Below are 288358 nucleotides of genomic sequence, written 5' to 3' on the forward strand. Positions count from 1 at the left end.
CGCCCCAACCGAAACTTCACACCTCATCTTCACATAGGCCTCCTTCTTCCTCTTAACAAGAGATTCCACTTCCTTGGTAAACCACGGTTCCCTCACTCGACGCCTTCCTCCCTGCCTGACCGGTACATACTTATCAAGAACACGCAGTAGCTGATCCTTGAACAAGCCCCACTTGTCCAGTGTGCCCAACACTTGCAGCCTACTTCTCCACCTTATCCCCCCCAAGTCACGTCTAATGGCATCATAATTGCCCTTCCCCCAGCTATAACTCTTGCCCTGCGGTGTATACTTATCCCTTTCCATCATTAACGTAAACGTCACCGAATTGTGGTCACTGTCCCCAAAGTGCTCTCCTACCTCCAAATCCAACACCTGGCCTGGTTCATTACCCAAAACCAAATCCAACGTGGCCTTGCCTCTTGTTGGCCTGTCAACATATTGTTTCAGGAAACCCTCCTGCACACACTGTACAAAAAACGACCCATCTATTGTACTCGAACTATATCTTTTCCAGTCAATATTTGGAAAGTTAAAGTCTCCCATAATAACTACCCTGTTACTTTCGCTCTTATCCAGAATCATCTTCGCCATCCTTTCCTCTACATCCCTAGAACTATTAGGAGGCCTATAAAAAATCTCCCAACAGGGTGACCTCTCCTTTCCTGTTTCTAACTTCAGCCCATACTACCTCGGAAGAAGAGTCCCCATCTAGCTTCCACTCCGCCACCGTAATACTGCTCTTGACTAGCAGCGCCACACCTCCCCCTCTTTTGCCTCCTTCTCTGAGCTTACTAAAACACCTAAACCCCGGAACCTGCAACATCCATTCCTGTCCCTGCTCTATCCATGTCTCCGAAATGGCCACAACATCGAAGTCCCAGGTACCAACCCATGCTGCCAGTTCCCCTACCTTGTTTCGTATACTCCTGGCATTGAAGTAGACACACTTCAAACCACCTACCTGAACACTGGCCCCCTCCTGCGATGTCAAATCTGTGCTCCTGACCTCTCTACTCTCATTCTCCCTTACCCTAAAACTACAATCCAGGTTCCCATGCCCCTGCTGCATTAGTTTAAACACCCCCAAAGAGCACTAACAAATCTCCCCCCCAGGATATTTGTGCCCCTCAGGTTCAGATGTAGACCATCCTGTCTGTAGAGGTCCCACCTTCCCCAGAAAGAGCTCCAGTTATCCAGAAATCTGAATCCCTCCCGCCTGCACCATCCCTGTAGCCACGTGTTTAAATGCTCTCTCTCCCTATTCCTCATCTCACTATCACGTGGCACGGGCAACAACCCAGAGATAACAACTCTGTTCTAGTTCTGAGCTTCCATCCTAGCTCCCTGAAAGCCTGCCTGACATCCTTGTCCCCTTTCCTACCTATGTCGTTAATGCCAATGTGGACCACGACTTGGGGCTGCTCCCCTCCCCCTAAGGACCCGGAAAACACGATCCGAGACATCACGTACCCTTGCACCTGGGAGGCAACATACCAAACGTGAGTCTCTCACGCTCCCACAAAATCTCCTATCTGTGCCCCTGACTATAGAGTCTCCAATTACTAATGCTCTGCTCCTCTCCCCCCTTCCCTTCTGAGCAACAGGGACAGACTCCGTGCCAGAGGCCCGCACCCCATGGCTTACCCCTGGTAAGTCGTCCCCCCCACAAGTATCCAAAGCGGTATACTTGTTTCTCAGGGGAACGACCGCAGGGGATCCCTGCACTGACTGCTTTTTCCCAGTCCCTCTTACAGTTACCCACCTATCTCCAATCTTTGGTGTAACTAATTCCCTGAAGCTGCTATCTATGACCCCTTCTGCCTCCCGAATGATCCGAAGTTCTTCCAACTCCAGCTCCAGTTCCCTAACTCGGTCTTGGAGGAGCTGGAGATGGCAGCACTTCCTGCAGGTAAAATCAGCAGGGACACTAACTGCATCCCTCACCTCAAACATCCTGCAGGAGGAACATTGCACTCCCTTCCCTGCCATTCCTCTAACTTTCTACCAAGATCTGGCTAACAACTAAATTAAATTTTTTATAAAAAATAATAATAATATAATAAAATAAAATATGGTACCTACCTCAGACCAATGGGTTTTATTATTAGGTTAGAGGAGGAGGGCGGGTGGGAGACACTACACGTGCAGTGTCTCGGGTTTCCTCTCCACCAGAATTTATTGGTGAGGGTCTTCCCAGACGTCCGCGAGTCGACTTCCTGTTCCCGTCTAAAACACTAATTTAAAAAAAAAGAAAACTTCTCAGCTCCTGCTGAAATTGACTAACCAGCCAGCTCCACTCCCGCCGAAATCGACTGGCCTGCCCCTGCAAAGACAAGTGTTTTTAAAGGACAGACTTACCTCCCAGCAGCCACTTCCGCACTGCTCCCGCTGAAACTGACTCACCAGCTGTTCTCCCGCCGAAATCGACTGGCCTGCCCCTGCAAAGACAAGTGCTTTTAAAGGACAGACTTACCTCCCAGCAGCCACTTCCGCACTGCTCCCGCTGAAACTGACTCACCAGCTGTTCTCCCGCCGAAATCGACTGGCCTGCTCCTGCAAAGACAAGTGCCTTTAAAGGACAGACTTACCTCCCAGCAGCCACTTCCGCACTGCTCCCGCTGAAACTGACTCACCAGCTGTTCTCCCACCGAAATCGACAATTGTGTCGTCATCATCAATGCTTGGCGGAATGTCAAAGCCACTGGCTATCTCAGCAGAAGTTCTGAGTTCACAGGTTGAAAAATTGACGATTAAAGTATTAGCTGTCTTCGATGTGGGATCTGAATGGAAGTGTGTGTTTATTAGAGACTTGAGATTTAAACGCTTTAAATGTGTTTGATGAAAGGGAGTTTTTTCTCTATCAAGTTTGTATGACTGAGAGCTATATTAGATTGCAAGAAGTTTTCTTTCTTCTCCTCATGGCTCCTGATATCTGCCCGTGATGAATACCAAATGAGTGGCTTTGAAGATGGCATGGGAATATGAGGGCGAATGGGGTTTGGGGCAGAACTTGAGCTGGCATGGAATAGCCTTGGGCATTATGAGGAGGCATGGGATTTGTTGTGGACCATGGGAATCAGGTGGGAGCCTGAGGATGTGTGAGGAATAAGGGCGAGAAAGCCAAACAGCTTCTAAAACAACTGGTACAAAGTCCCCAGAAGACCTTCTAACTAGCTGCCTTGGCACTCGGCTGCCCTCTGATTGCCGAGAATTTTCCTCTGGGATCAGCGAGCCTGACTTGATCCAGTCATCACCTCCATAGAGCAGGAATTGGGGCTAACGGGGACGTTAAACCGGGATGGCTCATTCAGGTTGGGAAATTTCCCAACTTGAGTACCTGCCTTGGTAGGGAAAATCCAGCCCTTAGTGCAATGGATACTCTGAAGGAATAATGACCTTTCACAGATTGCTCAGAGGTGCGTGAGTGTCAACCACATTGTTCCCTCCTTGTTTGTGAAATAAAGCTTCATTTTCTATGCACCTTCAATGGGTTGACTGAGACCATGATGGATTGACTGAGGTCAGTAGATCCGCTGCATGGGAAACAGTGACATGAGACCATGATCTGGTGCTCTGTATTACAGTGTTGTCCTGTGTACTAGGAAATGTTACACGGAGGAATATGATTATGGAGAGGACTGGCGAGTTTGGGCATTGTCAAAGTCGGGGGCGCGACCCGTGGGCGGGTGTTGGGAGGGTCATGGAGCTGTCCGACGTGGCACTCCCAATCGCGCAAATCTGCGTGCAACAGCCGCAGCAGCCGGCTTTTAATAATGCCCACATTAACGTATCCATTAGCTCCAATTTCTGTTCTACAGAGGTGATGACTGGATCAAGTCAGGCTCGATGATCCCAGAGGAAAATTCTAGGCAGTCACAGGGCAGCCGAGTGCCAAGGCAGCTTGTTCGAAGGTCTTCGGGGACTTTGTATCAGTTTTAGAAGCTGTTTGTCTTTCGCAGCACGGTAGCATTGTGGATGGCACAGTTGCTTCACAGCTCCAGGGTCCCAGGTTCGATTCCTGACTTGGGTCACTGTCTGTGTGGAATCTGCACATCCTCCCTGTGTGTGCGTGGGTTTCCTCCGGGTGCTCCGGTTTCCTCCCACAGTCCAAAGATGTGCAGGTTAGGGGGATTGGCCATGCTAAATTGCCCATAGTGTCCAAAATTGCCCTTAGTGTTGGGTGGGGTTACTGGGTTATGGGGATAGGATGGAGGTGTGGACCTTGGGTAGGGTGCTCTTTCCAAGAGCCGGTGCAGACTCGATGGGCTGAATGGCCTCCTTCTGCACTGTAAATTCTATGATTTGAGCTGTGATTTCTCGCCCTTATTCCTCACACATCCTCAGGCTCCCACCTGAACCTCATGGTCCACAACAAATCCCATGCCTCCTCAAAATGCCCTTCAAAATTGCCATGAACTTATACAAAAAATGCGGCCGCACTACGCATGCGTACCCGCTCATCGGTGCACATGCGCAGAGTTTTGTGCATGCACACCGATGAGCGGGCATGCATGTGCAGTGCGTGGCCACTTTTTTAAAAATCTGGTCGCAACCTTTTTGAAGGCCATTCGCAGCCGGCCTTGTTAAAAGGCGGCTGCTAAAAGTTCAGGGAGAATGATTGGTTCCTTTCTGAACTTGGATGCTGATGAAGTTGAAGTCTCTTACTCCTTGAATGGTGAGTGATCCAACGATGGTTTCACTGCAGTGGAACTTCAACTAAGAGATGTCAACTTTTTTAATCTTGATTTTTAAACATTCCAAAACAAAGTGCCTGCAGGTTGTATTTGGAATCTTTATCAATTAATTGATTTTTAAGTGTCTTTTATTTTTTTACATTTTTAATTGTAATGTTTAGGTGTAATGTTTAGGTGAAATGTGGTGAACCTCCAATTTCTAGAGGATGAAAACATTTTCAGTTTCTTTGGGCGTGATTGTGATTCCTCCATTTTGTTAGCAGCAAACAAGGTAAGAGAAAATGGTGGGTCGCGAAGGTCGGCTGCCATGGGTCGCGAAGGTCGACCGATGTGGGTCGCGAACATCGGCCAGATTGGGTTCCGAAGGTTGGCCGGTTGGTAAAAATGGATCCCCGGAAAAAAAGTTTGCAAAACACTGGACTAGTTAATTAGGTTTACAGTGTCTGCTTTCATAGGCATCAAGGTAAACAACTGAGAAAACACCTAAATTTGTCTTAAACAAAAAACCATGCTGGGTTTAACATCTTTAATTCAATGTTATAAATAAGTCAAATGCCTTTACACTTGCAGAGATGAATAAATATAATTTTCATCGAATTAGACATAATATTTTACCTGTGATATGCCACTCAAAAGTGAAGGTGCAAGATCATTTGGATAGTAAATATTGTAAAGTAAACTGAATTAGAAAAAAGTAATGCCATTTCTGACATTAGAAGAAGCAATCCGATCAAAGCATGAATAGAAGGAAACATTCAGGAATGGTGGAAAGAATCAGGCGCTTAAAGAAATGTGAGCCAGAGTAATTCTGTTTAAATGTATATTTACAAATTGAATTATATTTTCTTGATTTTTTCCCCTTCTATTCAAGGTTTCATCCAATAGCTTTGCCTAACAAATGGCATTATTTCAATATTGTGATAATAAACATAGTTTTAATATCTAGGTGAATGCATCATTATACCAATTTGTCAAAATCACAGCGTGATTGCAGAAGTTGGAAGAAATAAATTATTTGCTCAGGAACGCCAAAACGTTCCAAGACTGTCTAAAAATTCAGGAAAAGGCCATAAGCCCAAGACCTCCTGTTGGTGATTAGTTCTGTAGCCCAGTCCAGCCCAGAATCAGAATGTCCAAATTACCTAACAGCACCTCTTTCGGGACATGTGGGAGGAAACCGGAGCACCCGGAGGAAACCCACACAGACACTGGGAGAATGTGCAGATTCCCCACAGACAGTGACCCAAGTCAGGGATCGAACCTGGGATCCTGGAGCTGTGAAGCAACAGTGCTAACCACTGTGCTACCATGCTGTCCTTTTAAAAAAAATAATCGTACATTAACACTGCAATGAAGTTACTGGTAAAAGCCTCTAATCACCACATTCTGGTGCCTGTTCGGGTACACAGAGGTAGAATTCAGAAGCTCAAACAATAAGTATGCTCTCCTATATTTAAGGAACAGTGTTGCGACCTATCAATAGAAATCCACCTATTGTTACCAGAAGTAATAAGAGAATAATAACTATTGAGGGTGTTGTTGAATTATAGAGTACTTACAGTACAGGAGGAGGCTATTTTCTTTTCATAAATTTAGAGTACACAATTCATTTTTCCCAATTAAGTGACAATTTAGCATGGCCAATCCACCTAGTCTGCACATCTTTTTGGGTTATGGGGGCGAAACCCACGCAAAGACGGGGAGAATGTGCAAACTCCACACACAGGAGGAGGCTATTTGACCTGCTGTGACTGTGCTGGCTTACTGCAAGGACAACTCCGTCATATTCCTCTGCCTTTTTCCCATGACCTTGCAACATTTTTCTATTCAGGTAATTACCCTGTTTCCTTTTGAAAACCATGATTGAACAAACAAATTAGGCAGGAGGAGGCCATTCAGCCCCTCGAGCCTGCCTAGCCATTCAATAAGACCATGGCTGATCTGATTGTGGGCTCCGCCCTACTTTCAGTCTACCCCCGATAATCTTTGACTTCTGTGTTAGTCAAACATCTTCTGCCCCTGCCTTAAAAATATTCAATGACTGCCTCTGCCACTCTTTGGAGAAGTGAATTCCAAAGGTTCACAACCTCTGAGAGAAATGTTTCTCCTCATCTTTATCTGTTTTTAAACTGTGTCCCCTAGTTCGAGAGTGGATTTTCCCCATAAAAATGACAAAGTGTCATTTTGGGCGTGAGAATTTTGGGCGTGCTTTAGCCTCTGTGATTCTGATTGTCATCTTCCCGCGCAATAAATTAACACCCCCCCCCCCCCCCCCCCCCCCCGTGATTCATGCCAATTTGGAATCCGCAGGCATTTAATTCACCTTAACTGGGGTTTAGCTGTACCCTGTTAACAAGGGGGAGCTGCATTTAAACGGTCTCTCAGCGCTCACTCCCAGTGAAGCCAGCGGGATAGCTGTGCGAAGATTTGCTCTATGCTGCTGGCCCCCCCCCCCAAATGTTGGGCCAAATGATTGTGCCCCAACCTCCGACATGAGCCCAGGTGCGCAGTCAGAAGACAGACTGGAGTCAGACTTGAACAAAACCAAAGGAGCATCACTGCTTTCCTCGTAGCGAGTCATCATCGTCGTCCTGCCTTGAAAGGTGACTTGCTGGCAGAGCCAACCGAGGCCAAACACCCTGCTGTGATGTCAATGAAATCCGTGGAAGGCTTTGGGATGGGGGGGGGGGGGGGGGGGGGGGGATGCTTGTTAAGCTGCTGGATACCAAGCCCCCTAATTGGCTATAAGGTCCTCCATATAGTTGGACCCTCGCTGCCGTCTGTCCTCCATCCTCCGGGTCCTCCTATGGCTCATCCTCCACTCCTTTCTGGTCCACCTCCTCAGAGGAAGCTTCACATTCCTCCTCCTCCTCCAGAATATCAGCAGCTTGTCATCATTGTGGTCTGCTGTGCCAGGTTGTGGAAGGCACAGCAGACCACAATGATGCGGGAGACCCTCTGGCGGCTGTACTGCAAAGCACCACCAGAGGGGTCGAGGCAGTGGAATCGTATCTTTAGTCAGCCTATGATCTGCTCAATAACAGTCAGTGTGGCATGGGCCTCGTTATAATGGGACTCCGCCTCAATCTCGGGCCTCTGCACTGGCGTCATCAGCCTTGACCTCAGTGGGTATCTATTTTCCTCTGCAATCTAACCTTTCAGCCTGGGGTGGTCCTCGAAGATCCCAAGGATCTCCGAGTGCCCCAGATGTAACTGTCATGCACACTTCCAGGATAGCATCTTGGTGGGCAGCTGGGTAGCACAATGGGTAGTACTGTTGCTTCACAGCGCCAGGGTCCCAGGTTCGATTCCCAGCTTGGGTCACTGTCTGTGCGGAGTCTGCACATTCTCCCCATGTTTGCGTGGGTTTCCTCTGGTTTCCCCCCACAAGTCCCAAAAGACGTGCTGTTAGGTGAATTCTTGATTCTCCCTCTGTGTACCCGAACAGGCGCCGAAATCTGGCAACTAGGGGCTTTTCACAGTAACTTCATTGCAGTGTTAATGTAAGCCTACTTGTGACAATAAACATTATTATTACACGTGCATGATGTTGAGGTGGTGGCGCGTATGATTTAAATATTCAGGGAGATAAACTCCTTCTGGTAAACGAAGGGCTCTCCCTGATGCTCCGGTGCTCTCAATGGGACATACATGGGTCGATGGCCCCCTGGACCTGTGGCACCCTGAACCTGCAGCCCAGGCATCTTGGTGAGTCTGGATCAGGTCAAAGGTGGTGTAGTCGGATGCCTAGGCATACAGAGCATTTGTGACCTCCTGGATGCACTTGTGGGCTGATGATTGTGAAATGTCACAAAAGTCCCATTCGAGCCCTAGAATTCCCGGTGATAGAAAAAGTTCACGACTGCCGTGACCTTCACTGCCACTGAGAACAGGTGTCCTCCTCCCCCACATGGCACCAGGTCTGCGAGGTGAAGCAGAGCCTTCAACGGCTCATTGTATAACATGCAAGTCCTGTATACCCGAAGTCTCCTTCACCATTGCCATCTGGCCCCCTCCTTGGCCTATTGGGTGGCTGCGCCTTGAACTTGACCAGTGCCCCCTTGTTCTCGTTCAGTCTCCAGCCTGGGTTAGCCTTGCCGCAGTGGGCAGCAACTGTCCACCGACACTGCATTGAAAAGGATAATTGCCATCTCAACTGGCTCTATTCCAAAATTCATCGTTACTCTGGGAAGAATGGGAGAAGGAGAGGGAGAGACGGTCAGTAAGGGTTCCCATCACAAGAACCTCAATCCCTCACAACCCGCTTTGTCCTCATGATCCTGGAGGCTGACAATCCTTTGTCTCCGGTGGCATGCGCCACCTCAATTAGCTGTTGGCCATAACACATCATCGCCTCAAAGGGCACTGCCCGCGCCACATCATAGTTTCTAATGACTTCCTGTCCAGTTGTTCCTTCCGATCACATCAGCTGCACTGGGGTCCTTCATGTGCTATGACTCATGGAAGCCCAAATGTGGTATGATGGTTCCCGGACCCCCCAGTGCAGTTGGGTGGTTGCTGCTATGAGGCGCTATCCTAGCCTTCCTGATGCCCAGCCCCCAACCTTCAACCCTTGAGGAATAAGGATTCCACCACCAACCCTGACTTGGCAAGTGAGGCAGCTCAGAGTGATGAAGAATATATTATAATGGCCAATTGGCTGGATGAGCAAAACCCGCAGGATTGTGAGAGGGCACAAGTCCTTTCAAAGGTCGCCCAGAGCCAGACCAATATGCATAATAGATACTCAGGCTCACGATCCTATTGCTGTCATGCCATAATACTCTATACACTTGGGCAGTTAGTGCATGACCTATGGCTTGAAGCCTAATGGGGAATCAAATATTGCCTCCCTTTCCTGCCCTTCACATGACTGTCCTCCCTTCTCTCTCTGAGTGACATGCAGTCAGCCCCTTGGGCTGGCAGCTTTCAGTCTTTAGACTCCCTCCTGTCCAGACTAGGAGCCCTTATCCCCAAGGCAATTGGCAGCAAAATGTGGGAGATTGTGCTCATAACTCTGGTGCTCATGTAGAGAATAACAGTGCCTGTGAGGAAACCTTGCACTATAATTTTTGAGTGCACCCACCTGTTTCAATGGCAAAAACTAGCTTCCATGAAAGACATATAGCTCAGATAAGATGGAAAAATAATCCCCTTCTAAAAATAATGAGCTTATACATAACGGGTGTGCGTTTTAGGAAGCATTTATGGAGCATGAGGTGCTGTGTTAATATCGGAAAAGCTCCTTTGATTGAGGCAATAGCTGCCAGATCTGCTGCTTCTAATAGTTAATTGGGCATGAAGTGGAATGTCAACAAAATAACACAGAACCTTTCAAGTAAACCGAGAGATGAGTAGCCATTGCAACTTGACGGTGCTTTGAAATTGACCTCAAATGAATTACTTCAAAGATTTTTGAGCAATCAGACAGAAAACTAGTCATGCGACCCCCATCCCAGTAAGGACACCCAAATTGAGGCCGCCCAATCCAGCCTGACCTCCCCAGACCTGCACCATGGCAGCAGCTGACTTGCTCTTGTGTCCTCTGGAGGTAAGTGCTAAGCGGTACTCACCTACTTGCTCCCCCTCACCCTCTGAGTCATGATGCCTGGTCCCTGCTTTTAAGGTCCAGCAAAGATTTGAGGCTGGGTGAATTCTCGGTGGTGGGGGCAGGAACATAGAGAGGGTGGAAGATCTGACTTCATCGTGTTATTGAGATTAAAATTCTGTCAAATTAATCAAAATCAGCTTCTAGTCCTTTCTGCACAAGATCTGGTTCATGCCAGCAGGAAGAGCCTGGGAAGATCACAAACCATTTTTCGACTGGCGAGAATCCCGTTTTGGCCTCTCCAGGAATTTCCCCGATATAGCGTGATTTGTGCCGGGTGCAACGTGGCCGAAAATCACCTGCCTCGTCTCTTCCACTAGGGGAAACATCCTTTTAGCATCCACCCTTTCCAGTCCCCTCAACATCTTATGTTTTAAGAAGAATCTACCTCCATCACATTCTAAAGCAGAGCATTCCAGATCCTACACATTCACTGCATAAACATGTTTTTCCTTATGCCACCTTTGTGTTTTTTGCCATTCACTTTAATGTGATATCGTCTGGTTCTCAACCCTTCCACCAATGGAAACAGTTTTTTCCTATCTGCTTTGTCCAGGTCCCTCATGATTTTGAATGCCAATATCAAATCTCCTCAAATTCCTCTTCTTGGACGTGAACAGCCTTGGCTTTATCATTCTGTCCATGAAACCAAAAGCCCTCATCACTGGAATTTGGCATTAATCTTTACTGCACCATCTCCAATGTCTTTACATCCTTCCTAAAGTGTGGTGCCCAGAGTTGGATGTAGTATTCTAGTTGTAACCAAGGCTGAGCCTCATGAAGATTCAGCATAACTTCTTTACATTCAAATGTTAACACAGCACCTCGTGCTCCATAAACGCTTGAAGTGCTTCCTAGATGCACACCTGTTATGTCTAAGCTCATTGTTTTTAGAAGGTGATTGTTTTTCCATCTCATCCTCCCTCCCATTCCCATTTACCACTCATACCCTCCATGCCAATTTTTAGCATTTGAACGATCATTTACCCAGTCCGAACTCAGGACAGAATTAGGGAATGATATGCCATGTGAAAATCATTTGTTCATAAATTTCTTACAAAATGTTCCTTTTGTTGCAGTGCAATAAATGAATGTGTCAACCAACCAGCCCTTTAAAGTATCAGTAGCTAAACCTGTATGCACTTGACACTTCATTATCTTATATAACTAAACACTGGGCAATTAAGAAGTAGATCTAAGCAATATGCAACTCTCTCTTTTTGGCACAGCTGTTTCAACAGACTAATGAATGCCCGGGCTCTCAGTCAACAATGTGCAAGGAGTGGCCATTGGCATGGATGCAGAGGTATAGGTTGTCATGGAAGGTATGAGGGACTAGGGAGGGTAATTTCAGGAGCATAGGTTGGCTTGGAAGGTAGGTGCAAGAGTATTGGTTGGCATGGGGGGAATGAGAGGCCATTGGTGGGCAGGGGGCACGAAGTGGCATGGAGGGGGAATGGGCAGTGTGAGGGGCATGAAAGGTAAAGGCTAGAGGGTTGTTTTATTGTAATGGATGAAGTCCAGGAGCACCAAGTCTCTTAATCAGCATGTCTATGTGCCCGACAACCCCTGTGGCTACCTCCAAACTGCTTCCACTTAGCACCTAGACCACACCCATCCCCCTTGTATTCCCTCCCGGAAAAAGAAATTCCCACCTTGCGGGTACTTTTTTCCAAGGTGGACACAGTAAATTTCTTGACTCCAGCTACCTGCCGCTAAGATGAAAATCCAGCTCAATACTTCAACCACATTCAAAGATGTGTGCATATGAACCTCCAGGTTTCTGTCTATACATGCTTTTAGAAATATCAAATTAAGTATCACCTCACATTGCTGAGTGTTAAATTCCATCTGCCACTTGTCTGCCTGTTCTGCTGAATGTCCTGTGGCCATCAATTGGTATCATTCTCACTGTTTGCCACAACTCCAAATTTAGTATCATTGGCATACTTGGTCTGTATTCATATAACTATACTCCAGTCTGACCTGCTGTTTCTGTACTTAAGCCAATTTTTAATCCAAATTAACATTGACCCTCTTCTATTTCACTATTTAATTCCTATTCTAACTCACTATTTAACTGCAGGAAGTAACCTTCAGTTTTGGTCAAGTTATCCAGAATTGACACATGGAGAAAATGTTGGCTGTGTGTGTGTTAGTGTAGAGAAATCATAATGGTAATCTTTATAAATGCTATACTTACTGCCAAGAGGAAAGCTTCTGCTACTGTTTTATTATTACAAAGCTAAAGTTGCTGAATCAAATCATAAAATAGGTCAGTTTGCTTCTAATTGGCTTACTCAACAACTTAATAAATGAATCAATTTTAGACATTCAGCACTAATTTATGCATTGAATCTATAAATAAATGCCCGAGAGGATCTTGAAATTTTGTTGAGAGATTTATGCCACTTGCTTGGGTACCGTAAATTCATAGAATCTGCTTGAGCCTGCAATGAGGGAAAAGGCTATGGGGTAATTGGCAAAAAAGCGGGTATCCCTTTTCTGTGTTCGAATCCATGAAAATTGATGTTCAAACATTTCCATAACTAGCCAATTCGGCAGTAATTTGATAAAACATTCCAATTATTAGCTTACTATCGTATGCCACTTCCCAAACTTGGACCAAAAGATTCCACTAAATGCAATTTGTAACAAGAAGCAAAATGTTAACATTGACAATTTTTTTGTACTTGTTTGAAGTTTATTAATGTGGAGAAACTTGATATTCTTCACACTGTACATCTAATTGACACTGAATTATTTTTGACATTGTAGAACTGCAAGCAGTAGAAAGGGACTTTAAGACTATCCAAATGTGACTTGTATCGCACCCTTGAAACTCTTGAGCATTTTGTGTCCAATTTTAATCACAGAATTGTTACGACATAGAAGGAGGCCATTCAGCCTATTGTGTCTGCACCAGCTCTCTGTGCATTGTAACCTAGTGTTTGTCTTTTCTCTATACCCCTGCACATTGCTTCTATTCAAAGAATCCCCTAATGTCCTCTTGAATGCCTCGATTGAAGCTACCTCTACCGCATTTCCAATCAGTACATTACCGACTTGGAAGGATTCACTGTGTACAAAGGTTTTTTTTCCCACATTGCATTGACTTCTTTTGCAAATTACTAAATCTGTGCCCTCTCGTTTTCAATACCTTTGTTAAAGAGAACAGTTTCTCTCTCCCTATCTATTCTGTCCTGCGCCCTCATGATTTTTAACATCTCTATCAAATCTCCTCTTTCTTCCCTTGTCTCTACGTAAACAGTCCTAACCTCTTCAATCTATCCTCATAACTGAAGTTTCTCACCCCTGCAACGTTGTAAACCTCTTCTACACTCTCTCCAATGCGTTCACATCCTTCCTATAGTGTGGTGCCCAGAATTGTATACAATACTCCAGCTGAGGTCTAACTAGCATCCTGTATATGTTCAGCATAACCTCTTGCTCTTGTACTATGCCCTTATTAATAAAACCCAGGATACTATATGCTTTAACGGTTCTCTCCACCTGTCCTGCTGCCTTAAATGATCTATGCACGTGTACACGCAGATCCCTCTGCTCCTGCACTCCCATAAGAATTTTGCCCCTTATTTTATGTTGTATCTGCATGTTCTTCTTCTTAAAATGCATAACCCACACACTTCTCTGCATTGAACCTCATCTGCCCACTGCACCAACTTGTCCATGTCCTTTTAAAGTTCTACACTATCCTCTTCACAGTTTACAATACTCCCAAGTTTTGTGTCATCCTCAAACTTTGAAATTGTCCCTGTGCACCAAGATCATTAATATATATTAATTTTAAGCTAGGTTTCAGATGTGAAAAGGCAATGTTTAGCCTATTTAGTTCCCCTTCAAGTGTTATCCTTCAACTAATTATTTATACATAAAATAGTTATTCAGTAGTTTAATTTTACCTTCTAATTATATTTTAACTTGGACATTAATATTACACTATACATATTTATTCATTAATCACCTATAGTCTCAATATAAAATCTGCCTTAAGCTGGGTACAAATTAGTTTAGTTAAAATAATATAAAGTTTAGATAAATGTATTATACAGAGCTCAAGAATTATTGATTAGATGTAGTCTAAAAATAGATATGAGACAAATGTTCTCAAAAGTTTCTAGAATGTTAATTGCTGAAGTTAGATTTACATTCTATAGTTCTATCATGGTGAAAGAAAATGCTAGAAAGTAAAATAATTGTAGCTCATTACTTTATAGAGTGCACTAGTTCTAAGAATCTGAGAGTCTGCTATATGAACCGTTAATCATTTTATCGACAGAATATTAATGAGATGAAACTTCATGCCAAGTTGATGCTGGAACCTTAATTGCAATATGTATATGTGTTGAATTCCCCAAAATGTGTGCTTTTATATGAACCAACATTTTCTAAAATGATTATTGAAAATATGCAATCAAGTGAATTTTCTGCATGGCCTGTATGTTGGCAGTTCATTAGGAAGAGGATTTTGTTCTCTTTTGAATCTTAATTGCCTCACTCCATCAATCAGGCAACAAGTTCGACTCTTACCAGCTTTGAGAAAGAAAACTGTTTGAACATTAAATCTAATCACATCTTTATTCTTTCACCCCTTTTTTTTGTTTTATTCACTCAACTTGCAATTTTAAACAAATACTTCAAGGGATGTGGGTGACATTGGCTGAGCCAGCATTTATTGCCCATCCCTAATTGCCCTTGAGACAATGGTGGTGAGCTGCCTTGAACTGCTGCAGTCCATGTGTGAGGGAGCTCCAGGATTTTGACCCCGTGATAATGAAAAAATGGCAATATACTTCCAAGTCAGGATGGTAAATGACTTTTGACAAAGGGTACACACCCCAAATCTCAAAACAGTTTTGATCTTCTCACCCAGTGATGAACACTGTGTATTTTCAGTGTTTGAACAGGTTTCTTCTCCGATGTAGGCTTAAGCCAAGATAATAATCTTTATTAGTGTCACAAGTAGGCTTACATTAACACTGCAATCCGGCACCTTTTCGGGTGCACCGCGGGAGAATTCAGAATGTCCAATTCACCAAACAAGCACGTCTTTCAGGACGTGTGGGAGGAGAGCCGAGCATCTGGAGGAAACCCACCAAACATGGGGAGAACGTGCAGACTTCCCATGGACAGTGACCCAAGCCGCTGTGAAACAACAGTGCTAACCACTGTGCTACCGTGCTGCCTATCCATATTAAACACCAAATTCAGTAAGTTCTACTCCTGCATCAAGAAGTAGATCTTCCAGTAACTTAAGACATTGCTTATCGGGCAGCATGGTAGCATTGTGGATAGCATAATTGCTTCACACCTCCAGGGTCCCGGATCGATTCCAGGATTGGGTCACTGTCTGTGCAGAGTCTGCACATTCTCCCCGTGTGTGCATGGGTTTCCTCCGGGTGCTCCGGTTTCCTCCCACAGTCCAAAGATGTGCAGGTTAGGTGTATTGGCCAGGCTAAATTGCCCTTAGTGTCCAAAATTGCCCTTAGTGTTGGGTGGGGTTACTGGGTTATGGTGGAGGTGTGGACCTTGGGTGGGTGCTCTTTCCAAGAGCCGGTGCAGACTCGATGGGCTGAATGACCTCCTTCTGCACTGTAAATTCTATGATCTCTATGATCAGGAAATTAAAGTACTTATTTGGTCCATTTTGCCTTGCTAAGCTCCATCATTACCTCCAGAATACTCGCTGCGAAAGTTGATCTTATTTAAATTGTTGGAGTTGCTCAGAGTATCGCACAGTCCTGTGTGTTGTCTGGTAAACTTTTTTTAATTTTTAGTCAACCTTATCCTTTACCCCCAGATGTGAGTATGGCATTTCAAAGTAGGATTCACCTGCAGAGGCTGAGAGGCTACTGAACTTGTATTATACTCCTTGTGTACATACAATGGTGAGAAGTGTCAGAAAATTTGTGTTGTATTTCAGCCAGTTTTGTAGTGACATGGAGTGTTCATGTGAAGGCATTAATGTGCTGACCTTTTTTCTATGGAAGCACTCTTGAGATCATTTAAGGACCAGCAAAAGCCGAAGCAGCGGGTTTATTTTTTTTAATTCAGAAAATTGCAGTTCAGAATATCGCAGAAGAATAAATAAAATGTCTCCCTTATTAGTCAAATAAGTTTAAAATCATGCCGATATTTTTCACTTCTTCGCAATTATTTTCAGCTCATCTTCTGTGAAGCACCAAAATGAATTCCGAGATCACCGCCTCCTATGTTAAGCAAAGGTATCAATGATGTGGAGATGCCAGGCTGCCTGTCTAATTCTGAATAGCCGCCAGTGGGAAGACTGCAATAAACTGGAAAATGCAGACAGCTTAAAAATCCAAATGCTGGTTCAGAGAATGAAACACTATCAACTGCAAGTGCCTGCCAATGTGTCTGCCATTTAAGTATAACATTAATCTATTCCACTTAGAGAGCATTAGATTTTATTTTACGCTTACATAATAAGACATGAAAAACTATTTGTCATAAGGGGAGGAATGGTCAAGCAACAGGTGGCAGGTCAGACAGAGGGCGTGTTAGTATACATTTGGAATCTGCAGGAGTCACTGGGTTGCCTCTTTGTTATTAAACCAAGAAATCTGCAAGTGTCTCATAGAAAAACCAAATCATAAAGTTCAAAGGAAAATGTAATAAAATAATAATTAGTTATTTTGTGTTGGCTGTGTTGAGGTGTAGAGCATCCTAGGTGTCTCCTTAGTCACATATATGCCGAATGGGCATAAAATAATGCTGTTGCATCAGACAACTGATAATTAACTATTTTAATTATAACCCGTCTTGTCCTTTCAGCTTAAGTTGGAACTGGGGGGGGAGGGGGGTGGTTGGTTTAGTGGAGCCGTGTTTCTTACCCATGGTGTTTGATTTGATCTGTGAGTAGTCTTGAAAACTGGGGGTAGTGATTGCTAATTGGGAGGGGGTAACCGAAAAGATAGAGGTGGGGAGAAGGAAAATGCCAGATGCCACAAGTAGGCTTACATTAACACTGCAATGAAGTTACAGGACAAATCCCCATGTCGCCACACTCCGGCGCCTGTTCAGCACAGTCTCCAGCTCTTGTTGAACCCTGGAATAAAATGGGGTGGGTGGGGTGATGCGGGGGAGACTGACAGCGGCGCACAATTCCCAATATATCTGGGTTTAAAATGTGACCTCAGTTTAAGGTAATCTGTTCTACAAAGTACACGTGGGGTCTTGCTAGGGATTAGAGCTTTTATATCTTTTGAGTTGCTAATCTATCAAAAACGTAACGCTTCGGGGTGCTTGACGTGGGTGTTTCCAGCTCATGGCGGAACCCAACAAACAGCATGTTTGTTTTTTTCTATGAGGTTTTCCTCTCTTCGATGGAATAATTTTCCTGAATTCTTCCATGAGGGACAGTTTCTGAAACTTCACTGGACAAACCTTTGGCACACAGCAGGGTGCAACACGTAAATATTAAATAGGAACAAGGAGGGTGGGGATGGTTCTTTCCAAACGGGCACCGAAATGAATCTGGGAAATGCCAAAAGCAAATTTAAACGGAATTAGGTGGGGTTAATGGTGGCTGCTTCACAAACTGGTGTCCTCTTGTACTGATTGATATCAGCGCTGTTTCTCACTGCCAGCAAGCCAAAACTACTCATTTAAAAAAAAAATTGGAAACAGTAATAAAATCGATATTGGAGGCACTTAGCATCATCGCCTTTAGAGGTTTGAAGATCTGAACTTGCATACCATGATATTAGAACAATTATGTAATCACACTAATACTTTGCGTAAGAAAATGAGGCATTGGTTTGTCCTATTTTTAAATATTTTAAAAAGTTTTAACATTCTTCATTTTCCACTAAGACCTCAATTGTTCTTTGACAAATCCTACTAAGTTCTTGCATCTCCTAACGCTTCGTGTAGGTGGTCAGCTCGCTTGTTAAATCGAATTTCAATGATTAGTAACAGAAAGAAAAATCCACATTTGAGAAAAATAAACGTCAACTTACCGAACAGAATAACGAGCAATTGAACAGAATAAAGAACCGCGTTCCACGAATTCATGGTCAGTGAACAGCCAGGCACAGGTACAGTTGAATCCGAAACCTTCCTTGCCCGGGATCCACTTGTAGCTGCTTATGGGAAACTCTTCTCCGCCTGTCGATGCACCGTCCACACGCTGGGGCTCACAGAATGCTGGCTGTGAGATAGACAATGGCTCATCGCGGTGGTTTGAAGCCAGCCTCCAACAGGTTCCTTCCACTCGCCGATGTTTGATCCCTTTGTTACTGTTGAGTTTGCCCCAGGAGTCGCCGTCGTTTCACTTGGGATTTCAGCACCAGAGACAGCGCCCAGTGAAGAGCACTCACAGAGAGAGTGAGAGAAAGCACAATGGGAGCCCCCCCCCCCCCTCTCCACTACACCCAAATTCTCCTAACACATGCAGAGCCCGAAATAAACCAACTCGTCGAGCGTCACCAAATGTCCAATCTCTTTATTCATTGCATCTCCAGCTCAGGTGAGAACAAAGGATGTCTTTCCTTCTGAGAAGAGTACTGCCCTGATGTGTAACTGATCGCCGCCAGTGTTGCTGGGTTGAAGTGTTTAGTGTCGCTGGGGTCGGGTTGCCAGTGGTTCCTGTTTGTTTTGTGCCGCCTGTCAGTCTAGCCTGTTTCGCTTTCCCTGTTCACATTCCCACGCTTACTCCGTCTTCTCGAATGGGCAACAACACATACACGCATGCGTTGGCAGCCCACATTGTGGCGAGTCAAAGTCGGTGTCTAAGTCTGAACTGGTACTTGCAGAGAGCAATGAAACAAACACCGCCTTCAGCAATAATATATACTGTGTGAAATGGAAGGGAATGCTCATCTCAGTGCCTATTTTGAGTCGGGCAACATTTTACTTTGAAGTGTGTGAATTAGAAGGATAAATAATAGGGGGGGGGGGGGGGGGGCGGATTATCAATAATTATTCATTAGCCCTGCTGGTTGATCGACACTATTTGATCCACTCTGGCCCAATGTGGTATTTGTCAGTGATACTCCACCCTTTACCAGAGTCAGTTGAACCCTCTAGGGAGAGACAAGCAAAACAACACCAAGTATGGTCTCGGCTGTTTGTTTCTGGAAGTCACAGCCCTTGCTGCCAACATCAACTGCCTCCTTTATTCATGTTGGCACTTGCTTGGGAAACAGCAATTACGTAGCAGTTGCTATAAACCGAGGTCCAATAGGACTAAGGTTAGCAGACATGCCCACTTTTGTACTGTGTCCTGGAAACCATTGTTTGATTTATTCAGAGTGACAGGGGGACTATAATATTGGGTGATCAGCCTTGGTCGTAATGAACGGCTTTTGTCATTTTCTTTTAACATTTCTTTCTACCAGATATAAAAATATTGAAAATATTACCATCCCAAACCAGACCCCAAAAGTGGATAGGATACTGGACAGAAACCAGTGTGGAAGACTGGGTGGAAAGGGTACCTCGCTGCAGCTGTGATTTCACATAAAATAGGGATATGGTACATTAAAACAAACTTTACTACTAACACAGTATTAAAATATATTTAAAATCACATAAACCAATATCTTACAATTATCCCTTAAACAATGCTAATCAATACAGTGACACAATACTCCTTAACTGCTATCTTTAACAATAATCTTTATTAGTGTCACAAGTAGGCTCACTACAGTGCAGTTACTGTGAAAATTCCCGAGTCACCACACTACGGCGCCTGTTCGGGTACACTGAGGGAGAATTCAGAATGTCCAATTCACCTAACAAGCACGTCTTTCGGGACTTGTGGGAGGAAACCGGAGCACCCGGAGGAAACATGGGGAGATTGTGCCGACTCCGCACAGATAGTGACTCAAACAACAGAACCATAGGGGCAGCACGGTGGCATAGTGGTTAGCATTGCTGCCTCACGATGCTGAGGTCCCAGGTTCGATCCCAGCTCTGGGTCACCGTCCGTGTGGAGTTTGCACATTCTCCCCGTGTTTGCGTGGGTTTCACCCCCACAACCCAAAGATGTGCAGGGTAGGTGGATTGGCCACGCTAAATTGCCCCTTAATTGGAAAAAATGAGTTGGGTACACTAAATTTATTTTTTAAAAAACAACGGAACCATCTCAGATCTCAATCCACTTTTAAATACAGTTAGCTGATCAAGGCGTACTTGCTGAAGAGATATTCTTTGAGACTGTATTAAGAGATAGCCCTGAATTCTGTCAGAACAATGCAGGGTCTCAAGCTGAAGTCCTCAGAAACTATCTTCATGGTTTGACTTCCAGAAATCAACTGAATAATCTCTCCTTCTCTGCTAAAATGCCTGGTACTCTAGCTTTTCCCACTAGTTACAGCATCTTACCAACTGAACACAATGTATCTAATTAACTACTCCACAAAAATCCATTAGCCCAATGATGCTTTAATTGGACCTCTGGCCCCCAAAACATAGTCATCTTTTAAATCAGGAATTTTAGAAACAACAGGCCCCACTCCCCCTTCCTATCCCTCTAACCCCATAACCGGACCTAACCTTTGGACAGTAAGGGACAATTTAACATGGCCATTCCACCTAACTTGCACATCTTTGGACTGTGGGAGGAAACACAGGACACCCACGCAGACACTGGGTGAATGTACAAACTTGAACCTGGGTCCCTGACACTGAGAGAGCAGTGCTGACCACTATGCCGCCCCAAGCTAAACCAGGCTTTTTTTTTTTTATAAATATTTTATTGAAAATTTTTGGTCAACCAACACAGTACATTGTGCATCCTTTACACAATATTATAACAACACAAATAACAATGACCTATTTTATAAACAAAAATGAATAAATAACAAAAATGAAAACTAACCCTAATTGGCAACTGCCTTATCACAAGTAACACTCTCCAAAAATATAATTTAACAGTCCAATATATAATTATCTGTAGCAACGACCTATACATATTATACAGTATATATTAACAACCCTGAGAGTCCTTCTGGTTCCTCCTCCCCCCGCCCTCCCCCCTCCCCCCCCCCCCCCCCCCCCGATCCTGGGCTGCTGCTGCTGCCTTCTTTTTTCCATTCCATCTATCTTTCTGCGAGGTATTCGACGAACGGTTGCCACCGCCTGGTGAACCCTTGAGCCGACCCCCTTAGAACGAACTTAATCCGCTCTAGCTTTATAAACCCTGCCATGTCATTTATCCAGGTCTCCACCCCCGGGGGCTTGGCTTCTTTCCACATTAACAATATCCTGCGCCGGGCTACTAGGGATGCAAAGGCCAAAACATCGGCCTCTCTCGCCTCCTGCACTCCCGGCTCTTGTGCAACCCCAAATATAGCCAACCCCCCAGCTTGGTTCGACCCGGACCCCCACTACTTTTGAAAGCACCTTTGTCACCCCCATCCAAAACCCCTGTAGTGCCGGGCATGACCAAAACATATGGGTATGATTCGCTGGGCTTCTCGAGCACCTCGCACACCTATCCTCCACCCCAAAAAATTTACTGAGCCGTGCTCCAGTCATATGCGCCCTGTGTAATACCTTAAACTGAATCAGGCTTAGCCTGGCACACGAGGACGACGAGTTTACCCTGCTTAGGGCATCTGCCCACAGCCCCTCCTCGATCTCCTCCCCCAGCTCTTCTTCCCATTTCCATTTCCCTTTTAGTTCATCTACCATAGTCTCCCCTTCGTCCCTCATTTCCCTATATATATCTGACACCTTACCATCCCCCACCCATGTCTTTGAGATCACTCTGTCCTGCACCTCTTGTGTCGGGAGCTGCGGGAATTCCCTCACCTGTTGCCTCGCAAAAGCCCTCAGTTGCATATACCTGAATGCATTCCCTTGGGGCAACCCATATTTCTCGGTCAGCGCTCCCAGACTCGCGAACTACCCATCCACAAACAGATCTTTCAGTTGCGTTATTCCTGCTCTTTGCCACATTCCATATCCCCCATCCATTCCCCCCGGGGCAAACCTATGGTTGTTTCTTATCGGGGACCCCCCCAAGGCTCCAGTCTTTCCCCTATGCCGTCTCCACTGTCCCCAAATCTTCAGTGTAGCCACCACCACCGGGCTTGTGGTGTAGTTCCTCGGTGAGAACGGCAATGGGGCTGTCACCATAGCCTGTAGGCTAGTCCCCCTACAGGACGCCCTCTCTAATCTCTTCCATGCCGCTCCCTCCTCCTCTCCCATCCACTTACTCACCATTGAAATATTAGCGGCCCAATAATACTCACTTAGGCTCGGTAGTGCCAGCCCCCCCCCCCCCATCCCTGCTACGCTGTAAGAATCCCTTCCTCACTCTCGGGGTCTTCCCGGCCCATACAAAACCCATGATGCTCTTTTCAATCCTTTTAAAAAAAAGCCTTCGTGATCACCACCGGGAGGCACTGAAACACAAAGAGGAATCTCTGGAGGGCCACCATCTTAACCGCCTGCACCCTCCCTGCCATTGACAGGGATACCATATCCCATCTCTTGAAATCCTCCTCCATTTGTTCCACCAACCGCGTTAAATTTAACCTATGCAATGTGCCCCAATTCTTGGCTATCTGGATCCCCAGGTAACGAAAGTCCCTTGTTACCTTGCTCAACGGTAGGTCCTCTATTTCTCTACTCTGCTCCCCTGGATGCACCACAAACAACTCCCTTTTCCCCATGTTCAATTTATACCCTGAAAAATCCCCAAACTCCCCAAGTATCCGCATTATTTCTGGCATCCCCTCCGCCGGGTCTGCCACGTATAGTAGCAAATCGTCCGCATACAAAGATACCCGGTGTTCTTCTCCTCCTCTAAGTACTCCCCTCCACTTCTTGGAACCCCTCAACGCTATCGCCAGGGGCTCAATCGCCAGTGCAAACAATAATGGGGACAGAGGGCATCCCTGCCTTGTCCCTCTATGGAGCCGAAAATATGCAGATCCCCGTCCATTCGTGACCACGCTCGCCATCGGGGCCCTATACAACAGCTGCACCCATCTAACATACCCCTCTCCAAAACCAAATCTCCTCAACACCTCCCACAAATAATCCCACTCCACTCTATCAAATGCTTTCTCGGCATCCATCGCCACTACTATCTCCGTTTTCCCCCTCTGGTGGGGCCATCATCATTACCCCTAACAGCCTCCGTATATTCGTGTTCAGCTGTCTCCCCTTCACAAACCCAGTTTGGTCCTCGTGGACCACCCCCGGGACACATTCCTCTATTCTCATTGCCATTACCTTGGCCAGGATCTTGGCATCTACGTTTAGGAGGGAAATAGGTCTATAGGACCGCATTGTAGCGGGTCCTTTTCCTTCTTTAAGAGAAGCGATATCGTTGCTTCAGACATAGTCGGGGGCAGTTGTCCCCTTTCCTTTGCCTCATTAAAGGTTCTCGTCAATACCGGGGCGAGCAAGACCACATATTTTCTATAGAATTCGACTGGGAATCCATCCGGTCCCGGGGCCTTTCCCGCCTGCATGCTCCTAATTCCTTTCACCACTTCTTCTACCTCGATCTGTGCTCCCAGTCCCACCCTTTCCTGCTCTTCCACCTTCGGAAATTCCAGCCGATCCAAGAAGCCCATCATTCTCTCCCTCCCATCCGGGGGTTGAGCTTCATATAATTTTTTATAAAATGTCTTGAACACTCCATTCACTCTCTCCGCTCCCCGCTCCATCTCTCCTTCCTCATCCCTCACTCCCCCTATTTCCCTCGCTGCTCCCCTTTTCCTCAATTGGTGTGCCAGCAACTTGCTCGCCTTCTCCCCATATTCGTACTGTACACCCTGTGCCTTCCTCCATTGTGCCTCTGCAGTGCCCGTAGTCAGCAATTCAAATTCTACATGTAGCCTTTGCCTTTCCCTGTACAGTCCCTCCTCCGGTGCTTCCGCATATTGTCTGTCCACCCTCAAAAGTTCTTGCAGCAACCGCTCCCGTTCCTTACTCTCCTGCTTCCCTTTATGTGCCCTTATTGATATCAGCTCCCCTCTAACCACCGCCTTCAACGCCTCCCATACCACTCCCACCTGGACCTCCCCATTATCATTGAGTTCCAAGTACTTTTCAATGCACCCCCTCACCCTTAGACACACCCCTTCATCTGCCATTAGTCCCATGTCCATTCTCCAGGGTGGCCGCCCTCCTCTTTCCTCCCCTATCTCCAAGTCCACCCAGTGTGGAGCGTGATCCGAAATGGCTATAGCCGTATACTCCGTTCCCCTCACCTTCGGGATCAACGCCATGCCCAGCACAAAAAAGTCTATTCGCGAGTAGACTTTATGGACATAGGAGAAAAACGAGAACTCCTTACTCCTAGGTCTGCTAAATCTCCACGGGTCTACACCTCCCATCTGCTCCATAAAATCTTTCAGTACCTTGGCTGCTGCCGGCCTCCTTCCAGTCCTGGACTTCGACCTATCCAGCCCTGGTTCCAACACCGTATTAAAATCTCCCCCCATTATCAGCTTTCCCATCTCCAGGTCCGGAATGCGTCCTAGCATCCGCCTCATAAAATTGGCATCATCCCAGTTCGGGGCATATACGTTTACCAAAACCACCGTCTCCCCCTGTAGTTTGCCACTCACCATCACGTATCTGCCCCCGTTATCCGCCACTATAGTCTTTGCCTCGAACATTACCCGCTTCCCCACTAATATAGCCACCCCCCTGTATTTCGCATCTAGCCCCGAATGGAACACCTGCCCCACCCATCCTTTGCGTAGCCTAACCTGATCTATCAGTTTCAGGTGCGTTTCCTGTAACATAACCACATCTGCCTTAAGTTTCTTAAGGTGTGCGAGTACCCGTGCCCTCTTTATCGGCCCGTTCAGCCCTCTCACGTTCCACGTGATCAGCCGGGTTGGGGGGCTTCCTACCCCCCCCTTGTCGATTAGCCATCACCTTTTTCCAGCTCCTCACTCGGTTCCCACGCAGCTGTATCTCCCCCAGGTGGTGCAGCGGCAAGGAGGACGGGGGGCGTCCATCCCCTCCCATACCAGCTCCCCCTCTCCCCAGCAGCAGCAACCCAGTAATTCCCCCCTCCCACCCCCCCCCCCGCTAGCGTAATTACTCCCCCCATGTTGCTCCCAGAAGTCAGCAAACTCTGGCCGACCTCGGCTTCCCCCCGTGACCTCGGCTCGCACCCTGCGACGCCCCCTCCTTCCTGCTTCTCTATTCCCGCCATGATTATCATAGCGCGGGAACCAAGCCCGCGCTTCTCCCTTGGCCCCGCCCCCAATGGCCAACGCCCCATCTCCTCCACCTCCCCTCCTCCCCCATCACCACCTGTGGAAGAGAGAAAAGTTACCACATCGCAGGATTAGTACATAAAACTCCTCTTTCCCCCCTTTTTAACCCCCCTCTTTGCCCCCCACATTCGCCCCACCACTTTGTTCAAACGTTCTTTTTAATAACCCGCTCATTCCAGTTTTTCTTCCACAATAAAAGTCCACGCTTCATCCGCCGTCTCAAAGTAGTGGTGCCTCCCTCGATATGTGACCCACAGTCTTGCCGGTTGCAGCATTCCAAATTTTATCTTCTTTTTATGAAGCACCGCCTTGGCCCGATTAAAGCTCGCCCTCCTTCTCGCCACCTCCGCACTCCAGTCTTGATAAACGCGGATCACCGCGTTCTCCCATTTACTGCTCCGAGTTTTCTTTGCCCATCTAAGGACCATTTCTCTATCCTTAAAACGGAGGAATCTCACCACTACGGCTCTGGGAATTTCTCCTGCTCACGGCCCTCGCGCCATCACTCGGTATGCTCCCTCCACCTCCAACGGACCCGCCGGGGCCTCCGCTCCCATTAACGAGTGCAGCATCGTGCTCACATATGCCCCGACGTCTGCTCCCTCCACATCTTCAGGAAGACCAAGAATCCTCAGGTTGTTCCTCCTTGCGTTGTTCTCCAGTGCCTCCAACCTTTCCACACATCGTTTCTGATGTGCCTCATGCGTCTCCGTCTTCACCACCAGGCCCTGTATGTCGTCCTCATTCTCGGCTGCCTTTGCCTTCACGACCCGAAGCTCCCGCTCCTGGGTCTTTTGTTCCTCCTTTAGCCCTTCGATCGCCTGTAGTATCGGGGCCAACAGCTCTTTCTTCATTTCCTTTTTGAGCTCTTCCACACAGCTTTTCAAGAACTCTTGTTGTTCAGGGCCCCATGTTAAACTGCCACCTTCTGACGCCATCTTGGTTTTTGCTTGCCTTCCTTGCCGCTGTTCTAAAGGATCCACTGCAATCCGGCCACTTTCTCCTCCTTTTTTCATCCGTATCCAGGGGGGATTCCCTTCTGGTTTACCGCACAGTGTTTTTAGCCGTCAAAATTGCCATTGGGGCTCCTATCAAGAGCCCAAAAGTCCGTTTCACCGGGAGCTGCCGAAACGTGCGACTCAGCTGGTCATCGCCGCACCCGGAAGTCCTAACCCAGGCTTTTAACCCTTACTGCACTAAATACATATAATACAATACATGTGAAACTCCTACATTCATCACAAAAATGGCAGATTAAGAAAGGTTGTTGGGCTGACAGACTAGCATCATCCAATTGGATACTGAGTATTTTTGCATTCCAGTTGGTGGAGGAAGGCAGTGTGTCACAAGGACGGGTGTGTTGGCTGACTTATGGCTAGAGTGTGGGCACAAGACAGATGTTGAAATCTCCAGAAATACATTTAAGCACAGTTGGAAATCCTGGTCTAAAGTGTGATCAATTCTATAGTATGAGAACCAGAAGATGTAACAACTATTTCTGTTAGCAGAGAGCACCCCTTGCCCCTCATAGATTCAAAGTAATTGGTGGAAGGATTGGAGGAATGTCGAGAAGCAATTATTTGGAGGCTGGAACTCGGCCTGAAAGTGTAGTAGAAACAGAAATCCTCATTTCAATTAAAAGACACTTGCATATGTTTTTGAGGTGTCATAACCTACAGGGATACTGACCAAAAATAAAATGTGGGATTGGATTGGAAAGCAGGGGCATGATGGGCTGAACAGCCTCCTGTGTTGAAATTCTTCCATATTTTGAGATTTACCTTCATTGTTAAAGAGATTTCCACAGATTTATTTATGCATGAAGATTTTGGATGGGATTTATCACTCTCGTTTGAATGTAGCTTTGGTGGGATATGGCTATGTGCTGGGGGCTGTTTCTTTAAAAAAAAAAATGGGGTATTAATGTGATTAGTTATACAGTAATACTATTGATCACTTCATTCAAATCTATGTCAGTCAAATTAAATGCAAAAGTCACTTTGGAAAAAGCCATGCTGCTAGAGACCTTTATAGTTATCTTGGAAGCTAAAATTATATTGCCATGGTGCCTTGTGCTGTGGAGTGGCGAGAAACAGTCAGATTGCACTGATTTCCTCTTGCCAACTGTCTGTCAGCAGAAGGTGTTTTAGTTTTTTTTTAAAGAATAGGCAATGACGTATTTTCCCAATCGTCTGGCTTTTGTGATCCAATTTTACTAATTTTGAAAACTTATTTTACTAATAATCCACAATAAACCAGGTTCGTATTAGCTCGGAAGGTCAATTTATTTTCCACATCCACGCCCATGAAAGGAGTGTCAGCAATGTCTCATGCGCGGGCACACACACACATAGTAAAATGAGAAAAGGAGTTTTACAATGCAAGAAGCATAGAAAGTGAATAATAATTCATGTGAGCTTCAGTCTGATAAGGAATTCTTTCGTGTAGGCATTTGAGGTTAGCTGACTGAAGACCAGAGTTTAGGATTCTCTCTTTCGGTTGGGGCTGCTCCTGCAAGATGAAGTACATATGCAGAGTTCTTCCAGCGGAGTCAAGCCAGATGTACATGTTGTTCAGCCTGGAGGAGACTGCGTCTTCACCAGTTGGATGTTAATATAGCAGACTGGCTGTGAAGTCCAAAGATATAATGTTAAAACTGTCCAAAAGGCTAGAGACTTGGTTCCCATGACAAGGCCTATTACTGGTTAATGGCAGCTTAACAATCAGTATATGTACTTCTGGCCAGGTTTCCATTGTTCCTCCTTTGGAGAGAGAGACAAGTTGGTTATTGGCATCTCTTCCAGTATAATGAGTTTCTGTCTCCTTTTGTGGTAGTTCAGGATGGGTAATCCTCTGCGCTTCATCTGCTTGCGTTGAGTAAAAGGAGTTTGTACAATGAAATGTGAAATTCCATAAGCTGAGAGAAGAATTATATTGTCTGGGGATAACGCTCGGTCAATGGGCCAACCCTGTGGTCAGGCAACATGCAGGTGCCATATTTTCTTTGTTGAGATGAAAAGTCTATTTTAAAACAAATAATAATAAGGATAAAGTTTTGAACATATGGTATTGTTTTTATTTATGTCATAGGAACCCAATGCTAGGGAATCAGAGGTATTAATTTAATATTTGTTATGCTATTAGTATTAAGGCTTGCCCTCCAACAAATCATTGATATGGTATTTTGAACATGTTGCATTGGTCTCTGCTATTCTACTCCCAATCTGCTCTTGAAATTTATTTTACATTCAAATAGACACAGATGATAATTTTACAGCCGCAACTCTTGGCAAAACGTTTGACTTGGGGGGGACATCAATAATGACAAGATAATATTTGACCATATGATTGAAAGTGCCTCAGTGAAAGCTTCAAATGAAATACAATTCAAGAGGTTAGTAATTTGTTTTATCCTTCTGTAAAACCTGACTATAATATTCAATTACATTCTTACACATTTTAAAGATGCTTGTTAACTTAGATTTTACTCCCGTTTTTTAATGGCGTCAGTTTCTAAACAAAGCCAATGTCAATAGATTTTTGAACTCCAACGGAATCAAGGATCAGGGAAGACAGTGGCATTAATATTGGGGATCCGCTTTGTTCCTATTGAATGGTTGAGCAGGCTGGTGGGCCTCTGGCCTACTCCTTTTCTACAATCTTCTGACAAGCCATGACTCCCCAGTCACAAGCTAGTTCTCAAACTCTTGTCTCGTGTGTTTTTTCGTGAATGGGTCTAGACCGTGAATGTCTGCCAGGGCATTGGTAACTGGGTACATGTCAGATACATCCATCCCTATCTTCACTTCCTAGGCTAGTGAGCAGGCCACGTGAGTCGCTCTTCATCTCAATGGGCCACATGATTGAAATCAGCTGGCTCACTAATCATGACCCCATGAATAAAATTAAATACATTTAATACCCGCCGAATATTTCATAATGAGTCATAGAAAATGCTAAATCATTCATATATCAATGGAACTGCCATCAACTTCAAGTGGTAAACACAAAATAGATAATTATGCTCTGCATGCAGAGGGAGACGCAGCTCTCACAGTCAATATTGTGTGCTATCAGCACGAACATCACTTCATGTGCCCCTGCTTTACATACGTATGATTTCAGCCATACTGGTAGGAAACAAATTCCACAGATGGAAACCAGCGGAATGTGGCAAACTTGCACATGGACAATTTTTATCAAAATGTCTTGTGGGCTGCACTTTTTTTTCTTTATTCGTTTATGGGATGTGGGCGTCGCTGGTAAGGCCTGCATTTATTGCCCATCCTGAGGGCATTTAAGAGTCAATGACATTGCTGTGGGTCTGGTGTCACATATAGGCCAGACCATGTAAGGATGACAGATTTCCTTTCCAAAAGGACATAAGTGAACCAGATGGGTTTTTACGAAGGACGGGTGGTACCCCAGCACTGCTGGTGCCACCTAGCCAGTGCCAGTTTGGCACATTGGCAGTGCCACCTCTGCCAGCTTGGCACTGCCAAGGTGCCAAACTGGCATGTTTTGCATGGTGGTGATCGGGCAGGGGGTGTTCTGCGCAGGCCGGGGGGAGTGAGGGGGGTGGCCGGAGACCCTCTTACAGTGAGTTGGGGCCTTGATCGGGGGGGGGGGGGGGGGGTTGGTGGTCAAAGAGATCAAATGGCATCCCCATCCCTTCCTGCATTGAGGAATTTTGGTAAGCGGGGCTCCTCAGTGCAGGAAACGGGACTGAGTGCGACCTTGGCTGAGCGTTCCCTGCGAAGCCCCGCATCTAACTGAAGTCACGTTAGATAGCATTGGGTTTCTCGGCACTGCGAGCGCCGGGAAATACATAGCTAAACGCAATCACTATGGGACATAGTTCCCATTTGGTTAAATTGCGCTTGGAATGTTTCAATATCTGAGGAGTCGTGAATGATGCTGAACATTATACAATCATCAGAGAACATCCCCACTTCTCACTTTATGGAAGGAAGATCATTGATGAAATAGCTGAAGATGGTTGGAGCCGGAAACTAACCTGAGGAACTGCTGCAGTGTTGTCCTAGAACTGAGATGACTGACCTTGAACCATCAGAACCATCTTCCTTTGTTCAAGTCATGACTCCAATGAGCAGAGGACTTTCCTCCTGATTACCATGGACTCGTTTTACTAGGGCTCCTTGATGCCATACTCGGTCAAATGCTGCCTTGATATCAAGGGATGTAGGTCATCATTAGGTGGAAGCTTCATCTGACTCTTCTAAGTCTCTCTACCACCTACAAGCCTTGAATCAGGAGTTTAATATCACATTCACACTTCCCTAGATGTGTGTAGCTGTAACAATACACAAGCTTCAACATCTTCTCGGACTGAACAGTTTACTTAATTGATGCATCTGCCACAGGACCCAATGTTCACCTTTCCACCACTCATGCATGTGGTAAAACTATGTATGTTGTATGCAATGCGACAACTCACCAAGATTACTTCAGTAACATCTCCTTCACTTGTGACTTGTCATCTGGAAAGGTGCAGTGATGATGTTAGGAATATCATCACTTCCAAGGTCTCCACCAAATCACATACCATCCTGACCAAGTACTTTATTTATTTTTTTTAAAATGTATTCTCCTCCTTTTCCACATTTCTGACCAAGTACTTTATTATCTCCGGGTCAGAATCCTGGAATTTCCTATATAAGACCACTGGGAGCATAATCATTGCAGGGACTTCAGTGGTTTAAGGAAAAGGCCCCCCAACAGCTTTCTCGGGCAGCTAAGCATCAGCAGCAAATGTGCCCTTTCCAGGGACAAATAAAAGTTGCATTAAGATTACATTAGGTCATGTAATTTTTGTTACTTCAGACTCAGCTGAGATCTCCCTCTGTTAGGAATTGATGTGGATCTAATACAGACACTCGATCAACTTTCATATGGCAGAGGTCATACATTTAAAAATATCCAACTATCTTCTTTACAGCTGTCCACTGACTAGATAAACCTACTGAAGGCCAGATGAACAAATTATTTTCATTCTGCTAAGTACAGTTTGCCTTGAAGTCTGAAGGTTTGCTGAGGGGAACCGTTATATTGGAACCAAAATCTTTTTTGTTTTAACAGCTAAGTAATTGCAATGATATACACATGGGTTGAATAAATGATGGGACGAGGGTAGTTCTTCACCTTGTGGCCCCAGAATAGCAGCTCATAACAGTGACATAACTAGTAGCACAACACATTGGGAGTAAAATTTAAGATTTTAAACCTTTGAGCCTCATTTTAATTGTGCCCAATACTTGGCATGATTCAAAGATTTAGTGGAGCATTAACTCAACAAATATCATGAGTAATATTGCGTAGTTCTGCATTTACAACACTTCGTTGTCAGCATGAAAGTCAGTCTTGTAGCTCTTTCAAGCAATGTACTAGTGATGTGAATACACAAGTTCTGCTCTTAATTACAAATGCTCCCTGACACAAGTTACTCCATCATATAACTAATTGGGGAGCGCAGTGACTACGTTGCACCTGTTCCCTTCTTGTTTACTGCCAGTCATTGAATGCTTTATCACTGCAGTCGCAATAGCTACACTACCTCCCGTTTATAGCACTCGGACCTAATGTGGTAGAGCTGATGATGCTGTTTGGAGCTTGAGCAGCGAGATTCAAATTCAGTCCGGAAAGAGGAAAACCGCTCCCACAGCAAAACACCTTCACTTGTCGGTTAACATGGATGATGAGAGCATGGCAAATGTGAACCAGCCTGCCCTTGACAAAGGTAGACATAGACGATGAGACTCATTACCGACTCCTGTGTGCCAGTCCAGCCTTTGGCCGCAAGAGCAAAAGAGTATATGAGGCGTAGGATCTGAGACCCGAGACAAAATTAATTGTTCACGGTGCAGCAGTGTTCCCCATACTCCTTCAGAGGCTTGAACAATCTCAAATCACTGCAGGAGTACCACCAGCAGTGCTTTCACAGGATCCTCCAAATCCAGTGGCAGGAAAGGTGGTTCAACAGCAGCATCCTTTCCCAAGCCAACTTAGAATCACCATAGAATCCCTTAAGTGCAGAAGGAGGCCAATCAGCCTACCGAGACTGCACTGACCCTCTGAAAGAGCATTCTACCCAGGTCCAATTCCCTATCCATCCTGCCCCATCCTCGTAACCAAACCTGCACATCCTTTGACACTGAGGCAATTTATCGTGGCCAATCCAGAGAACCCAGAGTAAACCCACGCAGACATGGGGAGAATGTGCAGACTCCACACAGCCAGAATTGAACCCGGGTGCCTGGCACGCTGGGACAGCAGTGTAACCACTGTGCCACCGTGTCACCCAGCTTGCCCAGCATCGAGGAACTAATTACTCAAAGCCATGGGACATTTCAATGTTATGCCTGATGCCAGACTCCCAAAGCAACTGCTCTTCTTGGAACTCAGTTTTAGTAAGACTGTGGAAGCACTTTAGGGATGTCCTCAAAGCATTTCCAAAGAGGCCAAACGTACCTGTCGACTCATGAGCGAGTCTAGCTTGACTGACCAAAATGGAGTTGGTTCAAGCAGGAAGGCAGCAAACACATTGTGACACAGCTGCGGAAATGCTGAGGGGTTACCGGGAACAAGCAAACTTCCAAACAACCCATCTGCCCACCCCTTCAAGCACCACCTGCCCCACGTGTGGTAGAGCCTGTAGATTGCGGATTGGACCTATCAGCCATCTCCGAAACATCAGACCGATGATGAGGGACTGTCCAAAAAGGAAAGGGGCTGAGAGTTGCTATAACTCACAACTAGAACGGGAGTTTTAAATTTCAGCTTAGTTGCTTGCAGAACAAATGTCCTGAATTTAATGCTAACTGGCTGATTTGTTACACTATGCTGGCAACATATTTTCCACCAGCAAAGACTTCCACCTCCTGGCTTATTCAATTTTCCTGTATGCATTGTATTCCATCATATAGGCCAGACATATGACAGAAGCTTATTTTTTTAGCTGTTTGGGTCACCAGAGGAAGGGGCCATGTAGAGGCTAGACAATTCTCCAGAGGAAGTGAAAGATACCCAGAGAATGAGTCATTGACAGGTTCTCATGTGCAACTCCCACCACTTCAAGAGGCAATGGCAGGGACTCGGCAGCGAGTTGCCTGCCTACCTGTGGGCTGCATACAAAGGAAGTGAACTAAAACAAGAAGCACCTCTAAATGAGTTCAACTAATTCAGCATAGGGATGTCATAACAGATCCTTCTCTCCCCCTCTCTCTCTTGAGTCTCATTTACAGCTAAAGTGTCAGAAATTTAAAAAACTTTCTTGTTTGGTATTGAAAGTCTTCCAGTTATTGACTATATTCTATCATTTAAAACGGCCTGTAGATCAAATACCATTGCACCAAAAACCCCACTATACTGGGCAGCTAACATGATTATTTACTATGAACTCCGCAGGCTCATTGTTCACTTGGGGGGCAGAAAACAGGAGCTGGGCCTGTTTCTGCCCACAGACAGGCTGCACCCTACCCAGGGAGGGAGGGCCTACAGGCCAGCCCTGGAGAGTTGAGACTTAGGCCAACCAATGGCTAACCACCTCCAGGCAGTTAAACAATATGAACATGGAACAGGACTAGGCCACTCGAACAGGCTCCTCCAGGAGAAATAAGATCATGGCTGATCTGAAAGTAATCCCAACTCCACATTCCCACCGACCTCCAAATAACCTTTCACACCCTTGTTTATCAAGAATGTATCTAGCTCTGCCTTCAAAATATTCAACGCCGTTGCTTCTGCCGCCTTTTGAAAATGAGTTCCAAAGACTCAAGACCCTCTAAGAGAAATAATTTCTGCTCAACTTGGTTTTAAATGGGCGATGCCTTATTTTTAAACCGTTACCCCAAGTTCTAGATTCTCCCAAAAGTGGAAACATTCTCTCCACATTCACCCTGTCAAGACCCAATGTTTCAATCAAGTCACCTCTTACTCTTCTAAACTCCAGCGAGCACGAGCCTAGTTTGTCCACCCTTTCCTCATAAGTCACCCTGCCCAATCCAGGTATTAGTTCGTAAATCTTCTCAGAACAACTTCCAACACATTTACATTCTTCATTAAATAAGGAGACCAGTACTTTACACACTACTCCAGATGTGGTCTCACCAATGTTCTGTATAACTGAAGCATAACCTCTGAATTTTTGTATTCAATTCCCCTCATAATAAACAGTGATATTCCATGAGATTTCCCAATTACTAGCTGCACCTGTATACTACCCTTTTGCGATTCATGCTCAGCATCTCAGAGCTTCTTTTTATTCTTTCTGATAAAATGGACAATTTCACATTTTCCCACATACTCTTTCCCAGATATTTGGCCACTCACTTAACCTATCTGTATCCCTTTGTAATCTACTTATGTCCTCTTCACAATTTACTCTCCTACCTATCTTTGTGGCATCTGCAAATTTATCAATCATACCTTCAGTCTCTTCTTCAATGTAATTTACATAAATGATATAAAGTTGAAACCCCAGCACTTATCCATGTCTCACTCCACGCGTTACATTTTGCCAACCAGAAAAAATTGGTGCCTGCGTTCATTTCCTGATCGTTACCTAAATCGGAAGATCCTATCCTAAGCAGTGTGACTACTTCCTGGTACAATGCTTCCAGGCAAAGCTCTCCCTCTCTGATATGTAGCAGTGTCTTCAGCTTGGCCTCGAGCTCAATGACTCTGAATCAAAGCTCCTCAAGCCGCACTTACCGCCATGTGTTTGCACTGGACCCTACTGACATCTAGAAAATCCCACATACTGCAGCCATAACCCATCACCTGCCCTGCTTTAAACTAACTCCTTAAATCATTCTATTCACTTGTTTATTTTCCCTTTTTTGAATATTTTTTATTAATCTTACTATCATGAGTAATTCCTGAACTATTTTAAATTTCTCCTATCTCATCAGGAAACTGAAGGCAGACTGCAAAATCTTAGTCGGCCTCTATTAGCTACCTTTAGTAAGGCTCTTAATGAGCCTAATCAGCTACTTACTAGCCCCGAACCCACCCAACCTTTGAACCCACCCAACTTTGTCCAATTCAAAATGTAGACGCTAGGAGACTGGCATGCCAGTCGCTACCAGTATTACTGGGTTCTATCCATCTCTGTTCCTGACTCTGAAAATCCCACCCCATGAGTTTAACATTGATGTGAACCCTAAGCTGTTTCATATTGACATTAAGGTCTGAAATGATAGAGAATAGGTCTGAATACTCCAGGGAGACCTGAATCCAAATTCAGTCTACATTTACTTTGTAAGCGTGCAAAGCTGCAGTTGGTCCTGAACGGGTGCTCAAAGTGAAACACTACCGGGATCATCAATGTCACTGTGATTCCTCATCAACTGATTGCAACAGAAAGACAGTTGAATGTAACCTTCAAAGCCTGCACTGACTAGTTTAGTGTGGTAGCTGTATTGCAAGGATACTGATTGGTAGCTTATTGCGGAGTCGCCTCCTTAAAATTAGGATTCTGCAGAATTAAAGTAAACAATTTTGCTGTGACCTTTTTGGTAGCTCATCATTACAAAACTGTCAAATGGTTACTTTGGAATTGAAAGGAATAGAGAGACGGGGGGGATCTTTCATTTACCCAGTTTTTGTCACGCCCTCCAGTGTCCCAAAGTGCTTCAATTACTTACTTCTGAAGTATAGTCACTCTTATTTTGGGCAGCTATTTTGTGCACAGCGAGATCTCACACTATGGAAAGACCAATCAAATCTGCTTTTGCTGTTGATAGGTGGTGAGAAATTTATTTGCTTACAGCACTGGGACAATTCCCTACTCTTCAGATAGTGTTATGGGATCATTCACTTTCACTGACAACACCAGGTTAAAGTCCCAACAGGTTTATTTGAAATCACAAGCTTTCAGAGCGCTGCTCTGATGAAGGAGCAACGCTCCGAATGCTTGTGATTTCAAACAAAACCTGGTGGATTTTAACCTGGTGTTGTGAGACTTCTTACTGTGCCCACCACAGTTCAGCGCCAGCGTCTCCACATCATCACTTTTGCTGAGGCAACTGATGAAGGAGACAAGGCCTCCGTTTAATATCTTGTTGCAAAGATGGAGCCTGAAGCAAGCTGCCCTTCCTCAGCAGTGCACTGACACGTCAACTGGGTTTACACGAGATGCGATGAACCCAAATTAAGATGTTTATTTCCATGGGAACAATGACCCCTCAAGAATCAAGGTCAAGCCAATGTCAAATCAATCCTGGAGACCAGGAATTTGTTTTGACAATTAACTCACTTTTTAAATTATGCACTTTATTTTAATTTGCATGCAGAATTAGATTCAATCTTTAAGCTGTTTCTTTTGAGATAACGTTTTCTAAATTATGAGTCAGTGACCTCTCGTTCTACATTCTAACGAACAACGAATTAAAAGCTTCCTAAGTGACAGCTAGACATGCAGGTACATTGCACGTCTGCCGCCCTTATGCATTGAAAATTGGAACCTCGAGAGAGTTTTAGTAATTTGAAAGATGTGAACAACAATAGTAGAACTTGATTCGTAAAATGCTTCTGGGAATCAGAACTGTTAATCCCAGTTAATTGAGGCAATTTAACAAGCTGCATCATTTCTAATGCACAAGCTGCTGATTAGGAAGATATGTTAAGGTGTGGTTTATATGTTTTACGTATATCTGGAATGTTTCCTGTTTTGCACAGTTTTAGTCATTACGTGAACAAAAATATCTAATGCAGTACAGCATTTGTTCTTAATAACTTTAAAACCATTGCAAACAGGGGTTCCTTCTTTACGGCTGCCATGATCCTGGGCACATTTAGTGCTGGTGGCTTTTATGCTTCTGCTGTATTGTCTTTATTTAGCTGGGACTGGCACATGATCAGGGAAACAGGTCATCAGCTTCACCAGGTTTTTGTCTCATTCACACACAGCAGCTGTGGGAGATAAAATACAGCAGCATAATTGATGGACATATTGCCTTCTAGAAGAAATAATCACCACAGATTTGTCTCTTCTTTCAGCAGACAGCAAACAAAAGAGCAAAACCCAGATTTTTTTATGGAACTGCAAATGATACAAAATGGAGAAACAGAAGGGAATGAGCTGTCGCAGAACTCACTTCACAGCTTCCAAAATGTGCATATTTGTAGCAAATGATGACATCTGGGCTGGGACTTTGAGAATCATCTCCTTCCTGGTGAGGCTACACCTGGAATATTGTGCACAGTTTTGGTCTCCTTATCTGAGGAAGGATGTTCTTGCTCTAGAAGGAGTGTAGCGAAGGTTTACCAGACTGATTCCTGGGATGGCAGGATGGACGTATGAGGAGAGATTGAGTCGGTTAGGAATGTATTCGCTGGAGGTCAGAAGAATGAGGGCGGTCTCAAAGAAACCGATAAAATTCTAACACGACTAGTCAGGGTAGATGCAGGAAGGATGTTCCCAATAGTGGGTGTGACCAGAACCAAGTGTCACAGTCTGAGAATACGGGACAGACCATTTATGACAGAGATGAGGTGAATTTTCTTCACCCAGAGAGTGATTAGCCAGTGGAATTTGTTACCACAAGAAGTACTGAGGCCAAAACATTGTATGTTTTCAAGAAGCAGTTAGATATTGCACTTGGGGTGAAGGGGATCAAAGGATATGTGGGGGAAGGTGGGATTAGGCTATTGGGTTGGATGATCAGCCATGATCATAATGAATGGCGGAGTAGGCTTGATAGGCCGAATGGCCTCCTCCTATTTTCTATGTTTCCTATGAAAGCATTGGTGAACTCACTGGACATGGGCCTTTCCTTCTGTAGCCTTCATTCAAATACTGTGCAATCATATAGGATAATTTAAAAACAGAAAGTGCTGGATGCTCAGCCTGTCTGGCAGCATCTGTGGAGAGAGAAACAGAGTTACATGTTTCAAGTCCAAATTAATCATCTTCAGCACCGCTGCGTTTTTCCAGCATTTTCTGTTTATAGTTACGATTTCAAGCAACTGCTGTACTTTACTTTTATCCGATTGGATGATTTGTCTGTCCGGTGAAAATCTTAACAATGTCAATAGATCAGTAGCTTTATCACAACAAAAAGTTAGATTTATATAGTGCCTATGGTGATATACATCACTGTAAGTAAACAAAGGGTTAATGTACATACACTACACCTAGCTAGACACTAGAGGGAACACCAGAGACATGACACACAGGCAGTCAACCAATAGGTCAGTAAGATAGGACACGACCAATGGGCAGTCACGATACACACAGGTGACACTACCACAGGAGGGCATTACACCAACCCATATAAAAGGACACATCATACATGCTCAGTCTCTTTCCAGTGGGGAGACTCAGTGAGTACAGACACAGGGTTGATTAAAACACATCATTCCCACCATGTGGATTGTAGCAGACTGGCTCGTCAGTCTGATTAGCTATAGTAGGATTAACAGTAGAATCAAATCCAAGTAGGAGAATTGTTGATAGTTTAATAAACGTGTTAAAGCTATCTCCAAGTCTGAACCTTCCTTTGTCAGAGTGCACATCAAGGAAGTAGCTTATGCTATGTCAAGAGCATAACAAAACATGGTTCCAGGAGTGAACTGTTTCAATCCATATAGTTAAAACTCAACAACACAGTGACAACCAGCAACAACACCCAGGCAAGATGAACGGGATTCTGGTGCCACAGCAGCTCGGGTACCAAGGCAATCTCAGTGAAAACTGGTGTTGGTTCAGGCAGAGATTTGAGATCTACCTGGTAGCGTCCGACCTAGATGGCGTGGCGGATGCAGAGAAAATAAAGCTTCTACTTACTATCGCGGGTCCAGAAGCAACTGAAATCTTCCAGACCTTCAAATACTCAAAGGGGCAAAACATGAGCGATTTCCAGGCAGTCCTGGAGAAATTCCAAGAATTCTGCGAGGAACATACAAGAAGAAAATGTAAAAGAGGTGCCAAAACTCACCGCGAGGTAGGCTTGCAGCAACGAATGGCAGTTTTGAATTGCAGCCATCTTGGAAAAGGTGCTACACATGCGCAATTGCGCGAAGAGCGCACAGAACGGGAAGGTCCATTTGCACATGCGCGAGAAGCCGCGCATGTGCAATTGCGAAAAAGGCCCCAAGTAAAGGATCAGCGATCTGTGCATGCACAATCGCTTCCTACTCACTATGTCACAAGCGTCATGACATCAGAGGCCCCGGACCACACCCACTTAAAGGGGAAATGTCCCAAAACAAGGGGAAAAAATGTTAACGCCTCAAAACCAAATTCTTTCACCTGCAATGACAGCACAATGCCTGAAATTCGACCAGCAGCTGAAAGTAACCTCCGCAGAACCCTGCAACAAGCAGTAAGCACCACCCAAAGAGATGATACAGTCCTTGAAGACTATGACTCAGACCGTGAATTCTTCTTTGGACATTGCGAGCCCATTGCCAGCTCCGACAAAAAACGTGATGATATGGTCCTAGAAGACTATGACTCAGACGATGATTTCATCATTGGAGATGGCGACCCAAGTACCAAATACGAACCGCAACGAGATGTGTTCTACAGTGAAGAATCCGACACAGACGCAGATGCGTTCTTTGGATTTGAGGACTTTCATCCCAGCATATATGACACCCCGACTCGTGAGTGCAGAATTATGCTGCGGCCTGACACCAAGAGACAGAGAGCGGTACAAGCCCACAGAGAACGGCCTGCTGCCACACAGAGAGTGATCCACGCACCACAAAGGGTCCCAGTCTCCACACACAAAGCAATGAAAGACTCCACAGTGAGACAACTGCACGTCTCCACACAAGAAGTGACTCCAGTGACACAAGCCTCCACAGCGAGCTCGTGGACAGACTCCACGATAGAAGCAACGCAAGACTCCACAGCGCAGTCCTTGCATGAACAAGAAGTGACTCGAGTGACACAAGCATCCACAGCGAGCTCGTGGACAGATTCCACAATAGAAGCAACGCATGATTCCAGAGCGCAGTCCTTGCATGAACAAGAAGCGATGACAGTTCCCACAGAGAGACCAATGCACGATTCCACACAATGAACGCTGCAAGACTCCACAGAGGGAGTGACACCAGCCTCCACAGAGAGCTCGTGGACAGCCTCCACGATAGAAGCAATGCAAGACTCCAAAGCGTTCCTTGCCTGAACAAGACCATGAGGGTCTAGCAACCTCCTCTTGAGCAACCAGCCGCAGACAATGCAAGTCTGCCATGCTCAAGTGAACAACAGAAAGACTATGACACGCTCTTGTGTACAGCAACCAACTATGACAGTCTACCATGCTCCAGTGAACAAGAAGAAGACTCTGACAGTCTACCACACTCGTGTACAGCAAGCAGACTGACAATCCACCCAGATTATTTGAGCCACCAGAAGAAGACTCTGACAGTCTACCAATTCAAGTGAACAACAAGAACACACTGATGCTCTACCGACTGTATGTGAGACAAGTGACGACGACATCCCACTTCCCATACAAGATGTGCAACATGACAGACCTCAGCTAGAATGTCCAGAGGCACTCAACAATCATGGTGAGACTACTGGTGACTCCGGTGACACCACGTTAATTCAAACCTCATCCGCTCGAGCCTCTCCACACGGAAATTAATTCCTGAACGTTTTGACTCCGGACGTGGAACATCAAGAAACCTCGGCTGACTCAAGTGAACCTCCAATGACACCGGACGGGGAGTGGCAAGACATCAAAGCTGATTCTGGTGAAACAGACCAGATTCTAGACGGGGAGCATCGACAAGCCAAAGCTGATTCAAGTAAGCCGGACATGACTCCAGACGGGGAGCGCCGCAAACTCCGTGACGGCACGCTCAAGGAGACAGCAGATGCCACAAAGCACGCTAACACGAGTAATTGTGTGAAGGACTCGTATTATCCACAGAGTGTGGTCCTTGAGCGCAGCAAACATGGCAACAAAACCAACCACCACAACAACAACATCAAAGACAATAGCAAGAAGTGTACCAAAGGCAACAACGTCAACATCAAGCACGACAAAAACACCAATGGAACTACGACTGGTAAGACATGGTACAACTCTGCAAATGAGGGACACTGTTACTGCTCAGCTCAGTACAATGACATGCCATGGCAGGACAATGTATCTTACCAATTCATGTTTCCTGCACTACCAACAGGCAACCTGGCTTTCAGGACAGATGCCATCAAGAATTACCACCACAAGCATCGAAAGAAAAAAGAGTCCAAATCCGACAGTGAAATGATTTGACCACTTCTCGGTTCCTTCAGCACAGGGACACTGATGGCGTTTACAATGCAATGCCACCATCAACATCACCAACTCACCAACCAAACAAGAAAGCCACTCGACTATAATAATTAATGAACTTTGGACTTGTGCATATGATTTGGACTTATTGTTTAATGATCACTGTTATCATAACTTGTACAGAGTATCACTCATCTACCTAGTTTTTTCAATTTTCTTTAACACTGTACAGACAATATGTAACATGAAAAAAGGGGGGATGTGGTGATATACATCACTGTAGGTACACAAAGGGTTAATGTACATACACTACACCTAGCTCGACACTAGAGGGAACACCAGAGACATGACACACAGGCAGTCAACCAGTAGGTCAGTAAGATAGGATACGACCAATGGGCAGTGACGATACACACAGAGGTGACACTACCACGGGACGACATTACACCAACCCATATAAAAGGACACATCACACATGCTCAGTCTCTTTCCAGTGGAGACACTCAGTGAGTACACAGGGTTGATTGAAACACATCATTCCCACCACGTGGATTGTAGCAGACTGGTTCGTCAGTCTGAATAGCTGTAGCAGGATTAACAGTAGCGTCAAATCCAAGTAGGAGAATTGTTGATAGTTTAATAAACGTGTTAAAGCTATCTCCAAGTCTGAACCTTCCTTTGTGAGAGTGCACATCAAGGAAGCAGCTTATGCTACGTCAAGAGCATAACAAAACAGTGCTTTTAGCATAAAACGTGCCGAGGTGTTTCGCAGGAGCGTTATAAAATAAAACGTGACACAAGTCACATAATGAGATATTCAATCAGATAGCCAAAAGCTAGGATAAAACGGTAGATTTTAAGTGGTGTCTTAAAGGAGGAAGGTGAGGAGGAGAGGTCCAGAGAGGATATTCCAGAGCTTGGGGCCTAGGCAACTGAAGGTGTCACCATCAATGTTGTAGCAATTAGAATTGGGGATGCACAAGAGGCCATAATTAGAGTGGAGGAATTAGAGTGAGAATGGAGGCGATTACAGAAATAAGGCCATGGATGGATTTGAAACCAAGGAGGAGAATTTTTAAATTTAGACATTGCGTGACCAGGAGCCAGGATATGTCAGCAAGCACAGGGGTTCAGGGGATTGGGTCTTGGTGCGCGTTAAGACATGGGCAGCAGAGCTTTGCATGTCCTCGAGTTTATGGAGGCTAGAAAGTGTGAGACAGACAGGAGTGCATTAGTCAAATCGCGAGGTAATGAAGGCCTGAAAGTGGATTTTTAGCAGCATTTGAGCTGTGACTGTCACAAATGGCTTATAAGCACACCCATATATATTGGAAAGTTTTTTAAAAATGTTTTAAAATAAATTTAGTGTCTTTTGTGAGGGCCACGAAGAATCCAGCACTAGTTGAACGATAGAAAGAAATAACATTTATTTACAATAACATATGTATACAACAGCAGCAGAAACTTCCTTGCTGCTCACTCTCCTCTAGCCGGTTCCAAACTGGCCAGCTTTATATATGCAGGGAATCTGCGAATGATTTCTCTGCCCCCATCGTTGGGGAAGCTCATACTCCCAAAGGATTGTGGGATTGCCATTAGTCCCCAGCCAGTCGTAAGAAGGCAGGTTATAACAGCATCCAATTCTTTTTTTCCAATTAAGGGGCAATTTAGCGTGGTCAATCCACCTACCCTGCACATCTTTGGGTTGTGGGGGCGAAACCCACACAAACACTGGGAGAATGTGCAAACTCCACACGGACAGTGACCCAGAGCCGGGATCAAACCTGGGAGCTCAGCGCTGTGAGGCAGCAGTGCTAACCACTGTGCCACCGTGCTGCCCTTTACATATTGGAATGCTAAATGTTGAATGATCATATGGACTGCACTTAAAGAACACTTCTAATTTCACGTAATTGATCTTTATCTATCTATTCCCTTTTTTAAGTCACCTCAAACCGCATAGTTAATAGGGTTACATGTATACCTGCCAATGATGCCAAATGAAGATTTAGTTGGGAAGTGTATGATCGCACTGTAGGGATCTGAAGGAGGATTCTGGACTCTGTGCCGCATTTTCTTTGAAATTGGATAAACATGACAGAAACTTTGCATAGAAAAATTCCATTTCTGCTCCATGACAGAGAAACCTGATTAGGGCAGTAGAACTGAAATGAAAAAAAAATCTACCAATGCAAAGTTAAATTAGAAAATGCTGGAAATATACAACAGATTTACATTAGCATTTGAAAAGAAAAATCGAGATTACGTTTCAAGTAAAGGCCATTTGTTGGATATGGCTGATTAGTTTTCTTGAACCAAGTGCTACATTGATTTCTTAAAATTAGCATTTAGTCAAATTCCTTTGTCTTCGTCTGAAAGAGAGTGAACAAGCAATATCAAATTTCCTCGAGGTTGAAAAGATTACATTCCATCCCATTTCCATGACTCGGTTTTTTCACCGGAATATTGTCACAAATCTCCTTCATATGCCAGACCATCTTGGAAGAATGTGCCAATACCTGATGATAATAACAATTGAAAGAGTGGGTGACTTGGACATAATTGGAAGACAGACATCACAGAACAGTTGCAGATGAGCTACGGTGGATGTGTAAGGATGGTGTAAGACAGACAGACTTGCCATGATAGCAGATCTGGTAGGAACAGCAACAAGTAACAGCAGATAATAGTGGTTTACCAGTCTTGTCAGGCTGCAAGGACAATTCAAATAGCATGAGATGGCTAGTTTAGAAAATCTCAGTGTTTCCGTGTTCATACAGAGCTATTTAATATTTAAATCCTATCAATTAATTATTTTAACCAATTAAGGCACAGATTCACCGAAACATAAATGAATAAATGATTAAAGATGTGGTGTCGTCATAATTTTGCATCAGCAATGAATAAAATGACAGTCCTCTTAATTGGTTCAAAATTAACTGACCGTGAAGGCTGATGCACTATCAATTACGACGAGACGAGAATAGAGTGTAATCGAGGTTTTATTACGCAGAGATGTGTAGCCTCCCGCAGCTACTGCCGAAATGGCTGCAGCTCGGAGAGCCCACACACTTATACTCCACCTACTGGGCGGAGCCAGCTGGCAGGGATCTACCCCTGTACCTGTAATACAGGGGCCTTACCGTAATACCCCTCGTATGCGGTATATACAATACAACAGTGGTAACTACCACAAAGGCTATTAAGATAGTTCTAGGTTATTACTTTATTCCTTTCCCAATCAATCAATGTAAACATTTTAACAAACAGCAGATGAACTATCACTTTCCACTTCACCTGCCATCTTCCATTATGTGACTTTAATTAATGATGGTTACACAATATATGAATGACTTATAATTCAAGAGCACGCAGTTTGTGGATGAGTTATGGTTATGTATTTCTGAAACTCATTGTTCTCAGAGAGAGTTTATTTTTATGGTACAGCGCCATCCCCAAACTCTCAAATAATTTTAGTATGCTGCTGGAAGCTTTGGGCTCCGAGGGAATTATTTAACAAGTCACTTTCAGTGGCTGTTGGAATTATCATTCATCTCTAGAATACATAGATCATAGTGGATTTGTGACAGTGATCGGTATAATCCAAACAAAGCTTTCAAACCTTATGGGAGCACTGAGATTTATAATGGTTACCTGAATGGTGAGGTTAGATTATTGCGTTGTTGCAGAACACTCATGAGTTATTTGTTATTTTTTCCAGTTGACCAAAAGGATTTGATCTTCTGACAGACCAGTGGAAGCTTTTTCTATCTGATTATTATCTGCTTACAGCTTGGTAGCCTTCATCTGAATGGCAGCACCCTTGTCTCCGAGCCAGACGTCTGAGGATTCAATCGCCAATCCAGAGACTTGAGCACGACATCCAGCCTGAAATTTCAGTATCGCACTGTGGTACCAACTTCGGGATGAAATGTTCGATCGAGTCCCCGCATGTCCTCTCGGTTGGGTGTAAAAGGATCCCCTGACATCTCTTGTAAAGAACATGAAAATTCTCCTGAAGCCACTGCTTATCCCTCAACTCACATCGCTAATTAAAGCATTTATCTGGCCATAGATTGCATTTTACACACTTTGTACCAAGTAAGAGGCTACTACAAACAAATACTTCAGTTAAATACGTTTCCAACAAGCTGCAGATTTGAGTGCTGATTTGGAACATGTACAGTTCAAGTGATAAAATCGCTAATGTGTCCCAGTCAATAATGCAATTCTATCAACATTAATACAGCTTCTTCACGTGAAAGAACCCTTTCAGGTTATTTCCTGAATTATATTATCAGCAATTAATGTAGGGGGCAAAAAAGTAGATTTTTTTTTTTTTTTCTTGCTTCCTGTTTTAGACCAGGACAATGAAACAAGTCGCTGGAGGAGGAGGCTCCACAAATATCTCCATCCTCAATGCTGGAAGAGCCCAGCACTTCAGTGCAAAAGATAAGGCTGACCAATTGCAACAATCTTCAGGCAAAAGTGCTGAGTGGATAATCCATCTTGGCCTCTCTTCATCCCCCATTCACCACCCCCATCCTCACCCAACACAGCATCACAGATGTCAGTCTTCAGCCAATTCAATCCACTCCACGTGATATCAGGAAATAGCTGAAGGCACTAGATGCTGTAAAGGCAATGGGCCCTGACAATTCCGGCAACAGTACTGAACGTTTGTGCTCCAGAACTGGCGGTGCCCCTAGCCATGTTGTTCCCTTTACAGCTACAACACTGGTGTCTGTCATTGTGGAAAATTGTCTGGGTATGCCCTGTGTACAAAAAGCAGGGTAAATCTAATGCAGCCAATTACTGCCACAACAGTCTATTCTTGATCACCAGTAAAGTGATGGAAGGGGTCATCAATAGCACTATCCAGTGGCACCTGCTTAGCAATAACCTGCTCATTGATGTTCGGTTGGGTTCTGCAAGGTTCACAGCTTCTGACCTCATTGCAGGCTTGGGTCACACATGGACATAAGAGCTGAATGACAGAGGTGAGATAAGAGTAACTGGCCTTGACATCAAGGCAGCGATTGGCCAAGTATAGCAAAACTGGAGGCAATGGGAATCAGGGAGAAACCCTCTGCTGGATGGTGTCACAATTAGTACAAGGAAGATAGTTGTGGCTATTGGAAGTCAATCATCTCAGTTCCAGGACATCACTGAAGACGTTCCTCAGAGTTAAGCCCTAGGCCCAACCATCTTCAGTTGTTTCATCAATGACCTCCCTTCCATCATAAGGTCAGAAGTGGGGATATTCAGTGATGATTGCACAATGTTTAGCACCATTCATGATTCCTCAGATATTGAAGCAGTCCAGGCCAAATGCAGATCTGGACAACATCCAGGCTTAGACTGACAAGTGGAAAGAAACATCTGCACCACACAATTGCCAGGCACTGACTATCTCCGACAATAGAGAACCTAACCCTCACCTCATGACATTCAATGACATTACCATTATTAAATCTCCCACTATCGACGTACTGTGAGATCAACATGATCAGAAACTGAACTGGACTAACCATATAAATACCATAACAGCAGCTCAGACGTTAGGAATCCTGTGCCGAGTAACTGACCTCCTGACTCCCCAATGCCTGTCCGCCATCTGCAAGGCAAAAATCAGGTGTGTGATAGAATATGCTCCACTTGCCTGGATGAGTGCAGCTCCAACAACACTTGAAGCTCAACAACATCCAGGACAAAGCAGTCCGTTTGATTGGTACACCTTTCACAAAGATCACTTCACTCCCTCCACCACCAAACATCTCTGGCAACCATGTGTACCCCCACCAAACAACTCTGGCAGCCGTGTGTACCATTTACAAGATATACTGCCGAAACTTACCAAGGATTCTTAGGCAGCACTTTTCACATGCTTGACTGCCACTATGCATAAGGACAAGGGAATGGACACATGGAACATCACCACTTGGAAGTTTCTCTCCAAGTCAATCTCCATCCCAACTTGGAAATATATCATCGTTCCCTTGCTGACACTGGGTCAAAATCTTGGAACGCCATCTCGAACAGCACTATGGGTGTACCTGCACCTCATGGACTGTAGTGGTTCCAGAGGACAGTTCACCACCATCTTCTCAAGGGAAATCCGGTATGGGCAATAAATGCTGGCCTAGTCAACAACACCCACATTGTGTAAAAGGGATAAAAAATAGGGCAACTGCTAATAATCCACTGTGATTGTATAAAGTCATATGACTAAATTTAAATGTGGCAAATTGACATGCAATTTATGAAATTACAAATATCATGTGTTGGCAAGGCTTGTTTTCCTGTTGCAGATTCATCACAAGAGTATAAAACTACCACCTTTTTTTCATAGAATCATAGGATCCCGACAGTGCAGAAAGTATGCAGTACAGTCTGTACAATTGAACAGAACTACCACAGAAACTGCAAAACAACAGAAAGTAAAACTGGATGGGAAATATTAGTTCAGAATAGTATTTAGACGTGTAGCCAGGAGCTTGTTGGTTTACTGGACAGCAAAGATGAGTAAATTATTTCCAACCAATATTGAAGTTTCATCAGTTCCTCGGCATTAAATGTGGATCAACGATTGAGATTTCTGTAACATTATTCAAACAGTCAACAAGATCAGGAGACATCCTAAAATAGCCGTGAGAGATTCCAGACATATGAGCCCTATATTCAGACTTCATGAAGTCTGCATGTGGGCATAAGTGGCACAGTGGTTAGCATTGCTAGCTCACAGCACCAGGGACATCATCTTTGTAGAGTTTGCATGTTCTCCTTGTGTCTGCATGGGTTTCCTGCGGATGCTCCGGTTTCCTCCCACAGTCCAAAGATGTGCAGGTTAGGTGGATTGGCCATGATCAATATGTGGGGCGGTGGAGTGGGTCGAGGTAGAGTGATGTTTCGCAGTCTCCTGCACAGTAGGGATTCTGGAGAGGCACCGTTTTTAGCAGATTGACATTTTGTAACAGATAGTTGATCACTTAAATAATGTTTCATTTTTGCTTCATATGCATTTTGTAATGTTGCTATTCTACCCAGGACTAGACATTTTTTATTTGTTCATGGGATGTGAGCGTCACTGGCAGGGCAGCATTTATTGCCCATTCCTGAGGGCATTTAAGAATCAAGACATGTAGGCCTGACCAGGTAAGGATGACCGATTTCCTTCCTTAAAGGACATTAGTGAACCAGGTGGGTTTTTACAACAACCAATGTTGGTTTCTTGGTCATCGTTAGACTTTTAATTCCAGATTTCTTTTATTGAATTTAAATTTCCCCATCTGCTGCGATGGGATTCAAACCCGGGTCCCCAGAGCATTACCCGGGGTTTCTGCTTTTTTAGTCCAGTGACAATACCATTAACACAGAGGCATTTACGTTATGAAAGAACAACAAAGTACATGGATGTGCTAGAATAAAAACAAAGGTTGGAATTCTCCGGTCGTGGCAATTAAATTTTCTCGCCGGCAGTGCAGCCCCGCCAACGGGTTTGGTGGTGGCGTGGGGTGGTTACAAAGGGAAATCCCATTGCCAATTGGCGGGAGGATAGAATGCCGCCGGCAGCAAACTGCGTGTGGCTGAGAAACATGTGGCTGGCGGAACCGAGAAACCTGCTCAAAGTGCAGGAAATACTCAGAAGGTCTGTCAGCTGTGGAGAAAGAAACAAGAGTTAATGTTTTGTTGATGAATTCATCAAAACTTGAATCATGTTCAAAATGTAACCGTTTTTAAGCAAGAACAAGGCAGGGTTAAGGGTCGGGGAGAAGAAGGGCTGTGAGCTGCTTCCCGACAAAATAAGATCAGAGGCTATGATCTCAACTCTTTGAATTCAGTGTTCAGTCCAGAAGTCTGTTAAGCATCTGATGATGAGGTAAAGGTGAAGTGCTGTTCGTCAAGCTTACACTGAGCTTAATTACAGCTCAAGAGAATGAGAACAGAGATACCAGAGTGAGAGACGCTGAGCTTAATTAGCGCAGTACAAGAGGTTGAGAACAGAGATAGCAGAGTGAGAACGGGACAGGGAATTAAAATGACAGGAAGCTCGAGAGTCACACTTGTGGACTCAATGGAGGGTGATCATGCAATCTGCATGGTGGTCTCAGTGTCGAGAGGAGATTGCATTGTGAACATCAGATACAGGTCACTAAATTGAACGTAGTACCAGTAAATTGCCGATTCACCTGGAAAAAAAGACAGGTGAATGGGAAGGAAGAAAAGTGAAAGGACAGGGTCCTGCATCTCCTGAGCTTGCATGAGGAGTTGACCTGGGACGGCAAGGAGACTTTGGGTGGTGATTATGAAATGGACTAGGGTGTCACTGATGGATTGGTGACTTTAGAATGCTAAAAGGTACGGGAGAAGGTGCGTTTTCTGCTGTTGTCATGCTGGAGGTAGTGCAAATGGCAGAGGATGACCTGTTGAATTTGGAGACCAGTGAGCTGGAAGGTGATAACAAGGTGGAACCCTCTTGAGGTTCTGAAAGGGAGAGGCAAAGCCAGGAACAGAAGTTCGAGAAATGGGATTGTCATGGTTGAGGGCCCCGTCAATCACAGTGGAGAGGAATCCTCAGTTGAGGGAAAAAGACACATCAGAAGCAATGATATGAAAGGTGACATCGTTGAAACAGATGCAACAGAAACTTGGAGGTGAAGAGGAGTTCTTACAGGAAGTGGAAATAGTACGATTGCTCTCTGGGGATTGCTATCAACCAATATTCATTGTAAATACACCGATTCCCACAGCAACCTTGAGCACACATCCTCTAACACCAGCCCCCTTCCAATATGTCATTCTTTTTCCTCTTTCGAGGCTTCTTCTCTGGCCTCCAGTGAGAAGCCGTGCGCAATATCATTCTCCTCTCTCCTCCCCTTTCGTAATTAAAAAGTGACTAATAGAACCTCATTTCTTCATTACACACTCTACAACCTTCTGGATGCTTCAGATAATAACCACCATATCTTTTGGAAACAGCACTCCGTAATGATTGTGAGCCTGGCATTATTCACACCTCCTCTATACAATTTTGTTTCTTTACAAGCCTCATCATAATAATAATCTTTATTATTGTCACAAGCAGGCTTGCATTAACACTGCAATGAAGTTACTGTGAAAATCCCCTCGTCACCACATTCCGGCGCCTGTTCAGGTACACAGAGGGAGAATTCAGAATGTCCAATTCACCTAACAGCATGTCTTTCGGGACTTGTGGGAGGAGACTGGAGCACCCGGAGGAAATCCACGCAGACACGGGGAGAACATGCAGCATCCACACACACCGTGACCGAATCGAACCTGGGACCCTGGTGCCATAAAGCAACAGTGCTAATCACTGTTACCGTGCCGCTCCATTATCATCTCTTTCTGCCTTGCACCATCATTCATTTTGTCATTTAATCTCTCCTGCCCTATCACAGATCTTTCCTGATGTTCTCCCATCACATTTATCAGTCTCTGTACTTGCTGAAATCTTGCGGCATCCCTGATGAAAGGCAATCAACCCAAAAACATTAACTTGTTTCTTTCCCCACAGATGTTGCCAGACCTGTTGAGCATTATCAGCTTTTTTGTTTAGAACCGATGATCGGTGGCACAGCAACCAACCAGCATTCATTCAAAAGAAAGTTATTTCAATCATCTGTACTTCACCAGTGGACGATGAGAGTTTGAATGAAAAATGAAAATCGCTTATTGTCACAAGTAGGCTTCAAATGAAGTTACTGTGAAAAGCCCCTAGTCGCCACATTCCGGTGCCTGTTCGGGGATGCTGGTACGGGAATTGAATCGTATTGCTGGCCTGCCTTGGTCTGCTTTCAAAGCCAGCGATTTAGCCCTGTGCTAAACCCGCCCCTAGAGTTTGCTGAGGGCTTAGGCGGTGATTGGAAAAATATCTTTGGTTTGATTTCTTTCTTTTTCCTTTCCTTAATCAAAGAGCAATAATGTGAAACCTCGCGCAGGTGGTGAGAGAAAAAAATATAATGGCCCAGAAAAAAAAATCACAAGACAAGAAATTGCAGTGGAAGCACTGAAGAGACTATTGACAGAGAATATTCTGTCAATGGAATCAGAATTATGCTTGGATTGAACACACATGGCAGACTGCATAATCTCCACTAAGTGGGCTCTGGATCATCATACTACTTGCCTTTTAACAGAAGTCATAGAATCATACAATTTACAATGCAGAAAGAGGCCATTCGGCCCATTGAGTCTACACCGCCCCCGGAAAGCGCACCCCATTTAAGCCCTTACTTCCACCCTATCCCCGCAATGCAGTAACCCCACCTATCCTTTTTTGGACACTAAGGGGCAGTTTAGCATGGCCAATCCATCTAACCTGCGGCGCACCTGAAGGAAACCCACACAGACATGGGGAGAATGTGCAGTCTCTGCACAGACAGTGACCCGAGGCTGGAATCGAACCTGGGCCCTGGAGCTGTGAAGTAACAGTGCTAACCACTATGCTACCGTGCCGTCCTTCACAAATATATCCATTGGCCCTCATTCCACAGGCATTTCCTAACCATCTGAGCATCTCAGAGCTGAAACGAGGAGAATCATGAGGTTTTCATAATCTATCAACAGGAAGGACAAAAGCAAACAACTTGGTGAGAACTGACCAGGATGATGGGTTGGTCAAACCATGCCAGCAGGGATCACAATCATATAATGGCTCATTAGTGCCAATCGGGGTTCAAAAGGATCCTCAAGTACTGCCTGCATCGGGATCTTGCTGATCGAAATCTTCATCGATGGGGAAGTCCAAAGATGTGCAGGTTAGGCGGATTGGGCATGCTAGATTGTCCCTCCCTGTCCAAAAGGTTAGGTGGGGTTACTTACTGGGCTCTGGGAGGTGGTGTGGGCGTAGGTAGGGTGCTCTTTCCAAGGGTCGGAGCAGACTCGATGGGCCGAATGGCTTCCTTCTACACTTTAGGCATTCAATTATTCTATGAAGTCTTAACGCCCCCCCCCCCCCCCCCCCACCCCCCCCCCCGCCCCACCAATTTGCGAGATTCGGATCAGAACCTTAGAGGGAACGGATAATTGTTGACTCCTGGTTGCTCTCTGTGAGTTACCTCTGTCCGGGTGCCCGCAGCCCGTGCGTAACAAAGGGCCTGAGGACCGCGTCTCGGTAATCTGTCAGAGCGGGAGTGAAGGGCGGGGGCCTCACCCCCCCCTCTCCCGACACCAGGAGTGGACTAAAACTGGCTCCTCCCCTAGTGCGAGCGTTTTAAATCCATGTGAAGAACCCGTAGACAGTCGGAGGCTTTGTCAGGTTGACAAGTGAGTCTAAAACGGACAGAATGGCTGATTTTACACCGGGAAATGTTTTATAGTTTAATCACCCCCAGCTCAAACGTCGAGTTTCTAAGTCGATGGCTCGAGGTGAATCCGGAGCAATTCTTATTTAACTGGAAAACAAATCCATTTTCGATCCAGCACTGTGGGCATTTCACAATATTCTGTGAATTAATAACTGATCATTAATTCAGTTGGCATATTGGGACTTCTTGGACTTGCAATCAGGCAGGCGGATAATTGTTATATTACCAATATTATTTGGGTTTCGCCTCTCGCTCCGGATTCCGCCAGTCGTTAAAGCCCAAAGGAACCATATGGGACTATCTCTGAGAGAGCAATCCAACTCCATCACTCTTTCTCCATGGCTCTTGCATTATTTATTCATTTCCAGCCCAGTCCTCTGGTATCAGCTTTCACCCGCTCCACTTCGGATGCCCCCTGGATCATGTTTATTTTAATTCTAATTATATCACTCCAATAACATTGTTTTGTTGTTGCTAATTGTGGCTCTGGGCCTTGTGATACATCAGGAATGAGATTGGAATCTCGACAATGTGTGTGACAGATTTGAAGGACATTTTGACAGGTTATTGAAAGCCTCCTGCATCCTGTTTGAAAATGTTACCTGTCACTCAGCAATTCTCTATTGGGCCTGACGAGGAGTGTGCAGGAAATATCTACAAAGAGATACTTCATTCAATAAAAATGGAAAAACTTTTTAAAAATGGAGTTGGCGATTCATTCCGACAGATTAAAGAATCATAGAAAAGGGAATTGAATAAAAGGATTGACGGTTGTTGACACCAAGCTGGTCGGTGCTCTGAGTGATGAAGATAACCTACTCTACAAGACTGTGTGTGGTTCCAGCAACTTTAAATTCAGATTCTTGGCATAAGCATGCAGCACCGACACAATTAATTTAGACATGCAGCAACATGTTCATCAAGAAACCCCAAAAGAGCCCTTAGTATCTCACCTGCTGCCTTTTTTATTCTGAGAAGGCTGTAGCAACAGAAAGGGTGCGAATATAAAGAAAACCTTGGAGGGGAAACGATATGAATTTGAAGTAATTTTTTAAAAGTCTATTAAATATCCCAGTGATGTAATTGTCATAAAAGATGCCTTAAAAGAGGTAGATTTGCCAATAATTCTTAAAATGGTTGGCTCATTAGAATTGGTAGTGTTTTATAGTTATGCAGGGATAAAAAGGAATGCCGTCTCTGGTATTCATGGACATGGATTTGCAGCACTTTTGGGATAGAGATTTTTACTTGTACAAAGGTGTGGAATGAGTCATAACAGTCTCTCTCTCTCTGAAATGAAAAGAGAATATGCTAGAAAAAATCTCAGCAGGCCAGACAGTATCTGTGAAGGGAGGAACAGAGTTAATTTTTCAGGTTGATCATCTTTTGTCAGGTTTCCTCTCTGGTTATATGGATGTGTGGAGTGACCGAAAAAAACAATCTGAGGTTTACAATTATATATGGGCATAAAAGTATTCAGATTTTTTTATGTGGCCTGGACCCAGTTACAGCTTTTGTATCATTGTTAGTTGCTGTGTAAGTGTTGGTTTAGAGTACATATCTGATGATTATTGTAAACAATGATTTGTCGATCATTGGAATTAGCTTAGCACCTGTACTTAGACTGTGCTGGGGAATACTACTGTATTAAGTCTTACATATGGGACTGGTTTAGCACAGTGGGCTAAATAGCTGACTTGTAATGCAGAACAAGGCCAGCAGCGCAGGTTCAATTCCCGTACCAGCCTCCCCAAACAGACGCTGGAATGTGGCGACTAGAGGCTTTTCACAGTAACTTCATTGAAGCCTACTTGTGACAATAAGCGATTATTATTATTATATTTGCACTTCCAGTGGATGGACCTTAGTCAATAATACCCAAGTTTCCTGATAGACTATTATTAATCATTCTGATGACTGACTGTGCAGCAAATGCTTATGGCTGTTCTCAGTAACACAAATGAGAGAGTGAAATTCCAGAAGTGGCTTTGCCCCATTTTCAGATGTTGAATGCAGCCAAGGACAAAGATGAATGGCCCATGCTGGATAGCACTCCTGTCTCGAAACAATGTGATTTAAAAGGAAAAAGGCAACTGGAAATTTTAAAAAAATGCTATTCCTCATCTAATAATCAGATGTCAAATCTCAAAATATTTAAGATACAATCATTATTATCTAACCTAGCTAGGAGATCTGAACTACTTTGAGAGAATGATACATTGAAAATTCAGCACGCCATATATTAATCCTCATTTTCCCCCTCCTCAAAATAAAGAACAAGAAAATCCCACCTGTGCTCTGATGTACTCTATTAACTGGTTCAGCAAAAAGGCTTCCAAGGCACCACAATAGCTCTTCCCCTGCATGACAGTCAACTCTAAATGTTACAGCAGTATTCAGATGGCAAGTCAGGAGCAAAAAGGGAAGCATTTAAGATACGCTGTCTATGACCTCCTGAATTGTTAATCAGCCCATTCATTGCAATTTTGCCACATCACCGAGACAGGCAAACAATGGGCTGCTAAGCAACCTCAATTGAACATGACATTAATGAATACCTTATAATTGTCAGCAGCTGATGGGGCTGTAAAGCAAAGTCATGGTGGCTCTGAGGAGGATAATTCCAAAAATGGAAGGCTCCACTGTGGACCTATTTTGGTCCATGGATTTGGGCAAAGATCCTTCATGGACAACACATGGGTGAAGCTGTTGCCTGTAGAAACTATCCCGAAAATAATGAACTATCAAGAACAAATGGACACTGAACAGGCAAGTAAAGCTCCAGAAACTGGCGTGCAGTGGAGAAAGATGTTCGAGCCTTAGTAAAATGGGGAATCATTCTGCAGGTGAACCTTACTCTGTATACCATTAGTGTGATCTTCTTAGTATTGAGCTTTCAACATGGTCCATAATATTTTGAAATACCGATTGAAATTAACTTTCCTTTTCAGAGAAAAGTCCTGATCTATGTTTATATTTCAGTGGTTGCTCTCTGCCACTTTGTATTTTATTTTGAATTGCTTGCTACAGGCACCAGCATTGAAAGCAGCAAGCTTATGACGGTTACAGAAATTGAGACACCGGCACTGATACGGTCCCATCATGACTAGTCACCGATAGCGATACCTTCTTTATTCCATGCAGCTTACTAACAGCCATCAACCAGTGGCACTTACACAGCTTGAGAGCAATTCTTTTCAGAACACACCCAAGCTAAAATCCATTAGCTCATGTGGCAGCCAACACATTTACCTTGTGTGAAAGAAACACTGCATATAAATTGTTAATATTCATTTATTTCTGAAGTAGATGGAATTTGATCTTTTATTGTGCTAGATAGCTCTGGGCACAATTTGACGTCTTTGTCTCGCCTGACCTGAACGCCTGTCAGGGGATTCTCAACACTTGAGTCCTCTCGCGAGATTCATCCAAATCTCACTGGGCAAGATCCAGATTAGGGCTCCTTTAAATATGCTTGCGCCATATTCTCCTGGGTCCCAGGAACTAACAGCCTTGCCAGCGAGGCCTTGACCAGGTGCCATTTAGTACTGGTCCACACAAACATGGACAGGCCTAACAGCACCTGGAAGGGATTGCCCAGGCCTTTGGAGACCCCTGGGTGGTTGGGGACAGGGCAGGGTTTTTCTCCCTCTGGCAGCTGGGCACCTTGACTGCCAGCCTGACACCTTGGCACTGTGACCCTGGAACTGCTAAGGTGCCTGGGTGTCACTGCCAAGCTGGCAGGGGTGGCGCCAGGATGCCTGAGTGGCAGGCAGTACTAGTGTGGGAGTGCCAAGGGTCAGGGCCTGAGGGGGGCCTTACCCACAGAAGGGGGGGGGGATAATGTGAGGGCTGAAGGGTGGATATGATAGGGCCCAATAAAGGTTGAGGGGCTGGGGATGTCTGACGGGGTGTCCTCAGAGGGGTGGGGGTAATGCCCATGTGTGCAGGGAGGTGTGACATTGCCCGTGGGTGGGGGATGTAGGGGAACCCTCAAGGGACCCTTTCAAATGGCGCCCCGATCTCTGAGGAACCGGTCTCACCGGCGAATTCAGCTCCACAGTGTTCAGAACACTACTAAGTGTGTGCTTGACCGGGCAGGAACATCCCAATGCCCCCAAAAATGACTAGTGTGGTTGAATAGTAGTGTGGATCTCACCTGAAAAGCTGACGAGAAGCACTCCGCCGAACCTGTCCAAAATGCCACTTGGAAATTTTTTGGTTGATTCGCGCCCTCGGTCCCGATGTTCTTTGGTGAAGAAAACGGCTTTACGTTTTGTTTATCTCATCGTTTTTAAATTTCTCCTTTTCTGTTTTGCTCTAGGTCTAGGGAAATGGGAAATAGAAAATTCACTTCTGCAGTGAACTTTGAACAAGGTTTTATCATCATATGTGTTGACATTTTATTTAACTATTTTTAATCTCAACATTTCACAGCAGCTTCCTTACTGTACCTATTACAAGGAAGCTATAATTCTCCTCTAATTTGAATTTTATACGATTTGATGGAAAGGGGCCATTCTGTCCAATCAGTCTCTGACATAATTTATCGTTGGCACAAACAAATAATACTATTCGCATTTACCCATTCTGTTCCCATAAACTTTCAACCCCTTTCACATCAACATTATCACCATACTCACAGAAAGCTGTTAACTGAATGATTTATTTACCAGTCTGTCAAGATGGAGGATGACTTGTTTCCATCTGGTTCAATGGGTTCTGAGATGACTGATAAACCTAATGTACGATCTGCAGACTCTGCCACACGTGGGGCAATTGGTGCTTGAAAGTTTGGGTAGATGAGTTGTTTGGAAGTTTGTGTGCTCCTTTTGTCTCTGTTTCATTTATGCGTGTCACCCATGAAATCCCTCCATGTGTTTGGTGGCTTTCCCAATGAGCTCCACCATTTTAGTCAGTCACATGCCAGGGTATCCCATTAGTCAGCGGATATATTTGACCTCTTCACCGATGCTTCAAGGGCATCCCTAATGTTTCTGCTGTCCTGCTGGAAGCCTCCCACTGTGATGAGTTTCAAGTAGAGCAGTTGCTTCGGGAGTCTAGCGTCTGGTTTTGAATAATTAGCATTTTGGTGCTGGGCACATTGGCTGAGGAGAGGATGCTGCTGTTGGACCACTTGTCCTGCCACTGGATTTGCAGGATCTGGTGAAGGCACCATGGGTGGAATTTCTCCAGTGCTTTGAGGTGCCTGTTGTTGGTTGTCCAAGTCTCTGAAGCCGAGAGGCGCATGGTTGTCCGGTAAACCATAATCTTAATTTCAGGTTTGAGATCCAGGCCCTCAGATACTCTTTTCAAATACTCAGTTAGCTGAAGACTGAGCTGGCACATTATAGATAATGATGAATGTTGCTCTCTTTGTCTGCCGTTGTTGAGAGGAGGCTCCCAAGACATGGACAATGGTCCACATTTCCCAGGATTTGCTGTTGACCTTAATCAATGGAGGGGGAAAGTGTTTTGCTGTAGGAGCTGGTTGAAAGAGGACCTTTCTGTGTTAAGTGTAAGGCCCGTTTTCTCATATATGCGAAGGAGAAGGAGTTGACAATGCTGTGGAGCTCAGTTTCTGGGAGTGAGCACGCACACTATTGTCATCTGCACACTGAAATTCCATGAATGAAGTTGGATTGTTTTTGGTTTAGGGTGAAGGATGCTTAGGTTGAATAGTTTCCTAACTGTTATGTAGGTAATCTACTGTTATGTAGGTAATCTCCATGCCTGTGGGTAATTTTCTGGAGGTGAGGTGCAGTATTGCAATGAGAAGAATAGCGAAGAGGGTTTGGTTCAATGGCACAACCTTGTTTGATCCAAGTTTTCACTGAGATGGCATTTACCTTGATTCTATTGCTGAAGATCATAGCTTGTATATCATCATGAAGTATGTGTAGGGTGGTCCACAAGTCTTTGGGTGACACAGTCAAAGGTGTTCATGGTCGAAAAAGGCCATGTACAGCAGTTGGTGCTGTGCATTTTTCTCACGCGGACCCAGCAGTGAAGACCATGGCTGTGGTCACTCTTAGTGGGTGAAAGCCGCAAGGCGATTCTGTAAGATCCTTAGCCTCAGAGAGGATGCAGTTCAGGAGTATTCTTGCAATAATCTTCCCTGTGGCAGACAGTAAGGAAATTCCTCTGTAAGTTACTGCAAGCAGACCTATCTCCCCTCCTGAATATAGTCATGATCACCGTGCCCTCGAGATCCCCTGGCATCTGCTTTTCTTCCCAGATGAGGGATATGAGGTTGCACAGCTGTGCAGGAGTGTAGCTCTGCCATGTTTCAAAGTTTTAGCAGGACTTGCCCTGCGACCATGACCTTTGTTGTTTTTCAGTTGTTTAATGGCTTTGTCAACCAATCTGGGTTGGTGTTGCGCTGAAATGGAGCCAGAGAGGATATTGATGAATGCAGGTGAGGCCATTCAAGTCAAAGACATTCTTGGTTGAGGAGTTCTTCTCTCCAATGAGCACTGACTGCCTCCCTGACCTTGATGAGTTTCCCTTTATCCCTGGCTTTCTGCAAAGTGGGCCCCTAACTTCTTGGGTCATCAATCGTCTTGACTGAGCTGGAGAAACCACATATGTCATTCGCAAGTATGTGCTATTGGATTTGCCAAGCTCTTTATACCCACCATTTGTTTTTTTATGTCATGGATTTTATGCTGTACCGCTGCCTTCAGCGAGCTGGCAAAGTTGGATGTCAAATTTGGTGCATGGAGGGAGAGAGGGCTGGAGAAGATGAGTGATCTAATTTTGGAGGGGCAGTTTGCCAGCTTGAAGGAGTTAAAGGAGAAATATGGCTTTTGGACATGGACAGGTTTAGGTAACACCAGGTGCGAAGCTTGGTTGAGAAGTTCTGTCCGGGACTTCCGGGTGCGGCGATGACCAGCTGAGTCGCACGTTTCGGCAGCTCCCTGTGAAACGGACTTTTGGGCTCTTGATAGGAGCCCCAACGGCAATTTTAACGGCTAAAAACACCGTGCGGTAAACCAGGAGGGTGTTCCCCCTGGACACGGATGGAAAAAGGAGAGGAAAGTGGCCGGATTGCAGCGGATCCTTTGGAACAACGGCAAGGAAGGCAAGCAAAAACCAAGATGGCGTCGGAAGGTGGCAGTTTCATATGGGGCCCTGAACAACAAGAGTTCTTGAAATGCTGCGTGGAGGAGATAAAAAAGGAAATGAAGAAAGAGTTGTTGGCCCCGATACTACAGGCGATCGAAGGGCTAAAGGAGGAACAAAAGACCCAGGAGCAGGAGCTTCGGGTCGTGAAGGCGAAAGCAGCCGAGAATGAGAACGATATACAGGGCCTGGTGGTGAAGTCGGAGATACAGGAGGCACACCAGAAACGATGTGTGGAGAGGTTGGAGGCACTGGAAAACAATGCAAGGAGGAACAACCTGAGGATTCTTGGCCTTCCTGAAGGTGTGGAGGGGGCGGACGTCGGGGCATATGTGAGCACGATGCTGCATTCGTTAATGGGAGCGGAGGCCCCGACGGGTCCGTTGGAGGTGGAGGGAGCGTACCGAGGTATGGTGCGAGGATCGAGAGCAGGAGAAACTCCCAGAGCCATAGTGGTGAGATTCCTCCGTTTTAAGGATAGAGAAATGGTCCTTAGATGGGCGAAGAAAACTCGGTGCAGTAAATGGGAGAACGCGGTGATCCGCGTTTATCAAGACTGGAGTGCGGAGTTGGCGAGAAGGAGGGCGAGCTTTAATCGGGCCAAGGCGGTACTTCACAAAAGGAAGATAAAATTTGGAATGCTGCAACCGGCAAGACTGTGGGTCACATATCAAGGGAGGCACCACTACTTTGAGACGGCGGATGAAGCGTGGACTTTTATTTTGGAAGAAAAACTGGAATGAGTGGATTATGAAAAAGAACGTTTGGACAAAGTGGTGGGGCGAATGGGGGGGGCGAAGAGGGGTTTTATGTTCTAATCCTGCGGTATGGTAACTTTTCTTTCTCCCACAGGTGGTGATGGGGGGAGGTGGGGAGGGAGAGGAGATGGGGCGTTGGCCATGGGAGGCGGGGCCGAGGGAGAGGCGCGGGCTTGGTTCCCGCGCTATGATAATTATGGCGGGAATAGAGAAGCAGGAAGGAGGGGGCGTCGCACGGTGCGAGCCGTGGTCACGGGGGGAAGCCGAGGTCAGCCAGAGTTTGCTGACTTCTGGGAGCAACATGGGGGGTCTAGCGGGGGGGGTAGGAGGGGGAATTACTGGGTTGCTGCTGCTGGGGAAAGGGGGGAGTGGGTATGGGAGAGGATGGGCGGGGGGGCACCGCCTGGGGGAGATACAGCTGCGTGGGAACTGGGTGAGAAGCTGGAAAAAGATGATGGCTAACCGGCAAGGGGGGGGGGGTGGGAAGCCCCCCAACTCGGCTGATCACGTGGAACGTGAGAGGGCTCAACGGGCCGATAAAGAGGGCACGAGTACTCGCACACCTTAAGAAACTTAAAGCAGATGTGGTTATGTTACAGGAAACGCACCTGAAACTGATAGACCAGGTTAGGCTGCGTAAAGGATGGGTGGGGCAGGTGTTCCATTCGGGGCTGGATGCGAAAAACAGGGGGGTGGCTATATTAGTGGAGAAGCGGGTAATGTTCGAGGCAAAGACTATAGTGGTGGATAACGGGGGCAGATACGTGATGGTGAGTGGCAAATTACAGGGAGAGATGGTGGTTTTGGTAAACGTGTATGCCCCGAACTGGGATGATGCCAACTTTATGAGGCGAATGCTAGGACGCATCCCGGACCTAGAGACGGGAAAGCTGATAATGGGGGGAGACTTTAACACGGTGTTGGAACCAAGGCTGGATAGGTCGAAGTCCAGGACTGGTAGGAGGCCGGCAGCAGCCAAGGTGCTTAAGGATTTTATGGAGCAGATGGGAGGTGTGGACCCGTGGAGATTCAGTAGACCTAGGAGTAAGGAGTTCTCGTTTTTCTCCTATGTCCATAAAGTCTATTCGCGCATAGACTTTTTTGTGTTGGGTAGGGCGTTGATCCCGAAGGTGAGGGGAACGGAATATACGGCTATAGCCATTTCGGATTATGCCCCACACTGGGTAGACTTGGAGATAGGGGAGGAAACAGGAGGGCGCCCACCCTGGAGAATGGACATGGGACTAATGGCGGATGAGGGGGTGTGCCTAAGGGTGAGGGGATGTATTGAAAAGTACTTGGAACTCAATGACAATGGGGAGGTTCAGGTGGGAGTGGTCTGGGAGGCGTTGAAGGCGGTGGTTAGGGGGGAGCTGATATCAATAAGGGCACATAAAGGGAAGCAGGAGAGTAAGGAACGGGAGCGGTTGCTGCAAGAACTTTTGAGGGTGGACAGACAATATGCGGAAGCACCGGAGGAGGGACTGTACAGGGAAAGGCAAAGGCTGCATGTGGAATTTGACTTGCTGACTACAGGCACTGCAGAGGCACAATGGAGGAAGGCGCAGGGTGTACAGTATGAATATGGGGAGAAGGCGAGCAGATTGCTGGCACACCAATTGAGGAAAAGGGGAGCAGCGAGGGAAATAGGGGGAGTGAGGGATGAGGAAGGAGAGATGGAGCGGCGGGCGGAGAGAGTGAATGAAGTGTTCAAGACATTTTATAAAAAATTGTATGAAGCTCAACCCCCGGATGGGAGGGAGAGAATGATGGATTTTTTGGATCGGCTGGAAATTCCCAAGGTGGAAGAGCAGGAAAGGGTGGGACTGGGAGCACAGATCACGGTAGAAGAAGTGGTGAAAGGAATTAGGAACATGCAGACGGGAAAGGCCCCGGGACCGGACGGATTCCCAGTTGAATTTTACAGAAAGTATTTTGACTTGCTCGCCCCGGTACTGACGAGGACCTTTAACGAGGCAAAGGAAAGGGGACAACTGCCCCCGACTATGTCTGAAGCAACGATATCGCTTCTCTTAAAGAAGGAAAAGGATCCGCTACAATGCGGGTCCTACAGACCAATTTCCCTCCTAAATGTGGATGCCAAGGTCCTGGCCAAGGTAATGGCAATGAGAATAGAGGAATGTGTCCCGGGGGTGGTTCACGAGGACCAAACTGGGTTTGTGAAGGGGAGACAGCTGAACACGAATATACGGAGGCTGTTAGGGGTAATGATGATGGCCCCACCAGAGGGTGAAACGGAGATAGTAGTGGCGATGGATGCCGAGAAAGCATTTGATAGAGTGGAATGGGATTATCTGTGGGAGGTGTTGAGGAGATTTGGTTTTGGAGAGGGGTATGTTAGATGGGTGCAGCTGTTGTATAGGGCCCCAGTGGCGAGTGTGGTCACGAATGGACGGGGATCGGCATATTTTCGGCTCCATAGAGGGACAAGGCAGGGATGTCCTCTGTCCCCATTACTGTTTGCACTGGCGATTGAGCCCCTGGCGATAGCGCTGAGAGGTTCCAAGAGATGGAGGGGAATACTTAGGGGAGGAGAAGAACACCGGGTATCTTTATATGCGGATGATCTGCTACTATATGTGGCGGATCCGGCGGAGGGGATGCCAGAAATAATACGGATACTTGGGGAGTTTGGGGATTTTTCAGGGTATAAATTGAAAATGGGGAAGAGTGAGCTGTTTGTGGTGCATCCAGGGGAGCAGAGTAGAGAAATAGAAGACCTACCGTTGAGGAAGGTAACAAGAGACTTTCGTTACCTGGGGATCCAGATAGCTAAGAATTGGGGCACATTGCACAGGCTAAATTTAACGCGGTTGGTGGAACAGATGGAGGAAGATTTCAAGAGATGGGATATGGTAGCACTGTCAATGGCAGGGAGGGTGCAGGCGGTTAAGATGGTGGTCCTCCCGAGATTCCTCTTTGTGTTTCAGTGCCTCCCGGTGGTGATCACGAAGGTTTTTTTTAAAAGGATAGAAAAGAGCATCATGGGTTTTGTTTGGGCCGGGAAGACTCCGAGAGTGAGGAAGGGATTCTTACAGCGTAGTAGGGATAGGGGGGGGCTGGCATTACCGAGCCTAAGTGAGTATTATTGGGCCGCTAATATTTCAATGGTGAGTAAGTGGATGGGAGAGGAGGAGGGAGCGGCGTGGAAGAGATTAGAGAGGGCGTCCTGTAGGGGGACCAGCCTGCAGGCTATGGTGACAGCCCCATTGCCGTTCTCACCGAGGAACTACACCACGAGCCCGGTGGTGGTAGCTACACTGAAGATTTGGGGACAGTGGAGACGACATAGGGGAAAGACCGGAGCATTGGGGGGGTCCCCGATAAGAAACAACCATAGGTTTGACCCGGGGGGAATGGATGGGGGATATGGAATGTGGCAAAGAGCAGGAATAACGCAACTGAAAGATCTATTTGTGGACGGGAAGTTCGCAAGTCTGGGAGCGCTGACCGAGAAATATGGGTTGCCCCAAGGGAATGCATTCAGGTACATGCAATTGAGGGCTTTTGCGAGGCAACAGGTGAGGGAATTCCCGCAGCTCCCGACACAAGAGGTGCAGGACAGAGTCATCTCAAAGAAATGGGTGGGGGATGGTAAGGTGTCGGATATATATAGGGAAATGAGGGACAAAGGGGAGACTATGGTGGACGAACTAAAAGGGAAATGGGAAGAAGAGCTAGGGGAGGAGATCGAGGAGGGGCTGTGGGCAGATGCCCTAAACAGGGTAAACTCGTCGTCCTCGTGCGCCAGGCTAAGCCTGATTCAGTTTAAGGTATTACACAGGGCACATATGACTGGAACACGGCTCAGTAAATTTTTTGGGGTGGAGGATAGGTGTGCGAGGTGCTCGAGAAGCCCAGCGAATCATACCCATATGTTTTGGTCATGCCCGGCACTACAGGGGTTTTGGGTGGGGGTGACAAAGGCGCTTTCAAAAGTAGTAGGAGTCCGGGTCGAACCAAGCTGGGGGTTGGCTATATTTGGGGTTGCACAAGAGCCGGGAGTGCAGGAGGCGAGAGAGGCCGATGTTTTGGCCTTTGCGTCCCTAGTAGCACGGCGCAGGATATTGCTAATGTGGAAAGAAGCCAAGCCCCCGGGGGTGGAGACCTGGATAAATGATATGGCGGGGTTCATAAAGCTAGAGCGGATTAAGTTCGTCCTAAGGGGGTCGGCTCAATGGTTCACCAGGCGGTGGCAACCGTTCGTCGAATATCTTGCGGAAAGATAGATGGGGGAAAAAAGAAGGCAGCAGCAGCAGCCCAGGACTTTGAGGGGGGGGGGGGGGAGGGATGGGTGGGGGGGGGGGTACAGCCTGTGACAAGGCAGTTGCCAATTAGGGCTAGTTTTCATTTTTGTTATTTAATATTTATTTATTTGTTGTTTTTTGTTTATATAAAAAAGGTCATTATTATCTGTATTGTTATAATGTGTAAAGGATGCACAATGTACTGTGTTGGTTGACCAAAAATTTTCAATAAAATATTTATTAAAAAAAAGGAAGTTCTGTCCGGCTTTCCCAGTGGTACAGCAATTGAAATGGATGCTATCCTGCTCAGTCGGCGGAGGGTAGTATGTCCGGGATGTACCAGCGAATAACGGGGGAGGAGTTTAGTTCAGTGGATGGGGTGAAGTCGAAATAAGTGGAGGGGTTGCGGCCGATACTGGAGGAAGAGGTGTGGAGTGAAGGCGCTGCGGAGGGTGAGCGTGACATTGTCTTGTGCATGACTGAGCCTCACTTAGTTGAAGGTAGTGTTTCAAGCGCACCTCACAAAGGCGAGTATGAGCCACTTTTTTGAAGGGACAGAGGACAGGTGCAAGCGTTACTTTAGGGGGTCTGTGCGCCACACGCACATGTTTTGGTTGTGTCCCAAGCTGGCGGGGTCTGGAGGTCCTTTCTTTGGTGATCCTGAATGTGGGGTTGGAACTCTGCCCATTGGTGGAGGTTTCTGGGGCTTCCAATGTGCTGGAACAGTGGACGGGGGGGGCAGGGCGGATATCCTGGCCTTTGCTTTATTGGTGGAATGGAGGTGGCTCCTGTTGTGCTGGAGGTTTGCAACACCACTGCGTGCTTTGGCGTGGCTGGGGACTTGGCATTTTTGCACTGAGAGAAGGTCAAATACACGGCGAGGGGGTTGATTTAGGGGTTCTGTCGAAGATGGTGACCGTTTATATTGCACATTAGAGAATGGTCACTTAGCTGTTGTGGGGTGAGGTTTATTCGCCTTTTGAGGAGGTATTTCTGGGGCTGGGGGGGTGTTGGGATTGGTAATTTGTACAAAGTGTTTGTCTATGTTTTTTGTAATTTATGTACAAAGTATTAAAAATTTAGTAAAATTCATTAAAAAAAACAAAAACATTTTCGAGGCTAAAACAAGTAATATAATTGCAAATTACTCTCTGAAAGTATACTTTTGGATATAAAGAGAAAGGGCGGGATTCTCTGTCATAGTTTTCTTGTGCAGCGCACCCCCGCCGGCAGCGGAATTCTCCGTCCTGCCAGCCAGCCAATGGGATTTCCCATTGTGGGCATCCCCACGCCATCGGGAAATGCCGGTGTAATGGAGAATCCCACCCAAAGTCTTTGAGACTGATTGTAAAAGACTATTGGCCCTGATTGGCAAATTACACTATTTTTATTGTGTATTTTTAAATCACTTTCGATATTGTTATGTTGGCTTGATTGGATGTCTAATCTCATTTCCTCAATGTAATCCACACATCTGGAGCAGAACAGAACCAAATCCTTCACTTGACCAGATTTGTAGGGAGGTCTTTGAACTAGGATGAATATTAGTGCCGAGGTGAATAGTAGTCTTTTTAGGTTTTCTGGCACTACAGATTTTGGACGTTGCTGACCACTTGTCACTTCTGCTACAGAAGCATCAGAAGACAGGAAAACTGAGGTTTGGTCATCAGCTATTTGCCTGTTATTTGAAAATAATTGCTTTGTCTTTTTACAATGAGCCTGATCCTAATCATTTCCTGAACTGGATTTGTTGGTAAAATACAACCAAGACAGTGACGAGAAGTAGGATCAGGAACATGCCTGCTACTCATCATAGATGATCATAGAATTTACAGTGCAGAAGGAGGCCAATCGGCCCATCGAGTCTGCACCGGCTCTTGGAAAGAGCGCCCTACCCAAGGTCCACACCTCCATCCTATCCCCAAAACCCAGTAACCCCACCCAACATTAAGGGCAATTTTGGACATTCGGCAATTTAGCATGGCCAATCCACCTAGCCTGCACATCTTTGGACTGTGGGAGGAAAGCGGAGCACCCGGAGGAAACCCACGCACACACGGGGAGAATGTGCAGACTCCGCACAGACAGTGACCCAAGCCGGGAATCGAACCTGGGACCCTGGAGCTGTGAAGCAATTGTGCTATCCACAATGCTACCGTGCTGCCCTCAAACCATACTGTAGGAAAAATATATTTTATTTATAGCAAAATATTCAAAAACTGAATTGTGGCTTGAAATTTTGTTCAAAATAGTGTAAACACCTCAATATTGCAAATTGATAGGAAGGCAACTCCAGTTTAAATGTTTTGATTATTGATATTTTTCATTTTCCTGCTTTACAGCAGGACCACAAAATCTCTATCAAAGAACTGGTAAAAAAATATGAAACCAACCTTGTAAAAGTGAGTACACGTGAATTACTGACTCAAACTTTAGTTTTCGGTACAAGGAATTTTCACAAAGAAGATTAGATGTGAGATGCAGTTAAGAGTGTGGAATGTTTTATTACAGTCTAATGTTAGTCAGTCAAATGTTTGTGCACTAGAAAATAAATGATCCAATAACTTGAATTAAGCAACATCGGAATTGATGGCTAAAAATTGATTAGAATCTTTGAATTAAAAGTCAGATTTTTGATTTTTCGCTTTCCTATGTCAAAAGCAAATGATTTATTTTGATTGTGTGAAATCCTAACTTTGCGACATTGCAGCCGAAAGAGTTGGTATTTTCTTAAACATCGCAGGACAATGGAATGTCCTGGACAAAACTGTCTTCTTCAAATCCATTTGCTTAAGTTTATATTTTCTTGTGTTAGGTTTTTACAGACTTAGGGATTGTATAAAAACACTTGTAGTCAAATCAGCCCATTAAACCTCTTCTGTTTGCACTCAAATCATGGCATCATCTACATTTTATTTCTATTTACCTGTCTTCGCTTCATATTCCTGATACTTCTTGATGTTACAAATCCTATTTATCTTGTGTTGATGATTTTGATTGACCCACAGACAACTTGTGCTGTCTGTGTGTGGTGTGGTGCTGGTGTGGAGGGGCAAACATTTCTGATTTCCACAACCATTTGTGTTAAAATGTTTCCTAATTTCACTCCTGAATGGCCAATCTTTCATTTAAGGCTGTCCTCCCTTATTCTGGTTTCACCACAATAGAAAATGGCTTTTTGTTTTGTACGTACTCGATCAAATCATTTTTACAATGTTAAACATCTCAATTAGAAAGCACTTCAGATGTCTAAACTCAAGGGAACACAAGCCAAATTTATGCAACCAGCCCTCATATTCTTGTGAATTTCTGCCACATCCTACTCCAAGGTCAGTATATCTTGCCCGACGTTTGGCGACTAAAGCTGAATCCGGTATCTAAAACCTGGAATTCCTCTAGAGATGAAAGCCAACATTTCTTTACCCTTTCTGACTTTTTAAAATGCTTACTTCCTCTCTGCCCTTATTTTTAGTGATTTGTATACTAGGAAATTAGACAAAAGAAAACCAGTGGACGTGATTTATTTAGATTTCCAGAAGGCCTTTGACAAGGTGCCGCATAGGAGACTGTTAAATAAGTTAAAAGTCCATGGTGTTAAGGGTAAGATCCTGGCATGGTCAGAAGATTGGCTGACTGGCAAAAGCCAGAGAATGGGGATAAAGGGGTCTTTTTCAGGATGGCAGCCGGTGATTAGTGGTGTGCCTCAGGGGTCTGCGCTTGGACCACAACTTTTCACAATATACATTAATGATCTGGAAGAAGAAACTGAAGGCACTGTTGCTAAGTTTGCAGATGATACAAAGATCTGTAGAGGGACAGGGAGTGTTGAGGAAGCAAGGGGGCTGCAGAAGGACTTGGACAGGCTAGGAAAGTGGGCAGAATGAAGTGGCAGATGAAATACAATGTAGAAAAGTGTGAGGTTATGCACTTTGGAAGGAGGAATTTAGGCATAGACTATTTTCTAAATGGGGAAATGCTGAGGAAATCAGAAGCCCAAAGGGACTTGGGAGTCCTTGCTCACGATTTACATGCAGGTTTACATCCTCTTAAGGTTTACATGCAGGTTCAGTCAGCAGTTAAGAAGGCAAATGCAATGTTATCATTCATGTCAAGAGGTCTAGAATACAAGACCAGGGATGTACTTCTGAGGCTGTTGAAGGCTCTGGTCAGAATGTTTCAGTTGGAGTTGTCAAATGACCTATCCCTACTCTTAAATGCTCAGTCAATGTGTCTGATGATAGACTCTAGTAACATTCCTGCAGCTTATGTCAAATTGATAGCTCTATAGTTTACTAGTTTCTCCCTCCCTAGTATCTTACAAATGATATTTGGAATTCTCCAACTAAAAGATGGAATTCTCAAATCAAGAGAGCTTTGGAAAATTCTGATTGAGGCGTCTGCAATTTTCCTGCCTTTTGGCCATTATTTCATCTCTCTCGGGTTTCTGATTAACGAAACAATTTCCCTGAAAGCGAGAAAGCATGATTGAGGGTATTTTGAAAAGCAAAGTATGGTGCTAACTGCCTTAATGTTCAAGTTATTCATGTATCAGTGATCGAGTCATGGATTTCACAGAGGCTGTTGTCAAATACAACACCTCAACACCTTGCAGCATGAATGGGAACCCAGAGTAGAGGCTTATTTTTTAACCCATTGGAAATGTGAACTAGCTGGTAATTTTCCAGCAATAATGTGAAAGGGCAGAATAATAAGGAATTTAATATCCAAGTCCTTATTCCATGTGCTCAGTGCTTGATGCTGTACAATATTTTGAGTAACACCTGCATTGATTTTCGGCTCATCGAGTCTGCTCTGCTATTCAGTAAGATCATGATTGATCTGATGTGATAATCCTCAGCTCCACTTTCCCTCCTTCTCCCGATAAGTCTTGATTCCCTTACTGATTAAAAATCTGACTATCTCAGCCTTGAACATACTTAATGACCCAGTCTCGAGTCCACTGCGGTTAAGAATTTCACAGATTCACTGCCCTCTGAGTGAAGAAATTCCTCCTAATTTCTGTCTTAAATAGGCAACCCCAGGGCGGCATGGTGGCACAGTGGCTAGCACTGCTGCCTCGTGGCACCAAGGACCCAGGTTCAATCCTAGTCCCGGGTCACTTTGCTTATACCTGTGATTGAACCAAGGATTTATCCGGTTTGGTACGGAGGTGGACGAGGTCTGAAAGTACAGACATTGCCCAGTGTATCGGTTTCCTGAACCCGTTTCATCCTGGCACCATCCATTTTTTGCCCAGGTGACTTTGGAACCGGCAGGGCAAGAGGCTGATTTAAGCAATTCGTCAACCGTAATTAATGGATGCTGATTGGTATTTTCCAGTCAGTCTCCAGTTTTCAGAGCCAAAGGTGGCGGGGGTGGGGGATGGGGGGGGGGGGGGGGGGGGGGTGGGGGGGGGGGGGGGATGTAGGGGGAGAACGTCAGGCACCCAGCAACAGAACTGTGCTGGGCCAGTTCTCCAGGTAGGCTGACAGGTCATCGCTGCCTGTCTGCCTCCCTGGATGCAGCTGCAGCCAAAGACTGCCCTGTACAAGCATTTCCCCTCCTGACAGTGGTGGCCTGGCTGCTGTATCTGTCTTGTAAACACACTTTTGAACAAACGTCTATGTTGAAACATGTTACTTCCCATTCATTGCAGCCTGCTGGTTATTTCAAGCCAGAAGGTCTCTGAATAGTTTCCTGATTCCTTTAGAGTTGCCAACACTCCAGGGTTGGCTTTGGAGTCTCCAGGAATTGAAGATCAATTTCTGGGACACTGCCGTGTACAATCCTGGAAAAATAGCTTCAGGACATTAAAAATGATTGAAAAAATTTTTTTTTCAATCATTTTTCTTTACCAGATATAAAAATATTGGAAATGGTTTGGATGAGAGGATGGGTGAGGGGGAGTTGGTGGTGGGGGGGGGGGGGGTCTTTGGCTGGCAGTCAAGCATTAGCCAATTGGGTAATGAGTCTTGTTGCTTTTTAAATGCTGTGGGAATGCCATATGTTGCAAGGATGAATATGTTGGCAAGCTAATGGCTGGAGCATGGGAGATACTTATGTGATGAAACCTCCAGGAATATATTTTATTACAGTTGGCAACCCTAGTCTCTGTGCCAATTTAAGGGGGCCCCTCTGTGAAAATCCTGCAGATTGACTAGGGGCTGGATTGAACCGACTCCTGTTTCCCACTCATGATGGGAAAATATATATGTATTTTTAAATTTAGAGTACCCGATTATTTTTTCCAATTAAGGGGCAATTTAGTGCGGCGAATCCACCTACCTTGCACATCTTTGGGTTGTGGGGGTGAGACCCACGCAGACATGGGGAGAATATGCCAACTCCACATGGACAGTGACCCGGGGCCAGGATTGAACCTGGTGCCGTGAAGCAGCAGTGCTAACCACTGTGCCACCGTGCCGCCCCTCCCAAAGGGAAAATAGAGAAGCAGCAAAAAAGCATTACAATTTGTATAGCTTTCAGAAGTAGACAATTTTTTAAAGCTTGAATCCTAAAGTTCTTGTGTGATTAATGATGGGAAACAAAACGTGGCCAATGAGCAGAGCACTTGAGATGAATTGTCTCTGCTAAATTGTAGTATGAGTGGGAGGTGTAATGGCAGCTGTTGGTTATACTGCTTTTGAATATGTTATTGACAATCGACTGCCTGGCTTGTGTTATTTATATTTGTACTGTAATCAATTTTTACAATGGGTGGGATTTTTCTCCACCTCCATGACGTGTTGAGGGGGGTGGGGGGGGCGATGGGCCAACGGCCAGTGGTGGGATCTTCTGGTCCCGTCACTATCAACGAGGTTTCCCATTGAACGCACTCCTCACCGCCATGAAACCCGCAGCAGGGGTGCGCCGTCGGTGGCACCATAAGATCCTGTCAGTGTGAACGGCCACAAAATCCCACCGAAGCTGTGGGTTCCACAGAGTTAACCTTTTAAGTGGCACTGTGCAGAATGTTTATGAAAATTCAGTTCAGGAACTCATGATGTTTGCACAATGTTTAATTCTGGCTTCCTACCGATGTTGTTCAAATTTAGGTTTCAGGACTGATTTTCAAGGATCGGAGTTCTCATTATCTTCAATAGAAGGAAATAACAATTGATTGCGGAAGGAAATTTCTTTTTTTTTTTAATAAATATTTTATTGAAAATTTTTGGTCAACCAACACAGTACATTGTGCATCCTTTACACAACATTATAACAATACAGATAATAATGACCTTTTTTATATAAACAAAAAACAACAAATAAATAAATATTAAATAACAAAAATGAAAACTAGCCCTAATTGGCAACTGCCTTGTCACAGGCTATACCCCCCCCCCACGCCCCCCCCCCCCCCCCCCATCCCTCTCCTCCCCCCCCCCCCCCCCCCCCCCCCCCCCCCAAGTCCTGGGCTGCTGCTGCTGCCTTCTTTTTTCCCCCATCTATCTTTCCGCAAGATATTCGACGAACGGTTGCCACCGCCTGGTGAACCCTTGAGCCGACCCCCTTAGGACGAACTTAATCCGCTCTAGCTTTATGAACCCCGCCATATCATTTATCCAGGTCTCCACCCCCGGGGGCTTGGCTTCTTTCCACGTTAGCAATATCCTGCGCCGGGCTACTAGGGACGCAAAGGCCAAAACATCGGCCTCTCTCGCCTCCTGCACTCCCGGCTCTTGTGCAACCCCAAATATAGCCAACCCCCAGCTTGGTTCGACCCGGACTCCTACTACTTTTGAAAGCGCCTTTGTCACCCCCACCCAAAACCCCTGTAGTGCCGGGCATGACCAAAACATATGGGTATGATTCGCTGGGCTTCTCGAGCACCTCGCACACCTATCCTCCACCCCAAAAAATTTACTGAGCCGTGTTCCAGTCATATGTGCCCTGTGTAATACCTTAAACTGAATCAGGCTTAGCCTGGCGCACGAGGACGACGAGTTTACCCTGTTTAGGGCATCTGCCCACAGCCCCTCCTCGATCTCCTCCCCTAGCTCTTCTTCCCATTTCCCTTTTAGTTCGTCCACCATAGTCTCCCCTTCGTCCCTCATTTCCCAATATATATCCGACACCTTACCATCCCCCACCCATTTCTTTGAGATGACTCTGTCCTGCACCTCTTGTGTCGGGAGCTGCGGGAATTCCCTCACCTGTTGCCTCGCAAAAGCCCTCAATTGCATGTACCTGAATGCATTCCCTTGGGGCAACCCATATTTCTCGGTCAGCGCTCCCAGACTTGCGAAACTTCCCGTCCACAAATAGATCTTTCAGTTGCGTTATTCCTGCTCTTTGCCACATTCCATATCCCCCATCCATTCCCCCCGGGGCAAACCTATGGTTGTTTCTTATCGGGGACCCCCCCCAATGCTCCGGCCTTTCCCCTATGTCGTCTCCACTGTCCCCAAATCTTCAGTGTAGCTACCACCACCGGGCTCGTGGTGTAGATCCTCGGTGAGAACGGCAATGGGGCTGTCACCATAGCCTGCAGGCTGGTCCCCCTACAGGACGCCCTCTCTAATCTCTTCCACGCCGCTCCCTCCTCCTCTCCCATCCACTTACTCACCATTGAAATATTAGCGGCCCAATAATACTCACTTAGGCTCGGTAATGCCAGCCCCCCCCTATCCCTACTACGCTGTAAGAATCCCTTCCTCACTCTCGGAGTCTTCCCGGCCCAAACAAAACCCATGATGCTCTTTTCTATCCTTTTAAAAAAAACCTTCGTGATCACCACCGGGAGGCACTGAAACACAAAGAGGAATCTCGGGAGGACCACCATCTTAACCGCCTGCACCCTCCCTGCCATTGACAGTGCTACCATATCCCATCTCTTGAAATCTTCCTCCATCTGTTCCACCAACCGCGTTAAATTAAGCCTGTGCAATGTGCCCCAATTCTTAGCTATCTGGATCCCCAGGTAACGAAAGTCTCTTGTTACCTTCCTCAACGGTAGGTCTTCTATTTCTCTACTCTGCTCCCCTGGATGCACCACAAACAGCTCACTCTTCCCCATGTTCAATTTATACCCTGAAAAATCCCCAAACTCCCCAAGTATCCGCATTATTTCTGGCATCCCCTCCGCCGGATCCGCCACATATAGTAGCAGATCATCCGCATATAAAGATACCCGGTGTTCTTCTCCTCCCCTAAGTATTCCCCTCCATCTCTTGGAACCTCTCAGCGCTATCGCCAGGGGCTCAATCGCCAGTGCAAACAGTAATGGGGACAGAGGACATCCCTGCCTTGTCCCTCTATGGAGCCGAAAATATGCCGATCCCCGTCCATTCGTGACCACACTCGCCACTGGGGCCCTATACAACAGCTGCACCCATCTAACATACCCCTCTCCAAAACCAAATCTCCTCAACACCTCCCACAGATAATCCCATTCCACTCTATCAAATGCTTTCTCGGCATCCATCGCCACTACTATCTCCGTTTCACCCTCTGGTGGGGCCATCATCATTACCCCTAACAGCCTCCGTATATTCGTGTTCAGCTGTCTCCCCTTCACAAACCCAGTTTGGTCCTCGTGAACCACCCCCGGGACACATTCCTCTATTCTCATTGCCATTACCTTGGCCAGGACCTTGGCATCCACATTTAGGAGGGAAATTGGTCTGTAGGACCCGCATTGTAGCGGATGCGGAAGGAAATTTCTGATCAGTTGTAAATATTAAAGAGCCATTTAAGATCTAATGGATTTACTTATCCCTGGTAAAGACATTTGGATCCTTTTGAGAACTTTAAAAAAAAAAGGATATTTTATTCCAACCATACACAATATTGACAAAATACAGTCCAACAAAACATAGTTAAGTTTGTACAATTTTTACCCTTTTAATCCCTTACCCCCCCTCCCCCCCATGACGAACAGCTCCTCAAATAAAGTCACGAACGGCCACCAATGTACTTCAAAGCCCTCTGTGACCCCCTCAGAATGAACTTAATCTTCTTCAGCCGGAGAAAATTGTACATATCCCCCAGCCAGACCACCAACCCCAGTGGGTATCCAACCTCCAGTTCAAAAGGAACCTTCGCTGGGCAATCAGAGAGACGAAGGCCACTACATCAACCCCCTTCCCCTCCTGCAGCCCCGGCTCCTCTGAAACCCCCAAAATTGCCACCATCGGGTCCATCCTTGACCTAGGTCCCCACTATCCTGGAAATACCTGCTCCCAAAAACTCTTCAACATCTCGCAACCCCAAAACATGTGAGCATGACTCACCAGCCCCCCGCCCACACATGTCACATCCATCTGTTACCCCGTGGAAGAACCCACTCATCTTTGCCCGAGTCATTTGTACACTGTGCACTACTTTGAATTGAATTAAGCTTAACTTCACGCATGAGTATGGCGCGTTCACCCGCCTCATTGCCTCATACCAGAGTCCCTATCGTATCTCCCTCATCAACTCCCCCCACTTGTGCTTTATCCTCACCCCAGTGCCTTGCTCTGATCTCCCAACCATCCTTATATGTCCCAATCCTGCCCTCCCTCAAGTCATCAGGAAGCAGCAGTTGCTCTAATAACATGTACTCCGGTAGCTGGGAGAATGTCGGCCACCCCTTTTGCGCGAAGACCCGCACCTGCATATACCTAAACTCATTTCCACATGGTAACTCAAACCTCTCCCACAGCTCGTTCAGTCCTTTTGAGTACTATTAGTTTTGATATGAAGTTCTATCGTACTTTTGTAGCTCTTTCGTGGTTTTGTTACAGGGTCTGAGCAGTGCTAAAGCAGCAGAGATCTTGGCTCGGGATGGTCCCAATGTGCTCACACCACCCAAACAGACCCCTGAGCTAATCAAGTTCATGAAGCAAATGATAGGTGGATTCTCCCTTCTGCTTTGGGTCGGTGCTGTACTTTGCTGGATTGCTTATGCCATTCAGTTCGGACAAGGCAATCATTCGGCCAAAGACAATGTAAGTGATGAACTTATACCAACATTTTGTGTAAAATGTGACGTGTTTATTTTAAAAATTGAATGATTTCTACTGAGTTAATCTGAAAGGTTAATGGTGTGGAAACTTGGCCATGTAGCGTGTATGTTCTTTGGAGATAAATAAAGGCTCCAGTATTACAAACAAGAAGTGCACTGCCTGTTGCATTGATGAGGACCATGAAATAGGCATAGATTTCCCGCACCTTAAACAAGAATTTTTAGGCTATTTGTCAATAATGAGCCTCTCACGCGCATGAGGCCCCACTGCAAGATTGGTTTGTCTTGAAGCAGCCAGCTCACGTCAGTCCCTCTTACATCCTACCTATCCTGGGTACTGCCTACATCCTTATTCAGTTCATTGTTCAGAAAGGAGGGAATGCAGTATAGATTTACCGGGATAATACCTGGACTCCTAAGGATTAAGTTAGGAAGCGAGATTAGGGTCATATTCCCTGGAATTGAAGAAATTAAGTGATAATTCGATTGAAGTTTTTAAGGCATTAACTATTTCCGCTGGTTGGGAAGTCTAAAACTATTCTTAAAAATTAGAGCCAGAGTTTTCATGAGTGAAATTAAGGAACACTTTTATAAAGAAAGAATAGTAGAAGTCAGACTTGATTGAGTTGAAGACTATTATCCATCTAATATTACAATTTTCTAAAAATTAAAATCGCAATATCCAGAAGTCAGCTTGACCAGAACCAGATCGTTTGCCTTTGCTGAGAGCTGCTGCGTTATCACATTTGAAAAGCAATAGCAAATGAAGATCTACATCTACATGACACATCATGCACCCACACACTTGAGGTTACAGGGGACTGAACTGTATTCCAAGGAAGCTGAATACAGTTGGAACATTGAGTCATGGCAGAAGGAATTAATTTTTAGTTTAATTTAGTGCGATCTGAATTGGAGAAAACCCCAGAAAAATTAAAATGGATTAAATTTGTTTTTTACGGGATGTGGGCGTCGCCGGCTAGGCCAGCATTTGTTGTCCATCCCTAATTACCCTTGAGAACATGGTGGTGAACCACTTGAACCACTTCTTAAACCACTGCAGTCCATGTGATGCAAGTACACCCACTATTAGGGAGGGAGTTCCAGGATTTTGACCCAGTGACAGTGAAGGAACGGCGATATATTTCCAAGTTAGGATGGCGAGTGACTTGGTGGTGTTCCCATGTATCTGCTGCACTTTCCCTCTAGATCGTAGTAGTCGTAGATTTGGAAGGTGCTGCATCTGGAGCCTTAGTGAGTTCCTGCAGTGCATCTTGTAGATGGTACACATGGTTGCTACTGTGCCCCGATGGTGGAGTATGTGAATGTTTGTAGAAGGGGTGCCAATCAAGTGGGCTGCTTTGTCCTGGATGGTGTTGAGCTTCCTGAGTGTTGCTGGAGCTGCATTAATCCAGGCAAATGGATAGTAATAAATACTAGCCACATTATTTATATGGCTAGTCGAGTTCAGTTTCTGATCAATGGTATGATAGTGGGGGATTCAGTGATGGTAATGCCACTGAAGATCAAGGAGTGATTGTTTGATTCTCTCCTATTGGAGATGGTCATTGCTTGGCACTTCTGTGGCTTGAATGTTACTTATGTCATGACACCCTAGGCTAGTGTGCGATCGATTCCAGCCCCACAGGCCCTAAAGTCCCAACATAAGTGAATTAACCAATACTTCATGTAAAAATACTGAAATCTTTGGCCCTTTGTCCAATAATTTATAGCCACCAGGTTTGTAACTTGAACAAAATAACTTTATTTATAACAGAAATAACGTTGAAATATGCAGTAATTACAACAGAATAACAGCCAGTTAACCTACTACTCCTCCCCACTTTAACCGTCCCACCCTTTACCCTCACACACAAGACAGACAAACATAGGGGGATGGGAGGGGTGAAAATAATGGGGGTTAAGAAAAAAAGGAAGACAAGAATCTTTCCTTCTGATGTTGAAGTTTTTGCAGCCGGCTGTCCTCCAGGACAGAGTGATTGAAGCCTACGGTGGACTGTTAGCATTGATCTTCTGGCAGGGGCATTCAGTCAGTACTCTTAGACAGTAATATTTTCTCTGGAGAGTCACCTTAACTTTTATTAACCTGGGCCTGTACTCAAAGAAACAGCTTCAGGCCTATTTAATTCTTAAGACTTTTTGCCTTATCTCAGCTCTGCTCCAGCCTGAGTTTTAATCTTAGTTGGTTTCTCGTTTCACCAGAGTGACCCCCAGCCTTACTGAGGAAAGTCCCCAAAAGAGATCTCAGAGAGTTTTAAACATCTCACAGAGAGAGAATCTGAGAAGCATCTTCCAACTCTGATCTCAGAATGAAACTGAAACAAAAAACAGCCTTGATGGGGAGAGATACATTCCAGAGAAATCGGAACCAATCAGTACAAGCTATTGGCAAAGCCCGGAAATCCGAGCCAGTTCATTGGCTGCCAGCCAAGCTCATCAACGGGAGTCAGCACTGTGTCAGTCACATTCTTCTGGAATCTGCAGGCTTGAAATGCAAACATTTTTTGCAGGCTGCTTTGCCTTGAGGTCACGGGTCAATCTTCGTTTTACCCAACCCAGGCTTCTGCTTGAATTAAATGTAAACCGCTTTGCCTTAAAGTCATCAATCATCCATGTGCAAAAATTGTAATGGCAAAAACAACAGAAATTAAAAGGAGAAAATAGGGATCAAATACGGTTTAAACAGGAGGATCCTTACACTTGGCACTTGTCAGCCCAAGCCTGGACATTGTCCAAGTCTTGCAGCATTTGCACGTGGACTGCTTCAGTGTCTGAGTCGCGAATTGCACTGAACATTGTGCCATCATCTCGAACATCTCCACATTTGACCTTACGTTGGAAGGGTGATCATTGATGAAGCTGCTGATAATGGTTGGGTCTAGACACTACTCTGAGGAACTCCTGCAGTGATGTCCTGAAACTGAGATGACTGACCCCCAACAACCACAACTGACTTCCTTTGTGTTAGTTATGACTCCAACCAGTGGAGTCATCCCTCGATTCCCATTGACTCCAGTCATACTAGGGCTCCTTGGTGCCATACCCGATCAAATGCTGGCTTGATGTCAAGGAAAAATTCTTTCACCTCCCCTCTGGCAGTCAACTCTTTTGTCCATGTTTGAACCAAAGTTGTAATGAGGCCAGGAGCTGAGTGACCCTAGCGGAACCCAAACTGAGCGTCCGTGAGCAGGTTACTGCTAAGTGCTGTTTGCTAGCATTGTTGTTGACCCCTTCCATCATTTTACAGATGATTGAGAGTACACTGATAGGTTGGTAATTGGCCAGATTAGATTTGTCCTGCTTTTTATACACAGGACATAACTGGGCAATTTTCCACATTGCCAGGTAGACATCAGTACTTGTACTGGAACAGCTTGGTTAGGGGTGGGGTAAGTTGTGGAGCACAAGCCTTCAGTACTATTGCCGGAATATTGTCAGGACCCATATCCTTTGCAGTGTCCGGTGTCTTCAGCCAATTCACGTGGGTGAATTGAATTGGCTGAAGACTGACATCTGTGATGCTGTGGACCTCTGGAGGAGACTGAGATGGATCATCCACTCGGCATCTCTGGCTGAAGATTATTGCGAATGCTTGTCTTTTGCACTGAAGTGCTGGGCTCCTCCATCACTGAGGATGGGGATATTTGTAGAGCCCCCTCCTCTAGTAAGTTATTTAATTGTCCACCACCTCTCACAATTGGATGTGGCAAGACTGCAGAGCTTAGATCTGATCCGTTGGTTGTGGGATCGCTTAGCTCTGTCTATCACTTGCTGCTTGTGTTGTTTGCCATGCAAGTAGTCCTGTGTTGCAGCTCCACCAGGTTTGCACCTCATCTTTCAGTATGCCTGGGTGCTGCTGCTGGCATGCCCTCCTGTACTCTTAATTGAACCAGGGTTGATCCCTGGCATAGTGGTCATGGTAGAGTGGCGGCCATGCCTTGAGGTTGCTGATTGATGAGGCCAATTGGCTGTGTGGATGAAGATGGGCAAGAGCGGGAATGTCTAAACATTTCAGACTGAAAATGAAAATCACAGTTTGATTTAATTAAGGCCATGTCTAATATATGAAGGGGTGAAAGAATGAGTAAAATCAAACTTATATTTGACTGAAACTGAAATTATGTTTGCTAACAGTTTTGGCTCCTCAGTTATACTTAGGTGTTGTGCTTGCTGGAGTTGTCATCCTCACCGGCTGCTTTGCCTATTACCAAGAAGCAAAGAGCACCAATATCATGGCAAGCTTCCACAAGATGGTTCCCCAGGTGAGTGATATCATTTATTAATCTGTTATTTGTTGTGTTGGGTGTTCCGACACACAAACGAACCAACAGGGTTGTAGATGGTACAACTCTGTTTTATTATTCTGTACAATAATAACTATTAACTTCTGGCTGTGGTTCGTACTTCACCAGCTAACCTGTGGACCCAGCCCTAGCACTATCTCAGTGAGGCACTCAGCACATGGTGTATGTCTGAGTGGCATGCTGTGAGCTCTGTGCTCTGAGCTATCTCCTGGTAGAATGAGCGGGAACTGTGGTGTTCCCTGTTTTATAGTGCGTGTGCTCTCACTGGTGATTGGCTGCGATGTTGTGTGTATGTTGGTTGGTCCATCTACCTGTCCATCAGTGTGTGTGTGTGATTGCACCATGATATGTTAATATGGATATCACGACATTATTGACCGTATTTATGACAGCTTGAGAAGTGACATTCAAGGGCAGGATTTTCCTTGTGAGCTGCTGAATCCTGCCATCGGGGTGAAATGGGAGTCAGAAGGCTGGCCTGTGTGGGGAAAGTCATGGGTCACTCATGTGATTTTCCCCATAGCAGTGGATAAATGGCCAAAGGGTGGGCCCTCTGTCCAGCTAAGGATGGCATCAGGCTCTCACTGCAGGAACACCAATTGGATGGCCTTACAAGTTTGGAAGCAGCTACAGGATGCAACGGAGGATAAGTGAGGGAGCAGGGTAGTTAATCAACCTGAGGCGGCCTCTCCCCAACCTTTGCAATCCTTAAACAAAGCGTGGCTTTTGCATTCAGCCCACCACAGTGGGATGGGGTGATGATGCAGTGTGGGAGGCTGGGGAGGGGGGGGGGAGGGAACCCCCTCTGCAGTGCACCCTGCAGCTTCTGCTGCATCACGGGTGCAGGATGGGTTTCTAAACCGGCCTCGAACGCAAACCTACTCTGCCTTATGCCAGGAGGCCATATCCAGGCAGCTAAACTGGCCCCACCACCTGCAGAAACCTGGAGGCTGCCCTTTAATAGGTCTTAATAAGTAATTACTTTCCAGAAGAAAAAAAGCAGTTCGGACCAGTATACTTAATTCCTTATTTTACTGTGGTTTCATTTTAAAGTATACAAGACCAGTTCAGGCCAGTATTATTTTCCCATATTACTATCTTTTTCCTTCAGGGTTCAATGCAGGCAGGTAGCCCCAACTCCTGATTCAAGAAAATGGCCTGGAGGGTGGGACGTGACCAAGGAACCAGCAGTACGCAGACTGGCGGTCTTATTCTTACCTGGCTTCTGGTGGGGTCTAAAATCCTGTGCCTAAGATATTACAAACTGATCACAGTAGAAATGACCACATAGCTGTTGGACTATCATTTACAAACTTGACAGTTCATTAATGCCTTTTAAGTAAGAAAACCTGGCCTGGGCTCAGGGTGACTCCAGTCCCACACTGACCTCTGGAGTGGCTGCATAAGCCGCTCAGTTGTATCAAAACTGCTACCAGAACATCAAGAAGAAGGCTCACCAACACTTTCTCCAGCCAACCAAGAATGGATAATAAAAGTCAACAACTCTCACATCCCAAAGAATGAACTCTAACTTTTTGAAAAGGATAGTATGCGACTTAGAGGGGAACATGACTACTTATTTCGGTTCTGTTTATGTCGACTAGCGTTTAACGCAAGACATGTTTAACCTGCACAAAAATGAGAAGTGGTTACAGTTGGAATGAATTCTTGTTGAATTAACTTAGATACAATGTTCATTGTTCTATTCCAGCAAGCCCTTGTTATTCGAGATGGTGAGAAGCAACAGATTACAGCAGATAAACTGGTTGTTGGTGACATTGTACTGATTAAAGCTGGTGACCGAATTCCAGCAGATCTCCGCCTGCTCTCTGCCCAGAGTTGCAAGGTAGACCATCTATTATTTTAGATTAATAGGAAGTCAGACAGCTGTAAACAATTTAAAAAATATGTTTATTGAGATTTTACATGTTCTAAAATAACGCAACAAAGTGCCAAAATGATACATCACCATAAGCAAAGAAGGGCTTAACCTATATGGCCACAGCATGGAACAGGAGGGCGACATCATAACTGGCATAATACCATCATTGTACAGGACTAGATACCCATATCGCCCCATCAAAGATCCAGGAAGAAACAGGATAAGGTCATGAAAGCATGACCGCATAACAAAATGCCGCATACCCTCTTGCGCAGCACAGTCACGCAATCACTATGGCAGATCAGGATAAACTTCCCATGGTATGATCGGGTGCACACCAACATACACCCTTTCAATGCCAGCAATGCCAATGGTACCAATAACCCAACATTGCCTTCTCTTTCCAGATTCCAGACCATCTGCACCCATGCAGGAGCCAGGAACAGATTTGTTATATTCACTCTTGCAAAAACAAAACAAAATACACGGAAACCCCAGATCTACATGGAATTATATACCACACTGCGTAATGCAACTAAACCCCAAATACAGTCTTGAGGGCGGAATCACATTTTTAAAAGGAGGAGAGGAAGAGAGGACTGGCAACAATAACGCCATGTTCAGACTATGGTCAAAACTTAAGGCTCTCCCAAGGTAGAAAGGAAGGAAAAGAAGAACAAAACAAAGACCTACACGGGCTACCGCACCAGATGACAACACCCATCAGTGAAGGGGACAGGCCACTCAATCAATAAGAGGGTGCAGTTATCCCCAATTGTCCTTGATAAATGGTTTGCTACACCATTGCAGAACGCAGTTAAGAATCAACCAAATTGCTGGGGGTCTGGAGCCACATGTAGGCCAGACCTGGTAAGGACGGCAGATTTCCTTCCCTCGAGGGAATGAGTGAACCAGATGGGTTTTTACAGCAATCGATTGTAGTTGCCATGGTCACCATTACTGAGTCTAGCTTGATATTGAATTTGAATTCCACCAGTTGCCCAGAGCATTAATCTGGGCCCCTGGATTAAACGAATTAGGAGCTGGAGTTGACCACTCGGCCCCTTGTGACTGCTCCGCCATTCAATATGATCACTGCTGATCTGATTATTAGTCCAGTGACATTACCACTATGCTAACATGTCCTCTTTAATCAGCAAGCATCATCCTTTCATCAATTTATTCCAGACCCATTTGATTTTTTAAAAGTGATCCAGATAATTTTACCGATAATTTTAATGCAGTTCTGTTTTGGATATAATTGACTTGTTGCACCTTGGTAGGTGGATAACTCCAGCCTGACTGGTGAGTCTGAACCACAATCTCGTTCCACTGAATACACACACGAGAACATACTCGAAACAAAGAACATTGGGTTCTACTCCACCACATGTCTTGAAGGTAGGTCGGTTGCTGCTAGAAATAAAGACATTTCCATATTTCAGTCTTTACTTCATTTTTCCTAACTCCTCGTTCTCTGTGCCACTGAAGTAATTCCATAAAAGGGTACTGCAGAAGATAAGAGCTCATGTTGTTCGGGGTGATATGGATAGAGGACTGACGAACAGTAAATGGAGAGTCGAGATAAATGGGTCATTTTCAGGTTGGCAAACCGCAACTTGTGGGGTGGCGCATGGACGAGTGCTGGAGCTTCAACTATTTGTGATCTAGTGACTTGGATGAAGGAATGAATGATTTTGTAGCCAAATTTGCTGATGATACCAAGATAGGTAGGAAAGCAAGTTGTGAGGATGTTACTTGTGAGGATGTTACAAAGAGAATGGACAAAGATTTAGCTGATATAATTTATAGTGAGTATAAGGTGAGGTTGTCTGCTTTGGCCGGAAGAATAGAAACACAACATTATTTAAATTGCGAGTGCTGTTGTGCGGAGGGACCTGAATGTTCTTATACATGAATCACAAAAGTTTAGTATGCAGGTACAGTAAGTAATTAGGAAGGCAAATGGAAGGTGGCCTTTATTGCAAGAAAGAGGAGTATAAAAGTAGGGAAGTCTCCTTCATTAAGAAAGGATGTACTTGCATTGGAAGCAGTTCAGAGAAGGTTTACCTGGCTGGGTTCCTGGGATGAAGGGGTTGTTTTATGAGAGGTTGGGCCTATACTGATTGGAGTTTAGAAGATTAAGTGGTGACCTAATTGAAACAGACAGGATTATGTGGGGGGCTTGACAGGATACACCATGAGAGGATACTTCCTTTTGTGGGGGAATCTAGAAATAGGGGCCACAATTTGAAAATGAAGGGTCTCCCATTGAAGACCGAGATGAGCAGGAATTTCTGCTCTGAGGGTCATTAAGTTTTAGAATTCTCTTCTGCAAAGAGTTGTGCTGGCTCGGTCATCAATATATTCAGGGGTGAGTTAGACAGATTTTTGATTGACATGGAAGCCAATGGTTATGGGGTCAGGCAGGAAAGTGGAGTTAAGGCCACAATCAGATCAGTGATGTTCTTATTGAACGGCAGAGAAGGTTAGATGGGCACTCCCGCTCCTACTTCTTGTGACCTTATTAATCTCAATGGGACACAATTTCACTGGCATTCCTCTTATTTTGCCCACATGACTACTATAACTATCCTCGTGCCAGTTTGTGCAGGGAATGTAGGTTGACTGTTCAGGAGATGGGAACCTCGTAGCTGAGACTCATCAAAATGAAAATAGGTTGTGGCATTATAAGTGTACATACTATAATGATACATGCCAAATTTATTTCAATTATGTGTTTACACATTTATACTTTATTTTGAACAAATTCTTGGTTTTGTGGGAAATAGTAATTGTTCAGGATTAGGGAAGGCTTGTCTACAATTAATTATTTTCCTGCCCAAGGATGAATTCTGCTAATGTAATTAGTGTAAGACTCCCCTGTAGCAGATCTCCCTCTTTATAATGTGAAACGAATTCTCCAATTATTCCCAGGGAATAAGAAAACTTGCTTAGCATCAGCGAATTAACCGGTCATCCAGATTTACTCCCAAATAACCCAAAGCTCTCCACTGAGCAAATCTAATCAGTCGAAGCTCTTTGACTGAGATTGATCTGTAGGGGGCACGGTTAAGTAGTTTACAGATGGTACATAATAGGGACAGTATGGTCCTTTAATGTTCTAAAACATTCCAACATGCTTTACCGGAGTGATACAAAGCAAACTTAACGCCCTGTCACATAAGGCAATATTAGGGCAGATGGCCTAAGCCTTGGTCAAAGGGTCCTCAGACCAAGGGCATCTTAAAGGAGGAAAGCGGAAAATGGAATTCAATCTGGCACAGGCTCCCAGATCCCAGTGAATAAGACTTTGCAGGATCGACTGGACAAGGAATGTCTGCCATTTTGCTTCCTAGTTGATGAGCGATGACCCATACTGATTTTATTCTCTTTTATGGCATTTTGATAAAGCGGAGAAACTTGCTACGCCATTTTGAAGGGCAAGTAACAATCAACTACATTTCTGTGTCTCTGGTGTCACAGGGAGATCAGACGAGTAAGAGTGGCAGATTTCCCTCCCTGAAGGACATTAGTGAAACAGATGGGGGGTTTTCTTTCACACAACCTCGTAGTTTCATGATCATCATGAGAGATGTTGCACAAATACGATGGGTGGAATGGTTTCATTCTGTACTGTATGTTTGTATAATTCTATGGCCGTGATATTAAGGGAGACTTCGGGAGGGTGCGGAAGAAGCTAAATTCATCGAAAGAACCCAGCAAAGCTGGAGGCATGGAGGAATAGGCTTCTTGTGAGGGTCTCATTAAAATGATGCAGGGCCACCTCCTGCCCAGCAGCCGACCACAGGGTTAACCTGCTGACGGCAAATCCCGGGGCCATTTACTGTTGGCTTCTGACACTGAGAAAGGAGCGTCCGCTCCATGTGGTGGTAGGGAGGGCTGGGGGTCGGTGAGTAATTTCAGTTTGAGATTGGGGCCAGGATCGGCTCACGGAACCCTTGTGGCAGTCCTATTCCCTCTGACCCAGAAAGAGTGATAAACAGGCCTGTTGAATGGAGAGCTGAAAGCTCCTGTCTTGGATCAGCTGATCAGAACCTCACAGATCAGGCCTCCCCCTCATTTATTGAAGTGCTGACTCTGCAATCAGGCAGTGACTTTAGTAGTATGTCCATCAGTTTCCAGCCTAGCCTTTCTAGGAACATCCTCCATAGCTTAATTTCGAACTTCTGTACCTACTGGGGGGGGGGGGGGGGGGGGGGGGGGGGGGGGGGGGTTGCAGGTGGTGGATAGGGATTACCCAGGTTCTGATACTTTAATTCCCCTCGTGACCCTCATCCAGCTATCATGGGTTGGTGGTGGGGGGATGGGGGGGGAATTAAAATTGAGGCCAAATTTCAAGCAAATATATATTACCTGTTTGTAATTTTAAAAAATTATTATTTTGAAAGGTACAGCTACTGGCATGGTGATCAGCACAGGAGATCAAACTGTGATTGGAGCGATTGCAACTCTTGCATCAGGCGTACATAATGAGAAGACTCCCATCGCCGTTGAGATTGAACACTTTGTCTGTATTGTAACCGGATTGGCTGTGTCTGTTGGAGTGGTGTTTTTCATCCTTGCGCTGACTCTGGGGTACAAACTACTCGATTCCATCATCTTCCTGATTGGCATCATTGTTGCGAATGTGCCTGAAGGCCTCCTGGCCACTCTCACTGTAAGTTCACAGCAACCAAGCCCGGCCTTGCTCTTGCTCACCCCTGAAGCTTGCGAGGTGCATGACCACAGAGTAGGGGGAATGGCGAGGGGGCTGATGGGAAGGCAAGGCAGACTTTTAACTTTGGCCTAAAATGGCCCCAAATCAATGGTTTTCGATGACAGAAAACTAAGTGGCTTCTGCAAGAGCCAGCTAGCTTGATATGAATCTCTCCAGCCATATATAAGGACCTCTAGAAGGACAAACGGAGAGTAGATTCTGTGGCAGATGCCGGTGGAGGGGAATGGTGCAAGTGGACAACAATGTCAAAACAGTTTGTGGGGCCAGGAGAACCAATGCTTCTTCTGCCACCAAAAATAACTTTGTGATAAACAAAGTCTATATCTACCTGATTGACTTGTAGTGGCCCTTTAAAAGCCAGTGGTTAGACTACTTGATGTCCTGTATAATGTGGGACTAGAATACATGGTGTATGCTCTGCCTATTTGCATACTAAAATTGCAGTTGGGGTCCTATAGACGGCATATGATTCTGATCTCCATATTTAATTAGCCCTCCTCTGTCTTTTTTGGGTACACATTTAAAGCCCTGTCTGCAAATCGAACCAGCCCAGCAGATTTTTATGTCAATCTACTGTTTTTAAGGTGAGGGATGGGTGGTCAGAAATTGAAATCATCCCCATGTCCATCAGCAAGCTAACAACCAAATCGAGTGATTAATTTGAATTTAATGATTTAAAGAAAATCTTTGCTCGCAGATAATATACCATGCATCCACAAAGATAGTTTCAATGGGTGCAAATCAGCGACCCCATTGCACCCGGCACAGAGGCGGGTGAATCACACGAGAGTCTCAAGTCAGGCTCCGCACCGGGCTGATCACGAGCCACCCAACTCGTTCCGCCCGCCGCGATTGGATTTTGCTCTCGCTGGCCGAGATCCAGATCTACATATTTAAATAAGCCTAATAGCTCACTTAAATACCCGGACGCCGGATTCACCCAGCAGCCGAGACACAACGGCTGCACCTGAGAGACTTTGCCAGGGCGCCATTTAATGCTGGTCCACACAAGCATGGACCAGGTGTAAAGGCACCTGGTGAGTCTCGGGACCAGGACCGGGCAGGTGGTACCTTGACAGTCCCACTGGCTCCTTGTTGCCTTGGCACTGCTGGCCTGGCACCCTTGGTTGCCGTGATGCTGGGTTGGCACTGCCAGGGGTCAGGCCTGGGCAGGGGAGGGCCTTACTAATTGGAAGGGTGCTCAGGAGCCTCGCCAAGGTGAGGGGAGGAGGGTTCAATAAAGGGTGGGGGTAGGAATCGGGGCTGCTGATCAAAATTTTACCCTGATCTGTGAATTGCAGTTCTTGCTGGCGAGATCAGCTCACTGGCAGGAAATCATTCTGAAGTGCGCAGTCGGGGGAGAGAAACTCCCCAAGTCCAAAAGATATGTCAAAGTTCAGTTGAATAGTGGCGCTGCAGCCGCCGACAAAAACCCCGCTAAACGCTCCCGACAGAGGACTTAGTTTTAAGTCCGCTGAATTGAGCCCATAATTGTGGGGAACTTTAATCTTCATATAGGCTGGGACAATCGAATTGGCAAGCATGGTCTAAAAGGTCAGTTTCTAGAATGTTTTTGTGACAGTTTCCTGGAGCAATGCTTTTGTGGAACTATCGAAGGATAGAACTCTCTTAGATCCCGTCCTGTGTAATGAGGCAGTGTTAATGAGTAAATACCATAGTAAAAGATCCATTGGGAAATAATGATCATAATACCATTGGATTCCATGTTAAGTTTGCAAATGACATGCTACCGTCACAAACAAGAATCTTAAACTTAGGGCAGCATGGTGGTGCAGTGGTAGCACTGCAGTCTCACGGCGCCAAGGTCCCAGGTTTGATCTTGGCTCTGGGTCACTGTGTGTGTGGAGTTTCCACATTCTCCCCGTGTTTGCGTGGGTTTCACCCCCACAACCCAAAGATGTGCAAGGTAGGTGGATTGAACATGCTAAAATTGCCCCTTAATTGGAAAAAACGAATTGGGTACTCTAAATTTTTTTTTTTAAAGAATCTTAAACTTAAACAAAGCCAATTACATAGGTATGCGTGAGAACTTGCTAATTGATTGGGGAAATAGACTTAAAGGTATGACGGTAAATAAACAAGAAGAATCATTTAAAGAAGCAATTAAAATATTCAACAAAAATATATTCCATTGAAAAAAAATCAGCAAGAACGTAGCACCATGGTCTGCTCAGGAAGTTAAGGACAGTATCATTGAAAATTATAATGTTGCAAAAAACAGTTACAATTTTGAGGATTGGCACTGTTTTAGAAACCAGCAAATAAGCCCCAGAAAATTGATAAGTATGGAAAAACTTGAATGTGAGAGTAAATCAGCTGATAATATACAAATAGTTTGTAAGAGCTTTTAAAACTCAACTAAAAAGAGAGTAGTTAAAGTAAATATTGGTCCCTTGGAAGAAGCGACAAGAAAAATTATCATGGCGAATGAGGATATAGCAGAGGCATTGAACAAATATTTTGCGTCTGCCTTGACACTATAAGACACAACAAGTTCCATGCCAGAAATAGAGGTAACTGAAGGTTGAAGGGAGTGAGGAAATTAAAGTAATTAATATCAGCAGAGAACAACTAGAGAAACCCAAGAGACCAGAATCCAACAAATCCCTGGGACCTAGAACGAGAGATCACAAATATAGGTTGAGAGGGGTAGATTTAGAGCTGAGATGAGGAGGAACTACTTCTCATGGAAAGTGGTGAATTTGTGGAACTCGCTGCCCCATAGTGCTGTGGAAGTGGAGTCAATAAATGGTTTTAAGAAGGAGATAGATATATTTCTGATTTTAGAAAAGGATTAAAGGGATAGGGGCAACAGGTAGCGAGGTGGATTTGGGAACAGGAAGAGATTAATCATGATCTGATTGAATGGTGGAGCAAAACCGAAGGGCTGAATTGCCTCCTTCTCCTAATTCCTATGTTCCTATGAGGTCTGCACCCTTGGGTTCCAAAAGAGATGGCTGCAAAATAGTGGTCGCGCTAGCTGTAATTTTCCAAAATTCCTTCGATTTGGGAATGCTTCCACCAGGCAACCATAACAATGCTTTTCAAGAAATGAGGGAGAGAGAAAACCGAGAACTACAGCAGTTAGCCTATCATCAGTTGTTGGGAAAATGCTGGAATCTATTATCAAGGAAGTCTTAACAATGCATTCAGATATAACAAATGTAACATGATTAGAACAACTCAATATGGTTTTACAAAAGGTAAATCTTGTTTGACAAATTAATTGGCGTTTCTTGAGGATGTAATTGGCAGAATAGATAAAGGGGAACTGGTAGATGTACATATAAATTTCCAAAAGACATTTGAAAAGATGCCACACAAAAGGTGAATTGGCAAGAGAAGTGCTTATGGAGTTGGGTTAATATATTAGCGTGGATAGTGGATTGGCTAATGGGCAGGAGATGAGCAGCAGGGAATAATGGGACATTTTCAAGTTGGCAGGTTGTGACTGGAGGAGTGACACAGATCAGTGCTGGGGCCTCAGATATTTATAATTCATATTAATGACTTGGATGAAGAGACAGAAGGTAATGGGCTGGATTCTCCGCCCAGCCGTGCCACATTTCTATTTCACCCCGCCAGCGGGATGCTCCATTACGCCGGCTGCTCAATGGGGTTTCCCATTGTGGGGCAGCCCCACGCCATCGGGAAACCCCTGGGCGGCCGGCAAAATGGAGCACCCCGCCGGCAGAGAATCCAGCCCAATGTATCTAAGTTTGCTAATGAAATGTAAATTATGCTGAGGACACAATAGAGGCTGTAAGGAGAAATAGACAGCTTAAGTGAGTGGACAACAAAGTAGCACGATGGAGTATAATGTGGGGAAATGTGATGTTATTCACTTGGTTCGGGAGAATAGAAAAACAGATTTTTTAAAAACTGTTGTGAAACTTGTAAAAGTGGATGTCCAGAGAGACTTCTGTGCTCGCACATGGAACACAAAGTTAGCATGCAGGTACAGCAAGCAATTAGGGAGGTAAATGGCATATTGACCTTTATTGTACACAGATTGGAGTACAAGAATAAAGAAGTTTTGGTGCAATTGTACCTGGCCTTGATGAGACTACATCAGGAATACTGTGCAAAGCTTTAGTCTCCACAATGAAGAAAGGATATCTCTTGCTTTGGAGGTAGTACAGTGAAAATTCACTAAATTGATCCCTCAGACAAGGAAGTTGTCCTATGATGACAGGCTGTGTCAATTGGCCTATATTCTCGCCTTGAGAAGAATGAGAGTTGATGTCAATCTATAGTTACCACTTGACTCTCAATACAATGTAAACTAATATGCGCTGTAGTGGGTCCCCTAAGATGAGTTAGTTTTCCAGGATTGGTGATGGGAGTGTCGTCTAACATTTACCAGCTGTAAAATATAATTGTAGAATACAATGTGTTTATCTCAAGCTCATATATCTGCCAAAATTTCAGAATCCTTTATTCATTCATGGGATATGGTCATCACTGACGAGGCCAGCATTCGTGGCCCATCCCTAATTGCCCCTTGAATTGAGTGGCTTACTGGGCCATTTTCAGAGGGAAGTTAAGAATCAACCACATTGTTGTGGGCCTGGAGTCACATGTAGACCAGCTAAGGATGAGAGAATTCCTTTCCTGTAGGACATTGATGAACCAGATGGGTTTTAGCAACAATGATCGTTGTCATGGTTACTATTACTGAGGCTAGTAGCTATGTTCCAGATTTATTAATTTAATTTAAATTCCACCAGCTGCCATGGCCCCAGGGCATTAGGCTGGGCCTCTGCATTACAAGTCCAGTGACATCGCCACTATGTCACCATCTCCCATGCATCAAATATCTCCAAGAATAATTTTTGGGTTCCTGGGCTTCAGCTTCACTTCTCCGTCCACTCCACAAATCCCTTGATTCTCTGAGAGATTAAAAATCTGTTCATCTCGGCCTTAAATGGGTTCAATGATGGAACATTCACAACCCACTGGGGTAATGAATTCCAAAGAGTGAAACCCTTTTGAATGAAGTAATTTTTTTCATCTAAGCAACAATACTAACCTGAAATTTCCTTTGCACAGTAATAACAAACAAGACACAAGTTCACCTCTGCCCTTTTATTTGCAGGTTAGTCTCACCCTTACAGCCAAAAGAATGGCCAAGAAGAACTGCCTGGTAAAGAACCTGGAGGCTGTTGAGACTCTGGGATCCACATCTGTTATCTGCTCTGATAAGACAGGGACACTTACCCAGAATCGAATGACTGTGGCACATCTTTGGTTTGATAATCAAAACCATGTAGCAGATACCAGTGAAGAACAGTCAGGTGCAGAAAGAATGTGATTGAATCTGTTCATGTCCTAATTTCACCGATTCTGATCTGACACACTGACTCTTTTTAGCATCGAGAAGATTTTCAGATAATTTAGCTTTATCATCCTTTTCGGTAAATATTTGCCCAAAGGTAACTTCAGACAGTCATTTTGATCTCTGCATTGACACTTTTAACTAGGCCAATCGTATGAATTCTGAATAACTTCAAACATCAAGAGGATTTAATTTTCTCTGAAGTCCAGTTTTAGTGTACAGGGTATCGCAGTCATGCTGTGTTCCAGTCTGCACCACCTTTTTTAATGCTCTTATTTTAAAGAGGCCAACAGCTAGCAAAGGGGTTTACTGCTAATCTTTACAGCAGTGATGGCAATAGTTTATTGAATAACCTTTCCTTTTTGCAACACAAGCATCTTTTTCCTACATCTGCTGGCCATTCTTATTCCATCGCAATGCAAGTACGGCACTGACTCCAATATCTCCTGCAATGAAAATTATTTTCATTGTAGCTCAGTAGTTCAGCTATTTGTTCAGCCAAGCAGTCTGCTGCCTCTGCTGCAATATGGTGTGAAACGAGACCCACAGGTGCAAGCTTTGCAAAAATGTGAGTTATATTTAAACTCCAGTGATGCCAGCAAGAATCAGCTCAACTTGGGCAACTCGTGCTTCAGTGCCACCGGCTTCAAAGAGTAATTTGTCAGTGTGTAATAATAACATGAGGATAAATATCCACTGGCCTGTCCTCCCAAACTTACTAATGCCTAAACTACAAATTGGACATTTGCGCACTGTAAAACCATCAGCAATTTCCAGGCTTCTTATATCATTCAAAGCAATGCACATGATACCAATACAAATGTGTTCCTAGAAGTTAGTGTGTGAAGTGTTTCTTTGACCCCTTGTCCTCCTTCAGGTACCATGCCCTCAAGAGGGTGTTGGCGACCCTGGACTTCCATTGGGTTTGGTTTGCCATTGCTTTCTGCATATGGCTGATCAGGAAACTCTGTCACCCTAACTGACTGCCATCTGGCATATTGGAAGGATTTACAGATTGATAATCAATGTGTTTGGCCACGTTATGAACACATTTTCCATGGCCACCAAGTCCTGAAGTGGGATTTGAATCCTGAGTTTCTGATCCAGAGGTCGAGATGCTACCCATTGCGGCACAAACCTTTTCTTTGGCTACTTTTATTCTGGAGTACAAAGGAGTTACAACAAGAACTGACACTTATATTGAGGCTTAAACCTATTAAAACAAAATAGTTTAGTCGGACAAAATTGGCACTAAGCCAAGGAAAGAGACATTATGGCAGGTGACCAAGAACTTGGTCTATTATCAACGTCTTAATGGAGGAGAGAAACAAGTAGAGTTCTATGAAGGGAATCCCAGAACTTTGGCACTAGGTGGCTGAAGGCTTAGTCATCTACGATGGGGTATGAAAAGTGGAGAAGTTTGAGAAACCAGAGTTGGAAGATTGCAGAATACTCTGAGGGCTGCTGGGCTGGGGGAAGTTACATAAATAGCCAGGTGAGGTGCTGAGATTTCAAAATAAAGATAAGAATTTTAAAATTAAGGTATTGGTGGACTGTAAGCCAATGTAGGTCAGTCTTGGGTGAATGGGACACGGGTAGAAATTTGGATTTAGTCTTTTTTGGAAGTTAAATGGAATAAGGCCAACTGGAGATGCATTGGACTAGTCAATAAGAAAAGACAGGATGAGGATTTCAGCATCAGATGTACCTGGCTGGAAATGGGTGATGTTAAGATGTTGGGTGAAGGCAATCCCGCAAAGGATTTGGGATTGGGACTTGACTCTGGTGAACTGGGACGGTGAGGTTAAGAGTGAGACAGTGGCTAGGAAGGGAGCAGGAATTGATTGCTAGGGAGCAGAGTTTGTCATGGGATCGCAAAGTTAATGGCCTTGGTGTTTTCACTGTTTAAGTGGAAAAATCTTGACACGTGTAAGACTGAATATCAGACAAGTAGCTTGACAACAGAGGCAGCAGAGGGGTCGAGAGAGGTAGTGCGGAGTTAGAGCACCTGAGAGAAGTTTTAATTGGATATTGGTCATCTCTAACCTTTCACATATTGCCCGTATATATGCCAAACTTTACTTTGTTTCTTTGCATGACGTCACCGACTCAGTTAGTAACCCTCTCATCTCTGAGGCCGAAGGTTGTGTGTTCAATTCCGACTTCAGAGACCTGAGCATAAAAACCTAGGCTGACATTCCAGTTGGAATGGGAGTGCTGCACTGTTGGAGACACTGACTTTTAGATAACATTAAACCAAGGGCTGGTCTGTTTCTGTTCTCACCAGTGGGTGTAACACTCTCTTTCCAAACCCCCCCTCCCGTCCCCCACCACACACACTCCCCCACGCTATTTAAAAGAACAGGAGAGTTCAACAGGAAGCCAATATTTATCCAGCAGTCGATATCACTCAATGAGATTACCTGGTCATTATCATATTACAGTTTGTACCTGTGGAGGTATGTATTAGGGGTATTAAGGTACGCTGTGATGCTGAGAGGCTATTGGTGGATAGACACTGGATCCCGATTGGATCAGCCGCCTGCTGGCTCCACCCAGTAAGGCGGAGTATAAGAGCCTGGATTCTCCCAGCAGCCGCATTCTGTAACTGTGCTGCGTAATAAAGCCATTGTTCGACTCCTTCTCATCTCGTCTCGTGAGTGATTGATTGTGCTACAATTTATTACACAAACTTTTAAGGACATGGAGCTCCAAATCATTCCGGAGTGTCTGCAAATCAGCCCCCACGCGGCAAACGCAGCGGCCAATTTTAAACATTGGTTAGCGTGTTTTCAGGGATACCTCCGAATGGCCCCCGGCATGCCTACAGAAGAACAGAAAATCCAGGTTCTGCATGCCAGGGTGAGCCCTGAAATCTACACGCTCATAGAGGATGTGGAAGATTTCCCGACAGCGATTGCTATGCTGATAGGAATCTACGTTCGGCCCGTCAACCAGGTCTACGCACGCCACCAGCTCGCGACAAGACGGCAGATCTCCGGGGAATGCGCTGTTGATACTGGGGAGAAACTGTCCATCGGTTGCGGCTAATGAACACACAGAGCTGCTGGTCCGAGATGCGTTCGTGGCAGGTATGCTTTCATCCCAAATTCACCAGCGATTGCTGGAAAGAGACACACTAGGCCTCAAAGAGGCACGGGCCCTCGCGGCCTCGTTTGATGTGGCGTCACAGAACGCCTGCGCCTACGTCCTCGACCGCGCGGCAACCCCTTGGGCACCGTGGACCCCTGCCGTGACTGACCCCCCGGGACCCCCTGCCCCCCCACCCCCCCACAGGCCTGCATTGCCAGAGCGGCAGATCACCCGGGGGGGCCCCGCTACTACTTTTGCGGGCAGGGGAAACACCTCCGAATGCGCTGCCCGGCCGGCCCGCCCTCTGTAAAGGGTGCGGGAAAAAGGGGCATTTCTTAGCTGTGTGCCAGGCCTGGGGGGTAGCCGCAATCTCCAGGGGAGAACCCCAAACTCAACCCCCCCAGCGATCCATGTGCGGCCTACGGGCGCCGCCATCTTGGGTCCCGGACTCCATGCGGGAGGGATGGGCGCCACAATTTTGTGCTCCCCCGGCAATGTGCGGCCCATGGGCGGTGCCATCTTGTCCACCCCTGACCATGTGCGACCCGTGGACGCCGCCATCTTGGCTGACGACTAAGGAACCCGGGATAGACGGCCACACAGGGCCTGAAGTAAACGCCCTGATGCAGCAACTACGACTGGCTTCTGTGACCCTGGACCAGTCGCGGCCCCGAACGCTCCAAACAGCATCAACGACTATACTTGTAAACGGGTACGAGACGCCCTGCCTGATCGACTCTGGGAGCACGGAGAGTTTTATACATCCCGATACGATAAGACGCTGTTCCCTTCCGATCCACCCGAGTAATCAAAAAAGAATTCTGCCGGCGGGGTCCCATTCGGTAGCGATAAAAGGGTTCTGCATCGCGAACCTCACGGTGCAGGGGAGGGAGTTCAAAAACTACCGGCTTTACGCCCTTCCTCACCTCTGCGCTGCCACACTCCTGGGATTGGATTTTCAGTGTAATCTACAGAGTTTAACGTTTAAATTCGGCGGCCCTATACCCCCACTCACTATCTGCAGCCTCGCGACCCTCAACGTCGATCCGCCTTTCCTGTTCGCGAACCTCACCCCGGATTGCAAACCAGTCGCCACTAGGAGCAGACGGTACAACGCCCAGGACCGATCTTTTATTCGGTCAGAGGTCCAGCGGCTGCTGAGGGAAGGCATAACTCAGGCCAGCAATAGTCCCTGGAGAGCCCAGGTGGTCGTTGTAAAGGCCGGGGAGAAGCAGAGGATGGTCGTAGACCATAGTCAAATCATCAATAGGTACACACAGCTGGATGCATACCCTCTCCCCCGTATTTCCGACATGGTCAACCGGATTGCACAGTACAAGGTCTTTTCCACGGTGGACCTTAAGTCCGCCTACCACCAGCTCCCCATCGCCCGAGCGACCGAAAATACACTGCTTTCGAAGCAGATGTGTGGCTCTATCATTTTTTAAGGGTTCCATTCGGTGTCACTAACGGGGTCTCGGTCTTCCAACGGGAGATGGACCGAATGGTTGATCGGTACGGTTTGCGGGCCACGTTCCCGTATCTCGACAACGTCACCATCTGCGGCCACGACCAGTAGGACCACGACGCCAACCTCCGCAAATTCCTCCAGACCGCAAGCGCCCTGAATCTCACATACAACAAGGAGAAATGCGTGTTTAGCACCGACCGTCTAGCCATCCTCGGCTACGTAGTGCGAAATGGAGTGATAGGCTCCGACCCCGAACGCATGCGCCCCCTCATGGAGTTCCCCCTCCCCCACTGCTCCAAGGCCCTGAAACACTGCCTGGGCTTCTCTTATTATGCCCAGTGGGTCCCCAACTACGCGGAAAAGGCCCGTCCGCTAATCCAGTCCACCTGTCGACAGAGGCCCGCCAGGCCTTCAGCCGCATCAAAGCGGATATTGCAAAGGCCACGATGCACACGTTCGACAAGTCCCTCCCCTTCCAAGTCGTGAGCGACGTGTCTGACGTAACTCTGGTGGCCACCCTCAACCAAGCGGGCAGACCCGTGGCCTTTTTTTCACGCACCCTCCGTGCTTCAGAAATCTGCCATTCCTCAGTGAAAAGGAGGCCCAGGCCATAGTAGAAGCTGTGCGGCATTGGAGGCATTACCTGGCCGGTAGGAGATTCACTCTCCTTACTGACCAACGGTCGGTTGCCTTCATGTTCGATAATGCACAGCGGGGCAAGATCAAGAACGGCAAGATCTTGCGGTGAAGGATCGAACTCTCCACTTGTGACTATGAGATCTTGTATCGTCCCAGAAAGCTGAACAAGCCTTCCGATGCCCTATCCCGCGGCACATGTGCCAACACACAAGTGGACCATCTCCGAACCCTCTACGAGGACCTCTGCCTCCCGGGGGCCACCGTTTCTATCACTTCGTAAAGACCCGCAACCTGCCCTACTCCATCGAGGAGGTCAGGACCGCCACCAGGAACTGCCAGATATGCGCAGAGTGCAAGCCGCATTTCTACCGGCCAGATAAAGCGCACCTGATAAAGGATTCCCGTCCTTTTGAGCGCCTCATCCTGGACTTCAATGGCCCCCTCCCCTCCACCGACCGCAGCACGTACTTCCTCAACATGATTGACGAATACTCCCGGTTCCCATTCGCCATCCCCTGTCCCGACATGACCGCGGCCACGGTTATTAAAGCCCTCGGCACCATCTTTACACTGTTCGGTTTCCCCGCCTACATACATTGCGATAGGGGGTCCTCCTTCATGAGCGACGAACTGCGTCAATTCCTGCTCAGCAAGGGCATGGCCTCGAGCAGGACGACCAGTTACAACCCCCGGGGGAACGGTCAGGTAGAGAGGGAGAACGGAACGGTCTGGAAGACCGTCCTACTGGCCCTGCGGTCCAGAAGTCTCCCAGTTTCCCGCTGGCAGGAAGTCCTCCCGGATGCCCTCCACTCCATCCAGTCGCTGCTGTGTGCAACAACGAATCAAACACCTCACGAACGCCTCCTTGTCTTCCCTAGGAAGTCCTCCTCCGGAACGTCACTTCTGACCTGGCTGGCAGCCCCGGGACCCATCCTGCTCCGAAAGCATGTACGGACGCACAAATCGGACCCGTTGGTCGAGAGGGTTCATCTCCTCCATGCAAACCCTCAATACGCCTATGTGGCGTACCCCGATGGTCGACAGGACACGGTCTCCCTGCGGGACCTGGCACCCGCCGGAGCCATACCACCCCCCCAACACCAGTGACCCCCTCTGGAGCCACCCCCCCCCCCCCCAACACCAATCACCCCCTCCCTCCCACCGGCGCACCCCACAGCCGCCCCCTTCCAGGGTGGATCGGTCCTTCCCCCGGCCCCGAATAGGGATATTGGAGCGCGACAAGGCATCGCGACGCTCCCAAAGACGACGGGGCCTGAACCTGCGCCTGCATCACCAACGGGTCTAAGACGATCGGCGAGGATGACCAGGGCACCCATTCGACTCATCGAATCAGTATAATGAAGCAAGAAATGCCTCTGTAAATAATTTTATTGGGTTGCCCAGTAAAAGCGGCATTGTAAGTAGTTAATATCGGAGCATAGCCGCCGTGTTAGCGGCATCCTAGGTACCGACTCTGGAAACCCCTACCACCATACGGCCCACCGGGTTCCTTTTCAACAAGGGGTGAATGTGGTGGTATGTATTAGGGGTATTAAGGTACCCTGTGATGCCGAGAGGCTATTGGTGGATAGACACTGGATCCCGGTTGGATCAGCTGCCTGCTGGCTCTACCCAGTAAGGCGGAGTATAAGAGTCCGGGTTCTCCCAGCAGCCGCATTCTGTAACTGTGCTGCTGGGGAACAAGTCTGCGCAATAAAGCCATCGTTCGACGACTCCTCATCTCGTCTCATGAGTGATTGATTGTGCTACAGTACCAACTTGTTCTGTACAAATTGGCTGCTGTATTACCAACATTCCAACAATGACAGTGCTTCAAAATTGGCTGCAAAGGATTTTCTCTTGTTTGTTTATTGGACATCTCTGGAAAGGCCAATATTTAATATCCATCCCTACTGGTGCCTGATGGGGAGCTGTCTTCTTGAATCACTGCAGTCTCCGTGCAGTAGGTACCTCCATAATACCGCTGGATAGCAAATTCAATGACTTCGACCCAGCAACCGACTGTTGTTGGGTCAGTGATATCCTTCCAAGTTAAGATGTGTACCTTAATTGGATGAGTACTTGGAGACGATGGCTCTCCCATTCTCTTGCTACCCTTGTCTTTTTAGGTGATGGAAGTAGCAGGGTGGGCAATTTGCTGTTGAAGACACTTTGGTGAGTTACTGTTGTGGATGTTGTAGATGGTACTTACTGCTGACACAGAGCACTGGTGGTGGACTGATTCAATGTTTAAGTGGTACTGCTTTTGTCCTGATCTAGCCTCTTGAGAGTTGCTGGAGCTGTCTATCATCCAGGTAAGTGGGAAGTGTTCCATCAAAATCTTGACTTGTGTCTTAGAATGGTTGAAAGGCTTTGGAATGTCCTGATGTCATGACAGGCATGTCATATAAATAGGTGCTCTAAAAAGCTCAGGATGGCTGAGTACAGACATAAGACAGTTGCTATTAATCTTGGTTGTTGCTGAGGTTTCTCTCAGTATGAGCAATTTAGAAGTGTGTGTGTATGTATATGGGGTGAATGTTTACACCAAAGGCACATCTCCAGCTACATAGACTCTCTACAGTGCTTAAGGATGCCATTCGGCCTATCGAGTCTACACAGACCTGCCGAAAGAGCACTCTACCTAGGCTCACTCCCCTACTTTATTCCCTTAACCCAAAACATTGATCACAGCCAATCCACCTAACCTGCACCTCTTTGCAGCTAACAATTCCATTACAATTTATTTCTAGTTTGGAATAGTTGCAGTTTGATTATTCCAACATTCTGAAGAACAGCTGTAAGCAAATATAATAGAAATAATGTGTGGAGAGAAAAGGGAGCTAATCTTTTGAGTCTGGATGACTCTTTGTCAAAGCTGTCATCCCAGACTCCCTTTTCTCTCCACAGATGCTGTCAGACCTGCTGAGATTGTCCAGTATTTTCTGTTTTTATTTCCGATTCCAGCAGCCACAGTAATTTACTTTTTTAATAGATAGAATCACTAATGTACAAGTTGTGTATTGTGTTCATTCATAGTTCAGAGCTTCGACCAAACATCACAAACATGGGCTGCTCTGGCCAAGATTATCGCACTCTGCAGTCGAGCAGAATTTGCACCAGGGCAGGAGGATGTCCCGATTATGAAGGTATGACAGAATCATTGTTCATTTCCCAGAAACTTTCTTTACGTTTTGTTTTAGTATCAATCAGATATAGGACAATAGAAACAAACCTGCCTTGCTGGAATAAATGGAACTTGACGCTGAGAGGAAAATGTCAGAGATATAGTGGGGAGGTCACAGGAACATGGTGGTGGGAAGTCAAAAGGCTAGGAGCTGAGTGAAGTAAAAGAAATTGGGTGTTTACTGGTGGCCAGGCATAGATAAGGTCATTGAAGAACTAATCCAGCAGTATCACCCTTGCCAAATGCAGCAGCCCTTGCTGCCTTCTGCTACCCTTCGCGTTGGAAATGGCTAGATCGCCTGCGGACCAGGGTCCACGGTGATTATGTGGGCCTGCTTGTGGGCAAGATGCTGATGGATGCCCAGTGGCTTATTAGTTCAAGAGATGGAGACCACTACCTCAGCGGCCATGGTAGATTCCTTGCGTTGAGTGTTTGCCATTCATGGGCTTTCTGAGTCAATTGTTTCTGACAATGGCACCCCCTTCATCAGCGATGATTTACAGGCTTTTGTGCGAACCAATGGCCTATGACACACGGGAATAGCCCTGACCACCCAGCATCGAAGTCTGGCTGAGAGGGCCATCCAAACTTTCAAATAAAAGCAATCTGGCTAATTATTTTGTTTTTTGTACAACTCAGCTCATTCAACCATGAGGTCACACCAGCTGAGCTGTTCATGGTTGAGAACCCGATTGGATCTTGTGTTTCCAAATTTGGAGGGGAGGCACATCAGGCCTCTTAGAAGAGTCAGTGGTCAGAGCAGAGGGGCGAAGGTCATTCCGGGTGGGAGACCCGGTTTTGGTTTGTAATTTTACCTCACGTTTGCCTTGGTTAGAAGGATGGATTTTGGCCAAGTCAGGTCTGTTGTTTTATGTGGTCAATGTGAATGGGAAGACCATCAGAAAGCGTGTCGAGCACTTGAGATGTCAAGGATTGGCGACCCCCAACTTGGAGTCGATAAATCCAGCTAGCATTGTGAATACTCTGTTCATCCACGGGGAGAGGCTCCTGTTTCTGTTCAACCAGTAGTGCATGTTGAGGCCGGTCAGGCCATTTCACCTGTCGTGAAGTGGGCCCCCCTGATTGTTGACCACTCAGTCACCCAAAAGAGTGGCAGGGTTATGGAGGTCTGAGAGTTCCCGGAGTTCTCTGGTCCAATTGACTTTTTGATGAATTCACTTTTCCCTGTTGTCTTTGTTAACATTTGTGGCTTCTGTATATAGTTTTTGGGGTAGTTGTAATCAGGGACTTAAGGGGGAGGAATGTGATAGCACGGCGCCTTTAAGTGAGCGAGCTCCACGGACTACGTGACCGACTTGGGGCCAATTGTGCAGGATCGTGTGAACCCCGACCAATGGGGAGTTTGCGTGGGGCTCTGAGAGCACACCCCAGGTAGTGTGAACCAGAGAGCCAAAGTGTTCTTTTGTTGTGTAGTGTTCTGTGCCTGTTGCCTAACTGCCTTTGCGTTTCATCAATAAACCCCTTTGTTAACTGCAGGAAGCTTCCAGGATGTGTCTCGGGCCACCACAATACCTTTTGCAATAAATATTGATGGTGTTTCTCTAAAGAGGAATATTGAACTCAATGTTGTTTTATATTTGGCACATACAGCGAGATGTGGTTGGAGACGCCTCTGAAACTGCTCTTCTGAAGTTCTCTGAAACTGTATTTGGTAATGTGATGGAATTCAGGGAGGAGAATACCAAAATATTTGAAATACCATTCACTTCAACCAACAAATTTCAGGTAATGCACGAGTATCGCAGGAGAGTATAATTTAGATACATTTCTAAGTCTTTGTTAAATAACTCATAAATGCAACAATATCACAGCCCGCTAACAGGTTGAGGTTTATGATCAGTCTCTAAGCTGCTTTCCTAACCCCGCATTAGTTGTTGAATTTGAAAGAATGAATCTGAGTTTATAAACTGTATTAAAAAATCACAAATGCCTGTGTTCTTTGCAGCCGATGAGGATCTTCAGGAGCACTGGAGTTCTCTCTGTGAAAACAACTTGGACTTTTCGACCCAAAATGTATCCAAAATGTGCCTGTGTTGTCGATATCAAGTTGCATAAAAGTATCCTACCATTTTCATTAGAGTACCTATTACGATCCCAGACCAGACCCCAACAGTGGCTAGGATAATGGACCAAAACACCAATATTATACTTTATTTACAAAGACTGTGTTGAAAGAATGGTTCACTACAGGAATGATTGCATGAAAAAATAGGGCTTTGGTATTTTAAAACAAAACTTTATTATGAATACAACATTAAACTCTTTAACTTCACATCCAAAAAGAACAGTTTACAATTACCCCTTAACTGCGACTCAATTCTCCATTAAACAAGAAAAGAAACATACAGCTCTTAATCCAGTTTAAAATCAGAAGTTGAGTAATCCTTGCTTTGCAGAACAGGCCTGGGCCCTGATTAGAACCCCTGCAGACTCTGGCTGAATATCTTCAAATAGCTGCTTCAACTAGGTTGTTTCAGCCTCTTTCTTGTCTTCAACCAAGACTGCTCTGCTTTAAAATATTATTACTCTTTTTTAAACCTATCTTACTGTGAGATAATTGTGGACACAGTACCGGACAGATCAGACTGCAACTCTTCCCCCAAAAGTTTTCTCAAAAATCTCTCTCTCCCTTAACTCCACCCAGCACTGACATCATCTCCCCAAGCTGAAAAACAAATGAACTTTCCAGAGATTGAATGCACATTAACTCCCCAGGAGCTGCCCCCAATCAAACCACAATGCATTAGCTCAGACTGAAATAAAACATTCCTTTGTCACCTTCTGACTTCTAAAGGCACCCAGGCACTGCAAAACTGAATTATAAAATAAAACATGACCACTGCAGTCAAACACACTCCAACCTCAGATTTTTAACCCTTAAATTGCCAAATAATTTGAATCCAATCCAAAATCCAATCTAAAATCTTCCAGTCATCACATTCCCCAAATCAAAATACGGCATAAATCAACATAAACAGCTGGTATCAAAGGAAAGTGTTGAGCTCATTCAATGTGTGTATTCTATTATGCATGTATGCTTTTGACCATCATTTGTATGCAACAGGCACAACATGTTTTAGAACCTGCAAGCATGTAACTGATGGCATGAAAATTAATGAAAATAAACAAATAATAAAGTAATTTTGAATGACAATAACTTTAAAAATAATTCTGGGCGGCACAGTGGTGCAGTGATTAGCACTGCTGCCTCACGGTGCTGAGGACCCGGGTTCGATCACAGCCCGGGTCACTGTCCGTGTGGAGTTTGCGTGGGTCTCCCTCCTACAACCCAAAAGATGTGCAGGCTAGGTGGATTGGCCACGCTAAATTGCCCCTTAATTTGGAAAAAAATAATTGGGTACTTTAAAATTTATTTAAAAAGAACTCAATAAGTTGCAGAAGAATGATTATCTTTCCTGCTCAGTCTGTTGGTTTGGTCTCCATGTGAAGACACACTCTGAACAATTACAACTGAAGCTATTTACATTTGAGATCATGAGATGAGGCCAGTTTTAGGAGCAGAATCTGGTTCGAGCAGAGCGATTTATCGAGACTTTGGCCTTTATGCCCCAGAATTCTGCAATTGTTTAATTTTAGAAGCGCAGAAGGAGGCCATTTGGTCTATTGTGGCTGCACCAACTCTCCAAATCAGCAATTCACTTTATGCCGTTCTCTTGCCCTCTCCCCATAACTCCGCCTTCTTCCTTTCCAGATCTTCCTTTCCAGATAACATTCTTCCTTTCCAGATAACAAACTACGTAACCTTAGCTTTCTGGGTCACCATGTCATTTTGAATCTCAAGCTCATTGCAAAACTGACATCAACTACAGGAAGTATTTTTCATGATCGCAAGACACCCGAATAATAAGTTCCAGCTGGGTGGCATTTGTAAAATTAAAAGATTGGTAGTCAGGTTTCAATAATATCGAAGAAAATGAATTTCCTTTAATGAGGCTAGACGTGCAGAAGTAGAAACAAAAGAGAAAATGCTGGAAAATCTCAATAGGTCTGGCAGCATCTGTAGGGAGAGAAAAGAGCTAACGTTTTGAGACCAATGACTCTTTGTCAAAGGTTGATGCAGAAGTAGAAATTTTTATGGTGCATCTTCAAGCACATAACCTATTGTGACTCCTCTTAAGTTGGGCTTTGGGCCTCATATCAATATTCTTTGAGGAGATCAATTTATGGCTGCATTCTTTGCTAACAGCTGCCATCGAGCAAGGCCGGGGTGGGTGGTGGGGAGCTGAGCCCAGGACCACAGTGAAATCTAATTGACGAGAGGAACTCAAAGGGAAGCATTAAGCCTCTCAATCATATGACTGGTTTAGCCAATGTTTGAAAAGTCATCCATCCAATTTGGGGTCGGACATTTGTCAGGCGCCCTTTGGGCATGGGCTGTGGCAACATGAAATTGGGGTTCCTTGGTTATTATTCCGTGTCCAGGTAACGAGAGTAGCAGGACCCAATTTTTCCTCTCCCTTTTTAAAAATTCTTAACAAGAAGTTCTAATATTCATAAAATATTCCATTGCATCTTTTCTCCTTACAGCAAAATGAAACTAATACATTAGATGTGTAACTTATGCATTTTTATTTTTAGCTGTCCATTCATAGGAACAACAATCCATATGATAAACGTCTCCTCTTAGTGATGAAGGGAGCACCAGAGCGCATCTTGGAGTCTTGTTCCACCGTAATGCTTCAGGGCAGAGAGGTTCCACTGGAAGATGACGAGATAGAAGTCATTCAGTCAGCTTATCTTGAATTTGGAGGATTGGGAGAGAGAGTTCTAGGTAAGAGGACTAGGTAAGAGGTGCACCGTGTACTGCCCATGGGAGCATTTAAATTGAGCAAGTGATCTTACTGGAATTCATAATCAACTGGAGAAGATAACAATTAGCTCAATGAATCTATCGAACAGCAGTGGCTGGGATTTGTTGGTTGTGGGCGGGCTGTAAAATTTGGTGACCCAGCAGAACGTCCACTGACATTTGGTGGGAATTTCAGATGGAACCAGCCTGTGAAACCAGAACAGTCAACTCATCCAGGGCCTGGTTTGAGATTTATTCCTCCTCTAATGCTTTCAGTAGAAAAGATCAAGAATGTATCCATTTATTTTTTTGAATACAATAACTCAACTAACATTGATTTCAGTAAAGACCTCCTCCTTCAGGTACCCCATCCCAAGAAGGCATTGGCGGCCATGGACTTCCATTGGATTGGTCCAGGATTAGATCTGGCAAACCTCTGCAGTGGTTTGCTGTTGCCCTCTACAGTATGGTTGACCAGGAAACCTTCCTTCTCTTATCGCCTGCCATTTGCTGAATATTTCTCTTTGGTGTTATTAAAACTAACTAGTGAATGATGGGTTTTAGACAGACTCAATTGCAAGTGATCACTTTAACCTAATTTTCCTAGGTCATTGCATTAGCAGAGGATCTGTTGTAGATTTGGTGGGACTGAAAAGTTGGCTGGTGCTATTTTCAGCATCAATAAGTGTTATTTTGCATTTCTCCTGTGCTATGTTTAACTTATGATTATAGAATTATTGCAGCACTGTGGGAGACCATTGGCCCATTGTGTCCGCACCAGTTTTTGGCGTGATGCTCGATTTCTCTGCTAAATCTCAGGAAAGCTGTTTATGTAATCTTAAATATTTTGCAATTTTCTTCCTTAAATCAACCAAATGTTCCACATTCAGTCTGTTTTTATTTTTCTTGCCAATCGACTGTATAGATTTTGATGGAAATTTAATGTCGCATTTACGTTTTGAGAGTTTTTGATTAGCAATTTTCAATTCTTTTAGGATTTTGTCATCAATATTTGCCAAAAGACAAATATCCAGATTTGTACATTTTTGACGCAGACAGCAGGAACTTCCCAGTCTCCAATTTATGCTTCATCGGTCTCCTGTCTCTGATCGATCCACCCCGCTCGAGTGTGCCGGATGCTATCCTAAAATGCAGAAGTGCAGGAATCAGGGTATGTGTCTTCTATTGCATGTAACTTGCAGTTAATACTTTCCATCTAATAATAATAATAATCGCTTATTTTCACAAGTAGGCTTCAATGAAGTTACTGTGAAAAATCTAGTCGCCATATTCCGGCGCCTGTTCGGGGAGGCCGGTACGGGAATTGAACCCGCGCTGCTGGTATTATTCTGTATTACAAGCCAGCTGTTTAGCCCACTGTGCTGAACGAGCCCCAGAGGGTGGTGAGTACATGGAACGCATTGCCAGGGGAGGTTGTGGAAGCAGATACATTAACAGGGTTCAAAAGGCATCTCGACAAACACATGGATAGGATGGGTATAGAGGGTTACTATACAAGGAAGTGCTGATGGTTTTGGCAAAGGTTGGTATCACGACCGGTACAGGCTTGGAGGCCGAAGGGCCTGTTCATGTTCCTGTTCTTGTTTTTTGTTCTTTGTTCTGTGGCTTTAAATTCCAGATTTCCAAACCGTGGCAATCTTGGAGGTATTTTGGGTGGGAATGGTACTCTGTTGCTTTCAGAGTGAAACTAATTGCAAATGACCTTGGTGCCCTGGTATAGAGAAGCAGAAAGCAAGAAGATGGTCTGAAAGGTAGAGAACTAATGGCTAAATTATTTACTTCATCCACAGGTAATGGTTATGGATGTACCATGATTGTAATAATTTACTAAATATTAGGGTAACGTTCATATTTATTACCTAGGAATATATATCCTTTAAAAAATCAATCAGTGTACATAATATTGAAAGGGAATTTCATTAACTTGGTCTAGAGGGCTTTTTACTGGAAGCTGAAGTGGCCCACACAGCTTTTCAGCACAGAACCTGCGACATCTGTGAGTAGAGAAGACAGCATACAGTCAATCAGATTAAAGATTTCTCAGACAGCAAAGCCTGAAGTTAAAAAAGCATGAAATAGTTATATTTAAGTCAGTGTACAGAAAGCAAAACAAAAGATTGGACCATATACAAAGAATTGGGGGAGAAACTACTGTAGAGAAATATAGACATAAAATAATATAATTATTATTTATTTTAAAAACTGTAACTTCATTTTCTTTGGGAGTGAGATTCCACACCATTTGCCCCCTCACTGCCCCTCCCACCAGCATCAACACCCTGGCAGTTACCACTGACTAGAAGCTTAACTACCAGCCATATAAACACTGTTGCTACAAGAGCAGGGCAGAAACTGGGAATTCTGTGGTGAATAAATCTCCCAAGGTTGTCCATCATCTACAGGACACAACTCAGTAGCGAGATGGAATACTCTACCCTTGTTTGGATGAGTGCAGCTCCAGCAACACTTTAAAAAAAAAACTCAACACCATCCAGGACAAAGCAAATTGCTTGATTGCACTGCATCTACTACCTGAAACATTCACTTACTCCAGCACCAACGCACCATGGCTGCAACATGTGCCATCTACAAGATATACTGTAGCAACTGGCCAAGGCTACTTCGACAGCACCTTCCAATCTCATGACATCTATCACCTAGAAGAACAAAGGCAGCAGATGCATGGGAACAGCACCAACAACAAGTTCCTCGAGAAGCCGTCTTGCCTTGGGACTATATTGTCATTCTTTCACTGTTGTTGGACTCAATAGCCTGGAACTTCCTCCCTCACAGCATTGTCGGTATACCTATGACACATGTACTGCAGCAACTCAACAAGGTGGCTCACCACCACTCAAGGGCAACTAGAGGGGGGCAATAAATGCTGACCTAGCCACTGGTCAAATCTTAAGAGTAAATACGTTAAAAAAAGCAAAACTAAAAAGCATCCTCTGAGCAGGAAGTTGACTGGTCAGGGGGCAGAGGTAGGAACGATGCGATGGCATAGTGGTATTGTTGCTGAACAAGAAAACCAGAGACCCAGAGTAATACCAGGTTCAAGTCCCACCATTGCAGATGGTGAAATTTGAATTCAATAAAAATATGTAATTAATGATGACCATAAAATCATTGTCGATTGTCGTAAAAACCCATCTGGTTCATTAATGTTGTTTAGGGAAGGAAATATGCACCCTTACCTGGTCTGGCTTACATGTCACTCCAGATTCACAGCAATGTAGTTGACTCTTAACTGTGCACGCTCAAGAGCAACTAGGGATGAGTGATAAATGCTGGCCCAGCCTGCGACACCCACGTCCCATGAACGAATAAATGAAAATGTATCACAGAATAATTAAGTGCAGAAGAGGCCCTTTGACCCATTGAGTTTACGTCGACTCATGAAAAACGCCTGATCCATCAACCTAATTCCCATTTCCCAGCACTTGGCCCATAACCTTGAATGTTATAAAACTAGAAGCAGGCGTAGGCCATCTGGCCCCTCGAGCCTGCTCCACGATTCAATGAGATCATGGCTGATCTTTTGTGGATTCAGCTCCACTTTCTGGCCCGAACACCATAACTCTTAATCCCTTTATTCTTCAAAAAACTATCTATCTTTATCTTAAAAACTTTTAATGAAGGAGCCTCGACTGCTTCACTGGGCAAGGAATTCCATAGATTCACAACCCTTTGGGTGAAGAAGTTCCTCCTAAACTCAGTCCTAAATCTACTTCCCCTTATTTTGAGGTTCTGCTTTCACCCGCCAGTGGAAACAACCTGCCCGCATCTATCCCATCTATTCCCTTCATAATTTTATATGTTTCCATAAGATCCCCCCTCATCCTTCTAAATTCCAACGAGTACAGTCCCAGTCAACTCAACCTACAGTCCCAGTCTACTCAACCTCTCCTCGTAATCCAACCCCTTCAGCTCTGGGATTAACCTAGTGAATCTCCTCTGCACACCCTCCAGTGCCAGTATGTCCTTTCTCAAGTAAGGAGACCAAAACTGAACACAATACTCCATGTTATGACATGCCAACTGCTCATCCAGATACTTTTTCAAGGATATGTGGCAACCCGTCTCTACCACCCACCCAGGAAGTGCATTCCAGGCCGTCACCACTCTCTGGGTAAGAACAGTTTTCCTCAAATCCCCTTTAAACTTCCTGCTCCTCTCCTTGAACTTGTACCCCTCATAGCTGACCCTTTAACTAAGGGGAACGGCTGCTCCCTATACACCCTGGTATATGCCCCTCATAATCTTGTCCACTCAATCAGGTCATCCCCTCAGTGTTCCTAGCTCCAGCGAAAACAACCCAAGCCTATCCAACTTCTCTTCATAATTTAAAGTAGCTAATTGAAAGGACATTTTGTTATGTTAAAGGCACTATATAAATTAGTTGTTGTTAATTTGCAGTCCAAGTCTGTAATCAATTGACATAGGAACTTTAAGGAGATCAGACATTTCCTTATTGCTTCCTGTCCAGCTAGGAACCAATGCACAGAAGCATGCAATCTGCAGTTCAGGTCTAATAAAGTCTATTGAGGAAGAAAGAGTGGCTTATCTTCCAAGGATAGAGCCTGTCAGGATTGGGAGATGGGAATGGACATTGTGAAGACTGTTAGGAAAAGAAAGATAGTTTTAAGGAATTCATATTTGTATTGTTTAACATTAGAAATAAGGTATAGTTTTAAATGGGCATAATTTAATGTTATTGTGTCTGGAGAGGTAAAACCTATAGTTATATTCATGCTGTGAGGGTTGGTTATGTTCCAACTGTGTCTTTATTGTGCTTGGAGAGGGCTATGAGGAATAAATAAAAAGCATGAGCATGTGGGTGTTGCTCAGCAACTAGGGCCTTATAAGAGAAGCTTTTACGTTTTAGTTTAGCTAATTTGGTTGCAGTGAGAGTGAAGATAGTGCTCTCAGTACTGCTAGAAGCAGTTGTTTTAGAAGGCTAGAGAGGGCATATCTCTTCCAGCTTTGCTAAAGGAAAAGCCAGACTTTGTAGTAATGGCTAAGAAATCTGAACAGCAGCTAATTAAAGAGATTAGAGAAATGAACAGAAGTTCCAAGATGTCTGAGTTTAAAGGTACTAGAACAGAGACCAGCTCAGTTAAAAGACAGACAGAAACAGCAGAGAAATGTGACGTGGTTACTCAATGTGTTTTTGCACTGGCGGTGGGATCAAAGCCAGAGATAGTTGTGTCTTTGGATGCAGAAAAGTCCTTCAACAGGGTTGAGTGGAGATACTTGTTTACGGTTCTGGAGAACCTTGGGTTTGTTCCTGGGTTTGCGTCGCGGGTGCAGCTGTTGTATGAGGTACTGTCGGCTAGTGTGTGAACTAACCCCATGAGTTTGGGGTCCTTCAGGTTATATAGGGGGACGAGGCAGGGTTTTCATTTGTTTTCATTGTTGTTCACATTGACGATTGAGCCATTGGCAATTGCATTGAGCCGGCAATTACATTGAGAGCCTCGGAAAAGCGGAGAGGGATTGTGAGGGTGGGATGGAGAACATGGTGTTGTTGTACGCTAACTATCTTTTGTTATACGTAAGGGGGTAGTGATGGATGATATTATGGCGATATTGGAGATGTTCGGCTCTTTTTCGGAATCTAAGTTGAATGTTGGGAAAAGTGAGTATTTTATGGTTGGCCATCGAGGGGTTGGGGGGGGGGCGTTGAGGTGAGGGGGCTGCCTTTTCATTGTGCTGGGACTAACGTCAACGATCTGGGGGTCCAGATGGTGTGGGATTGGGCGTGGTTTCGCAAGCTGAACTTTGTTGGTCTGGCAAATAGGGTGAGGGCAGATTTGCAGAGATGGGATAGCCCTACATTGCCTCTGGTGGGCCAGGTGCAAATGATTAAGATGAATATATTGCCAAGAATCGTGTTTTTGTTTCAATGTCTTCTGGTTTTCCTGCCTAAAGCAGTTTTCCACAAGCTGGAGCGGCTTATAACAGGGTTTATATGAGCGGGCAAACTCCCAGATTTGGAGGACGGTTTTATCGAGGGAGAGGCAGATTAGGGGGGGGTGGGGGGGGGGGTGGGGGGGGGGGGCGGGCAGATGTCTGGCACTGACGAACCTGTTGTTTTACTATAGGGCGGCCAATGCAGAGCAGATGTTCGGTTGATTTGGGGATCAGGAGGTTGCCTGGACCATGGATGGAGTCGGGGTCATGTAAGGGGTCGTGTCTGGAGGCCTCTCTGTCATTTTCCCCAGCGAAATATTCATTGAATTATCATAGAATTTACAGTGCAGAAGGAGGCCATTCGGCCCATCGAGTCTGCACCGGCTCTTGGAAAGTACACCCTACCCAAGGTCAACACCTCCACCCTACCCCCATACCCCAGTAACCCCACCCAACAATAAGGGCAATTTTGGACACTAAGGGCAATTTATCATGGCCAATCCACCTAACCTGCACATCTTTGGTCTGTGGGAGGAAACTGGAGCACCCGGAGGAAACCCACGCACACACTGGGAGGATGTGCAAACTCCGCACAGACAGTGACCCAAGCCAGAATCGAACCTGGGACCCTGGAGCTGTGAAGCAATTGTGCTATCCACAATGCTACCGTGCTGCCCTATGCGGTGGTTATCTCCACATTAAAGATATGGTGGCAGTTCCGCCAGAATTTTAAGCTGGGGATGGGGGGGTGGGGGGGGGGGGGGTGGTGGTGGTGGTCGTCAATCTGATTCCCTATCTGCAGGAATCGTTTGTTCCAACCGGGCAAACTTGATGCCATTTTCGCGGGGTGGAAAGGTAAGGGGCTGAAGAGGGTAAAGGACCTATTTTTGGAGGGTTGATTTGCTGACTGGGTGGAGCTGAGGGAGAAAGCAGGCCTTGGTAGGGTGGATATGTTTAGGTACTTTCAGGTCGTGTGACTGGGTCCGCCGAGCTTTTTCGACATTCCGGGGGTGCCACCATCCACCTTGCTGGAACGGATTCTCTCCTGTGCGGGGTCAGAGGAGGGTAGTACACCTAGGTTGTGTGGTCAGATCATGGGGAAGAGCAGGTTCTGATGGAGGAGGTGAAGGCGAGGTGGGAGGAGCTGGGTCCCCTTTTGGAGGAGATGTGGAGTGAATCTCTCCGCAGGGTGAACGCTATGTCCAATGTATGTTTATTACAGCTTTAGGTGATATTCAGGGCATATCTTACCCAAGGCCAGAGCAAGTTGGTTTTTTGAAGGGGTTGAAGATAGGCATGAGCACCTGTGAATCATGCGCACTTGTTCTGGTCCTGTCCGAATGGTTGAGTTTTTGGAGCTCTTTTTTCAACACCATATTGGCAATTTTAAATGTGGATTTGGAGCCCTGCCTGTAAGTAGTCCTATTTGGGGCGTTGGACCAGCTGGAATTAAGGACTGTGCTGATGGTGGATGCTCTGGTCTTTGCCGCATTGTTGGCTCAGGGGCAGGTTCTGCTGAGTTGGAGTCAGGCGATACCGCCCAGTGCGTGACTGGGTATCTTGATCGAGTTCTTGCACCGAGTGAGTGACAGGTTCTACCATAGGTGACCGTTTATATTGCATTTCAAGGATCTAGTTACTGTTACCTATGGGGGGGGTGGGTATATGCGGTGGCAGGGGGGGGGGTTGTTATAATTGTTGATGGGGTTTTTGTTTTGATATGTTTGTTGAGGTTAATACATGTATTATTGTTTGATTGTTGTTTAAGTATAAAATGTTATAAATTTAATTCGAGTATTTTCCCCAAAAAAAGAAACCACAGGGAAGGAGGCTGAGATGCTGGAAAGACATCTAAAGTGATTGTCAGGTTTGTGAAGTTTTACTAGAGCCTCTGGGGCGTGAGTTGAAATAACTATGGAAATTGATGGCTGTATCTCGGAGTTTGTGTGAAACCAGTTAAGACAAAAGAAACCTAAAAGAGGATGGTATAAAATTCTGGATTAGATTCACTGTTAAAAGTGGAGTGGAAGCTTTGTTTAAAACGTCATTTGGAAAATCTGGTCTGGACATCCAGAATGCAAACCGTTAAGGGACAGCATTATTTTGAGAAGATTTCAAAACATAAGTTTGGGAGTCGAATTTGGAAATTCTCATATGACAACTTTCTGATGAGCTTCTCAGGAAAAATCCACAGACACTAACTTGGGTTCAGAGCAGACTGGTCACCTTGTGTGCTTAAAATAATTTTTTTGTGTTAATGAGACCATTGTAGCTAAAGATATATTTTGTAATCCATGTTAATCTATAAATCTGTATTTGTTAAGCAAAGGGGGAGTAAAGGAGTATTGTATAATTAACTTTTCATGTTTAATAAATGTTTTTTCTATTTGTTAGAACTAATTAGTGCTCCTGTGATTCTGTTCCCCATTCCGAGATCCATTCCGGGATCTTTCCATCTAGTTATAACATCAACTGGGATTGTGACAAGGTTGACCAGAAAAGTAATACTTATTCTGCTAAGAGTAGTGTGACGTGTTTTATTCAGAATCACAGAAAAATACAATGCAGAAAACACTCTTCAGCCCACATGAAAAACACTTGACCTACCTACCTAATCCTATTTCCCAGCACTTGGCCCATAGCCTTGAATGTCATGGCGTGCCAAGTGCTCATCCAGACACTTTTTAAAGGATGTGAGGCAATTGCCTCTACCACTCTCACAGGCGATGTATTCCAGACCGTCACACGCTCTGGGTAAAAAGGCTTTTCCTCACATTCCATCCCCCCCCCCCCCCCAAAACCTCCTGCCCCTCACCTTGAACTCCAAAATGACCTCCTTGCTGTTGTAATCTATGCCTTAATTGATACGGCAAGTGTCCCATATGCTTTTTTCACTGTTCCTTTGTTCCGAGGATTAATTAAATCAAATTACAGAGAGATTAACTATTGACGTTATCCCACTCAGTCAATTGACAGAGGCGAAATAAATCAGTTTGTTGAGTTATGTTCAACATCATCTCACTAAAATGTTAATCAATCCGCCTTCCAGAAGGCTGGAGAAATGTATGCGGCAGCACATGTGAGACTCTAACATCCAATTGATACAACAATGGAACTTCATTGTTATGGCCTGAGTAACACTGTTGCTATTAAGCTGTGATGTGGAGATGCCGGCGTTGGACTGGGATGAGCACAGTAAGAAGTGTTACAACACCAGGTTAAAGAGGTGTGACTTATAGCCACGTTCCGCACACATGAGTACGGCCTCAACCGGGACCTTGGATTCATGTCACATTACATTCACTCCCCACCATTTGGCCTGGGCTTGCAAAATCCTACCAACTGTCCTGGCTTGAGACAACTCACACCTCTTTAACCTGGGATTACCCCTCTCTCTGGATCTGTAACAACTTAATTACCTGCAAATGCTCACATTCAAAGTATCGTCTTGCATCTTTGACTTTGTCTATATATATGTTTCTGGAACCTACCTCTTCATTCACCGGAGGAAGGAGCAGTGCTCCGAAAGCTAGTGATTTGAAACAAACTTGTTGGACTTTAACCTGGTGTTGTAAGGCTTTTTACGATATTAAGCTGGTAAAAGAACATTTCATAGCATCATAGAATTCCTACAGTTTAGAAGGAGGCGTGGGTCTCACCCACAACCCATAGATTTGCAGGGTAGGTGGATTGGCCAAACTAAATTGCCCCTTAATTTGGAATTTAAAAAAAAAGAAATGTTTTTTTCCCTTGCTGTTAAAATTAATTAGCCATTCTGTGATTCTGTTCCTCCGCGCTTTTTAAAAAAAATATTTTTTTATTCTCCTTTTTCTCATTTTCTCCCAAATTTACACCCACCAACAATAAACAATAATCAGTAACAAATATGTCAATAGCCATATCAATAACAACAATCCCATCCTCCCACCAAACCCCAAACATTAGCCCGTATGTTCACACAAACAAATGAAAAAAAGGAATTAGGGATCGCCCATAGTCGCCATTAACACACACAGCCCCCCTCCCCCCCCCACCCATCCGTCCCAACTAATGTTCGATGTTATCCAGTTCTTGAAAGTGCATAATGAATAACGCCCATGAATTGTAGAACCCCTCCATCCTTCCCCTCAGTTCAAACTTAACCTTCTCAAGAGTCAAGAATTCCAACAGGTCCCTCTGCCATGCCAGGGCACAGGGTGGAGAGGTTGCTCTCCAACCTATCAGGATCCGCCTTCGGGCGATCAACGAGGCGAAGGCTACAATATCTGCCTCCACACCTGTTTCCAACCCTGGCTGGTCCGACACCCCGAATATGGCCTCCCGGGGGCCCGGGTCCAGTTTCACGTGCACCACCTTAGAAATTACCCTAAAAAACTCCTTCCAGTAATCCTCTGGTTTTGGACAGGACCAAAACATATGAACGTGATTAGCGGGTCACCACCCCCCCCCCCCCCCCCCCCCCCGCAACATTCACACACATCTTCTACTCCTTCAAAGAATCGGCTCATCCTCGCCCTCATGAGGTGTGCTCTGTATACCACCTTCAGCTGTATCAGCCCCAACCTCGCACACGAGGTGGAGGCATTCACTCTCCAGAGCACCTCACACCAGAACCCCTCCTCCATATCCTCTCCCAACTCTTCCTCCCACTTTACTTTGATCCCTTCCAGTGGTGCCTTCTCCTCTTCCAAAATAGCTCCGTAAACCGCCGACACTGCCCCCTTCTCCAGTCCCTCTGTCGTCAGCACATCCTCCAGCAATGTGGAGGCCGGCTCCACCGGGAAGCTCTGTATCTCCTTTCTGGCAAAATCTTGAACCTGCATGTATATAAACATTTCCCCCTGTTCCAGCCCATACTTCGCTTCCAGCTCCTTCACTCCTGCAAACCGACCCCTAAGAAACAAATCTTTTAGTGTCTTAATCCCCTTCTCCTCCCATTTCCGAAAATTTCCATCCCACTTCCCTGGCTGAAATCTGTGGTTCCCTTGACCCTGCCCCCAACCTGAAGTGTTGGCAAAACTGCCTCCAAATTCTCAATGAAGCTACTGGGCGGGATTCTCCGAAATGGAGGCAGAGTGGTTGCGCCGTCGTGAACGCCGTCGCGTTTCACGTCGGCGTGAAACGGGCACGGACACTACCGATTCTGGCCCCCATAGGGGGCCAGCACGGCGCTGGAGCAGTTCACGCCGCTCCAGCCTCCCTTCCTGGCGTCAACTGGGCGCCGCGCCAAACTGCGCATGTGCAGTGGCACCGCGCCAACCCATGCATGCGCAGGGGACTTCCTCACCGCGCCGGCCCCGACGCAACATGGTGTGGGGGTTCAGGGGCCGGCATAATAAAATAGGGCTGGGCTGGAGAGGCCGGCCCGCCGATCGGTGGGCTCCGATCGTGGGCCAGACCCCATCGGAGGCCCCCCCCTCGGTGCAGGAGCGCTTTTCCCCGCCCCACCGGCCGCCCCCCGACCCTATGCGCAGAATTCCCGCCGGCTGCGAGCAGGTGTGAACGGCGGCGGCGGGACTCTGCCGTTTCCACGCGGCCGCTCGGCCCATCAAGGCTGGAGAATCGGCGGCCCCGCCGCGGACAGTGGCCCGCGACCAGCGGCGCGCCAAACGCACCGGCGCGCCAAACGCACCGGCGCTAACGGAGCCGATTCTCCGCTCCTCGGAGAATCGCCTGCCAGCATCGGACTGGCGCCGCGGGAAAAAATGGCGTGAACAGAGATTCTCCCATATGGCGCGGCATGGGAGACTCCCACCCACTATTATTGGACTCCCTGAGTATTTCCCGGGGCCATCGGGAGCGGCGCTGTTGCTAGTGCTTTCAATCCCGACCCCCTGCAAAAACTCTCCTGCATTCTGACCTACTGGGAATCAACCCCCCTGACCCAACTCCGCACCTTCTCCACATTCGCCGCCCAGTAGTAATACATCAGGTTCGGAAGACCCAAACCCCCTGCCTGCCTTCCCCTCTGTAGCAGCGCCTTTCTAACTCTGGCGACCTTCCCTCCCCATATGAATGAAGTAATCCTTCCCTCAATCTCTCTGAAAAAAGCTATTGCCTGGAAAATCGGCAGGCATTGAAATATAAACAGAAATCGGGGCAACACGTTCATTTTAACCGCCTATACCTGACCCGCCAGTGACAGAAGGAAACCATCCCACTTTGCCAGATCAGTTTTCACTCTCCCCACCAAACTAGAAATGTTGTACCTGACCCCCCCCCCCGCCCCCCCCCCCCCCCCAACTCCCGGACAACCTGCACCCCCAGGTACCTAAAGTGAGTCCCTGCCCTACGGAATGGCAGCCGCCTGTTGCTCTGTTTACTTGCTATAAATATAGCAGTCAATATGGTCGCCTTTCTTAATCCTAATTATGAGTATACTTTCAGAGTCGCCAGGTATCTCTCGACACCGCCACAAGGTTCACCCCGAATACCGATCAAAGAGCCAATACACCAGTTAGTTAGTATCGGCTACCTGAGTATTAGTCCTTTGTTCCTCGGAGGCCATCAATATGTTAATAGACCCAGAGTTTCGATTCCGTCTGCTGACTGCTTTCCAAATAGACATTCAGGCTCTGTGCCTGCTTGTTGCTTAGTATTGTCCACATTTCCCTATAGTCTTTGTGAGTGTCCATTTTGTGTTCTGAAAGTGGCCATCCCAGATGGTTGCTGCCCCCACCCCCAGCCAAGACACCATAAAATACTCACACTTGTCTAGATTTAGTTTGTACCCCGGGAAAGACCCAAACACTCGAAGCAGCTCCAATATTCTCCCTATCAACACACTCGGTTCCGACACGTATAACAGCAAGTCCTTGTCATATAAGGACACCCTATGCTCTACCCCCCCCCCCCCGCACTATTCCTTTCCATACCCCTGAACTTCTTAATGCAATGGCCAACGGCTCAATCGCGAGTGCAAACAGCAGGGGGGACATAGGACGTCCCTGCCTAGTCCCACGGTGGAGAGAAAAGTATCTCGAGCTGATGTTGTTTGTGCGGACACTCGCCCTCGGCTCCTTCTGTAACAGCTTTACCCAGTTCACAAATCTTGGTCCAATCCCAAACCACTCCAGAACTGCCATCAAGTACCCCCATTCTCCTTGGTCAAACGCCTTCTCAGCGTTCAATACCACAACCAGCTCTGTTTCCTTCCCCTCCGCCATAATGACGTTCAATACCCTTCTAACGTTTGAAAAGAGCTGTCTCCCTCTCATGAACGCCGTCTGATCTTCACCTATCACCTTTGGGAGGCACTCCTCCAGCCTATCTGCCAATACCTTCGCCAATACTTTTGCGTCCACATTCAGAAGTGATATGGGCCTATACGACCCACACTCCGTCGGATCCTTATCTTTTTTTAGCATCAGGGAAATCGATGTCTGCCCAAGGTTTGTGGCAACACCCCCTTCCCTATTGCCTCTTCAAACATCCCCACCATCAGGGGTGCCAGCTTATCCTTGAATTTTGTATAATATTCCACTGGAAACCCACCTGGCCCTGCCACCTTCCCCGACTGCATCCTCCCAATCGCATCCTTTATCTCCTGCTCCACTATCGCTCCTTCTAATGTAGCCCTGTCCCCTCCCCTAACCTCTGGTACTCCAACCCATCTAGAAATTCCTGTATCTCCCGGTCTCCCCCAGGTGGCTCTGACCTGTACAACCCTCTTATAAAATTCCTCAAAGACCTTGTTAATCAGATCTGGAGCCGCCACCAACTTCCCTGATCTATCCCCCACCTGAACAATTTCCCTTACTGCTGCATCCCTCCGGAGCTGACCTGCTAACATATGCCCTGCCTTACCTCCATGTTCGTAAACTGCACCCCTTGCTCGTCTCAGCTGGCGCACAGCCTTCCTGGTAGATAGTCGGTCAAAGCCCGCTTGTAGTTCTTTCCTCTTTTCCAACTTCGCTGGGTCCCCATTTTCTGCATAACTCCTAACTACCTCCAACATCTCATCTATTACCCTCTGCTACTCCAACCTCTCCTCTTTGTCCACCCTGGCCTTAAACAAAATCACCTCACCCCTCACCACCACCTTTAGAGCATCCCAGACAACTGCCTTCGACACCTCACCCGTACAGTTGAAACCTACATATTCCTCAATTACCTTTTCAATTTTGTCACAAAACCCTTGGTCCCCCAAAAGTCCCACATCTAGTTTCCACCCCGGCCTCTACGCTACCCACTTCTCCAGTACCATATCCACCCAATGCGGAGATCTGACACTGCAATTGTCAAGTATTCCGACCCCTTAACCCCAGCCAGCAAAGCCTTCCACAGCACAAAGAAGTCGATCCGCGAGTATACCTTATGGACTGCTGAGAAAAACGAGTACTCCTGTTCCCTCGGGTGCAGAAACCTCCAAGGGTCCACCCCTCCCATTTCCATCATTAGCCCAGCCAACGCCTTTGCCTCCCCCTGATGGAACCAGCGAGCGCGGCCGTGACCTGTCCAACCTAGGCTCCTGCACCAAGCTCCAGTCCCCCCCACTATCAGTTTGTGTGTGTCCCAATTGGGACCGTATACACTTAACAGCACCACTAACCTCCCCTCCAGCGCCCCGTCACAATCACACATCTACCCCCCTGTTCTGCCACCACCTTCTCCATCTGGAAGCGTATTCTTTTGCTGACCATTATCGCTACCCTCGAGCCCTTCCGTCAAATCCAGAGTGAAACACCTGACTAACCCAGCCCTTTTTAAGTCTCACCTGGTCCTTCACCCTCAAGTGAGTCTCCTGCAGCATTGCTACATTGGCTTTCAAACTTTTAAGATGCGCAAGCACTCTTGACCTCTTGACCGGACCTCCTAACCCCCTCACATTCCACGTGACCATCCTAACTGGGGGTCTCTCACCCCGCCCCCTCCCTCCCCCCACCCTTCTTATCCACCATCATCATACCACCGGGCCCTGCCCCATGAGCCTGACCCACCCCTATCCATTATTAACATCGAACACCTCCCCCCCCCACCCCCCCTCCCAACCCCCCCCCTCCCAACCCCCCCCCCCCCCCCCGACATTTCCTCTCGAAAAAAACGTCTCCCAGCGTCAATCCCTCCCCCCCCCCCCCTCGCTCGCCTCATAGGCCCATCGAAACCTGCTAACCAGGCTCCAATGTCCTCCGCGCTTTTATAAAAATAAATAAAAGTTATGGTCTTTTGAGCGAGGGTTCTATTCTGGGATCTTCCTTTCCAGTTATAAAATCAATTGAGATCATAGCACATTGGAATATTATCACAGCGGCATGTGTTGAATTCTGATCCCAATGCAAATCAAAACATAGCTATTGGCAATTATTGAAATAAAAATGTCATTGTGCAAACCAACGGCCACATTGCACTGCGCCCAAAAGGTAGCTCGCCACGGGACAGCGTGGCCAATTAAAAACCGGGAGACCCCGTTCCTGGGATCTACCCGGCTCGCAACGCCTCACGCGAGCTAATGTGATCTCACGAGACTTTGCGATGTAAATCCCGCCAATTGTGGGCGAATCACCTTTTAGCAAATCTGCATATTCGAGTGAGCTAGTCTCACTCTAATATGCAGTTTCTCGAGGTAAAGGAGGTATTGGTATCTATCCCCTTGCCTCGGAGACTTTGGGCGGGCGCTGTTCAGCACTGGTCCCCCAAACCGTGACCAGACAAGACGGCATGCGTGGGGGTGTCCCAGGGGATCAGAGGCCCCCAGGTGCATTCTCTTTAGGTGGTTTTCTGGCATTGCTGGCACCACCTGGGCACACTGGCACTGTCAGCCTGGCACCCTGGCACTGCCAAGCTGCACAGGTGGCACTGCCAGGGTGCCAGCTTTGCTCTACTAGGGTGCCAATCAAGCTCGCATGTTTTGTGCGCTGGCGATTGGGCCGGGGGTGCCCTGTATGGGTGTTAGGGGGAGGATGCGTTAGGGGCTAGGCGCCCTCCCATAGTGCGTTAGGGCTTGGGAGGGTGGGGGGTGGGGTGGGGTGGGGGGGGGGGGCGGTGGTCAGGGCGATTGGGACTCCATTTAAGAATGACATCTCGATCTCATGCTATATTGCGGAGTTTCGGCAAGCGGAGCTCCTCAGTGTCGAAAATGGCGCTATGTGCAGAGTCAGCCGTTCTTCCCCGCTGAGGCCCCTTATTTAACATGAGTGGCATTGTATAGCCATGTGAACAAATGGGACTTTGTTCCCATTTAGTTGAATCGCGCCCAAAGTGTAAGATAAGAAAAGGTTTACACAATTATGAACATTACAGTATACAGATATTAGAATATGTTGCAAAATGCAGGTGTCCTCCATTTTCAGAATAAAAATGTAAAGATCTACTCCACTCTTCATTTTGTATTAAAGTATTAGAAGGTTTGAAGAGATATTAATATAGGTGTTCAGAATTATGAGGTGTTTTAGGAGAGCAAATAACGAAGAACTGTTACCACGGATAGGAAACCAGAGGACGCTGATTTAAGATACTGGATGACTAATAAGCAAAATAGAGGGAGCTGAGAGTATTTTTTCAACCCAGCAAGTCATACCTGGAATACATTGCATGAGAGAGTGATTGTAGTAATATCGTTTAAAAGGAAATTGAATGTATACTTAATAACTCACAGGGCTAAGGGCAAAGAGCAGGGAAATTGAATTAAGTGGGAAACTCAGTCAAGGTCTGACGTAGGCACAATGATGTAAATAGCCTCCTACTCTACCGTTAGATTCCGTGATTCTATATCTAGAGCAGATTCCAAATTTGCTACAATCATTTGCCAAGCTTGTGTTTGGCGTTTTAAAAAAATTAATAAAGAGGAATCCTTTACTTTCATAAAACAAGAAAGGATTGATGACAAAGTGATGGGAACTTCAAAACAAAAAAAAGAAACTAACATAGTATTCTTATTGTTATGGACCAGGGTTTAGAGAACCCCAAAGTGTATCATGGAGTTCACCTGACCCACAACTTTTACTAGATTGTGGTATGGGGAGCACACGGCCCACTCTACAGGTGAGGTACAGCAGAAATGGAAAAGTATTTTTTAAAGCAAAACAATGTTTATTCTATGAACTCAAGTTAACCTTTTTAAAACATACAGTGAACATCTTAGCAACCATTAATTCAAATACAACCCCCAAAGAATACAATACTAAGTAATCCTTTAAGCTTTCCTTTTACCATCGATAAGACTTGAAACACCTTTTACCAGAAGCACATCAGGTTAAAGTCATTACTGTTATTAGTTTTATATCACCAGGATCATTTACAGTCTTTAGATTACAGAGAGAGACTCTAATACACCTGCTGGCTGTGACTGCAGCTATCCAGCTCTGAAAACGAAACTAAAACACACCCTGCAGCAAACAGCCTAAAACAAAAGTAAAAAGCTGACAGCCCAGCTCCAACCACTCTCTGACATCACTGTAGTAATAAACACCCATTTCTTAAAAGTACTCTCACAACAGGTATTTATATGCACACCCATTTCTAAAAGGTACATTTCTTAAACACCCATTTATAAACACCCATTTCTTAAAGGTACTCTCACATGACATTATGAAATATATCTGTAGTTACCACCACTTGAGAGACATATTTATCAAAAATGAAACACAAAACTTTAGAATGTCACATCACTAGAAAGATTCTCCACAGGGTTCGCCCCTCCATTAAGTGATACATCAACCGTAGCAAAACATGAAGTTGGCTGAAAAAATACAGGTTCCTTGTATGTTACGATCGTGGACTTGAATTTTAAACATCTTGCTGTGTACTGAGAAAGTCAGCTTGTTGTAAAATTGTTAAATTATTTTAATAATAGTAAAAACAGTAGACATAGAACTGGATGATCAAAAAATAAATCTGTAAAACCTAAACTTGGTGCACTGTACTTACTCTGCCTTTTCTGTAAATAATTCTATGTCGGAATTTACAGAGAACCTGATCAGGCTGATGTGACAGCATATATATAGTATGATATATAATATATATAATCTAATTCCACACTCTGGCATCTATTAATTGGGAGCACATTAACCTTCACAAGGCTGTCGACTGATGACATGCCAATCTGCCGATTTCCTTAATGGAGATCAGGAGGAATTTCCTCTCTCAGAGGGTAGTGAATTGGTGGAATTCTTTACCGCAAAGGACTACAGAGGCTGGGTCGTTGGGTGTGTTCAAGGTTGAGATGGACAGATTTTAATCAGTAAGGGAATTAAAGGTTATTAGGATAAGGTGGGAAAGTGGAGTTGAGGATTATCACATCAGATCAATCATGATCTCATTGAATGGTGAAGCAGACTCAATGCCGAATGGACTACTTCTGCTCCTACTTCTGCCTCTCTTTCTTCATCTACCCATCAGGGGGAACAGATTTTCTCTACCTATCAGTCTAGATCCCTCATGATTTTGAACACCTCTATCAAATCTCCTCTTCGCATTCTCTTCTCCGAGGAAAACAATCTAAAACAATCCATGTAACAACTTCCTCATTTCTGTATCCATTCTTATGAATTCTTGCTGCGCACTCTCTCTACTGCCTTCACATCTTTTAAGCATAGAATGGCAATAAGTTACCAGTTTCTGTCCCACAAGAACATCAGATAAAAAGCTATAAAATTGGACATATTTCCGAACGTTCAGAAGAATCAAGGTGTAATGATTTTATGTATTTAACCCGACTGTGAATTTTGCAGGTCCTGTTAAATTCCATAAAACCACAAAATTAACAGTATCTGATGTACTGTAAGTCCTTGCATTTTGTTATTTTTTAAAAACCTCATCATTAATAAATGCCTATTTTTCTCTCCCTGACAGGTCATTATGATCTCTGGTGATCACCCAATCACAGCGATGGCTATAGCAAGGAGTACTGGCATTTTCTCAGCTGGTAGTGAGACAGTGGAAGACATTGCAAAGCGTCTTAATGTCTCTGTCGACCAAGTGAATAAAAGGTAGATTGAGGTAATCTGTGTTACACATAATACTTTTTCTTTAATACTGTTATTATTGAGATTTAATTATTACAGATAATTATGGGGCAATCAACAAGCAGGGCACTAATTTCCCACAAGTTACTCAATGCATTCTTGAATACTCCTAGTGTGCACTGGTTAACTCAGTTCTGATGCAAGGTCATCAACTTGAAACATTAACTCGTTTCTTTCTCTCCAGATGTTGCCTGACCTCTTAAGTATTTCTAGCACTTTTTGTTTTTAATTTCAGATTTCCAGCATCTGCAGTGTTTGGCAATTCATTAACGCTGTATCTCAAACCTTTGCATATAAGAAACAAGGCATAATTCCGTATTCCATGGTCTCACACACGCAGTGCGGGGTTGGGGAAAGGTGGGGGGGGGGGGTGTGTGTTTGGTGGGGGGTGGTGCCGCACCCCCATTTAGAAACATAGATAAATAGGAGCAGGAGTAGGCCATTCAGCCCTTCAAACCTGCTCCACCATTCATTATGATCATGGCTGATCATCCAACTCAATAGCCTGCTCCCACTTTCTCCGCATATCCTTTGATTTCTTTAGCTCCAAGAGTTATTTCAAACTCCTTCTTGGCAACAAGCAATTTTTTGGCCTCTACTGCTTTCTGTAGTAGCGAATTCCACTGGCTCACTATTCTCTGAGTGAGACCTAAATGGTTTACCCCGTACCCCGTATTCTTAGACTGTGACCTCTTGTTCTGGACACCCCTGCCATTGGGAACATCCTTCCTGCATCTACCCTGTCCTGTTAGAATTTTATAGGTTTTTATGAGATTGCACCTCATTCTTCTGAACTCCAGAATCCTCACCGACTCAATCTCTCCTCATACACCAGTCCCGCCATCCCAGGAATCAGTCTGGTAAGCCTTTTCTGCAGTCCCTCTATAGCAAGAACATCTTTCCTCAGATAAGGAGACCAAAACTGCGCACACTATTCCAGGTGTGGTCTCACCAAGGCCCTGTATAATTGCACCAAGACACCCTGCTCCTGTACTCAAATTCTCTTGGTATGAAGGCCAACATACCATTTGCCTTCTTTATTGTCTGCTTTACCTGCATGTTCACCTTCTGAAACTGGTGTACGAGGACATCCAGGTCTTGCAGCACATTCCCCTCTCAATTTATAATCATTCAGGTAATAATCTGCCTTCCTGTTTTTGCTACAAAATGAATAACCTCAGATTTATCCATAGAATGGCCCCCCTTATATTGCATCTGCCACACATTTGCCCACTCACTTAGCTTGTTCAACTCACACTGAAGCATCTCTGCATCCTCCTCCAGCTCACCCTCCCACCCAGCTTTGTGTCATCTGCAAATTTGGAGATAATGTTTTTAGTTCCCTCATCTGAATCATGAATATATGTTGTGAATAGCTGGGGTCCCAGCACTGATCCCTGCGGTACCCCAAGAGTCACTGCCTGCCATTCGGAAAACAACACTTTTATTCCTACTTTTTATTTCCTGTCTGTCAACTAGTTTTCTATCCATCTCAATATACTACCCCCAATTCCAAGCACTTTAATTTTACACACTAGTCTCTTACGTGGGACTTCGTTGAAAGCCTTCTGAAAGTCCAAATACACCACATCCGCTGGCTTCCCCTCATCAACTCTACTAGTTACATCCTTGATTAATCCAGTAGATTTGTCGAGCATTTCCCTTTCGTAAATTCATGCTGACTCTGTCCGATCCTCCCACTGTTTTCCAAGTGCTCTGATATTAAATCTTTTATAATGGACTCTAGTATTTTCCCCCACTACCAATGTCAGGCTGACTGGTGTTAGTGTGCTCTAGTATTTCTGATAGAGGCATCACATTTGTTGATATCTATTGGGCGGCACGGTAATATAGTGGTTAGCACTGTTCCTTCACAGCATCAAGGTCCCAGGTTTGATTCCCGGCTTGGGTCACTGTCTGTGCGGTGTCTGCACATTCTCCCCGTGTCTGTGTGGGTTTCCTCCGGGTGCTCCGGTTTCCGTCCACAAGTCCCGAAAGACATGCTTGTTAGGTGAATTGGACATTCTGTATTCTCCCTCTGTGTGTCTGAACAGGTGCCAGAGTGTGGTGACTAGGGGATGTTCACAGTAACTTCATTGCAGTGTTAATGTAAGCCTACTTGTGACAATAATAAAGATAGTAATATGTTGCGGCGTGGGCCTCAGGCATAGAGAAGCTAAACTGATCAAATCCACATACAGATTTTAAATGTATTGACAGCCGGGGCAACAGAAAGGTTTTAATATTGAGTTTAAGTTGAAGGGCCCCACAATCGACATGCCTGGTGATAACTGAATATCCTGTGATCTAAAAATATGGCAGATTAATGAATGCAGTAAATATAACTGGTGTAAATGTTCTTTGTATTTTGAATACTGAAGGGACGCCATAGCTGCTGTGATAAACGGTTCAGATTTCCAAGAAATGGACCCCGAGTTCCTAGATGACATTTTGAGGAGTCACGGCGAAATTGTATTTGCCAGAACATCACCTCAGCAGAAATTGATTATCGTGGAGGCCTGTCAAAGACAGGTAACCATTCATCAGATAATCTAAAGATCGCCCGGACAAGTGGTAGCACTCTCACTCTTAAGTTGCAATGGTGTCGATTTAAGTCACACTCTAGGGAATGGATTGCATGATCTAGGCTGATACTCTAGTGCGGTACTGAAGAAATGCAGTATTGCTAAAGGTACCATTTTCTAAACCATCTACCTTTATATCGAAGCAAAATACTCTGGATGTTAGAGATCCAAAATAAAAACAAAATTGCTGGAAGACCTCCGCATGTCTGGAGAGAGAAACAGAATTGAAGGGGCTAGAAATGCGATGGGTATTATGCTGTTGAAGAAGAGAGAGGGTCAGAAGGAGCCAAAGGGAAGGTGAGGGATGGGTTAGAGGGCGGGGGTAGGGGAGATTAGTTACCAAAGATGTCATGGAACAAAAGGCAATGGTAATGGTTCTAGCCACTGTTTCCAGATCGAAGCTGCTGACCAGGGTGGTGCTGTTGTTGTCTGGCGTACTATCCATACAGCCTGTTTTTCCCCCCAACTCCATACAGCCTGTTTCTATCTCCTTCTCAAACAGGACTGTGCTTGTAGATCCATTGATTCGGTCTATTCCTGCCCCATTGAACTGATTTCTTCCTCTCTTGACTCTTTTGTTTTGATTCAGCTTCTTCCTGCCCCACTGAATGCATTTCTTCCAATCTTGACCTTTTTTTTCCCTCTTGTCCAGTCTCTGCCAACCTATATTTGTCATTCTTCTGATACCCTACATCATTTCAACAATTTCCTTTTTCCTAGCTCTAACTGACTCCCCCACTATGGATGTCCAATCCCCTACACCTCCATCCCCCAGCAGGGTGGTCTGAGGGCTCTACGTTTCTTCCTTGAATGGATGACCGATCAGCCTCGATCCACCACCACCATCCTCCTCTGCCTGGCTGAACCTGTTCTCTCATTGAACAATTTCTCCTTTAACTTGTCTTACTTCTTCCAAACAAAAGGAATGGCTATGCATCCCCATACAGGCCCTAGTTCCGTCTATCTGTTTCTTCTACTTCTCTCCTCTTCTTAGACAGTCTCTCTGAGTTGAGGATGACTTGCTTCCTCACTAAAAATGAGTTCTCAGGTCACTGTTGGTCATGCATTAGACTTCGTCACAAGTGGGGCAGATGGTAGTTGGAAGAGCGAGTGGGTAGGGTTCTGGGCTGCCACGCGCTGCTTTCTCTGATGATGCTTGACTTCAGCTTGGTCCCGATGATGAAAGCTGAGGTGTTCAGCTCCTTCCCAGTGCTTTTCCTCCACTTCAAGGTGCAGTCTTGGACCAGGGATTCCCAGGAGACTTTGAGGGTGTCCTTGAAGCGTTTCCTCTGCCCGTCTGGGGCTCGCTTACTGTGTACTCAGACTAGAGCTCATGTTTCAGGAGTCTCGTGTCAGGCATGTGGACGATGTTGCCCATCCAGCAGAGCCAATCGAGCATGGTCAGTGCTTCGATACTGGTGGTGTTAGCCTGAGAAAAAACCTGCCTGTTGTGCGTATGTGGGACAGTCCTTGGTCCCGTCGTACTTGAGGCCCCGCACTACCCATCCCTCATCTATTTTTCTTCTACATGGATAACTATATCAGTGCCACTTTCTGTTCTCACCCAGAACTGGGAAATTCAGCAATTCTGTTTCAAATTTCCACCCTTCTCTCACATTCTCATGGTCCATCTCTAACATTTCCCTCACCTTCCTTGACTTCTCTGTCTGCATTTCTGTGGACCCACAGTCTATTTATATTCATTATAAAGCCACAACTCCCACAGCTGCCTCAACTACTCTATCCTGCTTCCATTAAGGACTCCGTTGCATTCTCCCAGTGTCTCTGTCTCAGTTACACCTGTTCTGATGATGCTACCATCCACAATGGTGCTTATTAAATCTTCCCTAAGTTGAGGATCCCTCCCGCTGTGGTGCTCGACCGTATCCAGCCCATCCTTTCCCTTCCAGAGCTATACTTGGCTTCTCTTCATCCTCACTTTCCACTCCATCTGTTTTCAAAAGCTCATCCTTTGCCATTCAGTCACTTGTCCAGCATGATGTCAGCACCAAATACATCTTCCCCTCCCCTCTCCTCTCAGTGTTCTGAAGTTCTACTTGTGACACTTTGGTCCACTCCTCTATCTCCCCAAAACCTCATCATTTTTTCCACAGCACCTTCCCATGCAATTGCAGGAGGTGTAACACTTGCCCTTTTTCCTGCTCTCTCCTTACTGTCCAAGGCCGCAAGACACACCTTCCAGGTGAAGCAGTGGTTTACATATGCTTCTTCCAATTTAGTCTACTTTCATCTCCTCTACACTGGGGAGACCAAACGCAGACTAGATAACTTCTTTGCAGAACACCTCCACTCCATCACAAGCATAACCAGACCTTCTTGTTACTTGCCATTTCAATGGACCATCTTGCTCTCATGCCCATTTCTGTCTTTGGCCTGCAACAGTGTTCCAGTGAAGCCCAATGTAAATTGGAGGAATAGACCCTCCTATTTTGATAAGGCACTTTATAGCCGTCGGAATTCAACATTAAGTTTAACATCTTCAGACCAATAACTCTGTCTCCCATTTATTTTCCTTCTTGCTAAGTGCAGTCTGTATCTTGTTTTTGCTCTCAGACAGGACTGACCTTTATTCTGCTATTAAGACCTATTCTTGACTTATGCTTTGTTTTTTACTACAACCATTACCACTCCCTTTGCCTTTTGTTCTTTGATATCTTTGGTATGTAATGTCCCCCTTGCCCACTAACCCCTCCCTATCACTTCAATTCATGATATCCAACGGCAACAACAGTGTAACACACTCTGTGTCACATCAAGGATCCTACTGAAGGGCACCTCTCTGGCCAAGGGTGCCAAGGCAGAATGCAGGTTTCCAGAAAACAATTTAGACATGTTTGCATCCCCATCCCCCATGTCTCCTTGTTCTCAATTACAAGCACGGTAGCATTGTGGATAGCACAATTGCTCCAGGGTTCCAGGTTCGATTCTGGCTTGGGTCACTGTCTGTGCGGAGTCTGCACATCCTCCCCGTGTGTGCGTGGGTTTCCTCCAGGTGCTCCGGTTTCCTCCCACAGTCCAAAGATGTGCAGGTAAGATGGACTGGCCATGCTAAATTGCCCTTAGTGTCCAAAATTGCCCTTAGTGTTGGGTGGGGTTACTGGGCTATGGGGATAGGGTGGAGGTGTGGACCTTGGGTAGGGTGCTCTTTCCAAGAGCCGGTGCAGACTCAATGGGCCGAATGGCCTTCTTCCGCACTGTAAATTCTATGATAATCTATGACATTGACATCTGACGCTCGCAGTTAGGGAGGCTGTTCTGCCTTCATCCTTACCTTTGGATGGACGTGAATCCTCTGAGGATGACGAGTTTGTAAAATTTGCCTGCCACGCATTACAGTACCTCCTCTTGAGCAAAGACAGTCCATCATCAGGGATGTCCATGGGGATCTGTAGTCGGCTCAGACATCATGAATCCCTCACTTGGTAATGAAGATCGCACATCAGTTTCACTACATCCTCGCTTCTATCCAATGGCTCTCTCAGCATAGGTTCAATCTACCATATATACCTCCAGAGCTTGCTCCAAGGCTCCACTGAGCACAATATCTCATAATTTGCAATCACAGTCACTGACATTGGCCAGTGTTAAGATCAGGCTACACACAGTGCGCATCCCTAAATTGTGAATAGAGACTTGGGGCTGTTGAATGGACAATGGAAATGTAATACTCTTGAGGATGTAGGCATTAGTGGCACGGCCATAAGGTGGCTGAGAGGGACATAGAATGGGCACATTGATTGGGCAAGGTCCTCACAATTATTGGTGAACCTGCCACAAGTGTATTCAGAAACATTGTGATTGACACATAGGAGCGCACACGAGCTCTGAGGTCGCACTCGTAGCTTGGAACACCCACCGCATTAAGGAGAGTGCATAGAATTCCAGTATACATGCCCCTTCTCTATCTGTCTATCTGTGTTGACCAAGGTATGGTGCTATCACCTCATTTAAACATGGATGGATTCCTCTATCATTCACTGCAATCTGAGGAGTACAGCAGATATCCTTCTCTGATATTCCCTTGACTGTCACCACAGCTCCAACACTGATTTTGGACAGAGCCCTGAGACTCATCACCTGACTTGGACCCATCAGTCCCCTGAATGCCGGCAATCTCCAATGACCCTGCCTCTGCCTGCTGTGGACCGGATTGTGTGTTGTGCTAGCTGGATTGTGATCCCCCAAGCCGACTATAGATCTAGGTCCCAACGAGATGTGTGTAGTCATGCTGGTGGAAGGTGTGGGTGAGTGCTGTTATGGCTCTTCAAGGCTGCTTATTTCAATTTTCTCATCTTGGACGTAGAGCTGAGGGAACATAGAACATAGAAAATACAGCACAGAACAGGCCCTTCGGCCCACGATGTTGTGCCGAACTTTTGTCCTAGATTAAGAACAAATTAATCTACACCTCATCATTCTACCGTAATCCATGTACCTATCCAATAGCCGCTTGAAGGTCCCTAATGTTTTCGACTCAACTACTTCCACAGGCAGTGCATTCCATGCCCCCACTACTCTCTGGGTAAAGAACCCCTCTGACATCCCCCCTATATCTTCCACCATTCACCTTAAATTTACGTCCCCTTGTAATGGTTTGTTCTATCCAGGGAAAATGTCTCTGACTGTCTACTCTATCTATTCCCCTTATCATCTTATAAACCTCCATCAAGTCTCCCATCATCCTTCTCCGTTCCGATGAGAAAAGGCCTCGCACCCTCAACCTTTCCTCGTAAGACCTATTCTCCATTCCAGGCAACATTCTGGTAAATTTCCTTTGCACCTTTTCCAAATGTTCCACATCCTTTCTAAAATGAGGCGACCAGAACTGCACACAGTACTCCAAATGTGGCCTCACCAAGGTTTTGTACACCTGCATCATCACCTCACGGCTCTTGAATTCAATCCCTCTGCTAATGAACGCTAGCACACCATAGGCCTTCTTCACAGCTCTACCCACTTGAGTGGCAACTTTCAAAGATCTATGAACATAGACCCCAAGATCTCTCTGCTCCTCCACATTGCCAAGAACCCTACCGTTAACCCTGTATTCCGCATTCATATTTGTCCTTCCAAAATGGACTTGAAGATCTCCTAAGGTGATTTCCAGAAGTACCAATGAACCAGTAGAGAAAATTAGTGCAAACCAGACAACTTGAAAAGAGGACAAAGCACTCTGTGTCATCTGTGGGATGAGCTGTTGCAGGATTCCCACTTGGATGTGCACCACCCATATCCCTGTTGCCACGTCCCCCCCAACAAGTGATCAAGGGAGTGAGGACCTTGATACTGAATGCTCCTCCTCCAGTGCAGGATCTCTCCCTGTTGTCATGAGTGAGCCTATTCTGCATAAAGACAAATAGTGAAGATGTGAGCAGGACACATACCAAGGTAGATGATAAGGATGCCTGGCTGGCATGTGTGTGTGTGTGTGTGTGGAGCCATGGAGAGGATGAGAATGAGAGCTTGAGAGGATAGGAGGCCAATAGAGATGGGAAGGTGTGCATGAAAGTGAGGATGGTGTGATTTAAGCTGGCAGCGCGTGAGATCAATGTGAATGTGTGACAGGTTGGTGAGTCTGTGAGGCAAGAAAAGTGATATCATGAACTGAGCCTGATGGCATGGACAAGATCATTAATCCTCTTTCTGTATTGGGTGGTGGCCCTCTTGCATGCAGAGTTGGCACTCACTGCCATTGCCAGCCCCTCCCAAGCTGGAGTGGTGAGGTGGGTGAACCTGTGGCCAAAGCTGAAGTGCAGGACATAACAGTGGACCTGAACTGTATCCAACGGGCAGTCCAAGGAGGCGCACTGAAGTTGAGAGCAGCAGTCTTCTTTGGTTTTGGAGATGTCTTCTTGCTTTGTATCAGTCCTGGTGTGCATGGTTGCACATTATATATGGCACTCAGGGTAAGGCAGCGGTGAGGTCATGGCATGGCAGGCAAATCAAAGGCCTGTCAGCATTCTGGCATGTTTCCTGTGGATGAATATTTACTGAGCTCTGCAGCGGACAATAGGGGACGAAAACCCGCCATCGCGGCTGATGGGAAATCCGCCACTTTTCACGCCTGACTATTAACTGTGTTTCTCTCTCCACAGGAGCTGTCAGATATAGATGCTGTCGGACATGCTGAGCATTTCCAACACTTTGTGCTTATTTTAAACCATCTATCTTTTCCTTGAAGTCAAATCCTGGATAGAAGTTGAATCATGTGTTTCCTCCTTCTTTAGTAATTGTTCGTGGTGTTCTGATTTGAGGCTTAGACACCAATGAGGCAATAGCATTGAGAATGTTCTTTTAACATCTCCAGATCCATAGAATTCTAATGAGCAAAATGAGTAAATATAAAATATAAAGAGCGAAAGTAACAGGGTAGTTATTATGGGAGACTTTAACTTTCCAAATATTGACTGGAAAATATATAGTTCGAGTACATTAGATGGGTCATTTTTTGTACAGTATGTGCAGGAGGGTTTCCTGACACATATGTTGACAGGCCAACAAGAGGCGAGGCCACTTTGGATTTGGTTTTGGGTAATGAACCAGGCCAGGTGTTGGATTTGGAGGGAGGAGAGCACTTTGGGGACAGTGACCACAATTCGGTGACGTTTACGTTAGTGATGGAAAGGGATAAGTATACACCACAGGGCAAGAGTTATAGCTGGGGGAAGGGCAATTATGATGCCATTAGACGTGACTTGGGGGGGATAGGTTGGAGAAGTAGGCTGCAAGTGTTGGGCACACTGGATAAGTGGAGCTTGTTCAAGGAACAGCTACTGCGTGTTCTTGATAAGTACGTACCGGTCAGGCAGGGAGGAAGGCGTAGAGCGAGGGAACCGTGGTTTACCAGAGAAGTGGAATCTTGTTAAGAGGAAGAAGGAGGCCTATGTGAAGATGAGGTGTGAAGTTTCAGTTGGGGCGATGGATAGTTACAAGGTAACGAGGAAGGATCTAAAGAGAGAGCTAAGACGAGCAAGGAGGGGACATGAGAAGTATTTGGCAGGTAGGATCAAGGAAAACCCAAAAGCTTTCTATAGGTATGTCAGGAACAAGTGAATGACTAGGGTAAGAGTAGGACCAGTCAAGGACAGGGATGGGAAGTTGTGTGTGGAATATGAAGAGATAGGGGAGATACTAAATTAATATTTTTCATCAGTATTCACTCAGGAAAAAGATAATGTTGTGGAGGAGAATGCTGAGACCCAGGCTATTAGAATAGATGGCATTGAGGTACGTAGGGAAGAGGTGTTGGCAATTCTGGACAGGCTGAAAATAGATAAGTCCCCGGGGCCTGATAGGATTTATCCTAGGATTCTCTGGGAGGCCAGGGAAGAGATTGCTGGGCCTTTGGCTTTGATTTTCATGTCATCATTGGCTACAGGAATAGTGCCAGAGGACTGGAGCATATCAAATGTGGTCCCTTTGTTCAAAAAGGGGAGCAAAGACAACCCCGGCAACTATAGACCGGTGAGCCTCACGTCTGTAGTGGGTAAAGTCTTGGAGGGGATTATAAGAGACAAGATTTATAATCATCTAGATGGGAATAATATGATCAGGGATAGTCAGCATGGCTTTGTGAAGGGTAGGTCATGCCTCACAAACCTTATTGAGTTCTTTGAGAAGGTGACTGAACAGGTAGACGAGGGTAGAGCAGTTGATGTGGTGTATATGGATTTCAGTAAAGCGTTTGATAAGGTTCCCCACGGTAGGCTATTGCAGAAAATACGGAGGCTGGGGATTGAGGGTGATTTAGAGATGTGGATCAGAAATTGGCTAGCTGAAAGAAGACAGAGGGTGGTGGTTGATGGGAAATGTTCAGAATGGAGTTCAGTTACAAGTGGCGTACCACAAGGATCTGTTCTGGGGCCGTTGCTGTTTGTCATTTTTATCAATGACCGAGAGGAAGGCGCAGAAGGGTGGGTGAGTAAATTTGCAGACGACACTAAAGTCGGTGGTGTTGTCGACAGTGTGGAAGGATGTAGCAGGTTACAGAGGGACATAGATAAGCTGCAGAGCTGGGCTGAGAGGTGGCAAATGGAGTTTAATGTAGAGAAGTGTGAGATGATTCACTTTGGAAGGCATAACAGGAATGCGGAATATTTGGCGAATGGTAAAGTTCTTGGAAGTGTGGATGAGCAGAGGGATCTAGGTGTCCATGTACATAGATCCCTGAAAGTTGCCACCCAGGTTAATAGGGTTGTGAAGAAGGCCTATGGAGTGTTGGCCTTTATTGGTAGAGGGATTGAGTTCCGGAGTCATGAGGTCATGTTGCAGCTGTACAAAACTCTGGTACGGCCGCATTTGGAGTATTGCGTACAGTTCTGGTCACCGCATTATAGGAAGGACGTGGAGGCTTTGGAGCGGGTGCAGAGGAGATTTACCAGGATGTTGCCTGGTATGGAGGGAAAATCTTATGAGGAAAGGCTGATAGACTTGAGGTTGTTTTCGTTAGAGAGAAGAAGGTTAAGAGGAGACGTAATAGAGGCATACAAAATAATCAGGGGGTTAGATAGGGTGGACAGTGAGAGCCTTCTCCCGTGGATGGAAATGGCTAGCACGAGGGGACATAGCTTTAAACTGAGGGGTAATAGATATAGGACAGAGGTCAGAGGTAGGTTCTTTACACAAAGAGTGGTGAGGCCGTGGAATACCCTACCTGCAACAGTACTGAACTCGCCAACATTGAGGGCATTTAAAAGTTTATTGGATAAGCATATGGATGATAATGGCATAGTGTAGGTTAGATGGCTTTTGTTTCGGTGCAACATCGTGGGCCGAAGGGCCTGTACTGCGCTGTATCGTTCTATGTTCTATGTTCTAAACTCAAATAGGACTCAATTGCCTGGAATTTGCTGTATTGCCAGGGATTTGGGTGCTGTTCATGGTCACAGCTTAGACAATCCTGGTCCAATTTTCCACTTAGCCCAGAAAATGAAGTGGTCAAGTCTGAACAACTTTGTGACACCCACAATTTGATAACTAAGCATAGTAATGACATTCTAGAGCTAAGTAGACATCACAACATATATTGAAGCCATTCAACATCATTGGGTGGAACCCCATAATTGAGCATCTTGTATGTGGATGCAATAAGTGGCTTGAAAGTGTCAGGGACTCATGCAACATCCTTTGTAGTACATTGCAGAACCTTTGTGGATGGAATGCAGCAGACTGTGGAGAAACATCTTTCAGTAAAGCCATCAGGCGCTAGTGAAAGGGTTTTTACTGTCTATGTTTAGTCTAATTATTTCCTTTAACTTGACCTCAAATATAGGACAAGGTGACCATTGCTACTGTTGCAATACGTTTGACAATTTTTGTATAAGATTAGGGAATCTGAAGCTTTGTAGGTTTTCCTTTCACCTAGTTGATTCTTGGGGACTTGGCGTTCTCATCAGATCCTCCTTCCTCTTTGTATCCCAGGGATCCATTGTCGCAGTTACAGGAGATGGTGTCAATGACTCACCAGCTCTGAAGAAAGCAGACATTGGAATAGCTTTGGGGATCGTGGGGTCAGACGCAGCCAAAAATTCAGCAGACATGATTCTATTGGATGATAACTTTGCCTCAATAGTTACTGGAGTGGAAGAAGGTACAAGCTTAAAAAAATACATAGTGCTTTACAGATGATATGGAAAGCAAATGATTTCTACACAGGTTAGAAATGGTGTGCTGGATTTTACCAGCCCTCTCAAGGGTTGGGCTCAGTTTGGTTGGGGTGGGGGGGGTGAGTGCAGGAAAGTTGAGGAAAGGTGGCAAATGGCACGCCCACCACCATGGAATGCTGCCACCAGCAGGCGGAGGATGACATATCCCCCAACCAAAGGCCAATTGTGACATTTAAGTGCCCGACAGGCCTCGCTGTGGGCTCAATGATGAGGTTTCCTCCTAATCATGAACTACATGGTCCATGGAGCAGCTTCCTGGTGGCAATGGCTGCCACTGTTGCAATATCCCTGCTACTTTCACCAGCCACACATTTCTGCCCTCTGCGTCCATCCCCCTTGCCAGGGACTGGTCCGATGATGCGCGAACCCTCCCACCTTGTTCCGAGGGCTGCATCCAGAGCTGTGTCTCTCAGTAAGGTGGCACTGCCAAAATGAAGAGTTGTCGGACCTCCAGTTTTCCGGCATCTCTTGGAGGCCTATCCCCGGAGGGCCTAAAATGGAGCCAGGAGCCCCCCAAATGATTGGTGGGGTTGCCCCTGGCTTTCTGCCTGCTATTGGAAACCCTGCCACTTAAATAAAGTGCAGTTCAGAAATAAATGTAATTTCCTTATCCAATCAACTTCCAAATACAAGTGGGAAATGTTGCTATCCAACAGCTGAGGAAAGGGAGAGAGAAAGAAACACTTTGGACAAGGGAATTAAGTTGAGAATCCAGAAAATGATATATGTCTACATTGCGCATTCAAGCATCCCTTTAGGCTAGTGTTTTCATCATTTGAGATTGAATACATCAAGATCATTGTCAGACTGTGGATGTTTTCTCATTACTAAATCAGCATAATATGTTCAAAAGGTCGTCTGATTTTTGACAATCTGAAGAAGGCAATCGCCTACACCCTGACCAAGAACATGGCTGAATTGTGTCCATTCCTTGTGTACATCATTGCCAGTATACCGCTTCCCATCGGTACTATTACCATCCTGCTCATTGACTTGGGTACAGATATTGTAAGTAACCTTCATGCTCTAGAATCAGTTGTACCAGTTTCCTTCATTTTTCTGTCCTCCCTCTTTCCATTCCATTCATTCTTAATGGATTGAAAGATAATGGGCATATAAAGCTAAATTTCAAGTTATATTTTCCCTTTCACACATCACATTGTTTAGGAGAGGATTACATAACTCATTCGTAATTTCCAGCATACGCAGAAGGGGACATTCCCACAAGAACTTTGGGTCACTGTATACATTGCAATATTGCAATAGGTGGCCTACTGGGGTTGAGGGAGGGAATGTTCGTGGTACTGTCATGTATCTCACCACAGGAGAAGTATAGGATAGGCCAGGGAAGAGTAGAAAAGCCCCATGTGTGAAGGGAGCAGCAGCCTTGGCTGAGAATGAAGCCCACCAGATTGGAGGCATGTGAGGAAAGGGGGCATTTGTTTTGCTCTTCCCACTATTGTTAAGACATTGGAGTCATTGCATTGCTACCTCAGAGCCATCCACCAGAAGCTTCCAGGATCAAAGGTAATCAGATAGTTGGGAAGTTGGGTTCGACCCTTGCCCCTGTGGCATTTAGAACAAATTGTGTGGGAGGGAAAGGCCAGCAGAAATTCTGGCCAAGACAGCAGGGGAATGAGGTTGGGTAAGGGGTTGCTAGGTAGAACATGGGGTGGCACAGTGGTTGGCACTGCTGTCTCACAGCGCCAGGGTACCGGGTTCAGTCCTGGTCTCTGGTGACTCTCTCTCTGTGTCTGCGTGGGTTTCCCCTGGGTTCTCTGGTTTTCTCCTACAGTCCAAAGATGTGCAGGTTAGGTGGATTGGCATGCTAAATTGCCCCTTAGTGTCCAAAAGATTAGGTGGGGTTACTGCATTACGGGGATAGGGTCGGGGCGTGGGTCTAAGTAGGGTACTCTTTCCAAGGGTTGTGATTCTTTAAAAAAAATTAAAATTTTAAGTACCCAATTCTTTTTTTTTTCCAATTAAGGCGTAATTTAGCGTGACCAATCCACCTACCCTGCAAATCTTTTGGGTTGTGGTGATGATACCCATGCAGGATAGGGATTCTGTTATTCTATTCTACGCTCACTGTACTATATTCCTACTGCTGCTATTCAATCCAGTATTTAAAGATTGAAAAGAGCAATGCAAAAATACTACCGCAGCCCTATAATGTGGTAAGTAAAACTTAAATGTCAGGGCACAAGGTTTGAGTCAGAAAGAATTGTCAATATACAAAATCCTTTATTTAATGCATCTGAATGCGGAGATGTACATAACATTATAAATGCAGAGGTTTATTAGTCATAACTATCATAGTACATAGAACATACAGTGCAGAAGGAGGCCATTCGGCCCATCAAGTCTGCACCGACCCATTTAAGCCCTCACTTCCACCCTATCCCCGTAACCCAAGAACTCCTAACCTTTTTGGACACTAAGGGCTATTTAGCATGGCCAATCCACCTAACCTGCACATCTTTGGACTGTGGGAGGAAACCAGAGCAAACTCACGCAGACATGGGGAGAACGTGCAGACTCCGTACAGACAGTGACCCAGCGGGGAGTCGAACCTGGGACCCTGGCGCTGTGAAGCCATAGTGCTATCCACTTGTGCTACCGTGCTGCCCAGCAATAAGGCTTCTAACCAACCTATTGCTTCAACAACAGATTCCATCGATTTCATTGGCCTATGAGAAAGCTGAAAGGGATATAATGAATGTCCAACCCCGAAACCCCAGCAAAGATCGACTGGTGAACTTGCATCTGGCATCATATTCATATCTGCAAGTTGGTGAGCTGAGAAACTTCAAATTTGCTGCAGTTATTTGTGACTCCCTCTTCAATGTACACTGCTGGGGTTTAATATACTCTTCTTAACTGATGTGGTTAGTCTTAGTTATATAAGATAAAACATGCAAGATTATTGGCAGTCATTTTCTTAATCCTGGTATTCTAGGCTCAATGCATTTTCTCAAAGAAGGTGATATTTTGATATTTGCCAGTTTTTGAGCAAAAACATAAGAACTCGGAGCAGGAGTAGGCCATCTGGACCCTCGCGCCTGCTCCGCCATTCAATAAGATCATGGCTGATCTTTTTGTGGACTCAGCTCCACTTACCTGCCTGCTCGTCGTAACCTTTTATTCCGTTACTGTTCAAAAATCTATCACTGTCCGTGTGGAGTTTGCACATTCTCCCCATGTTTGCGTGGGTTTCGCCCCCCACAACCCAAAGATGTGCAGGGTAGGTGGACTGGCCACGCTAAATTACCCCTTAATTGGAAAAAATGAATTGGATACTCTAAATTTAAAAAATAAATCTATCTACCTTTGCCTTAAAAATATTTAATGAAGTAGCCTCAACTGCTTCACTGGGCAGGGAATTCCACAGATTCACGACCCTTTGGGTGAAGAAGTTCCTCCTCAACCCAGTCCTAAATTTGCTCCCCTTATGTTGAGGTTATACTCCTGAGAAACCTAATTTGAAGACTTTTTTTTCTTCTTCTTTCCCTTTTCAACCACTTAATTTGTTGCAAGTTATCAGAAAACCATCTTAATAGATTATTTTTTTCATTTTTATGCTCCTCTGCCCAAGCCCCTGAGGTGGGATATTCTGGCCCTTCTCCGTTCTATGTTCTCACTGTGGGATCTTCTGGTCCCTCCAAAGGTGACTCTCTTCCCCATCCCGTGGTGGATTCCCCAGCAGTGGGATGGGCGAGCCACAAAAAAAATGCCGGTGGGTCTGGAAAATCCTCTACGGTGTCTCTTTCCGACATGGAAAAGCTGCAGTGCTGCCAACGAACACTGGGGGTGCTGTACTCCTAGAGTGGAGATTGGCAGGTATGACCTCCAGATCTGTCTTCTGGATCTTAAGTGGCTGCAGAGGAAGATGCTGAGCAGACACAAGCAATAAGGCCTGGTAAAATTGGATTAGGAGTTTTCAGGAGCTGTAATTGGCCTGGAAGCAAATGATGTGTGAAGATCTGCATTAGACACAAGCTCAAATCACAAAATCATAAGATCCCCACAGTGCAGAAGAAAGCCATTCGAGTCAGTACCGACCCTTCGAAAGAGCACCATAACCTAGAAACACTCCCCCACCCTATCCTCATAACCCAGCTAACCTTTGGACACTGAGGGGCAACTTAGCATGGCCAATCCACCTAACCTGCACATCTTTGGACTGTGGGAGGAAACCGGAGCACCCGTTAGAAACCCACGCACGAGGAGAAAGTACAAACTCCACACAGACAGTCACCCGAGGCCGGAATGGAACCCGGGTCCCTGGCTCTATGAGGCAGCAGTGCTAACCACTGTGTCACCGTGGTGGTGAAAATGGAGCAAAGGGGTTCCAAGGATGAGACCGGACTGGAGGGTGAATTTCCCATAAAAAGAGGAGTGGTCACTTGAATTTGGCTTGCATTCCAGAAGTTTAAAAGATTGAGGGATGATCGAATTCAGGTCTTCAAGTTTTGACAGAGTGGATAGAGAAATGCTATCTCTTCAGATGGAAGATTCCAAATCAAAGGGGCACAATTAGACCTGGGCTGTTCAGGAGTGAAATAACGGAGTACGTTTTCACTCAAAGGGTCGTGGAAGCCTGGAATTCTCTACCCCCCCCCCCCCCCCCACCCCCCCCCCCCCCCCCACCCCCATTTGCATGAATATTTTTGCCTTCCTTATCCAGGTATCTGATTTTGCATGTCCATCTGCAGTTATATGTTGTTTTATGCGGAAACCAGACTGATTCTCTGACTCTTACAGGTGTGACACAGTCAATTGGAGGATTTCTTTGTTACTTCACTGTCTTGGCAGATCAAGGCTGGCTTCCTTCAAGGATTATTGGCATACGTTTAACTTGGGAAGATACCACTAATAATGATGTCGAAGACAGCTATGGGCAGGAATGGGTATGAATTTTGCTCTATGAGGTGTTATGAAGCCTTTATCTTTAGAGAACTTACAATTCAATAACGTTGTCATGACCTTGGGAATCTCAAAGCATCTTACAACTAATAAATTACAGTGCAGTCACGATTATGAAGAAAACACATTGATAACTTTAGATATTTATTATAATCTAAGGCCATTTTTGTTGATTGTGTGTTGAGATCAGCTTCATGTACACTGATAAAACATGGTTCCACCTTTCCTGAACTCTCTACTGCCGATATAGTGAAGTCCAACATCCAGTCTTGGGTGAGCTGCAGTTTTCTTCATTAAAATCTTGGGAAAATCAAAGCCATTGTCTTTAACCCTGATACAAATTTGTAATCATAGAATGCCTACAGTGCAGAAGGAGCCATTCGGCCCATTAGGTCTGCAATGATTCTCCGAATGATCATCCTACCTAGGCCTGCACCTCCGCCCCTACTCCCTTAAACCATATAACCTTTTGGACATTAAGGGGCAGTTTAGCATAGCCAATCCACCGAACCTTCAGATCTTTGGACTGTAGGAGGAAACAGCAGCACCCGGAAGAAACTGACACAGACACGAAGAGAACGTGCAAACTCCACACAGTCACTCAAGGTCCGGATCGAACCCGGGTCCCTGGCACAGTGAGGCAGCAGTGCTAACTACTGTATCACCGTGTCACCCCTTTCTGGCCACTGTCTCAGGTTGAGCTAATCTGCATGAAGCTTTTGCATCTCACTTGAGCTGATTTTTAAAAACTTTGTCTCCTCTCCATCATGAAGGCTGTCTAATTCCACCTCTTTAATACTGCTCCACTCTGCCCCTACCTCAGCCCATCTGCCCGAGATCCTCATCTACGTCTTTGTCACTTTGAGATGTGGCTGTTGCTAAACTCGTCTGGCTGACTGCCCATCCATTATCCCGCGTACACCAGCTCATCTAACTCTGGCGTGAAAATGGTCTCCTGCACCAAGGCCTCGCTCACTCACAACCTTTAGTTTTGCTACTGGCTTTCTGTCTATCAATGTTCCCAATTTAAAACTTTGTATTCCTGAGAATAGAGTTTTCACTTTGAACTTAATTGGTGATTCCAGCACAAACCACAGAACACTACAGTTCAGAAGGAAACCATTTGGCCCATCATGTCTGCACCTGCTCTCCAAACAAGCATCAATACTTAGTGCAATTCCCCTGCATTTCTGTGTACCTTGCACAATGCATCTATTCGAGTAATCATCTAATGCCAACTTGAATGCTTTGATTGAACCTGCCTCCACCACACTTCCAGACAGTGCAGCCCAGACCTGAAACACCTGTTGTGTCCATTTTCAAATGTGTTTTCTTCCTCCCCGCTGAGTTTCCACTCAATGCCATTTATATATTGACAATCTTTTGTGCCAGTTACACTGATTTTGGTTGAATGCACAAAGAAAGGTGCTCCTTTCATGACTTCCATACCTCTGTGATCTCCTCTAGCCCCTAGCCCATGGAACTCTCTGTTCCTTTCACCCCCGGCTTTTTGTACATCCGCCGATTCCTTCAACCCACTGTTTCTGATCGATAGAGAAAGGTCGACTTGAAAAGTCAACTCTGCCTTCTGCTTTACAGGTGCTGTCTGACCTGCTGAGTGCTTCCAACATTTTCTTTTCTTTAAAATACTGTTAGCCTACGACCAGCCAAGTCAGCATGGGGAGGGCTGTCTGGGGAAACCGCTCTCTCCCTTGCAGGTATAGTTCTGCTGAAGGGACACCTGTAAATGTTCAGATCTCTCATTCGCAGACATATCAACAGAGACGCTACATGGAGTGGACCTGCTACACGGCCTTTTTTGTTGGAATTGTCATTGAACAGCTTGCTGACTTAATCATCCGTAAAACCAGGCGGAACTCCATTTTCGAGCAGGGTATATTTGGGTAAGACACTTGATTTACTAAATAACCTACGCGAGTAATTTAATTAAATGATTGGAGGGACTAAACTTTAATTTTATTTCGCAAAGATGAAAAAAATAAACATTGTTTCAGATCAAGCACTGAGAAGGATGGCGCAGTAATCTGGTGCTTGTACAGAGTTTGTCTCTGAACTGTTTATGGGAGGTACTTTTCCTGCAACACTAATTTGTCTTATAGTTCTCTGACCATGGAAGGGCATTCATGATATCTGAGTGGCAAGGCCAAAGGGGCCGACAACGTGAACGGACCTGGGAAGCTAAATGGCAGAGTAAGATTTTGTTTTTACCTTTCTGAACTGGTAATCTTTTCTTTATGTTTCCTAGAAATAAAGTGCTCTGGATAGGTCTCCTCTCTCAGGTTGGAATTGCTCTTCTACTTTGTTATGCCCCTGGGATGCAAAACAGCCTTCACTTCACCTCTCTCAGGTGAGGAATTCACCCTAATGTTGTTTTCTAGAAGGCTGAGTGAGAAATTCTGCTTCGAACACCTTGGGAGTATGTTAACAGCAAGTCTTTATTGATGTGATGAACAGTTACTGTACTACTGTACCCTTGTCATCATGTAAGGTGATGTCCCCTTTAAGGCCGAGCTTGGAACTCTGGGGGACTCTGCCTCCAGCTCCGCCCACCTGGGAGCCGTATATAAGGGGCCGCCTTGTGGGCGGCACCTCTGTTAGCACCCATCTCGGCACCAGGCTAGTTCTTAGCTTATTAAAGCCTTCTTTACCGTTTTACTCTCTAAGCGTCGTTATTGAGGGTACCACAATTTAATAAGCTAAACTACATCAGGTTGGACGCAGGCCTAAAACCAGAGAAGCTCAACCTGGAAGCACAGACACCGGAGGCAAAATAAATTTTTAAATACTGGCTCCGATATTTCGAGGCCTACCTGGACTCCTCAGAGATCCCCATGCTGGGGCCACGCAAGCTGCGCCTACTCCACGCCCGGGTGAATCACAGAATCGCCGCCACGCTCGAAAAGGTGACTATTTATGAAAAGGCGGTCGAGTTACTCCGCAAGCGGTTCGTCATACTCATCAACGAGGTACACGCCAGGCACCTGCTCTCTACCTGCCGGCAGCGCTCGGGGGAGTCGCTAGACAAATTCGTTGAAAACCTCACCGCGCTTGCCAGGGACTGTGGCCATCAGGATGTGACAGGGAAACTCATATGAACCTGCACATCAGAGATGCGTTCGTGTCCGGCATCTGCTCGACCTACATCCAGCAGCGGCTACTCGAAAACGGGGCAAAAGACCTCCAGGACAAGCTGACGCTCGCCTCCTTGCTGGAGGTGGCCCGACATAATTTGGGTACGTACCCCGCGGACTCTGTGAGCCCCCATCGGACTTCCTCAGACTTAGCCACGTTACAGGCCTGCGCAGCGCGGCGACCCGCTCATCCTGGAGGCACACCGTGCTACTTCTGCGGGCAGGGCCAGCATCCACGCCCACGCTGCCCAGCCCGCTCCACAATCTGCAGCAACTGGCAGAAGAAGGGGCATTTTGTGAGGGTCTGCCTGGCCAGGCCCAGGGGCCAGAAAAACAAAGAACAGCCGGCCCAAGAATCAGGCTCTCAGGCCCGCAGGCCTCGCAATGCGGCTGTGCACCGACCCGACACGCCCCCTTCTGACACGTCATCCGCCTTGTGCGAATCATGGGAGCGGCCATCTTGTCAGCGGCCATCTTCTCGACCCGACACGTACGATATCAAGTATCGTCCAGGGGAGCTCAATGAGCCCCAGGTGCCCTGTCCCGCGGCACGTGCACCAACGCGCAGGAGGACCGCCTGCAAGCCATCCACAATGACCTTTGCCACCCGGGGGTTACCCGGCTCGTCCACTTTATCAAGTCCCGCAACCTACCTTACTCAACCAAGGAGGTCAAGGCCATGACCAGGGCCTGCCAGATCTGTGCGGAGTGCAAACCACACTTCTACCAGCCAGACAAGGCTCTGCTCGTGAAGGCCTCGGGGCCCTTTGAGCGACTAAGTGTGGACTTCAAGGGGCCCCTCCCGTCCACCAACCACAGTGCCTATTTCCTCACCGTTATCGATGAGTTCTCCCGCTTCCCATTCGCCATTCCCTGCCCCAACATGACCCCTGCCACCGTGATAAAGGCACTGCACAGCATCTTCACCCTGTTCGGTTTCCCCGCTTATATCCACAGCGACCGGGGTACATCGTTCATGAGCGATGAACTGCGTCAGTATCTGCTCAGCAAAGGCATCGCCTCGAGCAGAACGACCAGTTATAACCCACGGGGAAACAGGCAGGTGGAGAGGGAGAACGCAACAGTGTGGAAGGCTGTCCTGGAGAGGGAGAACGCGACAGTGTGGAAGGCTGTCCTTCTGGCCCTATGGTCGAGAAGTCTCCCAACTACCCGCTGGCAGGAGGTCCTGCCCGATGCCCTACACTCCATTAGGTTGCTCATCTGCACGGCCACGAATGAGACCCCTCACAACCGATTGTTTGTCTTCCGAAGGAGGTCTAACTCCGGGGTCTCGCTTCCACCTTGGCTGACGGCTCCTGGACCTGTTCTTCTCCGGAGGCACACGAGGAGCCATAAAACTGACCCCCTGGTCGAGAAGGTCCGATTACTACACGCAAACCCCAGTTACGCCTACGTCGAGTACCCCAACGGCAGGCAAGATACGGTTTCCCTCCGGGATCTGCCACCCGCTGGTTCCCCCACTACAGACTCGCAGCTCCCCTGCAGGACCCAGCACCCACTACAACACCGCCCCTCCCGGCCCCACTCCCCGTTGGTGGGCACCTACCGTGCGCGCCCCCTAGCCTCCCCACCTCTACACACCCTGCCGGCGCCGGCACCGCCCCAGCCCCACCTATTCCCCCTGCATTGTGGATGGCTTGCATGCGGTCCTCCTGCACGTTGGCGCACGTGCCGCGGGACAGGGCACCTGGGGCTCGTTGATTTTTGGGCGGACTGATCCCCTACCCCCGACCCGGACCAAGGCTCCGACCACCGTGCTGCTGAACGTACCCTCAACTAAGACTTCTGTGTCCGCCGCACCACCGCCCGATCTGAGGAGGTCGATAAGGATGACCAGGCCACCGAGACGAATGGACTTATGATGGCACTTCACCCCCGCAGGACTTTTTTTAAAAACGGGGTGAATGTGATGAACGGTTACTGTACTACTGTACCCTTGTCATCATATAAGGTGATGTCCCCTTTAAGACCGGGCTTGGAACCCTGGGGGACTCCGCCTCCAGCTCCGCACACCTGGGAGCCGTATATCAGGGGCCGCCTTGTGGGCGGCACCCAGTTAGCACCCGTCTCGGCACCAGGCTAGTTCTTAGCTTATTAAAGCCTTCTTTACCGTTTTACTCTCTAAGCGTCGTCATTGAGGGTACAACAATTGACAACTCAAAACTATGTACGTATTTACAGAAGAAGGTGCATGTGAGGAGCTGACCCCATTCTAGCTCTTAACCCAACTGTGTAGGCAGAACTGTACTCAGACCCACATTAGCGCTATATGTACCATATGCATCAAATCGACTCAGAGCTTCTGAAGCAGTGCATCTTTCCTCGAAACATGATATTCGCTATTTTTGTTTTAAAGTATGCCTTTTATTGCATTTGCTCAGGTGTGAAATTTTCAAGTTTACAGGGAAAACGGACTCAAATTAAAAATATTTTAATTTCATGTGGCAGGAATATGACCAGATAGAAAACAATATTGTGATTAAAAAATTAAGAAAGGAAATTCTCAACGAATTAATGATTTGTAAAATGAGCAAGTTCGACAAATTGTTCCAACTGGTATTTCTCTTGGTTTGTATCTTGTAATCAGGGGCGAGATTCTCCACTCCCGCGCCGGTTGGGAGAATCGCCTGGTCCGCCAAAATTTCCCTGGACGCCGGTCCGACGCCCTCCCGCGATTCTCCCAAGCGGCGGGAACGGCCCCGTCGAGTTCCGCGGGCCGGAGAATCGCCGGAGACATCCAAAATGGCGATTCTCCGGCACCCCCGCTATTCTCAGGCCCGGATGGGCCCAGCGGCCAGGCCAAAACGGCGGGCTCCCTCCGGCGCCGTCCACACCTAGTCGCTGCCGTCGGGAACACTGCGGGAACGCTGGGGGGGGGGGGGGGCGGGGCGGCCTGCGGGGGGGGGGGGCGGCCTGCGGGGGGGGGGGGGGCGGCCTGCGGGGGGGGCGGGGCGGCCTGCGGGGGGGGGGGGCGGCCTGCGGGGGGGGGGGGGGGGGCGGCCTGCGGGGGGGGCGGCCTGCGGGGGGGGGGGGGGCGGCCTGCGGGGGGGGGGGGGCGGCCTGCGGGGGGGGGGGGGGGGGGGGCGGCCTGCGGGGGGGGGGGGGGGCGGCCTGCGGGGGGGGATCCTGCACCGGGGAGTACCTCAAATGTGGCATGGCCCGTGATCGGTGCCCACCGATCGTCGGGCCGTCCTCTCTGAAGGAGTACCTCCTTCCTTCCGCGGCCCCGCAAGATCCGTCCGCCATCTTCTTGCGGGGCGGACTCAGAGAGGACGGCAACCACGCATGCGCGGGTGACGGCAGTTATGCGGCGCCACCTTTACGCGGCGACAAGGCCTGGCGCGTGTAGATGACGCGGCCCCGATCCTAGCCCATTGTCGGGGCCTGAATCGGTCGGGATTGGGGCCGTTTCGCGCCGTCGTGAACCTCGACGGCGTAGGCACTTTGGCGCGGGAGTGGAGAATCCCGCCTCAGATGTGGGAAAAATGTAAACTCCCGGCAAGAGAAATTTCAAAAGTTAGATTGATAGATTTTGTTAAGGCAAAAGCGAGCTGAAAAATCCCAGGCCTGCTGCTCGTAGGCTGTTTATATAGAAAATCCCATTTTATAATATGAAAGGCTTTCAACCAAATTTTGGTGGCCCCAGTTAGATTATCAAATCTTGACTTCAGGTGGCAACATGTAGGTGGAGGTGGCTCCTGCTAGAGTCTTCGATTTTTGGACTTTTATGCCCGGTCTCAGGGGTAGTTTCTGGATGAGCTGGTGTGTGAAGTCATAAGGAGTTGTGGGTATGTCGAAGTTCCAGAAGAAAGGTCTTGGAAAGAAGAGGGCGAGCGAACATCCACCGGTGAGTGTTACTGTGAGTCCAGCAGGAGGAAAGCTGGTGGGGGCTGGGTTGTCGGGTGGGGCTGCTCCCACCATGGTCGAAAATCTGACCGAGGTGGTGTCGGTGGAGTTTGAAAGGCTGTTTGCCAAACGTTTAGAGGTGCTTTGGCGGGAGATGACAGCTTCACTTATAGAATGGGTGGAGGAGGCGCTTGCTCCGATAAAGGTGGCACGAGCGAAGACATCAGTTGAGGTGTGTAGCAAGGAGTGAAGTTGAAGGGGGTGGAGGAGGCATTGTCGCAACATAGCTACCAATTCATCTCGATGGGTGAGGAGCTGTGGAGGGTGGTGGATGTCAGTATAGGGCTCAGAGCCAAGGTGGGGGACCTGGAGAACAGGTCGAGGGGGCAACATTTGATGATTGTGGGTCTGCCCGAGGGGGTGGAGGGTCCAAGGCCGACGGAGTATTTTGCAAAGATATTTGCTGAGTTGATAGGGAGGGGGGAAAGAGCCCTCCTTCTATGAGCTGGACACGGTGAATCGGTTGCTCTGGACAAAGCCTAAAACAAATGAGCCATGATGGGCAGTGATAGCCTGCTTCCACAGCTAGGGAAGGAGAAAGTTTTGGGCTGAGCTAAGCAGAGATGAGATGTGAAGTGGGAAGGCATTGGTATTTGCATATACCAAGCTCTGATGGCAGAGTTGGCGAGAAGGCGGGTGGCCTTTGGACGGGTGAAAGCGGCATTGTACGGCAGCGGAGTGAGGTTCGGAGTGGTCTACCGGAGAAGCTGAGAGTGACTCATAATTCGAAGGACTTTTATTTTGAGTCGGTGGAGTCGTTCTTTAAGTCTGAAGGATTGGGACTGAATGAGAGTTGGGATTTGGACTTTGTTGGTGGGGACTGGGAATGTTATTTTTTGTTTCTTGGTTTGGGGGATGGGGGTTTTTGGGCATGAGGGGCTGGATTACTGAGGAAGGGGTGGTGAGGAGTTCCAAGGGGGAGGGGGGGGGCACTGGCAGGGGCTACCGCACTAGCAAACAAAGGTTAGCTAGTGAAAGGAGTGTGGTGAGGAGAGGGACTGCGGTCATTGGAGACTGGTCCCACAGGTTTAGATGGACCTGGGAGGTATGAATGCTGGGAGGAGTTGGAGGGGGGGAGGGGATCAGCAGTAACAAAAGGATGGGGCGGGCCTGCCCAGATGGGCATGACCTGGAGTAATTGATAGAAGGGGTGGGGAGGTGAGAGACCCCCGCTCAGAATGGTGACGTGGAACGTGAGGAGGTTAGGGGGACTGGTGAAGAGAGCGAGTGTTTTTGTGCATTTGAAGAGTTTAAAATCTGATGTGGTGAAGCTGCAAGAGACCCATCTAAGGGTGAAGGACCAGATGAGGCTTAGGAAGGGGTGGGTGAGCCAGGTGTTTCATTTGAGTTTGATAGTAGGGCTCGAGGGGTGGCAATTCTACTGGGTAAGGAAGTGAGGTTCCAGATAGAGGTGATGGTGGATCGGGGGGGATTGTATATGATCGTAACAGGTGCATTGGAGGGAGGAGTTTGGTGGCATTGGCAAGTATATATGCCCCGTTTGTTATGGCGTGGGGTTCATGAAGAGAACGTTGGCTGCCGTTCTGAAGCTACATACCCATGAGTTGATATTGGGGGAAAGGGGTTGGAACACAGTACTGGAGCTGAGGGTGAACAGGTCCCAGCTGTGCTCGCTGACCCCATTGTGGGGACAAATGCATCAGCTGGGCTCCTGAGGGAAATGGGGGTTGACCTGTGGCGATCTTTACGCCTGAGGGACCGGGAGTATTAACTTTCTTCCCCCGGTGCACATGGTATTCTCAAGGATTTAACTTTTTGTGGTGGGGATGGTGCTGTTGGCTTTTGGAGTTAAGAGAGCAGAATATTCAGCAATGGTGATCTCGGATCATGCTCCACACTGGATGGACATGGTATTGGAGAAGGAGGCGACCCTGAAACTGAGGTGGAGGATGGCTGTGGGGTTATTGGTGGATCGGAGATTCTGTTGGTGGATCAGAGCTTCTGTGACAAGATACAGAAGGTGTTTGAGGAGTATGTCGGGTTCAATTGCATGGGGGGTCCACCCATCGGTGGTTTGGGAGGCTCTGAAGGCAATGGTATGGGGGGAGGCAATTTTGTTTAAGGCTAAGGTGGAAAGGGAGAAAAGCAAATGGTTGAAAGAAGAGATTTTGGAGGAGGATGGGAGGTATGCGGGGGACCGGGGTCTGGGGCTCTTGGCAAAGAGGAAGGAATTGCAGATGAGGTTGGACCTGCTGTCCACGGGGAAAGCGGTGCATCGGTTGAGAAGGGCAGAGGGGGCTGTTTATGAGTATGGGGAGAAGGCAGGGCATATGTTGGCAGGTCAGCTTCGCAGGCAGGTTGCGGCGAGGGAAATGGTTCAGGACCAGATTAACAAGGCGTTTGAGGAGTTTTATGGTGACATGTGTAAGTTGGAGCCACCAGAGGATGAGCGGGAGTTGAGGGAGTTCCGGGGGCGGGGCGGGGGGGGGGGGGGGGGCTCAAATTTTATAAAAGATTTGAGAATCAGCTGGCGCCATTGTTGGTGGAAATGTTTGAGGACGTGATGGACAGGGTGGTCTTGCTGAAAACAATGGAGCAGGCCTCAATTTTGTTGCAGTGTAAGAAGGATAAGGATCCAGTGGAGTGTGACTCATCTAGGCCCATATCTCTGTTGAATGTGCATGCCAAGATGTTGACAAAGGTGCTAGTGTTAAGGTTGGAGGTGTGCCTTCCAAGGGTGATTGGGGAGAATCAGGCGGGGTTCGTTCAAGGCCAGACAGCCGACATTGAATGTGAGGCGGCTGCTGAATATCGTGCATTCTCCGGCAGAGGGAAGGGAGGTGGTGGTGGCATTAGATGTGGAGAAGGTGTTTGATCGGGTGGAGTGGAGTTACTTGATGGGAGTGGCACAGTGGTTAGCACTGCTTCCTCACAGTGCCTGGCACCCAGATTCGATTCTAGTCTTGGGTGACTGTCTGAGTGGAGTTTGCACATTCTCCTTATGTCTGTGAGGGCTTTCTCCCACAGTTCAAAGATGTGCAGTTTCGCTGGGGTTACGGGGATAGAGTGGTTGAGTGGGCCTACATAGGGTGCTCTTTCAAAGAGTCAGTGCATACTCAATGGGCCGAATGGCCTCCTCAAGCACTGTAAGGATTGCATCTCTCAGCTCAGGAATTAGTGAAATAACAATTGGCTGGAAGCTGCATAAAAGTTTAAATACCGCCCTCTGCAGTCATGCGGTGACCAGCTGTGTATCTAGACCTGGCACTTAGCACCTAACTGCACTTCTATACATAGAGTTACAAATGGTGTAAAGATAAAAATACACTTTCTATCATGAGCACAGAATGACCCAGAAAACAAGATTTTGTTTGGGATTCATTGTTGTTGTTAGAAAGCGTCCAATGCGTTTAGTTTCACAGTATAAATTCCAATAAATATTTTTATTCTTTTCAGGGTTCAATACTGGTTTGTGGCCGCACCTTTCGCAATTTTAATTTTTGTGTATGATGAAATCCGTAAATTCTTCATTCGCAAGTATCCTGGAAGTAAGTCTTCATAAAACTGGTTCTCAATTTTTAACTTCTTCCGTGCAAATGACAAATGAATGTGTAGCAAATACCTGGCATCAGTGATTTTTCACCAAATTCTCATGGCTTTGCAATTTATGCAGCATTTTCAGCTGGAAATCTGTGAATTGACCCAGCTGTGCTCACATGCAAAACCACCGTTCGTTCTTCATCATTTTTAGAAGGGGCAATTTTGTTAGTCACTCAGACGTGCATTTTTCTGAGGCTCTGCTACAGGTAGGGGTAGGGAAATAAAGACCAGAGACCAGTTTCCCAGTCAGCATTTTGTTAGGAGCAAACATTACGCTGCACAAACAGCCAGTGCAGGTGCCATTACTACTGTCTGATGGTGTTCCCTGAGCAGCCAGTGCAGGTGCCATTACTACTGTCTGATGGTGTTCCCTGAGCGTGTTGGGGGTCAAGGTGGTCCCTTTGACAAACTGCATAACTACAACTGTATTCTTACCCAGTTCCACAAGCTGAATGGGTTCTTGGACCCTGAGTCATTCAAGCATGTCCTTCAAGCTGGTGATGTTCATTCTATTTCAGTTTTGTTACATGCAGGGGAGGCCGTGGCGTAGTGGTAATGTCACTGATCTAGTAATCCAGGGCCCAGCTGCCAAATGTGATTCAAAACCAACCATGGTGGAATTAGAATGCAATGAATAAACCACTAGCATAAAGCTAGCCTCCATGCTGTCGGCCATGAAATTATCAGAAATTGTTGTAAAAACCCATCCGGTTCACTTCTGACCTTCAGGTAAGAAAATCTGCCATCCTTACCTGGTCTGGCTGTGACTCCAGACCCACAGCAAAGTGGTTCACTCTCAACTGCCCTCTGAAATGGCCTGCCCACATCTCACGAAAGAACTAAAATGAAAATCATTTCTTGCCAGAATCTAGCAAAATGTGTGACCATTTATATGTATTGCACAGTTATAAAGTCATGATATCCTTTTGAATCGTTTAAATATTAATGGAACAATGTGACTGTTACAGGTTGGTGGGACAAAAACATGTACTATTGAAAGTCATCTTGTGATTCAATATGCGACCCCCTTCACCACTGGATTGAAGAAGATGAGGTGCCGCAGCGAACAGACGCAGCAAAGACAAACTTTGCTGTAGAAATTAGTGTTAAAACCGCATGCGTTATATAGAAGCAAAATATGATGAAGAGAAAATTCCAAAGTTGGAGAGCAATAATTTTGGTATTTTACACTGGGAGAGATTTCAGTTTAAACGGACCAAGTAGTTGATGGATACTTTAACAGAGTTACATCTAGAGAAACCCCCAGTACTAGTGTCAAAAAAAAAATCCGCATCCATATAATTATATCCCAGCCCTTTACAGTTTGCACAAAATGAATTTTAAATTCAATATGTGGCCTTTCGTCAAACTTGCACATTATTAATTAAATCTAATTATTGAATTGATAGAAAATGAAAGCTTTAATACATTTTATTGTGCTTTTACTTCACAATTTTATACTCTGCACAGTGTAGGATTATAGTGAAAACAAAAGCACTCTAGAATAAACCTGAGACAAAGAGGAACGATAACTAAGAGGGCTAAAAACACAAGCCTGTGGGCAACATTGTACAAACATTTAAACTATTAAAATAGATGCTACGACCTTAACTCGTTTACCTTGAGCAGAAATGCACTAAATGTGAACATGGTAATCATTTGGTTTATTTGTGAACCAATTAGAAAAGCCACAGTTTGATAAATTTTGTGACCAGGAATTAGTTCTGTTCATAAATGATAGTCTGTTTATAAGGGATAGTTAAAAAAAATAATTGAATGCAACTTCACTGTTAAATGCCTTGAGCGTGCTTCGCTGATCGAGGTGTTGGTGTGATTTTACGTCTCCCATGAGGTGAAGTACTCTGTTTGCCTGGCAACAAAATATGGGGGAAAGTATTACCTTCAGGAAACGAGCAACATAAAGTTGTAGAAAAACAATGTGGACCAATACAAATCAATCTATCCCCGATTTGATGCAGAAAAGTGCATGGAGAAATAAATTAATTGTCAGCTTTGACTCGGTGGCAGCACTTGGTTTTGTGTTTGAACTGCACTCTAGAATTTGAGCGCATTAACGAGATTCACACATCATTGCAACACTGAAGGAAATATCTTTGGATAAAGTTAAACTGAGGCCCAGTCAGTCAAATGAACATAAAAGACAGTAAGGCACAATTCAAAGAGGACCAGGGGATTTCTGCCAGTGAACCGGTTAACATTTATTGCCGTTTGTGGGGAACTTGCTTTGTGGAATGCTTCCTACTTTACACCAGAAATGAAACTTTCAGTTTTGGGTTGTATCGAGGTCGTGAAAGGTGTTTCATAAAATGCAAGTTCTGGCCTTATGCACCATTTCCCTGGTTAGGAAGGCAAACAGAATGGCACAGGCCTCTCTATTCTTAATGATTCAGAGATATTGGTGAGTGATTGATTTACCCTTTAATCGTTCACGCTTTGTTTCTATATGGTAGTTAGCATTTTTCATATTCTTGGGTCGCCTTTAGCATTTAATAGCTGATAAATTACTCTTTTTGAAAAGTGGCCATTGTTGCAATCTAGGTTGGATGTTTGTTCCAAGATCCCAAACAGCCACAGGTACCTAATCAGTTAGAGCATTCAGTTATCTAAAAATTATGGCCACACTGTCGTGATATCATGGTTGTGTTGGAATTCACCAAGTGACCACAAGGAGTCTCACTAGTATATAAGTGAATATTAAAGTCAGCTGACTTCAGACTGGCTGGAGGAAGTTAAAGAGAGAGGTTGGTTGGCATGGTTTTACTGTTTTTCATGTGTTGTCTTGTATATAGTTTACCCACAGTTAATGTTAATAAATCAGGCCATCCGACAAGAACATTAGATATAGCATTCCTAATATCTTCCAAGCAAGATGCTAAACAAAACCGCTTTTGTTTCTGACCTGTAATTTTTATATTTTATATTAAAGAGCCTTAAACCCAACCAGCCCAAATATTCTCTTACTAACTCTCAAGTTGAAAGAGTTGGTATGGTCAGTTCCTGCTTCCCTCTCTCGAACTTTAACTGTGAGTGAGGAGAGCTGTGAACAGGAGGTAGTTAGCAGGAACATCGTGATGAGTGACTTTTTTTTAAAGATTGACCATGCTCAGTAACCATGCTAAAATGAAAGTGGCAGCAGCATTATTGGGGAACATACCAAATTTACCAACAGTGCTAAAATGAAAATGTGCTATTAGAATGCACTTAAACTAGTACAAGTATCCCTATTTAATGTTTACTTTGAACTGAAACTATTGCAGTAGATAAGATTTACCATCTGCAGTGGATGAGCGAGAGGGAGATGGTGATGCTGACTTTTTGAGCGCCTTCTTTGCTTTTCCTCGGGATTGACTTAGAGTGTCCAGACGAGCTCCCAGCTTAGCTTCATGATAAAGGAAGCAAAGAGAGACTTTAATCTCTACTTTCCCAAGATGCCTGTAATTGTTTTACTAACAACTGGAATACTAAAAAAATAAGGGTTTTATAGTTGTATTGGTAAACATTAGAAATAAGGTACAGTTTTAGGTGTGTTTAATATTTCTGTGCCTGGAAGGCTAAAAAGTCTAGTTATATTCATGCTGGACAGGCATATTGTTCTTAGAGAGTTGTTCTTAGTTTTTTAATTGGAAGCCAGAGCAGTTGGAGACACTATCTTGGGTAATGAATATCTCTCAACTCTGCCAGGAGAAAGACTGGGAGCTGTTTAGCGGCAGGTTTCGTACTCGTTTCAGTTCAGCTAAACGAGGGAATTGGGATGGAAAGTTTAAGTTAGAAGAACAGAGACCAAGGTATCATTCAGAATTCAAGGAAGAGTGAATATGGTATTCTCAGCTAAAGAGACAATCGTAGCCACTAAATTGAAATTGGGACAGCAGACTCCTGAGGTAGATGAAATGTTTGAACTAACAAGCACAAATCACTCAAAAGTTGACTCAAATTCTATCAGTCAACTTATTTATTGGAGAAACCAAACTGGTTGGAGGCCATGATGGAAAAATAAGAGACATTAGAGATTTTGGAGCTACAGGTGGCTAGTTACTTTCTGATTGATTCTCTGGCATTTGAAGGAGAAGAGTTCTCCTTAGAACAGAGAATGTTATGGGGAAATTTAATACATCGTAATTTTCCAGCTCTTTGTGGTGCCAGGATCTTCCAGTCTTGCCCAAAGCGACCCCGGGTTCACTGGTGGCAGGTTGGACAAGCCACACTTCCAATCGGTGTGATTGGAAGATCTCACTGGCGGCCAATGGGGAGCTACCTCCTCCCTGGGAGGGTTGGTGGGGATTAATAGTTATGATCTGGGATGCATTGTGGAAGTAGTTTCAAGAACAATTTTCAAAAGGGAACTCAATCTCTACTTAAAAAAGAAAGAGCAGGTGGGTGGAGATTAATAGGAAGCCTCTTTCAGAGAATTGACAAATGGCGGGTCACTCAATCAATGTTCCCAAAAGTAATTCTGACCATTATTATATCTGGGATCATACTGTGCGCAAATTGACTACTCTATTCTCCGGCCGGCTCCCCACCATTGGAACACTACACTGACTATTTGTTAAAACTACTTATTCCTGTTAAGCACTTTGAAACAATCTGAGGCTGTAGGCATTAAATAAATGCAACTGCTTTATACAAGTATTTGGTCAAATTTAACTATTCATTACATACCTTCCCAAATTTATCTAAAATATTGCAACAACCATTTTTATACATATCCACAAACTGCTTCCAAATTATGAGCAATGAAATTGCAAAAAGGATGTTGTTTCTTTACAGCTTTGCTTGCAACATTTGAGATACCAGGAACTCAGCATAGTGATGATTACAGTCTAATACACTGTGCTTTTGAAGAGGCCCTCTAGGGCGGCACAGTGGCGCCGAGGACCTGGGTTCGATCCGGCCCCAGGTCACTGTCTGTGTGGAGTTTGCACATTCTCTCCATGTCTGCGTGGGTCTCACCCCCACAACCCAATGATGTGCAGGGTAGGTGGATTGGCCACACTAAATTGCCCTTTAATTTGGAAAAATAAAAAATAAAATAGAGGACTGTCACACTCCTTTAGTTGTAATTACATGCCATTTTGTAACACTAGCTTCAAAATATATTACTACGATATGTTTGATGTATTCATTCTCGTTCTGTATATTACTTTTTTAAATTCCCATGTAAAGAATAAAAGCTGTTGGCAATTTGTGACCTACCTAGGAATTTGTAATTGACGATATTATCATTGTTCAGTAATGGTACATAAACGGGTGTTGAAGCACAGGTTGGTTCTGGAAGATACAGAAATGCACACTCAGGGTGAGAAACACTTGTCCAAGGCACAAAGCAAAATAATTGTGATTCTTAAACCATTCTTCCTTTTGGATCCTAACTGCTGCTCAGCAATTTCGGGTGAAAGATTTTAGGATTCAGAGGTATAAAACCCTCCCAATAAAAAAAAAATTTTAAGGCCTGAATTTTTAATTTCAAATACTAGGGTCCTCCATTCTGCATGACTAATATTTGGGAATTTAGCAGAATTTATGTAAAATATAAATATACTTAACCGGAAGCAGTGAAGTAGCCTGGATCTCCTTGATTGCTGGCATCACAGCCAAAGTCTTTTTTCTTCTGGCTCAGGAGTAATGATGAACTATGCCTCAGATTGAAGCAATTGTAAAACTGTGCCAACAAGGACACAAATTCTGTAATTTTAATCCCTCTACTCTTTTGAGCACTTCCTTTTTTGGAGAATGGTCCAAATTCACCTCTTCCATTGGCCACAGGGTGCAAGTCATCTTTTGTCATCCGATCTTTGCACCCTCTGTTTTATGGATTGTAAACTCACTTACTTCCTCAGACACCAGAAGTTTACATTCCATTACAAACAAATTACATTTCCTTTTGATATCAAACAGTCATTTGTTTTTGCTAAAAATTCTGAAAAACCGCATCACAAATGTACTCAACTCACAACATACATCCCAAAACCTCCGCCAAACCCTGGCGTACTTTTAAAATAAATTTGGTCTACAAGACCTATAAATCTGCATTACCTTATGCACACTTCAAATAAACCTTAACCCCAAACCTCCCACAATTACGTCATTTACTTATCGGCTAAAATAGCCTCACTAATCACAGGCGTTGGCATTCTGGCATGCAACCTATACACACATACATCTCAACCAACTAACAAACAGGTCCCATCTACACTACAAATGGACAATCCAACACGCCCAATCAAACATTACTCCAAATGTCCTATCGACACTACAAAGAAACCACCCAATACATTCAAACCAACATTACTCCAAATTTACCAGGAAAACCTCGTCCTCTTTGGCCCCAAATCACACCGCCCATTTCACTGCCACACCAATGCAAACACGGCCTCAAATATCAGACGATTATACACATTGTTCATGCGAACGATCTGATCAAGAATGGTTGTCGTCACATGATTAAAGATGTTTGCGCATCATTCGCGTCCACAAATATAGACGCAGGCAAATCACGTAACTCCCTCCTTTGTGTGGTCAGAAAAGCTCAAGGAAGATCTTAATTGTTGAAACTTTCTTCGCCAATCTCCTAAGGCCTCACATATGAAGTACCCACGCTCCACAAATCTCCTGTCCCCACCATACGGGCATGTACTATCCAAATTGTTTAACATTTCTAAGGCTTGTTGCCTAGCCTCACGTACAGTCCAATTAATTTGCCGTATCTGTCTTATCGCCCGCATGACGGCTGGCACGGAGTACCAAGGAGTCATCTCGCAAATTTCCACACGCGCCGGGTAATTTTGATACGCCATTTGTCCAAACAACGCCGGCAGAATATCCTCGTCCAACTCAAAATTCTCCACAACGCCCACGCGCACACCAAACACTCGGTGGCAGAACCACTGCACACACACACCACCCATCAAACAGTCATAAAGTCACATTCTCTTGTCAACATATTTTAACCCAATCCCCACATGCACACTAAAGCTATTAAAATCAACAGCTAAGACCACTTCCTATTGTAATATCCGAGAATAAGTGAGTCCTACTGGTACAAATCAATTAAAGCAATGCATGGTTGGTTTAAACATAAGAGGTCACAGCGTCGTGACTCCCCAGTGCCACACTTGGGAGTTACTCCAAAGTTGCATAGAAAATCCCTTTTAGAGGTTCCTACCCAGAAATTGTTCAGAAGGGCAAACGTCCCCAGACAATGAACAGGACTGGGGACCATCCGACAAAGTGATTAAAATCGCTAACTTTGGATGGTTCTGCCACTTTTTACATTCATTATGTTCAGAAAGTGTCAGAAGGAACAGAGCACTTCTAATGTCAGCGTAACAATTTTAAAGACCCATACTGAGCCTTACGTGGCACATCCCCGAGCCCCAAGGGGTCTTCCCATACCACCCCCATCCCTCAGAGGACTGTCCTGGCATCCCTGATACCTGACACGACATCTGACCTCCCTGGGCCCAACCCAGCAACTGGCCCAACCCGGTGCTGACACGACCTGACAACAGCTACCCCTCGTCGATTTCTGAACCCCACATCCAGTTCACTTAACTTTGAATCTTAGCTTCTCCCTTTCAAGGTCCCTTTATAATAATGTTTATTAGTGTCACAAGTAGACTTACATTAACACTGCAAAACTCATCTGCTTTATGACAGCTAGTGCCATAAAAAGGGAACACATTTTCCTTTGCTACGCGGTCTATTTACACTTTGTTGCTGGAGCCCGAGCTGTTTCAGTCTCACCCCGCCGAGTCAGGAAATTCGGGAGATACACGGGCTTTGGATTAAGGTAAGTCACTATGGTATGGCAACCACCAGTGATTGCCACTCCGAGGAAGTTATGAGGCCAAAATGTCATCCTAAGTTAAATCCTGTTGAATATTCCTTTAAAGCAGAACAACTCTCGAATTCAGACTTTACGGCACTGTTGGAGCCACAAGTAACTGCTTTCCGGTTTCCCAATTACCTTGAATGTTAATTGTCTAACAGAAATTCAAACTGACCATTTCAAAAGTGGCTAACTTAAAAGTTTATAAACATTAGTCCACCCTATATTAGGGTGCCAGGTTCGATTCCGGCTTGGGTCACTGTCTGTGTGGAGTCTGCACATCCTGCGTGGGTTTCCTCCCACAGTCCAAAGATGTGGTTAGGTGGATTGGCCATGATAAATTGCCCTTAGTGTCCACAATTGCCCTTAGTGTTGGGTGGAGGTGTTGACTTTGGGTAGGGTGCTCTTTCCAAGAGCCGGTGCAGACTCAATGGGCCGAATGGCCTCCTTCTGCACTGTAAATTCAATGATAATCTATGATTAATCTAGGACAAAGGTTCGGCACAACATCGTGGGCCGAAGGGCCTGTTCTGTGCTGTATTTTTCTATGTTCTATGTTCTATCCAAAATCCCTACAAATATACTATTACTAAAATCTTATACAGCGTTCCCATGTGTCACTCGGTACCACGCATCAGGGCTATATTACAGAATAACATAGAATCTCCAGGAATGGATGTTACCTAAAATTCTACAACTTGTCCTTTAATAATTTTCAGCTTTGCCTTGCCAAACTCTGAACAGTTTATATCAGCTTGTTTTCTCTCTCCAGCACCCAAACTTTACTGCTGTTTTTATGCTTTTGAAAATTTATATATAAAAAGCATCCACTTTGCTTAATACACTATTCCCTCAAAGTGGACTAGCAAATCGTTTGCTCTGAATGAATCAATTTTGTTCAAAGCATTAGCTTTAATTTTTATTCTGGCCTTGAGAAGCTTATCTTCTTGGGCTGATTGGTTTATATGCATTACAATGGTTAGCACTGTTGCTTCACAGCGCCAGGGACCTGGGTTCGATTCCCGGCTAGGCTACTGTCTATGTAGAGTCTGCACATTCTCCCCATGTCTGCCTGGGTTTCCTCCGGGTGCTCCGGTTTCCACCCACAAGTCCCGAACGATGTGCATGTTAGTTGAATTGGACATTGAATTCTTCCGCATTGCACCTGAACAGGCGCCAGAGTGTGGCAACTGGGGAATTTCACACTAACTTCATTGCAGTGTTAATGTAAGCCTACTTGTGACACTAATAAAAATGTTATTATTACCTGGTTTATTTCTTTAAATGAATTTACTTACTGTTCACACCAAGAAGAATATAAACCTCTCGTTCAGTCAGGATGTCAGAGGCATAGCAATATTGGTTTTGTGGTAGATTCTTCACTTCCCCGCTGTTGTCCGCGAGATCAACCTCGGCTTAAGTGCAGAGACATCAGAACTGTGTCAGTGTAAAAAAAAAATACTGGGAAAAGTTCATATCAGCTCCTCCCCACAACTTTTTTTTTCAGGTTTCCTTGTATTTCTTTACAAGTAACTAGAATGAAATATTTCTCAAAAATCTCACATTGCTACATTTAATCCTTTTTGCTGCTGAACAAAATTATTCACAACTTCTTGCTCCTTTTTTGAAGGCGGAGGCTAGTTTTAGAAGTGTGTCATCATTGATTGGCTCCTAAAGTTGGATTTACAGCGAGTTGAATGGCTGCACTTTAAATACCATAATATTTCTACTAATAATGTTACTCCATTATTAATACACCACAAGAGCAAGGTGATGATCTGCCAATAAGGGCACTCATTAGCTAATGGATGGATTAATTACATAGAATTAACAGCACATGAACAGGCTCTTCCAAACTGGTAACCGCAAATGTTTATGTTCCACTTGCTTCCTCCAACCCTTGTTCAGCTCACCTTATTGTTATAATCACTGTGGGGAAACTGTAAATCGATGTACCCGTTTTTGCCCCCAAAAAATTAAGAAATTAAATGCATCGTCAATACACAAGCACATGAATTTCCTGCACATTCATGATTTTCTGCATAATGTGTTACATGTGCAATCTCAGCTGCAAATCAGTCTCTGGTACATAGAATGGGATTTTCCGCTCCTTCCACTGGTCAGATCTTCTGGTCCGGCTGAAAGCAACCATTTGCAGGGGTTCCCAGCGGCATCACCAGTGAGCAATGCAAATGACGATCAACTTTGGCGGAACTGGAAGATCCTGCCGGCAGCCAATGGCGAACACCACAGAAAAACATGCACCGGGGAGGGGGGGCTGCTCAGAAATTCAAGGCCATAGGATCTCTCACTTCCCCACTCAATTGATTCAGCCCTCGAGTCACGTTCACTGGCAGTTCTATTCAGTCCAAGGTCTCTGGATACTGTTAATATTGACAAGGCACAGGTGTACGAACCATCTCTCACTTGGGTCACGTTAGTTTTCGAGTTCCTTTTCAACTGGCTAACCAACAATATCCTGTGCCTCATTTAGTCCTCTGATACAAATGTTGCCATCTTTTGCAGGCCTGAGCTATTCGCTCCACCTTTAGGATTCAGTCCATTTTAGCGTGCTTATACATTGCTTTCTTACCAAACAGAAGACTGATGTTTTCAGAAAGCTTTGCTGACTTCTCGTACAAATTCTGTCTCTCTCTTTATCTGTGTGCTGATCACCTTCATCCCCCAGCTCTCCTTTATGTCTGGACACATTCCTTCTGTCTTAGCCTCCTTACTGTTGGTACTGCTTCCAAGTCAATGGCCACTGGGTTACAAAGACCAGTATTTCTTATTAACCAAGAAAATGACAATTCATCCCTTTACAATCGGTGGCAAGTCCTAAACGTCCCTTTCAAACATGCTTTAAAAACAATTACAGATTCCCTGGACATTTGAAAGAAACGACAAATTTTCCTCACTCTCTTGCTTCCAGATCAAAGGTCATCACGATTTCCTTCTATCCGTTTCTTGCTTCCAGATCAAAGGTCATCACGATTTCCTTCTATCCGTTTTTTCTTTGTGTACTTATCTAATTTCTCCTTAATTGCATCTGTTCACATTAGCTATTCTATGTGTTACTAAGTTCTATATTCTAACCACGCTTTGGGTAAAGATATTTCTCCTGAATTTCTTGTTGGGTTTATTAATGACGATACAATGATGATTCCTGGTTTTGGAGAAATATCACCTCTGTTGCTGGAATTATCCATCAATATGGTCGGAGAAAGGAAGTTTATAATAAACTCAACATTTTCCCTGGGTTTTTGTGGCTCTTCCACCAAAGCTGCATTAGTCAAGTGGGAGAATTCCTCAGGAAGGATTATTTCTCATAACACTACAAACTTCACTGAATGTTCTCATCATCATTTTTACATTGCTCGCTCAAAAAAAGGTTTTCACAACAGGTAAAATAATATTTTGAAGGAGCGGTTAGATAACTTGAACTTCTGCTTTGACTGGATCTTTACAGCCATGTATTTCTTTCCTCACTTTGTACCATCTGCAAAAGAATGTGCGTACAAACCTTACTTCTAGGCCTCGTCTGAATCCCGCCTCTAGGCGGTACACACAATAGTACCGAGAGATTTTCCTTCTGAGCCTCCATATTTTAGATCCTCATGGAAAATCCTCTGCCCTTCCTTGAATACATGCCTGAGATCGAGAGTTCATCATGCAGAGAGCTGCGACACACCCCTTCATTGATCACAATATTTACCTTTTTGTTTGGTATGGAAATTGTGCGAAATGGATACCAGCCCAGTTTTAAATGTATTAAAATGGTGCCATTCAGTGTGAAGAGCTTGAATACTCATAGTCAATTTAATAAGTTTGCTGGGTGACATTTGGGAGCTGTACATCAATACTGGAGTTTTGCTGAGGGTTAGAGGTCAATGTGAGTATAAAATTAGCATATTCATTACAAATAGAGTCCAACTATAGCTGGGGGCTTTTTCTTTGGTAACACGAGGGATGTGAAAAATGGCAGCTATAGTTCGTTGTTCTTACCTTCAGTCTCATAGTGACAGTTATGCTTGATGCAGTCCAGCAAAATCTGGGTCTTACAGTATGTATTGAAGAGAGCACATTCATTATCTGCAGTGAACACACATGTTTAAGAACACCAATTAAAAGCCACAGAAGAATTCTTACAGTTATGTGCCAATGAGTACAAACAGGAATATGTAACTTATTGATCAATCAATATTTCAAATATTTAACTGCTCTAATTTCTTCTCTCACATTTTGTGATTGTTCTAACTCATGGAGTTTAATTCCTTGATTATCTAAACCAACTGACCATTCACTCTTCATATTGTAAGGGTCAAAAAAGGGGCTCCCTGTTCCTCTTGTTTATTCCCCATCTATTCCCTTGGTTTCCCCCTTTGTTATTTTTGCTATTGGTTTTTTGATCCATGGTGGATTTATAATTCAAACAGAATGATCTGGAATGGCTGCGCTGTTTGAGACTGTTGTTTGGAGATTGGCTGGCCTCAGTGATGACTCAGTTTGATTGATGTAGCTGGTAGCCAATGTAATGGCTCAAAAGGCTGCACTCTGCCTGGTAAAAGTGGTGATTCGATAATATCTCACTGGAATGTTTCTCAGAGCCACAAGGTTCCATTTTAGTTTCCCTACGTTGACTGTGGAGAAAGCCTGTAAGGACCATCATCTAAAGCAAAGATTCTTTGCTCTTTCATATACATTTTACCCCCCTTTTCCACCCCTCTGTGTTTTTGGCCGTGTGTGTGTATGTGTGTGTAGGTCCGGAGCCAAGTTAAAATACTTATTAACATTTATACAATTGTACCTGCCACGTGTTTCAGCATTATTATAAATAAACAGTAATTGTGTTTCAACTTACAAACCTGGTGACTGTAATTATTGGGCAGCCAAGGGCCTTCTGAGAATTATTGGTTAATTTGCTTGCGATGTGACTCTGGAATTGACTGTGCACTTGTCCAGGGTGTCGTAACAACATAAGTATATATAGTCACAGAGGACAAGTTACTCAGATCAATGGTATCCGCAGAGTTGGGCATTGACACGGGCATAAAGATTAGTATTCAGGAATGGAAACTGACTGGCCAAAGAGGTGTTGGAATTGACTCCATCTCCTACACAAACGGATCCACTAGCTCTACAAAGAGAATGGGCTGGAGCTTGGGATCTTCCTGATCTGTATAGAATATAGGAAAAGGAGGAGGCTATTCAGCCCTATACGCTCGATCATGGTGGATCACGACTCCATCTAACCTTGGTTCTATACCCTTCACATGCTTACTAGAATGGCTCGAGACATACCCTGGAGGCTTCCAGTAGTAAACAAAAAAGGATTTGATGATGAAAGGCAAAGGCAGATAAAGAACAGGCACAGAACACCATACACATCTTTATTCTTCAGCTCCCTGGTCCATACTGCCTATGGTCCTGCTCCCCATTAGCCTGGGTTCATTTGCTCCAACACAGTCACATGGTTAGTGGAGCTCACCCTCTAAAGGGGCAAGTCTCTTAATTTACTCCCCCATAGCTATGTACAGAAGTCACAATTGTTAACAGGGTCAACTGAGGAAGGCTAGTCTATCAGATAGTTAATTGGTCCGGAGTTCTTCGGGCCCTCCCAGGCCTCCAAAGACCAGTCACCAGCCACAGGCCCTGCACTCCTTTCAGCGATTGGGTGGTCCACAGTCAATGCCTCCTCAGGGAGAACTAGCCTCGCCGCCCTTAACAGACTGTTGAACACAAGTAGAAGCCCCTGGCTCCCCCTTGCTGGAACAAGTTATAGGAGTATTCACGGTGCGACGAGAACATATCGGCTCCATACGGGGGGTCATCACCCCTCAAGTGGTTGATGTGTTTGGGGTACAGTCCTGTCCCGATGACCACATGTGACAGCTGTGCCTGTTGATACCGCTGCTGTACAGTCCCATACTTGGTTCACTTCCTCTTTAGCCACGGATTAATAATAATAATAATAATAATAATAATAAAGCTCAGTGGAGCCTTTTGTTGGAGCATGCCATTGCCTGAGCTATTTTGATTGCTTTTTCCAATGTAATTGTGGTCTCTGCAGAAGCTTCTTCTGGATATTGAGGTTATGGATCCCACAAACCAGCTGATCATGCAACATATCGCTTAGCACGGTCCCAAACGCAGTCCTCAGCAAACTGGATAAGCCTGACGATGATGGTCGCTCACTGCAGAGTTGAATTTATTTACTTATTTTTTTTATTTTTTATTTTGTATATTTTTTTCTTAAAATTTAGAGTACCCAATTCATTTTTTCCAATTAAGGGGCAATTTAGCGTGGCCAATCCGCCGACCCTGCACATCTTTGGGTTGTGGGGGCGAAACCCACACAAACACGAGGGGAATGTGCAAACTCCACACGGACAGTGACCAGAGCTGGGATCGAACCTGGGACCAGGGCGCTGTGAGGCAGCAGTGCTAACCACTGCACCACCGTGCTGCCTGCAGAGTTGAATTTATGACGGAGTATAACCAAAGTCTTCGGCTATAATATTCTTTAACCAATTTCACGATCTGGTCAAAGGTCGAGTTGGATGCCTCTGGGGACATGAGGGGCTGGATTTTCCAATCGCCGATGCCAAAATCGCGTTTGGTGAATGGCCGGAGAATCCAAATTCCCAGCGAAATCGGGGGCGGCGCTGGTTTTGCGATGCTCCGCCTCTTGCAATGCGGCATGCTCCGAGTACGCTGTGCCACATATCAATTGCCTCAGGACATTGCCTGAGGACCGCCCATCCGATGCTCCGCCCCCGACCGGCCGAGTTCCCAACTGCACGACACGTGTGGTCTCATCCGTTGGGAACTCAGCATGTCGGCTGCCGGCTCAGTCCAGCGCTGCCACAGTCGGGGGAGGGCCGATCCCCGGGGGGGAGGGCAACTGTGCTGGGGGCAACTGTGGCGGGGCGTCCGGGGCGTGCGAGCCGGCTGAAGTGGGGGGGGACTATTTCGCAGGCCAGGTCCACGAGCAGCCTCCGCCATGAAGCATGGCGCGGCCACTGCAGGCCTCCGTTGTGCACATGCACGGCCATGGACCTGACAATTCTCCAGGCCGTATCGGCAGCTAGGGCCGGGTGCTCAACGCTGCCTCCCTTCTCGCCCCCAGCAAAATGGGGAATCGGTGGCCATTTTGCGGCAGTATTCCGGGCATAAAATGCCGCCGTTCCTGCGCTGGCGTGGGGACATAGGCCCCCCCCCAGAATTGGAGAATCCAGCCAAGGTTTCTAATCAAGTTATAGGTTTGGGGCCTGCAAACTGTCGGAAGCATCACCTTTTGCTTGTTCTCTGCTGTGATCCCGTTTGCGGTAAAGAAGAAACAGAGACATTCGATGTACTGACTTAACCCCTTGGTCAAATGGGTCTAGTTTCCCAATGATAGGCATTTCCACTCACGATTTAAATGATCCCGACTGTTCTGGAGTTCGTCAGTTTTCTCAACCGTTCCTTCCTTTCCCCCTCAATTCACAAGGACTGTCAGCTGTGATTAAATATTTGCTTACTCCTCGTCAACGTGGGAGGCTCGAGACATATACATTGGAAGTTTCCAGTAGTAAACATAAGGGGTTTATTGATGAAAAGCAAAGGCAGACAGATAACAGCCACAGTACACTATAAACACTTACCAATAAACATCTAATGATGAGCATTAAACTATTGGTTTTTTTAAAGTACCAAATTCAGTCCCCTTAATTAAGGGGCAATTCAGCTTGGACAATCCACCCACCCCGCACACCCCCGAGTCATGGGGGCGAGAGCCACACAGATACCCGGGGAATGTGCAAACTTCACACGAACAGCGACCGGAGGCCGGGACCGAACCCGGGCCTCCTGTGCCCTAATGAGGGGCTGTCGTGCGGTCGTGGCGCAGAGATGAGAAGTGACAAAGTCAATCGAAGGCTTTATTATGCAAGACTTGTTCCCCAGCAGGTCAGTTACAGAATGCGGCTGCTGGGAGAACTCGGGCTCTTATACTCCGCCTTACTGGGTGGAGCCAGCAGGCGGCAGATCCAATCAGGACCCAGTGTCTGTCTACCAATAGCCTCTCGGCATCACAGGTACCATACTGCCCCTAATACATACCACCACACAAACCCAGCACTGTCAACCCTGCAAAGTCCTCCATACTAACATCTGGGGGCTGTGCCAAAATTGGGAGCAGTCTCACAGACCAGCCAGCAACAGCCGAACAGTCATATTGACAGAATCATACCTTACAGATAACGTCCCAGACACCACTATCACCATCCCGGAGTATGTTCTATTCCACCGCAGGACAGACCCAGCAGAGGTAGCAGCACAGTGGTATTTGGTCAGGAGGGAGTTACCCTGGGAGTCCTCAATGTCAACGCTGGGCCCCATGAAGTCTCATGGCTTCAGATCAAACATGGGCAAGGAAACCTCCTGCTGATTACCACGTACGGTCCACCCTCAGCTGATTAATCAGTACTCATCCAAGTTCAACACCAATTTGAGAAAGCATGGGAGGGTGGCAAGGGCACAGAATGTAATCTAGGTAGGTGACTTCAATGTCCTTCACCAAGCATGGCTAGGTGGCATCACTAGTGACCAAGCCCTGAAGGACATAATTTCTAGACTGGGTCTGCAGCAGGTGATGAGGGAACGAGGAAAAGGGAAAAACATACGAGACCTCATCGTCACCAACCTGCCTGTCGCAGATAGTTATCAGTAGGAGTGACCACCTCACAGTCCTCGTGAAGATGAAGTCCTGACTTCACTTTGAAGATACCGTACATTGTGCTGTGTGGCACCACAATAGTGCGAAAGGGAATTGATTCAGGATAGTTCTAGCAACTCAAGACTGGGCATCCATGAGGAGCTGTGGGCCATCAGCAGCAGTAGAATTGTACTCAGCCACAATCTGTAACCTTATGGCCCGGCATATGCCCCACTCTATCATTATCACCAAGCCAGGGGATCAACCCTGGTTCAATGAAGAGTGCAGGAGGACATGCCAGGAGCAACACCAGGCATACCGAAAATTGAGGTCTCAACCTGGTGAAGCTACAACATAGGACTACTTGTGTGCCAAACAGCATAAGCAGCAAGTAATAGACAGAGCTAAGCGACCGCACAGCCTATAGATCAGATCTAAGCTGTGCAGTCCTGCCGCATCCCGTTACAAACGGTGGTGGACAATTAAACAACTCACTGTAGGAGGAAGATCCACAAATATTCATCCTGAATGATGGAGGAGCCCAGCACATCTGTGCAAAATACAAGGCTAAAGCGTTCATAATAATCTTCAGCCAGAAGTGCCGAGTGGATGATCCATCTCCACAATCACAGAAGCCAATCTTCAGCTGATTCGATTTACCCACGTGATATCCAGAAACGGCTAAAGGCACTGGATACTGCAAAGGCTATGGACCCTGACAAGATTTCGGGAATAGTGCTGAAGCCGGTGCTTCAGAACGTTTTGTGCCCCTACCAAAACTACAATACAGTAGCAATACTGGCATCTACCCGGGGATGTTGAAAATTGCCCAGGTATGTCCTGTACACAAAAATCAGGACAAATTCAACCCGGCCAATTACCGCCCCATCAGTCTACCCTCAATCATTGGTAAATTGATGGAAGAGGTCATCAACAGTGCTATCAAGCGGCACTTTCTCAGCAATAACCTGCTCATGGACACTCAGTTTGAGTACCGCCAGGGTCACTCCATTTCTGACCTCATTACAGCCTTGGTTCAAACATGGACAAAAGAGCTGAAATCCAGAGGTGCGGTGAGAGTGACGACTGCCCTTGACATCTCGGCAACATTTGATCAGGTGTGGCATCAGGGTACACTGGACTCAATGGGAATCAGGGGGAAAGCTCTGCACTCGCTGGAGTTATATCTAACACAATGAAGCAGCCCACATGCAAATGCAGCAAAATCTGGATGATATCCAGGCTTGGACTGGCAAATGGCAAGTAACATTTGTGCCATACAAGTGCCAAGCAATGACCATCTCCAATGGGAGAGAATCAAACCATCGTCCCTTGACATTCAATGACATTACCATTACTGGATACCCCACTCCCAACATCCTGGGGGTTACTATTTTAAAAAAATATATATATTTTATTCAAGATTTTTTGGCCAAACATAACAGTACGTAGTGTTTCTTTTAAACAACAATAAAGCAATATAAATAACAGTGGCCAGTTTTAAACAAATAAATAAATAATATATGAACAGAAACAAGAACCAAACTAAATGGCAACTGCCTGGTCAAAAATAAATACTCTCCAAGATACAATCCAACAGTCCAATATACATTACCTAAAACAAGTGCCTATACATATACAATAACATCCCTGAGAGCCCATCCGATTCCCCCCCCCCCCCCCCCCCCCCCCGGGTTGCTGCTGTTGTCTTCTTCTTTTCCATTCCCTCTATCTTTCTGTGAGGTAGTCGACGAACGGTTGCCACCGCCTGGTGAACCCTTGAGCCGAACCCCTTTGTACGAACTTAATCCGTTCTAACTTTATGTACGCTGCCATGTCGTTTATCCAGGTCTCCACACCCGGGAGTTTGGCTTCCTTCCACATTAACAATATCCTGCGCCGGGCTACTAGGGACGCAAAGGCCAAAACATCAGCCTCTCTCGTCTCCTGCACTCCCAGCTCTTCTGCAACCCCAAATATAGCCAACTCCCAGCTTGGTTCGACCTGGACCCCCCACCACCTTCGAAAGCGCCTTTGCCACCCCCACCCAGAACCCCTGTAGTGCCAGGCATGACCAGAACATGTGGGTGTGATTCGCTGGGCTTCTCGAGCATCTCGCACACCTATCCTCTACCCCCAAAAATTTACTGAGCCGTGCTCCAGTCATATGCGCCCTGTGTAACACCTTAAATTGTATCAGGCTTAGCCTGGCACACGAGGACGATGAGTTTACCCTACGTAGGGCATCAGCCCACAGCCCCTCCTCAATCTCCTCCCCCAGCTCTTCTTCCCATTTCCCTTTCAGCTCATCTACCATGATCTCCCCCTCGTCCCTCATTTCCCTATATATGTCCGACAACTTACCACCCCCACCCATGTCTCTGAGATCACTCTATCCTGCACTTCCTGCGTCGGGAGCTGCGGGAATTCCCTCACCTGTTGCCTCGCAAAAGCCCTCAGTTGCATATACCGAAATGCATTCCCTTGGGGCAACCCATATTTTTCCGTCAGCGCTCCTAGACTCGCAAACGTCCCATCTACGAACAGATCTCTCAATTGTGCTACCCCTGCTCTTTGCCATGCTCCAAATCCCCCATCCATTCTCCCCGGAACAAACCTATGGTTATTTCTTATCGGGGACCGCACCGAGGCTCCCGTCTTTCCCCTATGCCGCCTCCACTGCCCCCAAATTTTCAATGTAGCCACCACCACCGGGCTTGTGGTGTATTTCTTCGGTGAGAATGGCAACAGCGCCGTCACCATAGCTTGTAGGCTAGTCCCCCTGCAGGACGCCCTCTCCAATCTCTTCCACGCCGCTCCCTCCTCTTCTCCCATCCACTTACACACCATTGAAATATTGGCGGCCCAGTAGTACTCACTTAGGCTCGGTAGTGCCAGCCCCCCCCTGTCCCTACTACGCTGCAAAAATCCCCTCCTCACTCTCGGGGTCTTCCCGGCCCACACAACTCATAATACTCTTCTCGATTCTTTTGAAAAAAGCCTTCGTGACCACCACCAGGAGGCACTGAAACACAAAAAGGAATCTCGGGAGGACCACCATTTTAACCGCCTGCACCCTACCTGCCAGTGACAGGGGCATCATGTCCCATCTCTTAAAGTCCTCCTCCATCTGTTCCACCAACCGCGTTAAATTAAGCCTATGTAATGTACCCCAATTCTTGGCTATCTGGATCCCAAGTACCGAAAGTCCCTTGTTACCTTCCTCAACGGTAAATCCTCTATTTCTCTGCTCTGCTCCCTGGATGCACCACAAACAACTCACTTTTCCCCATGTTCAATTTATACCCTGAAAAATCCCCAAACTCCCCAAGTATCCGCATTATCTCTGGCATCTCCTCCGCCGGGTCCGCCACATATAGCAACAAATCATCCGCATACAGAGATACTCGGTGTTCTTCTCCTCCCCTGAGTACTCCCCTCCACTTCCTGGAACCCCTCAATGCCATGGCCAGGGGCTCAATCGCCAGTGCAAACAATAACGGGGACAGAGGACATCCCTGTCCCTCTATGGAGCCGAAAATAATCAGACCCCCGTCCATTCGTGACCACGCTCGCCATCGGGGCCCTATACAGCAACTGTACCCATCTGATATACCCATCTCCAAAGCCAAATCTCCTCAGCACCTCCCACAAATAATCCCACTCCACTCTATCAAATGCTTTCTCGGAATCCATCGCCACCACTATCTCCGCTTCCCCCTCTGGTGGGGGCATCATCATTACCCCTAGCAGCCTCCGTATATTTGTATTCAGCTGTCTCCCCTTCACAAACCCAGTTTGGTCCTCATGAACCACCCCCGGGACACAATCCTCTATCCTCGTTGCCATTACCTTGGCCAGAATCTTAGCGTCCACATTCAGGAGGGAAATAGGCCTATAGGGCCCGCATTGCATCGGGTCTTTTTCCTTCTTTAGGAGGAGCGATATCGTTGCCTCTGACATAGTCGGGGGCAGCTGCCCCCTTTCCCTCGCCTCATTAAAGGTTCTCATCAGTAGCGGGGCCAGCAAGTCCATATATTTCCTATAGAATTCAACTGGGAATCCGTCTGGTCCCGGGGCCTTCCCCGCCTGCATGCTCCCAATCCCTTTCACTACTTCCTCCGTCTCAATCTGTGCTCCCAGTCCCGCCCTCTCCTGCTCCTCCACCTTAGGAAATTCCAGTTGATCCAGAAAGCACATCATTCTCCCCTTCCCATCCGGGGGCTGAGCTTCATATAATCTTTCATAAAATGCCTTGAACACTCCATTCACTCTCTCCGCTCCCCGCTCCATCTCTCCCTACTCATCTCTCACCCCCCCTATCTCCCTCGCTGCTCCCCTTTTCCTCAGTTGGTGGGCCAGCAACCTGCTCGCCTTCTCCCCGTATTCGTACTGTACACCCTGTGCCTTCCTCCATTGTGCCGCTGCATTACCCGTAGTCAACAAGTCAAATTCTACATGTAGCCTTTGCCTTTCCCTGTACAGCCCCTCCTCCGGTGCCTCCGCATATTGTCTGTCCACCCTCAGAAGTTCTTTCAACAACCGCTCCCTTTCCCTACCCTCCTGCTTTCCTTTATGTACCCTAATAGATATCAGCTCCCCTCTAACCACTGCCTTCAGTGCCTCCCAGACCACTCCCACCTGAACCTCCCCATTATCATTGAGTTCCAAGTACCTTTCAATACACCCCCTCACCCTTAAACACCCCCCCTCATCTGCCAATAATCCCATGTCCATTCTCCAGGGTGGACGCTGTTCTTTTTCCTCCCCTATCTCCAGGTCCACCCAACGTGGAACGTGATCCGAAATAGCTATAGCCGTGTACTCCGTCCCCGTCACCTTCGGGATCAGTGCCCTTCCCAAAACAAAAAAGTCTATCCGTGAATAAACTTTGTGGACATAGGAGAAAAACGAAAACTCCTTACTCCTAGGTCTACTAAATCTCCAGGGGTCTACTCCTCCCATCTGCTCCATAAAGTCCCTAAGCACCCTAGCTGCAGCTGGCCTCATTCCGGTCCATTGGGGGGGAGGGGCGGGGGGGGTTTACTATTGACCACAAATTGAACTGGACCAGCCATATAAATATTGTGGCTACAAAACCAGGTCAGAGGCTGGGAATCCTGCAGCGAGACACACCTCCTGACTCTTCAAAGCCTGTCCACAACCTGCAAGTCATACGGCAGGAGTGTGATGGAGTGCCTGGATGAGTGCAGCTTCAACAACACTCAATATACTCCATATCATCCAAGACAAAGCAGCCTGCTTGACTGGCACCACTTCCACAAGCATTCACTTCCTCCACCAACGACACATAGGAACAACGTGTGCCATCTACAAGATGCAGCGCAGGAACTCCCCAGAACTCCTTCGCCAGCACCTTCCAAATCCACGACCACCACCATCTAGAAGAACAAGTTTAGCAGATACCCGGGAACACCACCAATGAAGTCACTCACCATCCCGCCTTAGAAATATATTACCATTTCTTCACTGTCAATGGGGCAAAATTCTGGAACTCCCTCCCTAATAGCACAGTGGGTGTGCCTACACCACGTGGACTGCAGCGGTTTAAGAAGGCAGCTCGCCATCACCTTCTCAAGGGCAATTAGGGATGGGCAACACATGCTGGCCTAGCCAGCGAAGCCCACATCCCGGAAAAAATATACAATTGACAAAAACCTATTTCTGCTGCAATCAAGCTTCTGTTCCTGGCTGAAGTGTATCACCGTTTGGACAGTTTTTTCAATGTTTTAATTCGTTGGACCTTCAGTTCAAAGAGTCACAGAGTTATAATGAGGTCCGACTGTTAACTATTATCACACACAGCCGTGTTTAGAAACATCACAGTTAAAACAAAAGATACTGACTCAGGGAGGGAGGCAACTATTGAAATGATTCTCACACTTACCTCCGTATAACACCGTAATAAACATGATGTGTTACAAACATACAGCAAAACTCTAAACCGATTCTGAAACTTTGACCATTAAATGTCCATAGGATGATAATTGCAACGTTCAGTTAACTACCAACCGCAATGCAAGACTGGGCATGCTGCAGCGTGCTCCCGTCCTGAAACAGGTAAATAAATATATGATTCAGTTGAGGCAACAATGATAAATAAGGTATATTGTTAATTATTAACAAGCTGTGGCCCGGATATTTATTGGGCACCTTCCAGAAATAATGCAGAGTAAGTAATGATCAATGTTAGGTAACTTTAACTTGTCAATCACATAATGTATTTTTAAAAGTCCATTTAAAATATATTACTAGCGTGAAAGAACTTGCTGTTCAGTTCCTTGGATTGAGAAGAACCTGATCTTATTTCATTATTTATTAAATAAACATGATTTATTATCCAATCGCTTACCTTCTACTTTTCCCCTCTTGCCAGCCTCGGCTCACTCGGAGCACCGATAGGTCAGAAGATTCTGGGTCGGGGCCTCACTCCAGGATGTGAACATGTAATCTGGCCCGGCACTTCAGTAAAAAAGGGAATGCTACATTTCTGGAGGTGCTGCCTTTGAAATAACGGCCTAGTCTACCCTTTCAAGTGGGTATTTAAAAAAAATAAAAAAATTTAGAGTACCCAATTCATTTTTTCTAATTAAGGGGCAATTTAGCGTGACCAATCCACCTAGCCTGCACATCTTTGGGTTGTGGGGGTGAAACCCAAGCAAACACGGGGAGAATGTGAAAACTCCACACGGACAGTGACCCAGAGCCGGGATTGAACCTGGACCTCAGCATCGTGAGACAGCAGGGCTAACCCACTGTGCCACCGTGCTGCCCTCCTTTCAAGTGGGTATAATAGATCCCGCAGAACTTGATGCACCACAACTAATCTATGGGGCCACTCGGATGTGGATGACGGAGACAAAAAAAGGCAACGGGTTAGAAAATTGGCTCCATAGGACCTGGGATTTTGATACAATGTGTGCCATGTTCTGTCCAAATTGGTAGGAGTACAATTCTGCTGCTGGACACTATTTAGTATGGGGTCAAACAAGAGGCATCCTTTACCCATATCAGAAGCTTTCAGGCAATTATAATATGCAAATAACGCACCTCGTGGCTGCCTTGACCCCCTTTTAGGCTTGTGCCCAAGCCGTCAGCACCAGTGCTGCGTGCCTTGGGAAAAAACTAACACCAGGAAGCACCGAATAGGCAAAAGGTTAGGACTCGCCTCAATCACTGCTGCTCTCCATCCTGAGGTCTCGAGCTTCACTCCTTACTCTGACCTCCAGGCCCATCAACACCGATGCTCAGCCGGCAATACTGCACACCCTTGTGATTTCCTTTCCTGACCGTCCAGCCTCCCATCCTGATCACATGCCCAAGCCTGTTGTTCCTCCCCCACGTCCTTGTGAGCTTACTCAATCACGTAACAGCACTTTAGGGCATGAATCAGTGTGCACTCCTACCACTGCACCTTCTTCATGCCAATGGGAGCCAAGAAACTCAATCCCAGGCGGTTAGTACCCGGTGGATGAGGTGCCCAAAAATAGGCGCTGCTCAAATTCAGATGCCAATATACTTTCCTCCTGAATTGTTTTGGACCTGATACCTCACTGTTGGACCACCAATGATATAATGTAGAACCACGAGTGAAAGTACCTGAAAATGGGAAACATTCTGATTTTCACAGGTTGTAGTTTACATGTTTGTTGTACAACACATGGCTCGATCCACCTGCAGTACAATGGGCCACTAACCCAATGTCACTCAGAAAAGCAGTTTCTCCAAGTTACTTCAGTGGGCTTAAAAAAAAAATTGCATTTATATAGTGCTTTTCACAAACATCAGTGTTGTGTTATGTACTCTGGGACAACACAGGCTGCAACTGGATGCAGCTTTAACCAAAAGACACTCTAGAACTTGAAGTTAGTTTAATCTGATTTATTGACCCAGTAGCACAGTTGTCTATGAGTTTGACTCTCTGCTAACCTAAGTGTGGTTACTCTGTCTGACTGAACCAGACTAGTTCTTAGCCACGTGCTGGAGGTGTGATACTGTACATACACCCTGACTCACTCTGTAGATGTTCATCAGTGGAAAGAGGTGGAGTGTGAGTGTCTCGTGCCTTTTATAGTGAGGTACCACCCGAGTGTCCTGCCTGCTCATTGGTCATGTCCTGTGTAAGGTTTTCGGGCAATTCGGCCCTTTTGGAAAAACTCAGAGACTGTAAACTGACTTTTCAGCCAAGAGAACAGAACCAGTTTTCCCAGCAGGCTTGGTCCGCTGAGCTGAGTAAGGACATAAGTACATAAATATTTACAAACACCCCCCTAGGAGCTACAAGGAAGAAGGAGCCAGACAACAAGATAACATCAAAACACAGACAAAGGGGCACGGGAATACACAGGAGGCTTGCATGCAAGCAGGACAATGGGATGGTCATAGCCCCATGCAAATGTAAATGACCTGGCCTTCACCAGAGCAGAATCCAATTAACACCCCATCAACATAGCGAGGTGAGAATAGCAGCCATCTCCGGAGCAGCTGGAAGACACTGAAATTCTCCACAAAAGAGCCTAACCTCGTTATCCTAGAAATCAGACTGTCTGAGTTCAGCATATTGCGCTGGAAAAGCCCCTAGAAGATCAGCGGTAGAGAAAAACCAAGTTGGAGGCGGACCTGGGGGAGGTACTCCAATCTTGACAGAAGCTACCGGCAGAAAAAAACAAGTTGGAGGCGGACCTGGGGGAGGTACTCCAATCTTGACAGAAGCTACCGGCAGAAACTCACTGGGAGGAGGGGGGCGGAGCCAGCGCCAAATTCAAATCGCGCAGGTCTGAAAAAAACCAAGTTGGAGGCGGACCTGGGGGAGGTACTCCAAGCTTGACAGAAGCTACCGGCAGAAACTCACTGGAAGGAGGGGGCGGAGCCAGCGCCAAATTCAAATCGCGCAGGTCTGCCTAGCTGGAAGGGGCGGACCTGCGAGGAATACCCGGAAACATACAGCTCTGACCGGCTCAAAGGGGGCGGGACCAGCGGGAACTTTAAAACTTACCTTTTTCAATGCAAAAGGGGCTGGCCGATCACAGAACAAAGCCAGGTAAAACAATATAAAAGGGGCTGTGTTTCGATTGAGGGTCTCTTCGTTCTTGGCTCGACCTCTGCACCCCTGACTTGACCTCTGCAGCCTGTGACCGTAAGTACCCTGCAGCAGCGTGCGAAACTCCCTTGACTTTAATAGTGGTTGAGGCTTTGGGGAAGGGAACTTGTTTTGTGCCTTGTGCTATTGCTAAAAACTGTGTAATCATAAGAATTTTCGTTGTGTCCGTTTTAGTACTTTTGAATAGACTTAGTTTGTATTAGAGCATAAGATTTTATTGTATTTCTTCTGTTGATGATTTTGACCTGGGTTTTGCAATAAACCTTGATTTGATGATAATTGGAGTCGTTTAAATTCTTCAATCTTTCACCAGCGATCTCTGACCAAGTCATTGTTAAAATACTCCTCACCTTAATTCCGGGTTCAAGAATCGAGGGTCATCTTGAGCGATTCACTCAGGACAGACTGCTGGTTAGGAAATAAACAGCAGTGTCCTACTCTCTCTCTTGCCGGTGGTGCAACACCCACCCGGTTCCTACTCCACTACTGGGCCGATATCTGGGGTTTGAATATCTGTGTGTGTCTCTCTCCAGCTGGCACTGAAACTTCAGAGGCCAGGGGATGTCGCACTGGGACACTTCCACTGAAGAGAGCACTGATTCAAGCCTGCCGTTTATTCCTAACCGACAGCCTGAGACTTATATCACACAGATCTCCAGACCCCTACCAATACCCAGGTGATTCTCTCTCTTGCCGGTGGTGCAACACCCACCCGGTTCCTACTCCACTAGAGTAGCTTTCCCAAGAGAGAGAATAGGACACTGCTGTTTATTTCCTAACCAGCAGTCTGTCCTGAGTGAATCGCTCAAGATGACCCTCGATTCTTGAACCCGGAATTAAGGTGAGGAGTATTTTAACAATGACTTGGTCAGAGATCGCTGGTGAAAGATTGAAGAATTTAAACGACTCCAATTATCATCAAATCAAGGTTTATTGCAAAACCCAGGTCAAAATCATCAACAGAAGAAATACAATAAAATCTTATGCTCTAATACAAACTAAGTCTATTCAAAAGTACTAAAACGGACACAACGAAAATTCTTATGATTACACAGTTTTTAGCAATAGCACAAGGCACAAAACAAGTTCCCTTCCCCAAAGCCTCAACCACTATTAAAGTCAAGGGAGTTTCGCACGCTGCTGCAGGGTACTTACGGTCACAGGCTGCAGAGGTCAAGTCAGGGGTGCAGAGGTCGAGCCAAGAACGAAGAGACCCTCAATCGAAACACAGCCCCTTTTATATTGTTTTACCTGGCTTTGTTCTGTGATCGGCCAGCCCCTTTTGCATTGAAAAAGGTAAGTTTTAAAGTTCCCGCTGGTCCCGCCCCCTTTGAGCCGGTCAGAGCTGTATGTTTCCGGGTATTCCTCGCAGGTCCGCCCCTTCCAGCTAGGCAGACCTGCGCGATTTGAATTTGGCGCTGGCTCCGCCCCCTCCTTCCAGTGAGTTTCTGCCGGTAGCTTCTGTCAAGCTTGGAGTACCTCCCCCAGGTCCGCCTCCAACTTGGTTTTTTTCAGACCTGCGCGATTTGAATTTGGCGCTGGCTCCGCCCCCCTCATCCCAGTGAGTTTCTGCCGGTAGCTTCTGTCAAGATTGGAGTACCTCCCCCAGGTCCGCCTCCAACTTGGTTTTTTCTGCCGGTAGCTTCTGTCAAGATTGGAGTACCTCCCCCAGGTCCGCCTCCAACTTGGTTTTTCTCTACCGCTGATCTTCTAGGGGCTTTTCCAGCGCAATATGCTGAACTCAGACAGTCTGATTTCTAGGATAACGAGGTTAGGCTCTTTTGTGGAGAATTTCAGTGTCTTCCAGCTGCTCCGGAGATGGCTGCTATTCTCACCTCGCTATGTTGATGGGGTGTTAATTGGATTCTGCTCTGGTGGAGGCCAGGTCATTTACATTTGCATGGGGCTATGACCATCCCATTGTCCTGCTTGCATGCAAGCCTCCTGTGTATTCCCGTGCCCCTTTGTCTGTGTTTTGATGTTATCTTGTTGTCTGGCTCCTTCTTCCTTGTAGCTCCTAGGGGGGTGTTTGTAAATATTTATGTACTTATGTCCCTACTCAGCTCAGCGGACCAAGCCTGCTGGGAAAACTGGTTCTGTTCTCTTGGCTGAAAAGTCAGTTTACAGTCTCTGAGTTTTTCCAAAAGGGCCGAATTGCCCGAAAACCTTACACCTGTTCTCTGTGTTCATTAGCTGCATGTCTGTGCCTGTCTGTATATCATTATCTGCATGTCTGCATATCATGACAATCAGACATCTCAAAAGTGCTTTTTGAAGTGTAGTCACTACGGTAATGTAGAAAATGGGACAGCCAATAGATACTGAGCAAACTCACAAACATCAATGTGATATTGACCAGATTATTTGTTTTCTGTGATGTTGATTGCAGGGATACATATTGGGCAGGACACTGGAGTTAACTCAACTGCACCCCACTTCTTCAAAATAGTGCCAGCCACCCAAGAAGGCAGATGGGGTCTTGGTTTAACATCTAATCCAAAACAGGACCCCTCTGAGAGTGTAGTACATGCTCAGTACTACACCCGAGTGTCAGCCTTGATATTTATTCTCACGCCCTTAGAATTTAGAATTCTGAAATATCAAGCTTGGCGTGCACCTTCAGAATGCCATCCAGATTTCTTAAGTGTGACATTTGGGAGGGGGAGGTTAGATTGCTGCTGTGATTGTATTTGTCATGTATAAACCACACTCTCAGTATTTTGTTAAATACAATTTACTGTATTTTTCCACACACACTGTCAGAGCTATCTTACTGTACACATTAACTCATCAACAAACTCGAGGTTTAACATTTCTAAATGACCACATTACTACACAAGCTGACTGAATTTATGCTACGGACTTCACAAACAAGATTATTATTTTGCAAGTTTAACTTAACTTACATGACACCACTTTGAATTCTTTCCTCTCTCTCGCGGCACTTAGTAATTGCTCCGAACTCCCAGTAGCAGATATAGAAGTGGGAGTAAATGGAGGGTGCCACAAGGAACGATTGGACATGGAGGCGTTGATGAGTTCTGTTTTGGAAGGTTGGGACTGATATATGTCGCGAAGTTGGAGGTTCCAGAGTGCGGGGACACAATGGCTGAAGGATCTGCTGGCAAATGCTTTCATATGCAAACTCTGGAGAGCGGTGGGTAGAATCAGGAATACTGTGGTGAGGAGGGAAAAGCAATGCTGTGCAGTGATAAACTACCCATACTTTGGAGTCTCAATCTTAGTTCCTCACAGTGATAAGGTCACATAAATCATTGAAAGCCCTACTCTTTTCCTCTCAAAGGGAGGAAAAATTAAAGAGAAAAAAATGAGTACGATTGCATTTTGTTTACACGCAGGGAGTCTGAGCCGTTAAGTTTACTTGGCTACCTTTTCTGCTCTAGTTGGGCAGTTGGCCAATGAAATAAAATGGGAAGAAAGAGAGGTAGTGCTCATTCCAAAATAAACAAATTGTATAATAGGGAAAGTTAAGGCTAAGATATCTAAGATAGGCTAAGATATCTCCGCAAATCAAACGAGAACTTTGTGCTGTACTGAAATCTGAATCACAACAGCGTGGTGAAATAATGAACAATCAAAACTTCCCCTTGAAGGAACATGACAACACAGGATAGTGGTTTATGGAGCAGCAATCTCGCATTCTCCTGGTGATAATCCTCAGAAGTGATTGACCAGTGGGATAACACTAACCACATTTCAGCACAAATATCAAATAGATAAGAGTTTGGTCCTATTTTACCCCACAGAACAAGTTTTAATTCCTTTTGCATCCTGTTGTAAGGAATTTAAATATGAGGACTCATACTCCACACTATTTAGCTGTATTTCTGAAGTAAAATTTAAATAAAGGCAGCTTTGAGTGAGATATTTCCATTGAACATAATTGTAAGTGAAAAGGTGGCATTTTATAGATGAAAGTGGGTTGAAGCGATAATGCCTCTGCTTCCAAGCCTTGCATATAATGGTTTAATAAATTACTAAAGGAATAATTGTTCACTCCTGTGTGGAGGGTCAGTGGATCTGAGTTCCCTTCAAATATGGCTTCCCTGTTACACAAACAGAATTAACTCAGATTAATCTTTACAAAGTAGATGGTGATGTTAGGTTATGGGGATCGTATGGTGAGTGGCTGTGTCCCTAGCTCTTGGTCAGAAGCTCTGAGTTAAAGTCCCAGTTCGGGGCTTGATGGTCAAGGAAGGTGTGTGCGTGTCATGGCCCAACAGGAAGATAAATCCTTCCAATACCCCTGACAACAGGTGGCGAAAGACCAGGAGAGTTTCCTGATCGGTTATACTGCAGAAGGCAATGGTACCGGAGGAGGAGGAGAATGTTAGGTTAGGTTGACCCCAATATGTTCCACGAGCAAACAGCTTGGGTAGAATTGTCACAGGACTGTTTCCAAGGTAAGTCCTGGAGGTGGGATGGTCAGGGATTCCCTGGCGGGTGAGGAGTCGGGTGTGGGGGTGGGGTGGCCGGTACCCCTAAGTTCCAAAGGGGAGTGTGTCCAAAATCTGAAGGGGCATTCAGATTGAGGTGACCCTCCTTTCCCCTCCCAGCTGTGATTGAAAAGAGTTGAAAAACGGACTTCCTACCTGCCCATTCGATGACCTAAAAAAAACCTGCACGGGCAATGTAATATTCCAGGCAATAGGGCAGATAATCCCTTCAATTTGCTCCATAATTGTTGGTGGGCAAGATGCCGATTTACATCTGTGTCTGCAGACAGCAATATTGCACGAGTGCGGGGTGATGTCGGATAACGTGCCCAACGAAATCGAGCACTATTTTACTCTATTCCAGGTCGAGCACGTGCCTGACCAGGACATGTAAAATCTTGCCCTTTAGATTATCTCTAACTCAGTGGGTACATTTTCTTTAGTTATCCAGGGTAGCCCAAAACATTTGTACAAAACAAAATAGAGAAATTGGATAAATTGGTGAAACTTGATGAGTAAACACTGCATGTTACTTTATCAATTCTGTGATCCTCTCCCTGTATTGTTATGGGCCAGGGTTTAGAAAACTCCAAAGTATATCATGGAGCTCACCTGACCCACAATTTTTAATAGATTTTGGTTATGGGGAGCACAAAGGTCCACTCTCCAAGTGTTATGTAACAGAGATCTCAAGTCGGCGTGATTCTCTGTTATGCCGGCGCCTGGGGGTTTCCCGACGGCATGGGGTTGCCCCACAATGGGAAATCCCATTGACCGGCCGGCGTAACGGAGAATCCTGTTGGCCGGTCGGGGCAGAAATGTGGCGTGGCGGGGCAGAGAATCCCATTCCGTAAGTATTTTTAAAACAAAACAATGTTTATTCTATGAACCCAGTTAACATTTTATAAACACACAGTAAACATCTTATCAACCATCAACACACGTAACCCCACAGATACAATACTCTATAGGTAACCCTTAATACCTTTCCTAGCAACATCCATAAGTTAAACCCTTTTTTAACAAAGACAGCAGGTTTAAATTCTTTACAGAAACAGGTATTACTTTGAAATCATCAAATGAGCTGAAGACATTAGCTTGTGGAGAGAGAGATCATTACACATCTGCTTGCTTTGAATACAGCTCTCCAACTCTGAAAACAAAAACAAAAACAGAGCCACAAAGCAGCTTTACAGCTCAAAACGAAAGTGAAAGACAGACAGACAGCCCAGCTCCACCCACACACTGACATCACTGCAGCTATTTGATCAACACCCATTTCTTAAAGGTACATCCACTTGACAGTATGTAACACGGGACTGACACAGACCTGAACACGGTAGCATAGTGGTTAGCACAGTTGCTCCACAGCTCCAGGGTCCCAGGTTCGATTCCCCGCTTGAGTCACTGTCTGTGTGGAGTCTGCACGTTCTCACAGTGTGTGCGTTGGTTTCCTCCGGGTGCTCCGGTTTCCTCCCATAGTCCAAAGATGTGCAGGTTAGGTGGATTGGCCATTCTAAATTGCCCTTAGTGCCCAAAAAGGTTAGGGGGGGTTACTGGGTTACGGAGATAAAGGGAATAAAGGGGATAGGGTGGGAGTATGGGGCTTAAGTAGGGTGCTCTTTCCAAGACCCGGTGCAGACTTGATGGGCTGAATGGCCTCCTTCTGCACTGTAAATTCTATGAAATAATTAGAAGGACCAGGATTCAAACTTGGTAGATGACGGAGTTAGGTTGGATGGGTGTGTTGAGGGAATTTTTTAGCATTAGGCTCCAGTCAATGTTGATTTTGAGGGCAGATCGAAATTGTTTCTTGTTTGATTACTCAAATAAAGTGATAATCATAATTAGCTTCATGTTACAAGTTCTTCAGTTTAATCTTCCTTGACTTTACGCCTCACTTCCTGACCATGCTTCTGTTCTCAGGTTTAAGTTCCAGATGGGTTGTTCTCCAGTGCTGTGTGAAGCTCGGCTAATTCAGATTCCAGTTCTGTTAGCCTGTTCAGTACACAACCTCTCTGCAAATGCAGCATTGACAACATGTCCCTTGCCCGCGACAGATTTTCCAACAGTTTGCCGAAATCTTCAAGAGGCGACTCACATCCTTCTCCGGGCTCCTGAAACAATTAAAAGATTGTAGCTTAAACACGACAAACACCTGAGATTTCGGACAGGATTAGTCAAGTTACTTACAGAAACTCTACAGACCCCACATTCCTTAGAGCAACACAATAATTCTAGTTGAGGAACGCATCACAAATCAGGCCCTGCATTGATAGGACGAGGTGTCTTTGAGTAGGTGCGTCTGAATCTCATTTCTTTTAAAAAAAATGTATTTTATTACAAACGCGTATCATAACAGGTTACAGCAAATAAACACTACGGGAAACATACTTCCCAACAACCAACTATACAGTCTGTACAGATTGTTTCCCTTTTTCACCCATGACATCGGCTTTCCTCCTCCCCATGAGCTCCGGCTTCTCTGAAACCGCAAATATCGCCACCAAAGGTTCCGGGTTCACCTCCTCCTCCACTACCCTGGCTAAGACCACGAACACTCCCGCCCAGAATCTTCACAACTCCAAAACATGTCCGCATCATTCACTGGGCCCCGTCCACTCCTCGCACACTCATCTACTACCCCCTGAAAGAACCCACTCATTCTCTCCCGAGTCATATGCACCACCTTAGACTGTATCAGGCTCACTGAATCTAATTTCTTATGCATTCTCTTCCTGATCAGTCCATTACGGATGGCTGTGACTTCAGTCACACGGGGCCCCATGCTCTGGAATTCCCTCAATGCCCTTCTCATTCTTTAAAATCTTCCTCAAGACTTTTCCCACACTTTTGGTCACCTCTTCTTTGGCTCAGCGACTACCCAGTTTCTTTTCACTGATGCCATTCATAAAGCATCTTTCTGTCTTCCTCAAAAACAAAACTTATTACATGGAATGCATTTTTTCCGCAGACAAGTATGTTGACATGAAATATGAGCAGGAGGTTTTGTAAAAATATTAGCTGAATAAAATATTAGCACTGTATTTTGAGAGTCACAACTATTGTAATCCTGGTTGATTGACTAGTTAGTTCTTACTTTTAATGTAGAAGTGATGTATTGTGCATTCTAGGTATAAACAATCAGAGTGACTGGGTTTTATTCATGTTTTACTCAGCTATCAATTGCCTATTCCACTATGGACCCTGTTGGATCCGTTGGCTAACTAACAGGAAACAGCTGACTGGCAGGATGTGACAAGTGGTGTGCCGCAGGGATACGTGCTGGGGCTCAACCTTTTTTACAATTTATATGGTTTAGTTGGTTTAGCAGAGGGCTAAAGAGCTGGCTTTGAAAGCAGACCAAGGCAGGCCAGCAGCACGGTTCAATTCCCGTACCAGCCTCCCCGAACAGGGGCCGGAATGTGGCGACTAGGGGCTTTTCACAGTAACTTCATTGAAGCCTGCTTGTGACAATAAGCAATTTTCATTTCATTTCATAAAAGACTTGGATGAAGGGACTGAAGGTACGGTTGCTAAATTTGCTGACGACTCAAAGGTAAGTAGGCAAGTAAGTTGCGAAGAGGATGTAAGCAGGCTACAAAGGGATAGGTAGGTTAGGTGAGTGGGCAAAAGTCTGGCAAAGGAGTACAATGGTGGCATATGTGAAATTGTCCATTTTGGCAGGAAGAATAAAAAAGCATATTATCCAAATGGTGAGAGATTGCACAGCTCTGGGGTGCAGAGGGATCTGGGTGTCCTAGTGAATGAATTACAAAAGGCTAGTGCACAGGTTCAGCAAGTAATTAGAAAAGTTAATAGAATGTTATTGTTTACTGTGAGCGGAATTGATTACAAAAATAGGGAGGTTATGCTTCAGTTGTATAGCACATTGGTGAGACTGCATCTGGGAGTCCTGGTTTTTCTTTATAAATATTTTTATCAAACTCATGATTTTATTGGTCTCCTTTTTGAAGGAAAGATGTAAATGCATTAGAAACAGTTCAGAGAAGGTTTACTAGACTAATACAAGGGATGAGCAGGGAAAGGTTGGAAAGATTAGGTTTGTATCTACTAGAGTTTAGAAGAGTAAGTGGCGGTTTGATCGAAACCGCTAAAGGTCCTGACCGGTAGCCACAGGGTGGATGTGGAGTGGATGTTTCCTCTTGTCGGAGAATCTAGAATCTGGGACCAGGGGTCACTGTTTAAAAATAAGGGGTCCCTCATTTAAGACAGGGATGAGGAGACTTTCTCTCTCTCTCTGAGGGTGGTAAATCTCTGGAACTCTTCCTCAAAAAGCAGTGGAAGCAGAATCTTTGAATTAATTTAAGGCAGAGCTAGATAGATTCTTGATGAACAAGGGGTGAAAGATTATCAGATGTAGGCAGCATGTGATGTTGAGGTTACAATCAGACCAGCCATCATACTGAATGTTGGTGCGGGTCGAGTGACCAAATCCTGCTCCTAACTCGTATGTCCGCATGTTCAAATCTGTGGTGTTCCAGGAAAGAGCAAACATGAATACTAAGGCAGTAAAAAAAGATGCTGTTTTCCACAAGAACAAAAAAAAAGTAGGAAAAATCCTATCCAACTGCATTTGGTATCTACCGTGGTTTAATCTAGATCCATACCTCTGCCAAGTTAGCCTGGATCCTTAGTTCCTCTTCCAAATGTTCTACCTGTTGCTTGTACTCTGAAACCTTGATTGTGCCAAGAGCCAAATGTTCATTCATTTTATCCACTTCATCTTCCAGTTCATCAATTCTTGTCTACAACAAAGATGTATGTCTTAGCAACTGATTTGACTTATCGGCCAATGTGTCACACATTGCTAGTACAAACTGTACAAAACAATGCAGGACACTGAGAACATCTGAAACATATAGAAAGAGTTTGTCCTGCCCTGATACAGTTTTGTTATAGTTTACAAAGCTCTCTCGTCTTTATCCTGGGGGTGAACTTTCCTTCCCGTCCTGCTGCAGGAGTTGCCGCAGGTGGGACGTAAAATTTGGCCGGCCAGTTAAAGGCCCGTTGACCTCGGATGGGAATTTCTGGTCTTTGGGCTGTTGCGATTGGAAAATCCTGCCCACCCTTTCCCAACAGTTGGACTTTTCTAATTTTCTTTCTGATACTATTAAAATATTTCCCATAGAAAAAGATTGGGACACGCCTTATGTGGGAAGAATTCAATTTTCAAGCTTTGCACTGTTGGGCAATGATCGACTTCAACTGATTTTCCATAAATTATTTTCCCCTCCTTGTCCTGAGGGCGATGGATCACGCTCCTGTACATCCAACAGTGTCAGCCGTGTGATGAATGTAAGAAACTAGTTACATTTTATATTTGTTGCAGTAATGTTATTTAAAAAACAGGTTTAAGCAAGAAAACACATGAATGATCCGGAAACTGACATGTACGGGAAGAATCCAATGTACAAAGTTTTGTATCTTATTGACTTGCCATGTTCATGTCTTGCCACGCGGGTTCTTTTACTTTTCTTTGTTACGGGGGGGGGGGGGGGGGGTTGACTGTAAGGTGGAAAATATTGTTATTGAAATTTTTTTAATAAAAACATATTTTTAAAAAAACGGGTTTAAGATGCAGTATGTTTGCTAAAGCTATGATTGAGGGTTCTTAAATGTGAGGTAATCCTTGATTTTGCAGGGGAGAGTGATCTGCTGATAGATTTGAGAAGCATTTACATGTTTACAGATAGGTGGCTCATCGAATATTGTTTTGCTGTGGAAGTCCCTGGATTGTAGATAATTTATTTTAATTTTATTTTTAATGTTTTTCAATCAAGGGGCTGTTTAGCATGGTAAATACACCTCTCCTGCACATCCTTCGGGTTGTGGCAGTGAGATCCATGCAGACACAGGGAGAATACGCAAACTCCACATGGACAGTGCTCCGGAGCCGGGGTCGAACCCGGGTCCTTGGCGCCGTGAGGCAACAGTGCTAACCACTGTGCCGCCCGACTGTAGATAATTTATGAGAGATATTGTATTTGATCCTGGCTAACCAGGTCATAGATCGTCTTCTGGGAGGGGACAGAAGAATGTCTTATGCTTTGGGTACTGATTCTGTAATTCACAGGGAGGATCCAGGTCTGAATGTAGATTAATTATGCTGAACGATTTCAGCCTGCCAAGAAGCATATTTCAGTTGGCTCCTGAAAGGTTCTCGGTCTCTGCACAGAGAAAAACAAGTAAAACCTGACAGTTAACTTTATTTCCAAGAGTTATTTCAACTATATTGGTTTGCTTAATTGGAATATTTAGTGTCAGATTTAGGAAGTAAATTAGAGTTCCTTATTTAATTTAATAACTGCTAACAGTAAAGCTATTTCTTTGTTGTTAATGTGATTAATTCTGTGTTTAAATTAAAGTTTGTTTTAACATAAAAGATGCCTATGGATCAGTGTTATCACTGCTGTAGTGCAGACACCTTTCCTCAGTTTTACAAAGTGCAAATAGTTGGGTTCTCATCTGGGATCTTAACAGTAGCCGTCGAGCACTGCGCCAAAATGGCTGCGTTCCAAGAAGGGTTGCTGGGCCAAGATCAGAAGCAGGATTTCTGGCTGAATTTCCTCTCCCTTGGGAGAGTTGGCAGAGGGAAAATGGAATCCTGCTGAGGAACCCAATACTATTGTACAGCCAGTCAAACTGGACTTGGAGTCAAGTATTTATGCACATCTGCTGGAACCAAAAAGGCTAATTTGACCTACTTGGCAGAACTCTACGCATCGATAACATTCATGATTGTGAACTTCCGGTAGCGGCCATGACCTGCTAGGTCACGCAAATGGCAGCTCCCGTCGGGATCGGTGTTTCTGGCCGCTAAAAGGAGCGGCGGCGGCAGTTAACAGGAGGGACCGGCGTGGGAACATTCGTGGGAGAGCCCCCCCCCCGCTGGCGGATGGAGAGGATCAGGAGCGGAGCCGGCAGACACACGACCCCGGGGAAGAAGGTCGAGAAGGTCCTGGAGGACAAAATGGCGGCTGGAGAGGATCGGGAGGTGTGGGTCCAGTGGGCCAGAGAACAGCAGGAGCTCCTGAAAAACTGCTGCATGGAGCTGAAAACGGAGATGCTGGCCTCCATGGAGAGAATTGTGGTGACCCAGAAGGCGCAGGAGAAGGAGATCAAGGAGGTGAGGAGGAAGGTGGCGGAGAACGAGGACGAGGTCCTGGGCCTGGCGGTGAAAATGGAGGCGCACGAGGCCCTACATAAGAGATGGTAGGAGAGGCTGGATGACCTTGAGTGCAGGTCTCAGAGCCACAATCTGCGAATCCTGGGCCTTCCTGAAGGGGCGGAGGGGGCGGACGCGAGCACGTACGTGACCACAATGTTGGGGATGCTGATGGGCGCGGGGGCCTTCCCGCATCCCTTGGAGCTGGATGGGATGCACAGGGTTCTCGCCAGAAAGCCGAGAGTAAACGAGCCACCGAGGGCGATGGTGATACGGTTTCAGCGCTTGGCAGACCGGGAGCGAGTCCTGCGGTGGGCGAAGAAAGAGCGGAGCAGTAAGTGGGAGAATGGCGAGATCCGAATTTACCAAGACCTGGGAACTGAGCTGGTGAGGAGGCGTGCAGGTTATAACCGGGCGAAGGCGGTCCTCCACGGTAAAGGGGTGAAGTTTGGGCTCCTGCACCCGGCGAGACTGTGGGTAACATACCAGGACCGGCACCACTGTTTTGATACCCCAGACGAGGCGTGGTCGTTCATCAGGCAGGAGAAGCTGGACCTGAACTAAGGGACTGCTGTATGGGGGTGAAATGTGCGGGTGGGGAGGGATCGAGGGGAGGACGGCGGGTAAAGCATAAGTTTATGGGCATGTCTGCTCTAGTTTGGTTGGGGGTTTTGTTGTTTGTTTTGCTTGTTTTCCAGGTGTTCGGTGCTAGGGGGTGGGAAACGCCCGGGACAGGCTGTCCGGCGCATGGGGAGGTCCCAGATGGCGCTTGCCCCTCTACCCTGTGGGGGAGGGGGGGTAGGGCAGCCCGAAGGAGGCAACAAGTTAAGGGTTGGTACATAGAGGCGGGAGCGGCCGGGGTCAGCATGGGTGAGCTGACTCACGGAAGCACAATGGGGGGGAAAACCAGAGCTAAGCGGATTCTTGGCAGGGGTGGGGGGGGGGGGGGGGTGCTGCTTTGCTGACTGAAGGGGAGCCAGGTGAGGGGTATGGATGGAGAGTCGGGCGAGGGGACCGCCGGGGGGAGAGCTGGAGGAGGGAGGCAGGGGCCGAAAAAGATGGCTAGTCGGCAGGATGGGGGGGTGGGGGGGGGGGGGGGGGGGGTGGTCTTTTCCCCCCCTCCCGGCCAGGCTGATCATGTGGAACGTGAGGGGCCTGAATGGGCCGGTCAAGCGGTCCCACGCGTTCTCGCATTTAAAGGGGTTGAAGGCGTGGCCATGTTGCAAGAGACGCACTTAAAGCTCGCGGACCAGACGAAGCTAAGGAAAGGATGGGTGGGACAGGTGTTTCACTCAGGGTTATACTCAAAGATCAGAGGAGTGCCTATTTTGGTCAGTAAATGAGTGGCATTTGAGGCGGGGAGCATCGTGGCAGATAAGGGGGGCAGGTATATAATGGTGAGTGGCAAGCTGCAGGGGGCCCGTGTGGTGTTCGTGAATGTATATGCCCCTAACTGTGACGATGCGGACTTGATCAGGTGCGTGTTGGGTAGGATTCCGGGCTTGGAGATAAGTCACCTGATTATGGGAGGGGACTTTAATACGGTCTTGGATCCGAGCTTTACATCGTTCCAAGTCCAGAATGGGAAAGAGGATGGCGGTGGCCAGTGCCTTGTGGGAGTTCATGGGCCAGATTGGGGGAGTGGACCCCTGGAGGTTTACGCGGCCAAGGACGAGGGAGTTTTCTTTTTTCTCCCATGTCCATAGAGTCTATTCGCGGATATTCTTTGTGTTGAGTAAGGCGCTGATCCCGAGGGTGGAGGGGGTTGAATACTCGGTCATTGCGGTCTCGGATCATGCCCCGCACTGGGTGGACATGCGACTGGGGGCGGAACGGGGTCAGCGCCCTCTCTGGCGACTGGGATGTGGGGCTGCAGGCGGACGAAGAGATGTGCGGGCGGATAAGGAGGAGTATTGAGAATTATGTGGGAGCGAATGACACAGGAGAGGTGACGGTGGCAATGGTTTGGGAGGCTCTGAAGGCGATCATTAGGGGAGAGTTAATCTCCATTAAGTCCCATAGAGAGAAGGAGAGGGCGGAGAGGGAGAGGCTGGTGGGAGAGATACTCAGGGTACGCGGAGGCCTCAGAGGGGGGGCTGTTGAACGAGTGCCGGAAATTACAGGCGGAGTTTGACCTGCTCTCCACGGGGAAGGTGGAGGTGGTGGCTGCGATGTAGAAGGCCTTTGACAGGGTGGAGTGGGAGTATCTGTGGGAGGTGCTAGGCAGGTTTGGATTTGGGGAGGGATTTATAGGATGGGTCAAGCTGCTGTATCAGGCCCCTGTAGCGAGTGTGTCCACAAACCGGCTAAGGTCGGGATATTTCAGGCTGCATCGCGGGACGAGACAGGGGTGTCCCCTGTCCCCATTGCTGTTTGCCCTGGCAATTGAGCCGTTGGCCATTGCGCTCAGGGCTTTGGGGGATTGGAGGGGGCTGGTGTGCGGAGGGGAGGAGCACCGGGTCTCCCTCTACGCGGATGACCTGCTGTTGTATATTTCGGACCCGTTAGAGGGGATGGGGGAGGTCAGGCGGATCCTGGGGGACTTCGGGAGGTTCTCGGGGTATAAGTTGAACGTGGGGAAGAGTGAGCTGTTCGTGGTCCACGGTAGGGGCCAGGAGGAGAGACTGAAGGAGCTCCCGCTCAGGATAGTGGAGAGGAGCTTTCGTACTTGGGGATACAAGTGGCCAGGAACTGGGATGCCCTGCACAGGCTCAACTTAACCCGGCTAGTGGAACAGATGGAGGGAGAGTTTAAAAGGTGGGATATGCTCCCGCTTTCCTTGGCAGGACGGGTGCAGACTGTGAAGATGACGGTTCTCCCCAGGTTCCTGTTCGTGTTCCAGTGCCTCCCCATTTTCATCCCCAAGTCCTTTTTCAAGTGGGTGAATAGGATTGTTACGGGATTTGTGTGGGCGAATAAAACCCCGCGAGTCAAAAGGGTATTACTGGGCGGCCAATGTGACCATGATCAGGAAATGGATGATGGAGGAGGGGGCGGCGTGGGGGCGGTTGGAGGCGGCGTCATGTGGAGGCACCAGTCTAGGGGCACTTGTTATGGCTCCGCTGCCGTTCTCGCCGGCGCGGAACACCACTAGTCCGGTGGTGATGGCGGCACTGAGGATCTGGGGGCAGTGGAGGAGACACAGAGGAGAGGAGGGGGCCTCGGTGTGGACCCCGATACGGAATAACCACAGATTTGCTCCGGGTAGGTTGGATGGGGGATACCAAGGCTGGTATAGGGCAGATCTTAGGAGGATGGGCACCTGTTTATAGACGGGACTTTACCTAGCATGCAGGCGCTGGAGAGGTTCGGCCTACCCCTGGGGAATGCGTTCAGGTACCTCCAGGTTCGGGACTTTCTTAGAAAACAGGTGGGGGCATTTCCGCTGCTTCTCCTGCGTAGGATCCAGGACAGGGTGGTGTCTGGCATCTGGATAGGGGAGGGTAGGTGTCGGACATATATCAGGAGCTGCAGGAGGTGGAGGAAGCCTCAGTAGAGAAGTTGAAGGACAAGTGTGTCATGATATTCATGTGAACATGACAGCACATACACACACACATAATGATGGACCGATCAACGGACCAATCAACACACACAACACGACAGCCAATCACGGACAAGAGCATACACAGTACAAAAGCAGGGAACACGACACTTCCTGGGCACTCGAGCAGGAGAGAGCTCAGGGCACAGGCCTCATTGCCAGCCACTCAGAGGCTCACCATGTGCTGAATACCAGAGTTTACTATGTTTATAGTTCAATGAAATAAAACTGCGTTGTACCATACGCAACCGTGTTGGTTCGTCTGTGTGTCAGAGTACCCAACACTTCAAAGTGGGAGGAGGAGCTGGATGAGGGCCTCATCATGTGCAAGGCTCAGTTTAATTCAGTTTAAGGTGGTGCATTGGGCGCATATAACGGCGGCAAGAATGAGTACGTTTTTTGGGGTGGAGGACAGGTGCCCGAGATGTGCAGGGAGTCCGGCGAACAATGCCCATATATTTTGGGCATGCCTGGCGCTTAAAGAATTCTGGCAGGGGTTTGCGAGGGTGATGTCTCGAATTTAAGGCGAGTCCAACAGTAGCGATATTTGGGGTGTCGGAGGATCCGGGAGTGCAGGAAGCGAAAGTGGCCGAGGTACTGGCCTTTGCCTCCCTGGTAGCCTGGAGATGGATCTTGCTAATGTGGAAGGGACTCAAATCCTCTGAAAGAGCACTATACGTAGGGCCACCCCCTGCCCTACCTCCATTACCTCATAACCCCACTTAACCTGCACATTTTTGGGCACTAAGGGGCAAGTTTGGCATGGTCAATCCACCTAACCCGCACATCTTTGGACTGCAGGAGGAAACCAAAGCACCTGGAGGAAACCCGACGCAGACGTGGGGAGAAAGTACAAACTCCACACAGTCACCCAAGGCTGCAATTGAACCCGGGTCCCTGGCATTGTGAGGCAGCATTGCTAACCACTGTGCAACCGTGCCGCCCAGGGAGAAGGATGAAGCTGCTTGATTTAATTTTTGACACTGGTTTGAAAACTTTAATGGGATTTTTTTTGTTTGTAAGCAAAACAAATCTTAATTAAGGGGTTTACATGCGACCTGTGAATTCTTGATATGATGGCAACATCAATAAAAGTCAAATAAGCAAAATCTGCTTCAGAAAGTTTCAAAAATTACTCTTACTGTGATATGCATTGATGATTCCATATAATAGTGATTGAAGACAACTACAATACACCTGCCAATGAAATCTAAATATCTCTCTCCGCAATCTATCTTCCACATCAGGCCTGCCCAATCTTTTCCTGGGAGGAAGGTGGGGGAGCATATTTCAATTTTCCTCACACTCAGGGGGCTGATGAAAATTATTCAGAAAGTTAAGACTTGACACAACATAAACGGGAATTTCAAAAAATGCTGACACAGGAAAGGAAACAACTTACTGAGCAAAAAACAGTCACAACAATACATTGACATTTAAAGGTGACTGGTAAATAAAGATGGATCAACAGTGTGTGGAATGGTGAGTGTGCACATCTCCAGCTCACTCGCAGGCTCACTCACTCACCCTTACTCAGGGTAAGGGTGTCCAGAGAGACTGTTGCTGTGTGGGGGTGAGAATGAATGAGAACCCTGAGACAGGAGAGACAGAAACTCACATCTCACCCACCAGCCACTGCCTCTCTCCCTATCTCTCCACCCCCTTGCTTACTCCTCTCTCACACACACACACCAACTCAATCCCCCATACACACCCGCATATCACCCACCACACACAAACACAATCCCCCATACACTCCCGCATATCACACCACCACACACACACACACCAACACAATCCCCCCATACACACCCGCATATCACCCACCACACACACACGCTCACACCCAAATGCATACCTGGCTGACACACATGCTCATCCCCCCATACCCACCCATCTCCCCCCACACACACACCCCATTCCGGCTGCACCCCCCCCCCCCCGGAACCCCTCCATCACCCCCCCCCCCCTACCACCCACACCCCTCCGCACCCCCCCGAATCACCCACACATCCCCATCCACCCCCACACACAACCCCCATCCCCCCCCCACACCCCCACCCATCCCCCCCACACAATGCACCACCCCCCCCAACACCCCCCATCCCCCACACACACACCCATTCCCCACCCCCCCATCCCTCCCACCCCCCACCCCTCCCACACACACACCCCATCCCCCACCGCCCATCCCTCCCACCCTCCCATCCCTCCCCACACACACAACCCCATCCCCCCTCACACACACCCCCATCCCCTCCCCACACACCCCCATCCCTCCCACACTCCCCCCCCCACCCCCACATCCCATCCCCCCACACACACATCCCCATCCCCCACACACACATCCCCATCCCCCACACACACATCCCCATTCCCCCCACACACATCCCCATCCCCCCACACACACATCCCCATTCCCCCCCACACACATCCCCATCCCCCCCCACACACATCCCTACCCTCCCCCCCCCACACCCCCAACAACCCCCCCCACAACTCCACAACCCCCCCAACCCCCCACAACCCCCCCACACCCCCACAATCCCCCAACCCCCCACGCCCCCCCACACCCCCCCACACCCCCCACAACCCCCCCCACAACCCCCCCACACACCCACACTTCCCCCACCCCCCACACACCCACCCTCACAACCCCCCGCCCCACCCCCCCACCACCCCGCACACACCCATCTCCGCCCACACAAACCCCCACCCCCCCACACACCCCCATCCCCCTCACACCCCCCCAATCCCCCCTCCCCCACACCCCCCCACAACCCCCACTACCACCTACCCACCTCCCATCACCCCCCACCGCCCCACCCCCATCACCCCCCACACCCCCACTACCACCCACCAACCCCCCACACAACCCCACACACGCCCACCCTCCCACCACACATGCCCACCCCCCCACCACACACACATGCCCACCCCCCCACCACACACACACGCCCACCCCCCAACCACCACACACACACGCCCATCCCCCCCACCACACACACACGCCCACCCCCCCACCACACACACGCCCACCCCCCCACCACATACACACGCCCACCCCCCCCACCACACACACACGCCCACCCCCCCACCACACACACACGCCCACCCCCCCACCACACACACACACACACACACACACACACACACGCCCACACACACACACACATCTAGCAATGAATGGACAACAGGCTTGACCAGCCCATGACCCTCAGGCTGCAATGTGTACCGAGGGGAGTGCAGAGAACCAGGGTAGCGCTGGGAGAGGCGGGGATTGTGGGACAAAATGGCGAAAAATGGGGGTGCCATGAGATGTGGGAGAATGCCGAGGGAGTAGTGAAAAATGGGGAATGCTGGTAGACGCGGAGGAGCGCTGTGAGAATTGGGGTTCGTGATGAGAAATGGGTGAAATCCGTGAGAAGTGAGGGAACGCCTGGAGAAGTGGGGGAGTGCAGGGTGTGCTGAGACAATCAGCGGCCTGGAGAACTGAGCAGCCAGGGCCATGAGAAAGCATTGTCAGTGGAGGTATTGTGCGTTCCAGCATCTCGGTCTCCATCTTCATGTACTCATGTTGCCGGTGATCACTGCGGACAACCCAGAGAGGCGTTGCGGGCCACACTGCAGCCTGAGGGTCACGGGTTGGTCAAGCCTGTTGTCCATTCATTGCTAGACGGCTAATTAATGCAACATTCTCTGCCGTAGTAACATTGGGGAAATATGTCATTGTTTCAGTATGATAATGAGACAATGATGTGCAGAAATGCAATTCGGCAGAAACTTCATCAAAATGATGTGGTCACTGAAAACTATAACCACACCAAACCTGATAGATATCTTCAGAATAGTCATGTACACTCGCATGTCAGACAGCACGATTAGGTGTGGGAGACGAGAGCTAGTGTGTATGATTTGTACAATAGTGTTGAAGTACCTGAGTGTTGGCTTCCGCAAGATCTTCTACTTTCACTTCAGATTCTAGTGTTAAAAAATTAATTTTCTGAGATTAATCAGAAATATGATCCATTGGCAGTGTATTTCACAGCAAAACAAATTATCCTGGGCCAGAATTACTAAAGTCTTCCCCCTTCTAAAACTGCCTCCTGGACTACTCAGAGTTAAAGTTGGCAATTCCTGCCAAAATGAAAAATCACTGGACGAGTTTCTGAAGAGATATTTTAGAACTCGTCACTCATATTCAGCAGTTACTTCCTGTTCATTTTAAACAACAAGTCAATCTCAATTCTAGAAATGTAAAAAGCATAGGCGGGATTCTCCGAAATGGAGACAGAGTGTCTATGCTGTCGTGAACGCCCTCGCGTGTTCACAACGGCGTGAAATGGGCGCGGGCACTACCGTGGGGGCCAGCACGGTGCTGGAGGGGTTCACGCCGCTCCAGCCTCCCTTCCTGGCGCCAACTGGGCGCTGCACCACCCCGCGCATGCGCGGATGACTTACTCAGCGCGCCAGCCCCGACGCAACATGGTGGGGGTTCTGGGGCCGACCGCGTAATAAAATAGGGCTGGGACTGGAGAGGCCGGCCCGCCGATCGGTGGGCTCCGATCGCGGGCCAGACCCCATCGGAGGCCCCCTTCCCCCGGTGAAGGACCCCCTTCCCCCCCTCCACAGGCCGCCCCCCCGACCCTGCGCGCAGAGTTCCCGCCCGCTTGCGAGCAGGTGTGGACGGCGCCGGCGGGACTCTGCCGTTTCCCGCGCGGCCGCTCGGCCCATCAAGGCCAGAGAATCGCCGGCCCGGCCGCGGACAGTGGCCCACGACCGGCACCGCGCCAAACATGCCGGCGCAAATTCCGGCGATTCTCCGCTCCTCGGGGAATCGCGTGCCGGCGTCGGGGCGGCGTGGCGCGGTTGCGGCGATTCTCCGGCTCGGCGAGGGGCTCGGAGAATCCCGCCCCCTGTTTCAAACTCCAACATTATTCATACCTGATCTTGATGCCAAACTATATGATTGTGCAAGGATGGAAAAGTGAAATAAATGGGTTGCAGAATTTGTATGTGGCACAAGTGATCATTTCGATTAACCAGTCACACATTGCCATCAGAAAATGTGTCAGCAGGTGTGTTTCAAGCTCCAATTCTAGTTTCATTCTGTACCTTCTGTAACCAAAATATTAATATTTTCTCTCGGTTAAATAAGAACACAGGTGACCTGATTGTAGGAAACTAAAATGGTTAAATTGTACATAAATCTGCTTCATTGTTCCCCTAAGATACCTGTTTCCGTACAAGGCTTGTTGCCAGCTACACTTCTTCCCTCCTGCATTGAGAATCTCCTGGACACTCCCGGCGGCTTCAGGATTTGCTGTAACGCACCGTGCAGTTTGAAGAACGTGTATTTCTTAAGCCTGAAAATTAGATATGCAGCATTAATGGTCTGAAGGTGAAGAAAGGCAAGCAATTCATGTTGAAAGTAGATTCAAAATGCTGCCTCCTTTTCACTGAGGGGGCTTGTCAGAGGAACTACAGATTTCACTTGGTTTATTTCTCTCCTAGACCAAAGTTCCTGATCCAAACTTGCTCAGTGGGCAACACAACAACAACTTGGATTAATACAACGTGTGTAACATAGTTAAATGTCCCAAGCTGCAAGACAGGAGCACTACTGGACAAAATCTGATGCAGGAGATGTTAGAATATGTGGCCAAAGGCTTGGGGAAAAATGCAGGGGCAGAATTTTACGCTCCCCCTGGGTTTGTAGGCGGGGGAAGGGTAAAGGTCCTCGTGGGCATCCTGCAGATGCCCCAACATCTGTGTAATTTTACATTGGGGCAGACAATGTCTCAGCCAATCCTGCCCTTATTGAGAACCTTAAGGGATATTTCCTGCTCAGCCTCAATTTTCAGGCTGGTGGGAGGAGATGTCGGATACAGGAGAAGGGCAAAATCAGGTTCAAACCTCGTGTGGGCCTCCATCAGCAGCCCCCTTTTAACATCAGATGCCTGTACCTTAAGGTCCGTTAACCACAGGGTCTCCCTCTCTCGTTGCCTTCTCCACCAACACCCCAATCCTCCTTTGATCCCCCTGCACCCCCCCAGAGCCCCCCTATCCTCCACTCTGAGATCTTCAAAACTTACCTGTTCCTGGAATCACAGAACTTGGGCTGCACCCAATCCCAACCCTGTTCACTGCACCTTGTAGCCTGATGGGTATTCAGAAAGACACCAGCAGAGCCTGATGGTTAGAACTGCAGCAAAGAGCAGAATGTGCAGCCAGGGAGTGAACACAGGAACTGATTGGACAGGGCTGTTGCTACGCTTTAAACAGAGAGCGATTGAACACAGCCATGTTCTGCTCCGGAGACAAATTTGATCCCTGAAAGAGTCATGATTCTTGGAGCACTTGTGACTAAAGGACAGTGATTGATTAGTCACACCGTGAGAGGCCATTCACCCGTTCGGAGTGTGAGAAGGGTTTTGTTTATGTATCTGACCTGCAGAAACATCAGCCTCTGACTGGAAGCATGATCAGTGCCAGCAAGATCTGTATAAGAGGAGATAAAAGGAACTTCTGCAGCGATAACCTGCAGGAATAACCATCGTAAGCCTGAGTGCCCTGAATCTGCGACTCAGGGAGGACATTGAAATTCACCAAGAGGGTGTCTAATCACCTCACCCCTCACGGATGGTATTTAGGTCCAAGCTGTGAGTTTGGAAAACATTTGTGGAACAGAGTTTTGATACAAGGTACAATAAAGGAGATTGTTGTACAGTAATTTGAGAGTTTGGCTGCAACGCTAGTTGACCGAAGTTTGCGGTACAACAACCTTCTGCCGCTGCAGGGACTAGAGATCTGTTGGCCAATCAGATTGGGTGGCAGCTCTGTGAGATGGGACATCCTGCTGAGTTGTCCGGGAGTGGAGCTGAAGTCCTGACTGATGCCAATTAACACCCATTGGAGTATGAAATGGTGGGGGGCAGGCAGTGTCAGCGGGGGGCAGGCAGTGTCAGCGGGGGAGGGGGGGGGGGGGGGGTGGTTCCCCGTCAACTCTTCGGATGGTGGGAAGGAAGGCCTCACCATTCAAAATCTTTTGGCCCAGGCATTAATGTGCATCCTAAAAAGAGAGAGGGAGAGGTAGAGGGGTTTTAAGGGGAAATTACAGAGCTTATGGGTGGAAACGATAAGCACATTGAGACAACATTTCAAATCACATTATCGACATTCTGGGGGTTACCATTGAGCAGAACCTGAACTGGACTAGTCAAATAAATACAATGGCTACAAGAACTGGTCAGTGGTTTGGAATTCTGGGGCAAGTAACTCACCTCCTAACTCCCCAAAGCCTGTCCAACATCTATAAGGCACAAGTCAGGAGCGTGATGGAATATTCTCCACTTGCCTGGATGAGTGCAGTTCTAACAACATGCAAGAAGCTCAACACCATCAAGGAAAAATCATCCCACTTGATTGACATTCGATCCACAAACATTCACTCCCTCCACCACTGAAAACCAGTGTGAACCATCTACAAGGTGCGCTGCAGGAACTCACCAAGGTTCCTTTGGCAGCACCTTCCAAACCCACAATCATTACCATCTCGAAGGATAACGGACGCAGATACCTGGGAACACCATCACCTGGAAGCTCCCCTCCAAGCCACTCACCATCCTGACTTGGAAACATATTGCCGCTCCTAAGGTGCATTCAAGATTGAGTTTGTAGGCCTTGGAGGTTCAACCAAAATGTAGAGCTTTATTTAGAAGATGTTAACACTACTGGCTGTGATGTAAGACTGCCTGTTTGTCCGTGCAAATGTCCAATGACATCATCGGATCGTTCTTTTAAAGTGTCCCTGTTCAGCTACAAGGCTGCTTATGAGGAAACTGTAAAAACACTATGAATATATAACAGTTCCTTCACTGTCGCTACACCTCAGGGATTCCAGCAGTTCAAGAAGCTCAACACCACCTTCTCATGGGCAACTATAAATGCACAATAAATGCTGGCATTGCGAACAAAACCCACATCCTTTAATTCCGTAAAAATCTTGGCATTGTGGTTAAAATTCCTACATTTAATTTTAGTTTTCTCAAACATGAAAATCAGATTGATCAGCTGCAGCACCAAACTGTACACTGTGCTGAAAGAATGCATTCAGCAGCCCCCATTCTGTCTGCCTCTTCCATTTCTTTCGCAACATAACATTAGGGAGAATTTATTTTACTTTCATTTTCGATTTGATTACATTTTTCCCCCAACTCTGACGCTTTACCCAAGACAGCTTTCAGTGAATACAACTAACAGTTCAATTTATTAAAGTTTTTAAATTGATCCAGAGCACAATTTCCAAAAAATGATTTACTGGCAATAAAAGCTCGTAATTGTTATCATAAAATACATGGTGCAGAATTTGCAGCATTGCACCACCTGCTGGTGGAAAAGGAGCCCTGCGCCTGATGTCTGCTGCTTCTCAGGCCCAAGGACACTGGGGTTCCCTCCTGTCCTGGACTTTTTGCATTGATTACCTCCTGAGACTGGCTACCACCAGCCAAACGGGTGGAAAATGAGGTGATTTCAACGTCTGAGACTGAGATCTTCTGAATGCCAAGTAGAACAGTAAGACAAAAAAATAATTCTGTTTCCATTCTTCAGCTCATCCTGGAATCTTACAGACATTGGGGTCAGCAAGAGTCAGGGAACAAGTCACAGCTCCCTATTTTGTTTTTAAAAGAGAGTCCTGGTCATAATACCCTTCAATTTTTGAAACAAGTTTTCAGGCTGAAGCATTTCCTGTTAGACAGAAGTGGGATTTTGACCAAACCAAAACAATAAGGCATGAAGGAAGTTGGCTTGAATCTGTTGGCAGCAGTTTGACCTCCACGAGTTCCTGTGACAACCACAGAATAGAACTCAATGGACATTGACATCATAAATGAGCTGGCAAGACGCATTCTGCTCTCTTTATATATTTTGCACACATTAATGTGTGTGTTGTCAACAAAGTGCAACAGGGAAAGAAATACAGGTGTTGCACTTACACAACTTTTAAAACTTAAATATATATATTATAGGTGGAGTGTTATTTAACACAGGACCGGTGTTGGATTATAGGCCCATAATAACTTTCTGTGACGATAAACTGATCCTGGTTAGGAAAGATAAATGATTACAAAAGCTGCATCCTTTGCAATCATTCTCTGCCCAACACTCACCAAGATACCGTTGGTTTATAGGCCTTTATTTAATTGTTTCTTCCCATCATACTCATTGCAATAGATTTGACTAATAAGGTCTGTACATAGGTAAATACGGCGAGGCTAAATAAGAGTTGGAGTATTTTCGCCCCATTGCCAAAAAGTCATTGGAGCGTACCAGCATTGACAGGTCATCCCAATGAAAACGTTCAAATAATGAGTTGAACAAAGTATTGGACTGTGTTTGTTCAGAGTGAAGTGAGCTAAATTTGTGGTGTTAATATTTGAAACGAGAAGCCAAATTGCTCAATACATTTTGGGGAAGTGACCTTTGGAACTTTGTGAAGATATTAGCATACGCGCTTTGAATCTCAGTCAGTGTGTCAAGATAATCAAGAGTATCAAGTGGTTACAGGTAACATTTTGTGGGAAGATATCTACCTTCCATTTAGGATTTCTTCCATAAACTTTGTTTCAGGCGGCACTTTGATACGGATAAGATCGTTGAACATTGACTCAAGAGATGGAATATGTTTAGTTTTGTTCCAGTTTTCAGAGTCCTGTAAAAATGGAAACAGCATCACAGTTCACATCCAAACAGTGATTTTTAAGTAATGAAGGTAAGGTTAAGGGATGAACTGTGAGGAGGGAGCAATTATCACACACAAGGAAATGGAAAACCACAGAGTACATTGCTTTGAAGAGTTAAACAGCTTCAAATGTTGGAAGAGGTAAGACAATACACATTAACTTTCATCAAATCATAGAATTCCGGCAGTGCAGAAGGAGGCTATTAGACCCATCTCGCCTGCACCGACCCGATAAAAGAGCACCCTACCTTGGTCCAATACTCCACCCTACACCCGTAACCCCACCGAGCCTTTGGACACGAAGGGGCAATTTAACATGGCCAATCCACCTAACCTGCACATCTTAGGACAGTGGGGGGAAACCAGAGAACCCAAAGGAAACCCACGCAGGCATGGGGAGAACGTGCAAACTCCACACAGACAGTCACCTGAGGTTGGAATCGAACCTGGGTCCCTGCCGCTGTGTGACAGCAGTGCTAACCACTGTGCCAGCATGTAGCACAAAGTGGCGGGGGGGGGGGGGAGACTCGCTATTGAAAGAAACAAGTGAAAGATATGAAAATGTAAGTGCAGTTGACATAATGCAAATAACACAAGTACAAATAAAATCAGGAACACCCGAGTTTCCAGAAAGACATTACTTGGAATACGCTGTTCAGTTCTAAAGGAATGCTTAAATATACAGATTGTTGTAGGGAAAGATCCCTTGTACCAGTGCATTCAAGAGGCCGAGTCTCAAGGCAAGGTTCAAAGCGTTGTTCTTTATTGTACAATTACTGAAGCCTTCAGGGAGACCCACGCAGCCAGCTCAGAAACAGTGGCTTGGCCACGTTGATCTCGACAATTACACATTCGCTCTGGATTTTTATAGGAATCCAAATTCGAGTGGGAACATTTGCTCATACATAATAGTTAAAGGGTAGTTTTGATTTAGATCTCTCAGACAGGTTTAAACTGAGAATATGCATCTTTGTCAATTTGCATCTGTATGGTGTGTGTCCGTGCTGATGAGATTATCTGTGCTCGCTCCAGTGTCCCTCCCTTGTCAATTTGCATTTGTATGGTGTGTGTCCGTGTTGATGAGATTATCTGTGCTCGCTCCGGTGTCCCTCCCTTCTCTAATGTGTTTTCCATTATCTCCCTGATGTGTCTCCTTAACTAAATCGACCTCCGATGTCTGTGGCTGTGCTATGCTTTTGTTTCTGTGTTTGCTAGATGAGGTGTTAATGTCATCGTTGTCCTGCTGTGTGTGTAGGGGACGCTAATCTAATCTATACATTTCTTTTATTTCTTCTATTCTGGTTTCTTTGCCTGCCTTGGCCATTTTATTCATATATTATTTCATTCTTTCAGAAGTCTTTGCAATACAGTTATGCCATATATCCCACTGCCAGGGTCTTGACTCGCAGATATCCCGATCTCCTGGCCATGGGGCCGTTTTAAGATGCAGCTTCGTGCTGTTGCTGGGCAGAACAAGGGTCTTCCATCATTAAGATGCAGCTTCGTGCTGTTGCTGGGCAGAACAAGGGTCTTCCATCATAAGATGCAACTTTGTGCTGTTGCTGGGCAGAACAAGTGTCTTCCATCAATTTCGACTTAAAGGTCTCCCAGCTGTGCAGGAGGGGATTTAAACGAATGTCCATCCGGGTTTCCCCTTCTGCATTGTGGGCACATTATAAACGGTGCCAATCAGTCCAATAAAACAGTCCAATAAATGTTAAATGGTGCCAATCAGTCCAATAAAACAGTTTCATAAATGAAGAATGTTTGATGAGATCAGATAAAAATATGGCCTTGGAAAATGGCCCACTTCACAGATAAACTAAAAAAGTTATGGAGAAGAGCAAATAAGGCGGTTCTAGGCTTGAACTCAAATACTGATGAAATAAAATAAAAATTGCCATATTCCCAAGGACCATAGGTTGTTCTCCCCTTTTGAGAACGAGCTGACTGTTGATGGTTTAACAGAAGGGCTACCACACGTAGGGCAAGGGGCACGGTTGAGCTTGAGTAACCTCAGCCTGTACAGGAATTGAACCCACGCTTTGGGCCTTGCTCTGCATCACGAATCAGCTGCCCTGCCAACTAAGAAAACTGACCTCCTACAAGATGGGCAGCAAGATCCACTAACCTACCTGAAGGGAACTAAGAAGATAAAATAAAAGCTAATTGGTTAAAATTAGAAAGGAATCAAAGAAATAGAAGAGTTTGTCTGACTTGACACAGATTATAAATAAAAAGACATGGAAGCATGAAGGTAAAGATATGGTAATTAACCTTCAATATGGTTAATCCAGAAATTACAAATTCATTTTCAGAAAAGGAAGATTTTTTTTAAAAAACTGCGGAGTTGAGCAGGTTGAGCAAACTTCAGCATGTAAATTGGTGATGCTTGAAGCAGAATAGGTTCTAATTGGTTACTGAAATGGAAAGTAGCAAAAGGAAAGTGCAGAAAATTATCGTATTTTATAGTCGATGTTGTGACGCATAATGGTCGGCTGTGAAACGCTAACAAAATTATCCAGGTTAGTTATCTTTTATGATATCGCAACTGTTCTTACTTTGCGGCAGTTACATACTGCAAGAACAAATTAACTTGCAGAAACACATAATTGTGCTTTAATATGCACAAAGGGTGACTTTAACTTATGCTGTAAAATATATAATGGCCGGGATTCTCCGGTATCCGGTAGGCGGGCCGTACTGGCGGCGAGGAGTGGTGTGAACCACTCCGGCGTCAGGCCGCCCGGAAGGTGCGGAATCCTCCACACCTTCAGGGGCTAGGGCGGCGGCAGCGGGGTTGGCGCCACGCCAACCAGCGCCAAAGGGCTTCTGCCGGCCGGCGCGAGTTGGCGCATACGTGGGAGCGCCAGCCTGTGCTGGCGCAATCCCAACGCACGCGCAGGGGGTGTCTTCTCTGCGTGGGTGGAAAGAGTGTCCCCACGGCACAGGCCCGCCTGCGGATCGGTGGGCCCCGATCACGGGCCAGGCCACCGTGGCCCCCCCCCCCCCCCCCCGGGGCCAGATCCCCCGCGCCCCCGAGGACTCCGCAGGCAGCCCGCAGAGCCAGGTCCCACCGGTAAGGACCTTGTTTGATTTACGCCGGCGGGACTGGCCGAAAACGGGCGGTCACTCAGCCCAGCGCGGAGCGGAGGATCGCCGGGGGGGGCCACTGCCAACGGCCCCCGACCGGCACGACGCGATTCCTGCCCCCGCCGATAAACTGGCGCCGGAGAATCCGGCAGCCGATGTCGGGGCGGCAGAGCGGGATTCAGGCCGCCCCCAAGCGATTCTCGGCCCGGCGGGGGGTCGGAGAATCCCGCCCAATATCTTTGAATTATCGGGTAAGAATTCATGTAACTAGTGAAACTAATGAGGTCGCAAGATTTCTCCAAACAACCTTGGAGGAAAAGACTAGTTAATACTGAAAAACCATAGGTCACTCTGGACTTAAGAGTTCCATTGTTGAAACCATGAAAATTGGAACATTTGTTTCAATGAGATGGTACATTTTTAAAGTTAAGTATTAAAATTACATTTAAGAGACGTTGTGTGATGTGGGCATGGGAATAGCAGCTTTTCGATGGGTTTTGGTGCTACTCTTTTTGTAGTCCATCATTTATCCTATTTGCGTGGCATATGCTTGCGTAATCCAGGAGTTAATACTTAGTAGGATGTTCCTGGAAGATTTGTTATTCATGCCAGTGTGTTCTCTTTAATCATGATAGAATTGAGTGGCGCCATTGCCAGAGGTGGGTGGCAGGTTTAGGTCTTCATGGGTGGGTTCAAAATGTGGGATGGACATTTGGCTCCCATTCCCTTGTTGGCTTTTTTCTTCTCCTCTCTGTTGAGGCGTTTGTCCCCTGATGGTAATGATAGCACGGCCATTGGGTTAGCCTTACGCGTTCTCACCTATGTTTTTATATCCAAATAAATGGCAATTTATTTTGGCCAATCCACCTACCCTGCACATCTTTGGGTTGTGCGGGTGAGACCCACGCAGACAGGGGGAGAATGTGCAAACCCCACATGGACAATGATCCTGGGCTGGGATCGAACCCGGGTCCTCGGCGCGGTGAGGCAGCAGTGCTAACCACTGCACCACCGTGCCATCCACGTCCTCACCCATGTTGAGAATGCCCTGTTAGAACAAATGTGGTAACGATAATTTCACAGTTTTGTTGTGTTGGGGTTTTTATGTTGTTGACTAAATCCTGCATTGGTGCACACAGATCTCTTATCCGGGAGAAGAACATTTTAGGGATGTTCTGGTGCTTCTGGGATTGGGGAGGTATGTTGTGGTATATGCCAGAATGTGGCGTGAAAATCCACTCCTATTTTTTTCTGGTGGTCTGTGCAATGTCAGCTAGCTAATTTTAAACTATGTTCCTGAAATGCGTGGGGAATTCATCACCTTGTCAAAAGGAAAAAGATCCTGGGCTGATTCTCCGCTGGCGGGATTCTCCGTTGCACCGACAGCGCATCCACGCCCGGGGATTTCCCAACGCCGTGGGGCTGTCCACAATGGGAAACGCCATTTGACCGCTTTGGCGAAACCGGATACCGGAGGGGGCGCGCCGCACCAGAAAACTGGTGCAGCAGGACGAAGAATCCCGCCTCCTGTCTTTTATTAAGAAGGAGAAACTGGACATAGCCTTGTTGCAGGAGACTCATTTGGATGACGAGGATCACAAAATTAAAGCAGGAATAGATGGGGGCAGGTCCTTTTTACTTTGTTTTCGATGAGCAGCAGGGGAGTAGCAATTTTGGTCAACAAAATGTTCCTTCAAGGTGGAGTATTGTGTAAAGGATAAGGGGGAAGGTTGGTGTGTGATTGTTAAGAGGCTTGTGCATGGAGCATCTATCTTGATAATGAGTACGGCACGTTGACTTACTCCCCGGAGTTTGTTACTAACGTTCTTATGGACTTTGCAGAGTTGGATTTGGCCAATTATTTCATGGGTGGAGACTTTATTTGGCATCTGTGTCCCTTGATGGACAAGTTCCCAGTAACTATAAATCCCCCACACTACGGTCTAGAGCATTGGCATTAGTACGTGAGGAGTTTGCCTGGATGAATGGAGAATCTTACGTCCTGGAGATAAAGGATATTTATTTTTCTCAGCCTCTCATCAGTGTAATACTAGAATTGACCATTTTTTTGTGCCTGGGCAATCCTACATTTGTTGTCCTCCTACTCCACAGGTAGCATTGTGATCACTGACCATGCTCCTGTCTTCCTGGAGTTTTGCTCGAGGGCTTTGCCCCCTAAATCTAGGTCATGGTATTTTGACGCCTCCCTGTTTAGGGATAAATCCTTTACTACATACTTTAAGGAGGAGTTTGAGCTTTTGTACTTGGTCAATTCCCCTTCGGATATTACCCTCTCTATTCTGTGGGAGACCTGCAAGGCTTATGCTTGTGTGTTGATTATTTCTTATATAGTCAACAAAAGGCAGGGAATACTGGAAAACCAATGCTGGTTAGAGGTTAGATTAGCAGGGAATTTTATAACCTGTTGACAGATCCATCATTTGGTATGTACGTTGTTCTTTTGAGACAGGAAGCAAATATTCCCCTGATTTTGAAGGCAGGCAAGAACTCAGGAGTGTGTGTTTCCTGTAGGCCAATTTAATTGATACGTTGCAAAGATTTGGGCTGGATGAGGAATATGTTAAGTGGATTCAGGTGTTGTACCAAAGGCCTTTGGCGGCTGAACTCACGAATGGTTATATGTCTGAGAATTTTGGTCTTCAGAGAGGGACTAGACAGGTTTCCCATTGTTCCCCTTGACGTTCGCACTGGCAGTAGAGCCTTTGGTGGAGGCTCTTTGGCAAGATCCCTTGATATGTGGACTGTGATGTGGGAAGAAGTAGCATAAGATCATGCTTTAAGCTGACGATGTTCTGCTGTTTGTATTGAGGCCAGATGTTTCCCGTCCCACTATCATTGAAGTGGTAGATAGATTTAGTACCTTCTCTGGTTATAAGATTAATGTTACAAAGTTGGAAGCTATACCGGTGGGTGAGTTTGGGGGGAGGGCGGGTGGTAAACCACTCCCTCTTGCTAAATATCCTTTTACGTGGTCTTCATCAGGGTTCACTTATCTGGGTGTTGCAATTACCCCCTTTCTTAAACAACTATACAGGGCCAGTTTTCCTCAGTTAATTGCATCTATCAGACAGGACCTGACGTGTTGGTCCCCCCTGCCCATATTGTGGCAGGGTAGGATTTATTAAGTTGAATGTGGTGTCACATTGCGGTATTCTTTTCAGATGTTGCCAATCTTGTGGTCTGCTAGAGTTTTAAAGGAGATTGATGGAATGATTAGCCCACTAATTTGGAATAAAAAGAAGCCTTGTTTAAGTTCACCAAGCTACAGCTCCTAGGTTCCATGGGGGAGGGGGGGGGGTGGCTGGGGTTTTTGAATATTAGACTATACCAATTAGCCTCTCGTTGTAGATTTAGAAGGGACTGGATTAGGAAGGGCCCTATCTCCATTTGGCTCGATATTGAAGCATCCCAGTTGGCTTTTCTTTTGCATGTCTTGTTATTTTATGGGGACTTTCGGTTAGGCTCTGTTTGGTGCAAAAATGATATTATTATTAATACTCTTAAGAGAGTGGAGGATGGTCCCTCAACTAGAAAGGAGATCTAATCTGACTTCCACTCTTTCTCCTGCCCAGACTCCCCACCAGTTCTTATGGACTATTGGCGCGATACATGGAGAGATGGAAGCATTTGCAGGCTGGGACATATGTTCGATGTTGCTTCCTTGTCATTCCATGAGCAGCTACGCCAACAAGCTGACATTCTGAAATACTCCTTTTCTAAGTATCTGCAACTTAGAGACCTTCTCCTTATCAAGACAATTTTGTATTTTGACTCTTTTATTTCCCCAGTGGAAAACATCCTGATTTCTGAGCAGCCTGAACAGTTAGTTAACAAGTTTTATGATACCTTCTGTTCCAGATCCTGTTTTAGTACATTGGGTACTTTGCAGTCTTGGGAAAGAGACTTCGCAATTAATATTGAAAAGGAGACATGGGGTAGTATATGGGATTACGCCAATACATTTTGGAATGCGATAGAATGAAGGGGACTCAGTTCAAGGTAATGCACTGCTTGCATATCACATCAAGTTTGAGACACAGGCTTGATCCTGCTATACCCCTGATGTGCCTAAAGTGCCTGGTAGTTGAGGGTGATAATACACACTGTATGGACCGATGTCAAGATTGAATTCTGGAGCAGATAAGGAGCTCGAGAGGATATTTGACAGGGCCTGAGGAATTGATCCTTTGTTCCTAATTCTGGGGCCTCCAAGTAGGAGAATTATTGATGTTAATGAAAAAGTCTGTATATAACATCCAAACTTTTGTAGCTCATAAAAATATCTTAAGCAGCCTTCAATTCAAAACTGGCATAAAATAATCATGGAATGTATCCCTGTAGAATTCCTGATGTCTTGTGTTCTATTCGAAGCCTGTTACACTTTGGGAAGTGTGGGTCCCCCATCTCAAATGTATTGGCTCCGCTTTCTCTGACCTTCTCCTGCAAGGTTTCCCTAGAGCCATATAGCAAATCGCATTACTTGCTATACAAGGTGTGCATCTTAATATATTATCCTATCTGGTTTATATGGCTCCGTACTGTACCAGTTGTGCTTTGAAAATTTTGTAGTGTTACTTGTAAAAATTATATATTAAAAAAACACATTTAATTTAGTAAGAACTGATTAGATTATACCAATGAAACCAGCAAATGATTCAATGTAGTTTTGAAGTCATTTTCAGGCAAACAAAAATGTTACTTTCTTGTGACAGTTCTATTTTCAGCTCTGATGAGAAAACGTTTCCATGGCCATGTTGTATGCCCGAAAAGCATATTGGGAAATGAACACTTCACTTTTAAAACAAGAAAAAAACTGCAACATGCGATATTGACACTGCACATTCACAAACTGTTCTCCGGAAAATTAGAAAACTTCTTTCATGGTTTCTGGATAGACAGAGATATGCGTGACCACATATCTCTGGGAAATTACTTAAAATGGAAATGACCCGGGCGGCACGGTGGCACGATGGTTAGCACTGCTGCCTCATGGCATCAAGGGCCCAGGTTCGATCCCAGCCCCGGGTAACAGTCCATGTGGAGTTTGCACATTCTCCCAGTGTCTGCGTGGGTCTCACCACGACAATCCAAGGATGTGCAGGGTAGGTGGATGGGCCACGCTAAATTGCCCCTTTATTGGAAAGGGAAACAATTGGACACTTTAAAGTAAATAAAAATAGAAACGACCTTCCCAGGTGCTAATTGATCATCCTTCACCATTTCAATGGAAAAAGCTTAAAAATACAATGGCTGCTAGATCTGCCAAGCCCATGAAGATGGAATTTCAAATTAAGTAATTTAATGGGGATGGTCATAGCTGGAATGTTGATGGGATATCAAATATCCCCCCATTCTGTCATAATTACATTGGCTTCAACACATTAGTGTCGATCATAAAATACATTGATACTGATACAGTCATCAAATGACTTAAACTAATGCTGAGCGAGCCAGTTGGATGCGGGACATTCCAAAATCAGGAACTGCGCCAGGCGAGCATTGGTTTCCGAACTGACCAGCCCGCTCCCGTTGGCAAGATCCGAATCCTGCCGCAACGAGGAACCAATAATCACCAGTTAAGGTCAATCTCCATGCCATTCATGGGAAGGACCCTCTACTTAACGGCCTCCCATCATCTAACTGGCTCTTCAACGAGCGGGCACATGGGTGCCGTTGGTACTGGTCCACACAAACGTGGACCAGGCGTCATGGCACCGGGTGGTCTCCCAGGGTAGTCAGGGATAGGGGAGGGTGGCCTCCTTGCCCTCGTCCTACAATGTGAGCCCCTTGGCACTGCCAAGGTACCTGGGTAGCACCGTTAAGTTGGTTGGAGCACTCCCAGGGTGGCAGTGCCGGTGGCTAGGTGGCAAGGTAGCACTGCCAAGGGTCAGGGCCAATGAAAGCAGAGTGGAGAGGAGGTATAAAGGTGGGGATGAGGGTGCAGGGTAGGTATGAAGGGGCCTCTAAAAGGTTGGAGGATGTGAAGGCTGGGAGCCCTAGAAAGAGATCTCTCAGCAACTCCATGGCGGTGTGCCATCACATGGTGGTTGTGGGGCAATGCCCATGTTGGTGAGGGGTGACATTTCCCATGGGTGAGGGTTATGGGGGCCCACAAACCTTCTTAGAGATTTGGGCACCCTTTGAAAATAGTGGCTTGATCGTGGAGGAGCCGGTCTGGCCAGTGAATTCAGCTCCCTCATGATGAAAATAATTCTGTGACCGGGGAGAAACTCCCCAGGGCCCCAAAAACTGTCAAATTGTGGTCAGGAACTCACCGTCAGAGCTGATGGGAAACTCCGAGCAAAACCCCCCACAAATGACACTTAGAAACACTTCTGCTAGATCGCAGCCTATATTTCTTTATTATAGAGGTTCAACTACAATTGCAACTGAAAAGCCAGAAATTTACAATCTTAATTTGTCCCAGATCTACCCGGCTCGCAATACCTTGTGCGATCTGACGCAATGTCACAAGACGTTGTGATATAAATCCCATTCATTGTGGTCGGGATCACATTTGGGCAAACATGCATATTAGTGAGACAGCTAGTCTCACTTTATTGGGCAGTTTTCCGAAATCCCCGAGGTATTGGGATCCATGCGCTTTGCCTCGATCTCAGGTGAGCACCATCTGTACTGGTCTCCAGAAACAGGGACCAGACAGAACGGCACTTGTGGGAGTCTCCCAGAGGATCAGAGGCTCCCAGATGCATCCCTTTGGGGAGAGTGCCAAGCACTGCCAAGGCACCAAGCTGGCATTTTTTGCGTGGTTGCAATCGGGCCGGGGGTGCCCTGCGAGAGTGTTGTGCAGATCCGGGGTCCCCCCGGAGTGCTTTGGTGGGGGGGGGAATCAGGGATTGGCTCCAGAGATTGGGACACCATTTAAAAACGGCGACCCAATCCATCACTACACTGAGGAGTTCCAGCGAGCAGAGATCCTCAGTGCAGAAAACGTGGCTCTGTGCGGCCTTGTCCGTGTGTTCCCTGCTGAGGCCTCCACATAATCGGGGTGCCTTTTTACAGCATTGTGATTCTGGGTGCTGCGAGTGCCGGGAAAGACGCTGCTAAACGTGCTCCTTATGGGACTTTGTTCTCATTTAGTGAAATCTCACCCAAAGACTGTGAAGAAGTGATCTCATTCTGTTTTGCCCTTCTACTAATCTAAGTGCAAGCGCCATCTCTCGAATTATCTTTTGGTGTGTGTGTGCGCGAGATGAACAATTATCTTTTCTTTTGATTTAAACTTACAAGAAAGCTTATTCATGCCTGTTCTTTAAAGTCACAGACTCAAGTGTTAAAAGGTTTAAGGGGAGGCAGTGGCATAGTGGTATTGTCTCTGGAGTATTAATCTAGAGACCCAGAGCCATGCTCTGGGGACCCAGGCTCAAATCCCACCAGGGCAGATGGTGAAATTTGAATTCAATAAAAATCTGGAATTAAAAGTCTAAAAGGTGTCCATAAACCATTATTGATTGTCATAAAAACCCATCTAGTTCATTAATGTCCTTCAGGGAAGGAAATCGGTCACATGTGACCCAAGGTCCCCAGCAATGTAGTTGACTCTTAACCTTAGGGATTGGCAATAAATGCTGACCCAGCCAGTAATGCCCACATCCCATGAACGAATAAAAATAAACACCTTCTCTCAAAATACATCTTGTGGTCAGCTGAGAAGTGAGAAAAGGCAGAAGTTGTCCCTTATCCGTCCCCTTCCGTAACAATATTTGCATGTTTTTTTAAGCAACAAAACAATATGTTCGGTTTTGATACCCAATTATTCTCATTCAGGAAACATTTTAGATTTGCAATTGTACTAATCGGTTTGGACGGAAACTTGAACCATAACTTCTCTTTAGAAAACAGCACAATTTGTTTCTGGTTTGTCAACCCTGCCTAAAATGGAAACTCGACCCCAGGAAATGTAACCATTTCAGACAATTAACGGAACTACCAGCAATGCTTTTCTTTAATGACTTATCCTCTTGTTTAATTTCAAGATTACAACTATCATATTGCTACAGGCGAGATGTTAGACTTTTTTTAAAATTACCCATACTTCAGCATCTTTACGCTCTTCTGCCTCATGAGTGTCAGAACACATTAAGAATAGAGTGATGCCCAGGGTGGCAACTGCACGCTCAAACTCCTCGATGAAGGTGGGGTGACCATCATTTATTTGGATTCCTGAAGACACAGAGAATTTAAGAAACACATGTACTTCTGTCTGTTATACGTAGAAACAACATTTATGTCAATTTAAAGCTAGTGGAACACAATCATGGAGTCCATACTGTAATCTGCTAATATAGGGCTTGAAATTCTATTTTCTGGTAATAACTGAAGGCTGCTTAACATGAAGACTGCTTTGTCCGAGATGGTGGTGAGCCTGTTAACTACTTTTATAAATAGTGGGCAAAAGTATATCATGTGCATTGAGTGTTTATACCCTGTAATCATGCAGTATGATTGCCAGACCTTAGATATGGCCCTATATCACATTGAATGATCAGAACATGATAGTTTATGTTGTACATTGTCTACTTCCCTGCAGTTTTATCCTCTAAAGCCTTAGATGTGAGCAAGTCCAAGAGCTCTAGTTTCTGCTTCCTTGTTGTCATTTTACTGCATTCCCTCCAATTTACCATCGAGCTATATCTTTGTTCCATCTGTTGGACACGGAGGCCGCTGCTCCCAATCAGCTTCCTTCATACTATACATTCTCCATCATCGCAACCTCTCATCCTCCTTGATCCTCCCCTTCTCCTTCAGGAGCCAATCAAATACATTGTTTCTTCTCGCCACTTAATGTTGATGTCTCTATCCAATATTGTTGCCCTTACAATTGAAACTGAACTCCTGCACCCTTTCCATTGCTGAAGGTTCCTCTAGAGAGCTTGGTTTATCCTTTTATGCCGACAGAGCTTTCCTCATTAAAAGTTCTTAACTCTCGGTCAAGACCTGACTTTTACTCCTTTATCCAGAGGGTATCTTGCCTCGTCTCCCGCGTTTCTTAAAATGATCGTCTTTTGACAGGTCATTCAATCTCTGGTCTCCAAACATCTTACAGCCTCCATTGCAGCTTTTCTTACCTTCCTTTATTTAATTAATGTGGTTAGCACTCCTATTAATTATTTTCTTTATTTAACTCCAAACGCATCCGTCCAAATGCTGTCCTTCTCAATGCATTGCTGAATAATGATTCATCTCACACTCTTCCACTTGAACTGTTCTGCCAGCCTCATAATTGCAGCACCAGCATTAGTGTCAAATCAATTCTTCCTCCCACAGTCTGCAAGTCTTTGCAACCCAAGATTTAAAATACTGAATCATTACCTCCTTACTGAATGCATCTTTTATTTATTTCAGCCTTGCAGCAGTACCAGCCCTTTACTCTGCCTTCCCACAAAAACACTCTGCCTTCCCACACAAACAATTAAGCCTGCATCATTCTCTTTGATAAACCTAAGTCGGTGCATAGGAGGTGCATTATGGCACCAATGCCTTGTTTAATTCCCTTGTTATCATCGGTCAATACATGCTTCAACCTAAAAGTGAACCCGATACTAGATGGAAAAAAATGCCCCATGTTAAAACTGCCTTTCATTTGAGATATAGGGCGTGATTTAACTAAATGGGAACGAAGTTCAATAGCAAGTGCGTTTAGCGCCATGGTTCCCGGGGCGCATGGTGCCGAGAAACACAACACTATCGAACAGCACTTGGGTTAGATGGAGGGCCTGCGGGGAACGCGCAGCCGAGGGTGCGCATAGCCCCGTTTCCTGTACTGAGCAGCTCTGCTTCTTTTTATAACTTTTATAAATATTGCTCAGTTTATTTTTTTTAGGAAATATTGGGCTGCAGCATCTGAGCTGCCAACATCGGGTTTGGGAGGTACCCAAAGATGCACTCGGGAACACCTGTCGGAACTTCAAAAAGTAAGAACATAGAACATAACAGCGCAGTACAGGCCCTTCGGCCCTCGATGTTGCGCCGACCTGTGAAACCACTCTAAAGCCCATCTACGCTATTCCCTTATCGTCCATATGTCTACCCAATGACCATTTGAATGCTCTTAGTGTTGGCGAGTCCACTACTGTTGCGGGCAGGGCATTCCACCCTTACTACTCTCTGAGTAAAGAACCTACCTCTGACATCTGTCCTATATCTATCTCCCCTCAATTTAAAGCTATGTCCCCTCGTGCTGGACATCACCATCCGAGGAAAAAGGCTCTCACTGTCCGCCCTATCCAATCCTCTGATCATCTTGTAAGGATTTGCAATTGACCGGAAGTGCACATTTCTCTGAGCAATTGCCCTGCACTGGGACCCATCCGATAATGCTATACAAATCCCAAACTTTGTGCGGTTCCAGCTGTGTTACACAAATCGTCATCCAGAAAGAGTTCCTCCTCTATCTTTTGGGTAACTATTCTAATTACACAGACTGGCATGAAAGATTCCCCCCACACCCCTGCCCCTCCAAGGGACCCCCACCAATACTGCTCCGCCATCTGCATCTCCCCACCCTCCGACTGCCCCCCCAACTATCAACTATGTTCCCCACCCCCCCCTAACTCCCCATGGGATTCTCCCTGATCCAACACCCCCCCCCCCCCCCCCCCCCCCGGCAACAATCCCACAACAAATGCTGACTTTTATGTGGTTTTGTTTAGAGCTGGTATTAAAAGGCACAGAGCTTGCCTTAACAGGAGGGTTAATCCTGACTAGGATGGCACTGATAGTAGCTTATGAGAATAGAGGCAAGTGCTGACATTTCAAAAGTTGAATTTACGTGATAATTGTTAGTATAACTCTTTAGCATATGGCACATCAGACTTCCAAATTGAATTTTATTCATCTGATATGTTTAACAGGATTGAAGCGATTAAAAAAAAAAATCAAATATATTTAAAGATCTAACACAGGTATTTATCGGACTTCTTAGTTGATTTGGGGAAGAGTTGTGGGTGATTTGAAGGTAATTTCACAAGTTCACTCTGTGGAAGGCCTTGCTGCAGCCAGAGATTGATCAACTCCCCCCAGCTATGCGAGTGAGATTTTTATGGTGTGGTTAAGTGGAAAACACAACTTCTGACCGCAAAATCCAGGCCATAGTTTATGAACTCCACCCCCCCCACCCTTCCACCCCCGGATTATTCTCTCTTCCAACCTATTCCATCGGGCAGGAGATACAAAAGTCTGAGAACACGTACTAACAGGTTCAAAAACAGCAGGTGGGATTCTCCATGGGCAGGATCCTCCGCTTCGCCGGCAGCGCACTCACGCCTGCGGATTTCCCGACGGTATGGGGGTGGCCACATTTGGAAACCCCATTTGCCGGCTGCCGGGACGGAGGATTCCGTTGCCAGCGGGGCACGCCACGCCAGAAAACGAGTCTGGTGGAACGCGGAATCCCTCCCAGATTCTTCACCACTGGTCAGACTCCTGAATGTCTTATGGACTGAACTAATCTCTTCACACATCTTCTCTACTGAGTAGTACTGCATTCTGTACGCATCACATGATATTTACATTGTGCACTTATGTATGTCCTATATTTTTTCATGTATGGAATGGTCGGTCTGGACTGTACGCAGAACAATACTTTTCACAGTACCTCGGCACACGTGACAATAAATCAAATCAAATCCAACTTGTATGATGTAGAAGTTAGACTGAGGCTACAGTTGAATCTTAACAATGCGATGCTTTAAATAACATTCCAAATGCAATTCCAGTCCAGATGTTCAAGACTGGCTATACTGATATAGTGTAACAAAACTGACAAGCGCAAACATTAGTTCACTTACCAGCTTTAATATGTGTCATTATGTGGAGAATGCTGACGATAAACCCTCCTGTGTTGTCGAGCCAGGTTGACTTGATGTACAACATCCTGTTGTTGGCATCGTAGTAAAAACTGTTCCTGTACGTGCTATTCTGGCAGCGGGGGCTTACTTCAGTGGGGATGCTATCAGCCAGTAGGAGGGTAAGGGGAGAGTGGCCACAGCTACTGCAGAGCAGGGTGGAGATGTAACACCCAAATCTGTAGAGCACAAAATGGTGTGGGGACAGGTTGCCCAGGTCAGCTGGAATGAGGCTTTGGTCATTCAGAGGAATGGGATCCAATTGATTATCACAGCTTTCTAGAAAGAAAAACACATTATTGGAAACAATGAAGAATTTGAAATGGATTTCAGTGCAAGAGAATAGGAACAATAATCAAGTACAATGATACATATTGTTTGATCAGTTAATCTCGTCCAACCCAGGAGATTGTGCCACTGCTTTCCAACCGAGAATAGCTAATTCAGCATAGACTATAGATTGACCTCAAGATCTTCCTGGTCTGTACAGACACGTTTCTCACTGGATAAATTTGCTGGGTCATGAAGATAGTCTTGTTGCACAGCCAGCCTTGTTCCAGGTGACTGACCCTTACTTCTCCCTCCAAATGCAGAACTTTCTTCCAATGATGGATATGGGTCCTAGCATCAGATGAAGTTCAACTTTATTCCAACTCCAGACCAAAGAAAGAGAAAAATACTTCAAAGACAGTGGCCCTAATATTAACTACCTCTCCTGGTCCTGCCCCATCCCCCTTCTGCTGATCGCAATGGGCAAGGTACAAACCAGCTCTTGAATGCAAAACTCAAGACAGTGTCCAACATTAGATGTGATTCCGTGATTGGACAACATCAGTTAAATAACCCTCAGTGTGCTAAGAATTATGCTGATGACCAGTTTAACGTTGTCAGTCATGCTTGGAGTGTGGCGCATTTGCATGTAGTGGATGTTACATATATTAATGCATAGGGTACTGCTATTTACAGACTGAAACAACGTGTACACACACTGCATCTGTTTCATCTAAACAAACGTGACAGCCATTCGCTGCTCCATTCCTCAAGACAACACCTTGACCAATCAGAGTCAAGCTGCCTGGTTTAAATTTCAAATAGCGTTTTGGCATTTAACTGTCAGTTGCCATCAACTGGGGCATTCTCCACGGTAACAACAAATCAGCACTCTGTTCTCATACAGTATAGATTGTGTTTCCTTTACATTTGATATTCTTGCAAATTATCCCAATGAGAGCAAGCCAGAAAGCTTAAAAAAAAATCTCTTTTTTCATTTAAAGATGTTCTCACCCAAACTTTAAAGTAACCGTCTTCAACAAATCAACATTACCAGACCAATTTGCATTGATCCAAGAGCCAGACCAAATAAAAAAAATGGCAACTTTGGCAGAAAAGATTCTGACAATGCATGATAGCTTCAGGATTAGATAACAAGACCGAAGATGAACAAGTGAATACATGACTTTATTCAGTAAGACTGATAGCCGATGATATTAGTACGAGGCAAGGAACAGATAAGTCCTCAGACAAATCTGCTGAAGTTCTAAATTCATTCAATACATATTTTAACCTAAGAAACAACAACATTTGAGACAGTGAAGTTCAATGAACCTGCCCAACAGTCTGGAGAACCGGTTGACTGTTTCATAAACAAATAAGACAAATTGGCTGAAGGCTGTCACTACGGTGACCTTAAGTTGGAACTCACAGGGACAGAGTAGCTGATGACGCACTTTCCTAAGAATATACGAACATAAGAACTAGGAACAGGAGTAGACTAGACAGAGACCTGTGTAGAGGCAAGCATGGAGTTAGCTTACAGCTTGGGCTATACACGGTGTACAATATATATATATATATTTAGGGCTATACACTGTGTACTATATATATATACACATATATATATATATATAGTTCAGGATTCGCACACCATGTTTGCTCAAGACCAGTCATTATTGCCCAACACTAGTTGCCTTGGGAACATTAAGAATCAAACAATTAGCTGCAGGACTAGAATCTCTCATTGACTCAGGGGTTATGATATTAGCAATCCAGAAATTGTGACTAGAGGTGCATGGTAAAATAGTACCTGGACTGTTTCAGAAAAAAAAAATCTTAATTCCTTCTTCACCTTCTATGCTTGGACATCCCAGTCCAAACTATGCATAAACACAGCAAGATTTCATGAGAGGGGTGGGAGGGTGGTGGTGGTCAACCTTGCCCTGCCCACTTCAGTTAATTATGGTACGTGGAGAGAGGATCTAGTGCCCTGATCAGGGAAGGAAATTTTGTTGGTCATTTTTCAATTTGAAGGGGTTCCTCATCCCAATTTTTTCACCAGACTCCCTCAACGTCACACTAAAACAGGCAGTTTTATGAAGAAAAAAAATCAGATACCAGTGGAGGCCTAAGGAAGTTAGGACCAGTCACTAACCAGATACAGCCCTACATACCAAAAACCCACAAACACATTAAGCCAAGAGAATTAAGCAGGCTCTGATGCAATTAAACAAAGGAATTTTTAAATAAATAATGTTACTATATGCATAATAGCTGGTATCAATCCAATGTTAAATTCTCAATTTGTTATTTTAGGCGAAGAAAATATTGATTCACTTTTATTTTACCAGCTCCCAATTCCTACCTGTTTTGTCTCCATGGTGATTTTTTAGTAATGCATTTTTAAGGTCTTTCAGTTTGTTCACAAGTGGTGGGGAAAGCAGAATCTCAGTTATATCTTCATTATAAGGAGGGGTTGACATTGCGAATGACTCAGACGCTGACAGCTCTTCTGCCAAAAGAGAACGATTTGCAAATAGAGTGGCATTGGATTAATTCGCACCCTACCCAAACATAATGTACAATTCACACTGCCTGCGATCTACACTTGGACACATGTTCCCTATATTGTTTAGCTGCACCCTCTGGTGGTTCAATCAAGGAACAGAACAATCAAGGAACAAAATGCATCTTATACTAATAATTATTGTCCTTCCAAACAATTAGTGAGTGGATTAGGGGAAGAATCTGGAAGATAATAACTCAAATATATTTTCTCCCAACACTCCCCCCTCCTTTTCTCCTTGTATCAGTAATACACCATACTACAAAGGGATTGAAGACATGGCCTATGGCATCTTGCCTCTAATGTTCTGAGAGAGTGGCAAGTCTGACACTCTGTTCCTGCCATAACGGTGTTTGGAATTTATTGTGTATCGACTGAAGGACAGTGTCCACAACTTTATTGTAGAGCATGTTGGAGCACAAACGCTCTACACTGCAATTAGCAGTACCCATTAAACTGACCTAACATTTCATTAATCAAAAACATTGCTTAGATTAGAAGCAAGAGCAGATATAGTCATTCGAGTTTACAAAGTGTACAATTCTGGTTTAAGTTTCAAGTGAAACACATATTGGAGAATTTGTTTCTAAGGGGGAGTATTGATTCCTTCAATAAATGTTGAGTTCATCTTTTCCGATATTGTTGATATTGAGTACCTTGGCTACAATACAATGGAAGACACCAGTGGCTTACCAGGACTTCAAGAGTGTCAGGGGGCAGAGGCAAGTGTAGTGGCCATCACAAAGGAGAATGTGCTTAGGAAACTGAATGGTTTAAAGGTGGATAAATCACCCAGACTGGATGGACTGCATCCCTGGGTTCTGAAGGAGATACCGGAGGAGATTGTGGAGGCTTTAGTGGTGATCTTTCAGGAATCACTGGAGGCAGGGAGGGTCCCAGAGGATTGGAAAATATCTAAATATCTACCCCTGTTTAAGAAGGGAGGGAGGCTGAAAACAGAAAAGTATATCGAGGAATTAAGGGCTATGGAGAGAGAGCGGGTAAATGGAGTTGAAATCAGCCATGGTTGAATGGTGGAGTGGACTCGATGGGCCGAATGGCCTTACTTCCGCTCCTATGTCTTATAAGCCGGTTAGCCTGACTTCGGTTGTTGGTAAGATTTTAGAGTCTATTATTTAGGATGAGACTGCGGAGTACTTAGAAGTGCATGGTAAATAGAACTGAGTCAGCAAGGATTCAGCAAGGGGAGGTCATGCCTGCCAAATCTGTTAGAATTCTTGAGGCGGTAACGAGGAAGTTAGTCCAAAGCGAACCAGTGGATATGATCTATTTGGGTTTCCAGAAGGCCTTTAACAAGGTGCCATACAGGAGGCTGCTGAATAAGGTAAGATTCCATGGTGTTAGCGGCAAGGTACTGGCATGAATAGAGGATTGGCTGTCTGGCAGAAGGCAGAGAGTGGGGATAAAGGGGTCCTTTTCAGGATGGCAGCCGATGACTAGTGGTGTTCCGCAGGGGTCAGGAATGGGACAACAGCTATTCATGATGTACATTAATGATCTGGTAGAAGGAATTGAGGTCATTGTTGCTAAATTTGCAGATGATACAAAGATATGGAGAGGGACAGGTAGTGTTGAGGAAGCAGTGAGGCTGCAGAAGGACCTGGGCTGGCAAGGAGAGTAGGCAAAGAAGTGGCAGGTGGAATACAATGTGGAAAAGTGTGAGGTAGGAAGAATAGAGGCATAGACTATTTCCTAAATGGGAATAGGCTTCGGAAATCAGAAGCAGAAAGGGACTTAGGAGACCTGGTTCAGGATTCAGAGGTCTATAAAATAATGAGGGGCATAGATAAGGTAGATAGTCAACATCTTTTCCCAAAGGTAGGGGAGTCTAAAACTAGAGGGCATAGGTTTAAGGTGAGAGGGGAGAGTTTCAGAAGGGCCCAGAGGGGCAATTTCTTCACTCAGAGGGTAGTGAGTGTCTGGAATGGGCTGCCAGAGGTAGTAGTAGAGGCGGGTACAATTGTGTCTTTTAAAAAGCATTTAGATAGTTACATGGGTAAGATGGGTATAGAGGGTTATGGGCCAAGTGCGGGCAACTGGGACTAGCTTAATGGTAAAAACTGGGCGGCATGGACTGGTTGGGCCGAAGGGCCTGTTTCCATGCTGTAAACTTCTATGATTCTATGATTCTCTTAAGGTTAACATGCAGGTTCAGTTGGCAGTTAGGAAGGTAAATGCAATGTTAGCATTCATGTCGAGAGGGCTAGAATACAAATGCAGGGATGTACTGTTGAGGCTGTGTAAGGGTCTTGTCAGACCATATTTGGAATATTGTGATCAGTTTTGGGCCCCATGTCTAAGGAAGGATGTGCTAGACTTGAAGAGGATCCAGACGAGGTTCACAAGAATGATCCTAGGAATGAAGGACTTGTCATATGAGGAACGGTTGAGAAGTCTGGGTCTGCACTCGATGGGAGTTTAGAGGATGAGGAGGGATCTCATTGAAACTTACAAAATACTGAGAAGACTGGATAGAGTGAATGTGGAGGGATGTTTCCATGAGGAGGAGAAACTAGAACCAGAGGGCACTGCCTCAGTTGAAGGATGAACCATTAAGACAGTGATGAGAAGAAATTTCTTCGGCCAGAGGGTTGTGAATCTGTGGAACGCATTGCCACAGAAGGCTGTGGAGTCCAAGTCACTGAGTTTCTTTAAGACAGAGATAGATAGGCTCTTGATTTAAAGGGGATCAAGGGTTATGAGGATGAAAAACATATCAGCCATGATTGAATGGTGGAGTAGACTCGATGGACCGAATGGCCTAATTTTGCTCCCAAGTCTTATGGTCCAATATTCATAGAATCCCAACAGTGCAGAGGAGGCCATTCAGCCCATCAAGTTGGCACGGACACCCTGGAAAAGCACACCACCTAGGCCCAATACCCTGCCTCATACCCATAACCCCACCCAACCTTTGCACACTTATGGACAATTTAGAATGGCCAATCTATCTAACGTACACATCTTTGGTCTGTGGGAGGAAACATTCGGAGGAAACCCACGCAGACACAAGGAGATTGTGAAAACAAGACAGTCACCCGAAGTTGGACACGAATCAGAGTCCTTTCGCTGTCAGACAGTAATGCTAACCACTGTTCCACCGATATTAAAGGCATTATATAAGTTCTTGTTGTTTCAAAAGGTATTATGAAAGATATATTCAAACAAAGGTGAAAATTAGTTTACATGAAAGGACCAATGTTTCTTCTGGGCTGTTGCAATTTCAGAGCTTTATCAGGGAGAGATTTTCAGCTGATAAAATGCCTGTGCCTCTGATTCCTTCGAGTATCTCAGGACACGGGCCGTTCGAAATTTGTAGGACAAGCGATTGATGGGCTCTGATTGCAATGGGGAACGACTGCACAGAGAATGAAGAGTAATCGCTAAAAGGACAAATGATGGGAAATATGCTGCATGATATATTCCTGTCAGTTGCAGCTTGTTCTGATATGTACATATCAACTCATAACTCTCCTTCCTTACACATGGCTCAATGTGTTTTATCATTCTCTCGAGTTAATTGATGATACCTGTCAGTGGTTATGATGCTAGGTGAGCAATCACAGGCACACTGTCTATTCAAATCCCTGCCATGGTGAATTCAGTAAATCTGATAATTTGTGGGATGACGCCAGATACAATGGCCATGAAAGCTGCTGGATTGTTATCAGTCCCGAACCAGGACAACTTCCTAATTTTTCACATTTAACTGCGCATATGTGGATGTCAGATGTTGTTGTTTGATTTTCTTGCTAATAACAGCGGACGTTGAATTGGGGCTCACCTTTCGCGAAAGATAGGACTGTTCTTTGCTCCTCAATATTGCCTGATATTTCTGCACTGTCAAAGGCAAGTTTTTCAACAGGATTCATTTCCTACAGAAAAAAGCATTGAAACAAAGAGGCCTTAATTTGCTTTGTGTGATATAGGATTCCTCATGCATAATAGGGTCATCCTTTTACGACGTAGCATTATGCGAGTAGTTCACCCTCTGAATTGTCCAGCAAGAAGGGAGCATTACAGTTGCCAATTGCTCCACTGTATGTGGATAATTTATTTTTTACATTGTCAGGAAACATCTACTGAAAGATTTCACCAGTTGCAATTGTCATGATGCACCACTCTGCTATCTGCTTATGCTCCATGAGCTAGTGTGGCATGTTTTATGGAGTACTGCTTCTGCAAGGCCCATAACCTCCTGGTTCCCTAGCATCGCATTTAAAGGGCTAACCCTGGGCAGCACGGTAGCATTGTGGATAGCACAATTGCGTCACAGCTCCAGGGTCCCAGGTTCGATTCCGGCTTGGGTCACTGTCTGTGCGGAGTCTGCACATCCTCCCCGTGTGTGCGTGAGTTTCCTCCGGGTGCTCCGGTTTCCTCCCACAGTCCAAAGATGTTCAGGTTAGATGGATTGGCCATGATAAATTGCCCTTAGTGTCCAAAATTGCCCTTAGTGTTGGGTGGGGTTACTGAGTTATGGGGATAGGGTGGAGCTGTTGGCCTTGGGTAGGGTGCTCTTTCCAAGAGCCAGTGCAGACTCGATGGGCCGAATGGCCTCCTTCTGCACTGTAAATTCTGTGAAATTCTGTGACCCCAATGATGCTCTGGGGAATCCTTTGAGGAAGTTCCCATGGATGGGTTTACCTGATAATTGCCCAGAAGTGCCAACTTCCTCTGGGCAATTGCACTGGACAGAAACAAGTTAAATCGCTAACTTTAGATGGCTCTGCCCTGATAGCTAATCTGAAATACTTAGAAGGAAAAACTAACTGATGGGGATTGCCACTCTGAGGAAGTATTGCCTTATTAGAATCATATGTTGAAAATTCCTGAGAGGTCTTTAGAAAGGACCTGCTGACTACAGAGAGATCCTATTATGTTATATAATAAGCTACAAGATTATTTTGTGTTGCCTTATTAGTATCATATGTGAAAGATCCCTGAGAGGTCGACTGAAAGAACCTGCTGACTGCAGAGAGATCCGATTATATTATAAAATAAGTGATAACATTGATTATACTATTTTAGTTTGGAGTTACTATTTTTGTTCGTAGTTCTTGTTCAAATATAAAAGGTGCATCTTGCATAAATGCTGACCTCTGGTTCTGTATAATCTTCAGCTGGTTTAGTCAATCCATCTGGAAACCGATACAGTCTTTGCGCTTTTGCAATCATTTCTTTGGAGATGGTGATGTGTCCAGAGTTGATTTTATGAACCAAGATAAGTAGATTATTTAAAAGTTCCTCAAGCCTCTTGCTGGATTGGTCTCCTAAATAGAAGAAAGGAAAATTAAAAATAAATTAAACTGAGAGTATTGCACAATAACGTTGCTTTTTGTGGAGCTGCACAGTTTTATTATACAAGAGGGATTGGCATTTCCCCAGAAACCATGATATGTTCAAAGAAAGCAGTGCTTTCTCATTCTAGGTCTTATTGAACTGAAGTAAAATTGCAGCTTACAGAGAGATTGCTTCCTGGCAGGGGTCATAGGATTAGCGGAAGACAGATAGGACATGTCGTTACTATTATATTTCAAAACCCAAGCGTCTCCATTTTCATAACAAACAGAAGTCACATTTGCATGCACAATCAGGTGTAACTGTGAGTTACCCAAGTTCGCCACTATTACAGCTTTCACCTGGTCAGTACCTGGGTGAAGACTTTTTCCTGTCAGTACACAGCCTATGTATGTACTTGGCTTTAGGCATCTTCAGTTGCAATTGTTTCAGCTTTAGATTCATCTGGCAAGTCAGCTCTGGCACCTTCGATTGTGTCCTCACATCCACTGACCAGCACATCAGCCACTATGGCTTCTATTCCGGGAAGATGACTGACGGTCTCATGCTGTTTGCGTTGATACTGTGCTGGAGCAGTGGAAAAGCCAAACGGCATGTGCAGCCATCTGCATCTCCTGAATGGCATTCAGAATGTAGTCAGAAAACTGCTGCTTTCATCTTGTGTCACTTGCCAATAAACATCCTTTGCACCTAGAATCCTAAAGGTCTTTTTGGCTTCGCAAGTTGTGGCAAAATTCCTTCGATGGTTGGCATGAGAAGAGAGCCCTTCAATGTTTTATTTCGATCCTTTGGATCTATGCACACAGCTTTCCAGGTTGTTTCGCACCTCCCATGCTGTTCATCCAGTCTGTACGAGTTAGCACTTTTTAAATTACTCCCATCTTGATCAGCTCTTCGATCTTCTCCTTTAGGCTTAAATTGAAGGCAGTTTGAACTCTTAGATGCGGAATTGGTCTTCACACTCTCATCCACGTTTAGAAGATATTTTTCTTTCAAACATCCCAACCTTGTAAACATATTTTTATACTCCTCTAGGATCTGTTCTGGGTGTAAATATTCCCCCCGCCGTACTCGGCACCCCGTCACCAGCCGCCCAATATGTCCATGTGGTGCAGTGTCTGTAATGCATACAGGGGCCACCCACGTGGAGGGTGTAGCTGTCGCCATGAGTCAGACATTGGCTAACGATTTGGAGCTCACAGCTCATCGCAGAGAGGGTTGTCATCATTCACCATGGCATTGAACACACCTACTTCCACAGACTATCGTGTGAGACCAGCCCGTTGTGCCGCAGTTGGAAGGTGCTGTGCATGTGGTGGTGTGGCAGGTAAGGTAGTCGGGTGGTGTGGGAGGGGGGAGGGGGGGGGGGGGTACTGGGTGGAGAGGTGGAGCGTGTCATGATGTTCAGGTAAACATCATGCTACATACATACATACTGACGGACAAGTTAATGGACCAATCAACACACACAACACCACAGCCAATCACAGACAAGAGCATGCACATTATAAAACGGGGAACACAACACTTCCCGCGCATTTCAGCAGGAGACAGCTCAGGGCACAGAGCTCACAGCAAGCGACTCAGATATTCACCATGTGCTGAGTGCTTCTCCTAGTTAATGTTAGAGTTAGGTCCACAGATACAAGGGTAATGAATGAACCACAGTAACCAGTTAACCATTGTATATATAGTTAGTAATAAAACTGAGTTGTACCATTCGCCACCGTGTTGGTTCATCTATGTAGCAGAGCACCCAACACGACATAGTACCAGGCTTGGAACCCGGTAACTGAGACCTACCTACGCATCCTAACGAATCTGCCATCCTGTGCCATGGACACCGTCAGCACGCCGCAGCTGCTCCAAATCGCTGGAAACCTCGTGCGTCAACTGGAAGCTGTTCAAACAGCGCTTCCAGTTCTTCCTGGAAGTCACCGAAAGGGAAAGCGCTTCGGACATGAGGAAAATCGCCCTCCTCCTCTCCACGGCAGGACAACACGCCATCCATGTCTACAACTCCCTGGTATTCGCTGAAAGTGAGGACAAGACCAAGTACAAGACAGTCTTTCTCAAATTCGACCAAAACTTCAGCGTCGAGGTAAACGAGAGTTTCGAGAGGTATCTCCTCCAGCAGCGCCTGCAGGGTAAGGATGAGCCCTTTCAATCTTTCATTACACACCTCCGTATCCTCGCACAGTCCTCCGGTTACAACGCCACCTCCGATTCAATGATCCGGGACCAGATTGTTTTTGGGGTCACCTCGGGCAACTTACGCCAGCAGCTCCTCAAAATAAAAGGCCTCACCCTAGCCTCCGCCATCGAAGCCTGCGTCCTTCACGAAAACGCGACCAGCCGCTACTCCCAATTTAAAGCGGCCGAATTGGCAAGGCAGGGGTCCTACGAGCCCGAGAGAGGCCAGGCGATCGAGTGCCTCCCGACCCGAGGGCGGCCATTTCACGCGCTTTTTGCGCCCTCCCACGTTTGTGCGCGCCAAAAAAGACGCCGATGCAGAGGGACGCTATGCACAGGCACGCTCAACGCAAGACCGAACTGTGCATGCACGGTGGCATAACGAACGCCATGACGTCACGACGTCCGTCAACTGTGGAGCCGCGCATTTAAAGCGGCAATGTCCGGCAAAGAACAGACAATGCCTACGCTGTGGCAAGATGGGCCACTATGCTGCCTGCTGTCGAGCACCTCAACCGGCCAACGCTCCCCAATTCTGACAGCCTCGCAGGGACGTGCGGATCATTTGGTCTCCGGACTATGAGTCATTCCCAGATGATTTCCAAAACAGTGGCACAGACTGGAAGCTGTTCCGTGTTGCGGTCATCGATAGGAACTAGATGTCTCCAAGCAGGACCCACCAGCCGATGCCAGTGATCAGTGTCAAACCGGGTGATGAATGGTGTGCCACCCTGACGGTCAACCCAAATTCGTCGCCCACCTACTAGTCTGGACTTATGAGCCTGTTTGGACATTGAACTCACTGACGTTTTATACCACTGTGTTAATATGTTTCTCTTTTTTCTTGTCGTTACAGGAGTTCGTTTTGCCATTTAATATTTCCACGTGTTTTGTTATGGTACAACCTTGTTGCCATGTTGCACCTGACATCATCCCATGTATATAGTTTAGCCTCATGTATATGCTGTAGATATTGCGCACACACTCATTCAGCTGCACTCAGTACACATCTCTATTTATCACCACATAGGCACATGTTCTTGTATAAAAGGGGGGATGTCATGATATTCAGGTAAACATCATGGTACATGCATACTGACGGACAGATCAACAGACCAATCAACACACACAACACCACAGCCAATCACAGCCAAGAGCATACACACTATAAAACGGGGAACACGACACTTCCTGCGCATTCCAGCAGGAGACAGCTCAGGGCACAGAGCTCACAGCAAGCGACTCAGACATTCACCATGTGCTGAGTGCTTCCCCTAGTTAGTGTGAGGATTAGGTCCACAGATACAAGGGTAATGAATGAACCACAGTAACCAGTTAACCATTGTATATATAGTTAGTAATAAAACTGAGTTGTATCATTCGCCACCGTGTTGGTTCATCTATGTGGCAGAGCACCCAACATGACAGGGCGGTACGATGGTGCCAGTGCCCCTGCTCAGAGAGCCCCTACCCCCCTAGTTGGTGAAACGTTCGGCAATTAACGCCTCGCATGCTCGCTGGCCCAGCAGGTGGTGTCATGCAGCTTCCTGTCCATATCCAGCCCCCATGTCGCGTCTGTTGCCCCCCTTGTCCCCATCCTCCTCATCTGGAGAGGCGTCACCTCCCGTGGGCTCCCCCTCTGCCCCCTCCTCCTCCTCCTCCTCCCGCACTTCACCCCTCTGCTGGGCAATATTGTGAAGGATGCAGCAGCCAACAACGATGCGGCCGACCCTCTCTGAATGGTACTGGAGGGCCCCTCCAGAGCGGTCCAGGCACCTCAAGCGCATCTTCAACAGGCCGAAGCACCTCTTGATCACATGCCTGGTTGCTGCATGGGCCTCATCGGTCTGTGGCCTTCGTATAGGCGTCATCAGCCATGACCGCAACCCTTGTCACCCAGCAACCAGCCCCGCAGCTGGGGGCGTTCCTCAAACACGGCGGGGATGAACGATTGTGCCAGGATAAACGCATCATGCACATTGCCTGGGTACTGTGCACAGGCATGCATGATCTTCATGCGGTGGTCACAGACCACCTGAATGGTCATGGAGTTCCTGTTCATGAACACGTCCCTGTTCTCCGCTGGTGGCCGCATGGCGACGTGCACCCCATCGATCGCCCCCTGTACCATGGGTATCTAGCCACGGCAGCGAATCCTGCTGCCCGTGCATTCTGGTGGGCCCGGTCCACTGGGAACTGTATGTACCGGTCCGCGATGTCATACAGGGCATCCGTCACCGCAGGGATGCATCTGTGCACCGATGGCTGGGAGATGCCGGAGAGGTCCCCACTCAGCGACTGGAAAGACCCCGTCGCATAGAAGTTCAGGGCCACCGCAACCTTGACGACCACCGGGAGAGTATGTCCTCCCCCAGTGCCACGCGGTGCCAGGAGTGCCATCAGGTGGCAGATATGGGCGACCATTTCCCGACTCATCCTGAGACTCCTCCTGCATGCCCTGTCCAGCTTGTCCTCAAAGGACATGCGACGCCGGTAGACACGTGGTCTCATCGGGCGCCTCGGCACCACCACCACCTGCTCCCCCCTCGCTCCTCATCCACATCGGTATCCTCATCCTGTGCATCCTCCTCGTTGTTCTGGTCGTCGTCCGCCTCGGCCTCCTCCTGTTCCCGTCGGGCAGGCGGCCCTGCAGCCTGAGCGGGTGTCACCTGGTCTGCTGCAGCCCGTCCCTCTGCTCCAGTCGCCGCTGCCGCAGCCGTTCAGAGCCGCATGCGCCGACGTTGCCACAGGGCCACATGCAGGGCAGCGGCTCCAGCCATGGCGGCCAACATCGTTGGCTGGTGCCCAAACATTATGATCTGCAGGGGGTGGGGGGTATACAACATGTTTAGGGATGGCGCATGGCCCCCTTTACATCCATGTGCCATGGGCTACATGTCTGACCCGGTTTGCTGATTGCGCCACAGACACGCATGCACCCAGACGCCTGCCCACATCCTCCGTACTCCGCCCAGTACTGCCTAGTTCTCCTGATAGCGCCATCGTTGGTTGGCTATGCCCTCACTGGGGCCTACCACGGGTGCCGACCTGCCCCTTCCCACCGATGGATGCCAGCTGCTGGGAGGTCTGCCCCTACGGGGGTCCCGCATCCATGGGCAAGGCCCGGGGCCATGTGGGCAGACAGCGCCTGGGGCCGGTGCCCATCAGCCTGGCTGCCGTACTGGCAGCAGTGGCTCTGGCAACGCCCTGCCCTGGCAGGACGGCTGGCATGTCGTCCCCATTTCCCCCCCCCCCCCCACACGAACATGGAGGCCACCCCCCCAACATAAGAGGCCCACCCACCTCTCCCGAACAAGGAGGACCCCTACGCAACCCCTCCCCTTCCCCCCGAACATGGAAGCCCTGCCCCCCCCAACGTAGAGGCTCAGCCCCCCCCCTCTCGAACGTGGAGGCCCCACCCCCTCCACAGCCCCGTCCGTGTCTGTCCCGAGAGTCTCAGAAGCACAATATGCTGGCCGCTCCTCTCCAGCACGACTGGCTGACGATTTTTATTTGCAGGTGTGAACGGCGCCGGCGTGACCTCGGGACTTCGGCCCATCCGGGCCGCAGAATTCACGGGACCCCGGAGAATTGCAGGACTTGCCCCCTCGGCCGATTCCCCGAGCGGCGCAGTGCTGTTCACGATGATGCCATTAATGCCGGTTGGGAGAATGGCGGAACGACTTCGGACTGGCGTCGCGTAAAAAAATCGGCGTGATCGTCGATTCTCTGACCCGGCGCGGTCTGACAGAATCCCGCCCCTGGTGTTTGTGCCTGTTGTTAGCTTCACATGAATTTAAAGATATGGGTCTGGATTCTCCATTATTGGGACTATGTCCCCATGCCAGGTTCAAAATGGTAGTTTTACGCCAGAAAACCTGGCATCAAAGGGACACTAATTCCCAGCCCTGTAAGGGGCTAGCAGGGACCTGGAGTAGATTTCGCAGCTTTTGCTGTAGATGCGCGCCCCCGCACTTCCAGGTCAGGGGCTGCGCATGTGCACAGCGGCGACCTCTAGCGCCGCGCAGTGCTGCATGCCGGATTCGGACCGCGGAGCTAGACCCACAACAGTGACCTTCCGGTTGGCCGCAGGCCTGACTCTCAACCCCCGCACGGACATTCCCGGCCACTTATAAGGCTCCCCGGCCTCCAATCGACTGCTCCTGACCAGGGCGGGCGCGAACTGATCCGCAGCCGCCACACGAGTATCCCGACCGGCTGGACCATATTATTTCCACGCCATCAGGACTTCAGCCGGTTGGGAGTCGAGAATGGTGGAGCGGGCCTCTGGCAATGGCCCCAGGTAGGTCCCAGGCAGCGCGCCGTACTCCCCGAGTACGCAGCCTTTCGGGGCCCGAAGAAACGGGGAACGCCGGCGCCGATCCCAATTTCATGCGGAAACATGGATTCTCCGCCCCTGCGCTGGCAATGATTTTGCCGTCGGGGTGCGGAAAATCCAGCCCATGAAATGTCACAAGTAAAACAGAACTTCTCAAATTGGTTCGATCAACAGGAAAATGCTGCACTTTCACCTTGTCTGAGATGGAGGCTAATTTCATAGCCCCTCATTAGCCACAATGTATGAAATAAGTAACCAAGGGCGCGATTCCCGAAATGGAGACAGAGATTTCGCGCCGTCGTGAACGCCGTCGCTTTTCATGACGGCGCGAAACGGGCGCGGGGACTACAGATTCTGGCCCCCACAGGGGGCCAGCACAGCACTGGAGTGGTTCACGGCACTCCAGCCTCCCTTCCCGGCGCCAAATGGGCGTCGCGCAAACCTGCGCATGCGTGGGGAACTTTTTCAGCGGCAGGCCAGAACGCAACATGGCATGGAGGTTCAGGGGCCAGCAGCGCAACAAAGTAGGCCGGGGGGGGGGGGGGGGGGGGGTGGAATGGCTGGCCCGATCACAGCCCAGACCCCATTGGAGGCTCCCTCCCCCCCCCCCCAGGCTGCTCCCCGACCCTTTGTGCAGAGTTCCCGCCGGCTGCGACCAGTTGTGGACGGCGGCGGCGGGACTCTGCTTTTTCCGTGCGGGACTCTGCTTTTTCCGTGCGGTCGCTCGGCCCATCCAGGCCTGAGAATTGGCGGCCCCGCCGCGTACAGCGGCCGGCGACCGGCACTGCGTCAGACGCAGCTCGGAGAATCGCGCACCGGCGTCCGGCGCGGTTGCGGCGATTCTCCGGCCCAGCGCGGGGCTCGGAGAATCACGCCCCAAATGTTAGTGGTCTCAGTTTTCAAAGCAAATTACAGGAGAATCTGGAATTTTGTCCCTACTTATAAAATTCTGTGATGCTGGCTACGACAATTAATCTATAAGGGGCACAATAGGTCTCTCAAACTAAACAGGGGTCGGTTAGCTCAGTTGGTTGGACGGTTGGTTTGTGAAAAGGAGCGACATCAACAGGGTTCAAGGTACAAACAAACAAGAGCTTTACTGGAAAGGTGCTTACTCTACAGACTGGAAAGATAGACTGACTGTTAGCTTTCGCAATCTGCCAATGTTATCATCAATATGTCACATGACCAAACGACCTTGTTCCCACTAGGAACAGACATAAAAACACAATACTTTCCTCCCCCTTTACATCAGAGGTTACTGCAATGAAGCACAGTTTAATGGTTAACAATGAAAATGTACAATATGAAGAATAAACAAACACAATAGTCGCCAAGTTTGATGTTTCAGAGGATGTCAATTCCTGTGCGATTGTTGGCGTATCTCAAGTGTCTGCTTTTTTGTGTTGACTGTAACTTTTGGTGTTTTTGGTTGAGTTTGGACGTCATCCATAGGTGTCTCAACTGGAGTCGACATAGGGTTTGGAGGTTGACTTGGTTTTGAAATGTCCTCAACTGAGGTGCTGTCTTCCAGGGTGTTTCCAGTATTATCAGGTTCTCAGGTATGTACAGGTCTTCACTGAGCACAGTTTGTTGTGAACTCTAGGTTGACTCCGTCTCTGGCAATTTTGTTCTAGTCGCTAAAAGTTGATCAGCGTGTCTCCTCCACACAACATGGTCCCAAGTTTCAATGTTGTAGGAGACCGATCCGATCTGTGCGAAGATGATGGCAGGTATCCACTTCTCACTGGTGGTATAAATCCTTGCCAATACGTCCTGACCTTTCTGAAAAACATGGGGTGGGATTCTCCGGTCTGTGATGCCAAAATCGCATTCGGTGATCGGCCGGAAAATCCCTGTTTACGCCAAAATTGGGGACGGCGCGCTTTTGCGCTGCTCCGCCCCTTCAAAACTGGCATAGTCGCAGAGTACGCCGCACACCGTCAGGCCGGCCTCAGTACGTCACCTGTGGCCATCCCCTGAAGCTCCGCCACCGATGGGCCGAGATCCTGATGGCGAGGCACACTTACCGATTTATTTTTGTGAACCCGGCGTGGTGGCTGCGGACGGAGTCCATCACCGTCACAGTCGGGTGGGAGCTGTTTCACGGGCGGGGGGGGCTTTGCCGGGGGCTGGGGGCACTGGTGGGGGGTGGTGAACCTGGTCAGAGGGGGACAGTTTTTGGCAGGTCGGGTCAGCGCGCGGCCGGCGCCACGTTGCACGACGTGGCCACTGCAGGCCGCCGTCGTGTGCATGCGGGGCCACGGACCTGGCAGTTCTCCGGCCGTATCCGCAGGTAAAGCCAGGGGCTTTACGCTGCGTGCCTGCTAGCCCCCCACCAGACAGAGGATCGGTGCAGCTTTTGCGCCATTTTTACGGGCTTAAACCGCCACTGTTCCCACGCCGGCGTCAGCACTTAGTCTGCAAATCGGAGAATCAGCCCATGGTGTTTAGCCTTGTTCTCACGTCACAAATTCTGGTTTGGCTGCTTTTACAGAGCTTGCACTTCAGAGGCTATGAACTTTCATTTGCACTGCTGAGCATGATACACCCAGGATAGATCTTAGCTGGAAAGGTAGAGCGGCCGTTCTGCAGGTTGCAGCTGCGTTTCCAGCCTCCTTAGTTCTTGCCCCTGGCTGTCGGTCTTTTTTTTTCTATTGCCAACTGCTGCCCCTCCAGCCTGCATACCGGAGCCTCCTTTGCCTGAATCTTGTGGCACAGTCTCGGAGGTGCCTTCTCCAGGTTGTGGTGCACGTCCGTCAAACCCTGCGTCTCTCCCCTCGAGGGTCGTTCTCGCTGCATTCACTCTCGCGTTTTAGGTCATGTTTCTGGAATGCAACTTCTAATCTCTCCAGTTGAAGCTGTTATGCCTGAGGATTTCCAAATGGGTTCTCGCCCTTCAAGAACATATCAAACTTAGCCTTTTGGGTTGGTTGGTTGAACAAAGTAAGGTTATGGTAATTCTTCTTGCTGTTGGTCTATTCATTGGACTACAGATGCTACTGTACAGAATTAAATAGGAAAGGAATATTGGTGAAGTTATAGCTTCCGGACAATTGCTGCGTAAACACTTACCTCCAAGAGGGATTCCCCAGGGCATCTTTGGTGTACCCTCGAAATCTGACGCCGGGGAGCCAGGAATGTTATGGATTAATGCATTTTGTGCAGCAATTGTGCCGGGAATGAAGAGGAAAAGAAGTCTTCCTTACTCTGTATTATTGTGTTCCTCTCTTGAAAGGCCACAGTGGTACTGCTGCCAACTCCATCACTCAACATTATACCCGAAGCTTCAGCCTCTGCTCTGCTCACAGTTTCCAGCTCCTCCACCATTATCCATTTTCTTTCCTTGTTTTGGAGTTCACAAGGAATTAAACATTCCAACATTTCCTAAATTTAAAAAAAATTCTTAAATCAAACAGCTGATTGAAATCATTCAGGAGTGAAACCAGGAAATGTTTATTCACACCAACGGTAGTGGAAATCCCAAACTGTCTCCCCAAAATTATTTGAAAACTGGGACGGGGAGGGTGGTCAGTTAAAACCTTTAATATGTCTGTGAGATGAGTGTATCAAGAGAATATGTCCATTAGTCCATCACACGAACCTGCCTCCCATCCATTGACTCCATCTACACCTCCCGCTGCCTGGGGAAAGCGGGCAGTATAAGCAAAGATCCCTCCCACCCGGCTTACTCACTCTTCCATCGGGCAGGAGATACAGAAGTCTGAGAACACGCACAAACAGACTCAAAAACAGCTTCTTCCCCACTGTCACCAGACTCCTAAATGACCCTCTTATGGACTGATTTCATTAACACTACACCCTGTACGCTTCATCCGATGCCAGTGCTTTGTAGTTACATTGTATATGTTGTGTTGCCCTATTATGTATTTTCTTTTATTCACTTTTCTTCTCATGTACTGAATGATCTGTTGAGCTGCTCGCAGAAAAATACTTTTCACTGTACCTCGGTACACGTGACAATAAACAAATCCAATCCAATCCAATGAAAGTAAGAACGTGTGGGCAGCACGGTAGCACAAGTGAATTGCACTGTGGCTTCACAGCGCCAGGTTCGATTCCCCGCTGGGTCACTGTCTGTGCAGAGTCTGCAGGTTCTCCCCGTGTCTGCGTGGGTTTCCTCCGGGTGCTCCGGTTTCCTCCCACAGTCCAAAGACGGCAGGTTAAGTGGATTGGCCACGCTAAATTGCCCTTAGTGACCAAAAAGGTTAGGAGGGGATTGCGGGGCTAGGGTGGAAGTGTGGGCTTAAGTGGGTCGGTGCTGACTCGATGGGCCGAATGGCCTCCTCCTGCACTGTATGGTCTATGTAAGGTGAGAAATTGGAGTTGGGGTACAGATCAACCATTCACTGGTGGAACAAACTCTTGTTCCGACTTGGGAAATATGGGAGTGATTCCTAAGCTGCCGGTGGGGAGTTGCAACCATAGAATCCCTACAGTGGAGAAGGAGGCCATTCGGCCCATTGAGTTTGCACCGACCCTCTGAAAGAATGCCCCATCTCCGTAAGCCCACCTACCCTGTACATCCCTGAACACTAAGGGGCAATTTTATCTTGGCCAATCCACCTAACCTGCAGTTCTTCGCACTTTAGGATCCTTAAAGGAACAGGATGAAGCTTTGTGCATCAGCTACATTATGTTAACGATAAAGTTATGTAATGACTGAATTTCCCCACATTGAGTACTCTTTTGATAATGCTGTTTCTTGTTATGGTGCAGGATTTCATTTTAGAAAACAATTATCTTAACGATATTTCGCCCTATTTTAAAAATTCACACTGGATATATAGTCCTCCATGTAACAAACCTTTAACTCTTGGGTTTGTTGGCTGATCTGGTGATAGAAAGCCTGTAGATCACTCTTCTGTTTACTTAGCTGAGAAGCAAGATGAAGATTCTGGTCTTCCAGTTTGTCATACAAGGTGCGGATGCTAAAATCCTCCAGTTCGGTCTCTGCTTGCCTTTTGCCTGATGGTATACAAGAGGAGAGTACATGATCTTGGGGGGGGGTTGTTCTTTTGAGTATCTAGCCCTGGATGCCACCAGGAGGGCTGGCTTTAAATCTTGACATTTCATAAAGTTGGCCAATATTTATTTTAAATGGATTCGAGCATGCAAGGAAGTACGAGATGAAAAAAAAAATTGTCTGCGATCCCTTCAATGATTCACAGCCAAAAGTTATTGTTGCTTTGTAGCCAAATATGGCAGTCAGCTTGTAACAAAGGTTAATTTATCTACTTGAGATAGACCAAACGACAGTAAGATATAGGAGCGGAATTAAGCTATACTGCCCATCGTGTCTGCTCCGCCATTCGATCATGGCTGATATGTTTTCCATCACCATTCTCCTGCTTTCTCCCCGTAACCCATGATTCTCTTATTAATCAAGAACCTATCTATCTCAGTCTTAAAGACACTCAGTGATTTGGCCTCCACAGCCTTCTGCGGCAATGAGTTCCACAAATTCACCACCCTCTGGCTGAAGAAATTCCTCCTCATCTCAATTTTAAAGGATTTCCCCCTGACTCTGAGGCTGTGCCCTCAGGTTCTAGTCTCTCGTACCAGTGTAAACGTCTTCTCCATGTGCACTCTATCCAGACGTCTCAGTATTCTTTAAGTCTCAATGAGATCCCCCTTCATCCTCCTAAACCCCACTGAATACAGACCCAGAGTCCTCAACTGTTCCTCATATGACAAGCTCTTAATTTCCAGGAACATTCTTGTGAACCTCGTCTGGACCTCCTCCAAGGCCAGCACATCCTTCCTTAGATACAGGGCCCAAATGGGGTCTGACCAGAGCCTTACACAGCCTCAGGAGTTACATTCCTGCTCTTGTATTCTAGCCCTCTCGATTTGAACGCTAACAATGCATTTGCCTTCCTAACAGCCAACTGAACTTTAAGAGAATCCTGAACTGGGACTCCCAAGTCCCTTTGTGCTTCAGATTTCCGAAGCCTTTCCCCATTTAGAAAATAGCCTATGCTCCTATTCTTCCTTCCAAAGTGCATAACCCCTCACTTTTTCACATTGTATTCCATTTTTTCCCATTCTCCTAACCTGTCCAAGTCCTTCCGCAGCCTTCCCGCTTCCTCAACACTACTGGTCCCTCTACATATCTTTGTATCATCTGCAACCTTAGCAACAATGCCCTCAGTTCCTTCTTCCAGATCTTTAATGTATATCGTGAATAGTTGTGGTCCCAAAGATGACCCCTGTGAAACACCACTATTGACCCGCTGCCATCCTGAAAAAGACCCCTTTATCTTCATTTTTATCTGCCTCTTGCCAGTCAGCCAATTCTCTATCCATGCCAGTACCTTGCCCCTAACACCATGGGCTTTTATATTTTTAGCAGCCTCCTACACAGCACTTGCCAAAGGCCTTCTGGAAATCCAAATAGGTCACGTCCACTTTGTCTAATGTCGTTAGCCCTCTAACAGATTTGTCAGACATGACCTCCCCTTGGCGAAGCCGTGCTGACTCAATCCTATTTTACCATGCAGTTGCAAGTACTCTACAATCTCATCCTTAATGATGGACTCTAAAATCTTACCAGCAATGGAAATCAGTCTTTACGGTCTGTAATATTCTGTCTTCTGCCTCCCTCCCGTCTTAAACAGGGGCGTTACATTAGCCATTTTCCAGTCCTTTGGGACCCTCCCTGACTCCAATGATTCCTGAAAGATCACCACCAATGCCTCCACAATCTCCTGAACTATCTCCTTCAGGATCCTCGGGTGTAGTCCATCCGTTCTGGATGATCTATGCACCTTCAGATCTTTCAGCTTTCCCAGCACCTTCTCCTTAGTGATGGCCACTCCTCTCACCTCTGCCCTCTGACTATCTTGTAGTTTTGGTATGCCCTTATTTTTTTAAAAACCAGATGAACTCCCTACTTCTCTTTGGAAAAGGTGCCATAAAATCTGCCTGTAACCACCTGATCAGGCAGATGATCTTTGGTTCATTGTCTTATTTGAGATATGGCACTCTGGCAGTGCAGCATTCCCTCAAATACTGGACTCGAGCATTAAGCCGAGGCAATGTGCTCAAGCTCTGAAGTGGGGCTTGAACCCAGTGCTGAACCTAGGCCCTGCTATGGGAAGGATTTCATTTTCATAACAGTGTTTCTAAAAATAAATGAGAAACAAATTGCTAGATTTACAGGGCACTTAATGAATGAAATGGAACACTAAAAAAAATATGGAATACAAAATCGTTTTATGAGATAAAATATGCTCATTCAATAGCAGGGTTGCAGGGATGAAGAGCAGTGAGCGCCCTACCTGCTATGAGGGTAGACTCGTCTTCGGTTCTCACTCCTCCAGCCCCTCGAGGTCCAAGAGCTTCATAAAAATCCAAACTAAGGAAAAACATTGCATTCTTGTTCACTGTCCTCAACCAAAGTGTTAGTCATGGGAATAATCTGTGACTACACAACCTACAACACGTCTGTAAACCATACATTAAAGCACCAATTTGGCAATGTGCAATTTGTTTTTTGTCATTTCCTTTTTGGCTCCTCCATGAGATGGCTTTGGAGGAGGGGGCAGGTGATCTGTTCTAAGGCCTCTGCCAATGCCTTTTGTAACTGACCAGATACATGGCGACTCACCAGCTGATTTTCCCTCCCCTTTTCTGAAGGGGTTACCTTTTGCTTGCTGCCTTCCTTTGTGACAGAACCGAGAGCGAATGCAGGTGAAAGCCCTGTTCTACCACTCGCAGACACAGAATGCATGGGAACAACATGCTGCGCAACAGCACCATCCTTTAGCAAGTGCAATTACAAATATGAAAGTTGCAATAATAGGGGAATCCCTTTAATATCCAAAAGAAGTTTGCAAATTTCCTTTATAGCACCAGATTTCCTCATTATATTATCTATTTAATTCCAAACAGAATGAACAACTATGAGCCAGAATTTTCCTTGCTGGCTTCAAATGCCCCCGCCCCCCGCCATTGTCAAATGAGGGCTAGAAGCAAGCTGCGTGGGAACTCAAGTCCTCTGACTGTGATTTTCCCTGAATTGGCCAAATCATGGCTTGCCATCCAATTAAGGGCAGCAGGCGGACTCTCAAAGCTGGAGGACTAAAAGGAGACCCTCCAGGACTGAAGTACCACCAGGCTTCCCTATCAGGAAGGAAGATGGCCCCAAGGTGGAGGCCATCTCTAACCTTTCAAACTTTAAACTAAAAAAATAGTTGTAGCAGCCAAGCCATCATTGTGGTGGGGTGTGGTGACTCAAAACATACTCTGGAGGCTTCCAGTAATTAACAAAAGGGTTTGTTGATGAAAGGCAAAGGCAGTCAAGTAACAGGCAGAGGACACAATTTAACAGGTCTTAACACTTCAGTTCCCTGGTCCACACTGCCTGGCGTCCTGCTCCGAGGGCCCAGTGCAAACGCCCCATTTGCCATGGTTTGCACGTTCCCGTGCGATTGGCCCCAATCCAATCACGTGGTCTGTGGACCACGGCCCCTTAAAGGGGCCACGTACCACGTCACTACACCCCCCACCCCCAAGTTACTTATTACACCTACTCCAAAATCTATACACAGAAGTTACAAATGTTAACAAAGCCAACAGGGGAAAGAGTCCATTAAAAATTGAATTGATCCAGAGGCCAGAGTTCCCCCGGACCGCTGTAGCCCCATTAGAGGCTCCGCACTCTTTTGGATGATCGAGTGGTCAACAGTTGGTGCCACCTCAGACGGTATCACTTTGATGACAGGTGAACTGGCCTTACCAGCCACGATACGTGCAACTGACTGAACAGAAATGAAGCCCCTGGTTCCCCTTGGCTTCCAGGAGAATTCACAATGCTAGCTGGACTTGTCGACTCAAAGTTGGGTGTCGCCACATCTCAACTTCCCAAGTGGTCGACATGCTCCCTGGTGGTCTTCCCATTCACATTGACCAAATAGGACACTGGCCCTGACTTGGCCGTAACCCGTTCCTCTAACCAAGGGAGATCAGAAGCAAACTTGCAGACCAAAACCGGGTCGACCACCTGTAACCACCTGTAACAACCTGTCACCCCTCTGTTCTGACTGCTGACTCTTCTGAGAGACCTGGTGCTCCTCCACCCACGCTGCCAAATTTGGAAACATAAGATCCAACCGGGTTCTCAACCGACAGCCCATGAGAAGCTGAGCTAGTGTAACTGCTGTGGTTGAATGAGGGGTTAAGTTGCATAACAACGAAAATTAGCTAAGCTCTGGTGAAGACGTTTATCGGATTTTTTTTCCTGGCATTCTTGAACGTTTGGATGGCCTTTTCAGCTAGTCTATTGGACGCTGCCTGGTAGGGGGCTGTCCTCATGTGTTGTATGCCATTTGCTCATACAAAAATTGTAAATCTGCGCCGGTGAAGGGGGTACTATTGTCTCAAACAATCTACTTGGGAAACCCTTGAATGGCAAATACTATGAGCAAGGCATCTACTATGGCCACAATGGTTGTGGTCCCCATCTCTTGAACCAATAGCCACTTAGAGTGGGCATCCATCAGCACTAAAAACATTTTGCCCTTACACGGTCCTGCAGAATCAAGATGGACCCTGGTCCGTGGGCGTCCTGGTCATTTGCAAGGCTGAAGGGTGGCAGAAGGTGGCAAAGATTGCTGCATTTGGTAAGAGTAGCACCGTTTACAAATTCATCAATGGCTTTATCTACACCTGGCCACCAGATGTATCTCCACAACAACATCTTCAGCTCCGTCTGCCCTAGGTGGGCGCTATGTTGCTCTTGAAGGAGGGGCCCGCTGGCCAGAGATGGGGCGACCTCCCATGATCCCCACAGAATCATACTGTCTTCACATGTCGACTCGTCTTTACGAGTGAAGTAAGGGCTTAGCTGTTCGGACTTCTCGTAACACCATCATCCTTTAACATTTGGAAGAATGGGTATTTTGGGGTCCAGTTGCGGGTGCGGCTCATGGACACTGGCAGAGTGTTTTGGGAGTTTAAAGTGGAAATGATCTCTTTGGGGACAGATGGCAGAAGAATGCTCTTAGGTAGGGGCAGGTGACTTGACGCCTCCGCATTAGTAATTTGTGTCCCCGGTTGGTGCTGAAAATCACAGCTGTAGGCCACTAACAACAAAGCCCAATGCTGCACCCTCACTGAGGCAATGGGCGATATGGCTTATCTTCCCTTCAAAGGCCCAGTAATAGCGTGTGGTCAGTAACTCTGTCAAACCGTCGACCGTACACATAGTTGCGAAATTTCTCGACACTGAATATATTTCTTGTGGGAAAGGGTCCTTGAGGCAAAGGCAGCAGGGCGTTCTGAACCATCTCCCATTTTGTGGGATACAACTGCCCCTATACCTTAATGGGACGCATCACATGTCAGCATGATTGGTTTTTCTGGGTCAAATGTACCAGGAGGTTTGAAGACTGTAATGCTGCTTCACGACTCAGGAGGCTTCCTTTTGGAGCTCTCTCCATTGCCATCTTTGATTTGTCCTTCATAGTTGGTGCAATGGTGACAAATTTTGCTAAATTAGAAATAAATCTTCCTTAATAATTGACCATACCATGGAAGGACTGAAGCTCACTGACATTATTGGGCGCAGGGATGTTTTGTATGGTCATGACCATGTCTTCCAAAGGGTGCAACCCTGTCTCATCCTAGGTATGTCACTTCTGAGGCCTGAAAAGTACATATTTCACATTTTAGGCGCACCACTGCATCAGAAAACCTCTTTAATACTTCCTCCATGCTTGTAATGTTCTTCTGGTGTCATGCCATTCACTAGCACATCATCACCTTGGGAATTCCTGGAGGAGATTGACCATCATGCGCTGGAAGATAGCGCAGGTTGAGCAATGCCGAACAGAAGTCTAGTTGATGTATTTTGAATAGGTGAGGCCAATAGGTGAGCCTTTTGTAGTTAGTGGTAAAAGGCAAAGGCAATAAAATAACAGGCACAGAACACTATACAACATGTCTTAACACTTCAGCTCCCGAGTTCACACTACACTGTGTCTTGCTCCCAGGGCTCCTCACAAACTCCCCATTGGCCAGGGTTCACAAGCTGCTATATGATTGGCCCTGAGCAGTCCATGGAGCCCGCCCCATTAAAGAGGAAATTCTGCGCCCGTCTGCCACCAAACCATCCTCATCGAGGTCCTAGAATTCAGCCCTCTCACACCATTTTACAAAGAACAGGGGCGAGATTCTCCACTCTTGCACCGAAGTGGCTGCGCCGTCGTGAACACCGTCGAGGTTCACGACGGCGCGAAATGGCCCCGATCCTGACCGATTCAGGCCCTGACAATGGGCTAGGATCGGTGCCGCGTCATCTACACGCACCAGGTCTTGTCGTCCGCGTAAAGGCGGCGCCGCATAGATGACGCGGCCGGCGCCGCATAACTGGCGTCATCCGCGCATGCGCGGGTTGGCCAGCGCCAACCCGCGCATGCGTGTTTGCCGTCCTCTCTAAGTCCGCCCCGGAAGAAGATGGCGGACGGATCTTGCGGGCCTGTGGAAGGAAGGAGGTCCTCCTTCAGAGAGGATGGCCCGACGACCAGTGGGCACCGATCGTGGGCCACCCCACATTTAAGATACCCCCCGGTGCAGGATCCCCCCTCGCCCCCCCGCAGGCCGCCCCCCCCCAGCGTTCACGCACCGTTCACGATGGCAGCGACCAGGTGTGGACGGCGCCGGGGGGAACTCGCCGTTTTGGCCTGGCCGCTCGGCCCATCCGGGCCTGAGAATAGCGGGGGTGCCGGAGAATCGCCAATTTGGGTGTCTCCGGCGATTCTCTGGCCTGCGGAACTCGACCGGGCCGTTCCCGCCGCTTGGGAGAATCGCGGGAGGGCGTCGGACCGGCGTCCCGGGAAATTTTGGCGGCCCAGGCGATTCTCCCAACCGGCGCGGGAGTGGAGAATCTCGCCCCAGGACTTTATCTCCAACATCTGAATAATTTGGTAACTAGTTTACATTAACCACAGCTAATGTATTTCCTTACCTGTCCTTTAGTATGACATACTCAGGTGGGATACAAGGTTCCCCCAAACTGCGCCATTTAGGTTTCCACTTTTGCATGGGGTTTAATACTAACTGAATAGGCTTCAGCACCAGAGTAGCCACTGTAAACAGTGCAGTAATCAGAGCAAGGAGACAGAGCGTACCTGAAGAAGCAAGCAAACAAGCAAGTTTTGAATCAATCGCATACATTTTGAAGAACTAAAGAACCATCAGTTATTATATTTTTTCAAGCTTCTGAGCAGATATCCTGTGGCATTGCTCGCACTAAGTTAGAAGGTCTGTTGCATTATTATATTTCATACAAAGTAACACAATATATTACAGCAGTGTTGAATGTAGCTTTGGGCTCAGTGGCCTGTCTCTTTAAGGCTACAAAAATGGTCGCAGAAAATTGGTTAGCTTGATACCAAACAGAGTTTGAGATCAAATAGATCCAACCGATTCTCGATAGATTTAAGGGACTGTAAATATGCCAGTTTTTGTTTTCCAAGGTCAGAAGCAGCTATGACCAGATAAGTGGCTTTTCTAAGTTCTTTTTATGCTCAGCCCAAAAATTTGCATGTGTGACGAAGGTTTCACATATCCTAGCAGCTCTCCTATGCCATTCCTCAAGATTGGGAGCATGGTTGTGATGTTTAACCTCCTGCCTGGCCTGTCCCTTTAAGGTCGGCATTCAGGTATACCCTGTGGAAATGGAGGCAATTGTAGCTGCTTGTAAATTTGTCAGGTTGATTAAGAAATAAAATGCAGACTTCAGCTCCAGGTCAAGACTGGTTTTGCACAGATTGTTTTGTTTCAAAGTACGATTGATGATCACTGTGTGAAAGATGTGTGTGAGGAGTTCAAAAGAACAAACATCAAATACATTAATTCTTAAAGTGTGGGCTGTGGACAACTGGTAGTCCACGAGGTTCCTGCAGGTGGCCATTGAACTTGTCCAAAATGCAAGCTACTGACATGCAATGTCAGTTGGGTGCAATGGTAGCACAATGGTTAGCACTATTGCTTCACTGGACCGCCAGGGATTTGATTCCCGGCTTGGGTCACTGTCTGTGCAGAGTCTGCATGTTTTCCCCGTGTCTGCGTGGGTTTCCTCCGGGTGCTTCGGTTTCCTCACACAATTCGCGAAAGACATGCTTGTTAGGTGAATTGGACATTCTGAATTCTCCCTCAGTGTACCCGAACAGGCGCCGGAATGTGGCGACTATAGGATGTTCACAGTAAGTTCATTGCCGTATTAATGTAAGCCTACTTGTGACATTAATAAAGATTATGTCACCGCTGAGGCCACAGGAGAGAATAGGCCAGATCTCGCTCTTCACCACTTACGTGACCTCACTCAACCAGGCCGGCTCCTGTGTGCATGGCATAAGACGGTATAAACACAAGCAACAAGGGGTTGGATTTTCCCCCCCAGCAGTATTATTCCTGGCGATGCACCATTCGCTGGCGGTGGGATTCTCTACTCCTGCCACTTGTCAATGGGATTTCCCATCGAAGCCACCCCATGCTGTCGGGAAACCTGCGGGTGGGGGTGCGTTGCCGATGGGAACCGAGGATCGCAACATTGGAGAATTCCGGCCCAGATCATTTTACAAACCAGGTTTATGTTCCTGTTGATTTTGTTTGATATAGATGTAACTATCATGGACTGGCTTCTCTGCCGGCGGGATGCTCCGTTTTGCCCGGGGGTTTCCCGACGGCGTGGGGCTGCCCCACAATTGGAAACTCCATCGACCAGCCGGCGTAACGGAGCATCCCGCCGGCGGGGTGAGCCTGAAATGTGGCGCGGAGGGACGAAGAATCCAGAACCTTTTTCTCAGAAGTAGATTGTGGTGATGTTGGAACACATGAAAATTTCTATACTTTTGTTTCTGGCATAAATTAATTATATCCTTTGATTTTTAATTAAAAATGCACATAAATGTATTGATTTACAGCAAAAAAGCAACAAGTATTTATAGTTTCTGTAAGTTCCCATCAATTCTGAAGATTCTTCCGTGGTGGCAAGTGAAAGTGAGTGCGGTAGGAGCAGTAGGTTGTCGGGTGGGGGGGGGGGTCTTTTGTGCTGTCTAATGGTCTGCAGACATAGAACCACTGACCTAATACTCAAGGCTACTATTGGTGAAGAGGACGTCTCTCTTTCCTATTGGCACTTGAACTTCACTGCCAGAGCATCATTTGGACCAGTGGTGTGAAGGCCTGCAGCTGATTTTTACGAAGAAACAGGTTTCCTTTCCATTACACAAATCATAAATGGGATTTCACATTCACCTGAGGAAGGAGCAGTGCTCTGAAAGCTAGTGACATTGAAACAAACCTGTTGGACTTTAACCTGGTGTTGTAAGACTTCGTACTGTGCTCACCCCAGTCCAACGCCGGCATCTCCACATCATGACAAATCATAAAGATAGTTGGCTGGGATTCCCCGGCCGTTCATTAGTGGCGGGATTCTTTTGTTCCACCGGCAGCGCAATCCGCCGCCGGGAAACTTCAATGGGAACTCCCATTGACAGCGGCAGGAATAGAGAATCCCACCACCAGCAAACGGCACACTGCCTCCTGATGCCGAGAAACACACGGTCGGAGGACCAAAGAATCCTGTCCAGTGTCACACACACTCGTATCCTAATATTTATCCTTGAGATCATCTATCGGAGACTTTAATGCACTTTTTATATCACAGTCATAACGCAAGAACAAAATTCTTACCGATAATGAGGGCCCAATCAGGTGCCAGATTGAGTTTTTGTTGTTTTAGAATTCCGTGTTTTACCAGCTGGAATGGAGAGGGTGGTTGCACTAGTAAAGGTATCGAGTCACAATCTGTATTAAGCTTACTGACACTCACTATTAGTGCTCGATCAGGTTCAGCATGATCATAAAAAACGTATATCCCAGGTTCCATGAAAGCATGTGCAAACCTAAAGTAAAACAAGGGGAATTGGTACAATATATTGCGCCATTCAACAATAAGCAGCAATGATACTCAGCAGGTTCAGAGTGACAGTTGGTTCTCTGTCTATTTTCTTTCATGATGTGGAGATGCTGGCGCTGGACTGGGGTGAGCACAGTAAGAAGTCTTACAACACCAGGTTGAAGTCCAACAGCCCGAGGAAGGAGCTGCTCTCCGAAAGCTAGTGATTCAAAAGAAATCTGTTGGACTTTAACCTGGTATTTTCTTTCAGATTTTGAGCAGCAATCTGAATAATGACTACATCTGCATACATACCAGCTGTAGCTCAGTTGGCAATGCTCTCACATCAAAGTCAGAAGGTTGTGGGTTCAAGCCCCACTCCCGGACATTGAGCACGATAATTTACAGCCAATTCTGGAGTGCTGCACTTTTGCAGGTCTTTTGGGTATGATGTTAAACTGAGGGCTCATCTGCACTCTCAAGTGAATGCAAAAGATCGCATTGCCCCATTTCGAAGAGCAGATAAGTTATCCCTGGCCTCTTGGCCAATAATTATCCCTCAATCAACATTACAATTACATTACTTGGTCATGATCACATTCCCGTTCGTGGGAGTTTGGTGTGTATTAATTAGCTGATGTATTAACCCTATCCCTAACATTATAACAGTGCCTGTACTTCAGGAGTGCTTCATTGGCCTTGTGGTCATGAAAGGTGCTATATAAATGTTACATTTAGCTTTAATTCATGGGATGTGGGTGTCACTGGCTGGGTCAGCTTTTATTGCCCATCCCTAATTGCCCTATAGAAACCAATCAAGTAGCTTTGTCCTGAATGGTGTCAAGCTTCGGGTGTTGTTGGAGCTGTGCTCATCCAGGCAAGTGGAGAGGTATTTCATCAAGGTTAGGAGGGGTTATTGGGTTACGGGGATAGGGTGGAAGTGAAGGCTTAAGTGGGTCGGTGCAGACTCAATGGGTCGAATGGCCTCCTTCTGCACTGTATGTTCTATGACACCCCTGACTTGTGCCTCCAAGGTAGTGGACAGGCTTTGGGGAGGTGAGTTACCTGAAGGAGGATTCCTAGCCTCTGACCTGTTCTTGTAGCTACAGTGTTTATATGGCTAATCCAGTTCAGTTTCTGGTCAACGGTAACACCAGGATGCTCAGTATGTGCACCAGAGAGTGAAGGAGAATGTATGAGGGTGAGGGATGGGGGAAGAGAGTGCGGGTGAGAGAGAGAAAGCCTGTATGATGAATAAAGAGAGAGTGTACATAAGAGTGTGAGGGGGAGAGGGTGGGCCAGATCTACCCCATCCTGAACCAGAGGAAGTAGATGAGGTCCTTGGTGAGTATTTTGCATTGGTATTCACAAAGGAGAGGGACACACTGATTAGTGGTGTCTCAGAGGGATGCGTAAACATTTTAGGACAGGTCGATATAACGAGGGAGTAAGTGTGAGGTGTGTTAAAAAGCATTAAGGTAGACAAATCCCCAGGGCCAGGTGGCATCTATCCCAGATTACTGAGAGAGAGACAAGAGATGAAATCGCTGGGCCTCTGGCAGAAATCTTTGTGTCCTCATTGGCCACAGGTGAAATCCCAAGGATTGGAGGATAACCAACACTGTATCATTATTTAAGAGGGATTGCAAGGATGTTCCGGGTAATTATAGGCCAGTGAGCTTGACGTCAGTAATAGTGAAATTGTTGGAAAAGATTCTCAGAGATAGGATCTATGCACATTTGGAAGCAAATGGGCTCATCAGCGACAGACAGCATGGTTTTATACGAGGGAGGTCATGTCTCACTAATTTGATTGAATTTTTTTGAGAGGTGACAAAAATGATTGAGGAGGGAAGGGCAGTGGATGTTGTCTACATGGACTTTAGTAAAGCATTTGATGAGGTCCCTCATGGCAGGCTGGTGCAAAAGATTAGATCACAGGTCAGGGGTGAGCTAGCTGGATGGTTTCAGAACTGGCTTGGTCATAGAAGACAGAGGGTAGCAGTGGAAGGGTGCTTTTCCAAATGGAGGTCTGTAACTAGTGGTGTTCCGCAGGCATCAGTACTGGGACTCTGCTCTTTATAATATATATAAATTACTTGGAGGAAAATGTAGCGGGTCTGATTGGCAAGTTTGCGGATAATACTAAGATTTCAGGAGTTGCGGATAGTGATGAAGATTGTCAGAGATATAGGTACAACAGGATATAGATAGGCTGCAAATTTGGACAGAGAAGTGGCAGATGGAATTTAATCCGGACAAATGCGAGGTTATGCATTTTGGTAGATCCAATTCAGGTGGGAGCTATAAAATAAATGGCAGAACCATCAGGAGTATAGAGATACAGAGAGATCTGGATGTGCAGGTCCACAGATCCTTAAAAGTGGCAGCACAGATGGAAATGGTGATAAAGAAAGCATATGGCATGTTTGCCTTCATAGGACGCGGTATCGAGTATAAAAGCTCGAAAATTACGTTACAATTAAACATAACGTTGGTTAGGCCACATTTGGAATACTGTATCCAATTCTGGGTTCCGAACAACCAGAAGGACGTGGAGGCTTTGGAGAGAGTACAGAAAGGTTTACCACGATGTTACCTGGTATGGAAGATATTAGCTATGAGGGGAGATTGAATAAACTGGGATTATTCTCCCTAGAGAGACGGAGGCTGAGGGACGACCTGATAGAAGTTTATAAAATTATTAGTGGTATAGATAGAGTGAACAGTTGGAGGCTTTTTCCCAGGGCGGAACTGAAAATTACAAGGGGGCACAAGTTAAAGAAATTTGGCATGTCTGCATCGACTCTCACAAACCGCTACAGATGTGCGATAGAGAGCATCCCAACCGGCTGCATCACAGCCTGGTATGGCAACTGCTCGGTCCAAGATCGCAAGAAACTGCAGACTGTGGTTAACTCAGCCCAACGCATCACACAAGCTTGCCACCCCCACATTGATTCTGTATACACCTCCCACTGCCTCAGGAAGGCAGACAGCATTATCAGAGACTCCTTCCGCCCAGGCATTGCTTTCTTCCAGACCCTTCCATCAGGCAGAAGGTACAGAAGTCTGACGACTCGCACGTCCAGACATAGGAACAGCTTCTTCCCCACAGCTACAAACTCCTCAACGACTCCCCTTGGACTGATCTGTTCCCGGTAAGAATACTATTCGTGATGCCCTATGCTGCTCTTGCTCATGTATTTGCTTTGTTTGGCCCCTTGTTCCGCACTGTAACCAATCACTGTTTGTCGATGTACCATTTGTCAACATTCTCTGTTGATTATTCTTTTTGGATGTACGTACTGTGTACATTCCCGCGGCCACAGAAAAATACTTTTCACTGTACTTCGGTACACGTGACAATAAATCAAATCAAATCAAAGCAAGGTGAGGGGGAAAAGGTTCAGTGGAGATGTGCGTGGGATGTTTTTTTTACACAGAGGGTGATGGTGGCCTGGAATTCACTGCCAAGAGAGGTGGTTGAGGTAGATACGTTAGCGACCTTTAAGACTTTTCTGGATAGGCACATGAACAGACGGGGTATAGAAGAATACGGACGGTTGGTCTAGATAGGACACGTGATCGGCGCAGGCTTGGAGGGCCGAAGGGCCTATCCAGTTCTGTATTGTTCTTTGTTCTTGAAGCTGTGCAAACCTGCATCAGGAGGATTAAACAGGAGTGTGGGGCTGCAAATTGAAAATGACCAGGCCATTCCTGCTGATCGCCCTTTCCCCAGATTGGAAAACATGGCAAGGTTGTACCCGAGAGGCATTTAAAGTGAACTTGGGTTGACCTTTTAAATGCTTGGACCAAATAAGATTGTCCTTTCAATTGCTATTTTTTTTAAAAATTGAAGTTTGTGGGTTCCTGAAGATAGTGGAAACAGGTAAATGGCGGAGCAGACTCGATGGGCCGAGTGGCCTAATTCTGCTCATATGTCTCATGGTCTTAATCAGGAGAAGGTATGAGTGGGAGCTAGGTAGAAAGGTAAAAATGGATAGCAAGAGTTTCTACGGGTATTTAAAAAGGAAAAGAACAAAGTAAAGTGAGTGTTGGTTCTCGTGACAATAGGAAGTTTGCAGTGGATAACAAGGAAATATTGGATGAAATTAACAAATATTTTGCTTCTAACTTCACTACAGAGAATACAAAAAACCTTCCAGGATCAGCAGTAAATCAAGAGGTGGAAGGGAGAGGAGAACTGTTATGTATTCAAGCAACATTATTGGCTGGTGAAATGTTCATGTAATGCACAGTGACGTCAGCGCAGCATTTCGTGGACTTTCGGGGGAGTTTCTCATCTCACCCTGGAGAAGCAATTTCTCTTAATAAACCCTGCACTTTCTTTTTAAAGCATGACACCTCTGGTTCTTGCTCTCTTTGTAGCAACAACAAATAAGTAATGGAAAACTGGTGATGAGGATGTGGGCATTAAAAAAAAACTATCGATGAATGAAACTATCCTATGTCTTATGGTCTTATAATTAAGGGCTATGGAGAGAGAGCGGGTAAATGGAGTTGAAATCAGCCATGATTGAATGGTGGAGTGGACTCGATGGGCCGAATGGCCTTACTTCCGCTCCTATGTCTTATGGTCTAATAGTTAGGCCAGAAAAAACCATTGATGAAAATTTGGAAGCCGAAGAAACACATTGTCGACACTGGGATGGAAATATCTCAATGGGTTTGTGGCAAGTAAAAAACGTTCAGATCATAGGGAGACGTCAGTGAGTCAATCGATCGATAGTGACACCTGCAAGCACAAAGTAAGGGTTCTGAAAATTAATCGGGACAAAACTTTTAGTTACTGGAGCCTATCTTTTAAACAAAAGAATCAAAGTTTCAGATTTACTCACTGCTTGTAGTGGGTAGAAGCTGTGGAGACTGTGGCACTGTAAACGGGTTGTGGGAACAGGAAACTAGAAGGCTGCCAACTCTGCAATCTATTGCTTGGGAACTGATAGTCCAAGCAAGGGAAGAACTAGTTTGCTTGTGGGCTTGGAGATTGCTTGATGTCGGGAAATAAATGGAAGGGAGAAAGGCTGAAGGCTGAAGAAGCACAGATCAGGGAACCGGGATCTGCAAAACGGCAGGAAAAAGTGGTGCCATGAACCCGTTTGATGAGGGTTATGAAACATGGGATTTTTAGGAGGAAAGGTTCCAATTGTATCTTGAAGCAAATCAGGCACTGGAAAATCTGTATGTTTTGACTTTTCTCAGCTCATTGGCTGAAAAACATTCATCTTCTTACAAAACCTAGTCCACCTAGCTAAACCAAGAAGAAAAAAGCTACACAGGTTAATGACAATATTGGAAGGACATTTCTCTCCCTGTCTGCTGCTGATAGCTGAAAGACTCTACTTCCATCATTGTGCGCAAGAGGAAGGAAGGGGAAAACATTTTGCAATTCGTGGCGACACTGGGTAAATTAACCAAGTACTACGAATTTGATAAAACACTTGATGATACACTTCAAGACAGACTGGTTTGTGGTCTCTGAAATGCAGCCATCCAAAGGACACCGTTTACTGAAGATGCAGTAACCCTGAAAACTACTGTGGAAATCGCTGCTACCTGGAACTTGCAGTGAAAGAGGCGTCGTTGATTGGAGTCAGAGCAAAAGTTCATAAGATGGAGACTGCTAAAAGCAGGTCTGGGAAAAATACACAGTCATCATTGTACTCATGTGGGACATTCCGTAGGAGATTGCTGGAGTAAGAAGATACTAGGCCACATCGCCAAAGTATGTTGGGCACAGAAACCTTCATCAGCACAAAAGAGGTGTACAATGAAAAATACAGCCAAGTCTGCTGGTCGAATTGATCAGTTAAGTGATCGAATTAAAGACTCAATAGGGGACAAAGTGTTAAGTCAGCTTAAAGAATTCAATCTCATCAGTTAATGGAGATCAGCAACGCAAAAACTTACTGGAAACACCATCAAGATACAAGTGGATATGGGTGCTGCAGTATCACTCATACCGGAGACAACATACAGTCAGAAGCCAAAATATCTACCGTTACAACGATCAGATGCTGTCCTGAGGACATACACCGAAGGATTTGTGCCACTGAAGGGATGTATCAAAGTAAACATGGAAATTTTATGTTTCTATAGGGTAAGGGGGGGGGGGGGGCGGAATCAGACTATGAGTTGGATGATCAGCCATGTGCAAAATGAATGGCAGAGCAAGCTCGAAGGGCCATATTGTCTCCTCTTGCTCCTTTTTTCTATGTTAAACGGTCAAAAATCAGAGTTGCCTCTCCACGTTGTCCAAGGAAACTTTCCTTGCGTTGTTTGGTAGATGATGGTTGTAAAGCTCAACTGAGCCGTCGTGAACCAACTTGTTGATTCTACGAATGATCTACAACCACTTCTGAATAAGTAAACTAAGGTATTTCAAGAGTCACTTCGATCCATGACTAGAGTGGAAATGAAACTCAAGATCAAGGCAGACAAGGTGCCTAAGTGTCTTAAAGCGCATACCGCACCCTATGCTACCCAGCCAAAAGTGGAAGAACTTGAGCGGTTAATTGAGATAGGAGCCATTGAGCCTGTTACCACCAGTGATTGGGTGACACCAGTCATTCCTGTATTAAAGAGGGATGATTCAGTAAGAATATGTGGGGATTTCAAAAGAACAATCAACCCCGTATTGTGTGCTGACCATTATCCTCTACCGTTTATCAAAGATTTATTCGCTGGGCTCGCAGGAGGCCAGAATTTAGCAAAATAGATATTTTTCAATCATATCTACAGATGAATGAGGCTGCAGAATGATGACCGTTACTTACATAGTGACACATAAAGCTCTTTTTTGTTATTGGAGACTTCCATTTGGGATAAATTAATCACCGGCTCTCTTTCAGAGATCCATGGATCAAATTCTGAGTTTGGAAGGAATTTGGAAGCTACTCTTGCATGTTTGCAAAATCACAATGTTAAGTCAAGAAAGGTGTGAATTTTTAAAGCCCTCTATCAACAATCTGGGTCATATCATTAACAGAGATGGTTTACATAAAGAACCAAAGGTCCTAGAAGCTCCACACACAGAATGTGATGCAGTTGAGGTCATTTTTAGGATTTCTCAATTATTATGGCAAATTCATTCCTAACTTAGCAATGAGGCTGAAGCCATTACACACTTTTCTTTGTAAGAAGTCTTACAACACCAGGTTAAAGTCCAACAGGTTTGTTTCGAATCACTAGCTTTCGGAGCGCTGCTCCTTCCTCAGGTGAATCTGGAGCAGCGCTCCGAAAGCTAGTGATTCGAAACAAACCTGTTGGACTTTAACCTGTTGTAAGACTTCTTACTGTGCTCACCCCAGTCCAACGCCGGCATCTCCACATCACACTTTTCTTTTGTGTTTCTTTGGTCACATTGCGGACCAAAGAACGTAAAAACACTGATCAAAATGTCAAAGTGTTAAAGATGCTGGAGTTATTAGTCCATTACATTCCAAAGCTGAGGTTGTAGCTTGTTTGCGACGCAGCCTATGGGGTTGGTGCAGTTCTCTCACACATAATGCCCTCAGGAGAGGAATGACCAATAGCATTTGCCTCTAGAAAGTTAACGAGAGCAGAGTCCAACTATGCTCAACTAGAAAAAGAAGCTTTCAGCACATAAAAGTTCCACCACTACTTTATGGACATGATTTTACACTTTTGACTGACCACCGACCCTTAACTACAATCTTTGGGCTGTATAAGGGTATTCCTTCTTCAGCAGCTAGTCGATTGCACAAATGGTCTTTGGTCTTATCGGCACATGATTATGACATCCAGTATGGCAAGTCAGAGCAGCATGCAAATGCAGACACTTTATCCAGACTGCCGCTGCAAGTGAAACAAGAATCTGATAACAATTTTGTAAATATCTTGGGTGCGATTCTCTGCTATCGCGACTAAGTGTCCATGCCGTCGTGAGCACTGTCGAGTTTCACAACGGCGCTAAACGATCGCGATCGATTCAGGGCCCGAAAATGGGCTAGGAGCGGGGCCGCGAGGAACTCGGGGAGCATGGCGCAAAAGCAGCGTCGTAAGCGCGCGACGCCCGAATGACGCGCCGCTGTGCCATAAATGGCGCGATCCACACACGGAAGGACCCAGGAGGAGGAGAAGGAGGAGAGATGGCTGAGCCCCGACGAGCCGCACCGAGGTTCCGGGACACGGACCTAGACACCCTCCTCGATGAGGTTGATAACCAAAGAGCCACCCTCTGCCCAAGAACGTGGGCATCGCCAGCCGTCCAGCATGGTGAGGTGCGGTTGGCATGAAGTTGGCACCGCGGTGAGTGCTGTGGGGCACACACCCCGGTTTGGGGAGCAGTGTAGGAAGAAGCTGCACGACCTCACTCGGGCTGCCAGGGTAAGTGCCATGAGGATGCCCCCGGGTCACAACCAACCCCCCCCCCCCCCCCCCCCCCCCAAGGGCACGAGGGGGGAAGTGGGGTTGGAGGGTGGGTGTGGGGGGTTCAGGGTGCACAACGCTGTACTCGACCCACATGAGCACCGGGACCCCCCCCTGGAGAGATGCCATGGCGTGGCTCCAACTGTCTCCTCACCCAGCATTAATATAGCCTATATCTGCACGCCCTGATGATACCCGCCTAATTGTGATGCTTTATCCAACCCCCCGCCCCCCCAGGACAAGACAGCTCACAACCAACGTGAGCGTATGAGAACCGGAGGGGGTTTCTCCTATGTTACACCCCCTAAATGTTCACGAGCAGAGGGCCCTGGACCTTGCTAGGGGATCCGCCACCCGGGAGGTCGCGACATGCCAGGTCGGAGGCGCAGAAGCAAGTGAGACAACCCTGCATGTCCTCACCCCACCCCCCCAACTTGTCATCGCCCCCTCACACTCTGGCCACTGCACCCCCGATCCCCTCCCCCCTCACACTCTGGCCACTGCACCCCCGAACCCTTCCCTCCCTCACACACTGTCCCCACCGCCACCATACACCCGGCCCAGCGTGTCTAATGAACCCCGTATCGTTGTGTTCCCCAGGGCCAGCCGCCGAACGTCCAGGGTAGTCTCGGCCAAGACACAGCCGACCATCTCCAACCTCAAGTGCACCCAGGGACGCACGCCAGAGGGTGGCAGTTGTCGGACAGGAGGGCCATCCTCTCAGTCTGGGATGCTGGACGGGGGCGCACAGACGACGGACAGAGACAATACTGAGGGGCACAGGACGGACAGTGACGATGACGCACAGAGAACGGCCACACAGATCAGGGATTCACCTGGAGGGCAACATGACATGGGCCGCATGCACCTTGCGCAGGGCCATGAGGGGGACCAGTACACACCAGACTTCCTAACGGACGATGACCTAGTGCTAGTGGCACTGCTGTCTCCCACACCATCCACCATCGCAGAGACACTCACCTCGGTTGGGCAGATAAGTGATGAGGCTTCCGGGTCACGGTCTGGTGCGCACCACACAGCCGGGCCGGTACAGCAGGTGGAGTTTGGAGCAGCCGAGGGGCTGGACGGTCGGAAGGCAGCCCAGACCCAGCAAACAGCTGCCGCCCAGACGGTTCCCGGGTTCCTGGATGTACTTGACCCACCCGGACAACCGATGCATGTGGACACCCAGGGACTGAATAACGGGATGAGGGTCATCTTCCAGGACCTGCACACGCAGTTGCAGGAGTCCATTCACGTCCAGGAGCAGGGAGTGGTGCTGCTCATCGCAGCCACCCAGGCCGACACTGCACGGGTGGCGTCCGCGGTGAAGGCAATGGGTGAAACTGTTTCGGCCATTGGTCAGGTTCTGCAAGGCGTTAGGCTTCACATACACGCGTCATTCATGGCCGAGGAGCGGGCTGCCCTCTCACAGGTAGCCATGCGCCAGAGCCAACACGACATTGCCGCCGCTCTCCGGGCCCTGGCCGAATCTCACCATGCCATGGCCCGGTCCCAGCAAGCGATGGCACAGTCCCAGCAGTCAGTCACGGACAGCATTGACCGCATGGCGCATGTGATGGATGGCGTAGCGCACTCGCAGGTTGAGATAGCACAGTCCCTGGCAGGAACGTCGCACTCCCTGGGCTCCGTCTCTGCGAACATTCGGACCGTGGTCGATACCACTGCAGGCCTCCAGGACTGGCAGCGCCAGGTGTCGGTGGTGCGACGGGGCATGTCTCCGATCGCACCTCCATCCCACAGTGAGGCCCGGGGGAGGAGGTTCTGGGCCCATCCCGGTACCTCCAGCAAGGGACGTCCCTGAACACTCGGCCTCCCCCCGTTCCGTCCCTGGCGCATCTGGTGAGCAGCGGGCAGGACTGGGTGGCACCACGCCATCCAGCACGCCCGCCGAGCAGCCTGGCCCATCGAAGCCGGGCCGCCACAGGAAACGCGTGCCAACGGGGAGCCATGTCGCAGGGCGTGATTCTCAGCAGTCCGCCTCCACTCCTGCTGTACCATCTGGAGAGACGTTGTAAGGCAAAGAGGTTAGGAACATAATAAGTTGACACGGGTGCACGGCACAGTTTAGTTGTAGGGGGTAGGGCATCTGTATGTGAATGTCACAAATAAACTCACTGTTGCACTTAACTTGTTAGACTCTGTGCTATGTCCGGTGGCAGGGGGCTCGTGAGGGTGACCGAGTGGCGCTGTGGTTAACGAGCGGTTCAACGTCGGTGCCGGATGTGCTGTCCCTTTCCCCCCTGCCTCCCAAAATTGGACACCGTAGTCCTCGGCACTCGGACGCCAGCTACCCCACACGGGCACGTGATAAAATGTCCGTTACGAAGGCTGTATATGGTTCAGCTATAGCCATGAGTCAGAACTTGGCTGGCGAATTTGAGCTCACAGCTCATCGCAGAGCGGGCTGTCAACATGGCACTGATCACAACCGCTTACACAATCATCAATGTTGTGCAATCCCGTAGTGCCGCAGTGGTAAGGTGATGTGGAATTGGTGCCGTGAATGCGGTGGTGGGTGCTGTGTGGTGCCCGTGTGCAGGACTGACGGTGCAAGTGGCAATGTTCAGCGAATCCCTCCCCCACGGTGCGTGAACCATGCGGCCACCAACGCGTTGCGTGCCCGCTGTCGTCGACGGTGCCGTCGTGCAGCATCCTCCATCGAACATTGCGGGGATGAACGACTGTGCCAGAATGTAGGCGTCATGCACACTCCTGGGGAACCTTGCACACACGTGCATGATCTTCATGTGGGGGTCGCACACCACCTGAATGTTCATGGAGTATGCGCCCTTCCTGTTCATGAACACTTCCCTGTTGTCTGCAGGCGGGCGCATGGGGACGTGCACACCATCGATGACACCCTGGACCATCGGTATCCCGGCCACCTTGGCGAATCCACGTGCCCGTGCTTCCTGCTGTGTTCGGTCCTCGGGGAATTTAATGTATCTGTCCGCGATGGCGTACAAGGCGTCGGTCACTGCCCTGATGCACCTGTGGACTGATGCCTGTGAGATCCCGGATAGGTCCCCGCTCGGCGCCTGGAAGGAACCGGTAGCGTAAAAGTTTAGGGCTACCGTCACCTTGACGGAGACTGGTATAACGTGTCCTCCACCCGTTCCAAGTGGTGCGAACCGTAGTCTCCTCCTGCATGTAATGTCCGGTAGGGCCTCGAACGACATTCTGTCACGGTACACCCTAGGCCTTGCTGGACGCCTGTGGCGCCCTGGCACCAACGTCAGTGGCTCCGTCTCCTCCTCCCCCCCAAGCACTTCGATATCAGTGCTGCTTCCTGTCCATTCCTCACCGTCTGCGGGTCAATGTTCCCCTCGGCATCCCCCTGGACATTCCGGGCCTGAGCGCCTGCGGCGGTCCACTCCGTGGCCATCCCCTCTGCTGCAGCCGCAACCGCTGCATCTGCAGCCACTGTGGGCCGTCGGAGTCTACGCTGCCAGATGGCCACCTGCAGTGCTGCGGCTCCAACCACGGCAGTGAACATCGCTGTCTGGTTGGCATACATGGTGACCTGCAGGAGGGTGTTGGGGGGGCAGAGAAACGACATGTTACACTGAGGTTCTTCCACACCTCGCCAGCCAGGTTGCATGGGATACCTGTGTGCCCCGGTGGCCTGGTCGCACTGCAGATACGCAGCCAGCCTAACACCTGGTCACTGTCTGTGTCCAACGGTCAGTTCACACCGTCCTCCTCACCAGTGTGCCAATCGCCTGTGCCCATCAGCCGATCCGGTTTCACCAGAAATATTCACATTGGAGTATATGGACAGTGATATGACAGAACTGAAGTCTAATACTGAAGAAATTACTGAATCTGTCACTAAGTACCACCAACAGATAACCAGGAAGACACTTCCATGATCTCAAAGCACCAAATTCCTCTATGTCGGATATCATTTAAACGAGACAGATGTCTGCCAAAGCCTTACTGATATATGTATGTAGAAATAACCTGATGATGTAATGAATATTGTGTTGGATCTGTTGTTTAATTGTTTAAAAGAAACATTGTTGACACAAATGCAGTAAAGGGGAGGGGTGTTATGTATTCAAGTAACACTATTGGCTGGTGAAATGTCACGTGATAGGCAGTGATGTCAGCAGAGTATTTTGAGGGCTTTTGGGGGAGTTCCCCACCTTACCCTCTCGAAGCAACATCTCGTTATAAATCCTGCACTCTGTTTTTATGAACTTAAATTGTGGCATCTTTACTTTTTTTCTTTGCAGGGGCAACAGCAAATATATAACAGGAATTTGGTGAAATTACAATCACAGGGGAAGCTGTACAGAGTGGGTCGACAAGTCTCTGGGTCCTGATCGACCTCATCCAAGAGTCTCAAAAGAGATGGCTAATGAGGTGATAGATGTGTTGCTGTTAATTTTTCAAAATTCACTAGCTTCTTGGAAAGGCTCCATCTGAATGGAAAGTAGCAAATAGAACCCCTCTATTTGAGAAGGAAGGGAGGAAGAATACAGGAATCTAGGTCAGTTTGTTTGATATTTGTCGTGGGGAAGGTATTAGAATAAATCATGAAGGAAGTTAAAGCTGGACACTGAGAGAAACTAAAGGTAATCGTGAAGAATCAGCATGGTTTTGTAAAAGAGAAATCATGTTTACCTAATTTATTGGAGTTCATTGAAGGCGCAATATGCGCTGAGGGTAAAGGGGCGTCTTTAGACATGCTGTACTTGGATTTCCAGAAGGAATTTGGTGAGGTGCCACTTTAAAGGTTACCACGCCAAATAAAAGCTCATGATGTCGGGGGCAAGATATTAGCTTGGATAGAAGATTGGCTGGCCGGCAGAAAACAGCGGATGCAAAAATGGGTCTTTTTCCAATTGGTAGGGTGTGATGAGGGGTCTATGCTGGAGGCTCAACTTTTTACAACTTATTTCAATTACTTAGATGAGGGGACTGACGGCATGGTAGCTAAATTTGCAAATTACATCAAGATAGGTAGGGAAATATGTTGAAAAGAGGACATAAGGAAGTTGCCGATGGATAGAAATAGATTGAGCGAGTGGGCAAACATCTGCCAGGTGGAGTATAATGTGGAAAAATGTGAAGTTGCTCACTTTGGCAGGAAGATAAGAAAAAAAATGTATTGCTTAAATGGAGAACAGTTACAGAATTTTGAAGCGCAGAGAGATCTCGGCATTCTTATGCATGAGTGTTATGCAGGTACAGAAAGTAATTAGAAGGCTAATGGAATGCTATCCTTTATTATGAGAGGAATTGAACTTAAAAATATGGGCTCGATTCTCCGATTCTGAGACGAAGTGCTGATGCCGGCATGGGAGCGGTGGCCTTTTACGACTGAAAAAACGGGAGCAAACGTCCACCGATCCCCCATCTGGTGAGGGGCTGGCAGGCATACAGTGTAGAGCACCCGGCTCTAGCTGCCATTATGTAAAGATGAGACATGAAGGTTCAGTTAGGGCGCTCAAGAGTTACAAGTTAGCTAGGAAGGACCTAAAGAGTGAGTTAAGAAGAGCCAGGAGGGGACATGAGAAGTCTTTGGCAGGTAGGATCAAGGATAACCCTAAAGCTTTCTATACATACGTCAGGAATAAACGAATGGCTCAGGTAAGAGTAGGGCCAGTCAAGGACAGGAATGGGAAATTGTGCTTGGAGTCCGAGGAGACAGGAGAGTTGCTAAATGAATATTTTTTGTTAGTATTCACACAGGAAAAAGGCAATGCTGTCGAGGAGAATACGGAGATTCAGGCTACTAGACTAGAAGGGCTTGAGGTTCATAAGGAGGAGGTGTTAGTAATTCTGGAAAGTGTGAAAATAAATAAGTCCCCTGTGCCGGATGGGATTTATCCTAGGATTCTCTGGGAAGCTAGGGAGGAGATTGCTGAGCCTTTGGCTTTGATCTTTAAGTCATCTTTATCTACAGGAATAGTGCCAGAAGACTGGAGGATAGCAAATGTTGTCCCCTTGTTCAAGAAAGGGAGTAGGGACAACCCCGGTAACTATAGACCAGTGAGCCTTACTTCTGTTGTGGACAAAATCTTGGAAAGGTTTATAAGAGATAGGATGTAAAATCATCTGGAAAGGAATAATTTGATTAGAGATAGTCAACACGGTTTTGTGAAGGGTAGGTCGTGCCTCACAAACCTTATTGAGTTCTTTGAGAAGGTGACCAAACAGGTGGATGAGGGTAAAGCAGTTGATGTGGTGTATATGGATTTCAGTAAAGCGTTTGAGAAGCTTCCCCACGGTAGACTACTGCAGAAAATATGGAGGCATGGGATTCAGGGTGATTTAGCAGTTTAGATCAGACATTGGCTAGCTAGAAGAAGACAAAGGGTGGTGGTTGATGGGAAATGTTCAGACTGGAGTCCAGTTACTAGTGGTGTACAACAAGGATCTGTTTTGGGGCCACTGCTGTTTGTCAATTTTATAAATGACTGGAGGAGGGCGTAGAAGGATGGGTGAGTAAATTTGCAGATGACACTAAAGTCGGTGGAGTTGTGGACAGTGTGGAAGGATGTTGCAAGTTGCAGAGGGACATAGATAAACTGCAGCACTGGGCTGAGAGGTGGCAAATGGAGTTTAATGCAGAAAAGTGTGAGGTGATTCATTTTGGAAGGAATAACTGGAAGACACAGTACTGGGCTAATGGTAAGATTCTTGGCAGTGTGGATGAGCAGAGAGATCTCGGTGTCCATGTACATAGATCCCTGAAAGTTGTGTAGCCACCTAAATTGGCCAACTCCCGATTTAAAATGGCGAATGGCAAAGGCTGAAGGGAAATTCAGCCAACACAGGCAGAAACCAGCAGGTGCTGGTTAATGTGTATTTAACTCTGCAAAGCCCAGACAGCATCAATACCCGTGACCATCAGCATAATAATGTAGCAGCCACCTACATACTAATGAGCAATCCCCGGGAACAATAGCAACATTTGGTACACACAAAACTAAGCCAGACTCCCCGGCGCCAGCAGGAGCCAACACAAAAGAGATTAACGAACACCTCAAGACCGCCCATCGATCAGGGAACCGCTCCAGTATTGGAGAAATCGAACCAAGCGATTGGAACAAAGTCCAATCACCTAGAACCAGGTACAGGGTCCGCCCCGAAAGGCGGGAAGCCCCTGGGGACTATAAAGTTAAGCCCCCAAGTTCAACTCGCTCTCTTCTTCCTGCCCGGGTCACCCAGCAACGCGAACCAACCTTGACCGCGACTGACCAGTGTAGTGACCGCCGAAAGACCGTAAGTCTTAATGCTCGCTACGAGATAGGCGGTCCAAGCTACCAATCCGTACCAACTTCGAATCCCGCAGACTCAGAACCCGAACGAAAGGCCATTTGTTCCCCTGACCTGGTGGGCCAGTCCGAAGCTAAGTATAGGCCTGTTAGCTGTAGAAGTAGCTTAGAACTAGAATTTGTGCATGAGTAGCGATTACTGTGTATAATAAATGTGCTTTGATTTGAATCTTACTAATCGGTGTATTGAGTTATTGATCATTACTTGGACTTGAACCTCGTGGCGGTATCATAAAGATACCTGGCGACTCGAGAGCAAAGGTAATAAAACAGAGCAATTGAACCAACTGAAAAGTTAGCAACATTATTTGGCGACTCCGCCGGGACCCGATCTAGAAGTGGCATAACCACTCCGGCAGAACCCAGAATTTGAATTAGAGATCCAATTGGGAACAGAAAACCACAAGCGTTCAAGCAGTTCTGATCAATCCTCATAATTCGGAAGTGTGTGTATGCATGCGTAACTAACAGGGCGATAAGGTAAAACTGCTAGATTTTTTGTTGCGACAAAACTGTCAGGAGTTTGTATTTCGGAAATTAGTGAAAGCCGTACCCGTATTTACAGCACCGCCTTAATACCCCTGTCCCAAATTTGAAGAGCAGCATTCGGATAGGAAAGATGGCAATGCAGGCAATGCAACGCCTCATGAACCCCGAGGAATTTGCGGTCGCAGCGACCAGCAGCAGTAGAGTAGGACAATGCCCCGTATGGGAAGAAGAAATCAGGAAATATCTCAAAGGGAAGGGATGGCCCCTTTGGAGTGAATTCTGTGACAATGAGGAATCAGGCCCCGGGAGTATAGGACATACTTGGTGGGAGACCCTGAGCGAGATCCACAAGAAGAGCTTAGGAAAAGCTCGCAAGCCGATGGCAATCGTGTCCTGCTTGGCACAATTGCGAGGCACAGAGGAGGTCGTTAGGACGCTCCGGAAATAGATAGAAGGCATACATCTAATGAGTAAGGTCGATGTAAGCGAGGTAGAAAGAGAGAACTTAGAGTTAAGGAGGAAGTTGGCAGCAAAAGACGGAGAGGTGGATGATGCCAAAAGGGCACACCAGTCTTGTCTGGCGCACTTAAGCAGCTTCCAGTCCCAGTATGAAAAGGCCTATCAGGACACGCAACGTGCAGTCCTGGTACGAGAAGAAACCAAGAAGCAGGTAGAGACATTGCAGAGGCAGTGTAGTGACCTGAAGGCAGCGTTAAGAGCACTCCATGCTGCCACCACGGAGCAAATACAAAGCTCACTAGACCACGCAAAGTGCCGGAAGCAGATTGCAGAGCTGCAATCGCTGCTTTCAGTCCAAAAAGGATTCCAGGTAACCTTTGGAGCAAAATTAGATAAGGAAGACGCCCCAGATTGGGAAGAATTAAATGAAACAGAGCAGAGATTATGTTCAGGGAACATGTGCGCAGGGAAAGCAACAGAAGAGGGAAGCGCCCCAACCCCCCACAGAGCAGATAGTTCAGGCTCCAATGAACCCAGTAACCACCCACCGCACAGCCATATCGGACGACGTGGAATTTCTATACACACCCCCGGAACCGTGACCCAATTACGGGACGCGTGCGATAAGATCACACCGTTCCTCCCCACCTCAGACCCCCACCATTTCTTTGCCAGAGTAAAGCAGCAGGCAACCATGTACGGCCTGGATGAGCGAGAGCATGTAAAACTCACAGTTTTAAGTTTAGATCCTTCAGTCGCAGCAGCCCTTCCCGACCCACAGAATGTAGGAGGAGGCACCCTTGCAGAAATGCATACCGCGATCCTGGATGTGATCGGGTATAACCGAGGTGACCCCGTAGATGGCCTCAACAAATGCAGGCAAAAGAAAACTGAGCACCCCAAAGCGTTTGCTGGATGCCTGTGGATCCACTTTGCAGCAGTCTTTGGAGACGTAGACCGCTCCCATTTGTCCCCAGACAACATGGCTAAATGGATCCGCACCCTTATCTCCCATGCCACAGAAACAGGACAAAAAACTTGCACGAATTATGATCCCTCAGAGGAGGCTCATAATGAAAAATGGGTAGTAAAAAGATTGTCCCGCGCCTGGGAGCAGTCTGTACAAAGCAAACCCGCAGTTAAAAATCCCGAAGAAAAGCAGGCCGACGCAGATATGCAGGCAGTTACAACACACCAGAACCCCGCATGGGTGAATGAAGGAAAGAACAGCCCCCCACCCAAGTCACAGGAGTGTTACAACTGTGGACAGTTGGGACACTTTGCAAGAGAGTGCAATGCCCCACGAAAGCCACAGAGAGCCCAGCAGACGGGCACTCTAAGAAGAAGACAGAGCCCATTCATAGTGTTAGCGCCCATTCAGATCAGACGGACCTGACCGGAACGGACTGACGGTGTTCGGGCTCCCCCAGTTGGGTCTGTGACACCCTTATGGATAGGTCCGGACGACCGGTAGTTGCAGCGAAAATTCGGGGACCGCCCATCGAATTTCTATGGGACACAGGAGGGTCCCGCACCACAATAAATTCCTCCACCCTGTTTCAAAAAGACACGTGGCCCACTACAGCCACCATCACCCTCAGTGGCTTTCCAGGCCATTCACAGCAGGGCCACATCACAGCCCCTGTACCCATTCAAATCGGCAACACCACCACCAAACACCCCGTGGTTTTAGTTGACCTGCCCCACACAGCAGAACACATTCTAGGAATAGACTTCATGAATTCCCACAATCTTTCATTTGATCCAGTCAACCAGTGTGTCTGGAAAATGGCAAAGTCTGCAAGAGCCCCCGCCACGCTCAACATAGGAGAATACGCCAACAAAATTAGCGCAATAGGCGAATTTTGGTTTAACCCGACCATGCTTAGCACGGACAAGCAGGTTAGGGCTGTTTTACAAAAGAACAGGACAGCATTCGCGACCCACAAACACGACTGTGGATGGATGACTGGTTCCGTACAAATTACAGGACCTGACCCAAGACCCCCAAAACAGTATGGATTTCCCCAAGAGGCAGAGGGAGAAATCGCAAAAATAATTGAAAGCTTATTAGAGCAGGGCTTACTCAGATCAGCAGCCTCCACTAATAATGCCCCGATTTGGCCAGTGAGAAAGCCCGATGGATCATGGCGACTGACCAACGATTACCTGGAACTCAACAAAATCACCCCCGCAGCAGCCCCCACAGTAGCCACAAGTCCCGAGACCATGCTCAAGCAGGGACTCAATTCCCAATTCTTTATGGTTTTGGATGTCAGTAATGGATTCTGGTCCATTCCATTGGCAAAGGTGTGCCAGTATAAATTTGCCTTCACCTTTAAAGCACAGCAGTACACGTGGACATGCCTGCCACAAAGATTCCACAACTCCCCCTCCATTTTCCACCGACAGCTGGCAAATGGTTTAGCCAGATTCTCTTGCCCCGAATGTCACGTCCAGTATGTAGACGACCTACTACTGCAGACAGACACCAAGGAAGAGCACATTGAGCTTTTGTCCGAACTCCTGGAACTCTTACACTCAATTGGTTGTAAAGCTAACCCCAAAAAGGCCCAGATTTTGGAAGACAAGGTGATATATTTGGGAACAATTATCACGCACGGTAAACGCGAGATCGCGCATAAAAGGATTGACTCGATTGCTAAATTGCCCCTTCCCCAGAACGTTTCTGCCCTCCGGTCGTTTTTAGGACTGGTTGGCTACTGCCGAAACCACATTGACGGTTTCGCCAGCAAGGTAGCAGCCCTCTCAGATCTCCTAAAGAAAGGAGCCCCCTGGGAATGGCTTCCGCAGCATACGGATGCTGTGGACTCTTTAAAACAGGCACTCATAGCAGCCCCCGCACTACAAGTTCCAGACCCGCTTTCCCCTTACGTTATAGAGGTAGCAACCACAGACTGCACCCTTTCGGCCGTGCTCCTCCAGGAACGGCACGACCAGTTAAGGCCCGTAGCTTACGCCTCCAGAATTTTAGATGCTGTGGAGCAGGGATTTTCAGCCTGTGAGAGGCACCTGCTCGCAGTATTTTGGGCAGTTCAGTGTTTTTCGTACATTACCGGACTGAACCCCATCACAATCCTCACAGAACACACCCCCACCCAACCTTTACTGGACGGACGACTCAAAGACAGTACAATCAGTCAAATAAGAGCAGCTAGATGGACCCTTCTTTTGCAGGGACGGGACATCACTGTGAAACGAACAAAGACCCTCACATTTTTAACCGACAACCTACAGGACCCCAGAACCCCCCATGACTGTGAAATTATCTCTCCACACCACAACACAGGCCCCTTTATTGCAAACCCCCCCCCCCCCCCCGAAAGATAGGTAGTTCAACCCAGAGCCCCCAGCACACAGACACGTGCGAGCCCATAAAGATACATGTGGATGGATCTTCCACAGTATTGGAAGGGAAGCGCATAACAGGATGCGGTATTTATGTCGAGGACGTGCCCTAGAGGAAATATCATTAAAACTTCCAGGCCACTTAGGCGCGCAGGCAGCAGAGCTCGCGGCCATCGCGTATATAGTGGAACACCCAGATTCCTTCCCCAGCCCAGCAGACATATACTCGGACAGCCTCGATATCTGCAACAGCCTTACGGAATTCCTGCCCCTGTGGAAAGCAAGAGGATTTGTTTCCGCAGACGGAAAACCCCTCCCTTCAGCCCCATTGCTCCGTCACATCTTAGAGAGAGCACAGACCAGGACTTTTGGTGTCGTCAAAGTTCGAAGTCACCATCGTTCCTCCCCCCCCCCCTGGAAATGTGAATGCTGATGCATTGGCTAAAGCAGGTTCCAGACACGGATATTTTTGGACACCCCCCCAAAGCGCACCAGTGAATGCAGTTCAGGTCTCGCAGACTAATATTGAGGATTTAGTGCAGGCCCAGAAGCAGGACAGCAATCTCAGGGAGATTTTAAAAGTAAACTATCCAGCACCCTATGAGAAGTTTAAAAATGCTCTGACCACACATGACGGTGTTGTGTTAAAAGACACCCTTTATGTGGTTCCTGAACAGGACAGGAATCAACTGATTTGTTTGTTCCATGACGGTCATGGAGATCAGGGAATCGATCCCACTACAGCCCACCTCAGGCAGCTTTGTTGGTGGCTGAATTTAAAGGACGATGTGAATCACTACATCGAGAATTGTCTTATTTGTGCCCAGAATAATCCGGACAGATATGCCAAAAAGGCTGAGCTTAGTCACACCCGACCCGTTAATGGCCCCTGGACTAACCTCCAGATTGATTTTATAGGACCACCGCCCCCTTGCAGGAATGGTTATAAATATGTACTCGTGGTGATAGACACTTTTACAAAATGGGTGGAACCATTCCCATCCAGAACTAACACAGCAAAGACCACAGCCAAGATTTTAACCCATCACATCTTTACGAGATGGGGACTCCCCCGCAGCATTGAATCCGACCAAGGTTCCCATTTTACGGGACGCATCAGGAAGAACGTCCTCACGATATTTGGCATTACCCAAAAATTCCACATTGCATACCACCCCCAGTAGTGTGGTATAGTGGAGCGCATGAATCGGACCCTAAAATACACCCTCAGAAAAATGGTCCAGCAAAACACCACCACTTGGGACTCAGTCCTCCCCTTTGCGCTGATGTTTTTGCGAAATACAGTTTCAACTTCTACAGGTTACACCCCACACACCCTCATGACTGGAAGCCCCATGAAAGGCACAGAATTTTTATTAGGTTTAGACTTGACTAGCCCCGAAGTGACGGCCCTCACACACGAGAACGCAGTCAAACAATTAGTGGAGAATGTTAAAACGGCTCAGCCAGCAGCCGCAGTGAAATTGGGCACAAGAAAGAAACAGAGCAAGGCCTGTTTCGACAAGACAGTGCATGCGACTGAGTTCGGTGTAGGACAGCAAGTCATGCTCTCCGTATACAACCCCAGCCCATCGATCAGGGAACCGCTCCAGTATTGGAGAAATCGAATCAAGCGATTGGAACGAAGTCCAATCACCTAGAACCAGGTACAGGGTCCGCCCCGAAAGGCGGGAAGCCCCTGGGGACTATAAAGTTAAGCCCCAAGTTCAACGCGCTCTCTTCTTCCTGCCCGGGTCACCCAGCAACGCGAACCAACCTTGACCGGTGCAGTGACCACCGAAAGACCGTAAGTCTTCATGCTCGCTACGAGATAGGCGGTCCAAGCTACCAATCCGTACCAACTTCGAATCCCGCAGACTCAGAACCCGAACGAAAGGCCATTTGTTCCCCTGACCTGGTGGGCCAGTCCGAAGCTAAGTATAGGCCTGTTAGCTGTAGAAGTAGCTAAGAACTAGAATTTGTGCATGAGTAGCGATTACTGTGTATAATAAATGTGCTTTGATTTGAATCTTACTAATCGGTGTATTGAGTTATTGATCATTACTTGGACTTGAACCTCGTGGCGGTATCATAAAGATACCTGGCGACTCGAGCAAAGGTAATTAAACAGAGCAATTGAACCAACCGAAAAGTTAGCAACAGTTGCCATCCAGGTTGAGAGGGTTGTTAAGAAGGTGTACGGTGTGTTAGCTTTTATTGGTAGAGGGATTGAGTTTCGGAGCCATGATGTCATGTTGCAGCTGTACAACACACAGGTGCGGCCGCATTTGGAGTATTGCGTGCAATTCTGTTCGCCGCATTATAGGAAGGATGTGGAAGCATTGGAAAGGGTGCAGAGGAGATTTACCAGAATGTTGCCTGGTATGGAGGGAAGATCTTATGAGGAAAGGCTGAGGGACTTGAGGCTGTTTTCATTAGAGAGAAGAAGATTAAGAGGTGACTTAATTGAGGCATGCAAGATGATCAGAGGATTGGATAGGGTGGATAGTGAGAGCCTTCTTCCTCGGATGGTGATGTCTAGCACGAGGGGACATAGCTTTAAATTGAGGGGAGATAGATATAAGACAGATGTCAGAGGTAGTTTCTTTACTCAGCGAGTGGTAAGGGCGTGGAATGCCCTGCCTGCAACAGTAGTGGACTCGCCAACACTAAGGGCATTTAAATGGTCATTGGATAGACATATGGACGATAAGGGAATAGTGTAGATGGGCTTTAGAGTGGTTTCACAGGTCGGCGCAACATCGAGGGCCGAAGGGCCTGTACTGCGCTGTAATGTTCTATGTTCTATGTTCTATACAACCGGAGAATTGCCGGGTTCGTGGCCGCGTATGCGCATGGCGGCAGCCCTCAACGGCCGCGCCATACAACATGGCGCCGGCCGAGTACGGACCCTGCCTGCCAAATAGTGACCCCCTTTGGCCAGGCTCGCCACCCCCGGACCATCCCCCACCAGTGTCCCCAGCCCCTGCCAAACCCCCCCCCCCCTCCCCGTGGATTGGCTGTCCCTCGACTGTGGTGGTGCTGGACTCAGTCCGCAGCCGACACGCTGAGTTCCCGACAAAAAATAGCATGAGAGGCCGATGCCGCCGGGAACTTGACGCGTCCAGGGCGGAGCATCAGGGGGAGGGCCTCAGGTAACGTCCTGAAGCCGTCCATAAGACGTGCGGCGTACTCCTAGAGTACGCTGTTTTGGAGGGGCGGAGCATCGCCAAAACAGCGCCGCCCCCAATTTCGGCACCAACGTGGAATTCTCCGGTCAATCGCCAAATGCGATTTCGGCATCGGAGGCTGGAAAATCCCACACATGATGTTATTCTTCAGTTGTATGGGGCATTGATGAGACCAGATCTCAAATAGTGTGTGTAGTTTTGGTCACCTTATTTAAGGAAGAATGTAACTGCGTTGGAGGCAGTTTGGGGAGGTTTACTGGATTGATACCTGGAATGAAGGGGTTGCCTTCTGAGGAAATGGGGAATGAATACAGGCTCCTGTGGGTGCTTTCCTAATGTAGGTGGATTAAGAGTCAAAATATCAGATATGGAGCCATCTAGTACCATCTCTACCTCTGCTATATGGGTAGACTGTCAGCTATATATTGGCTGCCTTCTTGTGGGTTGGGGAAATGGCATGGGGAGGGATGACCCACCTAATGAGGCACCCTGTGACTCAAGATGGCCCCCTCTGATGGCACTCTTCCCACTCTCCCTTTCTATAGGATCCACCCGAGTGGCCCCCGGGGACTCTGACCCCACTTACTTGGGTTCCAGAGAAGCATTCCAGATGCTTTTCTGGGTTAGGTGAAATCCCAGCAGTGGCCACTATTCCCAATGGCACTGGGGCAAAAGAATACTAGCTGTCCGATTGGTTGGGTGCCACGGGGCCAGAATCTCATCCCTTAAAGGATCAGGAAGGACCCCTGATGGCCGCTCAATGGAGTTGGGGCCGCTGAAAACAGCTGCGGTGAGGTTACCTATGTTCTTTCTGGCCCGTAAATGGCATCCACGGCGACCCTGTAAAATTTAGACCCGTATGTGCAGGAGAATATTTGTGTATGTGACAGAGCAAGACAGAATCCGTGGCTCATGCACCTCATGTTAATCCGGATGAAAACGTGGCCTGATTGTCTAAAATCGATCTATCTCAATTCAGATTCTGTTTACCTTCGTATTTAGGTGAAATCAAACAAACAGAATAAAAACTGTTGAAGAGCATCAGCTGACTGACAGTAAATGAAACTCAGCTAATGCTCCAACTATCAGTCAAAAGCAAACATATGAAGCCACAGGTTTGAAATGTTGTCACCTGGAAGTGTTGAAATTGGTTTCTCTAATGAAATGATCCAACTGTCTGAAGGGCCCAAAGTCCCAGTCTGAGTTTGTGTTGAAAAGATGGTCCTTCTGGTAGACAGGGTAGTGACTCAAACTGCGATCTGTTCAAGAAAATTAAAAACAAAGCCAACCGCCCTTAGTATAGAGCTCACTATGGAGTTATTCAAAACCAGTTACTCAAGGAGAACACATGCCTTGAAATTTTGGCTTGATGGGTTCACAAACAAATGCTTAACACTTGAAAGTCCTATGTCCAGTCTTCAAATGGGGGTATTAACCCATTTCACAAAAACTGTACTCGGAGTTCCGTAGCCACTAAAGCCTCCTTGGCAAGTAAATCTCCCAAGTATTGCTTTTGGCACAGTTGAATATCAATACTTAAATGGTTCACCATCTTGATTTTGCCATAGGCATAATTTTGACCAATTTGAATTAAGGGGTGATTGGGAAAAGGGCAAGAGGACTGTGTGTTAGGGTATAAAATAGACTGAATGATGGAAACATTAGTCTTATAGGACCAAAGCGAATGATGATGGGACAAGCTACATCTTGGCAGCAGAGTATTAGAGTTTGGAAATTGTACAGGTAAATTTCCTTTTTGAGTTTATAGCAGTTTTAACACAATTAAGTTACATGATACATCGAAATCATGAAACGTGTGCAGTAAGAATTTGTTTTAATTGAGAACCCCAAACATGGGGTGAATCATCTCTGGTCAACATGAATAATGGATGTGACATTTGGAATATGAGCAAGATAAATGAAAGGCGACAGAGATGTGGGCCTGAATAATATGTTACGCAGGCAGAGCAAAAAGGCAGAAACCCATCCGCATTATTTGAATGTCAATTGAGAAAATAATGGAGGTCAGTAACGACCCAATTGACAATCATAATCTGCTCTGACATCAATAATACATTCAGGGTGAGAATCTGATTTTTTAATGGCTGCACTTGTTTACAGTCACATGTCTCTCTGCATTATACTGTGGGTAGTTCTGTTCTCCAATCCCACATTAACCCCATCTATACCAAACACCCTTATACTACAGTAGGCACACAAGAACTGTTAGAAATTGTCATCAGGAGACAACATAATTCTTTGAGCATGTACTTCGGAAAGAGAAACTAAAACACTTGGAGCAAGAGGGAGACAAAGGAAGAAATACACCCATAGTTTAAGAAGCAGAACAGATACAGAATTTGACAACAGCAAGCTGCTTGTCCTCATCAAAGAATGTGAAAGTCCCATCAGCTATGAAAAGTAACAATGCAAAACCTTACACCCTATTGTAGAAGTCATCCTTGGGTGAGACTTGACCAAGGCTGAAAAGGCATCAAAGAGAAAATAGGATAAATTAGGTAGCAGTGGATGGGAAAGATCAAGTTTGGATCTTTTAAATATAACCTTTATATCACAGATGATCGACACTCACTGCTCTGATGGATGCTGAGTTTGAAGAGGATTAAATCATGTGGCCTCAGACAGACAACGGGGTTTGGAATTTTGGGAATTTCACCATTCATACCAGTGGAAATGGTCCTTTGCAAGTAGCTTGCCGTTTTTGTGAAGAAGCGTGGGTTTTGAAAAATTACAGGCCGTTCAGTTTCTGTACAGAGAAAAATGAAAAAAAACAGTACTTGAGAACTAATGTCGACCAGTTTGATAAATGTTGAAGCTCTGATTTTAACCTAACCCGCCTGGTAGTATGGTTTGCAACCCTGTTTTAACATCTTGCCTGATTTTATGCTCTAATCTGAACTGCTCTTCCTGGGTTATGTTAAAATTGGGGCTCGGCTATACGACTATACGATGCACAGCAGCAATTAATTTCATATTTTTGCATCATAAACTGAAGGACCCATCTTCATCAGACTTCTGAGACTAACATAGCCTTGCAGATGGTTAAGTATCCAAATTAATGCCCATCCACTTTTCATTCTTTACACTATGACGCTGTCTGCGAAATTATGGTGTTAAGGATTTAACTCATCTAATGAAAAGATTACATTTTGCCAGGAACAGAGACGACATCCCACACATACAAACGCAGAAAACCTTGAGGAGGCTTTGCTAGACAAGGCCTTGAGGCCATTTTTAACAAGTTGATGACATCTGCTTACACAAAAAAAACATATTAATTGGTTCTCCAAGAATTCTAAAGCAACGATTAGATTATCCTTAAAAAGCAAATTATTTTCTTTAAATTAAGCTCGAATCAAATCAGATCATAGTTGCGGACAGAGTAGAGATCTTACTTATTTCCTTTTAGCTGAGACAAGTCAGAAACAATGCTTTAGAATTTGACCGTGAGCATAAACTTAGGATGTTATTTGTCTGTATACCCTACATTTACTTTTAGGTGGATGTGAATCTTGCAATTGCTTCTAGGTAGGTTAATTTATGTGCACTGATATTTTAAATGGATTAGTTTAATTTACTTGCTTTACACTTTACAATATTTTAGCCATTACTATAATGCAATCTAAAACTTAAGCTTATGATAAAATATTAAGTAACCATTATAAAATATTGTATGTTTACTTTATATACCTCAAGACTCTAATTTTTCCAGAATTCAGTAATGAGGAATTATATCCACTGAGCGAGGTTAACTCAGAAGAATTATTTCTGCTACAATATACCTGGTAAGTATTTTTATTCTGAGATCTCCAATATTTAGTCCCGGGAGGGAGAACATTTCGTTTAAGACCAAGTCTCTAGCTAGTATAGCTGACTATGCTTTAACATCTCTCCTAGTTGAGGATTAAGGCTGATAATAAACTTGACTGAATAAATGTACCTTGTAGAGGTGTGAGTTAAAATAGTAGAGCCCCGACAATGGCAGAGTAACAGATATAAACACACTCTATAAGCTACACTATTTAATAGGACTTCTGTCACTGTTTGTTTAAAGTTACAAGTGTTCTCAAATGTTTCTTTTGTTGTGTTAGTTAGCTGAACTAGATCAACTACAGCCTTGGTAAAGGTTGTAATTCATCCACCATGGACATTTGGGTGGAACAACACATTCCAGAACCTGCCTCATCTCATCAGCATTGACAATCTTGAGGCTGATTGAACTGTGGGTAATGTATGTCATCACCTTTCTCCGCCAGGTATCCAATCGTTTGGCTTAGATTCTTAATTGTAGCAGCAACCCATTTATTTTACAATTTATGATCAAATAGGGCTGATCTGAAAATCAAAGCCTTGTGTTCTACTTAAGACATTCTCATGTCAATAACCTCCTGCATCAACAGGTCCATTTTATTCATTAAAACAATAATAGCTCTATTTGAAACCCAAGTTACAGCTACGATGATTTAAGTTCACTGGTAGATCTACTGTGACATTGTTCTTGTGTGTGAGAGGAGACAGTGGGCAGGATTCAATAGATATGCACTTTTGCCAAGTGGCCACATCCTGGAATTACAGCCTCAACAAGACTTGCTACATAAAGATTTCTCATTTGAACTGATTACAAAACCATTTCCAATGTTAACTACCAACATAAATATCATGACAAAAATCATGACAACAAGTGAAGCTTGTTGGCAAAAAAATGTGTGCATAAGCAAATAAAAAATATAATATATAGATAAAGCTACACACATAAACAAAGGATTGAAATGTTGCCTTAAAACCTTGAACCGTTCCAATACTCTGGTTAGGCCCCAACTAGAATTTTGCATCCAGTTATCGCACTTTGTGAATGATGTGAAAGTCCAGAAGAGTGTGCTGAGGAGATTTACCAGAATGGTTCTCGGGTTGGAGGAGGAGGAGGGGTGTGTGTGTGTGTGTTTGTGTTAGTTACGAGGTTAGTTTGGAAAGGCTGGGGTTGGCTCTGTTTGGAGCAAATAAGATTAAAGGGGAATTTGATAGAGGTATACACAGTATGACAGGCTTAGATAACGTAGACAGGGACACGTTCATACCATTAGCTTATGATACAACAATTAGGGGACACACATTTAAGATCTTGGGCAAGAGATACAGGGGGAATGTGAGGAATGACATTTTTCTGCCATGAGTGGTACTGACCCGCAGCTCACTGCCCACGAAGGTGATGGATGTGGAAACAATCAATGACTTCAAAAAGGAACATGAATGGGAACTTGAAGGAAATATTCTTGAAGGGCAATGGGGATTAAGCAGGACAGTGGACCAAGTGGATTACTCTGCGGATGGACAACATGGACTCGATGGGTTGAATGGTCTTCTTCTATGCTGCAAATGACTCTATAGGTGGGATTTTCCAGCCTTTCCCACTGACAGGATCTTCCCGTCCCTCCAAAGGCGATCCCCTGTGGTGGGACAGTGTTAGAACCTGCCTGAATACTATTTTCATGGCCTTCACAAAAGACAGGTGAGCCACGCAAAACATAGGTATTGGTGGGTCTGGAAGAGCCTGCCAGCAGCAGATGGTGAACCACCTATGCCCCAGCTGTTGGGGGGGGGGGGGGGGGGTCATTTCATATGCATCTCCTGTTGAATAAAGGGTCAATATGAAATGACCAGTTAGAAATACTTATGAAAAAATTCATGTCTGGGCCATTGTGGTATATTTTAATATTTACCCCATCTGAATATGGTGTCTATCCTGTACCAGGTGCTGCCAATGTTCCTGCCATAGTAAATCAGAGCTTGACTCACTTTGGTGACTGACCTGTTAGGAACATGTCAACCAGATTCTTTCCAGATAAAATCAAACCAAAAATCCCAGCAGGCTCAAAAAGGATAAACAGAACTCTCGGACTATCTGAAACGTGTTCATCTGGACCCAGCACATCAACAACAATCTAAGAACGGAAAAGACACTGTTACCTAATCAGTCAGTCAGTAAAGTGAATGAATCATGCAAAGAAAAACTAGCAGAGGTTAGGTTCGCAAAACATTTGCGATGTAATTAGTATTTTTGTTGCAACACTGATCCTTCAAACCCTCATCCTTGCCATTTCATCTCTCCCAGGCTGTCGTGGAAATCATAATAAAGACAAATTCCTCAAGGTTCGATTTAAGGAAATTTATTTACACAAATATACTTGTGGAGAGGGAGTGTTTCAGCTGCAAAGCCAAGGCACTGCACTCTGCGTTATGCAGTCAAAAACCATTATATTTATTGTGTGAAATAAACAACTTTGAAGAGATAAAGCTTGGGAACATACGCAAGAGGAAATATGAATGTTTTGTCTTTGGTTTAAAAACAATTCGAGTACGCATTTTGCTGTCCTTCGGAAGAACTTAGTATCATAATAAGGCCAAGTACAAAATACTAACCAGTATTTAGTTTACATTACTTGACCTACTTATTTTCACTCAAAAGCAGTGTTGAAATATAGTCAATATTCCCAGCATGCTTCTAAATTGGTAACTCATTAACTTCCCTTCCACACAGGCCATAACAATCTTAAACCTTTCATCCTGCTCTTGTCATCTCCATCTCTAATCCCACCCCTAATCCAACTCCTCATTCCCATGCCATCTCCATCCCATATGGATGGAGATGGCATGGGCATTTTGAAAAACTTGAGGATAGACAAGTCCCCCGGGCCTGACGGGATATATCCAAGGATTCTATGGGAAGCAAGAGATGAAATTGCAGAGCCGTTGGCAATGATCTTTTCGTCCTCACTGTCAACAGGGGTGGTACCAGGGGATTGGAGAGTGGCGAATGTCGTGCCCCTGTTCAAAAAAGGGACTAGGGATAACCCTGGGAATTACAGGCCAGTTAGTCTTACTTAAGTGGTAGGCAAAGTAATGGAAAGGGTACTGAAGGATAGGATTTCTGAGCATCTGGAAAGACACTGCTTGATTAGGGATAGTCAGCACGGATTTGTGACGGATATTCAGCCTGGATCCCAGTTACCAGTGGCATACCGCAGGGATCAGTTCTGGGTCCTCTGCTGTTTGTGATTTTCATTAATGACTTGGATGAGGGAGGGAGTTGAAGGGTGGGTCAGTAAATTTGCAGATGATACGAAGATTGGTGGAGTTGTGGATAGTAAGGAGGGCTGTTGTCGGCTGCAAAGAGACATAGATAGGATGCAGAGCTGGGCTGAGAAGTGGCAGATGGAGTTTAACCCTGAAAAGTGTGAGGTTGTCCATTTTGGAAGGACAAATATGAATGCGGAATACAGGGTTAACGGTAGAGTTCTTGGCAATGTGGAGGAGCAGAGAGATCTTGGGGTCTATGTTCATACATCTTTGAAAGTTGCCACTCAAGTGGATAGAGCTGTGAAGAAGGCCTATGGTGTGCTCGCGTTCATTAACAGAGGGATTGAATTTAAGAGCCGTGAGGTGATGATGCAGCTGTACAAAACTTTGGTAAGGCCACATTTGGAGTACTGTGTACAGTTCTGGTCGCCTCATTTTAGGAAGGATGTGGAAGCTTTGGAAAAGGTGCAAAGAAGATTTACCAGGATGTTGCCTGGAATGGAGAGTAGGTCTTACGAGGAAAGGTTGAGGGTGCTAGGCCTTTTCTCATTAGAACGGAGAAGGATGAGGGGCGACTTGATAGAGGTTCATAAGATGATCAGGGGAATAGATAGAGTAGACAGTCAGAGACTTTTTCCCCGGGTGGAACAAACCATTACAAGGGGACATAAATTTAAGGTGAAAGGTGGAAGATATAGGAGGGATATCAGAGGTAGGTTCTTTACCCAGAGAGTAGTGGGGGCATGGAATGCACTGCCTGTGGAAGTAGTTGAGTCGGAAACATTAGGGACCTTCAAGCAGCTATTGGATAGGTACATGGATTACGGTTAAATGATATAGTGTAGATTTATTTGTTCTCAAGGGCAGCACGGTAGCATTGTGGATAGCACAATTGCTTCACAGCTCCAGGGTCCCAGGTTCGATTCCGTCTTGGGTCACTGACTGTGCGGAGTCTGCACGTCCTCCCCGTGTCTGCGTGGGTTTCCTCCGGTTTCCTCCCACAATCCAAAGATGTGCAGGTTAGGTGAATTGGCCAATGATAAATTGCCCTTAATGTCCAAATTGCCCTTGGTGTTGGGTGAAGGTGTTGAGTTTGGGTAGGGTGCTCTTTCCAAGAGCCGGTGCAGACTCAAAGGGCCGAATGGCCTCCTTCTGCACTGTAAATTCAATGATAATCTATGATTAATCTAGGACAAAGGTTCAGCACAACATCGTGGGCCGAAGGGCCTGTTCTGTGCTGTATTTTCTATGTTCTATGTTCTATCTCTAGTGTATTCCCCTTCCCACACATTTACTCACCTCTTCATTCCAGACATCCCTCCACAAACAGAAGGAAAAACCAGTACAAAGTTGTCAAATCCCAGTAACATCAGTAATATTGGAGTTCGACTTGGAGGTGTGCAAGACCAGTTTGGGAAAGTGTTACCAGTACCATATCTAACCAGAGTTGCATTAGATAGTGTTGTGTTTCTCAGCGCTGCGAGCATCGGGAAACACACAGCTAAACATGCTCTCTGTGGGATTCTGTTCCCATTTGGTTAGATCTGGTCAAGAATTATTTTCATCACTGGGGAGCTGAACTCACTGGCCAGACCAGCTCCTCTGAGATTGGGCCATTATTTGAAAGGGTGCCCGATCTGTAAGTGAGCTTGAGGGTCCCCCACACCCACCACCCACGGGCAATGTCACCCCACACATACGTTTATGCCGGCGTTGGACTGGGGTGAGCACAGTAAGAAGTCTTACAACAACAGGTTAAAGCCCAATAGGTTTGCATTCAAAGCATTGTCTGACATCTTTGACTTTGTCTATATATAGGTTTCTGGAACACACCTCTTCGTTCACCTGAGGAAGGAGCAGTGCTCCGAAAGCTAGTGTTCGAAACAAACCTGTTGTACTTTAACCTGGTGTTGTAAAACTTCTTACTGCACACATACATGGCATTATCTCTCAACCCCCCAAAGTGAGGACAAACCTGTTATGGGTTTGGGGGGCCCCCCTTTTCAGGCCTTCCCATGCCCCATTTTGGGCTCCCCCTTCCAGTGGGCCAGTTAGAACGCAAACCGCACGGCGCCCGGCATGGTTCCTGATTTGGGCTCCTCCCATGATCTAATCATACCGCATGGATCCCCACCAGGCACAATGCGGACATTAGATCACGTCCTAAAACCTTACTGCAATATTAGTGCACTGAGTGTAGCCAGGCACTACCCATCATCTAAACCCGCTGGTAAATGCACTTCTTAAACTGACCAACCAAAATAGTCAGACAAACTGCAGATTATTATTATAGATTGAAGTGGGGTAATTGAAATAATTCGATAGTAAACATTGATGGCTTTGAAGTCAGAAAATGCAGTTTGGGGCATTCCCAGCTTTTAAATAGTTATTCGAGCCCATTCTCAGCATGATGATGTGGGAAAGTAACAATCACGAACGGAATGAACTTCACAGGATGGGTAAGCAAAAGTGTGATGAGAAGCACAGACTTCAGCCTTCAGTTTGATAAAGGGGACAGCTGCTGACTGCATAATGCCGCTTATTAGAATTTTATAGTGTAAGGGTAATAACCAAAATATATAAATACGTTATACAGTTTTTGGATCAGGCAGACACCCTGTAGGAGCAGATTGAGTCTCCCAAGGATATTTGTGAATAAAGTCTCCGTTACAAACTTGAGTGGTTGCAATTTTTTTTACCATATAATCTTTTACTGTTTTTGAAGGGATTAGGAAAGAAATGCATTTTATCACATGCAAGTTAATTAAATGCACGACTGAAATCCATTCCTAATTACCAAATGCCGACTGGAAAGAAAGATCCAATCATCTGTTGTATACGACTGGATAAATGTTACTGCGCTCAGGGATCTTACTGCAAATTTACACAACAATTACTTAAAGCCATTAATTTGGTAACTGAAGCCTTCCAAAAACTGTTTAACTGTTATCTTACCAAAGGAGCAGTGTTGTGAAATGGGGGAACTGATACAAGGGAGAGGAGGGAAAAGAACAAAAAGGTTTTCCTTTTGATGACTTACCCAGTTTTTATGGTCCCTGGTCACCCCTGGTCCATTCTGAATGGTTAACACAAGCTCCCCAGTGGACAGGCTACTTGCAGAGATATTCAGAATTCCAGCCATACAGACTCTGTCACAGAGTCCTTCAGCAGTGATGTATTTATTGCAGTGGCATCTAGAATAAGAGAGATACCGGAGGAAAGTATAATTCCAAAACATCTGCATAGGTTATAAAATATTCAAAAGTGAATGGGTGGGATAAGTAGTTACTTTCATTCCTTGCTAGTTTTCTCCTGTTCACTTATCTCCTCCTGGGGTATTAGGAGAGATCTTCTGGTTGTTCATGCCAGAGGGATCTTCAGGTCCCATTGACAGCACATCCCCGCAGCATTGGGTGGATTCAATGGGAAATCCCATTGACAGCGGCGGAATCAAAAGATCCCACTGCTGGCCAATGGTGGGATGCCTCCCGTCGCCGTGAAATGCGCCATGGGGAGGCTATTGAAACTTGCCCATTATTTTATGGATGCTCAACACTCTCCGATGCCAACATAAGTTATGAGTATATGCCTTAGTCCAGGGAGTGGAGCACAAAATCTAGTCAGTATTGAGGAGGTGCTGCAGTGTTTGGAGGTGCCATCTTATGTAGATTAGAGGCCCATTACCAGTGGCTACACTGTTCGACTGAGTATAAACCATGAAAAAATGGGAGCATGTAAGTAAAGTACTGCATAATCATGGGCAAGTTCAATCTTCATGCGGATTTGATTAATCAAATTGGCAAAAGCAGCCTGGAGAATGAGTTCATAGAATGTATGTTGGACACTTTCTTCAAATGATACGTTCAGGAACCAATTATGGAGCAGACTGCATTTGACCTGGTAACATGTAATGAGGTGGGATTAATTATTAACCTCATAGTGAAGGATCCTCCAGGCAAGAACAATTAAGATGATAAAATTTCACATCCAGTTTGAGGGTGAGAAATGTAGGTCCAAAATAAGTGCCATAACCTCAAATAATGGCAATTCCAGGGGCGGGGAGGGGTGACGTATTTCACAGTAGAAGACATAAAGTACACCAAGAATAGGAGAAAACCTCGAAACAAAAGGAAGGGAGGAACTTAAAACAATCATGATCTCTGGAGAAAAAGTACGAAAAAAACGAAAAAGGCTGTCAAATCACCTGGGCCTTTGGCCTGCATCGGAGAATCTTAAGAGTAGTGGATATAAGGGGCAAAATTCTCCTACCCGCCCCGCCACATTTCTGCCCCGACCGGCCGGCGGGAGTCTCCGTAACATCGGCCGGTCAATGGGGTTTCCCATTGTGGGGCAGCCCCACGCTGTCAGGAAACCCCTGGGCGCCGGCAAAACGGAGACTCCCGCCAGCGGAGAATGACACCCATGGTTTGTAATCTTCCAAAATTCCCTACATTTTGCAAAGGTAACATTGGATTGGAAAACTACAGATAAAGTGGTGCCGGTAGATGTAGTTTATTTGGATTTCTAAAAGGCATTCAATAAGCTATCACAAGTTCAGAGCTCACGGTATTGGGAATGACATAATAGTGTGGATAGAGGATCAGCTGAATAATAGGAAACAAAGTTGGGGTAAATGGGTCATTTTAAATTTGGCAAACTGTAACCAGTGGAGTGCCACAGTAATCAGTGATGGAGTCTGAATTATTTACAATCTATGCTATGACTTAAACCAGGCGGCCATTGTAGTCAAATTTGCTGATTATAGGAAAATAGATAGGAAAGCAAGTTAGTTGTGAGGAAGATACAGAGAGTCTGTAAATTGATACAGAGATAGGTTAAGTTAGTGGGTAAAATCTTGGCAGATGGAGTATAGTACGAGAATGTTTGAAGTTGTCTCCTTTGGCAAGAATAGGAAAGTAGAATATTTTTAAATGGAGAAAGACTTGAATATTGCGGGATGAATCACAAAACGTTAGCCCTCTAACTTTTGCTTGATAAAGCATCTGTGGAGAGTGAAACACAAGTTTAAAATCTATATGACCATTCCACAGGGTTCAGCAGAAGGGTCACATGGACTCAAAACATTAACTCTGCTCCTCTCTCCACAGATGACACAAGACCCGCTGGGTTTATCCAACATGTTCTGTTTTTATTTCACATTACGGTGGGTCTGGAGTCACATGTAGGCCAGGCTGGATAAGGACAGCAGATTTCCTGCCCTAAAGGACATAAGTGAACGTTTCAACGACAATCGACAATGGTTTCATGGACATCATTAAATTTTTAATTCCAGATTTTTATTCAGTTCAAATTCCACCATTTGCCATGGTGGGATTCGAAACTTGGGACTCCAGAGCATTACCCTGGGTCTCGAGATTACTAGTCCACTGACAGTACCACTACGTCACCACATCATTACATGATTGTGCCTGTTACTATTGCAAATGTATTTCTCGTGAGGTGCTGCATCTGATAGATATTTGTGTGTGACTGACATTCCCAGCTCCACATCCAGCTTGCCCCCATATTTCCCACATGCTGGAGTGCAGTTATGATGCTCTGGGAGAACACATCTTCTTGTAGAAGCCAGCCGAGCTTCACCAACACTGCAACGATCATTCACCTAGAGGGAGACAGGACACAATAACCAGTCAAAAGCTCAAATATGCACGATATGCAAACCTAAAAGAATTTAAAAAAAATCAAGACCAGACTTAAGGGGTTATTTCCATACAAATGTTAAGTAAATGTTGCATGTTACTTGTAACAGTCTTGATACGATCAAGTCTGGTGTTCTCGTGAGTTTGAAATAGACCAAATCTCCTGATAATAGTCTTGGTTGTGAATGATTGAGAATTTTTTAAAAACGTGAATAAACAAGTTTAAAGTGAGAGAAAAGTCTATTTAATTTATTGCTCATCGGGTTTACATGTTGGGCGCATGGTCTGTGTGTGCTCAAGAATTGGGATCATCTCTCTTTTGCCTATGTTGCTTTGAAATATTTTTCTGAAAATTAAGTGTCTGAAATTTAAATGGGCTTGAAAAATTCTTCTGGTGTTAGTTTTTACCTTAAAAAAATTTGAAAAATGAACGTTCAGCACAAGAATCATGGGCGGAATTCTGCCGTAATCAGCGGGGAGGGCAACTCCGGCGGGAAGGAGTGGCGTGAACAACTCCGGCGTTGGGCCGCCCCAAAGATGCGGAATCCTCTGCACCTTCAGGGGCTAGGCCGGCCCCGGAGTGGTTTGCGCCACGCCGGCCGGCGGGGAAGGGGCTTGGCGCCACGCCAACTGCCGGCGAAGGGCCTTGGCGCATGCGCGGAGGGCTTCGTTGCTGCACCGGCCATGGCGGACCACTACGGCTGCCGGTGTGGAATAGAGTGCCCCTACGGCATAGGCCCGCCCGCGGATTGGTGGGCCCCGATCATGGGCCAGGCCACCATGTGGGCACCTCCCGGGGCCAGATCCCCCCGCGCATCCCCCCCCCCCCCCCCCGAGAACCCCGGAGGCCGCCCGCGCTGCCAGGTCCCGCCGGCAAGGCTAATTTACGTCGGCAGGACCAGCCAAAAAAAACGGGTGGCCACTCGGACCATCGCGGGCCGGTGTATCGCCGGGGGTGGGGGGGGGGGGGGGGGCTGCGCGTCCGCCGACCGGCGCGATTCCCGCCCCCGCCAAATCTCTGGCACCCGAGAATTCAGCAGCCGGCGGGGGCGGGATTCACGCCGATCCCCGGTCATTCTCCGACCTGGTGGGGGGTCGGAGTATCCCGCCCCATGTTTCACAAAAATATATTTTTTAGGAAAGGGGGGAAAGGTGTAGAAAATAGATGCATTAGAAATAAAGTTTAAAATCTGGCAGTGTGGAAACTTCTTGGAGTAGATTTTATGGATTGTCAGAAGCTTTTTTCCAGGGTGGAAAAGTCAATTACTAGGGGACATAGGGTCAAGGTGCGAGGGAGCAAGGTTTAGAAGAGTTGTGCGAGGCAAGTTTTTTTTAGACACAGAGGGTGGCGAGGGCCTGGAACATGCTGCCGGGAAGCAGGTACGATAGCGACATTTAAGAGGCTATCTTAAACGTCTTGAGTAGAACACAAGGCTTGGATTTTCAGATCAGCCCCATTTGATCATGGACAAATACATGAATAGGGTGGGAATAGAGGGATATGGACACCAGAAATGCAGAAGGTTTTAGTTTAGACATGCATCATGATGAGTGCAGGCTTGGGAGGCCAAAGGGCCTGTTCCTGTGCTGTTCTTTGTTCTTGTCACAATCACTATGCACCTTGTTCAATGTCTGTATCTGGAATGATCTGGATTGCAATACCTCAAATGGTGCTGGCAGCAGATTCAACAGAAACTTTCAGAAATGAATTAGATAAATACTTGAAAAAGAGACATCATAGGTCGAGGACGAGTGACCAAAGGAATGGAGCTGTTGGGACAAAGAGCTCGTGGTTAGGTTTGATGCGAGTGCATCTTAGGAATTGGGGCATGTGATATTCTGCTCATTAACATTGATCAAACCCCACTGCTTGAAATCCTGAGGTATTCCTTTCATGTGATGCCCTAGGCTGGAGGCACAACGCTATCAAATCTAACTGCAAATGCAATATGCAGTAGCAATAACCTGCCTGGGTAGAGAATCAATAGACAATGTTGGAGCTTCAATTCATGGCTCTGTAGTTGCCTGTTGAGCTCCCTATACAGAAGGCAACTGGCCTCAAATATGTCACTCAAATTCCCAATAGCATAATAATTCAGAGTTGCTGGATTCACTCCTCGAGCATTTCCTCTCACCTCTGGGTAACAGTCCAGGTCACTGTTGCTATTTGAACTTTTCTGATCTGCCTCATTGTAATAAACATATCCAGTCTTACAAATACATGACCCATCTGATTCTTGGAATGCACGATTGAAACCACGGCACTTGCATGTCCTGGAACCTACAGGAGGCAAAGATGGTTAAACAAGTAACTTTCAAGTGATGCAAAAACTCCAGGGACAGAACTTTACACTCCTGTTTCGGCAAGGGCAGGGCCGTCAAATGCGATGAGCCATTGAAATGTCTTTCATGGGACCAGAAAATTCCATCAGCGTAAAAATTCGCCAGCTTAGAATTCCGTCCCAGATCTTTTAATCGCCTGAGAAAAATTGTTCTTTTTTTTAGGTATTTCCTTTCTCTACTTTTACAATTCTCTGGATAACAGTCATTAGTCCTGCGTTGATAAAGCAAAGACGACAGTAAGGCTGCATTTACATTGTGTGTTGAGCATCTGTGTGATGCGTTGTAAGCTCTGCACCATCCGAAATTGATAGTGAAAATCTGGAGTGAAGTGGACACCTTGGAGGGACAATCTCAATGTTTTGCTTTGACACAGCTTGGAGGGCAAATCTAGCATGTTGTCCAACCAGGTTTTTAGGGTTTCCCCATTATATCTCCGAACACTTTGCAAACTAACTTGTCCTTATATTAAAATGTTCAGGAAGGAGGAATTCCTCCCTCTCCGCCCTGTAAACATTCAAATTATTAACTTTTGGCAACCACTCTCAAGCAGGGAGGGCAGCTTATTTAAAAGGGGCACAGGAGGAAGGTTCAGATAAATACAGACTGCAGCAAAAGTAAAGTAAAGGAGGACTAAAATGTCGCGAAGAGCCGAGGACTAGAAGCTCGTTGGGAATCATCTATTAGACGTTCCAACTTGACCAGTAGCACAAATAAAACACAAGCAGCTCCTCCAGTATCCATGTTTCGGCAGGAGTCAAAGATACCAACAGTATGCACATGAAATTTAATGAGGGCAATCACATGACCTCGAGGCTTTCTAATTTTGGTTGAGAATGTCTGTCAGAAATTGGGGGCTGCATTCTCCAGTCATCCAGCTGCGTGTTTCTCAGTGGCACGCCATTCGCTGGCGGTGGGATTCTATATTCTCGCGGCTTGTCAATGGGATTTCCCATTGAAGCCTCCATATGCTCCTGGGAAACCCATGGGTGGGGGTACGATGCCGGCGGGAACAGAGAATCCCAACGGCTGGAGAACTCTGGCCAGGATGTAATGAAGTGAGAGTTTTTTTTAGTTTGGGATGAAATCAAATGTTTTGCAAACAGAAAGCAATTTTTAAATGAATATATACCACACAGGTACCAGTAATCCAGGGGCCCAGGGTAATGTCTGGGGATGTGGGTTTAATTTCCACCATGGCAGCTGGAATTGCTGGTCTCAATAGTTGGCAGAGTCAACTGTTGTAAAAATCCATCTGATTCATTAAATGTCCTTACCTGGTCTGGCCCACATGCGACTCCAGACCCACAGTAATGTGGTTGACTATTAACTGCCCTCTGCAATGGCCTAGCATTTGCCCATCCCTAGTTGCCCTTGAACTGAGTTCAAGGGCAACTAGGGATGGGCAAATGTTGGCACAGCCTACGATGACCACATCCCATGAAAGAACAAAGAAAAGATGTTATTCAATAGCTGCTTTGTGTCGGCTGCCTCCCTGAAGGAAAAGTTTTAAATTATCATGGAGAGGATATGTAGCTGTACTATTTCCCAATGATGCAGAGATGAACGAGAAGGTCTTTCTGTCTCGCACACCCTACCCGTTAACTCCCTACCCCCCCCCCCATCTCCGATTTGCTCACGCCACAAGATGCCCTTGAAGTGTTGATCCTATCCAGGCCCAAAGTCAACAAAAATTCATATCCTGGGTCATTTACATGGCTTAAGGGCATCCAATAGATCTGCCACCCTGGGCAGGGACAAGCACTGTTGGAAGGGGCAGGAAAAAGAGGTCCACATTCAGGCTTCTCATCTGCACACAAGGCCTCAGATATTGGATTTTACTGGTTGTCAATGGCGATCTGCAGTCAGAAGATTTCAATTGGATTTCAAGATGCAAAGTTGATGTTTTTTTAAAAAAGAAATAGCCCTACTTTCAGCTTTCGACCCACCCGGAGACATTTGTTAATCCACAGCACCACTTTTCTGGACACCCATTTCCTGCGGCACTATCAGAAAGTAGACTGCATAGTGAGGTTGCAGGAAATGCACTGCTATCTCAGGAATGCCCTGAAAAAAAAAGGATAATGTAAATGGAGCAAAGGCCTAGCAATCATGTCTTTACCTCATTTTCCTAACCATTGCGTCAAGGAAACTAGGCATTCCTTGGGGACAAAAGTCAGAAAAATTGTCTCTTAATCTCTGCACTAAATCATGAATGTAGATGATGTGTGCATGCCTTTGTAATAGTGAATTAGCTACCCCATTTGTTGCTCACCTTGTCCTGAATATGAGGTACTGCCACATGGAAAACAAGCTCTCTGTGCGAACATG

The 288358-nt window shown here is 46.4% G+C and overlaps 4 protein-coding genes and 1 long non-coding RNA gene across 12 annotated transcripts in view; 1 reads left to right on the plus strand and 4 right to left on the minus strand.

The window, feature by feature from the left end:
- Positions 1-19030, minus strand: part of scn3b (sodium channel, voltage-gated, type III, beta) — a 55424-nt gene extending 36394 nt beyond the window's left edge. Inside the window, exon 1 of the mRNA XM_072486677.1 lies at positions 18306-19030. Within this exon, the coding sequence (XP_072342778.1) occupies positions 18306-18360 (55 nt within the window). The 5' untranslated portion in view covers positions 18361-19030. The remainder of the gene's footprint in view (positions 1-18305) is intronic.
- An 8789-nt stretch (positions 19031-27819) lies between these two features.
- On the minus strand, positions 27820-55547 carry LOC140398245 (uncharacterized). 4 transcript variants are annotated; one of them, XR_011937444.1, is made up of 5 exons: positions 55422-55547; positions 47332-47417; positions 44067-44172; positions 43785-43965; positions 27820-28565 (listed from the first exon to the last, which is right to left on the minus strand). It is a non-coding gene; the product is annotated as an uncharacterized lncRNA (long non-coding RNA). The 4 variants fall into 4 exon arrangements; XR_011937445.1 differs by lacking the exon at positions 47332-47417 and having other exon boundaries at positions 27820-28408; XR_011937442.1 differs by lacking the exon at positions 47332-47417.
- LOC140398241 (potassium-transporting ATPase alpha chain 2-like) lies at positions 54125-153862 on the plus strand. 2 transcript variants are annotated; one of them, XM_072486665.1, is made up of 22 exons: positions 54125-54173; positions 67624-67683; positions 76009-76212; positions 80399-80512; positions 82266-82400; positions 83720-83837; positions 86849-87117; positions 92297-92495; positions 100779-100888; positions 102538-102672; positions 105547-105739; positions 106753-106928; positions 124484-124620; positions 127038-127188; positions 136683-136851; positions 137781-137935; positions 139598-139721; positions 141692-141837; positions 143624-143757; positions 144120-144221; positions 152350-152441; positions 153462-153862. In XM_072486665.1, the coding sequence occupies exons 3-22, from the start codon at positions 76102-76104 to the stop codon at positions 153488-153490; spliced, it is 2799 nt and encodes a 932-aa protein (XP_072342766.1). In that variant the 5' UTR covers positions 54125-54173; positions 67624-67683; positions 76009-76101; the 3' UTR covers positions 153491-153862. The 2 variants fall into 2 exon arrangements, with proteins under 2 accessions (XP_072342766.1, XP_072342765.1); XM_072486664.1 differs by lacking the exon at positions 54125-54173 and adding an exon at positions 55758-55899.
- Positions 106802-175071, minus strand: LOC140398244 (uncharacterized protein CXorf65-like). Of its 4 annotated transcripts, XM_072486679.1 has the most exons (7): positions 174952-175071; positions 164351-164437; positions 161644-161760; positions 157711-157785; positions 155786-155893; positions 154282-154363; positions 106802-106901 (listed from the first exon to the last, which is right to left on the minus strand). In XM_072486679.1, the coding sequence occupies exons 1-6, from the start codon at positions 174974-174976 to the stop codon at positions 154284-154286; spliced, it is 492 nt and encodes a 163-aa protein (XP_072342780.1). In that variant the 5' UTR covers positions 174977-175071; the 3' UTR covers positions 106802-106901; positions 154282-154283. The 4 variants fall into 4 exon arrangements, with proteins under 4 accessions (XP_072342780.1, XP_072342782.1, XP_072342779.1 ...); XM_072486681.1 differs by lacking the exon at positions 155786-155893; XM_072486678.1 differs by lacking the exon at positions 106802-106901 and having other exon boundaries at positions 153909-154363.
- Positions 175072-183472: 8401 nt separating this feature from the next.
- Positions 183473-236097, minus strand: LOC140398748 (uncharacterized). The gene is made up of 11 exons (XM_072487755.1): positions 235977-236097; positions 226035-226207; positions 224722-224812; positions 220716-220862; positions 218021-218356; positions 214267-214394; positions 202948-203066; positions 198590-198720; positions 197292-197335; positions 187253-187390; positions 183473-184738 (listed from the first exon to the last, which is right to left on the minus strand). Exons 1-11 carry the CDS (start codon positions 236095-236097, stop codon positions 184550-184552), a joined length of 1617 nt encoding a protein of 538 aa, XP_072343856.1. The 3' UTR covers positions 183473-184549.
- Between the last annotated feature and the right edge of the window lie 52261 nt (positions 236098-288358).

Source organism: Scyliorhinus torazame, chromosome 21, assembly GCF_047496885.1.
Source record: "Scyliorhinus torazame isolate Kashiwa2021f chromosome 21, sScyTor2.1, whole genome shotgun sequence".
Classification (NCBI taxonomy): domain Eukaryota; kingdom Metazoa; phylum Chordata; class Chondrichthyes; order Carcharhiniformes; family Scyliorhinidae; genus Scyliorhinus; species Scyliorhinus torazame.

Excerpts from the sequence above, each read along its gene's own strand:
- LOC140398241 (XM_072486664.1), top strand. The coding sequence starts at position 55,816 with ATGGACAACACATGGGTGAAGCTGTTGCCTGTAGAAACTATCCCGAAA. Across the intron at positions 136,852-137,780 it reads AGTTACTGGAGTGGAAGAAG|GTCGTCTGATTTTTGACAAT; the intron begins GTACAAGCTTAA and ends TATGTTCAAAAG. Across the intron at positions 137,936-139,597 it reads TTGACTTGGGTACAGATATT|ATTCCATCGATTTCATTGGC; the intron begins GTAAGTAACCTT and ends CTTCAACAACAG.
- LOC140398748 (XM_072487755.1), bottom strand. The coding sequence starts at position 236,097 with ATGGTGGAGGAGCTGGAAACTGTGAGCAGAGCAGAGGCTGAAGCTTCG. Across the intron at positions 198,721-202,947 it reads GAAGAAATCCTAAATGGAAG|GCTTAAGAAATACACGTTCT; the intron begins GTAGATATCTTC and ends TCTAATTTTCAG. Across the intron at positions 197,336-198,589 it reads CAAGCCTTGTACGGAAACAG|AATCTGAAGTGAAAGTAGAA; the intron begins GTATCTTAGGGG and ends TTTTAACACTAG.
- LOC140398244 (XM_072486679.1), bottom strand. The coding sequence starts at position 174,976 with ATGTTTATTACGGTGTTATACGGAG. Across the intron at positions 164,438-174,951 it reads TATTACGGTGTTATACGGAG|ATAATGAATGTGCTCTCTTC; the intron begins GTAAGTGTGAGA and ends TGTTCACTGCAG. Across the intron at positions 157,786-161,643 it reads TATTCTTCTTGGTGTGAACA|AACCAACCTGTGCTTCAACA; the intron begins GTAAGTAAATTC and ends TGTATCTTCCAG.